The following is a 250,241-nucleotide window of genomic DNA, read 5'->3' as shown; positions in this document are numbered from 1 at the left end:
AAAAATTGAAGGCTAAAAATCGTGTGCCCAGTGGTTCCCCCCACATATGGGATACCAGCGTACTCAGGACAAACTGGACAACAACTTTTGGGGTCCAATTTCTCCTGTTACCGTTGTGAAAATAAAAAATAGCGGGCTATAAAATCATTTTTTGAGGTAAAAAAAATTATTTTTATTTTCACGTCTCTGCGCTATGCACTTCTGTGAAGCACCTGGGGGTTCAAATGCTCACCATGCATCTAGAGAAGTTCCTTAGGGGTCTAGTTTCCAAAATGGGGTCATTTGTGGGGAAGCTTCAAAGTTTAGGCACACAGGGGATCTCCAAACACGACATGGTGTCCGCTAACGATTGGATCTAATTTTACATTCAAAAAGTCAAATGGCGCTCCTTCCCTTCTGAGCCCTGCAGTGTGCCCAAACAGTGGTTCCCCCCCACATATGGGGTACCAGCGTACTCAGGACAAACTGAACAGTAACTTTTGGGGTCCAATTTATCCTGTTACCCTTGTGAAAATAAAAAATAGTGGGCTAAAAAATCATTTTTGAGGGAAAAAAATGATTTTTTTATTTTCATGGCTCTGCGTTTATAAACTTCTGTGAAGCACTTGTGGGTTCAAAATGCTCACTACATATCTAGATAAGCTCCTTTGGGGGTCTAGTTTCCAAAATGGGGTCACATGTGGGGGGTTTCTACTGTTTAGGCACATCAGGGGCTCTGCAAACGCAACATGATGCCCGCAGAACATTCCATCAAAGTCTGCATTCCAAAATCGCACTCCTTCCTTTCTGAGCTCTCCCATGCGCCCAATCAGTGGTTTCACCCACATATGGGGTATCGGTGTACTCAGGACAAATTGCACAACAACTTTTGTGGTCCAATTTCTCCTGTTACCCTTGTGAAAATAAAAAATAGTGGGCTAAAAAATCATTTTTGAGGAAAAAAAATGATTTTTTTATTTTCCCTGCTCTGCGTTATAAACTTCTGTGAAGCACTTGGGGGTTCAAAGTTCCCACCACACATCTAGATAAGTTCCTTGGGGGATGTAGTTTGCAAAATGGGGTCACTTGTGGGCGAGCTCCAATGTTTAGGTACACAGGGGCTCTCCAAACGCGACATGGTGTCCGCTAACGATTGGAGCTAATTTTCCATTCAAAAAGTCAAATGGTGCTCCTTCCCTTCCGGGCCCTGCCGTGAGCCCAAACAGTGGTTTATGACCACATATGAGGTATTGGTGTACTCAGGAGAAATTGCACAACAAATTTTAGGATCCATTTTATCCTGTTGCCCATGTGAAAATGAAAAAACTGAAGCTAAAAGAAAATTTTTGTGAAAAAAAGGTCCTTTTTTTACGGATCAATTTGTGAAGCACCTGGGGGTTCAAAGTGATCACTATGCATCTAGATAAGTTCCTTGGAGGGTCTAGTTTCCAAAATGGGGTCACTTGTGGGAAAGCTCCAATGTTTAGGTACACAGGGACTCTCCAAACGCGACATGGCAACCGCTAAATATTCCAGCATATTTTCCATTCAAAAAGTCAAATGGCGCTCCTTCCCTTCTGAGCCCTGCTGTGCGCCCAAACAGTGCTTCATAACCACATATGAGGCATCGGTTTACTCAGGAGAAATTGCCCAACAAATTTTAGGATCCATTTTATCCTGTTACCCATGTGAAAATGAAAAAATTGATGCTAAAAGAAAATTTTTGTTGGAAAAATTAAAATGTCCATTTTTTCCTTCCACGTTGCTTTAGTTCTTGTGAAGCACCTGAAGGGTTAATAATCTTCTTGAATGTAGTTTTGAGTAACTTGAAGGGTGCAGTTTTTAGAATTGTGTCACTTTTGGGTATTTTCTGCCATATAGACCCCTCAAAGTGACTTCAAATGTGAGGTGGTCCCTAAAAAAAATGGTTTTGCAAATTTTGTTGTAAAAATGAGAAATCGCTGGTCAACTTTTAACCCTTATAACTTCCTAACAAAAAAAATATTGCTTCTAAAATTGTGCTGATGTAAAGGAGACATGTGGGAAATGTTATTTATTAACTAATTTGTGTCACATAACTCTCTGGTTTAACAGAATTAAAATTAAAAATGTGAAAATTGCGAAATTTTCAAAATTTTCGCCAAATTTCCATTTTTTTCACAAAGAAACGCAAAAATTATCGACCTAAATTTACCACTAACATGAAGCCCAATATGTCACGAAAAAACATTCTCAGAATCGCTAGGATGCGTTGAAGCGTTCCAGAGTTATTACCTCATAAAGGGACACTGGTCAGAATTGCAAAAAAATTGCCAGGTCATTAGGGTCAAAATAGGTTGGGTCATGAAGGGGTTAACACAATCACTGTTCAACCCATTACCCCGGTTTCTGATTTATTTTCCAGAGATAAAAGTGCATGTTGGTTTACCAAGCTTGACCTGAGGGGGGCGTATAATCTTATTCGCATCAAGCACGGGGATGAATGGAAGACGGCGTTTAATACTCCGGAGGGACATTTTGAGTACCTAGTGATGCCTTTTGGGCTCACTAATGCCCCTTCTGTCTTCCAATCTTTATGAACGATATTTTCCGGGACTTTGTGGATAAGTTTTTGATCATTTATCTGGATGATATTTTGATCTTTTCCAGTGATTGGGATTCTCATGTGAAACATGTCCGGACTGTATTCCAGATTTTGAGGGAAAATTCTCTGTATGTTAAGGGATCGAAGTGCCTCTTTGGTATACAGAGGATTTAATTCTTGGGATTCATTTTGTCCCAGTCTATTGAAATGGACCCGGCCAAGTTACTGGCCATTTATAATTGAAGGAGATAGCAGAAGAAATTTTTGAACCCCTCTCCATAATCTTTGAAAATTCTTGGAGAACAGGAGAAGTCCCAGAAGACTGGAGAAGAGCAAATGTTGTTCCTATCTTCAAAAAGGGGAAGAAGGTGGACCCAGGCAACTATAGGCCAGTGAGTCTGTCTTCTATACCAGGAAATATCTTTGAACAAATTATTAAACAACATGTATGTCAGTACCTGGATAAGAATGAAGTGATTAAACAGTCAGCATGGGTTTGTAACTAATAAGTCATGTCAGACTAACTTAATTTCCTTCTATGACGGAATCACTGATTGGGTGGATCAAGGAAATGCTGTAGATATAGTATATCTTGACTTCAGCAAAGCATTTGACAAAGTATCTCATACAATCCTTATTGAAAAAATGACTAAGTATGGAATGGACAAGGCAACTGTTAGGTGGATTCATAACTGGCTTAGTGATCGGACCCAAAGAGTGGTTGTAAATGGCTGCACATCCAGTTGGAAGAATGTCTCAAATGGGGTACCACAGGGCTCTGTCCTGGGCCCTGTATTGTTCAACATCTTTATCAACGATTTAGATGAAGGAATTGAGGGTAAACTGATTAAACTTGCTGATGACACAAAGCTAGGAGGGATAGCTAATACTAGAGAAGAGAGAGAGAGGATTCAAAAAGATATAAATAAACTGGAGCAGTGGGCAGCAACTAACAATGGTTTTTAACAGGGAAAAATGCAAAGTACTACAACTGGGCAATAAAAATGAAAAAAAAGCATATACAGAATGGGAGGAATAGGGCTAAGCAACAGCACATGTGAAAAAGACTTGGGTATACTAATAGATCACAGACTGAATATGAGTCAACAGTGTGATGCAGCAGCAAAAAAGGCAAATGCAATTCTAGGATGTATTAATAGAAGCATACAGTCTAGATCACGTGAAGTCATTATTTCCCTCTACTCCTCTTTGGTCAGACCTCATCTGGAATATTGTATCCAGTTTTGGGCACCACATTTTAAAAAAGACATCAACAAACTGGAGCAAGTTCAGAAAAGAGCAACCAGAATGGTGACCGGTCTGCAAACCCTGTCTTATGAGGAAAGGTTGCAGGATTTGGGAATGTTTAGTTTGCAAAAGAGAAGACTGAGAGGAGACTTAATAGCGGTCTACAAATATCTAAAGGGTTGTCACATTGTAGAAGGATCATCTTTATTCTCATTTGCAAAAGAAAGACTATAAGCAATGGGTTGAAACTGAATGGGAGGAGACACAGATTAGATATTAGAAAAAACTTTTTGACAGTTAGAGTGATCAATGAGTGGGACAGGCTGCCACGAGAAGTGGTGAGTTCTCCTTCAATGGAAGTCTTCAAACTGAGGCTGGACAGACATCTGACTGGGATGATTTAGCGAATCCTGCTTTGAGCAGGGGGTTGGACCAGATGGCCCAGGAGGTCCCTTCCAACTCTACGATTCTATGATTCTATGATTCTATGGGTTCAGCCCACTTCTTTGAAGGCTCTCCAGAAGTTTTTGGGTTTTGCTAATTTCTACCATAAATTTATAAGTAATTTTTCTGTTATTGTTAAAACACTGACTGATTTGACCAAAAAGGGCACTGATGTGGTGAATTGGTCTCCAGAGGCAGTCTCGGCGTTTCCCGAGCTTAAGCGGAGATTCACTTCTGCTCGGTTCTACAGCAACCTGATGTCTCCCTTCCATTTCAGGTGGAGGTAGATGCTTCTGAGATTGGTGCAGGAGCTGTTTTGTCACAAAGAGATTCGGTGACTTCTAAGATGAATCCCCGTGCCTTCTTTTTTCGAAAATTCTCCCCATCTAAACGTAACTATGACGTGGGGAATCGGGAATTGTTGGCCATGAAATGGGCATTTGAAGAGTGGAGACATTGGTTGGAGGGAGCTAGACATCAAGTTGTGGTCCTCACCGATCACAAGAATTTGATTTATCTTGAATCAACCAAACGCTTGAATCCTAGACAGGCTAGGTGGGCTTTGTTTTTCACGCGTTTTAATTTTGTGGTCTCTTTTCTTCCAGGCACTAAGAATGTTAAGGCGGACACCCTTTCTAGGAGTTTCTTTGCGGATTCTCTTGATGTGACCGAGCCTACTACCATTCTAAATGAGGGTGTAGTTCTTTCCGCCATCTCACCCGATTTGAGATGTGCCCTGGAGGAATTTCAGAAGGACAAACCTGAACGTTGCCCTATGGGAAAATTGTATGTCCCTGACCAGTGGAGGAAAAGAGTAATGTCTGAAATTCATTGCTCCGCATTGGCTGGTCATCCAGGTATTTTTGGTACCAGAGATTTGGTGAGTCGGTCTTTTTGGTGGCCTGCCTTATCTCGTGTTGTCAAGCATTTTGTGCAGTCCTGTGGGACTTGTTCTCGGTCCAAGCCCTGTTCTCATTCTAGTGGGTTGTTGATGCCCCTGCCGGTGCCCAGGAGGCCATGGACCCATATCTCAATGGATTTTATTTCTGAACTTCCTGTCTCTCAGAGAATGACTGTTATCTGGGTGATTTGTGATAGATTTTCTAAGATGGTCCATCTTGTACCACTCACAAAGTTGCTATCTTTTTCTGAGTTGGTGCCCTTGTTTTTACAACAGGTGGTTCGGTTGCATGGGATTCCTGAGAACATTGTGTGGGACAGAGGAGTCCAGTTTGTTTTCAGATTTTGGAGAGCTTTTTGTTCCAAACTGGGAATTCAGTTATCTTTCTACTCTGCATTTCATCCTCAGACCAATGGGCAGACTGAGAGAACAAACCAGACTTTGGAGTCCTATTTGAGATGTTTCATATCTGCTGATCAGAATGACTGGGTCTCATTTTTGCCCTTCGCCGAATTCGCGCTAAACAATAGAGCTAGTTCTGCCACTTTGATGTCGCCCTTTTTCTGTAACTTTGGGTTTCATCCCCGATTTTCTTCAGGGCAGGTGGAATCTTCGTCCTTCCCAAGTGTGGATTCTGTGGTAGAGAGAATGCAGCAGATTTGGGACCAAGTGGTGGATAACTTGTCCCACTCTCAGGAAAAAGCCCAACAGTTTTCCAACCGGCATAGGACCATTGGTCCCCGGTTTAAAGTGGGTGATATGGTTTGGTTGTCTTCAAAGAATATTCCTATGAAGGTTGCGTCTCCAAAATTCAAGCCAAGATTCATTGGACCTTATAAGATTTTGGAAATCCTTAATCCCGTTTCATTCGGTCTGGCTCTTCAAGTTATGTTTAAGATTCATAACGTGTTTCATAAATCTTTGTTTAAGAGGTTTGTGACCGGTCTGGTGGCGTGGATGAGGGTTCGGTGATCCCTCCTCAAGGGGGGGTTACTGTTGTGAATTCTCTTTCTGGCCTCCCTCTGGTTATTACTAAAGGTAGTGGAGCTGGTCAGATTGACAGAGAGGTTGCGAGTTCTCTTTCTGGGCTCCCTCTGGTGGTTACTGGAGGTAGTGGAGCTGATCTGATTGACAAAGGCTTGCCACCTGATAATGAGGATGACGATTGGAGATCTGGGGTTTCAGATTGAGATTTTAGACAGCTGACTCCCTCTATCCCTGCTGGTGATTTTCTTCCTGTGCCTTCTGAGGTCTGATGTCTCCTGCTCTGTCCCTGCATGGTTCAACTAAGTGGTTCATTTGCTGTTCTGTTTGCATTTAATCTGGTTTTGTCTATCTTTGCTTTTTGCGGGTCAGCCAGCTACGGCTGGGGTTGTGCTGAATCACCGCCCATATGTTACTGCTTGTGCCAGTTTGTTTTGTCCCCTGTTATATTGGTCTCTTTTTGCTTTGCTTTCAGAATATACCAGAGTGCTGATATAGTGGGGGCGAAGTCGTGCGACTTCAGTGTTTTTTGTGCATCAGACGTGTTGGACATTTTGGAGGGTTTTTTGCGTGATTGCAGACAGTGTCTTTCCTTTCCTGTCCTGTCTAGTCATTGTGGGCCCCATCTTTTGCTCAGTCTATTTTCCTGCCTGTGTTTGTGTTTTCATCTTGTCTCACCGACAATATATGTTTGGGGGCAATCTATTCCTTTGGGGTCTGCTCCGGGGCAGTTTAGATTTCCCCTTTCTTGTTTTAGGCTTAGTTAGCTCTCCGGCTGTGCCAAGGTGTCTAGGATCATCGTAGGTACGCTCCACGGCTACTGCTAGTTGTGTGGATAGGATCAGGGGTCTGCAATCTGCTTAACTACCAACCTCTCTGGTTTTCTATGGCTTAGCCTGGACCTGCTATCCTCCTCTGTGACCCATTCATAACAGCAGACCTACAACAGAGCGCAGACCTACAACAGAGCGCAGACCTACAACAGAGCGCAGACCTACAATAGAGCGCAGACCTACAACAGAGCGCAGACCTACAACAGAGCGCAGACCTACAACAGAGCACAGACCTACAACAGAGCACAGAACTACAACAGAGCCCAGATCTACAACAGAGCGCAGACCTACAACAGAGAGCAGACCTACATCAGAGCGCAGACCTACATCAGAGCGCAGACCTACAACAGAGCGCAGACCTACAACAGAGCACAGACCTACAACAGAGCACAGACTACAACAGAGCACAGACCTACAACAGAGCACAGACCTACAACAGAGCGCAGACCTACAACAGAGAGTAGAAGTACAACAGAGCACAGACCTACAACAGAGCACAGACCTACAACAGAGCGCAGACCTACAACAGAGCGCAGACCTACAACAGAGCGCAGACCTACAACAGAGAACTGACCTACAATAGAGTGCAGACCTACAACAGAGAGCAGACCTACTGTTACAGGCTGGTGGAGCGCACCAAATAATAAAGAAGGTATAAGGTGCATTCGCAGCCCGGGGTCCACCGTGCAGAGATGGTAACTGCTGCTCGGTAATGGCGGACGTTATATGGCGGTACAATAGAGGAACACACGGGGTTAACTCCACCTATTGTGTGCAGAGGCGGACTTTGTTACCTCACAGAGCCGCCCGACCGCCAAACACAAATGCCGCAGCCTGCTTATGCTCACAGAGCTCGGCAATGTGAGCACTGGTGTATAGACACAGAACTCAACCCCTGAAACACTGGGTTAGAGTCCCTCTAGTCACACTAGTGCTCGGCACCGCAAATGTGGTGCCAGGAAGAACCTAAATTATTAAATAAAGCGCACTATGTGCGAACTGCACAGCTCTGGCGGAGGCCACTAACCACCCGGACAAGGGAGGAAAGCACTAGACTTGTGCACGGCGTCGCATTGGTGGCTGCAGCCGCTAAATGCGATACTGAAGGTGCCCAGAGCAGGACAGCACCATATAGCGCTGAGTGAGTTGCTGGGATGTGGAAGCACAGTGGTGCAGACCAAGCCACGAGTAGGCACTGACTCTAACTCTATAGCCCTATAACATGCGTATCCAAGGGAGTCAGTCACCAGTTTCATGCATCCATCATCACTCACACAAAATACAATTAGAGTCTATACTAGCGCTTGGCTGAGCGGCCATGCAAACCTTTTATAGCAGCGTCCTTCCGGGACCTTCCTGATGGTTCAATCCGAGCTGGAGAAGGACCTGAGCATGTGACCTCCAATCTCCAATGAGAAATCGTCCCATGGGCATACTCAGTGGACCGAAATAAGGACTTAGTCCCTGGAGTAGCTCGCTGCTGACCAGCATGCGTTGCTACAGCTGGACCAGAGGTGGCAGCAGCAACCAAACCCACAGTGCTAGTCTGAGCAGAGCACCGGGATGACAAGTCTGCTTGGCAGCCTCCTATGTGGCCGGAGAGGAATGGGAGACCGCCGAAGACAAGGCTCGGGATTGCTGCTGTGCAGCAACAGGAACCGGACGCCTAACATTACCCCCCCTCTCTGAGCCTTGCTACGCTCAAATGCTGCAACGAGAAGTGGAGCGTGGATGCTCTCCACTGGCTCCCAGGTCTGAGCCTCTGGATCATGACCCTTCCAGTCCACCAAATAAAACTTTTTACCACCCTGTATCCCATAATGGCATTAACCTCAAACTCATCCAAGGACAGGTCTTATGTCCCGGCAGATGACTTAGAGAACCGGGACATGTGGACAGGCTTAAGGAGGGACACGTGGAAGGTGTCAGTGATAGCCAAGTGTGGTGGAAGGGTCAAACGGTAGACCACAGGATTGATCTGCTCAAGGACCTTGAAGGGGCCAATGTAGCGAGGTGCAAATTTAGTGGACTCGACCCGCAGCCTGACGTTACAGGCGGAGAGCCACACTAAGTCGCCAGGAGCAAAGGTCGGAGCGGGGCGCCGGTGCGTGTCGGCGGAGACCCTCATTCTCTCCTTGGAGGCCCGGATGGCATCCTGAGTGCGATCCCAAATGTCACGTGCCTCCACTGCCCAGTCTGCCACCCTGGAATGGGTGAACGAAACAGGCATAGGGACAGGGACGCGCGGATGCTGGCCTTAATTAAGGAGGAATGTGGTCTGACCGGTGGAATCGGCCACAGCGTTGTTCAAAGCAAACTGTGCCCATGGCAGCAAGGATGCCCAGTCATCCTGCCTGGCCGAGACAAAATGTTGTAGGTATGTGACCAGGATCTGGTTGGCTCTCCCTACTAATGCTACTCATGGACATAGATGCCCCGGCGTATTTTTCAGAGGTCCCTTGCCGGGTATTCGGGTCCATATAGCAGCACAAGACAGCGTGTGGAAAAAGAGGTTAAAGGGTTACAGGTGTGCAGTTTTCCCTATCCTCCCTGTCGTGCCCAGGTATTACTCCTGCCCTTACAAGGACAGGCCCTAAATGGACCCTATAGTGTCACCCCCAGTCGTCAAAAGGGGTATTTTCTCCCTACGCGTTTCCTCCCCAATAACGGGGATTCATCAGGGGAGTTATACAAATAGATATAAGGGGGTTTAAATATATTTGTCCATAAAGAAAAAGAGAAGGCCCCGCAATGGCTGGGTGCCTCAACTAGCAGAGTGACTGTCCATATCACTGCCAAAAAGTAAAACTTACTTTTTGGCAGTGATATGGACAGTCACTCTGCTAGTTGAGGCACCCAGTCATTGCGGGGTGTTATGATTGGGGCACCGAGGAGGAAAGCAAGACCAAACTAAGCCACAGAAAACCAGAGAGGTTGGTAACTAAGCGGATTGCAGACCCCTGATCCTATCCACACAACTAGCAGTAGCCGTGGAGCGTACCTATGATGATTCTAGATGCCTCGACACAGCCGGAGAACTAAATAAGCCTAAAGCAAGAAAGGGGAAATCTAAACTGCCCCAGAGCAGACCCCAAAGGAATAGATAGCCCTCAAACATATATTGTCGGTGAGACAAGATGAAAACACAAACGCAGGTAGGAAAATAGGCTGAGCAAACAATGGGGCCCAAACTAACTAGACAGGACAGGAAAGGAAAGACACTGTCTGCAATCACGCAAAAAACCCTGCAAAAAGTGCCCAACACTTCTGATAGAAAAAATACTGAAGTCACTAGACTTCGCCCACTATATCAGCACTCTGGTATATTCTGAAAGCAGAGCAAAGAGAGGCCAATCTAAAAAGGGACAAAAACAAACTGGCACAAACAGTAACATAAGGATTGAAATTCAGCACAGCCCCAGCCGGGGATGGCTGACCACGCAAAACTGAAATAGACAGAACCAAATCAAATGTGAACAATAGCAAAAGAACATTTAGCTTGAGCATGCAGGGACTGAGCTGGAAACTAAGACCTCAGGAGGCAGGAAAAAAATCACCAGCAGGGATAGAGGGAGTCGGCTGTCTTAAATCCAATCAGAAACTCCAGATGTCCAATCGTCCTCCTCATTATCAGGTGGCAGACCACTGTTAATTAGATCAGCTTCATTACCTCCTGCAACCACAAGAGGGAGCCCGGAAAGAGAACTCACGACTCCTCTGTCAATACAACCAGCTCCACCACCCTCACCAGCAACCAGAGGCAGACCAGAAAGTGAATTCACAACAGGATCCCGGTCACTGACTATCTTGTCTGGTGTACCGTGCAGGCTGAAGACGTGTTTGATGAACAGTGCTGCCAGGCCCCATGCAGAAGGTAGCCGAGAGAGAGGCACCAGATGCACCATTTTGGAGAAATGGTCGGTGATGACCCAGATAACCGTGCTGACACTGGACTTGGGTAGGTCCACCACGAAAGTCCATGCCGACCATTTCAAAGGGCCTGTCTGCCACCGGTCTTGGGGTAAAGTAACCCAGCGGGCCTTTGCTGACAAGGCCTGTTCTGGGCGCATGAGATGCATGCCCGAATGTAGTCTCCAACGTTCCGGGCCATATGCGGCCACCAATATGTCCTCGCCAGTAGCTCAGAGGTCCACTTCGTCCCAAAGTGTCCACCCACCCTGGATGCGTGAGCCCAAGAGAGGACTTCCGGTCGCAAATGGGCAGGGACAAATGTCTTGCCCCGAGGTACCGACTCAAGGGCGACTGGAGACACAGTCCTCAGACTCTCAGAAGGGACAATTAGCCGAGGCGCCTCATCCTCCTCCTCCGCTGACACCACGGAGCAAGAGAGAGCATCGGCCCGGACGTTCTTCTCACCGGAAAGGAAATGAAGGGTGAAGTGGATCCGGGAGAAGAAAAGTAACCATCTGGCCTGGCGAGAATTCAGCCACTGGGCTGTCTGTAGGTAGACCAAATTCTTATGATAGGTGAACACCTGGAAAGGGAACCGAGCCCCTTCCCAGAGGTGTCTCCACTCTGAGAAGGCCAATTTCATTGCTAGCAACTCCCTGTCCCTGATGGGATAGTTCCTCTCCGCCGGTGAAAAGGTCTTGGAATAGAAGAAGCAAGGGTGCTTCCGATCCTGAGCGTCCTTCTGAAAGAGGACCACTCCAGCACCGACAAAAGAGGCATCACCTCCAAGATTAATGGCCTATCTACATCGGGACAATGTAGAATGGGAGCGCTAGCAAAGTGGGACTTGATGGAGGAATAGGCCTTGGAGACCTGTTCCGACCATAACTTGGGGTTTGCTCCCTTCTTGGTGAGGGCAACCAAGGGAGCTACCAAGGTGGAGAATGAACAGGCGGTAGCAGTTCACGAACCCCAGAAAGCGCTGCACCGCTTTGAGGGAGGGGGGTTCCAGCCAATCCATTACCGCCTGCAGTTTGGCAGGATCCATAGCCAAACCCTGGGCAGAGATAATATAGCTCAGGAAAGGCAAGGACTCCTGCTCAAACAGGCACTTCTCCAACGTATAGAGTATGGAGGTTATATTCATATACATAATGGAGGTAATATTCATATAGTGTATGGTAGTATAATATTATTCACTTATAGTATGGCAGTAATATTAAATTAACATGGTGGTAATCATATACGGTATCTTATGGTGGTTATATTCATATATAATTTGGAGGCAATAGTTACTTGCAGTATGGTATTAATATTCTATTACTTTACGATGGTAATAATATAAAGTATTGTGGTTATATTCACATTCGGTAAGGTGATCATTTTAATTTACAGTATGGTTGTATTATTGAAATAATGGAACAGTATAATATTAATATTTAGTCAGTATACAGTGGTCATTTTTTATACTGCATGATGGTATTGTAGGGATGTGGACTGTCTTTACCCTGTTCCTGCCCCAGAAGACAGCAGACGCGAAATGTGAATACCATCGTTTTGTTTTATATGTAAAATTAACATACGGTATGTCCAGGGACATAGGGGGCCAGCCAGGCCAAGGGACAGTGTATACTATACCATACTGTACACTATACACTCCTGTGTATAATGTCATTGGTGGTAATAACAGTGTTAGTATTGTGGTTTTTATTCATGATTGATTTTGTAGTATTCGGTTACTATGTGGTGGTAATATGTCGTCTGATCACGGTGTGTCGGTGTCATGGTTAGGACATGGTTAATGTCCTGGTTTCTCAGGGTACATTTTGCTGGCCTCCCTTTGGATCTGGGAGGGGTATTTATACTCACTCCAGACTAGGATTCCCTGTCAGCTATATTGTCATTCTGGCTGTGTGTCTGACCCCCTGGTGTGCGTGTATACTGCATTGCTTGTTTGATTCCTGTGTATGACCCGGTCTGTCCCCTCACGCTGTTCTCTGTCTCACGTTTTGGTATTATTGTCTTCTCCGGTTCTGACCTCCTGGCTTGGCTATTGTTACTCCGTTACCGTTTGCCCCTATTGTACCGTCTATTGCCCGTTCTGGTTTTCTGATCTATTGCTATGTCCTGACTATCCGCTCTGTCTAAACCCTTTGGTACAGTCCTGCTATCTCGTGCTTTGACCCCGGTTTGATCTGGTTTCCGTCCCTGTCTATGCCCCTTGGTAACTTGTCCCGTAGTTAGCTTTCTAGGAGTTTCCCTGCAGCTCCTAGCTCTGTGGAGCTTAGGTCACGCCCCCAGCAGTCACGTGCTTCAGGTCCTGATAGTCTGAAGCAAGCATCGTCACTGCTGCTGCCCTGCTCCACAGGTATCTTTGAGCACTGTTTTTGTACTCAGGACACGTGCACTGGCTCAGTGAGCAAGTGCAGTGGGGTGTTCCTGACTGTTGGTATTTGTCCCTTGTTTCTGGTATTATTCGGTCACTATGTGGTGGTATTATGTGGTCTGGCCACTGTGTTCTGGTATTTGTCCCTTGTATGTGTCATGATCTGAAGTGATCTGACAGTTTTAAATCACTGGGTGAACTTTTTTTACTTTGGAAAGTTCCAAGGTGTCTTGACTGTCCCCGATGGTGGTTTTGATATTGCACTTTAGGTTTTGTGCACTTAATCATGTATCAGGTGTTACACCCTATAAAGGTGTGCTAGAGGTGTGCAATCACTGCCTGTGATATTGTGAGTTTGTGTTCACTCTGTTTTTGGAGAGCCTGGATGAAGGATGGAGCTGGTGAGGAGTCCTGCGCAGCTTAGCCAGGGGGGATGTGTTTCAGCTATGGTGTCTGGACGAAGGGCTGGCATGGCGTGGTGGAGTCGCAGTGATGGTGTCAGCGGGAAGTGTCTGCATGGGCTGGTGGAGTGGCGACTATGGAGAGTGGCACTCACCATGTGGGACTTGGCCGCTGAGCTGGACTCAAGCATGCTCGACTTCGTGTCAGCAGCTGAACTCATCCTTGGGACTCTGGTTCTAAGCAGCTGCAACTGGTGGTGGACTCTGCTCCAAGGCTGCACTAAGGTGAAGGATCCTGTTATGGTGATGGATCCGGGTGGAGGAGAAGATGCACTCAGGTGGAGGGCTCTGTTGCTAGGAGCGCACGCAACAGAGCAAAGCTAAGTGGTGTTTCCCCTGTATTGTCTCTTTCCTCATGTGTGTTATTAGTGCAGTGGTGGGATTAGTCTCCGCACCGACCCATTCCCTAGTGAGGGTTTAGGTTCAGGGTGAGCAAGGGCGTTGAGGTACGCGTGCGGCTTCCGGTGCGAAACCGGCATAGGGAACGTTAGGAGTGCAGGGACACTGGCTCAGGGGAGCTCAGGAGGTCTCCAATTCCCTTTTCCCTATTGCAGGGCCCACCATTGTTAAAGTTTCCCAGGTTCCCCCTTTATTATTTGATTATTGTATGTATAACGTGTAATACCTAAATTCGCCAGGTGGAGGCGGCGTATCCACCTGCACGTTTTATTATTTAAATGCGCCCCACTGGAGGCGGTGTATCCAGGGTCACGTGTGTTATGGGTCCACCTTGCGGAAACATCTGCGTCCTGACACACGTGACCATGACAGTATGTAGTATTACTCGGTCACTATGTGGTGGTAATATGTGGTCTGGCTATGGTATGATGGTATTTATCCGCTGTATCTGGTATTATTCTGTCACTATGTGGTGGTAATATGTGGTCCGGTCTTGGTATGATGGTATTATCCCCTGTATGTGGTATTATTCGGTCACTATGTGATGGTAATATGTGGTCTGGTCACAGTGTGGTGGTATTCGTCTCTTGTATGTGGTATTATTGTAACTTTTTTAACCAAAGAAGCCCTTTAATGCAAACTACCGTAATTACACATCCCAGTTATGGGGGTGCACAGTAGATGTGCAGGAGCCGCCTGTGTTTTACAGTCGATACATCACTATAACAAGGATAACAACTAACAGATTTTTGCATATAGCTGTACAGTGGGCCTCTAGGGTCAATTTCCCCAGTGGGCCCCAGACACCCCAGTCTGACCTTGCCTGTGTCTAATGTGATGTTATGTATTACGCTGATGTACAGTATAAAGTGTTAATGCATAATGTGAATATAGCTTAAAGATAAGCTTAGGAGTTAGGACAGCATAGGATATAACATAAGGATAAGAGGTATCATGTAAGATAGGAAATGGTTAAGGATAGGATTAGTCCAGTGGGTGGGCACTAGTGCTGATAAGAAGGGGGCCACTTCCTGGTTGGATGCAGTTCAGTGCCAAGTAGTGAAGTGCATAGTGAAGGTCAAGTTTAGGTGCGGTGGGTTGCTATGGGCACTAGTAGCATGGGCCTACCATTTGAGGCTGTGGGAGGCCAAATGGAGATCCCTGATAGACATTCCATCAGTATCTCGAGCCTAGGGCTCAGGCCATGTACCATGGAGCGGGCCTGGTCTTCTAACATCAAGAGGTTAGTGAACATGGAATTAATTGGGGGGGGGCATGTGCTGGAGATGACAACGAATCCCTTGGGATGATAGAGATAGTGGGCTTGGTAGAAGTCCAGAATAAACAGGTGGTAAGACAGAAGAGGAGTTGTACTAAGTAGGAAGGAAATGTGAATTTCCTGGACTTGTTGTAGTGATGCGAGTCCTGGGCTTGTGGTAGTGATCCCAGTCCTGGGCCTGCTGTAGTGATCCCAGTCCTGGGCCTGCTGTAGTGATCCCAGTCCTGGGCCTGCTGTAGTGATCCCAGTCCTGGGCCTGCTGTAGTGATCCCAGTCCTGGGTCTGCTGTAGTGATCCCAGTCCTGGGTCTGCTGTAGTGATCCCAGTCCTGGGTCTGCTGTAGTGATCCCAGTCCTGGGCCTGCTGTAGTGATCCCAGTCCTGGGCCTGCTGTAGTGATCCCAATCCTGGGCCTACTGTAGTGATCCCAGTCCTGGGCCTGCTGTAGTGATCCCAGTCCTGGTTCTGCTGTAATGATCCCAGTCCTGGGCTTGTTGCAGTGATCCCAGTCTTGGGCTCACTGTAGTGACCCCAGTCCTGAGCCTGATGAACTTGGACTGTTTATAGTAAAAGTTTGATTGTTACAAAGAACTTGACTTGGTGTCCCATGCATTGTGTGCAGTGGACAGAAGCCTGGAAGCAGTGGAGGCCTGCGGCTTACAAGTAAGTATGCTGCACCTCACACTCTATAGCACACTGGGAATGGGACACACCTTGTCTAAAAAGTGCTAGAGTGCAACAGGAGAGCAGCTCAGTCGCAACTTCTCCACTCGAACACTTTACAGTATTACTTAGTCTCATACAATGTAAGACCTGGAAGAAAGCGCATCAGTAACAAAAGGTTACTGAGATGGTTTTTATTGCACTGGTTTTGGGTCTTGGGTTTTGGAGTGACCACTCTGCGAGGGGAACACTGTTAATTAGAAGTGGAGGAATCCCCCAACATGCAAATGAGGAGGTGTAACTGTGCACCTAACTCTTTTCCATGCCGAAGGTGCACTGAAGCCTCCTCATTTGCATATGAATTAAAAGTTATTTTCTCAAGCACCATAACAGGTACAGTGTGTCATGACTCTGTTATTGGGTATCCCAGGACCAGGGGCTCCTTCCCTGTCCCTAATGGTAAGGGCGCCGTGGCTCACTGTTCCCCGGATTAGTTCTGATGATGAAGATGCCATGATGAAGACATATCTTGCCTTAGCTCCTGAATCCGCCCTCAGTCTGTTCCCTTCCCCCACCCAGGGAAGAGGGGAGTAGTAGTGTACGGTAAAACACCAATCAGACTTATCAGGTACGGCCTGTTTCACACTTCCGTTTGTGTCCATCAGTCAAGATCCACCATTTTGCAAAAAAACCGGATCCGCCATTTCTCTCTCTCTCGCCGGATCCGGCAAAAAACGGTCCGGTGGCATACGTTGATGTCCGTACGCAGGCGGATCCGTTTTCCGCCATCTTGGCGGATTACAACTGACAGAAAAAACTGATGTGTGAAACAGGCCTAATACAAACAGGAATAAAGGAAAAATACCAATCATACAAATATACATACAAACAACAGAGGCAGTATTAGACTAGGGAGCCAAGGGCCCACCAGTAACCAACGCTAGGGGCCCACTTTTCAACTACATGCAAATGTGACAATCACAAATTTATATAAGTGAACTGGGTAGATTGATAAATGAATAAAATGCCACCTCTGTCTGTACATAGAGATATTGTGCCAAGTACTGCTCATATAAGAGGATGGTGACACATTTACAGAGGGGCCCTCCGGAGGATTCTCCTGTTCTCCTGTGGGCCAGTCCAAGCCTGAACAGAGGTAAACACCAGGGAGTGGAGGATGTGGTAAAATCAAAGTAGGAGAAGGAGGGGAATTAGCTCAAAACCTAGCAACATTCACAGATAAATCCACCAAACGCCTTCTCAAACAACAACAAACCACCACCTTCAGCCATGCAGTTGTAAGGGGGTGAACAGGAATAGTGTCGTCAGACAGAGGTGATCTCTGAGGCCGGAACTATCGGGGCCGTCACCACTGTTGCTAGGGGGTGACTTGCCTGATGTGCCTGTCTTGCCTGGGCGGGACGAGCTCGGGCACCTGACTGAAGGGGGTGTGGGCGACTTAAAAGGGACGGAGCACGGGAAGGAGGGAGACTTGGCAGGAAGGCGACTGCAGAGCAGGACGAAGGTTGTCTCCCTCTTCTCAATTGTTGCCACTGATGCCAGCCCTTCACAGACTGTTTCCCCCTCGCATGCTTTACCCAACGCCTTCCCACATATGAGACCCATAGCGGGTAGTGTAGCAGACTTACCGATCTTTCCTGAACGTTGTGATCCTGTATGAGGCCTTCTCATCCCTGCGGCCTGTACTACATCGCGTTCTCAGCGTGTCACGTCACGCCTCAGCAACTCTCAGCAGGAACTTTATCCTACGTTCAACAGACCCAAGTACAGCGACCCCAAGACCAACGGATCAGGATACTTCGGCACGGTCAGGAGACAGTGCATCTCGCTCTTAAGCCACAGAGCCAAAGACTTTGTTCACGGACTGTGATGCCGTCGGGAGCTCCAACCGTTCTCCCAAAAGATCTTCACTCGATAAGTCCTCACCTTCATTTCCATTATTTGTTGCATTTTACTGTACCCACTGTTCATCTCAACACCTCCCTGCGCGGAAGTTTTCCTTGAAATACTTATTCTTTAATCGCTGAAGTAAAGTTTGTTAACCCCTTCTCTATCTCCTGTTGTCCACTGCATCCGACGTACCTTTACACAGTATAAAGCTCTGCTCTCTAACAATGAGTGATTGCCAGGACCCAGACTATATAGGAGAGGGGAGTGGCCAACATTGTTTAATATGAAGATGAAGTGCTTTTAAACAGTGCAGGCAGGGGCGTAACTACCATGGTCGCAGCAGTCTCCACTGCGACCGGGCCCAGGGGGAGTCAGGGGCCCGGCAGGTCAGACCATATCTCCCAACCGTCCCGATTCTCGCAGGACTGTCCCGTTTTTGAGACCCCCCCCCTTCGTGTCCCTCCCAGGACTCTATTTTTCCCGCACTGCACTGAGCCGCCATGCCCCCACCCATGCACCCCATCCTCGCCCTCCCAGAGACCTATCGCAGCCCCGCACGGCCTGCAATGACGTCGCTAGGCTTTTCTCTAATGTGCGCACCTCATCTGTGATGAGGTCACAGGAGGGGAGGAGTCACTTGCCATATGATCAGGAGCCTCCATGTATGCAGGACTCTGCTGTGCTGGTTGTCATGGTGCTGGATGAGGGTAAGTTTATGTGTGGGGTCAGGAGGGGTTTACAGGGTGGATGTAGCAGAGCCGTGTGTGTACAATTTTGGATGGAGCGGAGATGTGTGTACAATTTTGGATGGATCGGAGCCGTGTGTACAAGGTTTACGGAGCAGAGCCGCGTGTGTACGAGGTGTACGGAGCAGAGCCGCGTGTGTACGAGGTGTACAGAGTGGAGCTGTGTGTGCGAGGTGTACGGAGCAGAGCCGTGTGTGTACAAGGTGCATGGAGCGGAGCTGCATGTGTACGATGTGTACGGAGCGGAGCCGTGTGTGTACGAGGTGTACGGAGCGGAGCCGCGTGTGTACGAGATGTACGGAGCGGAGACGCGTGTGTACGAGGTGTACGGAGCGGAGCCGCGTGTGTATGAGGTGTACGGAGCGGAGCCGCGTGTGTACGAAGTGTACGGAGCGGAGCCGCGTGTGTACGAAGTGTACAGGGCAGAGCCGCGTGTGTACGAGGTGTACAGAGCGGAGCCACGTGTGTGCGAGGTGTACAGAGCGGAGCCGTGTGTGTACGAGGTGTATGGAGCGGAGCCGCGTGTGTACGGAGCGGAGCCGCGTGTGTACGAGGTGTACGGAGCGGAGCCGCGTGTGTACGAGGTGTACGGAGCGGAGCCGGGTGTGTACGAGGTGTACGGAACGGAGCTGTGTGTGAACGAGGTGTACGGAGTGGAGATGTGTGTGTACGAGGTGTACGGAGCGGAGCCGTGTGTGTATGAGGTGTACGGAGCGGAGCCGCGTGTGTACGAAGTGTACGGAGCGGAGCCGCGTGTGTACGAAGTGTACAGGGCAGAGCCGCGTGTGTACGAGGTGTACAGAGCGGAGCCACGTGTGTGCGAGGTGTACAGAGCGGAGCCGTGTGTGTGAGAAGTGTACGGAGCGGAGCCGTGTGTGTGTGCGAGGTGTACAGAGCGGAGCCGCGTGTGTACGAGGTGTACAGAGCGGAGCCGTGTGTGTGAGAAGTGTACGGAGCGGAGCCGTGTGTGTGTGCGAGGTGTACAGAGCGGAGCCGCGTGTGTACGAGGTGTACGAAGCGGAGCCGCGTGTGTACGAGGTGTACGAAGCGGAGCCGCGTGTGTACGAGGTGTACGAAGCGGAGCCGCGTGTGTACGAGGTGTACGGAACGGAGCTGTGTGTGAACGAGGTGTACGGAGCGGAGCCGCGTGTGTACGGAGCGGAGTCATGTGTGTATGAGGTGTACGGAGTGGAGATGTGCGTGTACTTTGGCATGGGGGGGGGGGGCATTTGAAAGTTCGCACCGGGGCCCAAAACTTTGTACTTATGCCACTGAGTGCAGGAGTAGGAGAAATCAGATGCTGATGTCTTCTGGCTCCTCTCTGTCACGGTAAACCCATGACACAATAAGAGGAAAGAAAAGCATAGCACTCACCGATCCAGGTGAAAGAGTCCGCTTTATTTAGCAATCCACATTAAAACTTCATGGCCGGGAGGCTGGAGGGAGGAGTGAGCAATGTCTGACGAGGGCCGTTTCGTGCCTACTAGCACTTCGACAGGTCAGTGAAGTTTTAATGTGGATTGCTAAATAAAGCGGACTCTTTCACCTGGATCGGTGAGTGCTATGCTTTTCTTTCCTCTTATTGGATCCATGCATTGTGTTTTCTGCACTAGCACCCGAGATCTCGGGGTTCAGCCTCCACGTGCAGTATGGACACGACAGTCTCACCTTGGCAGTAGTATTGGCAGTGCCGACTAGCTTTTTCTTTACACGTTCAAACCCATGACACAGTACTAGTATGATTGTTACAGTGACTAAATCCCCTATAACACTAAGTAGCCTCTTTAAAATGCATTTTGGGGGAAACGGACTCTTCATTTTTCAAGGTCAGAATCGGCCTGCTTCTCCATTCATCATTCTGTCATCAGTCTCCTGCTACATTGTCAGGTGCCACTAGAGGGCGAGCTATACTACTACGTATAATGAATGGCAGGTAAACTCCGCCCACTACTGTTCTACTGCGGCCATGTTAACTGTGGGCAAGAAGCCCATGGGTTGGCGCTAGAGCGCAGTCTGAACAGCTCCTGGTTGTGTGTCAGCCTTTGCTTGCGGAGCAATAAAGCTCAGGCTTCTTGAATGTGGTCTCTGGTGTGAAGAGCAGAGCACTGCACAGAAGCCGCGGCTGTTGTTTGCGCTGGTTACTAGGGAAACTTACCCGAAAGAAATATGTCTGCCGGCACGTCATGGACATGTGGTGGGTAGCCATGGCTGGGAGTGCACGCTGACCCGGCCATGTATGCAGCACGGCGGTGTGTGTGCGCCGGCAGGTACCGACATGTCGGCCCGTACTGTCCAGCGACGCTTTATGGCAGGGGCATGCTGGGACTTGTAGTACTAGGCATGGCTGTCCAGTTATATGTTATTGTATGCTGGGACTTGTAGTGCTACATACCTGGGGGGAATCTAGTGATAATATCTAATTGCATGCTGGGACTTGTAGTGCTACATACCTGATGCATCTAGTAGTACTATAGTATTGCATGCTGGGACTTGTAGTGCTACATACATGGGGAATCTAGATAGTGATAATATCGTATATTGGCTGGGATTTGTAGTGCTACACACAGTACAGACCAAAAGTTTGGACACACCTCATTCAAAGCGTTTTCTTTATTTTCATGACTATGAAAATTGTAGATTCACTCTGAAGGCATCAAAACTCTGAATTAACACATGGGGAATTATATAATTAACAAAAAAGTGTGAAACAACTGAAAGTGTGTCTTATATTCTAGGTTCTTCAAAGTAGCCACCTTTTGCTTTGATTTCTGCTTTGCACACTCTTGGCATTCTCTTGATGAGCTTCAAGAGGTAGTCACCGGAAATGGCTTTCACTTCACAGGTGTGCCCTGTCAGGTTTAATAAGTGGGATTTCTTGCCTTATAAATGAGGTTGGGACCATCAGTTGTGTTGTGCAGAAGTCTGGTGGATACACAGCTGATAGTCCTACTGAATAGACTGTTAGAATTTGTATTATGGCAAGAAAAAAGCAGCTGAGTAAAGAAAAACGAGTGGCCATCATTACTTAAGAAATGAAGGTCAGTCAGTCTGAAAAATTGGGAAAACTTTGAAAGTGTCCCCAAGTTCAGTGGCAAAAACCATCAAGCGCTACAAAGAAACTGGCTCACATGAGGACCTCCCCAGGAGAGGAAGACCAAGAGTCACCTCTGCTGCGGAGGATAAGTTCATCCAAGTCACCAGCCTCAGAAATCGCAGGTTAACAGCAGCTCAGATTAGAGACCAGGTCAATGCCACACAGTGTTCTAGCAGCAGACACATCTCTACAACAACTGTTAAGAGGAGACTTTGTGCAGCAGGCCTTCATGGTAAAATAGCTGCTAGGAAACCACTGCTAAGGACAGGCAACAAGCAGAAGAGACTTGTTTGGGCTAAAGAACACAAGGAATGGACATTAGACCAGTGGAAATCTGTGCTTTGGTCTGATGAGTCTAAATTTGAGATCTTTGGTTCCAACCACCGTGTCTTTGTGCGACGCAGAAAAGGTGAACGGATGGACTCTACATGCCTGGTTCCCACCGTGAAGCATGGAGGAGGAGGTGTGATGGTGTGGGGGTGCTTTGCTGGTGACACTGTTGGGGATTTATTCAAAATTGAAGGCATACTGAACCAGCATGGCTACCACAGCATCTTGCAGCGGCATGCTGTTCCATCCGGTTTGTGTTTAGTTGGACCATCATTTATTTTTCAACAGGACAATGACCCCAAACACCTCCAGGATGTGTAAGGGCTATTTCACCAAGAAGGAGAGTGATGGGGTGCTACGCCAGATGACCTGGCCTCCAGTCACCAGACCTGAACCCAATCGAGATGGTTTGGGGTGAGCTGGACCGCAGAGTGAAGGCAAAAGGGCCAACAAGTGCTAAGCATCTCTGGGAACTCCTTCAAGACTGTTGGAAGACCATTTCCGGTGACTACCTCTTGAAGCTCATCAAGAGAATGCCAAGAGTGTGCAAAGCAGTAATCAAAGCAAAAGGTGGCTACTTTGAAGAACCTAGAATATAAGACATACAGTATTTTCAGTTGTTTCACACTTTTTTGTTAATTATATAATTCCACATGTGTTAATTCATAGTTTTGATGCCTTCAGAGTGAATCTACAATTTTCATAGTCATGAAAATAAAGAAAACTCTTTGAATGAGAAGGTGTGTCCAAACTTTTGGTCTGTACTGTACCTGGGGCATCTAGTGATAATAATTTATTGTGTTCTGGGACTTGTAGTGCTACATACCTGGGGTATCTAATGATAGCATCTTATTGCATGATGGGACTATATACCTGGGGGGATCTAGTTCTAGGATCTTATTGCATGCTGGGTCTTGTAGTACCTGGGATAAAGTGCTGACATTTATTGTGTGTACAGCTGTGACTGACATGTTGGTTGTCACACTCCCTCGGTGTGTTGACATCTTGTAGTCGGATGTTTTTCTTGTCACTGAACAATTATAAACGTCTCGTCATTTTTTAAACACTGTTTGACAAATCCATCAGGTTTCTATAGACCCCCTATCTCGTGTGCTTGCAGACATTTCTGTATCAAGAACGTGTCTGTTGGCAGGAAAAAAGCTGCATAAAAAAAAATCCTGCGTTTTTGCCGTGTTTTGCCTGTGTTTTTTATTTTCTACCCAATCATTATCCAAGAAGTATCATTTCTCCTTGTGGAGAATGACATGCTAATCATGTCGAGGTGAGGAGACTTAAAGGGAATGTCACCTGGTTTTGGCGGGCTATTTAAATGAGGTCTGTCCGGTCCGATGGGCGGTGTTTCGGATCTTGGCCGCCGTCCGCAGTTTTTTCATGAATAGGAGCAGGTGTCCGCCATCTTTCGCGCGTGCGCTAAGCATTCTTTGCACGCGCAGTATGCTTTGCCCAACTGCGGGCAAAGTCGAAAAGCGTTACTGCGCATGCGCCGGTTAACTAAGCCCTGGAAGTATTTTGGAAACCAGATCTCACACTTTGCACTGACGAGGGGCAGTACCCCGAAACACAGTGTCTGCAAATTGAGATTCTGTCTTGGCTTTTATCCTAAGTCATGTAACAAGGCTCGTTAAAGGGTCTACATTGACTTCTAGGATTGCTACTTCCAATAGGTGGCACTAGAGTTCTAGTCCTCTTCCTCTCTGAAGAGACAATTTGCATAACTACCCATTCATTGGAATGGGTGAAAAACCCTGAAAGGGTGCGTATACATGTTGCATTTTTGACACAAAAAACATAATTATTTTTTTTTATTATTCTACACGTACGAGAAAAACTAATGACACTCGGACCACACTCAGAGTAACTGGTTCGTTTTTCTGAGGCCTTTACTCTGTGGCTCCGTCGCTGTCCTGACTGTCTGACTTTGGCTGTGTAATTGGCCGGTTATTGTGTGATTTATTGTCTTATTTGCCATTTGCACACTGCAATATTATTCTGTTATCCACAGCAGGTTACAGATCAGGAGATCCCTCTGTAAAGTGACAATGGGCTCAGAAATGCCCAAATTCATGAGAATGGCTTCTAGTCTGGTGGCCGATAAGAACCGTCTGCGGTGGGACTTGTCCCCGGAGGATATTCACAGCAGGACTGAGGAACTTATCACAAGGACTAAGAGCGTGTATGACGCAGTTGCTGCTCTGGAGGTTGAGAAAGTCACATATGAAAACACTGTCAGAGTGTTAGCCAACCTGGAGCTAGAATACGCAGGTAATAGTCATTACGTTAAAGGGGGTTTCCATTAATTTTGAACATTTTACGGAAGGTCAGAATCTGAATACGAGAAAGAAACAATATTTGTCCTTGAAATCCCCCACGGCTCGAGCCCTGCTATATCGGTGGTCTCTGCGGAATCTTGAAATGACGACATCCCGACCACCATGCACCCTTGGTGTGGCCAAACATTTAAGTGACTTCTACTTTAAGAATTAAAGGAAACCTGCCTGCAAGATTGTGCTGCATAAGGCTACTTTCACACATCAGGTTTTTTCTGACAGGCAGGATCCAGCGTCTCAACGGATCCGGCGTAAATTGTGGAAAACTGATGAAACGGATCCGTTCTTCCGCCGGATCCGTCTAGCTGGCTGGTAATAGATGAGTGCCTCACTATATCTGTTTCCTGGAGGCTGGCCAATTAGATCTGAGCATGCTCAGATTTAAAAAAACGGATCCATCTTTCTCCGGATCCGGCGCCCATAGACTTGTAGCAAAAAGCCAGAAGCCCCAGATCCAGCACTGTCCGGTTTTTCGCCGCAGACAAAAAACGTTACTTGAAACGTTTTTTCCAGACGCCGGAATCAAAATTTTAGCCGGATCCGGCAAAAAACGGAAGAAACAGGAGGCCATGCGGCGCGATCCAGCGCTAATACAAGTCAATGAGAAAAAAACCTGTTCCGGTTCCGATTTCGCCGGTTCCGGTTTTTCTAGAAATAGCTGGATCCTCCCTATCGGAAAAAACCTGATGTGTGAAAGTAGCCTAACTTACAGACAGTGTCAGGTCGGCGTCGTTATACTGATTAAAATTATACCTGGGTTGATGAAATCCGTCTTATGGTTGTTGTTTAACCCCTTTCTGACATCAGACGTAATAATCCGTCCATGTGCCCTGGACTTATTTGACCAGGGACGGATTATTACGTCATTTCGCTTGCCAGCTGACACCCGGCACTAAGTGCCAGGAGCAGTCATACACCATTCTCGTCACTTAACCCCCGAAATGCTGCGATCACAGCATACCAGGAGCCGGCAGAGGGCTGACAGACTCTCTGCTTTTGGATCAGAGACCCCACGGTGTGATGCGGGGTCCTGATTGTTGCCATGGTGACCCGATGTCACCAGACCTAGGAAACGTGCTGATCATGCTCAGTGCATGATCAGCAAGTTTGTCTGTCAGTGCAGAGCTGACCGTTTCTACAGCATGGGGATGCTGCTGCATCCCCATGCTATACAAGCAATCAGCCTGCAAAAAATGATAGTCCCAGTGGGACAAAGTAAAAAAGGTAAAACATTTTTTTTAAAAAAGATCAAAATAAAATCAAAAGATGCTGTATCTATAAATATTTGTATGAAAAAAACCAATAACACATATTTGGTATCGCCGTGTCCGCAACGACCCGACTTATAAAACTGTCCGACTAGATAACCCCTTTTGGGCCTCTTTCACACTTCCGTTTTTTTGGTCAGTTGCAATCTGTGAAAAAATGCAAAAGACGGATCCGTTTCCATTGTGACACCAACATATGGCACCGGACCGTTGCTTTGACGGATCTGCTGAAGTCGGAAATTTAAAGGAACCGCAGCCGAGAGAGAGAGTTTTTTACTGCCGCCAGAACGGGATTTGGGGTTAAATTTCTGGCAAGCAAATTCTTCCGGGCATGCTCAGTGTAAAAAAGCGGATCCGTGCATACAAAACACGTTTCATTGTCCGTCCACTCGAGTCAGCGGACGCCAACATTTTGGCGGATCCGTCAAAAAACGGATCCAACGGATGACCATCCATCAAAATACGCCGCTAATGCAAGTCAATGGGGAAAAAAACGGATCCGCCAAAAGGCGGATCTGTTTTTTTTTTTGCAAAACGGCGGATTTTGACTGATGGAAACAAACGGAAAGCCCCGCCCCCTGCCGGCTCCCTGCCCGCCCCATCTGGTCATCGCCGCCTACTAGCACACATGGACGCTTGCGATCTGCTCACCCTTTCTTTAGCATAGGGTGCGCAGATTGTACGCTGGCCGTGCGCTAGCAGGATTTTGCCGTGCGCTGCGCACTTTTGAAGGTGCGCCGTGCGCGCCGAAATGCAACATGCTGCGTTTGGCGCACACGGGCGCACTATCAAAAGTGCACAGCGCACGGCCAGCGCACGATCTGCGCACCCTATGCTAAAGATGGGGTGCGCAGATCGCAAGCGTCCATGTGCACTAGTAGGCTGCGATGACCGGATGGGGCGGGCAGGGAGCGGGGCTTAGCGGCGGCCGTGCGCAGGCCGTCGCAGTGCCATGAAGCGCAAATGTGAAACCGGCCTTATAGCTCTCAGAATAAAGCAATGCAAAAATAACTTTTTTCTATACAAGTTTTTATTATGTATAAGCGCCAAAGCATAACAAAAAACAATATAAATGAGGTGTAGTTTGTAAACTGGGGTCACCTTGGGGGGTTCTTATGTTCTGACACCTCATGGGCTCTCACAGTGGGTCATGACACCTGCAAACCATAACAGTAAAATCTGGTGCTCCTTCCCTTCTAAGTTTTGGATTGTGCCTGAAAAATATTTGCCGATTTACATGTAGGGTATTGGCGCACTCTGGGAAAGAAATGGACCTCAGTTTGTTGTAAAAATTAATTCCTATTAGCCCTTAGAAAAATGAAATACTTGGGGCTAAAACAACATTTTAGTGATAAAAATGTAATTTATTCTTTCTTCACCGCTCAACTGTATAAAATTCAGTCAATATGATCACTGCACTGCTAGATGAACTCATTGGGGAGTGTAGTTTGTAAAATGAGTTCACATGGTGGTTCTGCTGTTCTGGCACCTCAGGGGCTCTGCCAATGTGACATGGCACCCTCAAACCATTCCAGCAAAATCTGATCTCCGATATGGTGCCTCTTCCCTTCTGAACTTTGCACTGTGCCTCAAAAGTAGTATTCCCCCACATATGGCGTATCGGAGTACGCAGGAGAAATTGCACAACACATTGTATGGTGAAATTTTTCCTGCTACCCTCATGAAAATGCAAAATTTGGGGCCAAAATAACTTTTTTTGTGGGGAAAATACTTTTATTTTTTATTTTTTTTTCACGGCTCACCGTAATAAACTTCTGTGAAGCACCTGGGGATACATTCCTTGAGGGGTCTAGTTTCCAAAATGGAGTCACTTGTGGGGGATTTCCACTGTTTAAGCACATCATGGGTTCTCCAAATGAGACATGACGTCCGCTAATGATTCCAGGAAATTTTACATTTAAAAAGTCAAATGCCGCTCCTTCTCTTCTGAGCCCTGCCGTGCGCCAAAGCAGTAGTTTTCTCCCTCATCGGCGTACTCGGGAGAAGTTGCGCTACAAATTGTATGTTGCAATTTCTCCTGTTACCTGGGGCAGCACAGGTTCAAACTACTGATGAAAGCAACCACTCACAAAGCTACCAAAATATGGAGGGGGTGGCTGCCTAGTAGAAAACTGCACACTAATAGGGCTTGAGTAGGACGCCATTCACATACATATGTGTGATGCACGGTGTCTGGTTCGCAGCCAATTAATGACACCCAAAATATTATAATAGGCGGGCTGCCCAGCACGATAAACATGCACCACACTAGGACTGACGCCCCAGTATACCCAGCCACCAAAAAGACGCCCAGCCGCATCCTTCAAAAAGGTCGATAGATACTTCTGCGCAGGCGTCGCCGGCGCCATCTTGGTGAAGACAGATTTTTTTTCTTGCTCTAAAAAAATGGCAGTGGCGCCTGCCTAGCATCTATCATGGTCAGAATTATGCTACTGCACAGACCCGGCCGGTGCCATTTTGAGGAAGAACTTTTTTTTTTTTTTTTCCCAAACCATAACATCATACAGTATGTAAAATACGGGGCAGATCAGTGACATGTCAGAAGCCATACATATGAATTGCTGATCAGAGCACCACATGAAGACACCCCCCCCCCCCCCCCCACACACACACACACACACACACACACACACACACACACACACACACACACACACACACACACACGCCGCCCCGTAGCACGAGCAGATCATTAACTCAAAACTGAAATTAAAGATTACACAACAACCACAAGATGGATTTCATCACCCAAGTTACCATTTTAGTCAGAATAACTGAGCCGATCTGACACTGTCTGTAGGTTACTGTGCACAATCCTGCTAAGTTCCCTTTAAGCTTAATGATTGCAGGGTGGTGTGAGAAATAAGGACCCTTAAACCTCTACTCTCCTTCCAGACTGGCACCACTCCTCCGCACTCGGCTCTGTCCTTGGCGCTGGTTTCCTGGCATCATGTGATAAATGTGTTCTTTAATTGCTGTTGTCTCTTGACACGTCATAGCCACAGTCCCACTAGCCGTAACTTCCATTATGGTCTCTCAACAGTGGAGCGAAGCTTGCTAGATTTCCCCCAGCACGTGTCCCCTCGCAGAGAGGTGCGGATGGCCAGCACGCAGGCCGATAAAAGGCTGTCTGATTTTGATGTTGAGATGAATATGAGGGAAGACATATTTAGAAGAATTCTCCATTTTCACGTGAGTAAAGTATCCAAACTCCTTGCTGAAGCAAAGCAGCTAGACTGAGCCTGTGATTCAGCCACCTTCAGAGCAGAGCTTACAAGCTCTATAGCAAAAAGCTTGTAAGCGCTGCACTGCTTGTCTATTAAACAAGAATTAAAAATCTTTGTTCTTGAGAAAAGAGAAGATTATTAATAAAGGGTAGAGTGGATTTTTTTTTTTTTTTTTAATAACTGGAGCATAACCCTAGAAACTACATTCCGGGAGCATGAAGCTTAGTAATTAACCCCTGTGTGTCCCTACACTCCCTACCATTGTCACTACTGACTGGACAATGCCAGACTTTGGGACCCATTGACATGGAGAATAATGACACCCAGTTGTCAATTTAATCATACATTTCCAGGATGAATAACTGAGGGAAAGCACAATACAAAAGTCTGAGCGACGAAGCTCCAGAATTGTTATTTCTTAGAGAATACAAGACGTGCCAGGGGAACCGAGAGACCATGAGAAAAAAAAAGTTTCTGAAACATATATAATCTGTTCTGATTTCAATAAAATTATAACCTTTATTATTAAGAATTGTATGAATCTCAATGTTTAGTGAAATGTTTTCAATTGAATTAGACTTTTTGCAAGTATTCTTAAAAATATACCTGTTTTTGATTGAGCCCAAATTTCTACCTAAAAGGCTGCACAACCCATTGAATAGCTCAGTCTTTTCCACCCGTTCTGGCAGTGATTGAAAAGATGCAGCTGCCCACCTGACGGGACCGTACCTGAGGCAACCGTCCGGCTGCCAGCGAGCTCGTGCACCTGTTCTTTCCTAATTAATAGGACACGTGTATGATACATTCCCGGTACTGCACTACCGCCTCGCCAACCGTCCCGCTATGTGTGCAGCTGTGTTTTTCATTGTTAGACTAAGTGTTATAGAAGGGGCAGAGCAACTACTTTAGGTGGGGGCGACATATCGCGTGACCTGGGAATTGCAATGTGGCATCACATTTATTTACAGTGGGGAAAATAAGAATTTGATTCCCTGCCAATTTTTGTAAGTTTTCTGACCTACAAGGAATGGAGAAATCTGTAATTTTTATCGTAGGTACACTTCACCTGTGAGAGACAGAATCTAAAAATAAAAAGAAAAAATTACATTGTATGACTTTTACTTAATTAGCATTTCATCTGTTGAAATAAGTATTGGACACAGAACTTAATATTTGGTACAGAAAACCTTTGTCTGCAATTACAGAGGTCAGACGTTTCCTGTAGTTCTTGACCAAGTTTGTACACACTGCAGCAGGGATTTTGGCCCCCTCCTCCTTACAGATCTTCTCCAGATCTTTCAGGTTTTAGGGCTGTATCTGGGCAACATTGAGTTTCGGCTCCCACCAAAGATTTTCTGTTGGGTTCAGGTCTAAAGACTGGTCAGGGCCTGGAAATGCCGCTTGCAAAACCACTCCTTAGTTGCCCTGGCTTTGTGTTTCAGGTCATTGCCATGCTAGAAGACCCAGACACAACCCATCTTCATTGTTCTTACTGAGGAAAGGAGGTTGTTAGCCAAAATCTTGCGATACATGACCCCATCGATCCTCCCTTCAAGACGGTGCAGTCGTCCTGTCCCCTTTGCAGAAAATCACCCCCAAAGTATGATGTTTCCCCCACCATTCTTCATGGTTCGGACAGTGTTCTTGATTGTACTCCTCCTTCTTTCTCCAAACACAGCAAGTGGAGTTGATGCCAAAAAGTTCTATTCTGGTCTCATCTGACCACAAGACCTTCTCCCTTACCTCCTCTGGATCGTCCAGATGGACATTGGCGATCTTCAACAGGCCTGGACATGTGCTGGCATGAGCAGGGATCTTGCTTGCCCTGTAGGATTTTAATCCATGATGGCTTAGTGTGTTACTAACAGTAATGTTTGAGACTGTGGTCCTAGCTCTCTTCAGGTCATTGACCAGGTCCTCACGTGTAGTTCTTGGCTGATTCCGACCTTTCTCAGAATCCTTCTTGCTCCACGGGGCAAGATATTGCATGGAGCCCCAGACCGAGGAAGATGGACAGTCGTCTTGTGCTTCTTCCATTTTCTAACAGTTGTGCCAACAGTTGTTACCTTCTCACCAAGCTGCTTGCCTATTGTCCTGTAGCCATCCCAACCCTGTTGAAAGGTCTACAACTTTGTCCCTGGTGTCCATAGACAGCTCTTTGATCTTGGCCATGGTAGAGAGGTTGGAGTGCGACTGAGTGGACACGTGTTTTTTATGTAGGTAATGAGTGCAGAGTAGGAGGGCTTCTTAAAGAAACACTAAGGGTATGTTTCCACTATGCGCATTGCTTTCACTTTGGACGGAGTGGAAACCCCGCTCTGCCCAAAGCCCCACCCCCTTCTGTACGCGCGGTGATACCGCATGTGTTCATAGTTCGGGTAATTTACATTGCGGAGACTGAGCGTCTCTGCAAGGTAAATAGACATGCTGTGTTCTAAAAAGACGCGCCGCATGTCCGGTGTCATAAAATCCCCTCCACTATGCTGGAACATCTGGACGCTGCGGATTAAACACTGCGGCTGTACGCAGCGGTCAATCCACAGTAAATCCGGATGTAATACGGCCCGTGGAAACATAACAGGTCTGTAAGAGCCAGAATTCTTGCCGGTTGGTAGGTGATCAAATAATTAAATTGCATTTTATTGCATGAAATATTTAAAAATCATACAGTGTGATTGTGTTTTATTTTTAGATTCTGTCTCTCACTGGTGAAGTGTACCTGCGATAAAAATTACAGATCTCTCCATTCTTTGTAGGTGGGAAAACGTGCAAAATCTGCAGTGTATCAAATACTTATTTCCCCACTGTGTTTATTTATTTTACTCTTATCGCCATTAATACCATAGCGCTTTACAGACATCTTCATCATTACTGTCTCCATCGGAGCTCACAATTTACCCTCCATATCAGTATGTCTTTGCAGTGTGGAAACCCTCGCAAACACTGGGAGAGCATACATACTCCTTGCTTGATGTTGCCCTTGGTGGCATTTGAGTCCAAGAACTCAACGTTGCAAAGCAACAGTGCTAACCACTGAGGCACCGTGCTGCCCCTAATTATTGTCTGTATAGAATGGCGCTGCAGGCCATGAATCTGTTGCAACCACTGGTGGTGTTCATGTCCAGGTTGTAAGACGAACACCGCTTTGCTGCCATAGACTGGCAGTGGTAGTTGGGTACGTCTGCGGACTTGCCTGCAGCTTGTGATTTTGCTGTTTCCTTACAGTTCAGTCGTAATGTTGCACAATTCTTTTTGTTCACGTCTTATCTGAGAGACGTTGTCAGGTGAGTCGCTGTGTATCCGTAGCATTCAGCATACCTTACCTTTAAGGATCATTCTCATGTGTCCTTTGGGATTGCACCGCTCCCCAGCCTCTCTTCTTCTTGTCTGCTGGAGCGGGACAACTCGCTCCTTATCTGTACCGGAGCGCGGGGCCGCTAATGCAGGCCAGATCATGTGCTGTAGTCATCCAGTCACGGCTTGCAGTGCTCAATTTAGAAGAACATGTAAGTACTGCGCATGGTAGACTGCAGTGGTGGCCTGCAACCTAGACAGCTGCGATCATTGAACACTAAATAATCCCTCCGTTGTTGAGAACAGGGAAGATTTATATTAAGATTACATTTGAAACGTTGCTTGTTTCTACAAGTACTTCGTGAATTTTAACAATTGATGGTGAAACAACCCCATTAACAAGGCACGAATGAGCTAAATAAGAATGTCACCGGTAAACAAGGTCAACCTGTCCAGAAGATCTGGACACCAGCCTACTGCTCATTGCTCCTACCCTGACCTTAATCACCATAAAACCCTATAGGGACAGGTGTATACTGACAGAGACAGCGCCCGGTCTTCATGTCACAGCTCTTCACAATATATTGTTTCTAGAAAACACAAGACCCGGAACAGCTGCAGCCGGAGGTGAGACGGTACTTGGAGAAGTCCGTTCAACTTGGAAGACGCAGTGGACTCCATCTTCCTCTGGAAGTACAGAATGTGAGTATTACCAGAAATGTGTGTTTTCTGCATGTGAAAATTAGGGTTTTTTTTTTCTTTTTCTTTTTTTTCTGTTGCTGCTGAGCATAAAATACATTTATGGATGACGAACAGATCATGGCTTTTGGTGTTCACCAAGAATGACGCGCAAGGTGAAGGTTTTCCTTCTGCTGAATAAGACTACATCCTATTAAATATGTTGGGCCTCGTTCAGACATAAGTTTTTCTCATACTCGCAATATCTGTGTTTTTTACGGAAAGCACACAGTCCTATGATGAGTTACGGGGCTTTTCACGTGTCTGGGATTTTTCTTTTTTTGCAGACCCAAGTGGTCTGTACAAAAGTGCGGGGAAATGTTTAATATTGATACAAGTATCAGATCAAAGTCGCCAATGCAAGTCTATGGATTCATGAAAAAATTGAGCGGTACTTGGAGAACATCTATGTTTTTCTTATTAGGGAAAAACTAGTGAATCTTCTAAATTCTAAAGTTAAAAATTGTCACATTGATGAACCTAAGACTGATGTTCTCATACAAAAATATCAATGACATCTGAATGAGATCTTACATGCAGCTTACAACATCTAGAGATCACTTGTGCCACCTAGTGGCTCTATTACCATGAAGCATTTCTTGTAGGATATTTTTCAGTGGTACCTTCTTTAAAGTGTTATTCATACAAAGATATGTTTTTTTCACTTATTTATATGTTCGTATCAGCTAACTTTATGTCGATTTAGAATGATCTGACTTTCCTTCTTCCTTCCTCATTACATATAGTGAGTAAGAGGATATGAACATGAGTGGGGCGTATTTGGGGGAATCTATCAGTTATACCTTTCTTGAAGTTTTTAAGTTATTTTTTTTTTCGTTTACCTAGGAGATAAAAAGCATGAAAAAAAAGATCAGTGAGCTAAGTATTGACTTCAACAAAAATCTGACAGAGGACAACACGTGTCTCCTTTTCACTAAAGCGGACCTCGGTAAGTCAGTCACTGTACCTTACCGTAGTTACAGTATTAAATGTGTGTTGAAAGTGAAGCTGAATTTTATAAGCATCCACTGCTGATGATCTGTGCAATAAGTCCTGGACATTTGCCGGTACACCATAAAAATGCTGCTGTTTCTAGAAAAACTGTAGACTTTTTTTTTTAAACGGCCCTAGGGAAGGTCTCATTTTTTAGTGCCATGACTTAGTCGTCTTTCCATCAGCTTTAAAGGACAAAAAAAGAAATCTTCCTCTAGCAGTAGTGGTTGAGCATGCTCGGTGTTTACAAGCTTTTTTTTTTTTTTTCTAATAGTTTGTAAGCGCCGATCTAAATCGGGTTGGAGCGCTCGATCTGGCCAACTTGCGTGCCACTACGTTGCTGTAAAGGCAAAGTTGCCTCTGCTAACAGCATCAGAGAGGGTACAACCATACTGCTGGTCTTAATTGTCAGTCTCCCAAAAAACAGGAATATATGACATGTATCCTGCATTTGTACAAGTTTGATTTGTCTCTGAGCTAGTGGGTAGAGACTAGCTGCTATAATGTCTCCCATACGCAGTTCCCACAAATATGAGGGATTCTCGTGGTTCTTTTTTGACGTAGCACCCTCAGAAGCAGCAGTAGCGTGGTTGACATTACATAGCAGTATTGAGCAGTGTAGCTGTGAAACAAGCACAGGGGTGAGTTAAAGGATATTCTTTACTGAGGCACAAGTTGTGTTTTTTTTTTTTTTTTTTTTTCTTAAATGCTGATGCTAAAAAATGTTTGCAATTGTGTTTAACTAAAATGTTTGCGCTGTTTAGCTTTTACATGCAAGTTAATTAAAAAGATGTCAGAAAGCTCATTCCGATGATCATAATGGGCATTGCTTTAAAAAAACCAATAAACCTCTGTGCAATCCCAGGCCAAGTGCTAGGGCACAAAGGTCAATCAGCTTCTGTGCTCGCCCTCAATGATAAGTGAAAAAAATGAAATTGGTTCCTTTTAGGATAAAGTCAAGGACCTTCGCCAATCTAAAGCTGTGGGACGAGTTTACCTTCTTTTTCAGACATGGATCTGATCTTTTCCTTGATACGAATTCTGTCGTAATCCCTTTGAAAAGTCACAACATTTTTGCACAACCTAGAGTTGCGCAAAAATGTTGCGACTTGTCCTTTTTTGCGCCAGTTTTGCCAAGCTCCAAAAAAATAGGTGCAACAGGGCGTGACGAGCTGCGGCGTTCCTTATGCCAGAAATCTTACTCTAGTCAATAACTGGAGTAAGACTTGTGGTGCGGTGTACTCCACTTGTCAGACGCTTTTGATTCATTAGGAGACAAGAGCCTCTTATTGATTCGGGCGCCTCTGACTCCAGCACGCCCCCTCAAGACTGGCATGAAAATCATATGCCGTTACTTTCAGATCTTGTATGGGCAAACATTAGCCATCTCCACGCGGTTAGCGTTATATTTGTAACAATCTGAAAAATCACTAACATTGGTCTTTGCCCTGGGTTGTTTTACAGAGGGTCTTCCTGCTGACTTCGTTGACAGCCTAGAAAAAACAGGTGGCAGCAATTACAAAGTAACTCTCCAGTATCCACATTATTTTCCTATCGTTAAGAAATGCTCTGTTCCCGAAACTAGGAGGAAATTGGAAGCTGCTTTCAACAGTAGGTGTATGGAAGTGAGTACAATGTGTCCTAGCCATCATGTACATATCGTAATCCTAGTAGTATTAAAGCAGATTTCACAATACTATTTGCACACGTAATTTAATTGGTTTCTTTGACCAGGTGAGGCTGGAAATTTTACTTTGAAAATCCATGTCAGAATCACTCCATAATCCATCTTAAAAGTACAATACAGTCATGGTGGTGGTTTAGTGTGACTAGGCCACCTGTCAGGTTTTTTTTTTTTAAGTTTTATCAGCATATCTATTTTAATATACAGATCAAGCTTGACATAGGTTTTTGTTTTCTTTTCTGTCTTTTGTGGTTTGTTTTTTTTCATCTTCTTATGTCCCTCTGTTTTATCTAGTATCAGAGAACTGAATGGGCAATCCTCTATCTGCTAAAACTAGGTTTCCCAACAGCACCCTGCTTCACCGTAGTGCTGCATACCCCTCCCTCTGCTCTCCTATATAGAGTACCAAGCTGCCACACCTTTTCCTCTACAGTAATTGAGAAGTAGGACAGGAGTGCAGCAGTTTCTTCCATATTACAGAAACAAAATCCATGAAAAATGTGTTTTTATAATACTGTAAAATATTGATCTGTATTTTGAATCCATGGTTTTCTACATGTCTGATGATTGTAAAAGCAACGAATTGACATGTAAATTTAAAAAGACAATGTGAATTAGAGTAAAGAATTAGAAATTGTAAAAAAAAACAAAAAAAACAAAAAAAAAAAACTGAAGCCATGATTCTTCAAGACAGGCAATGTTCACACCAAGGAGGCATGCACTAGCCAGAGGTACCTGATTCGTTAAGAGGCCTCTTAATGAATTGGGAGCGTCTGACAAGTGGCGTTCGCCTCCATGTGCCTTGCCACAAATCTTCCTCCAGTCAATGACTGGAGTAAGACTTCTGGTGATAAACATCACAGCTCATCATGAATAAGACTAATTTAGATGAGCTGTGACGTCAAACCCTCGTCCTGCCCCAGTTCCGCTCATATTTTATGTTGTGACAAGTTTTCTTTCTTTTAGGAGAACACTAAAATACTTGAAGAACTGATTACCTTGCGGTCTAAACTGTCCGAGCTTCTGGGATACCGGACACATGCCGATTTTGTACTTGAGTTGAACACTGCTAAAAATACGAGCAATGTATCTGGCTTTCTAGGTGAGTTGTGGGTATGGGATTTTCTACGACCTAGAAGATCTGGCTAAATGTAATTTTAACAAATGTACAGGAATTATAAATATAGGCAAGAAGTTCTGTGCTGTTTTTTGAAGCCGTGTCTACTTGTTAGCCAGTTTTTCCTCATTGGAACTAAACAGTGTGACGGAACGGTTCTGTACATTGTTTAAATCCATTCTCTGCTGGCGCTGCAAACAGCTCACCGGTGTGGCTACCGGGTGTCGGACCCACCCAATCTGATATTAATGACCTATCCTAAAGGCCCCCTATAAATTTGATTAAAGTCAGCCAAACCCACCAATATCAGTGTGCTCAGCTGATAGTTTAATATATGTGGGGGCGTCCCGACTCTATTCTTGATGTCCGGTCCGGGAATTTGAGTTTTGGTGTATGACACTTTTGGTATTTAGGAGATAAGAACTGTGTAATCGTGGCTTTCTCTGCTCTCCCCTTTGAAAGCATATACAGTGGCTTTGGAAAGTATTCACCCCCATGTCATTTTTTTGTTTTGCCATCTTACCACCTGGAATTTCACTGTTTTATTTTTCTCTTTTCTTTGAGGGTTTGCATCAGTTCATGTAAAGAATATGCCCACATCTGTGAACATTTGGTTTTCTTTATAAGCAAACAACAAATAGGACAAAATAACTGAAAACTTCAGTGTGCATAACTATTCACCCCCAAAAGCCAGTAATTTGTTGAGCCCCCGTTAGCGGCAATTACAGCTGCAAGTCGCTGTGGAAAAGTCTCTATGAGCTTTGCACATCTGGCCACTGAGATTTTTTTTTTCCATTACATTCCTCAGGGAAAAATTGCTCCAGCTCCTTGAAGTTAGATAGTTCCTCTGGTGAACAGCAATCTTCATGTCTGACCACAGATTCTCCATTGGTCTAAGGTCTGGGATTTGACAAGGCCGCTCCAAAACGTTTCCACATTTCTCCTTATACCACTCGAGTGTTGCTTTAGCACTATCCTTTGGGTCATTGTCTTGTTGGAAGGTGAACCTCTGTCCCAGTCTCAAATCGTTGACAGACTGAAATAGGTTTTGCTCAAGAATATCCTTGTATTTTGCACCATCCATGTTCCCCTCGACTCAAACAATTTTTCCTGTCCCTTCTGCCGAAAAATATCCCCACAGCATGATGCTGCTACCACCATGTTTCATAGTGGGGGTGATGTTCTTGGGCTAATGAGCTATGTTGGTTTGGCGCCAGACATAGCGTTTACCTTGGTTGCCAAAAAATCAATTTTGGTCTCATCTGTCCATAGCACCTTCCTCCATACATTTGGGGACTCTCCCACATGTCTTTTGGCAAACTCAAAACGAGCCTTACAATTGTGTGTAAGTAAAGGCTTTTTTTTATTCGGTCGTCCATGACAGCACTACCTGAGAGAGGAGATCCGCCCTTCAGGAACAGGAAATCCAACAGATACATGAGGGCGGCAGCTCTCCCACGCATCAGTTGGTTTCCAGTTCCTGAAGGACAGGATTCCCTACAGATCGTATCATCATGGACGAGGAATCCCCAGGCCGGCTGTCCGACTCAGGTAGCGGGGGGGTCTCCTACCTCGGTCAGTGCGGGGTCCCTGGAAGCGCCACGGTGGGTCCGGGTAGGGCTCCACGACAGTACGACAGTGTGCGGAGCAGGTGGGAGCGGGGTCCGGAGGATCCCAGTCTCCAGGGCCAGCGCCGGCACGTGAGTATGTTGCCCCCGAACCCCCGTCCTGGTCCCCTCCTGGAGCAGTCCGGGCCGTCATCCGGGGCCGGCTGACGTAGCAAGGTGGCAGGCACGGAGCGGGTTGTGCCGATCTGGGCCATGGCACCGCGGTCATTTTTTCGCGCTCCGCGTGTTCACTGAAGGCGCCAGAAGTGACGCAGTCGGGGGCGGGGCCAGCGGCGCTGGGCCGGAAGTCGGACGCCGGCCGGCTTTTTTCTGTTGTTCGCCGCTGGGTGGCGTGGGTGCCGGCATGGCGGCGGGGAGGGAGGAGAATGGACCCCTGGCATATCGCCTGCGAACCCGGATTTCCGGGGGGAGGAGCATAAAAGGGCACAGAAATGTTGCAGGGCTGCTTTTGGGCCCATTTGCAGCAATGGATGTGCCAGAAGCTCCCGTGGCCCAGCTGGACCGAGAGCAGGAACGTACCTCTGAGAGGTCCCAGACAAGCTCCCAGCAAAAGGAAAAAAAAAAAAACGAACTGGACAATCCGGCCACAGAAGTTCCTCCAGGCCGAGATCTTCGTGAATGTGCCCTGACGCAGTGTTCCCCTTATGTTTTTTCCTTCTGTAGGGGAAGAAGTGCGCTGACAAAGCGAAAAACAGGGAGTGCACCCTTTGCAATTGCCCCTTGCCAGACGCCTACCCTAAAAAAACTGTGCCAGTCATGTGTACGGCAGACGGTAAAAAAAAACAAACAAAAAAAATGGGGGGAGTAGGCCCAAAAATTACCATACAGACTTCCTTACCCTTTCCCCACTCCTACAGGTGGTGGAAGAAACCCCTAACTTCGCTACAAGTCAAAGGGAAATTATCAGGACGGAAGCTCTAAAGTCCGTATCCCAGGGGGAATCATCTAAGAAAAGAAAGAGAGCAAGTGTCTCAGGGTCAGACTTCTCAGCTGACCCCTAGAGGAAAGGAAGATTCCTCAGAGCCCTCGACCTCCTCGTCTGCGTCCTCTTCAGAGGAGGACGCCAGTCGTTTCTGCTTGGGTTTAGAACAAGTGGATAAATTAGTCAAGGCAGTTAGGGCCACCATGGGGGGTAACAGATGCAAAACCAGAACGGTCAGCACAGGACCTAATGTTCGGCGGTTTATACGCCAGGAAGCGTAAGTCGTTCCCGTTAAACGACAAGGTCCAAAACCTGATCAATAGGGAATGGAAGAAATCAGAAAGAAAAGGCTCCCTACCACCGGCTTTTAAACGACGATATCCCTTTGAGGACCCCTCGGTAAACAAATGGGACAAAGCCCCGAAATTGGACGCAGCAGTGGCTAAAGCGTCCAAATAATCTGCTATTCCCTTTGACGATATGGCTTCCTTAAAAGATCCACTAGATAAAAAGGCAGACTTCTACCTGAAAGGGATATGGGAAATGTCAGCTGGCGCCCTGAGGCCGGCAGTAGTGGCAACCTGCACAGCCAGATCTATGGTGGTCTGGCTGGACCAGCTGGAGTCACAATTAGAAGACAGAGCATCGAGGGAATCTATTTTGAAGACCCTACCTACCATCCAGAATGCGGCAGCCTTTTTAGCTGACGCTGCGGCAGATTCTGTAAGAATGGCGGCCAAAGCCGCAGGCCTATCAAATGCAGCCCGAAGGGCAATATGGCTGAAATGCTGGCCCGGGGATATCCAGGCCAGATCCCGTCTTTGCTCCATCCCGTGTGAGGGGGAATATCTATTCGGTCCAGTCCTAGATGAACTCCTGGAGAAAGCCGGCGACGATAAAAAGAAATTCCCTTCCCTGCCCACCCCCTCCTATAGGCGTCCCTTCGCTACTAAGAGATTTTTCTGTGGAATTTCATCCAGAGACTGAGGCAGAGGGGAAGATAAAAAGAAAAAAGGTACCTGGTTTATGTTTGGAGGGGGACGCCAGGAAGCATCCCTTGAGTCCAAGAAACCTCCCCAATGACTAGAGGCCCCGGTGGGAAGTAGACTATCAGCCTTCTTCCAAGCCTGGTCACGGATCTCAAACAGTAACTGGATCCTGGGGTTGGTAGCCTCAGGTCTAAGGCTAGAATTTTCCTGTGCCCCCCGGAACAGTTTTGAGGTCACCCCGCACAGGTCTTCCTTGTCGGAACAGGCTGCCCTAGAGACCGAAATCCATGACCTATGCCATAAAAAAAAAGTACTGATAAAGGTACCAGAGGCAGATAAGGGCGAAGGCTTCAACTCCCCACTATTTTTGGTCCATAAACCGGGTAGTTCTTACAGGACCATAATAAACCTGAAGGCACTCAATAGATACCTGATCATTCGGCCATTTAAAATGGAAACAATCAATTCCACAATAAAGTTACTGTTTGAAAACTTCTTTATGGTGGTGTTGGATTTAAAAGACGCCTACTATCATATACCCATCCATGCCTCTCATCACCGTTTCCTCAGAGTGGCGGTTCATTTAGAGGGGTCGGTACAGCATTTCCAATATGTCGCCCTTCCCTTTGGTACAGCAGTCGCCCCCCCGAGTGTTCACTAAAGTTATAGCGGAGGTTATGGCCCATCTTCGAGAAGCAGACATCCTGGTAATCCCCTACCTGGATGACTTCCTTATTGTAGGCAGAACAGCAGACCATTGTCTGGATCAATTGCAAAAAGCAAAATCAGCTCTGGAACGGTTAGGGTGGCTACTAAACATTAAGAAGTCCCGTCTACAGCCCATGAAAGTTCAGCAGTTTTTGGGCCTAATCCTAGATTCGCAGAATCACGAGTGTCGTCCTCCACCCGAAAAATTAGTTCGCCTACGACATCAGGTCTTGAACGCCTCCAATAACCCCACCATGTCTCTTAGGAAGGCAATGTCCCACCTGGGTTCTCTCTCGTCCTGCATCCTCTCGTCCTGCATCCCGCGGTCCGGTGGGCCCAGTTCCTTACAAGGGTGCTATAGGTCGAGGTTTTACGTCATCAAAAAATCCTGGGCGGTTATCTAGAAGGCCAGTTGACCTTGTCCCAACATGCTATAAGATCCCTTGATTGGTGGCTAGACCAAAACAATCTAGCCAGAGGGGTGCCCTGGGAATATAACGTAACTCGGGTAGTCACCACAGACGCAAGCCCTACGGGTTGGGGGGCCCACATGGGGGAGGTCTTAATCCAGGACCTATGGGATTACCATCAGTTGGAAATGTCCTCCAACCTGAAAGAACTAACAGCCGGTGAGCAGGCAGTTAAAAACCTTCTTGTGTATCTACAGGTTCACCATGTTCGAATATTCTCCGACAATCAGGTCACCGTGGCTTACATCAACCACCAAGGTGGGACTCGTTCCAGACCCCTGATGAAGGTAGCAGAGCGGCTGTTTCAATTGGCAGAGCAACATCTTCTGTCTTTAACAGCTCTGCACATAAAAGGAAGAGAAAACACCATAGCGGACTTCCTAAGCCGCAACCTTCTAAGACAAGGGGAATGGTCCTTAAAAACCTCCATCTTCGACCTGATCGTACAGAAATGGGGACAGCAAGAAGTGGACTTCTTCGCCACCAGAGAGAACAGGAAAGTGCCTCAGTTTTGCTCTAAGGACAAAGCGAGGATTATAGTGATCACACCGTTTTGGCCCAGGAGGGCATGGCTCTCATGCTTCAGGACCATGTCGGTGTCCGACCCATGGGTCCTTCCAAACATCCTAGATCTCCTATCCCAGGGCCCAGTTTACCATCCTCAGGTGGCTGGCCTACACCTGACGACGTGGATTTTGAACGGTCACTACTAAAGGAGAAAGGTTTTTCCCCAGCCCTAATTAACACCCTGCTCAAAAGCAGAAAACCAGTTACAACCAAAATCTACGTTAGGATCTGGAAAAGATTCCTTCAGGGTTCAGGGGTAGTAGGTGGGCACTCCACACCGATAGCGCAGATCCTAGAATTCTTACAAAGAGGTCTGGACATGGGGCTTTCCACCAGCACCCTTAAAGTACAGGTGTCAGCCTTAGGGGCCCTGTTTAACTGCAACATCGCCAGTAACTATTGGATCAATAGGTTTATTAAGGCAACAGGCAGGTCCAGACTGGTAGTAAGAAATAAATTTATGCCATGGGATCTAAACCTCATCAGCCTCCACAAAAAAACCTGTCTCTTAAAGTGGCTCTTCTGGTAGCGTTGACATCAGCCCGTAGAGTAAGTGACATCCAGGCACTATCTAGACTTCCTCCTTACATACAATTCCGGGACGACAGGGTAATTCTTACACCCGATCCAGCATACCTGCCTAAAGTAGCCTCCAGTTTCCATAGAACTCAGGAGATAATCCTTCCATCCTTCCTCCTTAATCCCACGAACGATAAGGAAAGGAAACTACACACTCTAGACGTTAGGAGATGTCTCCTAGAGTACCTGGCAGTTACCGACCCCTGGAAAAAAGATAATGCCTTGTTTATCTCCTATCAGGTCACTAGAAAGGGCCTTAGGGCTTCAAAAAGCTCACTAGCGAGGTGGATTAGGGAGGCCATTTCATTAGCATACACCTCAAAGGGCAAACCGGCTCCTGGCAAGCTGAGGGTGCATTCCACCAGGGCCATGTCAACCTCATGGGCAGAGAGATCAGAAGTCTCGATTGACCAAATATGTAAGGCAGCTACCTGCTCCTCTCCGAGCACCTTTTACAGTCATTATAGGCTAGACCTGGGTGCTTCCTCAGACCTCTCCTTTGGTGTCAGGGTTCTGCAGGCTGTAGTCCCTCCCTAAAGTAATTATTACTGTCTGCAATTCTCTCAGGTGGTGCTGTCATGGACGACCGAATAAAGTCGTAGTTACTCCCCGGTTAACGGTATTTTTCGGAGTCCATGACAGCACCCGTATATTCCCTCCCTTTAGTTTGGGTGTGCACTTCTTCCTCTTATATGTAAACTGGTAATGAATAGTTGTGTAAAGTATTGTACATAAATTATACTATTAACCTTGGTGGTGCTCTTGTGCTCTGTAAACCAACTGATGCGTGGGAGAGGTGTCGCCCTTATGTATCTGTAGGATTTCCTGTTCCTGAAGGGTGGATCCCCTCTCTCAGGTGGTGCTGTCATGGACTCCGAAAAATACAGTTAACCGGTGAGTAACTACGACGACTTTTCTGCCCACTCTATGGAGTGTATGGCTTATTGTGGTCGTGTGGACAAATACTCCAGTCTCTGCTTGGGAACTATGCGACTCCTCCAGGGTTACCTTTGGTCTCATTTTATAACCCATCCCTGACCTGTAATTCTTAACAACTGTCACAGGTTTACCGCAACAGAGATCGGTCAGAAAACCACCGTGTCTGATGTCACGTACTCCTGCACTGATTAATATTGAGGAGACGTGCTTCTAAACCGTGCAGATGTCAGTCAGCTGTGCACGGCTTTAACTGATTAGCTTAGATTCTCTTAGGCCCTCTTCTAAGCTTCCTTGCTTAGATGATCTCAGCTGCGCAGTTTGGGCCACTCCCCTCTGCTATATATACTCCTTCTGACAATCTGGATTGCCAGTGTTAAGTCTTATACTGCCATGCTGTGGAGTGGAGGAGGAGTCTGTTGTTGGTAGATGCATTTGGAGTATTGTTCTGTGACTGGAGTTTTTTTGTCTGATTGCAAGTCCTCTTCTTCTCCTATCCTGTCAATAAAAAAGACTGGGGGTTACACCTTTGCCTAGATTTTTCTCCCCAGTGTTCACCTCTGTTATGTGTAAGTTCATATTTGTATGGTTGGTATTTTTCCTTTATTCCTGTTCGTCCTTCCTTGTCTGTCTGGTTTGTGTATATTCATACACTATTTTTCCCCACTTTCCTGGGTGGGGGTAGGTGCACAGAAATAGGGCTGATTCAGGAGCACAGTAAGGTACTTGGCCCTGGCGTCTTGACCATCAGTAGTAATCCGGGGAGCAAAGATAGCTAGGGTGCCCCTAGCGTGAGGGTCAGGGAAGGAGCCCCTGTCCCTGGGTAATCTGACAAGAGTCATGACAATAACTTTGTCCATGACTTGTTTAGAGATCTTCTTGGTCTTCATAGTGTTGTTTGGTTAGTGGTGCCTCTTGCTTAATGGTGTTGCAGCCGCTGTGGTCTTTCAGAATAGGTGTCTATATACTGACAGACATGTGACATTTAGATTGTACAAAAGTGGACTTTTTCACCAAGAATGTGACTTATGAAGGTAATTGCCTGCTATAGAAATTTTTAGGGGTTTCATAGCAATTTTTAGCTATTTGATCCCAAAAATTTAATTTATGCCTTTAATTTTTATCACTTCACCAATTTAGACTATTTAGCGCTGTTGCATCACACACAAATCGGATTACAAAAATATTTAAACACAGGTTGTAATGTAATAAAATAGGTAAAAAGCCAAGTGGGTGAATACTTTTGTAAGTCACTGTATAGATCCGTTCACTGGATAGGGGGTGGGGAGAGATAGTTGATGGCCAAAAACTGTTGGGCTAAACATCAATCTAGGTGTATGGAGGCTTTTAAAGGGTTTGTTCCCTTCCAGTAAATGAATGTCCCTGGCTGCAGGATAATGTAAAGAAATATACCGTGCTGTACTCTCCTTTGCTGGGTCCACTGGCGAGTTTTGCCGCTGCTTGGTGTCTGGCATTGGCTGTGCCATTGACATCATTTTGGCTGCTGCAAAGTCAATCTGTGAACTAGGTTGCTTTGAAGGGGTTGTTCCCATCTACACTGCCAGACCCGGTGAGATCACCGCGCCAATGCCAAGAACCAGGAACATAGGCGGAGACTCGCAACTGGACCCGGGGTAGCCAAGTATAGCGCAGTTTATTTCTTTATATTGTCCTTTAAGGAAAGGTCATCATTATTGAAGTGATGGGTAAAACCGCTGTAAAAATGGAACAAAGAAATTTTCTTTAAGGCTATGTGCACACGTTGCGGATTTGTTGTGGATCCGCCGCTTCTTTTTTCTGCGCAGAATTGCACCAAATCCGCAAAGGATTACTCAAGCAAGGTTAATCAATAGGAATCCTGAATTGTTGTGCACACACTGCGGAAAATTCAGCCCTGATTCACAGCGTTTTATTTTCCGCCGCATGTCAATTCTATTTGCAGATCTGCTTGTTTTTCACCCATTGACTAACATTGAGTCATTTAAATCTGCACCAAATCCGCAGGTGCTAAAAAGGTTGCGGATTTGATGCGGATTTGGCGCAAAAAATGCAGCGGATTTGTACAATGAAAATATCTCAGAAGGAGGAAGAGTCTGTGGGTGGAAAATGTAGACTAGAGCCTGTCTTGGTTGAAGCACATCAATAATGGAGGTTGGGCTTGAAAATGTTTTTTTTTTTTTTTTTTTTTTTTTTTTTTACAGTAGTAAATCTTTATTGAGCTAACAAATCCGCATGAAATCCGCACAAAAAACGCGCAGAATTTCCAATGCGTTTTCTGCCAAGAGATGCAGAATCTGTGCAGAAATTTTCACACGCATCCCGCAACGTGCCTAAAGCTATTTCATATATGTATCTTTATAGATAATCTGAAAACGAAGGTAAAGCCTTTAGGCGAAGAAGAAAAGTTGCTTATTTTGCAAATGAAAAACAAGGACTGTGAAGACCGAGCCGTGAAGTTTGATGGTCAAATCAACGCTTGGGACCTGCACTACTACCTCACCCGCATCGTGGAGACCAAGTTCTCTGTAGACCAGGAGAAACTGCAGGAGTATTTCCCTATGGAGACGGTCACAAAAAATCTTCTGTGCATTTACCAAGAGCTGCTCGAGCTTCGATTTGAACGTGTGGAGAATCCTCATGTGTGGCATGAAAGTGTGACCTTGTACACCGTGTACGACAGTGCCACAGGAGACCTTCTGGGACAATTTTACTTGGACTTATTCCCAAGGTAAATTATATACTTTATTTTGAAGGTTGTAACTAAAAGCCTGTGAGCCTTCCCCATGCTGCTCGCTTCATGGCTGCATCATTGGGTCTTTTAACCCTTTTAATGGCAGCAGTTAAAGTTACTTATTCCTCAGCGCCGCTTTTCAATGGCGCAAAGAAATAAGGGTATAGTGCCCCCCAGCGTCGAAAAAACTCCAGGGTCTCAGCTACTGGGTGTAGCTGAGAACATGAAGAACATGTTCAGGGCCGTTTTTTACGGTCCCCTATCACATAAAAAAAAGTCAAATTTAAAATGAATTTCTCTCTCCTCTGATATGATTTAACAGAATACCCTGGGCTCCGCCATCCCCGGTCCCTCCTGCTCTGTCCCCCGGCCCTCCGCTTCATCTTCCTGGGAAAAAATGGCGGTGCGTGGTTAGTGCGTCTGCCGAGATTTGCCGGCCAGAACCCGGCAACAATAGGTAATTTTTTCTATTGGTTCTTTTTGATCAATGTGATAGACCTTATCACAGTGATCAAAAGGAAAAAATTGGTCAATCTAATACCCTTTTCTAATCCCCTTACTGTAGTTAGATAAAAATTATAAAATAAAAAAAAATATTTTTTTTCATTCTTTGGGTTAGTGTTGGAGTTAGAATTGGGTTTTTCTCGTTCGCCTTATTGGGGGACACAGAGACCATGGGTGTATGCTGCTGCCACTAGGAGGCTGACACTATGCACAAAAAAGGTTAGCTCCTCCTCCGCAGTGTACACCCCACCGACCGGCAGGGAATTCCTCAGTTTAGCTTAGTGTCAGTAGGAGGTGGACACGGGTCTTTCATTAGACCCATATCTACCTCGTCGTGCGTCGTTCCTTTACAGGTTCTACGGAGGGATACAGAGTGAAAAGTCACATCTGTACTCCCACATGGAGTCTGCGAGTACGGCGTGTACTGCCACCCCGTATCCTTGCAGTTCTCCGCGGCAGGACCAGCCAGACGGACGCCGACACCAAGACGTGCCAGCGACTCCAGGGGTCCTTGTCGCCAGTCTCCCTCCCACTCGCCTACCAGAGCCTGTCGGTTGGATGAGACGCAGGAGTTCTTCAGTCCCAGGTAACGGATCGGGGATGGGTGAGTATGGATTTTTTATTTTTATTTACCTGGCTGCCCATTCCCGACGGACAGGGGGTGCGCCTCTTCAATGGCACAGGGAGCGGGCGCTGCGGTCGCTCGCAGTCGCCCTACGCCCATAGGCACACCATGCTCCATATTGCTGGCCCTCGCGTTCCCCCCTTCCCTCCCCCCTTTCTGGGGACAGGGAGTACAGGGCCTCTTCCTCTCCTTCTTCCCTTGGACGCGGCTTCCGGCGGCGGCGGCGTCCTTTTTCCGACCTCCGCGCCGACCCCCTGCTGACAGGCGGCCGCCGCAACTAATTTAGGCCACGGCTTTAGTTCGGGCCTACCGCAGCGTCGCGGCCACGCCCCCCGCCCCTTTCTTCTAAGCGGGCTTCTCTCCCGCTCTTCCCAGGCCCTCCCACCGCCTGTCCTTCACCTGCCCAGCCTGCTATTGGCCAGAGGGCAGAGAGTTTTAACCCTGTGGTGTGCTCCGCCCTCCCTCCTCTCCTGGACGAGCGCTCTTTCTCAGGCAGGCGCCATTTTCCCAGCCTGTCAGCCGGACACCAGCTCGTCACCGGATATCACCATCTGCCAGCTGGTTTTTCGCTCAGGTGGTCTGTCGGCCGGATTTCGCTCTGACCCGCATCCACTGACAGGTCGCAGAGCATCGCTTCTGGGGACACCGGACCGTGAGTAGCTCTGCACTGCAGACTGACCCTTCTCCGCCCTCTGTCCCCCAACCTTCCGGCACTACCTCAGCTTTTCACTATGTCTAACTTCAGCCTGACGCCGTCCAGGGGCCATCTACTGCCCCAGGTGAGGGTGAACCCCCCACGCCTGGCTGGGCCTCCTCTCTATCTCACTCAGTGGCAGACCTCACCAAGGTGTCTCAGTCCCTGGTGACCGTTCTGGATACGTTGCCCCTGGACTCTTCGGCAGGGCCAAGCAGGTCCCAAGTTATTCCATCTGAGTCAGCCAGCGTTAGTCGCAAAAGACCCAGCCGGAATCCTCTCCTCGCCCCATCTCACCGCATAGCCCTTCTCAGCAGCCTCCCACTCGGGCCTCCTCTCCCGAGTCAGGTGAAGCGCTTTCGGACAGGTCATCTGAGGGGATTTTAGAGCTGGATTCAGACCAGGATGCAAACATGAAGTTCACAGTGCAGAACCTCATTGCAGCGATCCATCATACCTTCGATATTGCTGACTCCCCTGCGAAATCCTCAGATCAGGAGGTTTCGTTCAGACGGGCAGAAACTCCCTCCAGGGTATTTCCTTTCCATTCCGAGTTTGGAAAGATTTTTACCAGGGAAAGAGAGGATCCGACCAGACGCTTTCAAAGAGGAAAGCGTCTCGGCGTACTCTATCCATTCGCTAAGGAGCTCACGGACAACTGGTCTGCTTCTCCCTCGGTGGATCTGCCCGTGTCCAGGCTTTCCAATAATACGGTTCTCCCGCTTTCAGGTGTGGCGTCCCTAAAGGATTCTAATGACAGGATTATAGAATCCCTGGCGAAGTCTGCCTTCGAAGCGGCTTCAGCGGCGGTATGTCCAAGCTTGGCTTCTTCCTGGGCAGCAAAGGCCATAGCCACGTGGGCAGACTACCTTCATCAGGGCATCTTGGATAAAGCGCAACCGGAGCGTTTGGCCGATCTCGCCAATCAGATCTTCCATGCGGGGGTCTATCTTCTTTCCGCTTCCTTGGATGCCGCATCCTGCGCAGTTCAGGCGTCAAGCAACGTAGTTGCAATTCGACGTACAATTTGGCTAAAGGCCTGGCAAGCGGACTTGTCTTCTAATAAGTCCCTCACTAGCCTGCCTTTTCAGGGGGTGCGCCTCTTTGGGTCCCAATCGGACCAGATTATTAAGGACGCCTCTGGAGGCATGAGTTCACTCCTCCCTCAGTCCAAGCCTCGCAGTCCTCCACTAAGGCGTCAGTTTCGACCCTTTCGGGCTTTCCGCCGTTTCAATACGGCAGACAACTCCAGCCAACAGAGACCGCAGGCTCGCCAGGATAGAAACTTTCCTTCAGACCCACTCCTTCCTGGTGATCCCACTCTTCCCAGGGCAGACCGTCCAGATCTAGATCTGGACGGTCTACTTCAGCATGACTATCGTCGGGCACTCGAGGGGTCCTTCCAATTGGGAGATCGGCTTCCTTCAGGGACGTTTGGCTGGCCTCCGTAGAGGAAGCTTGGGTCAGGGAGGTCGTATCCTCAGGATACAAGATAGAGTTCGTCTCTCTTCCACGGGATCGTTTCTTCGAATCCCAGCCTCCAAAAGATCCAGCCTTGATCTCGGGGTTCTCTACGGCTATCGCCTCTCTCCTCAGTTCCGGGGTGATTGTGCCCTTTCCCGAATCAGAGCGCTTCACAAGGTTCTATTCGAACCTGTTTGTAGTGCCGAAAAAAAAGAAGAAAGAAAAAGAAAAAAAAAAAAAACGGCGCAGCTCGACCCATATTGGTTCTCAAGCCGCTCAACAAGAGGGTCCGCCTTCGCCACTTCCGCATGGAGTCGCTTCGCTCGGTCATCGCTTCCATGGAGGAGCAGGAATTCATGTGCTCAATAGACATCCAAGATGCCTATTTACATGTTCCAATTTTCTCCGGACATCAGAAGTTACTGCGTCTCGCGATTCGGCAGCACCACTACCAGTTCGTCGCACTGCCCTTCGGTCTTGCCACCGCTCCCAGAGTCTTCACTAAGATCATGGCTGCGTTGTTGGCTTCATTGAAGGTCAGAGGTCTCGTTCTTTTCCCGTACCTCGACGATATTCTGATCAAAGCTCCCTCATTTCAACAGGCTCACCAAAGTTTGTCAATCGTCCTGGACACTCTTTCCAATTTCGGGTGGATCATCAACAGGAAAAAGTCCTCTCTGATTCCTACCCAACCTCTGGTCTTTCTAGGCGGCCTACGGTTCGACACTCGTCGGTCAAGGGTCTTTCTCCCACAAGAGAAGATTCTCTCCCTGCAGCAGGAAGTACGATCGCTGCAGATCACACGACTCCCGTCCCTCCGTAAAGCCATGAGGGTCCTGGGAAAGATGGTGGCGGTGATAGAGGCAGTTCCCTTTGTCCAATTTCACGCCAGACCTCTCCTGCCGGCCATTCTGTCGAGGTGGAACAGATCGCCTCTGTCCCTGGATCTTTCATACCGGATCAAGCGGTCCCTCAACTGGTGGTTGACGTCGCCTCTCATTCTATCGGGTCGTTCCTTTCTTCCCATTCACTGGCAGATAGTAACAGCAGATGCCAGTCTCCTCGGCTGGGGGGCAGTGTTCCGCAACCACACGGTTCAGGGCCGATGGTCGGATCGGGATTCAGCTCTGCCGATCAACGTCCTAGAGATTCGAGCGATCCATCTGGCTCTCGTTCACTGGGAGAAACTCCTCAAGGGACTGCCTGTCCGGATTCAGACAGACAATGCCACAGCGGTGGCGTATGTCAACCGCCAAGGGGGGACACAGAGTGTCTCAGCTCTGGCGGAGGTGTCCAAGATTCTTCTTTGGGCGGAGATCTCCGTTCCGACAATCTCCGCGGTACACATTCCCGGCGTAGACAACTGGGCCGCCGATTTTCTCAGCCGGGAGGGCATCGCGGCGGGGGAGTGGTCCCTACATCCGGAGGTGTTTCTTCTGCTCTTCCGTCGGTGGGGCACCCCGGACGTAGACCTCCTGGCGTCTCGCCTCAACAGGAAAGTCCCACAGTTTGTTTCCAGGTCTCGAGACACTCTGGCAGTGGGCGCCGACACTCTGGCCGTTCCTTGGTCGCAGTTCGAACTCCCCTACCTGTTCCCTCCCCTGCCTCTTCTGCCCAAGCTGTTGAAGAAGATCAAGGCAGAAGGAATTTCATTCTCCTTGCCCCGAATTGGCACAGAAGGTCTTGGTTCGCGGACATTGTCAACCTTCTCGCGGACGCCCCCTGGAAGCTTCCAGACAGAACAGATCTGCTGTCTCAAGGTCCGATTTGCCACCCCAATTCTCGGCCGCTCATTTTAACGGCGTTGCTGTTGAGACCGAGGTTTTGAAACAAGCAGGATTTTCCAACCAAGTAATTCAGGCCATGATCCGAGCCAGAAAGCCATCTTCTTCCAAGATCTACTACCGTACTTGGAAGGCCTATTTCACTTGGTGTGAGTCCTATGGCTTCGCGCCCATGTCTTTTTCGCTCCCTTCAATCCTAGCGTTTCTTCAGGCAGGACTGGATGCGGGGCTTGCCCTCAGTTCCTTGAAAGGTCAGGTTTCGGCACTGTCCATTTTGTTTCAAAAGACGTTGGCTTCCTGTCCTCAGGTCAAGACCTTTCTTCAGGGCGTGGCTCACACGGTTCCGCCGTACCGGGCGCCCGTGGATCCATGGGACCTTAATCTGGTTCTAGGTGTTCTGCAAGGTCCTCCCTTTGAACCTATCAGAGATATTTCCCTTTCTCTCCTTCCTTGGAAGGTAGCCTTTCTGGTGGCCATCACTTCCGTCCGGCGCGTGTCGGAATTGGCAGCTCTTTCTTGCCAATCTCCCTTCCTGGTACTTCACAATGATAAGGTGGTTCTACAGCCTCCGCCCTCTTTCCATCCGAAGGTGGTGTCTTCGTTTCACCTCAAGGAGGAGATCGTTCTGCCGTCCTTCTGTCCGAGTCCCGCTCATTCCCGAGAGCGGTCCTTCAACAAGCTGGATCTGGTTAGGGCGATAAGGGTCTATCTGTCTAGGACGACTCCCTTCCGAAAGACAGTCGCTTTTCATTATTCCAGACGGGGCGCGGAAAGGTCTCCCGGCGTCAAAGGCCACTGTTGCTCGCTGGATCAAATCGGCAATTTTGGAAGCCTACCGAGTTAAGCGTCGCGGAGCCCCTCCGGGATCAGGGCCCACTCTACTCGGGCAGTGGGTGCCTCCTGGGCGGTACGCCACAGAGCTTCTGTGCTGCAGCTTTGCAAAGCTGCATCCTGCTCATCAATTCACACGTTTGTGAAATGCTGCAGAGTCCACACCTACGCTTCGGCGGACGCCAGCCTAGGTAGAAGGATTCTGCAGGCGGCGGTGGTGAGTCCGCTGGCCTGATGGAAGTTTGTTTCCCACCCCAGGGACTGCTTTGGGACGTCCCATGGTCTCTGTGTCCCCCAATAAGGCGAACGAGAAAACAGGATTTTTAAGTTGCTTACCGTAAAATCTGTTTCTCGGAGCCTTCATTGGGGGACACAGCACCCTCCCAAGTTCTACAACTCCTGTCCTTATGCTTGTTGGTTATTTACAGTTGAGTTGTCTGTTCTTTTTTTCAATCTATTCTGTTGCTTCTCCTACTGCTTTCTCACTAACTGAGGAATTCCCTGCCGGTCGGTGGGGTGTACACTGCGGAGGAGGAGCTAACCTTTTTTGTGCATAGTGTCAGCCTCCTAGTGGCAGCAGCATACACCCATGGTCTCTGTGTCCCCCAATGAAGGCTCCGAGAAACAGATTTTACGGTAAGCAACTTAAAAATCCTGTTTTTTCTAATGTAAAAAAAAGATGATATAATGGCTAGTGTTGAGCACAAGTGCTCCACACTAATGACGGCATATTCAATATGACAACCTAATGTTATAGAATTCTGCGTTGTATCTGTGGGTTCAAAATGCTCACTATCCCCCTGGATAAAATCCTTGAGGGGGCATGGTTTCCAAAATGAGGTCATTTGTGGGGGGTTTCCTCTGTTTAGGCACATCAGGGGCTCTCCAAACTCAACATGGCGTTCGCTCTCTATTCTAGCCAATTTTGCATTCAAAAAGTCAAATGGTGCTCCTTCCCTTACGAGCCATGCCGTGCACCCAAACTGTAAATTTCCCCCACATATGGGATATCGGCATACTCAGAAGAAATTGCCCAACAAATTTTGTTTTCCATGTTCTCTTGTTACCCTTGTAAGGAATAAAGTTTGGGTCTAAAGTACCATAATTTTTTTTGTGGTGCTCTGATTAGGTATTTATGTGTATGGCTTCTGACAGGTCACTGATCCCTCACTGACCTGCCCCCTATTTTACATGATGAATATATGTACATACTGAAAAAACAAAAAAAAACTTCTGCTGTGGATCCTTTGCTGCAGCAAAATTGCATGTTTAATGTGTTGTGTTTAATGTGTTTGAGGTTTTCCTGAGGAGTATAAAAAAAAAAATAAAAAAAAATTTAAAATGGTGCCCGCCTCGCCTACGCAGTAGCAGCGATCAGTGTATATAGAGGTGATCTGATAGCTGCTATTACGCAGGTGCCAACTTGTTGGAGAAGAAAAAAAACTCCTCCTCCAATATGGTACCGGCTGCACATGTGCAGTAGCAGCTCTCGGTTCACCTCTATATACACCGATAGCTGCTACTGCGCAGGCGCCATTTTAACATTGATTTTTTTTTTCTGTACTATTGGAATAACCTCAACCACATTTATTAGGACATGAACATGCGATTATGCTGCAGCGCAAGTGTCACGGCTGTCACTTGCCCACAGAAGGTTTTTTTTTTTTTTTTTTCTTTCAGTATGTACAGGTATTCATTACATAAACTAGGAGGCAGGTCAGTGAGGGATCAGTGACCTGTCAGCAGGCTGCATTTTGAATATCTAGTCAGAGAACCACATGAAGACCCCTCACCAGGCCACCCCAGAGCATGAGCATATCATTAACTCAAAACTGAAAATAAAGATTAAACAACAACCACAAGACAGATTTCATCACCAGGTACCATTTTAATCAGTTTAATGGCACCAACCTGACACTGTCTGTATGTTACTGTGAACAATCCTGCTGACAGGTTCCCTTGTAAGTGACCCCTGATGCGGCACTTGGAGCTGGGGCATTGCTAAGGTGTTAACTGATCAAGGGCACATTGACTTCTTCTAGTTGTCCACTTTCCGTTTTCTTCTTTACCTGGGCACAGACCCCCATCAGCACTTCTTCCCGCCACTACTCATTTTAACACACAAACTTCTTCTGGTGCTGCTACCCCCAATTCCTCTCGGTGCCCCCTACACTAATAGTTCTGACCCCTCATGTCCAATGCAGCCCTATAGTAGTCCCCCCTCACAGTATTCATTCCCTTATGGTGCCCATCATAAAATAGTAGAGCCTCCTTTGTGCCCCCACACAGTCATTATGCTTTTTTGTGCACCAATACGGTAATATACCCTCCCTCATTTTGTGCACCTTTAACAGTAATAATTTCCCTTTGCACCCCCACAGTAATATTTCCCTCCTCTCTGCCCTTCCATTGTTTTAAAGATTTCATTTTATCTGTAGCAAAATCTGGTAATTTGAGACCATTGAAAAAGTGTCTCTCTGGCCTTCTTAGTTCATGGTCCCACAAAACCGATTTAGTACATTAAAATAACTGACACAACACCGTTTCTAGTGGATAAAAAGTGGCCGTGAGTTTATTTTGGGTTTAAAATAATAATTAAACCAAATCCATTAATAAATAATTCCATATAAATACCCATTAAACCATATCAAAGACACAATCCGCCCCTTAGCGGGCGATTTTCCCACAATAAACATCACGACAGTTAGCAGAGAAAAGGGGGAGGGAGGGTGGGAGAATCTTCTTTTCTTCATAGACAATTTCTTCACTGAGGAGAAAACCGCTCTGCAATGGTTTAAATACTCATAAATTACACTGCCACCAATCATGGCCCGTTAAAACGGCGCCAAAGTGAATGTAAATAACCAATCAGCATCATTTTGCTTATCTCCAGGCAAAAACCTTGACCTCACTTTGACCTTTACCTGAGGTGAACACAAAAACCGCCAAAATACATATAAATGAGTGGAATTACGGTCTGTGTGACCATGGGACCCCCCCTTTATGCTGATGCTTTATTACGGGGGGGGACTGACATGGTCCCACAAAACCGATTTAGTACATTAAAATAACTGACACAACACCGTTTCTAGTGGATAAAAAGTGGCCGTGAGTTTATTTTGGGTTTAAAATAATAATTAAACCAAATCCATTAATAAATAATTCCATATAAATACCCATTAAACCATATCAAAGACACAATCCGCCCCTTAGCGGGCGATTTTCCCAAAAGCCAGGGCTCACAGAGACGTGGCCCCGCCCCCCCCAATAATGACAGCCACTTTTCAACCATAGACTGTAAATCTAGATTAAATATGTCCAGACCTATGTCCGACAAATGCACTAGATCCTGACGATATAAACCTGGAATGAAACCTTCGAGGTCAACATGCCTGAACGAAAAACTGTGAATCAATGGCAAAAATTTCTGGAGACCTCTATTAACCCTAATCCTTATTTTATTCAAAAATTTTGAGTTGTCCCTTCTCCATAGCAATCTAGGAACAATTTCAGAGAAAATGAAGTCAGTACTAGGGAAGGATTGTTTCAATGATGAAACATCCGACCTCATCATCGCTATCAAATCCAACGTCTTCATCTTCCCTAAGTCGTTACCACCGAGGTGAAATAGCACTAAATCAGGGGCAGGAAATAAATTAGAACATTTCATAAATTCCACAATAAAACTCGACCACTTCATCCCACGAATGCTGTGCCAGAAAATTTGGACCAATGTAGGGCTGAAAGATAAGTTCTCCGAGTAATACCGAAGTTTAGCCCTCTTCTGGGCCCAGAAAACGTAAGAATGGCCAATTATCCAAACCACGAACGGGCTTGAAAATTAAATAAAGGGTTAATAATCATAAAGGCTATGGCGAATATAAAGTTTAAATCTCTTGGAGTCCCAACGACCCAGCTTTTTGATTCCCGCATCCGAAAGGCCAGCCCTGGCCACTTCGGTAGCGGCCCCAATTCTAAATGAGTGGGAAGTAATTTTCAAATGATCTTTCCCTAAAAATTTCAAGCATTTTTTTTAATAAAAAATTAAACTGAAAAATCTTGGCAGGGGAAAGATCCAAATGAATAAAAAGAGGGCCTTGAACGGAGGGCCGAAGCTGAAACCATTCTTTCAAAATAGTCACAGGGCAAATGGCAGGGTCTGAAAAGGATCCGATTTTTATTCTAGACCCCCTACCGCACTGATCCGTTTTTGATTTTCTGACAAGCAAGATTAAATAATCTTCATGAAATTCAATGCCCGAACACATTAGGCCGGAAGGAGTGGATTTCTTTGGTGAAATTAATTCGCCTACTCGAAGGGCACCGAAAAAGGCGATCAAAAATGCCGAAGAAAATAGTAATGATTCATAAGAACTCAAACAGACTCTATGCAACGAAGCGCAGAGATCCTTTAAAAGTGAATGAGAAATCGGTCGTCTTGCATCTGGAATAAAATTATTCCTCTTAAAACATTTCAAAAATTGTCTTAGAGGAAAGAAACTTGTTAAAGGGGCGTACCCAAAAAGCTTTAAAAAGAATGATACCCCTGAAATAGATTTATTCAATGCTGAGAAGGATAACCCTTCACCGACCAAAAAATTCCGCAAAATTCAAACCAAAGGCTGGGTTGGGATTATTTGGATCAAAATTGGAAAGATTACAAAAATGAACCCATCTAAGCCATGCGGTGGAATACTCGGCCCATGATCGCTCAGACAGTGACTGCTGAATAAAGTAAGGTATCAGACTGAAGTCCAGTCCCAAAATTCTTGAGGGCAAGGGGTTGCTTCCATATCTACGTTTGGAACCTGTTGGTAAAAGATTAAACGACTAGAGAATAGTGAATCGACAGCCGACTTCCAACAGCTAGAACCATATTTTGCTTTAACCCAAATATTAAATTTCAGGCAAAGCAACGTCAACTGTCTAAGAATTTCAGCAGCCCATTTATTTTTGGAAGACAGTGTGTTGATAGCCAACAAAAAACCCTGGCTCGCTGAAAGTATTACAATTCTTGAGTTCTGCATCAAAGATTCCCATAAATATAAACCCACCAAAACGGCAAAGAGTTCCAACACCATTTCATTTCTGTTTACCCCCGATAGAAATCCAAGGTAAAGGGATGTTCTGGATTGTCCAATGAGAAGAGAAAAAAAATTGCACAGCCATCTGAATTATTTACCGAAAAACTAAAAGGGATTGCATCTGCTGGTACAAACTCAGACTGCCAACATGACCTACCATTAAAATCCATCAAAAATTCTAGCCAAATTTTAATGTCCTTCTTTAAATCAGAACCAATTCGCAAATGAGAGTGGGGAGTCGCTAAGCCTTTTGTGGCTTCATAAAGACGCCTCGAGAATGGCCTGCCTATGGGGATAATTCTGAGAGCAAAATTCAAAAGACCTAAAAGAGATTGCATTTCTCTCAAAGTAGTTTTATCTTTGTTGATGAAATTAAACAATTCGGACCGAAGCTTAAACACTTTGTCACATGGTAGTGTAGATTCCATCCGAGAAGAATCCAATGTTATCCCTAAAAACGCAATACACTTAGACGGAAAAACTGTCTTTTCATGCGCAATAGGGATACCAAAGAATTCACACAAACTTAAAAATTTTGAAAGGGCTTGAAAGCAGTCTGAGGAAAAAGCTGGGCCTACAATCAAAAAATCGTCGAGGTAGTGTAAGATGCCGACGTTAGAAACATTAGATTCCAGAGTCCAGTGCAAAAAGGACGAAAAATTTTCGAAGTAAAAGCATGAAAGAGAAAAACCCATAGGAAGGCACTTATCAAAGAAAAATTGACCATCAAAACAAAACCCTAAAGAATTAAACCCTTCTGGATGAACTGGAAGAAGCCTAAATGCAGATTTGATGTCAGACTTAGCCAACAATGCATCCTGACCAAATTTTTCTTAAAATATCAATGGCAGTGTCAAAAGAAGCATAGCTCACTGAACAAACTGATTTGTCAGTTTGGTCATTTAGAGAATCACCAAACGGAAAGGACAAATGGTGTATCAAACGGAAAGAACCTTGCTCTTTTTTTGGAACTATGCCTAAAGGAGAGATCCTGAAATACAAAAAGGGGGGATACTCAAAGGGGCCGGCAAACCTACCCAATTCCAGCTCGCTAAAAATCTAAAGATGACAAATTCCTCACTATTGTGCAACCTATTCCTTCAAATGAGGGGACATGAAAGCCACGTATGTTGATAACCTTGAAGAGTGACATTGGAATACGGAATAGAACGTGGAGAAAGTTCTGGATTGTTCAAGCTGTTTACCCCTACAACACTCTACTGCAATGGGACTCTATTTGCATTAATCACTGCTTTTCTAGCATATATGTGGGACATAGAAGAGAGAAAATTTTTCATACTTTATACACCTTGTGTATTTCTTTATCTATCTTTTTTATTTATTTTTCTTTATTGTAATTATTCAGATATGACTATGTGGATATGCGACTTTTCTCTTAAATATATTCCAGTTCTAATATATGCCCTACTGTTCTCTAGTCTGGAATGACCAGTTATGTCGCAATTATCTCTATAATATGCTTGTGGAATGTATTTAGGTTCTATTATGTGTATTTGTATTACGGCCATTTGGGCTTATAAGTATTTGGTGGGGGAATATAATGAGTATAAAATATGTTGAAAAATGTACATTTACTTATACAAGTTGTTTAGTATGTCCGTATTAGTTTTAGCTGTGCAGCCTGTTTGTTTTGTCTGTATATTTATTGGTAATTGTTTGCCCTTCCTTTTGCCCTCCTTCATGATGACTGCTTGCCATTGCAGTTTCTACGGCGCATGCGCCGCTTCTTTCATTGTGGCCCGTCTGACTGCTTGCCATTGCAGTCTTTACTGCGCATGCGCCACTTCTCTCATTGTGGCCGGCGTCACTCCCTCTGCCGTCTGACTACAGGTCACGTGGGGCCCTGCGTGTTTCCTGTGTCAGCGTCTGGGGGAGGTGCTCACTGTATCACTGTGTGCGGGCGGCGCGGCATTACATGGGCACTTCCGGTTAGCACCATATATAGATTTGGTGGTGTGCGTCTATCTTCACTCCCCCTGAGGAAGGAGCTTGTTTGCTCCGAAACGCGCGTCGGGGAAGGGCTGACGGTCCCGCTCCTCTACCAACACCTCCTGTTATACTCAGGTAATAGCATTTCATTGATGATGCTTGGCTGCTTGAAGCATTAGTAACCCTGCTTGTGTCACACCTGCAATTGCTGGGAGTCATTATGGCATGTACGCACTCTTTCTATGGACGGTTGTCCCTGTAATATAACGCATTTTGTTATTTTGTTTATTTTGTTATATGAGCACTTGCTCCTATTATAGTATAGTTTGCATATGTGTCCTTAACATTACTATGACAGATGGTTGCTTTTGGTGCCAATTAGATCTTTTTGTACCTTATGATTATCGATTTGTGTGTAAATGTAGCCCGCATCTCTTTACTTTTCAAATGTAATACATGTGTAGTTGCAGAGGTGTCTGGTCCGGATGCCCTATTTCTTGTGTGACCACTTGGTGTGTGCAATATTCCCTGCCCTTACCGTTGTACCGTGTCTACTTTTACATTTTTGTATTTAATAAAGTATTGAATTTTAATGGGACCCTATGACTGTTTTTCAGTGTTTTCTTAGCATGCTTTTTGCAGTTGGCCCTATACGTATCCATTGATGTACAGATGTTTGAGTGGCAGGTGGCAATTTGCCTTATAATTATTATTATTTCCCTCATACATGTGTTATGTTTGCCACTATTTGTTCTTCTTAGTTCATTGCCTGTTTTTATAATCCGCCATCAATATATGATTATGGGGTGGACACAACACAGAAGTGAGGAGGATGTCAATAACAGGGGTCCTTTAAGGACATTTGTATGAACCTTTTTCATGGGATAACTCCTTTTTAAGGTCAAGTTTGGGCGTTGTGTCTGCAGAGCTGAGGTGTAGAGCAAGCCTCTATTATACCTACTTGGAAGTGTGATATTGTGTGGCTGCCATGACCTATTTCTTCCATGAATTGTCACATTCTCTTTGCTGCGGAACATTGCGTACTACAATGGGAGCAGCGAGCGTTCATAACTACGAATGCTCAGTGAGAATTATAGAGACAAGATCATCTGTGGTTAATTTATCACCAATTACTGAGCCTGTGAGGGAAAAATATCAAATGGCGTACAAGAGTGGCCACCACTCCTACATTTAGTAATAAAGGACCTGTCCCTGGCGCAAGTGTGACCAGGCTTTGCTTTTAATTTACTCCTGTTGCTCCTTAGAGTATTCCCTTTTTTTTTTTTTCTTGTGTAACCCCTTCACGACCTTTGACGTGTAGGTACGTCAAAGGTCTTTTCCCTGCCCTTGAAGCTTGGTCTGAAGCTGTGATGTGCCTCTAACAGCCGTGGATGAATCTGAGATCCACCCGTCGCTGTTAACCAGTTAAATTCCGCTGTCAATCACTGTGTCACAAGTATCGCCCATCAGCGCCCCTGTCACGTGATTGCAGGGCGCCAATGGGTTGTCATGAGAGCCGGGAGTCTGCAGAAGTCCCTCGGGCCTGTCATTTTGAATCTCCTAGAATGCCTTTTTGAGGCCAGCGTTTGTAGGAGATCATGATTTTTGCTACATGTAGCAGTTTTGAAGCCGTACTGTGTGTAGCACAGGCCATCGGATGATAGCAAAAACATATTTGGTATTGCTGCTTTCAGAAATGTCCGCTCTATCAAAATATAAATTAAGTTAATTAGATCGGTAAACTGCGCAATGAGAATAAAAATCGAAACGCCAGAATTACGGGATTTCTTTGGCCGGCCCAACATAGCAATCAAAACATCGTACCTGCCCCAAAATGGTATCAATAAAAACCCCCCGCTTGTTGGAGCTTAACCCCTTCCTGACATTTGACGTACTATACCGTCCATGTGCCGTGGGCCTTAATGCCCATGGACGGTATAATACGTCATAGCGATCAGCTGCGCTCAGGGGGGAGCGCAGCTGATCGGGGCCAGGTGTCAGCTGATTATCACAGCTGACACCCGGCACCGCTCCTGGCACATTAACCCCCGGCACACTGCGATCAAACAACAATGTGATCGTGTTGTTCCGAGGGCCTCCTCCCTGCAGGCCCCCGGATCCAAGATGGCCGCGGGGTCCTTCCGGGTACTACAGGGAGGTGGCTTCTCAGTGCCTGTCAGATCGCTGATCTGACACAGTGCAGTGCAAAGTGTCAGATCAGTGATATGACTTTATATTACATTGTCCCAGTGTGGGACATTACTATAAATTAAAAAACAAAATTAACATGTGTAAAAATTTAAAAAAAATTCCTAAATAAAGAAAAAATATATATATTCCCCAATAAATTCATTTCTTTATGTAAATAAAAAATAAAAGTACACATATTTAGTATCGCCACATCCGTAACGACCCACCCTTTAAAACTGTCCCACTAGTTAACCCCTGTAGTGAACCCCTTAAAAAAAAAGGCAAAAAACTATTCTTTATCATACCGCCGAACAAAAAGTGGAATAACACGCGATCAAAAAGACGGATATAAATAACCATGGTGCTGCTGAAACGTCATCTTGTCCCCCAAAAAATGAGCCGCCACACAGCGTCATCAGCGAAAAAACTAAAAAGTCATAGCTCACAGAATAAAGCGATGCAAAAATAATTATTTTTTATATAAAATTGTTTTTATTGTATAAAAGCGCCAAAACATAAAAAAATAATATAAATGAGGTATCGCTGTAATCGTACTGACCCAAAAAAATCGCTTTATCAATTTTATCACATGCAGAACGGTGTAAACGTACCCCCCCCTCAAAAAAAAAAAAAAAAAAGAAATTCATGAAACGCTGGTTTTTGTTCATTCTGCATCCCAAAATTCGGAATAAAAAGCGATCAAAAAATGTTACGTGCCCGAGAATGGTACCAATAAAAACATCAACTCATCCCTCAAACAAAATAAGACCTGACATGACTCTGTGGGCCGAAAAATTATAGCCCTGAAAATGTGGTGATGCAAAAACTATTTTTGGCAATAAAAAGCATCTTTTAGCATGTGACAGCTACCAAATATAAAAAACCGCCATAAATAGTAAATCAAACCCCCCGTTATCACCCCCTTAGTAGGGAAAAATAATAAACTAAAAAAAATGTATTTATTTCCATTTTCCCATTAGGGTTAGGGCTGAGATTAGGGTTAGGGGTGTGTTGGGGTTCGGGTTGAAGTTAGAATTGGGGGGTTTCCACTGTTTGGGCACATCAGGTGCTCTCCAAATGCAACATGGCGTCTGATCTCAATTCCAGCCAATTCTGCATTGAAAAAGTCACATGGTGCTCCTTCCCTTCCAAGCTCTGCCATGCGCCCAAACAGTGTTTTACCCCCACATATGGGGTATCAGCCTACTCAGGACAAATTGCACAACAACTGTTGGGGTCCTATTTCTCCTGTTACCCTTGTGAAAATAAAAATTTGGGGGCAAAAAGATCATTTTTGTGGAAAAAAATGATTTTTTTTATTTTCATGGCTTTGTTATAAACTTCTGTGAAGCACTTGGGGGTTCAAAGTGCTCACCACACATCTAGGTAAGTTCCTTGGGGGGGGGGGGTCTAGTTTCCAAAATGGTGTCACTTGTGGGGGGTTTCCACTGTTTAGGTACATCAGGGGCTCTCTCCAAATGCGACATGACACCCGCAGACCATTCCATCAAAGTCTGCATTCCAAAACGTCACTACTTCCCTTCCGAGCCCCGACGTGTGCCCATACAGTAGTTTTCTCCCACATATGGGGTATCAGCGTACTCAGGAAAAATTGGACAACAACTTTTGGGGTTCAATTTCTCCTGTTACCCTTGGGACTTGGGAAAATAAAAAATTGGGAACTAAAAGATCATGTTTGTGGAAAAAAATATTTTTTTTTATTTTCACGCCCGGGCATTATAAACTTCTGTGAAGCCCTTGGGGGGTTCAAAGTGCTCACCACACATCTAGAAAAGTTCCTTGGGGGGTCTAGTTTCCAAAATGGTGTCACTTGTGGGGGGTTTCCACTGTTCAGACACATCAGGGGCTCTCCAAATGCAACATGGTGTCCGATCTCAATTCCAGCCAATTTTGCGTTGAAAAGTCAAACGTCGCTCCTTCCCTTCTGTGCTCTGCCATGCGCCGAAACAGTGTCCCCCCCCCACATGGGATACAATTTCTCCTGTTACCCTTGGTAAAATAAAAAAAAATTGGACCTGAAGTAATTTTTTTGTGAAAAAAAATTAAATGTTCATTTTTTTTAAAACATTCAAAAAATTCCTGTGAAGCACTTGAAGGGTTAATAAGCTTCTTGAATGTGGTTTTGAGCACCTTGAGGGGTGCAGTTTTTAGAATGATGTCACTTTTGGGTATTTTCTATCATATAGACCCCTCAAAGTGACTTCAAATGTGATGTGGTCCCTAAAAAAAAAAATGGTGTTGTAAAAAATAAAATGAGAAATCGCTGGTCAACTTTTAACCCTTAACTTCCTAACAAAAAAAAAATTTGGTTCCAAAATTGTGCTGATGTAAAGTAAACATGTGAGAAATGTTACTTATTAAGTATTTTGTGTGCCATATCTCTGTGATATGAAATTTCAAAGTTGGAAAATTGCAAAATTTTCACCCGTGTTTTTTTTTTTTTTTTTTTTTTTCACAAATAAACGCAAGTTATATCAAAGAAATTTTACCACTAACATGAAGTACACTATGTCAGGGGAAAACTATGTCAGAATTACCGGGATCCATGGAAGCGTTCCAGAGTTATTACCTCATAAAGGGACAGTGGTCAGAATTGTAAAAATTGGCCCAGTCATGAACGTGCAAACCACCGTTGGGGGTTAAGGGGTTAGGATAAGCCCTCACCCAGCCCTAGATCCCGAAAAATGGAGACGCCACAGATCTCGAAAAATGGCAACATAAGCATATTGGGTTTTTTTTCTTAAAAATTGAGAAATAAAGACCTGGGAAACATATTTTCAGGTCACTTTTAGCATTTAGTGAACATGGTAAATAAAGAAAAAAAAACCTCCAAAACAATTTTGGCATTTCCCTTTTGTTTTGCACTTTCACCGCACTTGGAAATTTTTTCCCCATTTTTCAGTGCGTTATATGATACAATTAATGGTGTGATTCAAAAGTACGTGTGATTATTTTTTAATCTTTTCAGGTTTTCTAGATTCCTGTTTCTCTTGTTGATATTTTTGCCTTTTCTTAACGTAAGGGAAGGAAAATATGGGCATGCTGCATGCTTTGGACTACAGCCGGGCTGTCTTCTCCCTGATGGTGGCAAGATGATGTCTGCAGCAGCTATGGTGGCAAACTTCAGCAAGCCTTCGAGTACTCGGCCCTCGCTGCTCAGGCACGATGAGGTGAAAACCTACTTTCACGAGTTTGGCCACGTGATGCACCAGATTTGTGCTCAGGTCAGTGTCGGATAATTTCCTTACATTGCTCATTACCAGTCACAATTATGTATTGCATACCATAGAAGGAAAAAAAGCAGGCAAAGGCACAGCTGTATGACCTCGGGTTAATGAAGCTGCACACACATCAGGGAATACGGGTGCCACTTCCAAGCAAAATAGTCTGTATATCCACAGAGAAGAAAGTGGATAGGCACAATCCGTCCCGTGCAAAGAATATCCTTTATTGTGGCATCAGTTACCAACAGCAGGCAGATAAAATCATGGAGCAAGTACAGATGACGAGCATTTCGCAAAACGATCATCGTCTGTACTTGCTCCCTGATTTTATCTGCCTGCTGTTGGTAACTTGATGCCACAATAAAGGATATTCTTTGCACGGGGCAGATTGTGCCTATCCACTTTCTTCTCTATGGACAATTATGTATTGTTTCTATCATGGCCATAAACCTACGGGATATGCAAGTGGTTAGTGCTTATTGTGGAGAGCTTGGGCTATTTATACATAGGCAAAAGATATAAATGTCTGAAAGCGCAAATGGTTATCAGATTTCACAAAGAATATTGCATCCATTAGAATAGGTTTCCCAGACCTGATGAGGCTAGTGTATTTACTTTAAAGGGAGTCTCAGCTTTGTAAAGTGGGTTATACAGTGCTGTAGGGGACTTGGCCCCTATGACAACCATACTAGCATTGTACCTTTTACTGGTATGGTGCCGGAGAAAATAATTTTTAATTAAAATGTAAATGAGGAGGTATCGGTGCACCCTTGGCATGGCAGGTTGTGACAAACTGCAGAATATGACTTCTTTGAGCCTTTTTTCAGCTTTTTCACCCATAGAAAGCAATGAGTAAGTGCAAAAAATGTAGCAAAGAAACGCAGGTGTCTGGTTTTGCTGCGGTTTGGTGCAAAAACCTTAAGGAAGTTGCATCATAATTTTTTTGGGGGGCCCACTAAACTTTATCAGCACGCACAAGAGACAATTAACCGCAGTAAGTAATGCCAAAAATCCTGCTTTATGCTCAGATTCTACACCAAAAACTACTACAATAAAAAAAAAAACCTGTGTGAATACACCCTTATTCTGAACCATAGATGATATGTTGGCAACTTGTGGCTCTCCACTATGTGAATATGGGACCACCTGGTCCATGAAATATATATTTAGATGTATGCAAAGCAAATCATTCATTCCGCTTTAGAAGTGACAACAACACGTTGTTGTTCTCTAGCTCTATTTTATTTATTTATTTATTTTTTACCTCTGTCTTGATAATTTGTGACTTCTAAGGATGGATAGTGCTTCTCCAGGAGATTTTTTGGATCTTCTGGAAACCCTCACAATTAATTAAATAGAGAGATTTCAAGCGCACCCTTTTGTAGCTCTCTGTAGTTATAATTTTTTCCTGCCTGGCTTTTTTTTTTTTTTTTATAAAAGTGTAAAAAGGATTAAGTGTTGCAACAGCAGCGTGAAGTATGATGCCATCTCTACCGTAATGCACGGTGACATCTGTCTGATCCCATTTCTTGGTAGGAGAACAGCTTTGTCTGTACAGATTTAGCCTTTATATAAAGTCTTCAATCACCATCTGCGATGTAGGATTTCTGGGACAATTTTAGTCTTATTAAAGGTTACACTATCCCAAGATCTAGACATGTGCTATGGAGTATTAATGTTTTAACTTATCATGCGTACAGTCAGACGTAACAGATCAACCCCATTAAAAGTGTTTTTGGCAAAAAGATTTACATACAATTAGCCTTGAGTTTGGGAATGAACTTCTTGCTCTTCTGGAGGGGAAATGGTGGCGGCTGAAGCAAAGTCTTTAGGAAACCTGCAGACTTTGCCGGCTGCTATTCATAATTGGAGGGTAACTCAACTTTCAATTTCAGTAAATGCAGTTGGGCGTGTACATGAGGAATAAGACTGTTTCTGACCATTATATGACTTGGATCCTGCATTTTCTCCTTTGTATTCTCTACATCTTAATTTGCAATTGACTATGACCTGGTGGGTGGTTACGCTCCCATACTGAGAGCCCACATAGAGATGGATTCCTGCCTTTTTTCCCCCTCAGCTCACAGATAGAAACTTCAGTAGCATGGAGGACAATATACAGCAGTACTTGGTAGTGTAGGTGTGAACCCAGCTCCCGGGATGAGGTAAATGACTTTTTAGAAAGTGCAGCATCATCTTTCTGTGTCTCCCTCTGACTGTTTTCTCACTCTGTGCCTCACTCTTCCTCCCCTAACCTCTCCAAAGATTATAATGGGTGGTGTAAATTGACAACTCAGTGTGCTTGGCAGTCAGTTGAGCTGGTTTTTCAGAGTGCATGGTCAGTTCCGTAGGTAGGTGGCGGAGGAGGAAGAAGTGGCTCATAACTGGAGACAGAATCAAATTTCTTTGATTTAAACATATATTACAAAGTTTCTTATATTTTCCTATATTTGCCATCTGTTTTCCCAAAAAAACCCCGAGATGATAGAGGTGTGCTCCTTCAGAATTTCAGCTATTAGATTTTGAGATTGCAGAACTGGACAACACCTTGTCCATAGGAGATCAGATGTTTACTTCGGATGAAGATAAGAAACCTATAATGCCCTGCAACGTTTTAGAGCTCGATTTATGGAACGTTTGTCGAAAGTTCAGTTCTGTTTATCCCAATAAGTTGAAAAAAAGGAGCCAAATGTGGTTAATCCGCGCTGCTGGTAGCCAATGAAGATCCGAATGGATAATAAAGGATTTTTTATTTCAGGTTCTTTAGTCAATTACGGTAGTTTCAAAATCATTCCAGATTTCTTCCTCGGGACACAAACCATTTTTGATACTTCCATTTGAATCTTCATTACCTACCAAGAGCGCTTGGTACATTTGGCTCCGTGTTTTCCTCTTTCTTGGTCAGAAGATTCATGGATCTACAGCATCTGCTTTCATGCATATTCATGATTGTGTATCACAATCATGACTCCTCAAATTTGGTGTTACTCTATGCCTGATGAAGAGACCTGAGTAGTCTCCAAAGCTTGCAATTTATTACCATCTTTTTACAGTTAGCCATTAAAAGTTATCAACCACTGAGGACTCTTGAATCTTAATATTTTTTAACCTCATCACGTTCGCATGTCCTTCATTTGGATAATTGTTGTTCTCAGATAAGACCATATTTGCACTTTTTTTTTGCTCCTAGTTTCTACTATATCTCAATAAGTTGGCAGGAAAGTATTGCCCTCTGGGTTGGAGTAGTTAGCCTTACCTCCTGCATTGGACTGGATAGGCTTTTTCATTAATCCATTGTCTCGTTGTTCAAACCCCCACACTCCATTTTCCTTTAGGTTTCTTTTCTTAATTTTAAAAAAGGGTAAAATACACCATAAATGTGTTCCCAAATGACCATGAGGATGCAGAATACCTGTGATTTTGGTGGATGTTGGAAAGGGCTTACTGGGGATTAGGTATCTTGATACCTTTTAGCATCAGTTGCTGTTCTATCCCTCCATCTATCCTCTTTTGTCCCTTTTGGGTAAGTTAGTGAAATTGTGAGTAAAAGAGAGGCCCTGCTTTGGGCCCACACCGTGTTTAACCCTAAATTTGCAGCTATTCTAGCTACACATTTCCTCCAGAATTCCTCATTAGAGATAGATATTGGGGACAAGGTTATAACATATTCATCAAAATGTGTACATTAGACCAGTAGGGATTCTAGGTTTGGGATCCTCAATAGGTTAATGAGTGGAGGCTAAATATCAGTCCAGTCGGTGAAGATAAGTACCACTACTCTCAGTAGTTTCTGCACTGGACACATAGAGATTTATTTCTATTTTTATTTATTTTTTATTTATTTTGTTATGTAATGCTAATGGACCCAATTTAAATAGAACCTGTTATTAGATTAATGCTCCCTGAAACATGGGCAGCATGGCTCGGAGTCTGGCTGCGCGATTGCTGTCGGCTGGACCCTGACTAGTCTGATGATGTCCCTGACCGGCTTTGCCCGCCCTGTGCCAGTTGAGACAGAACACTACGAAAGTACACAAATCGTGGTACGGGCTGCATGAATCTAATGACAGATTCTCTTTAAATAGAATTACCAGCATGTATACAAAATCAAATGTTCTTTTATTTCCTCCCAACTGAACCTCTAACGCTTTTTTGAACTCCCAATCCAGTAACCCTGCCAATTACATATCCCAAAATGCTGTTATTACATGTCTGATGATTATACAGGTCATGCCTAATTGTAAGTAGGATACTTGGGAGACTCATTCACTAGCCAGGAAAATGCACAAGAGAGGCAAAAGAAGTTTGCCTGTGCAGCAGCATGCATGTCACTGGTAATGTCCAAACACCAGCCCACTGCTGGTGGAGAGGAGATTCCGGGACTACAGCAGAATACATTGGGTAAAGAGATTTGTCATTATTGCCTTTGGAGTTCTTCTTTGCAATAACCCTGACATTTTTTGGCTGATTCAGTACTCAGAAACGTGGAGAAACAGCAGTGACATCCGACCTTGTGTAACGCTGGTGGGTGTAGACTCACTGCGCCACAGGCTGGGCTTACCCTGGAGGGGCGTAACTAGGTATCTAATGAGACTTCAATAAGGCCTTAGATGGTGAGGATAGGTTGGGCAGCCAGTAGACACCAGATACCACTCCAGGGCAGTCTCTGGGACTGCAGCAGCTGGCGGCTGGAGGGTCAGAGGTGCAGGTTTTTAGATACAGTAGGGCAAAGCCAAAGATGTGGCCAGACAATCTGAAGTCAGGGCATGCAGTACAGGTTCGATACATGTAGCAGAGAGGTCAGATAGGACGGGTAAACAAGCAGGGTCGTTAACGGTAGACAGAATATAGCGGAAGGCATAGAGAAGGTGTTAGCAGGCTATGAACCAACGCTCGTGCAAAGAGTGGTGGGAGGAGCTACCTAATATAGAGCCTGCTTGCAGGGGATCGTCCGGGAAACCTAATCTCTGCAGGACACAGCAGGGTTAAATTCCTGCAGAGACCGGCCATGCCCCCACTAAAGCCAAATGGACACTGCATTCAGATGCAGCAGTCCTGAGGAGTGTTGCAGGAGGCAGAACTCAGAAAGCTGGCCTGACACAAGCAAAAGCTGTGTGGTGATCATGGTGAGTAGGGCGGTACTGAGGACATATGCAAGTTACCGTCATGACACATTTAGATTAGAAGATCCCACGTTTAGATTACTATTTAACTGGCAGGTCAATTTTAATATATTTTTTATGCAAATCGTAACGCAACATCATTTGCATGAGGAATAAAACAGTCGATGCCAGCTTCTTCTTCATTGCTTTCTTCTTAGTGTGATGGAAAGTCCATTGCTAGAAGACAAGTACAAAGGGTTTGTGGGAGAGCGTGAGCTGCGATCTGTCAGATGCTACTTCTTATAACCCTAAATTTTCTTTTGGAAAGTGTACAAGACTCTGAAATACAGCATTTAGTCTTCCCACACATAGGAAATTACTACATATGTCAATCCAATTCTGCCTCCGCAGAGCAGTAAATAAAAAATCTGTTCAGAGGTGACAGGTAGCATCCATTGTATGACTGTTTGGTTTTTCATCACAACCATAATATTTGTGAAGGCCATATGCCTCTGTAATTGATGGTTCTATTCTTGGTCTGGGTCCCATGCAAAATATGTGCCCAACTGAGTCGGTCTCATTCTCTTTGCTATTCAATGGCCTATGCCGTCATTCCTTTTTCAGAAGTTCAGCATTGTTGGCAAACCACAAGGTTGGCAATTGACCAAAGGGTCAAGAGAAGAGCAGAAAGGGGATATCAAAGCCGAGGCCCCAGGTGGGGGAAGAAAAAGCACAATGATAGGACCAATATTGTTTTGGGGCGGTTTATGCTAAATAATAGAGATTATTATTTATTTTTAGAGCTCCATTGATTCCATGGTGCTGTATATGAGATGGGGTTATACGCAAGATACAAATATAAAATACGGTGCACAAACTAACAATGTCAGACAGGTACATATAGGACAGGGCCCTGCCCTTGTGGGCTAACAGTTTACAGGATAATGGAAAAGGAGACAGTAGGTTATGGGGTTACTGTGCCTTAGATGGTGGTGTGGTGGCAGGGGGTCATTGCAGGCTGTAAGCTTTCTTGACTAGATGGAACTTGAAAACCCAAGTGTGGCGGATAATCGGATGTGTTTATACCCAGAATCCTAGAAGATTGGGGACACGTGGGAGAATTTTTGGAGGCGACTGGGTGAAAAATGTGTACGTGTGGAGGAGAGGAGGAGGTCTTCTGATGACCGGAGGTTACGTGTTGGAAGAAATCAGGAGATTATTTTGAAGAGAAATTGAGGAGACATAGATGAATTTGTAGATCATTGTAAGTAGTTTGAACTGGCTACGTTGGGGAATTGGGAGCCAATGAAGTGATTTGCAGAGGAGTAGTAAGGAGTGAGGTGGATAAGTCAGGCAGCAAAGTTTAGTACAGACTAGAGAGGTGCAAGAGTGTTAGCAAGGAGGCCACAGAGGAGGCTATCGCAGTAGACTAGGTGGGAGATGATGAGGGCATGCACTATAGGGTGAGCAGATTGCTTCGCATAACCCTGGTCCACAGCGAAGGTCAGAGCTCTCTGGCTGTGAACAAAAGCTGTGTGAATTTCCTCACATTTCAGTGTCCCACACTCGTCTTATGATTAGCTGTGCTGGTGTGTTGTCATCTGTGCGCCGCACAGGTGACAAGACACCAGGCTGGTGAATCAAATGCCACACCAAGGAAACTGGAACATCAGAACTTTTCTAAAAAAAATTCTCTGCAAAAGTGTGCTTGGCTTTTAATTTCCACTATGTGGTTTATCATGACTGCTGATCCGACAACACTGAAATAGCAGCCTGAGATCCAAAATAAACCTATAAATTTAGAGAGAAAAAAACCTTTAGCAAACAGTAAACATGAGGAAGTTGTATGAAATTACTCATTTCATAACTGAACCTGACAATTTTTTAAAATACAGTATGTAGAACAGTGCAATTAAGGAAGTACTACTAGTATGAGGAAATGTGCACCAAAAGTGCGAGCATCTACTTCAGCAAAAATATAACTCCTTAGCTCCCTTTCCTATTTTCAATTTTTAATAGAACATGATATTTGTTAACCCCTTGGTGGCAGAGCCAATTTTGACCTTACTGTCAAGGCCAAATTTTTTTAAATCTGACCATTGTCCCTTTATGTGGTAATAACTCTGGAACACTTCAACATATCCCAGGGATTCTGTTTTTTTGTGACACATTGTACTTTGTTAGTGGTAAATTTAGGTCTATATGTTTTGTGTTTATTTGTAAAAATATCAGAATTTTGTTGAATTTTCAAACTTTCAATTTTAGATCCTTAAACCAGTTGGTCATGCTGTACAAAATTATTAATTTAATAACATTTCCCATATGTCTACTTTACATGTACATCATTTTTCAAACATCATTTTATTTTGTCAGGATGTTATAAATTTGGCAGCAATTTTTAAATTTTTCTTTAGGGACCTATTCGCACTTAAATGGACTTTGAGGGGCCTATATATTGGGAACTTACCAAAAGTGATACCATTTTTAGAAACCTCACCCTTAAAGCACTTCTTCAAAACTGCTGTCAAGAAATTTGTTAACCCTTCAGGTGCTATACTGGAGTTATTGCAAAGTGGAATGAAAAAAAGCAACATATTAGAGAATAAAATTACAATTTTTCTTTATAATTTTTCACTTTTACGAGGGATAGCTCTAGAAAATTGACCCCACAATTTGTTACCCAGTTAATTTTCAGCGTGCTGATACATCATATCTGGTCAGAAACCTCTGTTTAGACAAATGGCAGAGCTCTGAAGGGAAGGAGCGCCATTGGAATTTTGAACACAAATTTGGTGAAATAGACTGTTGGCACCATATTGCAATTACAGGGTTCCTAAGGTGTCTAAACAGGAGAAACCCCTCCTAACTGACCCAATTTTGGAAACCACACCCCACAGAGGTTTTACCCAGGGGTATATTGAGCATTTTGAACGCTCAGGTACTACACAGAATGCGATCGCATCAGGTCATCATATTAAAACATTTCAGTTTTCTTTTCACTAAAATGTCGCTATAGCCCCAAATTTTTCAATTTTGCAAGAGGTAACACAAAAACTGGACCCCCGTAGTTTGTTACCCACTTTCTTCTGAGCGCGGCGATACACCACATGTCATGGAGTACTGCTTGGAAAAACAGCGAGGCAGAAGCGACGTTTGTTATTTTTAGTATAATTTTGTAGACACCATGTCTCATTTGCAGAGCCACTGAGGTACGAAAACAGCAGAAACCCCCACCAATGACCCCATTTTGCAAATGAGACTCATCAAGGAATTTTATCTAGGGGCGTGTTGAGCATTTTAAACCCATAGATGCTTCACAGAACTCTTTTAAAATGTGGATATGAAAAAATTTTTTTTTTTTTTTTTTTTTTTCAGCCTAAATGTTGTTTTAGCCCCAAATTTGTGATTATCACAATGGATAAAAGGAGAGCAAGGACCCCATAGTGACAATTCCTAAGATCCCAGAAGCAATAATATTAGACATGTTTCCTATGTCCAGATTTGTCTGCAATAAATCCTTGTTGCGACTTCTCCTTCAAGCAGCCAAAACGTAAAGTTATTTGTTTACTCTTTACTTTTACTGTAAAATCGCTAAAACTTAAAAATTTGAAAAAAAGGAAAAGGGGTCCCTATAATTTTGTTACGGAATTTCTCCCAAACCTGATGAATACCCCACATGTGGTCAAAAATTGCTGTTTGGGCACATGCCATGTCGCGTTTGCAGAGCCACTGACATATGAACCCCCCCCCACAAATGACCCCATTTTGGAAATTAGACCCCTCAAGGAATTCATCTAGGGGTGTTAGGGGGTGTACTGAGCACTTTTAACACACAGAGAGGATTCACACAGCTTTATAGAATGGAGATGTGAATTTCCACTAAAATAAAAATTTATAATTTCCACAATAGGAGAAAACGGACCCCATAATTTATTATGCGAGTTCACCCGAACATAGTGATAACAGCGATAAAAAAAAAAAGCATGTAAAAACCGCACTCCAAAACGCAATGAAAAAAACACAAGTTACCGAATTTACTTAATAGGCGCAGAAAATCTGCAACATCAAAAACTCATTGTGCGAATGTATCGTAAAGGTGCAATTTCTCTAGAGGCGATATCCCTTATAATGCAGAGTGCTTGGTTTGTGCGGTCAGTTTGGGCTGACGTTGGGGGATTACTGTATATTCATATTTTACTAAAGGGATATTTGCATGACGTTTAAGTAGTTATTGGTTATTCCGCTTTACTTTAACAATTCACTTTCACTATTTGTGTAAATGGAAACCAACCAGCAATGAGCGGATATCCAAGAGGGAAGCTGTGGGAGAGAAGACATGCAAGGGAGGAGTAGTCTAAAGTAGTTCACAGTCATATGGGTGTAATACAAGGGCCCGCCGATGGAAACTTTCCTCTATACAACAGTATGCATACATCATTTGATTGGGTATATGGAGTCGTGTGGACATGATTAAAAGGTGGCCGTCAGCACAAAATGACTGTCCAAACGAAGCACTCTGTGCACCCTTGGTGTGGCCAGACATTCAGTGCACTCTCCCAGCTACTTATGTATCAGCCCCTTCATTTTTGATTGACAGCTCTGGCTTTACAGGAAGGACGGAGATGGATGGAAAACAAGTAGATGTATGCCAAGGATGCACTGAGCAGCGCCTGTGCTTGGTTTGAACACTTACAGTGTATCTAATGGGAATCTGTCACCAGGTTTATTCGGACTCCCATGACAGCACCACGAGAGAGGGGATCCGCCCTATAGGAACAGGAAACCTACAGATACAAAAAGGGCGGCACCTCTCCCACGCATCAGTTGGTTTCCTGTTCCTGAGGGGACGGGATCCTACAGAAGAACCGGATCCCAGGCCGGCCAGCCGATACCGGTAGCGAGGGGGTCTCCTACCTCGGCCTGGTGCGGATCTCCTGGAGGACGCCACGGTGGCCCAGGATGGGTGTCACGGCGGTGGCGTGTGCAGCAGGGAGCGGCGTCCGGAGGATGTCCGTCTCCGGAATTAGGCCGCCGCCGGTAAGTATATTCCTCCCTGGGGGTTCCCGGCTCCGGAGGCGCAGGTACAACGGCAGCGCTGTGCAGGGGGCTGCGACCTGGTGGCGCTGCTTCCGGGGCTCCCGGGGCGTCCCGCGTGACTTCCGGTGTTTCCCGGGGTAGCGGTGACGTCAGGGGGCGGGCGGAGGATGCGCTTCCGGGTCAGCGCGCCACTGCGCATGCGCGAGGATTCCAAAATGGCGGCGCCCATCGGAAACACCGATGGCGCCGGGTCCGGCGCCAGCTGGGGTAGGGAGCCCCGTTAAAGGGGGGGAGGGGCGCGGCATGGATACTGCTGACCGGAGGAGGGGTATTTAGGCGGCACCCTGGCAGGGTACCTTGCCTTGGCCACATTACTACATGCAGCAGTGTACAGCAGCAGCAGTGGTAATGGAGAGTGATCGAGAGCAGCAGCGGCAGAAGCAAGGGCGACAGCAGCGGCAAACATCACTGCCGCCCCTGGATGACCTTCGGCAGGTCAAACAGAAAAAGAAAGTGTCCCGTGACAGTAATACGGGACGAAGTGACCAGTCCACTCGTAAGAGCTCCTCCAGGCAGACAGGAGCATCGACCGAAAGAAATCCCCCTCGTTCTCCGGTACTTGATTGTGGCACTGGTAAGTGATCTTCGTGAAAGTTCACTCAGTGACGGGACCCCCCTCCTGTGTTTTTTTCTAGGGGAAAAAAGCTACAAGTAAAAATAAACATAGGGAATGCGCACTCTGTGCATGCCCATTACCGGACGCGTGCCTCAAAAGATTGTGCCCCCCTGTATTCAGCAGACGGTGGCAGAAGAGTCGCCCGCAGTAGCGTCGAGTTTAAAGGACATTGTCAGGGCAGAAATGAGGGAAACCCTAAAGTCCTTGTCCCAGCCGCAAAGTCTAAGGGGCGAGGTCCCGGCGGAGTCTGATTCCTCGGTAGAGTGGAGAAAAAGCAGAGACTCCCAGGCTTCATCTCCCTCGTCCTCCTCAGGAGAAGAGGACTCGGGGCGATTTTGTCTGCCTCTTGACCGGGTAGACAAGCTGGTCAAAGCAGTCAGAGGGACAATGGAGGTAGAGGAGCATAAGCCCCATTTGTCCATGCAGGATGTCATGTTCTGTGGGCTGGAACAGAGGAAGCGGAGAGTCTTTCCGTTAAATCAAAAGATACAGGATCTGATCCACAGAGAGTGGAAAAAAACGGACAAAAGAGGGTCGCTACCACCAGCCCTCAAACGAAGATACCCCTTCGACGATCCGGCAGTAAGTTCTTGGGACAGAGCCCCCAAATTAGACGCAGCCATTGCAAAGGCATCAAAAAAATCCTCGCTCCCCTTTGAGGACATGGGATCCCTTAAAGATCCCCTAGACAGGAAGGCTGATACTTTCCTGAAAAACACCTGGGAGATGGCGGCCGGGTCCTTAAGACCAGCAGTGGCTTCAACGTGCACGGCCAGGTCCATGATGGTCTGGTTGGACCAGTTGGAGTCACAACTAAAACAGGGTACATCAAGACAGACAATTCTTGGGGCCCTACCGACCATCCAGGAGGGAGCAGCCTTCCTAGCAGATGCCTCAGCGGATGCAGTGAGAATGGCCGCCAGAGCAGCAGGTCTCTCTAATGCAGCTCGCAGAGCCCTGTGGCTAAAGTGCTGGCAGGGAGACATCCAGTCCAGAGCAAAGCTCTGTGCGATTCCATGTGAGGGCGAATATTTGTTTGGAACTGTCCTAGACGAGCTGCTTGAGAAGGCGGGGGACGACAAGAAAAGATTCCCAAACCTTTCGTCAGCGTCCTACCGTCGTCCATTTGGTAGAAGGAGATTTGGCCAGGGGAGAAGGCGCAACTCTTCGCCTATTAGAGATCGGCCCAGATGGGAAGACAGAAGGAGACGAGGTACGGGCTATATGTTCACACGCGCGTCGAGAGATCAAAAGAGACCAAATCAATGACTAGCAGTTCCCGTGGGGGGTAGACTGTCATCCTTCTTCCCGGCATGGTCACAGATTACGAATAGTGACTGGGTGCGTAAGGTAATATCCACCGGGCTTAGGTTGGAATTTACCCAGATCCCGCGGGACACCTTTAAACTAACCCCATTAAGATCTTCTCATCTCAAACAAGCGGCTTTAGAAGCGGAAGTCTTGAGCCTATGCCAGAAAAATGTCCTGGTAGAGGTTCCAGAAGCTGAAAGGGGAAGAGGGTTTTACTCTCCCCTGTTTCTAATCCAGAAACCTGATAACACATTCAGAACGATTATAAACCTTCGTTCCCTTAACGAGTTTTTGATTAATCATACATTCAAAATGGAGTCCATTAATACAACAATAAAAATATTGTTTAAAGGTTGTTTTATGGCAGTCATAGATTTGAAAGACACGTACTATCATGTACCTATCCATACAGACTTCCAGCAGTTCCTGAGGGTGGCAGTTTCAGTAGAGGACACAGTGCGTCATTTTCAGTATAGAGCCCTTCCCTTTGGTCTCTCAGCAGCACCCAGGGTTTTTACAAAGATAGTGGCCGAAGTTATGGCTCACTTACGGGAGGTTGACGTCTTAATCATTCCATATTTAGACGATTTCTTGATTGTAGGAAAATCGGTGGGTCATTGTAAATCCCAGATAGAAAAAGCTAGATCCAGGTTAGAAAACCTGGGATGGATTTTAAACTACGAGAAATCCCGACTCCAGCCCTTAAAAATACAGAAATTTTTAGGGTTAGTACTAAATTCAGAGACTCAGCGGTGCCTGCTGCCACTAGATAAATTACAAAAGATACAGGAGCAGGTTCTTCGGGCAATTGATAATCCATCTATGACCCTCAGACAGGCCATGTCCCTGTTAGGCTCTCTAACGTCGTGCATCCCAGCAGTAAGGTGGGCACAGTTCCATACCAGACCCCTTCAAAACGACGTCTTGGTTAATAGCAGGGCCCTTGGAGGCTCCTTACAAGGTCGGATGTGGCTAAGCCCCTCAACTGTTACATCACTGAGATGGTGGCTTGATAGCGAGAACCTAGCGTCAGGGGTGCCCTGGATAACACAGATAACCCGTATTATAACCACAGACGCAAGTTCCTTCGGTTGGGGAGCCCATATGGGGTTACAGGGACAGTGGGATTCTGATTCTGAAATCTCATCCAACCAGAGAGAGCTATTGGCGATAGAACGGGCAGTCAAGAAACTCATTATCTACCTACAGGGCCATCATGTGAGGATACACTCGGACAACCAGGTAGCGGTAGCATATGTCAACCACCAAGGTGGGACCCGCTCCAGCGCTCTGATGCAGATAACAGAACGGCTCCTCCAGATAGCAGAGAGAAATTGTCTATCTTTAACCGCGCTCCACATCAGCGGAAAGGACAACGTAAGAGCAGACTTTTTAAGCCGCAAGGCTCTAAGACAAGGAGAATGGGCTTTGAACAAAGATATTTACCACCAGATTGTCCGCAGATGGGGTCAGCCAGAGGTAGACCTCTTTGCCACCAGAAAAAAACAGAAAAGAAAGATTGTTCTGCTCTCTGAACCCCAGGGAAAATTCCCTGGCGGTGGATGCCCTCCTGATAAGATGGGACTTTTCTCTGGCATACGCCTTCCCACCATTGAATCTTCTTCCTCTGGTAGTCAGGAAGATCAGAGAGGATCGGGCAAAAGTCATACTGATTGCCCCCTTTTGGCCCAGGAGGACCTGGTTCGCGTGGTTGAGGACCATGTCGGTAGGCGATCCCTGGGTACTGCCGAACCTTCCGGATCTCCTCTACCAGGGACCAGTCAGCCACCCACAAGTAGTGGGACTTCATTTGACGGCGTGGTATTTGAAAGGTCACTATTAAAAGATAGAGGGTTCTCCAAGAACTTAATTGACACCCTCCGAAAAAGCAGAAAATTAACTACCACTAATATCTATGCTAGGACCTGGAAACGCTTCCTGTCCACCTTTCACTTTGACATCAGAGACGGAATTCCCACGAAACATATTCTGGAATTTCTCCAGAAAGGTTTCGAATTGGGTCTCTCCACAAGTACGCTAAAAGTACAAGTTTCAGCCTTAGGGGCCCTGTTTGCAGGTGATATTGCAAAAGATTATTGGGTAGCAAGGTTCATCAGAGCAGCGGCCAGATCGAGACGTATACACAAAGACAGATGCGTGCCGTGGGACTTAAACCTAGTCCTTACAGCCATGACGGAAAGTCCGTTTGAACCTTTAGATTCCGCCTCACTAAAGATTATATCTCTTAAGACAGCATTTCTGGTAGCAATAACATCCGCACGTAGGGTGAGCGATATACAGGCACTTTCCAGATTGCCCCCTTAAACAGAGTTCTTACAGGATAGGGTAATCCTAAGGCCAGATCCAGCATACCTTCCCAAGGTAGCAACACAATTCCACAGGACACAGGAGATAGTTCTACCTTCCTTCCTCCCTAATCCAACCAACCCTAAAGAGCAGAAACTCCAGGCGTTAGATATTAGGAGATGCTTACTGACATATTTAGCAGCCACGGATCCTTGGAAGAAGGAGAACGCATTATTCCTATCCTTCCAAGGTCCCAGGAAAGGATACAGAGTATCAAAACGCACATTAGCAAGGTGGATTAGGGAGGCTATCTCTCTTGCCTACACAGCAGGTGGCGGCCCAGCTCCACAGAATCTGAGGGCACATTCCACTCGGGCCATGGCATCATCCTGGGCGGAAAGAGCTGGAGTATCTATTGATCAAATATGTAAGGCGGCCACCTGGTCATCTCCTTCCACCTTTTTTAACCACTATCGGTTAGACATGGGTGCCTCCTCAGACCTCACCTTCGGGCTAAGGGTGCTGCAGGCTGTAGTCCCTCCCTATGTTAGTTTACATCTCTGTAATTCTCTCGTGGTGCTGTCATGGGAGTCCGAATAAAGTATTAAGTTACGTACCGGTAACGGTATTTTTCGGAAGCCCATGACAGCACTCTTAGTTCCCTCCCTTGTTCACGTATAGGGGTGCACTCCTTTAGAAGATTGTTCATAAAATCACCTTATGTGGGAGATGGTATAAAATAATTCTGGTAAATAGGGTAGATAGGTTGTATATATCATATGTTGTGTACTAACCATGGTAGCCTCTCAAGCTCTGTAATCCAACCAGGGGAAGAGTCTTGAGGAGATCATTTGCATATTCCCAGTGTCTTCTGGGATAAGTGTAGAGTCTCCGCGAGCTCAACGATCACTGGGTTTTGGCCGTTGCAGCTGAAAAGAGGAAATCGGAAAAACCACGAATTTTGGCTCATCTTTCATCGTTTTTAAGAAATCTCAAGATGGAAGAGGCCAGGAGCCATTTGGTGAGCTGCATTTCTTGCTACATGTTCACAGATTTACCAGTGGAAAAGCCAAACTTCACATGCCACAAATGCAAGCTTGTGTCCCTGTTGGAGGAAAAGTTGCAAAATCTCGAAGAGAGGTTAGCTACGTTGAAGATCATTAAGGAAGGTGAAGAGTTCTTGGACAGAGCGGAATTATCTCTTAATGTTACAGAAAGAGAAGAAATTCGAAGTGCACCTGAAGAAACAGAAGAATGGAGACATGTGACCCAGAGAAGCAGGAGGATCAGGAGGCAGTCAGCACCCATACTGCTCAGAAACCAGTACCAGGCTCTCACGCAGGAAAACGATGAAGAAATACATCAGGATAAGACTTTGCCAACAAACAGCAACCTTGTACGCCTTCAGAGTCCTCCTGGATGGAGAAAGAAAAATGTTGTGAAGAAGAAACGGAGAGTGGTGGTCATGGGGGATTCCCTGTTGAGAGGAACAGAGGCCGCAATCTGCAGACCGGATATAACTTCAAGAGAAATGTGCTGTCTTCCAGGTGCAAAAATTAAAGATGTGTCTGACAGGATACCAGGACTCTTCAGACCTACAGATGACTACCCATTCCTGCTACTACATGTGGGGACAAATGACACCGCAAGAAACAACCTGGAAACCATCTGCAGAGACTTTGAAGACTTAGGCAAGAAAGTGAAAGAACTGGGAGCGCAGGTGGTCTTCTCTTCCATCCTCCCAGTGGATGGCCATGGAACAAGGAGGTGGAATAAGATTCTGCAGGTGAACAACTGGCTACGTCGATGGTGCCGTCAGCAAGGATTTGGATTTCTGGATCACGGAGTGAACTACTTATACGATGGACTACTTGCTAGAGATGGGGTGCACCTTACGAAGACTGGAAAGCAGGTATTTGGAAGTCGCCTTGCTACACTTGTAAGGAGAGCTTTAAACTAGAACAACATGGGAAGGGAAGCAAAAGACCAGAAAAAGCCATACACCTGACAAATGCTATTGAGAACTCTGCTATTAGAAGTGGAAAGGAAGAACAAAGACGAAAGAATCTAATTAATAAAAATATTGGAGAAAGAGAAACCAATCACCAACTAAAGTGTTTCTATACTAATGCACAAAGCATGGGCAACAAACAAGGAGAATTGGAACTACTAACACAGGAAAAGAAATATGATGTCATTGGAATCACTGAAACTTGGTGGGACAATACACATGATTGGAATACAAGACTAGAAGGATACAACTTATTTGCAAGAAACAGACTTGATAAAGGGGGTGTCGCATTGTATGTTAGAAACGCGTATATCTGCACAGAGATTGAAGCTTCAGAGACTGGGAGTTCTGTGGAAACTGTTTGGGTAAGAATACAAGGACAGAACAATGGAAAGGACACCATTGTAGGCATTTACTACAGGCCGCCTGTGCAAGCTGAAGCTATGGATGAACTCTTTATGCATCAAATGGCCAAGTTCTCCAAAAAATATGACATAGTTGTCATGGGAGATTTCAACTATCCAGACATTTGTTGGGAATCTCTCTCAGGCAAAACTAACAGGTCAAGGAAATTCTTATCCTCTCTTGCTGACAACTTTATCTTCCAAAAGGTAGGGGAGAAAACAAGGGCAACTGCTACCTTGGATCTAATCCTTATAAACAGGGAGGAAATGGTTGAGGAGGTAAAAGTGGCTGGGACCCTAGGAGGTAGCGACCATGCTATTTTAGAATTTTGGATAACTAGAGGCGGAAGACCTGTGAAGACTCAGACGTCAAGGTTAGATTTCAGAAAGGCAGATTTTAAGGGATTCAGAAAGAGAATTGGAGGGATCCAATGGCTGGATATCCTTAAAGACAAAAATGTCCAGGAAGGATGGGAAATCTTGAAAAATGAAATTCTCAAAGCACAATTGTTAACAATTCCGAAAAGAGGGAAGAATAGGAAGCATTTAAGGAAACCAGGACGGATGAACACAGAACTTAAGCACATGCTAAAAAGGAAGAAAAAAATGTTTATAAAATGGAAAGAGGGAGGCATATCTAAAGAAGAATATAATGCTGTCTGCAGAACCTGCAGGGCACAGATCAGATTATCTAAAGCTGAAAATGAATTGAGGCTTGCAAGAGATGTCAAAAGCAATAATAAAGGATTTTGGGGATATGTCAAAAGTAAAAGAAAAGTCAAAGATGCTCTAGGATTTTTACAGGATGAAAATGATGAAATGGTAAGACAGGATGTTGAGAAGGCTGAACTTTTAAATTCCTATTTTGCATCTGTTTTCTCTCAGAAAGGAAATGTAACATCAACTGTTATTCACTGTCCTATTAAGGGAATAGAAGAATCCAGGATATCTATAAACAGAAAGATAGTGAGGAAATACTTAGCTAACCTAAATGAATTCAAGTCTCCAGGTCCAGATGAATTACACCCCAGAGTACTGAAGGAGATAGCAGAAGAAATTTTTGAACCCCTCTCCATAATCTTTGAAAATTCTTGGAGAACAGGAGAAGTGCCAGAAGACTGGAGAAGAGCAAATGTTGTTCCTATCTTCAAAAAGGGGAAGAAGGTGGACCCAGGCAACTATAGGCCAGTGAGTCTGACTTCTATACCAGGAAAGATCTTTGAACAAATTATTAAACAACATGTATGTCAATACCTGGATAAGAATGAAGTGATTAAACAGAGTCAGCATGGGTTTGTAACTAATAAGTCATGTCAGACTAACTTAATTTCCTTCTATGACGGTATCACTGATTGGGTGGATCAAGGAAATGCTGTAGATATAGTATATCTTGACTTCAGCAAAGCATTTGACAAAGCCTCTCATACAATCCTTATTGAAAAAATGACTAAGTATGGAATGGACAAGGCAACTGTTAGGTGGATTCATAACTGGCTTAGTGATCGGACCCAAAGAGTGGTCGTAAATGGCTGCACATCCAGTTGGAAGAATGTCTCAAGTGGGGTACCACAGGGCTCTGTCCTGGGCCCTGTATTGTTCAACATCTTTATCAACGATTTAGATGAAGGAATTGAGGGTAAACTGATTAAATTTGCTGATGACACAAAGCTAGGAGGGATAGCTAATACTAGAGAAGAGAGAGGATTCAAAAAGATTTAAATAAACTGGAGAAGTGGGCAGCAACTAACAGAATAGTTTTTAACAGGGAGAAATGCAAAGTACTACATCTGGGCAATAAAAATGAAAAAAGCATATATAGAATGGGAGGAATAGGGCTAAGTGACAGCACATGTGAAAAAGACTTGGGTATACTAATAGATCACAGACTGAATATGAGTCAACAGTGTGATGCAGCAGCTAAAAAGGCAAATGCAATTCTAGGATGTATTAACAGAAGCATACAGTCTAGATCACGTGAAGTCATTATTTCCCTCTACTCCTCTTTGGTCAGACCTCATCTGGAATATTGTGTCCAGTTTTGGGCACCACATTTTAAAAAAGACATCAACAAACTGGAGCAAGTTCAGAAAAGAGCGACCAGAATGGTGACCGGTCTGCAAACCCTGCCTTATGAGGAAAGGTTGCAGGATTTGGGAATGTTTAGTTTGCAAAAGAGAAGACTGAGAGGAGACTTAATAGCTGTCTACAAATATCTAAAGGGCTGTCACATTGTAGAAGGATCAACTTTATTCTCATTTGCACAAGGAAAGACTAGAAGCAATGGGATGAAACTGAATGGGAGGAGACACAGATTAGATATTAGAAAAAACTTTTTGACAGTTAGAGTGATCAATGAGTGGAACAGGCTGCCACGAGAAGTGGTGAGTTCTCATTCAATGGAAGTCTTCAAACAGAGGCTGGACAGACATCTGACTGGGATGATTTAGCGAATCCTGCTTTGAGCAGGGGGTTGGACCAGATGGCCCAGGAGGTCCCTTCCAACTCTACGATTCTATGATGCGTGGGAGAGGTGCCGCCCTTTTTGTATCTGTAGGTTTCCTGTTCCTATAGGGCGGATCCCCTCTCTCGTGGTGCTGTCATGGGCTTCTGAAAAATACAGTTACCGGTACGTAACTTAATACTTTTTGACATATAATCTGAGAGCAGCATGAAGTAGAGACCGAGACCCTGATTCCAGTCCACTAACCATGCTGCTTGTTCTTATTTCCATTAAAGTGGTCCTGTCGGCAGTTTTGGCTGATATGAAGTAAGGCCACCACCCTTAAGGGCTTATATACAGCGTTATATCTGTATAAGCCCTGAAAGGTGATGGCCGTATCATATATTGGCCAAAACTGCTGACAGGTTCACTTCAAACCACTATTTTATCAGCAAGAGATTATCACTAGAGGACTAGTAAACCTGCTGCCAGGTAGTCCTCCACATTCATCAGCCTTATTAATTCTCGACTGACTTTATTTACTCTAGTAGTAAAGGGAATATTATCTGAGAGCAGCATAATGTAAAGGCGGAGACCCTGATTCCAGACATTTGTCACTTAGTGGAATGCTTGCTGTAGTTTTTTTTTTATAAAATCAGTGTTTTATGAGCAGGAGATTATCACCAGAGGACTAGTAAACCTGCTACCATGTCGTTGTCCATATTAATGAGCTCTGTATAACCCCGCTCCACCGCTGATTGGCAGTTTTCTGCCCATGCACAGTGTTCACAGAAAGCTGCCAATCAGTGGTGTGGCCGGGGTTATACAGAGCTCTGCATTTAGAGAACTGCTAGATCTGCAGCAGAGAAAACAGATTTTATCAAAACTGCAGCAAGCAGCCCAGTGTAAGTGGCGCATCACTGGAATCAGGTGGGGGAACAAAAACCTGATTCCCTTTAAGGAAAATACAGGATTTGATCCATCCATGCAAAGTGCTGTTGAATAAATAAAATGAAAACGTGTATAGTCCACTGCTATTTTTGGTTGACTCTGAGCCACATTTTCCAACTTTGTATGCTTACCTTTTACTATTTACAATATTGCTTTTATTCTTTTGAGATATACAGATGTGGCAAGAATTAAGAGAACACTGCAAAATGTTCAGTTTGCCTGATTTTTCTCTTTATAGGTATATTTTTGAGTAAATCATCTAGAAATAACAATACTAATGTTTTAACTCAGGAAGAGTTAAGAAATCAGTATTTTGTGCAATAACCATGATTTTTAATTGTAGCTTTCATGCGTCTTGGCATGCTTGCCACCAGTCTTTCACACTGCTTTTAGGTGACCTTATGCCACTCCTAGTGCAAAAATGTAAGCAGTTGTTCTTTGTTTGATGGCTTGTGACTATCCATCTTCCTCTTGATTACATTCCAGAGGGTTTCAATGGGGTTCAGGTCTGGAGATTGGGCTGGCCATGACAGGGATTTGATGTGGTGGTCTTTCATCCACACATTGATTGACCTAGCTGCGTGGCATGGCGCATTGTCCTGCTGAAAAAAAACAGTCCTCAGAGTTGTGGAAGAAGGAATCAACTGGTTTTCCAGGACAACCTTGTATGCGGTTTGATTCATACGTCCTTCTCAAAGATTAACCTACCCAATTCCAGCCTTGCTGAAGCATCCCCAGATCATCACCGATCCTCCACCAAATTTCACAGTGGGTGCAAGACGCAGGTCTCTGTCTAACCATTAGATGACCAGGTGTTGGGCAAAGCTGAAAATTAGACTCATCAGAGAAGATTACCTTACTCCAGTCCTCTATGGTCCAATCCTTATGCTATTTGGCAAACTTCAGCCTGGCTCTCCTTTGCTTCTTATTGATGAAAGGATTTTTTTGTTCCTATTACTCTTAGGATATTATTAGCACTTGTTTTGCCATCCAGCTCGTCCTATTGTAAGAGGATTGTGAACACCACAGCAGGGTTTTTATACTTTCCTTCGTTAAATAAGATTTGGTTCAGGTGATCACCTAATCAGAAGCACATTAAGTAGAATGAGGTGTACTCTGGTCGGAATTCAACTGACACTGGAATGGAATGGCTGTCAGACATGTAGAAAAGCTGTTTTTTATAAAACTGTGCAGTGGTCTCTTAATTTTTGCCAGAGCTGTATTTCTAAATTTTTTTTTTCTCTTTTTATACATTTTTAAAGAATATTTTTAAAAGACTGTAACATAAATGGTGATTCTTGCCACTAGGAGGCGCTGTGTCTTAAGCTAAAGTGCCAGAGCTTTTCTCATCCTTGGTTTTGTACCATAGAGTCTGGAGTGTCTGATTATAACCCAAAAAGCAGCAGAAGGATGAAAAGACGAAATGCTGCTCCGTCTACCTGTTTACATGGCACTTGGGCTGTTCTGTGACTACATTTTAGTCATTTTCTCAGTTCTGCTTTCTAATTACTGTCTCCCCGCACTTGGCTCTCATCACAGGAGGCATTCTTCATTTGTACATTTTAACTACACTTTCCTGTCTTCTGTAGCAGACTGATTTTCAGGCTTTTCTGTTTTTGTGGCTCCCGTTGCTGCTATGTATGTGTAATTTCCGATGTAGTGGCTAAAGTGTTTACATTAAGTTTTGGCCATAGAGTTTGTCATATATTTAACCTATATATCATTGTCACCCAGATGTTCTCCTGTCAATCATATACAGTATGCAAAAACAAGGTATTTCAGAAATGTAAAATTATGTGTAAACTGTGTATGTGGAGTATATACAGGTTGGGATTTTCCATTAATGTCAATTAACTTGTTCCGATATAGGTCTCTGCAAGCCATACAGGGCGATGGCTAGAATATGGGAATGCCGCTGGAGTCGTTGAGATAGGAGAATATATATATATATATATATATATATATTAGCTTGGCCCGTGCAAGATTTTTGCACATTGGTCGCTGGGGGCGCAGGCAATTTCAGAAAAAGTAAGCTGGTCAAATGTAAATGTATTTCATGAGATGATGAACACAGACAGGTATTTATATATGTAGACTGGTAATACAATAAATTGCTTTGATAAGTAGAGGCCAAAAAATGTTTTCCGGTTGAGGTGCCACCTGCAGGTTTATGAAAATGAATGTTTACACTGTATTTAGTGATAAAATCGTGGATGTGTGGTTTGTTTGGCTGTTTTCTTGCTGAAGGGAGCAAGTTTACTTTTCAAATGGTGTATCATGTGTGTGTGGGGCAAAGTAATCAGCGAAAAAGCAGTGCATGTTTACAAATGTGTTGGTAGTGTGCTTTGGGGTACTGTGGTGCCACCTGCAGGTCATTTTTCCTTACTGCAGGGTTATGAAAATTAATATTTAAACTGTATTTTGTGATCAAATCGTGGATGTGTGGTTTGTTTGGCTATTTTCTTGCTGAAGGGGGCAAGTTTACCTTTCAAATGGTGTATCGTGTGTGTGTGGGTGGAGTATGAACGGAGGGATACAAAGGAATCACCGAAAAACAGTGTTTAGAAATAATAGAATACATTAACCCCTTCACTACCAAGGGTGGTTTGCACGTTAACTACCGGGCCAATTTTTACAATTCTGACCACTGTCCCTTTATGAGGTCATAACTCTGAAACGCTTCCGTGGATCCCGGTGATTCTGACATTGTTTTCTCGTGACATATTGTACTTCATGTTAGTGGTAAAATTTCATTCATATAACTTGCGTTTATTTATGAGAAAAACGGAAATTTGGCGAAAATTTTGAAAATTCCGCAATTTTCCAACTTTGAATTTTTATGCCCTTAAATCACAGAGATATGGCACACAAAAAAGTTAGTAAGTAACATTTGCCACATGTTTACTTTACATCAGCACAATTTTGGAACCAAAATTTTTATTTGTTAGCAAGATATAAGGGTTAAAAGTTGACCAGCGATCTCTCATTTTTGCAACACCGTTTTATTTTTACGGACCACATTACATTTGAAGCCACTTTGAGGGGTCTATATGATAGAAAATACCCAAAAGTGACACCATTCTAAAAACTGCACCCCTTAAGGTGCTTAAAACCACATTCAAGGAGTTTATTAACCCTTCAGGTGCGTCACAGGAATTTTTTGAATATTTAAAAAAAATTAACATTTAACTTTTTTTCACAAAAAAAATTACTTCAGGTTCAATTTTTTTTATTTTACCAAGTGTAACAGGAGAAATTGGACTGCAAAAATTATTGTGCAATTTGTCCTGAGCACGCTGATACCTGATATGTGGGGGGGAACCTCTGTTTCGGCGCATGGCAGAGCTCAGAAGGGAAGGAGCGCCGTTTGACTTTTTCAATGCAAAATTGGCTGGAATTCTGATCGGACGCCATGTCGCGTTTGGAGAGCCCCTGATGTACCTAAACAGTGGAAACCCCCCACAAGTGACCCCATTTTTGAAACTAGACCCCCTAAGGAACTTATCTAGATATGTGGTGAGAACTTTGAACCCACAAGGGCTTCACAGAAGTTTATAATGCACAGCGGTACAATTAAAAAATCATATTTTTTCCACAAAATGATCTTTTCACCCCCAATTTTTATTTTCCCAAGGGTAACAGGACCCTAAAAGTTATTGTGCAATTTGTCCTGAGTACACTGATACCCCATATGTGGGTGTAAATGACTATTTGGGCACATGGCAGAGCTCGGAAGGCAATCAGCGCCATTTGACTTTTTTGGCTGGAATTGAGATCAGACACCATGTCGCGTTTGGAAAGCCCCTGATGTACCAAAACAGTGGAAACCCCCCACAAATGACCCCATTTTGGAAACTAGACCCCCCAAGGAACTTATCTAGATGTGTGGTGAGAACTTTGAACCCCCAAGTGCTTCACAGAAGTTTATAACGCCCAGGCGTGAAAATAACAAAAAATTTTTTTTCCACAAAAATGATATTTTTGCCCCCAAATTTTTATTTTCCTAAGGGCAACAGGAGAAATAGGACCCCAAAAGTTGTTTTGCAAATTGTCCTGATTAGGCTGATACCCCATATGAGGGGGTAAAACACTGTTTGGGTGCATGGCAGGGCTTGGAAGGGAAGGAGCACCATTTGACTTTTTCAACGCAGAATTGGCTGGAATTGAGATCAGACGCCATGTTGCGTTTGGAGAGCACCTGATGTGCGCAAATAGTGGAAACTCCCAATTCTAGCCCTAACCCTAGCCCTAACCCTAGCCCTAACCCTAATGGGAAAATGGAAATAAATACATTTTTTTAATTTTATTATTTTTCCCTAACTAAGGGGGTGATAACGGGGGGGTTTGATTTACTATTTATGGCGGTTTTTATGTTTGACAGCTGTCGCACGCTAAAAGACGCTTTTTATTGTAAAAATAGTTTTTGCATCACCACATATTGAGAGCTATAATTTTTCCATATTTTGACCCACCGAGTCATATGAGGTCTTATTTTTTGCGGGACGAGTTGACGCTTTTATTGGTATCATGTTTGGGCATGTGACATTTTTTGATCGCTTTTTATTTTGTTTTTTGGGACGCAGAATTTACAAAAACCAGCGTTTCATGAATTTCTTTTGGGTGGTGCGTTTACGCCGTTCCGGGTGCGGTAAAATTTATAAGGCGGTTTTATTCTTCGGGTCAGTACGGTTACAGCGATACCTCATTTAGGTCGTTTTTTTATGTTTTGGCGCTTTTATGCAATGAAAACAATTTTATATAAAAAATAATTATTTTTGCATCACTTTATTCTGCGAGCTATAACTTTTTTATTTTTTCGCTGATGATGCTGTATGGTGGCTCATTTTTTGCGGGACAAGATGACGTTTTCAGCGGTACCATGGATATTTATATGCATCTTTTTGATCGCGCGTTATTGCACTTTTTGTTCAGCGGTATGATAATAAATCATTATTTTTTGCTTCGTTTTTTATTTTTATTTTTTAAGGGGTTCGCTTAAGGGGTTAACTATTGGGACAGTTTTATAGGGCGGGTCGTTACGGACGCGGCGATACCAAATATATGTACTTTTATTGTTTTATTTTTTTTTTATTTCCAAAAAATGAATTTATTGGGGAATATTTTTTTTTTTTTTTTTTTTTAATTTATTTGGCGATATTTTTTTTTTTTTTTTTTTTTAATTTTTTTTTTACTTTATTACAATGTCCCATGGGGGACATCACTGTCCTGTGACAGATCGCTGATCTGTCACATCACAGATCACTGTGACAGATCAGCGATCTGTCACAGGCACTGCACAGGCTTCCTCATGCCTGCGCTTTGCAGGCACTGAGGAAGCCAGCTTCCTGCAGGCCCCCGGAGGTCCCCGTCGCCATATTGGATCCGGGGACCTGCAGGAAAGGAGTCCCCCGCAGCAGCGCTGCACATTGCGCTGCCGTGGGGGGCTCAGGGAAGCACGGAGGGAGCCCCCTCCCTGCCGATGCTTCCCTTTAACCCCCGGTACACCGCGATCGTGTTTGATCGCGGTGTGCAAGGGGTTAACGTGTCGGGGGCGGTCCGTGACCGCCGCTGACACATTGTGCCAGGTGTCAGCTATGATAATTAGCTGACACTCGGCCGCGATCAGCGGCGCTCACCACGTGGGCGCCGCTGATCGCGATGACGTAATATTCCGTCCATGGTAATTAGGTCCATGGTCACATGGATGGAATATTACGTCAATTGTAGGTAAGGGGTTAAACAAAAAAAAAATTTCCTTTGTTGTCCTTTCTCATTCTCGAGTCCTCTACCAGAGGCCTGGGAGTTTGAGAGTTCTGCGCAGGATCTTAGTTGTTTACAGCGTTGCGCTTTTCTGGACAGAGAGCTCAAATGTTGCTCCTGGGATGTGTTGTAGCCATTTTTCCAACTGAGGGGGTCACTGCTCCAAGTGCTCCTGTCACCACTGGAATCACTGTTGCCTTCACCTTCCACATCTTCTCCAGTTCTCCTTTTGAGACCCTGGTATTTCTCCAGCTTCTCATATTCCTTTTTCGTGATGTTGCTGTCACTTGGCTCTGCCACATCTATTATTCATGGCTGGTATAATGTAAGGGTGTGTGCACACGTTGCGGATTCTGCTGCGGAATTTTCCGCGCGGATTTCGCAAAATCCGCAGGTCAAAAGACCTGCGGATTAGCCTGAGGTTTTCCCCTGCGGTTTGACACCTGTACAATGGAACAAGTGTGAAACTGCTGCGGATTCTGCACAAAGAAGGTGGCATGCTGCGGATTTGAAACCTCAGCAAATCCGCGCTGAAAAATCTGCAGCGTGTGCACTGTGGTTTTTGTTTTCCATTGAAAATAAAGGTACTGTACACCGCAGCAGAAACTGCTGCGGATCCGTAGGGCCCAAACCGCTGCGGATCCGCAGCAGAATCCCCAGCGTGTGCACACACCCTAATGGTTAAGTGCATAGCCTACGGCATGGGAAACGGTTCAAATCCCGGCTCTGCCCTGTGGGGAAAAAAAAAAAAAATTCTTTACCAAGGCTCCCAACACTATAATACCTACCTTAGGTGGCTGTTGTAGCGTAGTAGTTAAAGTGTACAACCACCAACGTGGGAGATGGGTTCAAATCCTGGCTCTGCCCTGTTGAAAATAATACACCAATAGTGGTCCTTGGGCAAGCCTACGAACACTATAACGCCCACCTGAATAAACATGAGAGTGTCACGAACAAAGAGAGTCATGCCGGGTCAGACATCGCCCAGATTAACAAGGTCTGCATGAGATGTCGTGGAACCAGGACAATCTGATGATAAATGGGCTACTGGAACAAACCATGCAAGGCAAGAGAACCTGGATCTGATGAAATGCTACTATAAGATATGTATATATTAGCATATATAGTAGCCTATATATAGCAATAAGCTCGAAATAAGCCAGGGGCTAAACGTGTGTCGGGGAGTCGAGACACTACTCCTGACACTCGTGGTGATTTTCTTTCCCTGCTCTCAACATAAGTAATATCTGTAATATTCTGGGCATTCTGTCCTCACAGTGAGGTATTAGAGATACGCACTTATACTTCACTTTTTTTTTAGTACATTTGGATTGTATGATACTGACCAATAGAGGTTTCTGTGATATTATGATTGGCACCAGGGGTGGATTAAGGGTAGCCAGGGCCCCGGGCTGTTCAGACTCTGTGGGTCCCCCGGTCATGTGACAGGATCGGGAAGTCACTAGTTTTCATGACGCATGCGGTGCGTCAAGGGAAGGGGTTAAATACTGAGGTAAAAAAAACCTCTGCAAATACGCAACTTGTGCACGAGACCTCACAAATACTGAGGTAAAAAACACCAAATGCTCAGCGTGTCCACGAGGCCTTACAAATACTGAGTGAAAAACTCACCAAATATACAGCATGTGCACGAGGCCTTATAAATACTGAGGTAAAAACTCACCAAATACTCAGCGTGTGCAAGAGGCCTTACAAATACTGGAAGGCTTCCACCCAACATCTAGTCCTGACTCACCTGTACCTAACATCGAAACCAGCTAATAGTCTGCAATCACCTGCTGACCTGGACCCATGACCTGTCAGACAAGTTACTTCACATGAGTCACACAGAGGCTTCTGCTTCATGAACACAGGAAGAGACGCTCCTTGTCACAGGCTGTGTCCAACATGTCAGCAGAGGGGTTAACGCCACAGACAAGTCGCCGTCTCCTCACACACTGGACACGACGCTGTATCTGGCGATGAACAAGCGCACATTGCGCAATGTTAGTCATGTCCCAGATGTTCAGCATGTGGAGGACCAAGGGGGGACCAAAAAAGACCCCAGGATTGGAACAGGAGCATGGGAAAGTGGACGGTGGTCGAAGAGGCAGGGTCTATATAGGGGTCGGAGTATGTGTGTATATATATATATACACACACACACACACACACATATGGACAGCGCACACATGCACAATCCTCAGGTTGTATGACTTTCAACTGTTCAAAACATTTCTCTCAGTAGGCCAAGAAAGAAATGTGGCAGGAGTAAAGTACACCTCATAGTAACTTATGTGTGAGGCAGAGGTGACAAGACCCGCCATCTCGTGCCCACTGCCCACATATAACAAAGTTGATGGAAACAGATGACTTCCACTATGATGATTGGTTACCGGCCGCCTGACCACACCCATTTCACAACTAGTCACACCCATGTCCATTCCCCAACCACACCCATTTAGCACTGCTGATCACACTGACTGGTACTGAGGGCACAGTGGCTGGTACTGTGGGCACACTGGCTGGTACTGAGTAAAAGAAAGACCAGAGAGAGAGAGAATAAAGCAAGAGTAACAGGGGGGGAAAGAAAACAGAGAAAGAAAGGGGAAAGAAAGAACACAGATGGAGAGAGAAAGAAAGAGGGGAAAGAAGGAACAAAGAGAAAGAAAGAGAGTTGAAAGAGAACAAAGAGGAAAAAAAAGAGGGGAAATAAAGAACAGAGAGAGAAAGAAAGACAAGGAAAGAAAGATTCTATAAAGATACTATACCAGCCCGGCTCACATTGTAGTGCCCCCCTGAGCCTCCTGGTGCAGGACATATCATGATCCACTCACATGGCCGACATCCCCGAGTCCAAGGCGATCCCGCTGTCGGTAGAGGACATAGGACATGGTGATGATCTGAAGCATTCCCTGAAGTGCCTCCATGGTTCCGTCACAATCTCCTCCAGTCAGCTTCCAGCACGTCACTTCCAATGGAATGTCACTTGCGAGTTTTCAAGTGCTCCGGCGTATACTCCTGTGTCCGCGGGAAAAGTAAGCTCCCGGTCGGGGCAGTGGGGCAGACTCAAAATCTGGGACGGTTGGGAGGTATGAATGCTCCACATCATACACCTTGTACACGCATGGATCCACTTTGTAAGCCTCGTACACACGGCTTCGCTCTGTACACCTCGCACACACACGGCTCCACTCAGTACACACATTGCTCCACTCCGTAAACCTTGTACACATGCCGCTCTACTCCGTACACATTATACACACGCGGCAACGCTCTGTACACCTTGTACACACGACTCTGCTCCGTAAACCTTGTACACATGCAGCTTTGCTCCTTACACCACGTACTCACACGCGGCTCTGCTCCGTACACCACGTACTCACACGCGGCTCTGCTCCGTACACCACGTACTCACACGCGGCTCTGCTCCGTACACCACGTACTCACACGCGGCTCTGCTCCGTACACCACGTACTCACACGCGGCTCTGCTCCGTACACCACGTACTCACACGCGGCTCTGCTCCGTACACCACGAACTCACACGCGGCTCTGCTCCGTACACCACGTACTCACACGCTGCTTCGCTCCGTACACCACGTACACACATGTGACTTCGCTCTGTACAACTCGTACACACACGCAGCTTTGCTCCGCACACCTCGCACGCGCGGCTCCGCTCCGTACACCTCTTACACGCGTAGCTCCGCTCCGTACACCTCGTACACATGCGGCTCCGCTCCGTAAACACACGGCTCCGCTCTGTACACACAGGTCTCTGCTCCGTACACCTCGCACACACACGCTGCTTTGCTCCGTACGCCTCGTATACACATGCAGCTTCGCTCCGTACACCTCGTACACGCGTGGCTCCGCACACCTCGCACGCGCGCAGCTCCACTCTGTACACCTCTTACACGCGCAGCTCCGCTCTGTACACCTCGTACACACACGGCTCCGCTCCGTACACCACGTACACACATGTGGCTTCGCTCTGTACACCTCGTACACACACGCAGCTTCGCTCCGCACACCTCGCATGCGCGGCTCCGCTCCGTACACATGCGGCTCCGCTCCGTAAACACACGGCTCAGCTCTGTACACACAGGTCTCCGCTCCGTACACCTCGTACACACACGCGGCATCGCTCCGTACACCTCGTATACACACGTTGCTTCGCTCCGTACACACATGCCTTCGCTCCGTACACCTTGTACACACATGCAGCTTCGTTCTGTACACCTCGTACACGCGTGGCTCCGCTCCGTACACCTCGCACGTGCGCGGCTCCGCTCCGTACACCTCTTACACGCGCAGCTCCGCTCTGTACACCTCGTACACACGCGGCTCCGCTCCGTAAACACACGGCTCATCTCTGTACACACAGGGCTCCGTTCCGTACACCTCGTGCACACACGCGGCTCCGCTCCGTACACCTCGTGCACACGCAGCTTCACTCCGTACACACACGCGGCTCCGCTCCGTACACCTCGTACACACATGCAGCTTCGCTCCATACACCTCGTACACACGCGGCTCCGCTCCGTACACCTCATACACACATGCGGCTCCGCTCCGTACACCTCATACACACACGCGGCTCCGCTTCGTACACCTCATACACACACGCGGCTCCGCTTCGTACACCTCATACACACGCGGCTTCGCTCCTTACACCTCGTACACAAATGCGGCTTCGCTCTGTACAACTCTTACACACATGGCTCCGCTCCGTACACACACGGCTCAGCTCCATACACCGCTCACACACGCAGTTCTGCTCCGCACACCTCGCACATGCTCAGCTCTGCTCCATACACCACGCACTGCTCCGTACACCTCGAACATTCGCGGCTCTGCTCCGTACACCTCGCACACATGCGGCTCTGCTCTCTACACCTCGCACACACACGCAGCTACATTCACCCTGTAAACCCCTCCTGACCCCACACATAATTCCCTCATCCAGCACCATGACAACCAGCACAGCAGTCCCACGTACAATACATTGAGGGCTGTGCGCACAGGACCTGTAATGAGGTCACAGGAGGGGGAGGAGTCAGGTGTCACATGATCCGCTGAAGGGCCCTTCATCATGTAACCCCTGACTCCTCCCACCCTGTGACCTCATCACAGGTCCTGTGCGCACAGAGCAGGGATTTATTAGTGAGGGGCTGGCGCTGCGGAGGCCGGTGGGTCTGGGAGGGGGAGGAAGGGGTCGGTACATGGGGGGGGGGGGATGTGGTGCTATGGTGGCAGATATAATGGGGCAATTTTCCTTGGGCGGGTGGGCCCCCCCACACCACTGGGCCCTGGGCTACCACCCAGGTTGACCTCATTATAATCCGCCACTGATTGGCACAGTGGTCTGTATAGCTGAAGTGCTGTCTCTATGGCGGTAGTTTAGAGATGGATGTTGCAATGGTAAAATGCAACTTAGAAAATGTCAGGAAAATCCTACTAGAACAGCGATTAATCAGAATCCCTGTACATGATGACTGCTGTGTACTGACTGCTATATAGCATAAGTTTAGCTAATTCTGAACATAACCTAAACCTCCAGTTATAACAGGGTGATCACACTTCTGCAACCACATTGTTCTAGCTTTTGTCTTTTTTTTTTTTGTCAAACAGCCACGTGGACGCGATCATATTATTCGAGCATGCTGAAGCAGCGCACAAGCATGCTCAGATAACACCTTAACCGTGCACATTCGCTCATCACTATTAGGAATGCGTCCATTATCCCTCTCCCTTAGATGCCTGTAAGTCACATACGTGTTCAATCAGTGTTTTTCACAGATGGAGCAAGTACTCATTATAGTCTAGAGGACTGTTCACATGTCCATCTTAGTCCCACCTTTTAACCCCTTTCCAACATTGGGCGTAATAGTATACCCACGTCGGAATCCCTCCCTTTGATGTGGGCTCCGGCCCTGAGCCCACATCATTTCCGGCACATGTCAGCTATTTTGAACAGCTGACATGTGCCTCTAACAGCTGCGGTTGGAATTGCAATCCACCCGCGGCTGTTAATCTCCGACAGCGGCATTTAACTTGCATTTACCTGACTCGCGCCGGAAATCCCCTCTCATCAGTGACCCCGTCTCGTGATCGTCGGTCACCGATGGGTTGGCATGACAACCAGAGGTCTCCAGCAGACCCTATGGTAGTCATAGCCGGATTGCTATTAGTGGTCAGAACTAGTGAGCATTTCTGCTACACACAGGCGATCTGATCATCCATCGCCTGTATGTAGCAGAGCCAATCTGACAGCTACAACTTCTAGTCTAACGTGGAGACTATTGAAGCATACAAAAAGTTGAAACTGCCCCCCTTTCACCCCATTCAAAATAAAACCGTAAAAAAAATCAAATATACACACATTTGGTATCGCCACGTTCAGAATCGCCCAATCTATCAATATAAAAAAATAATTAACCCGATCGCTAAACGACGTAATAAGAAAAAAATTCAAGAATTCGGAATTAAGTTTTTGGTCGCAGCAACATTGCAATAAAATGCAATAACGAGCAATCAAAGATTGTATCTTCACCAAAATGATATAATTAAAAATGTCAGCTTGGTGGGCAAAAATAAGCCCTCGCCCAACCCGAGATCACGAAAAATGGAGACGCTACCGGTCTCAGAATATGGTGTTTGATTTTTTTTTTTAAAACCAAAGTTTGGAATTTTTTTTCACCACTCAAATTAAAAAAGAACCTAGACATGTGTGGTGTCTATGAACTCGTAATGACTTGGAGAATCATAATGGCAGGTCAGTTTTAGCATATATTGAACATGGTTGCAAAAAAAAAAAAAAAAACAAATGTGGAATTGCACTATTTTTTGCAATTTCATCACACTTGGAATTTGTTTCCTATTTTCCAGTATGCGATATGTTAAAACCAATGGTGTCATTCAAAAGTAAAACTTGTCCCGCAAAAACAAGCCCTCACATGGCCATATTGACCAAAAACTAAAAAAAAAAAAAAAGTTACGGCTTTGGGAAGAGAGGAAGCAAAAAATGAAAATGCAAAAAAGAAAATACCCCCGGTCATGAAGGGGATAAAAATTTGGCGGCTGCGTCTGGCATAAAAATGACTCCAATACTTTTGTGACATTTCAAGAAGTTTTACACAATAAAAAAATAAGCAAGACTTCGTAAAGGTGGTATGGATTTGTGAGAAATCCGCGCAGAGAAGATGCAACAAACGCAAGGGGGAGCCTGTTTTTCATCCAAAAAAACGTGATGATTTTCACCCATATTGTCATCCGTGCGACATCCATTTCTATAGATTCTCAGTTACTAAAATGTACAAGAACAAATACAGTTTCGTATGGTAAAGAATTGCAATGTATCCGTAAAAATTGGATATTTTCCAGTGGCGCCATAAAGGATCCAGTTTTCTTTTGTGCACCCATAGAGATGAATATGCGCGCCTCAGAAATGACTAGAACATGCTGCGATTTAATTTTTTTTTCTTCACTCAATCTGTGAATAAAAAAAAAAACCTGCTCATGTGAAAAGCCCCAGTAAAACAACATTCGTCCTTGTGTTGTCCACACGATGTCCTAGTTTTTGTCATGGACCACTTGCGAACCAAAACCCGGCCGTGCGACTGTAACCTCACTGCTTGCCTATTTCTCCACTTCTTATACTAACGCCTTGGGTTCCAGTTCTGCATTTAGCATGTGTGCAAGGCTCACAATCACTCATCCGGCCATACGTTGGAATAAAACTCTACTATTAATCAGATTAAACCTTGTTGCACTCGACAATTAGAATCGTGTTTGCTCAGTGACCGGAGGAGCTGTGATCACGAGCCCGGTCATTGCTTGGGCAGGTATGTTGGCCCTGCCAATCTCCTAGGAGCACTCCTCGTAGGAATTGTTTGTCTAGGATTTGGGTGCGCTGCTCCATACAGGGCACTGGCCGGCTGTCAAGAACCACTAAGCGAGAAGAATCCGAGCGTGGGGCGTTCCAGTGAAACGGACTTTGCATTGGGCATAATGGTTTGTTCATACAGTTGTACAAACACTAATAAACTAAGATGTGCGAGATATGTTACAGCTCTGGAATAAAGGGCCTCACACATGGTAATGATGTGCGGTCACGTAAAAAAAAACACCTTGTGACATTTTTAGCTGTCACTCATTTAACTTTGCTCCTAGATCTTCCAATAAAAGTTTTATAATGCTGTAGATGCAGAGGTTCCTGTAAGCACGATGCACCGCCCGCAGCAGTGTGTCTGGGTAAGGAGCGCTGTGTTATAGAGGAGCACAGAACTCTTTCTCACCAGCGTGTCTGCACCGCTCCACTGACACATATTCCACCCCAAGTTTCTGGATTGTGCAAGTATTGCCGTGATCATCAAACCAGCCGCCTTATGTAAGGGCTTTATCACATCATCTGTCATAGCGCTTTTTTTTTTTTTTCCCTCTGACACATTATATTCCAGGGCTTATTGACTTTTTTTATCACTTTTATTTTTTTTTGCTGACCAAGCACAACCGGCGTGACAGCTCTGCTCAGTTTGCAGTTAATTCAAGTGAATGGGACAGTGATACAAAGATGAGCACATGGATGGCATCTGTTTGCTGTCTGTTTTCCACTGAACAGTTCCTCCGAGAAGCTTTGGAAACCTCCACAAGTGTTTGGTTTTTTTTCTCTTTTTTTTGCAGAAAAATATGCTAGGGACTATCAGATGATAAAAACCCACACCGACTAAAAACCTGCACACATTGATGAAAATCTGTTTTTTTTTTTTTGTTTTTTTTACAAATGTTAAAAACGGTGACCTGTGAATAAAGTCTCAGACCTCATTCAGATGTCAGATATTTCACGTACTAGAAATATCGCTCCGAGTACCATCAGAGTTGGTCAGTTTTTCCCTAATAGGAGAAGTGGAAAGCCTTTTTTTTTTTTCCTTACCAGTCTGTGTTTTTCACGGACCCATAGACTCACGATTCAAATCAATATTGATCATGTCTTTGCGATTTAAATGGACCACTCATTCTAAGAAAGCCTGACATGTGAACAACCCCATGCACTATCATAGGTGAGTGATATCCAAAAAAAAACAAAAAAAAAACAAAACACTCGTACGAGAAAACGGACATCTGAATCAGGCCTAAGATAGTTTTCAAAAGCCACCACCACCGTGTAATTCTTAGATTTTCCTGCAGTGGCGCTGCAGAGTAATTAACAGTTGGTACCGGGCTTCCCTACAGATTAGTTGGTTGCGGTGGTTGCACTATTTTAATTACTATGTCTCTAAACCGTAAAGCCAGTTCCGGACAGTTGCCAATAGGAAATCCAGGCTAGACTGAGGTTCCCTAGAGCTGTTCGTATAGTAGGTGATGGAAATTGGGTAACCTCACCCTCCAGTCACCACATCAGGAGAGGCATGGGCACAGCCTAGTAATCAGCCAATAATAGTAATATTGGGCGAGATCTGGAGTCACCCTCCTCCTGCACCACCCAATGATGGAGACCAGACATGTTATAACGAAGAAAATCTGGACTCTCCGGCGCTCGTTACGGTCACAGCTTTGCTTGGTTATTGCTGTGACTGTGTAACACTTATTGGCAGGTCTTTCATGTTTACATTGTGCAATCAATATTTTCTTGTAAAATTCTTCCACCTCTTCTGTATTACTATTATCACACAACAATAACCTTCCATAATACCAGTGTGATTTCGATACATAATAGCTGCACGTTTAAAGGGAACCTGTCATGTCCCCAAACTCTGTTAATCTGCAGGTTAATAGCATTGCAATATCCTGCTGTAGTTCTGAAAGTGCGGCTCTCGGGAGAGAGAGAACTTTATTCGTTGCGGGAGCTGCCGGCTTTCAGTCATAGAGGCGTGGCCAGAGTGGCTACAGTCACAACTCAGAACACAGTGACTGGTGACTGCAAGCATGCCCTGGCACTTTGACAGCTCACTCTGTAACGCTGTTGTGCAGAGCGGGTACATGTACAAGCCACCTGTCACCGTGCTGTGAGTGATGACTGCAGCTCCTCCAGACATGCCTCTGACTGAAAGCCGGTGTCTCCTGAAAGACATAGTTAGTTTTCTCCTGGTAGCAAGTTTATTCCTGTGGCCAATTGAACACGCTCACTTTTGTGAAAGGTCCTTTTTATAGGGGATGTCCACTACAAGGTCAATCCCTTCTTAATCGGCACGTTTTCCCCATAAAATAATCAGTTATACTCCCCTCCCCAACTGGCAATGTTCTGGCTCACATGTCAGCACTCACTCTCCCAGGTCAGGTGTGAGATTATATCAAGTGAGCCCTGCACCCAATCAGCGCTGGATTCCCTGTCCCCGCATTTGGACAAAGCAGACATCGGGGGATGTTAGAGCTGTGGCTGGCCGCTCACTTCCTCCTGATGTCTGATGCATCTGAAGGCGGGGACAGGGAAAACAGCGCTGATTGGTCATAGGGCTCACATGACACAACAATCTCACGTGAAATTCAGGAGAGTGAGTGCTGACACTGCTGTTATTTTACAGGGACAAATGGGTTGGCTGAATAGTGGACAACCCTTTTAAAGGATGTTTGAAAGCAAGTCGATCACCCGCTGTCCCACTGCTGAAATCCCCATCAGTCAGCCCTAATCTGTGACGAAACCTGCCAACAACTGCTCAATATCCCTGCAGCGCCTCCACTGGGGAAATGAAGCATTACACAGTCTGTTAAATATACAAACTAGTTGAGTTCTCCAAAGGAAGAGACTAGATTTGTATCTGCATTACACTCTGGCTAATAGATTAGTGGACTCGCATATTTGAAATTTTTAGTTTTTCAAATCAGACAGTTTAACCCTAAAGCCAAAGTTTTATTTATTTCCATCACAATGTATATGTAAAGTGTACATATCATTTAAGGAAACTAGTGATGTGTTCTATGTCTTGATCAGTAGGGTCCTGGTGCTGAACGCTTCTGCCACTTCATTGCGGACAGACGAAGATGAAAAATGTTGACGTGATTATAACAAGTACTGTATTTTTCTGACTATAAGATGCATCGGACCATAAGACACACCCCAAATTTTCAGAAGGAAAATTGGGAAAAAACAAATTTGTGTCAAATGGGGGTCCGTCTTACAGTCTGAATTCAGCTTACCTGGGGCGATCGGCAGCGCTGGTGGAGCGTGCTCACGGGGTATTCGGTGGTCCGGCGATATGACTCCTATCCCAGATTGTTGCGGCAGGTTCAGCAGTGCTAGTGGTGCGGGGGCTCTGCTGACATTTTCTGAGTCTCCGCACATCCATTGCTGTAATGCGGAGGGCTCCGGGAAATCCCATCCCAGGCTGGTGCGGCAGGTTAGGCGGTGCTGTGTGGTTCGGCGCTACTCTATGGTGCGGGGGCTCCGCCGGCATTTTGTGAAAGCCTGGAGGCCCCCTGCACATCCATTGCTGCGATGCGATGGCCTCCGGGAAAATGGCTGCCGATGCCGAGATCTCAATCTGAGCATGCTCCGGCCCGGCGGCCATGTTCCCAGAGGCCACTGCATCGTAGCAGAATGAGATCTCGGCAACGAGATCTCCTTGCTGAGATCTCAATCTCAACATGCGCCGCCCCTGGCGGCTATTTTCCCGGAGGCCACTGCATCGCAGCAATGGATGTGCGGGGGGCCTCTGGGCTTTCTCAAAAAATGCCGGCGGAGCCCCCTGCACCACAAAGCACCGCCGCACCAGCCTGGGTAGGGAGTTTGATCATCGCCCTGCAGCAGCAGATCAGGACCGCCGCAGAATCGCCTGACTCCTGCTGCCGCCACGCTACTTGTAAATATATTCCGACTATAAGACGCATCCCCATTTTCCCTAAAAAAAAATTTTGGGAAAAAAAGTGTGTCTTATAGTCCAAAAAATACGGTAATTCGCTTTTTTTTGTTTTTTCACTTGCAGGTTCTATATATAACCACATCTAAAACGTTCCATATTTATAAAAACTGTCCTCTGGGTTGTAAAAAGTCACTTGGAGGTCACGTTTAGGTTATATGACATGCAGAGTTAAATATGACTTGCACCACTCGGCTGAGGAATTATGCATGAACTATATAAGTACACCCGTGTATTTTAGAAGATTGGGATACCTTGTGCTTCATGTCTTCTTACAACTTGTAAAGTGGCCATTGAAATATTCCGCTTAATTCCCCTGGATTATTTTAGATTAACTGTCTAAAATTAGCCCTAAAAATGAACGGCAGACCTTGCATGGTGTATAGAAAAAAGCTGATTGAAGACGTGTCACAAAGGAGAACCGCTCAGGGATCGAATCCTCGTTGCTTTATTTAACCTGCACTAATGTTTGTTTTCTGTGTACACAGAAAATTCCCATTATGTGCCCTGAATAATGTTGATTTGAAATATGCCCGCTGCCAGCTTCAGATGAATAGGAATTGGCAGAGAGACGGCATCTATAGAAAGGGCTGCTGCTTACCTCGTCATAGTATACAATGCCGCTCCGCACAAATGCTATTTACATGCAGAAGTGGCAGAATATCGTCCCAGGACTCATGCATCCTTATATATTACTGTACAGAATTAGCAGGGGTCGATCAGTTGTGTGCCAAAAATTCACAAGCGTCTTTCTAAAAAAAACAAACAAATGTTCACAGTAGCCAAGATTCCCCGTTAACAGCAACAGCCTCCATGTACTCAATAAAAGCAACAGGGCCTCCATTAACAGTATTAGCCACGGGACCCCCACTCAGTATGAGGCACAGGATGCTAGTAACAGTATTGGGCATGAGATCTCAAGTAAACAGTATCAGACAAAACCTCCAGTAACAGTACCAGACATTTTCACCTCCGGTAACTGTACTAGTCACAGGACCATCAGTAACTGTATCAGGCCCAAGACCTCCAATAACAGTGTTTTTTTTCACAGGACCTCCGTTAATAGCAAGCAGCAAAGGCACATAAATAATGGCAGTAACCATTGTATGACCCCTTGTAACAGCCACAGCCCCATAGAAATCTCAAAAGTGGACAGTAAAAGTCAGAGCTGCATAGACCCCAGTAAGGGTATGTAGGCATGTTGAGTATTTGCTTGCAGAAATTTCTGCAAGGTTTCTGCATCTCTTGGCAGCAAAGACGCATGATTTTTGGTGTGTTTTTGCATACGTTTATGGGTTTTTGTATAGCAATGAATACTTTCTGCCAGTTAGACGCTCTCATTAGTAAACCTGTAAGTAAAGAGTTAAACACACACACCGAGAATATAGAATCATAATTTTCAAAACCAGTAGAAGGAAAGCGGACAGATGGGGGCAGATGTTTATAGACTGAGAAGAGGTTAAAACCCATAGAGCTTCCCAGGCTATTAATATCTGCACACAGCAGCATACTTAGCCTTTCCTGATTTATTAAAGTGGGGTACCCCCACAAAGACAATTTACATAGGGTCCCCTATTTAATAACCAGCAAAGGCTAGGCAGACAGCTGAGGACAATATTAATAGCCGGGGAAAGGGCCATCGATATTGACCCCGTCCCAGACTAAAAACATAAGCTCTCAGTTGCCCCAGAAAAGGTGCATCCTTAAGATGTGCCAAATCTGGCACTTATTCTCGCTCTTCCCACTTGCCTGGTGCATTGGCAAGTGGGGTAATAGTATTGAGGTTAATGTCAGCTTTTTATTGGCAGCTGACGTTAAGCCCAGGAGTTACTAATAAAGAGGAATCTAAAAGACGCTCCCCTTTCTAAACCCATAAACCCTTATTCATATTGTGTACTGTTACACACTTAACATTATGGCTGGTCCATAGAATCAGGGCAACTGTTACCACCCAACTGTTACCACCCACCTTTCGTGTCTACCTCCTCATAGACTGTAAGCTTGCGAGCAGGGCCCTCATTCCTCTTGGTATTTGTTATAATATATGTGATTATTGTTATGCTGTAATGTCTATTGTCTGTACAAATCCCCTCTGAAATGTAAAGTGCTGCGGAATATGTCAGCGCTATAGAAATAAAATGTAATTATTATTATTATTATAATATAATAAAGACACACCCAGAATAAAGACCTTTAATTGAAATAATGACACAGACCATTAATGACTCCAAATTTCCAGATTAAACCATACTCACCGAACACCTAATCCACTGAAGTGAACGTCTCCTGTAAATGAATTAAAATAATAAATAACAATATTCCCCACCTGTCCGAAGTTAAGAAATAAGCCATAATGCCCCAAGATGATCCTGACGATTTTGAGAGCAGTCACTGATGTGACTGCTCTCAAGGACAGCCGGCTACTCACTGACAGAGGTAATCTCTCCTGCAGTGTATAGCGCTGAGCTGTGATGAGAAAGTACACCGGAGTTCATCAGCTAATGAACCCCGGTGATCTCACAGAATCTCTGCTGTGAAAGAACGTTCTCACGCAGCCATGTCGTAATTGTGGTTCCTGGACTCATCAGCTGATGAACTCCAGTGAACTTTCTCACCGCAGCTCCGCGCACACACACTGCAGGAGTGATTACACGTTCCTGTTAATGTGTTGCCGATTGTGGGGTAGAGCAGTCGCATCGGCTGATGTGACTGCTCTACAAGTGGTCCAAATTGTCGCGGGACATTATGGATTACGGCGGATAGGTGAGGGACATGGTTGGTATATTATTTTGCTCTGTTCCAGGTAACATGGGCATCGGGAATTAGGTGTTAAGGTGAGTATATGGTGCTTTTTTTATTTTTGACAGGAGACAAAGAGCTTTAGGGATCAGGTATAAGGTGAGTATATACTGTGTTTTTTGTTTTTTTTTTTTTATGTCAATATTTCTACTTTTTTTTTTTTTTTTACTTTGAGCACAGGTGCCGGCTGCTGACTACGCCCATTAGCCGCCTGTTCCCGCTGTAATCAGTGACGTAGTAGTAGTCTCTCAGCAGTCGATGCCAGTGACTTGCAGTACGCTTTTTACCGTGGGTTACAGCACATCTGTGGGCACACGCTGACATCTGACAGCGTGACCCCTCAGCACTCTGGCCGACAGTAACGATCTTATGGCAGAAAGGGTATGTGTCCACGTTGCAGTTTTGAAGCAGAATATTCCTGAGCGGATACGCACACCATTTGCCGGAAAAACGCATGCGTTTTATGAAGCGCTTTTGTAAGCTTTTGACGCGTATGTTAAGTGTTTTCACATGTGTTTTCCTAAGCGTTTTTGCAATACAGCTGTATGCAGATCTCAACCCTATAGAAAACCTTTGGAGGGAGTTGAAAGTTCGTGTTGCCAAGCGAAAAGCCAAAAACATCACTGCTCTAGAGGAGATCTGCATGGAGGAATGGGCCAACATACCAACAACAGTGTGTGGCAACCTTGTGAAGACTTACAGAAAACGTTTGACCTCTGTCATTGCCAACAAAGGATATATCACAAAGTATTGAGATGAAATTTTGTTTCTGACCAAATACTTATTTTCCACCATAATATGCAAATAAAATGAAAAAAAAAAACAATGTGATTTTCTGGATTTTTTTTTTCTCAGTTTGTCTCCCATAGTTGAGGTCTACCTATGATGTAAATTACAGACGCCTCTCATCTTTTTAAGTGGTGGAACTTGCACTATTGCTGACTGACTAAATACTTTTTTGCCCCACTGTATATAGTTCACCATAAGAGATCGTTGTTGTAGAGTTTTCTAGCGTAATCCAAAGTATTGGGTGCAGCTCCATAAAATTGACAATATTATGGGACTATGTTTAACCACAATACATCAAAAAATGCAAACTATTGTTGCTACTTGATCAATGCAAATGAGTCAGTATAATGTTCAAATCAGCAGCAGTATTTTTTTTTCAAAACTCAAAATGCCATGTTCTAAATTATTATGCACAACAGTTTCCAGTCATTTTATAGGTTGTAAAGAACCAAGAATTGTTGCATTTGCAGCATTAAGACAGGGGTCACATTTACTAAAATATAGAAACAACATCTTAACAGGCCAAGTTACATGATAGCATAGAACCCTTCTTTGATATCACCTTCACAATTCTTGCATCCATTGAACTTATGAGGTTTTGGAGAGTTTCTGCTTGTATTTCCTTGCATGAAGTCAGAATAGCCTCCCAGAGCTGCTGTTTTGATTTAAGCTGCCTCCCATCCTCATAGATCTTTTACTTGAGAATTCTCCAAAGGTTCTCAATTGGGCTGAGATCAGGGGATAATACAGGCGACACCATGAGCTTCTCTCCTTTTTATACCCATAGCAGCCAATGACTCAGAGGTATTCTTTGCTACATGAGATGGTGCATTGTTATGCATGAAGATGATTTTGTTACGGATAGCACGGTTATTATTTTTGTACTGTGGAAGAAAGTGGTCAGTTAGAAACTATATACTTCACTGAGATCATTCTCACACCTTCAGGGAGCCTAAAGAGACCTACTAGCACTTTTCCCCATGATTCAAGCCCAAAAGTTGACTCCACCACCTCCTTGATGAAGTCACATCATTGTTGGGACATGGTGGCAATCCACCAACCATCCACTGCTCCATCCAGGATTGCACAGCACTCTGAGTAAATAAGACTGTTATAAAATTAATCTTCATATACAGTCATATGTTAAAGTTTGGGCACCCCTATTAATGTTAACCTTTTTTCTTTATAACAATTTTGTTTTTTGCAACAGCTATTTCAGTTTCATATATCTAATAACTGATGGACTCAGTTATATTTCTGGATTCAAATGAGGTTTATTGTACTAACAGAAAATGTGCAATCTGCATTTTAACAAAATTTGACCGGTGCAAAAGTATGGGCACCTCAACATAAAAGTGACCTTAATATTTCGCAGATCCTCCTTTTGCAAAAATAACAGCCTCTAGTCGCTTCCTGTAGCTGTTAATGAGTTCCTGGATGAAGGTATTTGTGACCATTCCTGTTTACAAAACAATTCCAGTTCAGTAAAGTTTGATGGTCGCCGAGCATGGACAGCCCGCTTCAAATCATCCCACAGATGTTCAATGATACTCAGGTCTGGGGACTTGGATGGCCATTCCAGAGCATTGTAATTGTTCCTCTGCATGAATGCCTGAGTAGATTTGGAGCGGTGTTTTGGATCATTGTCTTGCTGAAATATCCATCCCCTGCGTAACTTTAACTTCTTCACTGATTCTTGCACATTATTGTCAAGAATCTGCTGATACTGAGTTGAATCCATGAGACCCTCAACTTTACCAAGATTCCCGGTGCCGGCATTGGCCACACAGCCCCAAAGCATGATGGAACCTCCACCAAATCTACTGTGGGTAGCAAGTGTTTTTCTTGGAATGCTGTGTTTTTTAGCCTCCATGCATAACGCCTTTTTGTATGACCAAACAACTCAATCTTTGTTTCATCAGTCCACAGGACCTTCTTCCAAAATGTAACTGGCTTGTCCAAATGTGCTTTTGCATACCTGAGGCGACTGTTTGTGGCGTGCTTGCAGAAACCGCTTCTTTCGCGTCACTCTCCCATACAGCTTCTCCTTGAGCAAAGTGCGCTGTATTGTTGACCGATGCACAGTGACACCATCTGCAGTAAGATGATGCTGTAGGTCTTTGGAGGTGGTCTGTGGATTGTCCTTGACTGTTCTCACCATTCTTCTTCTCTGCCTTTCTGATATTTTTCTTGGCCTGCCACTTCTGGGCTTAACAAGAACTGTACCTGTGTTCTTCCATTTCCTTACTATGTTCCTCACAGTGGAAACTGACAGGTTAAATCTCTGAGACAACTTTTTGTATCCTTCCCCTGAAAAGCTATGTTGAACAATTTTTGTTTTCAGATCATTTGAGAGTTGCTTTGAGGAGCCCATGATTCCACTCTTCATAGGAGAATCAAATAGGAGAACCACTTGCAAGTGGCCACCTTAAATACCTTTTCTCATGATTTGATACACCTGGCTATGAAGTTCAAAGCTCAATGAGGTTACAAAAAAAAATTAGTGCTTCAGGAAGTCAGTAAAAAGTAGTAGGAGTGTTCAAATCAAGAAAATGATAAGGGTGCCCATACTTTTGCACCGGTCAAATTATGTTTAAATGCAGATTTCACATTTTCTGTTAGTACAATAAACTTCATTTGAATCCAGAAATGTAACTGAGTCCATCAGTTATTAGATATATGAAACTGAAATAGCTGTTGCAAAAACTAAAATTGTTATAAAGAGAAAATGTTAACATTAATAGGGGTGCCCAAACTTTAACATATGACTGTATGTCTGGGCCCACTACAGCCATTTCTGCTTGTGAGCACTATTTAGGTGTGGCTGAATATTAGGTTTATGCATAACTGCAGTTCTCTGGAGGATCCTACACCTTGAAGTCTGTTGGACTCCATATGCACCTGATGCATCAAATATATGTTTGCTGGTTTGTAATGGTATTTTAGCAGCTGCTCTCTTGATCCGATGAATTTGTCCGGCAAAAACCTTTCTCATTATGCCTTTATCTGCACTAACCAGTCTGCTCTGTATCAGCCACAAATCTCTTCACAGTACAGTGATCATGCCTAAGTTTCAGTCAAATATCTAATGTTTCATAACACACAAAAAGGATTGATTCAGCTCACCCTTTCCGTAGAAAATGTCCTAAATTCCATGGACCTTGAGCACGGATTCGCATCTCTGCCAAACGCCTTGCAAATGTACTTGTGGAAAAAATAGAAGAATCCAGCTCCAAGAAGTAAGACCAATTTCTTCAGTTTCAATTAAAATAGTTGTACAAAAAGGCCATACGACATGCAAGTTCCGGATATACCCATGAAAAAGTGCCTGAATGAAACTGAATGCATTTCGAACACACACGTGTTCTTAGACTCAGTCTTTTCTGAATAAAAGAAATTGGTCGTACTTCTTGGAGCTGGATTCTTCTATTTTTTTCCACAAGTACATCTAATGTTTCATACCTTTTCTAAGGCATTGTACTATTTCATGGTTTTCAGGAGCAGAGAGATCCTTTTCTCTTTCCTATATTCCTTGAAACCTGTTGTCATGCGTTTACTGTGACAGAGGAGCCAGAAGACCAAGGTGTCTGATTTCATGTACTCCTGCACTCATATTAAACAGTGCTGGCTTCTGCTATCAGTGCAGGGGATAATCTGTTCAGTTGAGTTCCTGGAGCTTTCCTGCTTTGATGGTCTCAGCTGCTTAGTGATGGCCACTCCCCTCTATGTATACTCGCCTCTGTTAATCAAGGTTTGCCAGTGTTAGTTTTATACTGCCTGGTTCTGGAGTTGAAGGTGTTAATTATTTGAGGATGTGTTTGGAGTGTTGTTCATAAGACTGTTGCTGGTGATTTGTCTGTGTGCATATCCTCATCCTCTCCTATTTGTTTTTTTCCTTCCTTTACTTCCCGGTGTTCCACTCTGTTGTTTGTGAGTGCATATTTGTTTGATTGGTATTTTCATTTATCTCTGTATGTCTTCCCTTATTAGTCTGGGTTGTGAATTCTTATATACAACTTCTGTGGGTGAGGGAGGGGACAGATCAGGGCTAATTTAGTTTTTCAGCAAGGCACGTGGCCCTGCGTTTTCACCATCACAAGTAATCTGTGGAGCAGGGATAGCTAGAGCTCCCCTAGCTTTAGGGATAAGGAAGGAGCCTCTGGCCCTGGGATACCCTGCAACAGTGCTGTGCCACCTGTGGCTGCTTAACAATGTGGAATGTCCTTCTGAAGTAGTTTTCTTTTCATTGGGCTCACCTGGCAAAATTATCAGGTGTTTGTTTGATTTCAAAGACCTTGAGACACTGTACCCTCCATGAATTTATTTGGAAAATAAAAAAATTACATATTTGAGACTTAACTTCAAATTGCATAATTTTGGACAGTATGTAAACTACCATATATACTCGAATATAAGCCGACCCGAGTATAAGCCAAGGCACCTAATTTTGCCACAAAAAACTTGGTAAGCTTATTGACTTGAGTATCAGGCTACTTTCACACTTGCATTTTTCTGCGCTGCGTGCGCAGTGCAAACGCGCATAAAAAACGCACCATGCATTTTTATGCGTTTTCTTGTTTTTTGCGCATGTCAGCGCTCCCATAGACTTTAATGGGTTTTTGGGTGAATTTCGTGCGCATGCGTTTTTTTTGAGACAGGTCGGACGCCCAAAAAATGCAACGGGATGCATTTTGTGCACCCGGGCGTACACTACAAAAAACGCATGCTCATAAAAACACGTACAAACGCATAACAATGCTCACCCACGTTAAGTATAGGGAAAAAAACGCATGCACATTTATGCGCAAAAACGCAAGTGTGAAACCAGCCTAAGCCGTATAAGTATGCATTGTCCCCTCATCCCTGTCCTGGCATGCATGACTCCCCTGTCTCTGTCTTTGTATGCATGGCTCCTTATCCCCTGCCCTTGTATGCATGACTCCCCCGTCCGTGTCCTTGTATGCATGGGTCCCTGTCCTTGTATGCATGACTCCCCCGTCCGTGTCCTTGTATGCATGGCTCCCTGGTCCCTGTCCTTGTATGCATGGCTCGCCTATCCCTGTCCTGGTATGCATGGCTCTTTATTCCCTATCCTTGTATGCATGGCTCCCCGGTCCCTGTCTGCATGGCTCCTTATCCCCTATCCTTGTATGCATGTTTCCTATTAAAAAAAACAAACATCCTACTCCCCTTACTGCCTGCGCTTGATGCATTTTGTCCTGGCGCCAGCAGCTCTTCCTCCCAAGCGATCACGTGGCCCCGCTCATTAAGGTAATGAATATTCACTCCATGCCTATGGGAGTGGAGAGGCGTGCATATTCATTTACCTTAATGAGTGGGGCCAAGTGATGGCTCAGCCGGAATGCTTTTATTGCTGGAATCAACGAGATGCAGTGAGGGTGCGCAAGAAGGCGAGTAGGATGTCTTCTGGAAGCCAGTGGCTGCGGGTGTCACTGTGCGTGCCCTATAAGAGAAATTAATATTCATTTCTCTTTAGCAGCGGGCACAGTTGCAACCGCTGGCTCCTGCCTCCTGTGACCCGCTGCTCCGTCGCACCCCCTCCCCTGCCGGCCCTCTGGGACAGTTGATTCGTGTATTATCCGAGGGGGGCGTTTTCAGCACCAAAAATTTGCTGAAAAACTCGGCTTCTATACGAGTATACGGTAGGTGCCTTATTTATGATTGTTACTTATCTATTACTGCACTGCGCCATATTCCTTCACTAAGGCTAGTTTCACATTTGCGGTAGAGTACACAGCGTATCGTCCGCAAACGCATGCAAAAGCGCATGCATGCGTTTTGGTTGCAGACGTTTTTCAAGGGCTGTTTTCTCTGCAAATTTTTGCCCGTTGGGCGTGTCTATGTAAATTGTTGTGTATGCAGATGCAAAGCGTACGCATGTGCTTGCGTACACATGCATTCCCATAGACTGTAATTCTTTGTTTAGACGCATTCCTTCCGCAAGCATCCGCATGTGCATGGCGGCGGCAATTTGTCGCCTACAAAATTGCAAGATGTTGCGTTAGCCGCACCCAGCCGCACACCCCGAAACGATGCATGCGTAAGCAAACGCGGCAAAAAGCATACAATGCCATGTACCTGTGTCCACAATGTTAAAGATAGTAAAACACGACGCATGCAGAAGTATGTGGCATAAGCGCTGCGGACACAACCGCAAATGTGAAACCAGCCTAATGTAAAAATAATATATATTGTACTGCATATAGTGTTTCTTTCACAATGGCACGTTTTCTGCAGGTTTTGTGACATTTTATGGAAGTTCTATTTTGGACCCCGTGTCCCACTGCCGCTCTGTGATCAGCTCGTTCTCAGTTTTAGCACTCCGCATCAGACCTTTTAATAATGCTTATACTCTCTCTTTTTTTTTTTTGTAATTTAAAAGTTAACCTTTTAACCGCCCCTAGGAAGATGTCATATCCTGAAACGAGCAATGAAAATTAATAGTGTGGAAATAGCAGTCGTTTAGGTTTCTTATTGTTTATTGTCCTTTGATGATGGCCGCTCTTTCTTCCTTATTTCTGCTTAGTACAGTTCTTGCGTGGCCGGTTTAAGTCAGTGAGAAATTACAATCAAAACTGCTGATGTGCTGGTTCATTCCAGGTTTATGCAAAGCTGTTTTTAAAGGGGTTGTCCGGCCTTAGAATACTAATCTACAGTCGCTCTGTGTGGCTGCAGACTTGTGGATTCTCCGGTGAGCGAGCAGTCATGTGATCGCCAAGTATATGATTTAGATGTGTCCGGCCTTGCTCAATTCACTTGCATTGAGCGAGACTACGCCCAACTAGTCGGCACCGCATGTGTGCAAGTCATATGCTTTGCCGGCACCGGTGAATCCTCACAGCACGCAGTGTGCACGAAGTGAGGATTCATAAGTCTATAGTGACTGCCAACCTGCTCCCTACGGCTGGACAACCCCTATAAGTCAGGCAGTCTCCAGTTCCACAATTCACGATCACAAATTATAATACACCATAGGCCCACCAGAGAAAATGATTCTTTAGGTTTCTTTATGATTCCTTCCTGGCTAAATCCCTCTATTTTGCAATTAGCACATCATGGGTTTTTAACTACAAAGATATTCCATCCAAGCCACTACAGACACCCACCCAAAATTACATATAACAAAAGTCTTTTACAGAAATGGTCCTTATACATAACAACATGATGAAACCTGAAATATGGTGTGCTTAAAAAGGTGATCTTCTCAAGTAAGGCGTATTTGGAAAGCTTGTTGGGCTCATAACGGAGGCCATTAGACCGTCACAGAGCCAGTCATTAGCTATAATCTGTGCATCAGGCTTTCCTTCATTTTCTGTGTCAAAATTGACGGAAACCCATTCATAAAGGAAATCTGTAAACAGGTTTTTGCCAACTAGTCTAATAGTAGCATAAGATGGAGACAGATTCTGATTCCAGTGATATGTCACTGGGCTGCTTGCTGCTTTTTATAAAATCACCGTTTTATCAGCAGGGTATTATCATTAGAGTACTAGTAAACCTGCTGTTGGGTAGTCCTCCATATTCATAAGCTCTGTATAACCCCACCCCCTCTTCTGATTGGCAGCTTTCTGCCTGTGCACTGAAAGCTGCCAATCAGTGATGTTAGATGGTGTTATACAGAGCTCAGCATTCAGAGGTTTGGTAGATCTGAAGCAGAGAAAACTGTAACTGTATGAAAACTGCAGTAAGCAGCCTAATAAGTGATACATTTCTGGAATCAAAGTTTCTTCCCCCTAAGGCTGGAGACACACTAGCATCTTAAAATACGGTCCGATTTTGATCCAGAAAAGTCGTACAAATGTCCTGCAAGTGGCATGTGATTTTCATGAGCGTACGATGCGATTTTATCACCTAGCTTCCAAATGACATGCGAATGCAATTCGTGTACAATGCAGTTTTAACATTCGCTTTACACAGATTAATTCTCTGTCACTTAAAGATAGTTTTCAAAGGAAATATTCTTTACTACATATAGATATATAGATATAGATAGCTAGACGTTTGTGAGTGAGACACATAATCAGTTCTTTGCGTGTATAGCTTACTCTACATGTATCTTAGTAAGAAATAAATACATTTCTGAAATGGTGGGTGATACCAAGAAATTTTATTGTCCAACAGAGGCAAAGCGGACAGCTGGGGGCGTCTATAAGATGCTCCCATTACTAACCCCTTAGTCATATTGTGAATAAAAAAACACCCTGAATAAAGTACATTATTTGAAATAAGGAACCTGACATCTTTTTTTTTAAATTAAAAGCAAAGTTATACTTACCTTGACAGCTAATCCACTGAAGCCCATGTCACCTGTAAAAGAATTAAAATAATAAACAACCAAGTCCCTCACCTCTCCACGACGTGAAAACTATCCGGCAATGCCCATGTGCCCTGAAAAACGGTGAAAAAAATAATCAGCCATATTCCTATAATAATCCATTTGTCCCTTCATGAGTCTAGCTCTGCTACATGTATTTGGCACGCTGAACTCTGGCTTGATGCAAGTGTTCAGTGTGCCAACCAGCAGAATCAGTGAGCTGGATGTGTTATATCAGCTCAGAGCTTCGCGGTGACATGAGAAAGTTGAACGGAGTTTTTATCCATTTGACCTGACTTCATTGAGCTGAACGGACCTCATAGTTTATGAATCTTCACGTTGGGGACAATATATGGTTGTTTCTTATTTTAATTCTTTTACAGGTGACATGGGCTTCAATGGAATAGCTGTCAAGGAGAGTATAACTTTGCTTTTTTATTTTTAATTTAAAAAAATGGTGTAGTTGTCTTTATTTCAAATAAAGTACTTTATTGAGGGTGTTTTTTATTTACAATATAACTATGGGGTTAGTAATCGGGGTGCCTTGATATCAGCTGCCAATAAAAGCCGACATCTACCCCAATACTATTACCCCACTTGCCAATGCACAAGGGCAAGTGGGAAGAGCAAAGTTTAGCTCCAGAATTGGCACATCTTATGGGTTCGCCTTTTCTAGGGCGGCTGAGAGCTGATGTTTTTAGTCTGGTAGGTGGCCAATATCCATGGCCCTTTTTTTGGCTATTAATATCAGCCCGCAGATGTCTGCTTAGCTTTTTCTGGCTATTAATTTTCAGAGGTTGCCACGCCATTTTTTTCAGAAATGTATTTATTAATTATATGTACAGTAAGGTACACACTAGACTGATTATGTCATTTACATCTTTATTTTAAGTGTATGTGTGTAAAAAAAAATAAAAATATATATTTATCTATTTTAGGCTGGTTTCACATTCGCGCTTTTTAAGCGCACGCACGGCCGGGGGTAGCTCCGCCCCCGAGCCGGCTCTCTGCCCGGCGTGCCCGCCCCTTCCTTGTAGCGCCGCCTCCTAGCGCACAGCGGCGCCTGCGATCGGCGCACCCTATCTTTAGCATAGGGTGCGCAGATCGTGCGCAGGCCGTGCGCTAGTTGCGCTTTGACCTGCGCTGCGCACTTTTGACGGTGCGCCGTGCGCGCCAAAATCAAACTTTTCGGATTTTGGCGCGCACGGCGCACCGTCAAAAGTGCGCAGCGCAGGTCAAAGCGCAACTAGCGCACGGCCTGCGCACGATCTGCGCACCCTATGCTAAAGATAGGGTGCGCCGATCGCAGGCGCCGCTGTGCGCTAGGAGGCGGCGCTACAAGGAAGGGGCGGGCACGCCGGGCAGAGAGCCGGCTCGGGGGCGGAGCTACCCCCGGCCGTGCGTGCGCTTAAAAAGCGCGAATGTGAAACCAGCCTTACTCTGACTTGTCACGCTGTCATTTTACTATACGCGACTGATGAAATGTCGAGTGTGTGAAAACCGGCGATTGCGATCCGAAATTTGCATATACTTGCAGCATGCTGCAGTTTTTTTAATTTTTTTTTATCGGATTACATTTGTCCGATTTCATTGCAAATGGGAGCACTAAGTTCTCAGATGAGGTAGCGAAAACCTGGTGAAAGATTCCCTTTAACACCTTACAGAGACCCAGAAACAGACAATTATTACATTCAATATCTTCATTAATAAACACAAAGGGATACTTGCTTACACACTGCATCCAGTCTGAATATTTATACCCCCCTTCCCTTTATTCCTAAATGCAGGGGGTCTTCAAACTTGGTTTACAGCTTGAGTGAATGGTTCTTTAGTCTTTTCAGTTCTTTCAAATCTGTCTTCCTATTTTGGAGCATGTGATGCAGTTATATATTTTCACTTTCCAGCATGTTCTTGACACCCTATAATTTCAGCATCTGCTATTAAACTTTGGTGTATAGTTCTAGCGATGAGTGGTTTTCGTCTCTCAGCTAATAACACACCAGAACTTGTCGTTATTCTTGTTTGACTGCACATGACTCCGCTATTTGTTCTTTGTTTTTTAAAATCCACCTAATTCTTAAAAGAACATTCCAGTAAGAGTTTATCACCGATAACTATTAGATCGGTTCTGGCAACTGGTGTGTATCTTGGAAGTGATGAGTGAACGTGCGCGGATAATGTGTTGTCAGAGCACGTCCGAGTGTCTTCGGCGTGCTCGAATAATGTTCACGTCCCTGCACCTGCATGTCTCGCTGCTATTCGACATCCGCAACGCATGCGGTGATTCCCTGTTTGTTAGGCAATACCTGCATGTGTTGCGGCTGTTGAACAGCTGCGACACATGCAGGTGCGGGGACTCGGAACATATTATTCGACATGCCGAAGACACTCTAAGAGCATCTGAGCATGCTCAGATAACGCCTTATCCGAGCTTGTTCACTAATCACTAGATCTCTGTGATCAGACCCCCTCTGATCTAGAAGTTCTCACTCATCTTGTTGGATGGTGATACAGTAACTTGTTCTAACCAAAATAATTCTTTAAAGGAAACCTGTTATGTCTTCAAATGCTATTAAACTGCAGGTATGGGGTTAATCTGCAGGTTAATAGTGTTCTGAGACCATGCGGCCACCACACTGAAATCCCAGCTGTGGGGAGGAAATTAAGTTTATTCCTCCCAGCAGCCTCCAGCTTTCAGTCATAGAGGCGCAGCTGATGGTGCTTCTTCAGTTACTGCACAGTATATAGTGAGTGATGGTTGAAAATGTGCCCCAGTGGGGACAGACAGCCGGCTCTACACTTATACGCGGAAGAGGTGGCCGCACCTCTATGACTGAAAGCCAGAGGATGTAACTCCCGATAGGCCGGACTCTCAGTGATGTGGCTGGGCTGTTTTAGAACGCTACTAGCCTCCAGATTAACTGCATAAGGCTAGTAGCGTAACACGTGCCCTTTAAAGTTACTATCCTTGAATACAATTATTGTGTTATTGTGGCACCTATGTGATGCCAATGTGTGGGTGTTTGGGACCTGAGACCACCATCGATCACTCATGGCATCACCCTGAACTGCGCAGCTTCTGCGTGAGCAAGCAAACATAGCTTGTATTGGCTCAATAGTCTATGGGTCCATACAGCAATCATACAGGTGCTGCACGCTTCAGGGGTGGTGGAGGGCTCAGGCTCTTGCTGATCGGCAGCATGTAGCAGCCCCTATAGCTCATACCTTCTGTTTAAAAAGTAACAATATAATTTAAAAAATGTTTTTAATAAATTGTTTATGCAAATTTCACACCACAAACCACACATCATTATTAAATAGATGTCTTTAAACCTGATGAGGCTGGTGTATTTACTTTGAACATCCATGTAAGATTGACTGTATAATCCCGTTTGAAACATTTCATGGCTAATAAAATAAGCCATTTATGGTTCCAGCCAGGCAACCTGCTCTCCGCTATCTGTCAGAGCTGTAGCTGTACATAACCGCTGCTGCTTCATTTATAATGTCGATTTCATTCAGTCCTAGCTGCAATCAAATGCGTCAGGGAAAGAAAGGGGATTGTGATCCCTATCCTTGTAATCGATAGGTCTACGTACCACCAATCAGATATTTATTGCCAGTAAATGATACATTTCTTTTTAAGAGAAGCCCCTGTAAACAGCGTTAATCAGTACATGCAGCCACCACTAGGGGGCGTTTATTACATGCTGTTAAGAGTTAGTGTATGTAAAAGGCAACAAGCTACTCGGCTCCCCCTAGTGGTGGCTGTAAGCGGCAAGAGGTTCATTATTCATCAGAAAAACTATATAGATTTGGAAGTTTGGTTAAAAAAACTGATCTGCAGCGTGCTCTATGGATAGTTTTGTTTTTTTTCTTTTTCTGCTGTAATTGCATTTTTTTACTTAGTGCAATAAAGGTACATTTATTTTAATTAATGAACAGGTAAAACGCAGCAGACCCCCTTAGGGGGAGAGCATTAATTTCCTGTGCAATTTGCCACAGTGAGTTTGTGATTAACTTGTGAGGATGAGAGAGGCCAGAGCGCTGTGGAATCCGGACAGAATGCGATCTGCTGGAGGAGAGATGAGCTCATTCTTCTTCATTCCTCTGACACAGGATGTACTAATACACTGACACTTGAGACGCAGGAGTCAATTGTGGCACCTCGCTGGAGTCCATTATGGCGCGGTGACTCATTTCGGTATCACCGTGTCACCACCACGTTCTATTTGCTCCTCTTTTTTTTTTTTTTTGTTAATAAACCATGGTAATCTCCTCTGTTCGGTGGACAAATCTGGGGGCTTCTATATCAGAAGTCGCTGCTGGATGTATGCAGAAATAGAACACCATCATTAGAAGTGCTAATGTGACACATGCGATTGGATGAGGCATGGACATTAACATGAACTAAAGATGCATTATTTCTCTGCAGCAAGGACAAGGTCATCTAAAAAATTAGACAAATATTAAACAAAATCACAGCCCAAAGGACATAATAGACTAAAAAAAACCTCAGAGGGGCTGCCACATCCTGTAAGTGCTTTAGTTTTCTGACCTGTGTTGGTTAACATGGCTGCATTTTATTCTGCAAAGTCTTTTTATTACACAAAGATTCGACATTGATCCCATTGATCTACTACAGCAAAGCAAAAACTTTCAAAACTGGACATGAGGGTTCTTAGTTAACATTGCAGATATGGGGTTAATCTGCAGGTTATTAGTCTTCCATAATTACCGTAACTTTGACTCCTGGCAGCCTCAAGCTTTCAGTCATAGAGACGTGGCCGGTGTGGCTTCAGTCACTTCTCAGTACATAGTGAGCTGCAGCTGTAACCCGCCCTGACTGACAGCCCTGTATTGAAGCGCTGTTGAGCCAGCTTTCAGTTAGTGCTGGAGCATGGATACAGCCACCTTTCACTGTCTAATGAGCGGTGACTGAAGCCGCTCCTCTGTGACTGAAAGCCGGAGGCTGCCGGGAGGCATAAAGAAATACCCACTGCAGAGGTTGTTGCGCTATCGCAGTTCAGTTTTTAACATTTTGCTTAGCTGCAGTAGATCAATGTATGAGATTTCCATATGCGTTCAGTGTGTGTGTGTTTTTTTTTTTGTTGTTTTTTTTTTACAGCTGTGATTATGGATGTATAGTAATAAGCACTCTTTATTAGATCTCTGTAATGATTTGTATGTAGAGCGCTACTTAATATTGTAGGTAGATGCCCATGCTGAATGTTTGTTTGACCCTTGTCACACCATTTTCAATGTCGTTCAAGGCATCACAAGGGGAGGGATATATATTTGCTCCACTTTTAGTCCTGACAGTTTTTAGGGGACATCTCTGGGCCAACAAACCATATGTTACAGATAGCTTTTTATTTAGCCATTCATCTGAGCATTTGAGTATTGATGCAGAGGTTTCTTTTACTGTAATCGACTGGCAAGTTTTTTTTGTTTTTTTTTGTAAAGTTTGAGATCCTTTTTTTTCCTTAACTCAAGTGTCAAACAAAAATTTGCTCAGTCAGATATGTTTTCTCGAAGATACTCTACAAAAAATGAGAGGGTTCCCAACCTATTCCCAAACCGCCTAAGCCAGAATGGCCTCCAAGAGGCAGGAACAAGTGACCTAGACCCAGAGTTGGATTCCTTAAAATGGGAAGCCAGGGGGTGGGGAACTTGATGATCACACATACCCTCAGAAGAGACACTCACAAAAATTCCACATATTAGAGCTTAGCCCCAAAAAAAGGAAACTACAATTGAAGCATGTGGGAAAGTGCAAGTGCGCCCTACATTAAAGAGGGTTGTGATACTCCCGGGTCACATTTCTCTTGGGCTTTCCTTCTAACTGTTGTGCCACCTGGAGTGCTCTCTGGTCTAAACCACTTTGTTCTTGTCTTGATGTTCCTGACTAGTGCAAGTAGCTTCCATCCCAAACTCTGATTAAAACCCCATCTAATCTTAGCCGAAATGGTGGGATCCTTTTGTTCTCAGGAAAAGTGACCTTTTGAGTGTTAATATGGCTGATCAATATGGTGGTCACTATCCCTGAAGCACTAACACATGGTTGTCGCTGAAATAAATGGACAGCCTGCGTAGTGATCAGATGATGTGCGACTCTTCTCTCTGATCAATGAGGGTGAAGGCAGGATCAACCATATTAATTTAGAAACCCCCTAATCAAATATGGATTGAACCACCCTTAAGTCTTGATAACTTTGATAGCTTAGCTTGGCAGTGAGCACAATTATTGGTCTGTTAATGTTATACATTGTATTAATCATTTTATTTTATTGGTTTAAATGTTATAGTATTTGTTTGATAATGGGATTTATTATTTTTTCCTCCTGTTAGACCAAATTTGCTCGATTTAGTGGAACAAATGTTGAAACGGATTTTGTTGAGGTGCCATCACAAATGCTGGAGAACTGGGTGTGGGAGAAACAGGCCTTACAGAGGATGTCCGCACATTATGTAGACGGCAGTCCAATACCAGATGAGCTGCTGGACAGATTAATTGATTCCAGGCTGGCCAACACGGGTAAATCTACTGTACATTATTTAGATGTTCTTTATTCTATGAATGATCTTGCTAAATATTTAATCAGTCGCATCATCTGTGCGTAATAGGATGTGTCAGCATGCCATGCGCTCCATCCTTCTCATACTAACCTGAAGAACAAGATCAATTATCCAATACTGATTTTTTTTTCATTGTTCGTTTAATGTTATGTTCTGTGATTCTCATACACTGATCCTGACATATATATATATATATATATATATATAATATGTGTTATTTCTGGGATAGGGAGAATGTATACAAATACTAGCTGTGGCCCTGGCACATCTGATCAACAGACTGGTGGGGGAGGAGTGGGCCCAGGTCAGAAAGTTACCCTCGTGCCCTTAGAACTCTAGTTACACCCCCCGAAAGATGTGTTGACCTTGGAGCAGGAGATGGACTGTGTTTTGCAGTGGTGTCTGCAGTCACGGCTTTGAATTAAATCCCATCTTATTAAATTTGACCAAAAGCTTTGTTCATCTGTGGAGGTCCCAGCAGTCAGACAGTGTTTTATCTACAATTGAAGACAACACAAGATATAAGATCTAGAGATGAGCAGTTCATTTAGCTCTATCCATATCTGTCCTCCACGGTGGTAGTATTCTCCTATAATAGGCCCCCGTTCTGCTCCTCTATATAATAATGTCCCCTTTTTGCTTTGTTTGTGCCAATGAAAAATGATTGAAAACTTCCCCTCTTTTGTGGTATCCAAACCTGGCCATCAAAACCTCCACTCGTCACTCCCATTTGTTTTTATGGTATCCAAACCTGACCACGATCTCCTCCACTGGTCTCTCCCCATTTACACCCTGCAGCCACCAACATCCCAGGACCCCACTTGATTCTCCCCATTTACCCCCTGCAGCCTCCAACATCCCAGGAGCCATTTGTTTCTCCTCATTTACACCCTGCAGCCACCAACATCCCAGGACCCCACTTGTTTCTCCCCATTTACACCCTGCAGCCACCAACATCCCAGGACCCCACTTGTTTCTCCCCATTTACACCCTGCAGCCACCAACATCCCAGGACGCCATTTGTTTCTCCACACTTACACCCTGCAGCCACCAACATGCCTGGACCCCACTTGTTTCTCCCCATTTACAACCTGCAGCCACCAACATATCAGGACCCCACTTGTTTCTCCCCATTTACACCCTGCAGCCACCAACATCCCAGGACCCCACTTGTTTCTCCCCATTTACACCCTGCAGCCACCAACATCCCAGGACCCCACTTGTTTCTCCCCATTTACACCCTGCAGCCACCAACATCCCAGGACCCCACTTGTTTCTCCACATTTTCACCCTGCAACCACCAACATCCCAGGACGCCATTTGTTTCTCCCCATTTACAACCTGCAGCCACCAACATGCCTGGACGCCACTTGTTTCTCCACATTGACACCTTGCAGCCACCAACAATCCTGATTAAACCCCCTTTACATTCTTTGCTTCCTATTTCCACTCTGCTCACATCCCCGCTTTTCGTGCAGGGCCACACCGCATTGACAAGCTGTTTTTTTTTATTACTGTGGGACAATAATAATAAAAAAAAAAACCAGCATCACACTTGCTCTCGGCTGGAGAAAAGATGCTGTGGCTGTGTCCCTTGTTAAGAGAGGGGCACATGCTGCTTGTGTAGGGCCTTGAATACCTTTGAACATCTTTTCTGGCCACCATTTTTCACCTTGCTGCTCATCCCTACTAATTTGCAGCACTAAACTTGTTTTGGAGTACACCTTTGCTATCTATCAGATAAGTGACAACTGACTGTTAGGTGACTAGATTGCTGTGGGTCTGATCGCTTGGACCTCCATCAATCAACGGAACAGGCAGACCAGTTCTACTCTGGCTGCAAGGCCGTGGCCAAGAGGAGATGATTGGAGCAACAGATTATACTTTTGTCCAGTCACTGATCAAGTCTTTGACACTGAAGGGTTACACCCGAACAGAGTCACGGGTGCGTGTACAACCTATCGCTCCATTCAGCTCTGCAGCCTTGTGGAAGGGGAGGATTGGAGACACGAGTACCCTGTGCTGGAATCCCTCTGGGCAGATCTCAGTAAAAGAATCCCCCCCCCTCCATGTTCCCTCTAAGACGAGGACATCTATGAACCAATACAAAGAACTGATGAGTAGCAGCGGCACATGCTCTGGTGGACTCAAGCAGTCCGTGTAATACAAAGCCGCCTTATCCCCATGAAATGGCTGTTTTGATGAGTTCACCCCTTTTAAAATTGTGTTTTAGGCCTCCTTCACATGTCTGTTATGTCCGTATGAGGTCTGATTTTTAAGGACCGCAAATACGGGCATACGCACACCCATTGTATTCAGTGGTGGTGCGCCGCACATGTCAGGTTTTCCACACTGTCCATGTGAAAAACCAGCAGACATTTCAGGTTTTTTTTGTACAGCACAGACAAAATGCGTGCCGTACACTGATGAGACACGTATGACACGTACCGGTGCCGGGGAAGAAGCAGTTCAGTTTGCGCTGTTCCCTAGCCCCGGCCAGCTCTCATCATTGTCTCCTGCTCGCGTTGAGATCAGCGCGACCAGGAGACAATGATGGGAGTTGTATTCAGCAGCAGTTGGGTAACGCCTGTATTTAAATAAAGAATTCAATTAAAAAAAAAAAAAAACAGAATGGGCTCATTTACAATTTTCATAACCAGCAAAGGGAAAGCCGACGGCTGGGGGCAGATGTTCTTAATCTGGGCCAACGGACTATATCCCATAAGGTTCCGAGGCTATTAATAGCTGATCTCAAAATCAAAAGTAGAAAAGAAGTACAGAAAAACGGGCACTCACAGCATGCATCAGTAGCAAAAAAAGGCTTTTATTAGACATACATATACCAAACAGGCAAATGTGCACAATAAAACATCATTAAAACAAGTGAAAAGACATGCAGACTAGTGGATACATAGTTATGATGAAATGCAAATTTATGCTAAAATGATTAAAGGGCAATACGTGAAAGTGATAAATCACTACTCAGCAGGAGAAGAAAACGTGCAATAGGCGCACTAACAAAGATAGAAATATATCAGAGCTGAATAGTACTAGCAGCTAATAATAGAGCGCTCCTTATTGGACTAAATAGGGTTAATCCATAATACCCAGATAATAGGTGCACTCACAAAAAAAAAAATTGTAATGTATCAAAGCTGAAAAATTCTGACAGCTAGTAATAATCGAGTGCTCCCTATTGGACTAAATAGGGTTAATCCATAATACCCAGATAATAGGCACACTCACAAAAAAAAGCAATGTATCAAAGCTGAAAAATACTGACAGCTAATAATAAAGGAATGCTCCCCATTTGAGTATATAGGGTTAATCCATGATGCCCAAGTTTTACTCTAGTGCTGTTCAGATGGAAAGAAAAACATGCAATATACAATCACATATAATTACCCAGAGATCACACTGTCCACAATGCCCAACACGTGTCGCTGCGTCCAGCAGCTTCGTCAGGGGAAGCTGATCTCAGCGCCACCAAGTGACAATGATGAAAGCTGCATTCAGCAACCGGCGCCCGAGATCAGCGCAAACTCTAGCACTTATTCCCAGGCACCGGTACATGTCACATATGTGCACTACAGATCTTACCAGTACAGGAATCGCCAAGATGTGTGAAAGAGTCTTATTCTCCTTAGTATGATCCATAAAGGAAAGACCTATTTATAAGGTACCGTAGATTTGTCTCTGATCACTGTGGATTCAATGTGTCTTCCTTTCACCCCAAATTATATACCCCTAACTCCAAAGGTAAAACCCACACCCCTCATGTAAGTACGATGTCCATTCTCGGTGGTGGTCTTGCTCTATATATGCATAAATCTTGCATTTCTTTGTCTCAGGTCTTCTGACTCTTCGCCAGATTGTTCTCAGTAAACTAGACCAGTCTCTCCACACAAAGTCATCGGCTGACACAGCCAGTGAATATGCCAAGTATTCCCAGGAGATTCTGGGGATATCAGCTACACCAGGTATTGTATGAATCACATAGTCCTTGTCTATATAAGCCAAAAATGCATCTAAAAAAGTATAAATTCATCTGAAACTTGTCAATGGTCATAAACAGGTGTTACTTTAAAAAATTTGTATTTTTTTTAGAAAAACCTGTAACTGTTTTTTATAACCATTGAGTTTTTAGTTCCATTATTTAGACGTTTTTTTTTTTTTTTTGGACTAAAAGACTAATTTTATAGCAATAAAAAAAAACATGCTACAAAAAGTGTGCATATCTTAATCCGGCGGCAGCTTCCTTTGATCGAGGAGATCACTGACCGCTTCCTTCCAGATCACTGGGAGAACTGTGCAGCAGCACAGCTTGCTCTCCTGCTCGACACCGATCAGTCTGATGGCGCTAATCTGCATCAAGATCCAGTAGAATTTCAGCATGTGTTAAATTCCAGTTTGTAATCGATTTTTACCCTATTGCAAAGAGTAAAATCCACTGGATATACTCTCATCATGAATTAACGTGCTGGAAATTTAAAATCAAAATCACAGATCAGATTACGCTACAAATTTTTCATCAGTATGTGGATGAGATTTGGTATAATATCATCCACGTCTCTGTTAACCGTAGTATGCTGCAGGTTGCCTGCTGGCAAATCTGTACAGTAGGATGTGTGAATATACTATTAGATAATAAAAATAAATAGGGGAAAAGTGTATTTTTTTCAGGGTTTTTTGTAACATAAATAGTGCCCTATTGCTTTTGCATTGTGTTTTCTCCTGCCCTGCTGCTGGGGCTGAGATTTAGGCCCTAGTTCCTACAGTGAATATAACTGAACTTTCCACACTTCTGAGTCACAGAAGTCTCAACCGTCCTCATCGATCATGGGATCACTTTGTCCGAGTTAGAATCCACCAGGACACTTCCGGCTTTGGTATAAACTGTGCACATTTAGCTCTGTGGATTTAATGTTCAGGCAGATGGTTACAATATACCAGGTCTGCTTTCTCTATGGGGAGGGAGTCTGGCTGTGCCTGACAGCGGCTCCTCTCTCCTGCAGCTACACAATGTCCATGTAACAGCAGACTCTGATGAAACATCTTTCCGGACTCCTATGCCAACCAATGTCTGGAACGATTAAAGTGGTGAACATATTTTTTTTTTCTTACTTAAATTCATGCAGTTGGGGCGAAAAATAATTTTTGCAATTAGGATTCATTAAAAATGTTACACCATTTGCCTCCTGTAGCCTTTAGTCCATGCAATGGCTGCTGATGGAGGAGCACATGACCAGACCTGTCTATCTCCTCTAATAGAAAACCTCACATGAGAAAGGTGCTTTTCTATTGGAGGAGGCTGATGGACAGGTCTGGTCACATGCTCCTCCACCAGTAGCCATTGTATGGACTGGAGAGCCGAGCTGTTCATTGAGAAATAATGTCAGAACATCTCTAGCACTCAGAACAATATCAAAAACGAAGTTGCTTCCAGAAATATATTCATTTATTTCATCTTTTTATTTCATCTCTTTATGCACTGGGAATTCACAGCCAATATATAAACTTGTACAGCAGAGTATTAAAGCCCAACGTTTCGGCCCATCTGGCCTTTATCAAGGGTTAATTCTGCACCTTGCCATACGTGCACGTAGTGAATCCCAAAGATTGGCTGTGAATTCCCAGTGCATAAAGAGATGAAAGAAAAAGATGAAATAAATGAATATATTTCTGGAAGCAACTTCGTTTTTGATATTGTTCTGAGTGCTAGAGGTGTTTTGACATTATTCATTCTATTATTTTCCTCTGAGCACCACTCTTTGCTGTGCCCCTTTTTTTTTTTTTTTATGAGTGCAAGTAGGACCTTGATTCCACATTTTTGTTCAATGAGAAAGGCGGCACTAAGGCCTCTTTGACACTTCAGTTTTTTGTATCAGTTCAAATCTGCCAAAAAGTCATACAAGCGGATCCGTTGTTAACTGATGTGAACGGATGGCACAGGATCCTTTTTTTAGACAGATCCTGAAAATGCGGAAATTTAAAGGAAATGAGAGAGAGAGAGAGAGAGATATGTTTTGTCCGGCACCCAGACAGAATTTCGGGTTAAATGAGTGTCTGGAGGATCCGCCAGAGACAAAAACGTTACAAGGTCCGTTTTGAAATCTTTGAGGATGGTGACGGACAGCAACTTTTGGCGGATCCTCAAAAAAAACGGATGCAACGGACAGCAATCCGTCACAATCCGCCATTAATGCAAGTCAATGGGGAAAAAAACGGATCCTCAAAACAAATTTGAGGATCCGTTTTTTTCAAAACCTGGCGGATTGTGACTGATTGTAAAAAACGGAAGTGTGAAAGAGGCCTAACAAGAACAGGGGGACCTGCAAAATATATATACTGTATGTGTATGTAATAGATGGGATAATACAGCGGCTATAGGAGGCAAACGGTGGCACATTTTTTATGAATCCCAATTGCAAATATCATTTTTAGCCTTAATTATGTGCATTTAAATAAAAAATAGAATTAGTCTTACCGGTAATTCGGTTTCTAGGAACCTTCCACGACAGCAGCATCGGAGGATGTCTCCCCGCCCTAATGGGGGACAGGAAATGCACAAGAGGTTAAATAACCCTCCCCTTCCTACTACCTCCAGTGTTTTTTCTGTACACAGTAGCATGTATAGTTACCACCAAAGTGTAGGAATCATCCAGTAGAATATCAGATAGGGAGGGAAATTAGTGCTGTCGTGGAAGGTTCCTAGAAACCAAATTACCGGTAAGACTAATTCTATTTTCTCTAGTCACCTTCCACGGCAGCAGCATCGGAGAAATACCAACAACTAATTTCTTAGGGAGGGACAACAGCCTGCAGAACACGTCTGCCAAACGTTAAATCCCTGTTGAAATTTAGTCTATAGTGTCTGGTGAATGTATGGACAGACGACCAGGTGGTGGCTCTGCATATCTGCTTCGAAGATGCGTTCCCTCTTTCTGCCCACGATGTTGCTACTGAAAGAGTAGAGTGGGCTTTCAACGATGTAGGAGGGGAAACGTTCTGTGACGAGTAGGCGAGGTTGATCACTTGCTTGATCCAATTTGCGATTGTATTTTTTGCCGCCTTTTTGCCTTTATTTCGACCTGAAAACTGAATGAATAAATTCTGGTCAATCCTCCAACTCTCCATCTGCTGTAGGTAGAAGAGAACTACTCTGCGGACATCGAGGGTGTGGAACACTTCTTCTTTCGTGTTGAAGGGGTTTGGACAGAAGGAAGGCAATACAATGTCCTGGAACCTGTGAAAGTTCGAGACTACCTTAGGCATAAAGGAGTTGTGGAAGACAGTGGTTCAAATGGCTTGAAAAAGAACATATTGTTCGATACGCGTTGCTGTGTCTTTCCGCTATGATGAGGCATGTCCGTTTATCCTTGTTCTTATGCCTTGAATAAATTTTTCTATATTTGGAAGCTGGAAACTTTTTCATTATTGGTTCAAATGGCTCGCTGGTCAGGCCCCTGAGAAGTCCCAGGGGGAATATGGCTACGGAGTCTGGGACGGATCCTAGACGCTAAGGTCATGAACCGTTTGACCCATCGATGACTTGCCAGGTCCTGGTCGTAGAATGAGCTAAGGGCTGAAACCTGCACCTTTAAAGTGCTGAGTGTGAGTCCCAGATCCAGCCTGTCCTGAAGGAATTCTAAGATTTTGCAATATTAGGATGGAAGGGATCTGGAAAATTTGGGGAGCACCAAGATGAGAACTTCTTCCAGACCTTACCATAGATGGCGTTAGTCACTGGTTTCCTAATCTTTTGTAGGGTTTGGATTACTTTTTCAGATAGGCATCTAGCCTTTAGGATTCTGGCTTCAGTAGCCAGGCCGCCAGGTTCATTTTATGAGGGTCTGTGTGCAGTAGAGGGCCTTGGCGAAGAAGATTGAGTCTCTGGGGCAGAAGTATTGGACCTTCCTGAGCCATGTTTCGAAGGGCTCCGTACCAGCTTCTCCCTGGCCACAAAGGAGCCACCAGGATTGTAGTAAGTTTTTCTGCCCGTATCTTCTGTAGAGTTCTCACTATCATGGGAACCGGAGGGAAGGCGTAAGCTAGATTGAAGCACCAAGGATGGGAGAAGGCATCTACTTTCCATGCTCCGTCGGTGGGGCTGAGGGAGAAAAATGTTTTCACCTTCGTATTTTTACCACTGGCAAAGAGCTCCATCTCGGGATGTCCCCATCTTGAGACCAGAGACAAAAAGACTGTTTGGTTTAGGCTCCATTCCCCAGGATGAACATCCCTCCTGCTGAGGAAGTCTGCCTCCACGTTGTCCGACGCCCTTAGATGCACTGCCGATATGGACAGTAGATGTTTCTCTGCCCAAGAAAAGATTCTTGCAGCCACCTATTTTAGGTTGTAAAATTTCGTGCCTCCTTGGTGACGGATGTAGGACACTGTAGTCATATTGTCTGAGCAGACACGTATATGATGATTTTGGACAAGGGTGGATGCTGCCTTCAGCGCTTCCTCTACCGCTCTTAGTTCTCTCACATTTGAGTAGCTGGTTCTGACGTCTGGGGGGCCATGCCCCCTGGAAGTGATTTCTCCACTATAGCACCCCAGCCTCTCTGACTGGCATCTGTGGTGATGATTTTCAAGGGAAGCTGATCCCAGCTGACCCCCTGCTGGAGATTCTGGTGGTTCAGCCACCATATGAGAGATGCCTTCACATGACCGGGAAGAGGGGTTCTCCTGGTCAGTGTATTCCGGTGTTTCCTTGATCACTGGAGTACAAAGGACTGAAGGACCCGAGTATGGGCTTGGGCCCAGGAGACGGCTTGGATACATGCTGTAAGCAAACCTAGCATGGACATTGAGTCTCTCAGGGTTGGCGCTTTCTGGGCTCTGAACTTGGAGAGTCTCTGAACCAGGTCGAGTTGTCGTTCCTTGGGTAGAAAAGATGTTCGCTTTCTTGAGTCCAGGAGTATCCCCAAGAACTTTTTCCTCATTGAGGGATGAAGGTCTGATTTCTCAAGGTTGGGGATCCAACCCAAGGATTGTAAAATTTCTAGAGATTTCCCTACATCCTGGTTCAGGCGAGATACGGATGGAGCTATTATTAGAAGGTCGACTAGGTATGGGACAATGCAGATCCCTTGCTGGCGAATGAAGATCATTGCCTCTGCCGTCACCTTGGTAAATACACGAGGGGCTGATGACACTCCAAACGGTAGGACGTTGAATTGGTAATGGTTGACCTGGGACCCCTGAGATACCGCAAACCTGAGGAATCTCCTGTGGTCTGGATGAATCGGGACGTGGTAGTAAGCGTCCCTCAGGTCTATTGTAGCCATCACCCAATCTTGTCCTATGAAAGGGATTGCTGTCTTGACCGACTCCATCTTGAATCGCCTGTACTTCACCACTTGGTTTAAGGGCTTTAAGTTTATAATAGCCCTGTGTTTCCCTGAGGGTTTTACGACTACGAAGAGGCGAGAGTAGTGGCCTCTGCCTACCTCCTGATGTGGGACTGGGGAGATCGCTCTTGTTTGCAGAAGTGTTTTTCCAGGTCACCACCTGACAGCACGCTGGAGGACGTCCTTCTTATCCACGGTGGGACAGGAAACCACGGGAGTTCAAAAGGACCATCCCCTCACCACCCTTCAGTGTTTTTCCTGTCCCACTGCGGATAGGAACGACGAGAGAGGATCCGACCGTTCCAAGCAGATGGTGAGGATCGGGGGGCCCAGCCTTTCCCTTCCCACCTCAAGAATTCTGCAAGCTGACACCCACCTGAGGGTCCCTCAGCATACCCAGTGTAGCACTGCTCCTGGGAGATGGGGTTGCTTCCCCTGGAAGGGGGCTCTCGACTCCAGGCGTCGCCTCTGATGTCCCTCTGCCAGGCCGCCTCTACAGAAGCTTCATCTCGTAAGCGGTCCCGGCAACACATCGCCGCCGCAGGGCATCCCCGCAGGCCAGACGCGGCATCGGATCCGGGCCACAGCCAGGCGAAGCGGGCAGATCGTGGCCGGCTCAGGAGGGCCGCGCCTCTCCGGGTGGTGGCGGCGTCGCAGGCCCCGGCGCCACTTCGGGGTCGCCGGAACCACGTGATTTCCGTTTTTTCGGCCGGCTGGATTGTGACCTGGGCGACCGCGTCACTTCCGGGGGCCGGCTCGAGCGACTGCACCACTGCCGGGTAGCAGTTCATTCACGGCCGATTTCAAACTGAACCACGCGCTCCCGGAGCTTGTAAGCAGACAGGCGACGTCTCCTCCTGGAGGATCTCGGAGCAGGTCGGACATCGCGGCGTGCCAATCCAGGTGCGCTGACCAGCGGCAGGCGGAGCCACAGCCCCAGACAGCCATTCGTACAGGAACATGGCAGATCAGGCTAAAACTGAGACGGGGCCGGAGAGCCAGGGTCACGTGAGTACCTCACAAAAGGTTACTGCAGGACCCTAAGTAGGCAGATCCCACAGGACACATATTCTATGTATTCCAGGGGACCCCAGCGGAGAAGGAGTCTAGGAGGAAGGAGAAAAAGTGCCCAATTTGCGCCAAAAAACTAAAGGACACATGGCAAAAGCCCTTATGTGACGCATGCACCAGACGCATAGTGGGGGATGAGCAAGCCACTATCATGTCTAACATGAGATCCATTATAAGGGAGGAGGTGCAGGCTTCAGTATCAGGCCTGAGATGCCCCCAGACTCCGCAGCCAATTCCCCAGGTATCCGGTAAAAGGCCAAGGGAGTCGGACTCCTCATCGTCGGAGGACCCGTCCGAATCAGGGCTAGACGAGGAAGAGATGAGAGAACCCACAGAGAAGGGGAAAATACACTCACTGGCCACTTTATTAGGTACACCTGTCCAACTGTGTGTTAAGACTTAATTTCTAATCAGCCAATCACATGGCGGCAACTCAGTGCATTTAGGCATGTAGACATGGTCAAGACAATCTCCTGCAGTTCAAACCGAGCATCAGTATGGGGAAGAAAGGTGATTTGAGTGCCTTTGAACGTGGCATGATTGTTGGTGCCACAAGGGCTGGTCTGAGAATTTCAGAAACTGCTGATCTACTGGGATTTTCACGCACAACCATCTCTAGGGTTTACAGAGAATGGTCCGAAAAAGAAAAAAAATCCAGTGAGCGGCAGTTCTGTGGCCGGAAATGCCATGTTGAGGTCAGAGGAGAATGGGCAGACTGGTTCGAGCTGATAGAAAGGCAACAGTGACTCAAATTGCCACCCGTTACAACCAAGGTAGGCAGAAGAGCATCTCTGAACGCACAGTGCGTCGAACTTTGAGGCAGATGGGCTACAGCAGCAGAAGACCACACTGGGTACCACTCCTCTCAGCTAAGAACAGGAAACTGAGGCTACAATTTGCACAAGCTCATCGAAATTGGACAGTAGAAGATTGGAAAAACGTTGCCTGGTCTGATGAGTCTCGATTTCTGCTGCGACATTCGGATGGTAGGGTCAGAATTTGGCGTAAACAACATGAAAGCATGGATCCATCCTGCCTTGTATCAACGGTTCAGGCTGGTGGTGGTGGTGTCATGGTGTGGGGAATTTTTTCTGGGCACTCTTTGGGCCCCTTGGTACCAATTGAGCATCGTTGCAACGCCACAGCCTACCTGAGTATTGTTGCTGACCATGTCCATCCCTTTATGACCACAATGTACCCAACATCTGATGGCTACTTTCAGCAGGATAATGCGCCATGTCATAAAGCTCGAATCATCTCAGATTGGTTTCTTGAACATGACAATGAGTTTACTGTACTCAAATGGCCTCCTCAGTCACCAGATCTCAATCCAATAGAACATCTTTGGGATGTGGTGGAACGGGAGATTCGCATCAGGGATGTGCAGCCGACAAATCTGCACCAACTGTGTGATGCCATCATGTCAATATGGTCCAAAATCTCTGAGGAATGCTTCCAGCACCTTGTTGAATCTCTGCCACGAAGAATTGAGGCAGTTCTGAAGGCAAAAGGGGGTCCAACCCCTTACTAGCATGGTGTACCTAATAAAGTGGCCAGTGAGTGTATATCTCTTTTCGTCCGGGGATACGGACGAACTGCTGGGTGCAGTAAGACACACTATGCAGATCGAGGAGCCCCCAGAGACACTATCGGTACAGGACGAGATGTTTGGGGGGCTGCGGTCGCAGACCTCGATGGTCTTCCCAGTTAATACGCATATACGAGCGATGATCTTAGAGGAATGGGAAGAGGCGGAGAAGAGACTCACTGTCCCTAGAGACTTTAAACTTCGCCTACCATTTGACCCAGAGGAGGTCAAGGTCTGGGAGGAAATCCCAAAAATAGATATCCCAGTTGCAAAGGTGTCTAAAAAGACAGCCATTCCCTTTGAGGATTCTTCTAATCTAAAAGAGCCCAAGGACCGGAAGGCGGACGGCCTCTTAAAAAGAGCCTGGGAAAGTTCGGCCGCGGTCATACGGACAAATATAGCGGCAACATCTGTAGCACGTTCAATGCACCTCTGGATAGGTGATTTAGAGGAGCACCTTACAGATAGAACCCCAAGGGAGACTATTCTAAAATCCGTTCCCTTGTTAAAATTAGCCACTGGGTTTTTAGCTGATGCCTCAGCGGAGACCGTCAGATTTACGGCCAGGAATCAATTCCTGACCAATGCGGCCAGGAGAGCCATCTGGCTAAAGAGCTGGTCAGGGGATATACAATCCAAGAATAAGCTCTGCTCAATCCCTTTTTCTGGAGGCAAGGTCTTCGGGCCTGTTCTTGACGATATTTTAGAAAAAGCCTCTGATGAGAAAAAAGGGTTCCCGGAAGAGAAACGCAAAAAATATCAGCCCTTTCGTAGACCCCGTTTTAACCAAAGAACGAACTACAGAGGGAAAGGGAAAACTGGAAGATGGAGCTACCCCAAAGGGGGAGAGAGCAGGGGTAGAAATAGAGACACCATCTTCTCCGGGTCCGGGTCAAACTCCCGTAGAAAATGACGCCACCAGAGTAGGGAGGCGATTGCTCGGGTTCCTAGGGAAGTGGCAGCAAATTTCCAGCAGCCCCTGGGTGCTACAGGTAATCTCTCAGGGGTACAGGATAGAGTTCTACTCCCTCCTTCCAAGCCGATTTCTGGTATCCAGCTCCCACCTCCATTCTGCCTCCCCTATGTGGTTGGACATTCAGGACCTCCTGGCGATGGCCGCATTCATCCCAGTACCCGCTCAAGAGGAAGGCAGAGGGCACTACTCAAGCCTCTTCTCGATAAAAAAGCCGTCAGGAGAATCCAGAACTATAATAAATCTCAAACCCATAAACAGGTGGCTAAGATACAAAAGGTTCAAGATGGAATCAATAAAATCCACGATTCCCCTCCTAGGGAGGGGGGTGGTAATGTGTACTCTAGATTTAAAGAGTGCATATTACCATGTTCCCATCCATCCAGACCATCAGAGGTATCTCAGGTTTGCAGTCAGGAAAGAGGGCAAGATTTATCATTATCAGTTTCGCTGCCTCCCCTTTGGTTTAGCGTCGGCCCCAAGAGTCTTTACGAAACTGATGGTAGAGGTAGTGGCCTACCTAAGAATCAGAAATATCATGGTGGTCCCTTACCTAGATGATTTCCTCATCATAGCAGATTCGGTGGCCCAGCTCAGACTCGACTGTCAGTCTTTGATCTCCACGCTGCAGAGCTTGGGTTGGATTATAAACTGGCAAAAATCAGATCTAATACCCAAGCCAAGGATAAAATTCCTGGGAGTAATGCTAGACTCAGAAGAGAGAATGTCCTACCTTCCAGAAGAAAAACAGACCAGCACGAAGGAAAGGATTCGCCAGTTCGCAAAACAACAGGTCTCTATCAGGGAGGCCATGAGAATTCTAGGCCTGATGACGTCCAGTATTCCCTGTGTCAGATGGAGCCAGTTCCACTCTCGAGATCTACAACAGGCAGTTCTATCTTTCTGGGACAGAAGACAAAGCTGGTTAGACAAGAAGATCCGATTGTATCACTGAGTCAGGAATTCCCTGGGGTGGTGGACCGTCCCGAAAAATCTACGTGCCGGTGTCTCATGGATCCAGTCCCCGGAGGTCATAGTCACCACAGACGCAAGCCAGCAAGGTTGGGGCGGACACGTCCGAGGAAGATACTATCAGGGACAATGGGGTCGGGAGGACAGCATGGAGTCCTCCAACTTCAGGGAGCTTCATGCGGTATGGAAGGTACTATGGTCCTCCCAGTCGCTGGTGAGAAACAAGCACGTCAAGGTACTGTCAGCCAATACCACGACAGTAGCTTTCCTTCATCACCAAGGCGGTCCAAGACACCCAGGACTACAACGCCTAGCCAAACAGATCTTCAGGTGGGCATAAAAGAACACCCTCTCGATCTCAGCAGTGCACTTAGAAGGCGACAGAAACCAGGTGTCGGACTTCCTCAGCAGGAGAAGAGTCGTCGCAACGGAATTGGAGTTGAATGACGAGGTATTCAACAACCTATGCAGCCAGTAGGGAACACCGGAGATAGACCTCTTCACAGTCAAGCAGAACACAAAGGTCAGGACCTTCTACTCTCTGAACCCTCTGGGGAGCCCAGCAGGAATCGACGCCCTATCACAATCATGGAGCAAGGGCCTGTTATACGCCTTCCCGCCTCTCGGACTCTCAGCAAAATCAACGAAGACAAAGCCAGAGTCATACTAATAGTTCCATTCTGGCCGAAGAGGAGTTGGTTCCCCTTGCTCAGGAAGATGACAGAGGAAGATTCTACCAGAAAGAAGGGACCTCCTCCACCAGGGTCCGGTTTAGCACCAGAAGCCAGAAGCACTCCAACTGTCAGCCTGGATCCTGAGCGGCAGGTCTTAAAATCAAGGGGCCTGTCAGACGACGTCATCTCTACCCTGCAGGCGAGTAGGAAACCTGTAACCGCCGCGATATATAACAAGATCTGGAAGAGATTCTGCAGCTTCTGTGGAGAGACGACAGTTGAGACTGACCACCCCAACATCCCAAAGATTCTGGACTTCTTACAGGCAGGGTTCAAAAAGGGCCTTAGACCCAGTACACTAAGAGTACAGATCGCAGCCCTTAGCGTGTTCTATGACTGCGCCTTATCAGCACACCCTTGGATAACCCGTTTCTCCAGGGCTGTTCAGAGGCTAAAACCCTTAATAAGGAAGTCTGTCCCCCTCTGGGACCTTAACCTAGTCCTCAATGCACTATGTAAACGCCCATTCCAGCTAGTGGCAGACATAGGGATGGGTAATCTCTCGATTAGAATGGCATTTCTAGTAGCAATCTCTTCAGCAAAGAGGCTAGGAGAACTCCAGGCCCTGTCTGTCCAGGATCCTTATCTACAGGTGTTTGACGATAGGTTAATCTTAAGACTTGACCCGGCTTTTCTTCCAAAAGTTATCTCAGATTCAAATATGAATCAAGAGGTGGTACTCCCTTCATTCTGTCAGTTCCCTAAGAATAAAAAGGAGAGTGCCTACCATAACCTAGATGTCAGGGAGTCAGTACTCAGGTACCTAGACGCAACCAGGCCTTGGAGAAAAGATAATAATCTCTTCGTTCCATACAGAGGTCTGAATAAAGGGAGAAAAGCGTCTAAAACCACAATCGCAAGATGGATTAAATCCACAATTAGTCTAGTCTATAGGACACAGGGGCAGAATCCCCCAGGGAACCTTAAAGCCTACTCAACTAGGGCCATAGCCACGTCATGGGCAGAGAGGGGGGAGCCTCGGCACAACAGATCTGCAGGGCCGCGTCCTGGTCCAGTCTCAGTGCCTTCTCTAAACACTATAAATTAGATGTGGTATCCATACAATTGGCATTTGGCAGAAAGGTACTCCATGCAGTAGTCCCACCCTAGGACCAGTCTCCTTTGGTACTACTCCAGCGTGCTGTCAGGTGGTGACCTGGAAAACGGTAATTAGACCTACCGGTAATTGTGTCTCCAGGAATCCATCCTGACAGCACTGTTAGTTCCCTCCCTATGATATTCATCCTTACTATTGTGATGTAACATGTGTATGAGGAAATTTTGTTAAATAAAAATCTTCTTGCATCCATCCAGACGTGTTACTTTGAGAAATCACTGAAGGGTGGTGAGGGGAGGGTCCTTTTGAACTCTCGTGGTTTCCTGTCCCACCGTGGATAAAAAGGATGTCCTCCAGCGTGCTGTCAGGATGGATTCCTGGAAACACAATTACCGGTAGGTCTAATTACCTTTTTATGTCTGACAGCAAGGATCTCTGGAGGTGCGCCTGTAGAGAGGTTATTCTCAGGCATTGAGGGGGAGGACTCTCAAATTCCAATCTCAGTCCATCGTGAATGGTGCGAAGAACCCATTGGTTTGAGGTTATGGACTGCCATTGATCTATGAAATTCGAGAGTTGGCCCCCGACCAGAATATTGTCATTGTTTGTCCGTAGGGTTTTGCTGTTGCTGGGGGGCCAGAATATTTCTGCCCTTACCTCCTTTTGGATAACTCCACCGACCCGTTTTGCCCTTCAATTTAAAATCTCTCTGGGAGGACTGGTCACAGGTGGAACGAAAAAATCGTTTCCTAGGCTTCCTTTGTTCTGGAAGTGACTTCTTCTTATCCGTGGCTTTCTCCAAGATATCATCCAGAGCTGGCCCAAACACATAATTCCCCTGGAAGGGAATCGCACAGAGTTTTGTTTTTGACGTAAAGTCTCCTCCCCAAGACTTCAGCCACAGTGTTCTCCTGGCTGAGTTGGAGAGGACTGCCGACTTTGCTGCTACTCATATGGATTCCACCAAGCATCGGCTAGGAACCCTTTTGCCTTTTGTAATAGTGGAAGAGAGTCATGGATTTCTTCCCTGGAGGTTGCCTGAGTGAGGTGGTCTTCCAGTGTACGCAGCCAGCGGAATAGGGACCTGCAACACATGTAGAGGCTATATTGGCCTTTAGCAGGGTTGTGGATGCATCCCAGGATTTCCTAAGTAGGCTCTCAGTTTTCCGATCCATGGGATCCTTGACCTGAGATGAATCTTCGAATGGAAGAGCCGTTTTCGTAGTCCCCTTGGACACCTGCACGTCCACTTTAGGGACTCCCCATAGGGAGCAATCTCCCTCTAAGGGAAACCGATTCCTCAGGTCTGAGGGAATACTAAGTCCTTTCTCGGGGAGGGCCCATTCCTGCAAAACCAGGTTTCGGATGTTTTCGTGAATGGGAAACCCCTTTTGGTCTTTGAGCTTTAGTCCCCCATACATTTCATCCTGAATAGAGCATTCCACTTCCGCCTCCTCCAATCCCATGGTGCCCCTTACCATACTAACTAAATCCCCGATGTCCTCAGACGAGAAGTAGTATTTCTTGTTATCGGGTTTGGGGGCGGAAGTGGAACTCTCATTCTCCCATGCATCCTCTGAGTTAGAGGTATCAATTTTGCCCGAGTCAGATTCCACAGGGGCCGCTTTCCTTTTCCTAGCAGGAGGGGGCTGTGGTGTCGGGGCCTGGGCAACAGCCATCATAGAAGTTTGGACTTCTTGTTTGATGAGGGTTTTTATACTGTCCTGTAGGGAGGGCTGCTCTGCACATATTGCGTCATCCGTGCAGGGCTGACATAGTTTCTTCCTATGTGTTGAGGGAAGTTTGGTACCACACACACACTTGCGGCTTGGTTTCTTTATGGGGTCAGGGGCCTTGTCTCCCTAAAACAGAGAGAGAAGGCATGCTAAGTCACCTCAGAGACCACCCAGACAGAATAAAGGGGGACCCACCCCGCTACTTACAGTAGCAGGGTGAACGCTGGGCTCCGCAGAAGCAGATCGAGAGGGCTTATCACCATCCATGGTCAGTCTGTCACAGTCACCAGTGCCGAAATGGCCTTACCTGGACGCCCTCGACCAGGGTTTTAATAGCCGAGGTCCATCAGCGTGTTCTGTGCTACTCCTCCCCTGGTCCACAGGTGGTGGTAATCTAGATCACCCCTCCTTGTGGCTGATTCTGCAGCTGTCCGCGGTCGTCCCGTCCTCCGCCCCTCCTGGGGTCGCTGGTTCCGCCCCCTTAGTCCCGGTTCCCTTTGGTGGCCGATCGGTGGGGGGGGGCATGGATTAGCTCAGGCCCGAGATGCCGCCAGCCCCTATTGGCGGCCTCCATATTGGCCGCTTAAGCTCTCCACCGGAACCCTGGGATGGTGAACCGGAAGTTTGGCACCGCGTCACTTCCGGTATGCGCCAGCCGCCGTGGGGAGGACGACGCCGGGGAGCTCACCGAGGACCCCGGCCGCACGTCGCCACCTCGCTTTACCCCACTGGGGGGGGGCGCAGGAGAGGCGGGTGGGGGTCCCGAGTCACACTCTTGTGCATTTCTTATCCCCCTTTAGGGCGGGGAGACATCCTCCGATGCTGCTGTCGTGGAAGGTGACTAGAGAAAAATATATATAAATTGTCCCCAAAGGTGGGCAACCCCTTTTAAATAAATATTTTTTTATTTGTGTTGTAATGAATAAAACTGTTTTAAATAGAAATCCCCTGACACTATGCAGAGAATAGCAGCTCCCAGTACGTAGCAGAGGAGAGGTCTGCTTGTGTTTCCACCTTGATCTGATTTTTGGAGTCTCTGTATTGTAGGTACCAACATGCCGGCTACTTTTGGTCACTTGGCCGGGGGATATGATGGCCAGTATTACGGCTACTTGTGGAGTGAGGTCTACTCCATGGATATCTTTTATAGTTGCTTTAAGCAGCACGGAATAATGAGCCCAGAGGTAAGTCTTATTACGTTCCTTAAAGCAAGGAGAAAGCATCCTTGTCCTGCAATAGACGGTTTCTTCAATGACATTTCACTTGAGTCATCTTCAACAAAATCAAAGATAGACTACAAATCCTTTGACAATTGCATCTAGCCATGATACATCAAAAAGGGTATAAATGGAGAAAGGAACAATTTCTGTTCATTGTTTTATTATCTTCTAGATTCCAAAATTCATGTGCTTATCCCCAAAGCAAAATGATGCTTATGGAAAAAAAAGAAGTTATCATTAAGTGTCGTCTGTCAGAACAAAACGACTGATCAGACCAAGCACAGGCACTCGATGCCAAACAGTTCAGCGAACCTTTCCACCTACTTGATTTTTGTCTGTTGGTGGAGGTTAATACAAAACGAGTACGTGGGAAGGTGCACTGAGCTGCTTGGCCACAGATGCACCTTTGCTTGGTTTGAACAGATGGACTCCTTTTTAAGGAGCTTTTTGAAGGAAGTGAACCCCTCCATATATGCACTATTAGGGAATATGGATCTCGGGGGGATGGGTTCGTCAGCAAGGAGAGGAAAAAAAAAAACTTCCTGCATTACATGGCCACACATACATTTTAATACCCGTCATGTTGTTCCACATTTTTCCTGCACGGGGCCGCACCTGATCTCCCAATCAACTGATTACTATGCAGTCTCCTTGGTTCTAGAGATCAGCCCAGCAGCAGAGATTTTTTCAGTGGCTGAAAAAAGCATTTCCGCAATCCTCTTGTCAAGTTGGACTTACTTGATGGATGACCTCCCACCATCAGCCTTAGGCGGCATTCACACATCCGCGTGTCACAGTCCGTGCTCTGATTGTCCGATGGTCTCCTGACCCGATCTTGACAGCCTCCTATACCGTGTGTTTGCCGCTGTGAATTTTGGGTCAAGAGACCCACGGCCAGTCCGTGCTTGGACTGTGATACTTGGACGTGTTAATACGGCATTTATGTAGCACCTCCTCTCTCTTTTACTGACAGGTCTCTCCCTGTGTGTGTGTATAGGGTGACCTGCTTCTTGGCCTAGTCGTTGTCATCTTGCCAGCTGGTAAAAGTTTATTTTCTTTAAAATACCGCAGCTTTTCAGAGTAAAACATGCACATCCATAATAGCTTCAGGCTGCCCTCCGTTTGGGCAGCATGAGCCAGCTGTCAGGTTCCCTTTCACTCCTTTTACCTTGATTCACGAGGGTTTTCTTTATCAGTGAAATGTGTTATTGGAAGAGGAAAGTGTCATTAAGGCCATTCGGAGATCTCCTGTAGACCAATTAATCTCTGCCACCTTTCCCCCTCCATTCTCACTTGTGCCTGCCCCGTCCACACAAATATATTACATGGTTTTCTTTCTCTCCTCTAGATTGGATTGAAATACAGAAACCTTATCCTAAAACCCGGAGGTTCCGTAGACGGCATGGATTTACTGCGAAAGTTCTTAGGTCGTGAGCCAAACCAAAAAGCTTTTCTCTTGAGTAAAGGACTGAGCCCTTGAAATAATATTCCGCCTCACTGTGTTTTCTAATAGACCTTTTGAAAATGAACAGTTTTGACGACGTGCCAAATCATACACCAAGGTGTTTTGCAATGTTATGCCAAATGTGTCTCGAGGCACGTAAAGTGGTCAATTTCTACATCATCTGTAGTTTGTAGATGAAAGGTAGAACAATCAGGTTTACGTTTTCTACAAAACTTCACTGCCCCCGCTGCGTGTCTTACAGTCCAGCAGGTAGAAATGACTCGACAGCTGGACTTTTTATTTCGCTTGTCGTTAAGCTTTTGTGGTAAAAAAAAGGAAAATTTCAATAATAGACTGTTAAGAAGTTGTAGCGTGATTTTATAAAGTGCATGTGCGTACTCTCACCTGTGTGTGGCGTATGAGGAAGTTGCCTAAGGTTTATGATAATTTAACATGGGTGAGAAATGTCTGATCACTGGGACCACACTGCTGGGACCCCCACCAATTAATAAAAGGGAGGTACCTAGCATCTGATATCTTCTCGGTGCACAACCAAAGTAAGGCGCCCAAGCAGGGACCCTACATGAGCTGTTATCTGCTGTCTCTGCCAGTCCCACAACTCCAGCAGATTCTTTTTACTCGAGGCTCCACTGATTGGTAGCCTTATGTAATTGTATAGTATTTATGCTAGTTTGTGTATTGAACTGACTGTGTAATGCTTAATTTGTACCGTGGTGGTGCTGTAGGGAAATTGAGCAATTGCTGTCAGGGTTCCTCACACAGTTGAGCTGACTGCTGGGAAATTCAGCAGCAGGACAGCAGGTGATAAGCTTGCTTTCAGATATCCTTTACAAAGGACCTTTTACCACTTTGAGCAATATAAACTGGCTACAGGAAGAAAATGAACTTTATTCCTCCCACGAGCCGCCAGCTTTCAGTCATACAGATGTATCATCATGGCTACAGTCATTGCTCATAGCACTGTGAGCAGTGGTTGTAAGCACATCCCTGTACTTTGTCTGACAGCCGGCTTAGCAATACATTAGTGCAGAGCCAGCTGTAATGTCAAAGTGCTGGAACGTGCCTACAGCTGCCATTCACAGTGCTATGAGCAATGACCGTAGCCGCGCCGGCACGTCTGTGTGACTGAAAGCCGGCGGCTCTCGGGAGGAATAAAGTTCATTGATTTCTCAGGTGCCACACCCTCAGTACAGTGGTTACGCACCAACATAATGCTATTTACTTTTAGACTAACCCCATATCTGCAGGTTAATAGCATTGTCAAACATGACTGGTTCCCCTTTTAAGCTGCAAGTCGTTAATTGGTTGTCGCATAAGCAAAATATATCGCCTGTCCAAAACATAGAAGGTAACTGTGTCAACACTGGTAGTCTGACCATAGATCATGGGATCTAGGGTTCCAAAGTACCTGTGTGAATGAAGCGTTACTGAGCATGTGCGACCACTGCTCTATTCACTGCCTCCCCGGAGTGGTAGTCGCACATGCTCACAACACAGGAAACTTTATCCTGCCTTTATTTGGGAAGACTCCTTTAGTTTCTTAGAAACAAAGAATATGTCCAGGAAAACATTTGTAAATCATGTATTTACAGGTGATTTTCTTCTTTGACACAGCAGTGCATGCATTTTAATTACCATTGTGATAACCAGGACAAAGAATTTGCCCTCATATATTTGGAATTGAATTTGTAACTCGCACAGCTCCTCCTAATAAGATCTGTACTCTGTGTGTTGGGAAACGCCTGACACTGTCATAGACGCTTCAGTTACTTGAGTTAAGTTGGAGGTCACACACTGAAGCCAAGTTGTGTTGGCCGTGTATGAATATTTCATTCTGAACTCCAAAGTCCCCAAGGAGCGGCTGGCAGACACAGACAGGGTTGTTCAGATTTATGTTCTTCAGGCCGGCCAAGGGGGATCTGTTACACCTCCGACTTCCCAGGAACAACTGGGGAAGGTTACATGACAGGCTGGATTTCACTTGATTTATATATAGTTAGGGATAAAATAAGATTTCTTTTGATACACATGATATACACAGATCTTGTACTTATTCTCTTATTCTGTACTTATTCTTATTCTTATCTCCACCTTTAATTAGCATCTGTGTAATTCTTTAACAGTTTACTATTATTTTTCAGTTTATTCTGTGTATTGAGTGGAGCAACATCTATTGTTATGTGGAAACCATCAGCAAGCGTTATGGGGAAACAATCAAAAAGCAGATGAGGACTGATCTTTCTCCTTCTCCTCACTGGGGGACACAGACCATGGGTTTTAATGCTGCTTGCCACTAGGAGGCTGACACGAAGTTGAGACAAAAAAAGTTAGCTCCTCCTCCCCAGTATACACCCTCCTGCTGGCTCTCAGTGAACCAGTTCTTGCTTAGTGTCCGTAGGAAGCACACTGGTCTGGTCTTCAGACCATTTATTATTTTACTTTTTTGTCATATTTGTCATTTTTTATTTTTTCTCATGGATAACAGGGGCAACAGAACCTTTTAAGGTTCCGATTTCCCCAAAACCAACAACAGGCGAGCACATGCAAGAGTCCCTCCACGTATCCTTTCCTGCAACGTGGGATGCCTGAGCTGATTTAAGGGCGACGGGTCCTTTGAAGGGCACCGATCTCCCCGCACCGACAGACGGATGAACACATTGGGTGTCGCCTTCATATATCCCCTGCCGCAGCCAGGCCTATGCCGGACAACCAGCCTGTTCCCATCCTAAAGGATTGACCCCAGAGGCCCCATCTATGGCGTCCGAGCAGCCCCCAATGCACAACCACTGTTAAAGCGGATGATACAAGGAGGCAGATGGTTCCTCTCCACCTCCCTGTCAAAGGAATCGTGGATAGAGAGTGCCCTGCACCGTCCAAGCAATGCCGCAGCTCACCTCAGCAACTGGCAACTGTGTAAGGAGTCCGAAACCCATGCCTCTTTCCCCGCCGACACCTTCGGGCTCTGGAATTCCATAGGACCCGACACCCAGTTTCGGTAACACCTGCAGGATCCGGTAAGATTCGGGTTATTTTGTGGCAGGAGGGCCCGGTAGCGGGTTTCGGTAGGTCGTGATGCCAGCGGGGACCGGAGAGGATTACAGAGGCTCTGCAGCCAAAATTTTTTTCCTCAGATGCACCTCCGGGTGCACGCCGGCCTAAGCCAAAAATTTAGCCCCCGGCTTTTCAACAGCGTAGGCCGCATCCTGGATAAACTCCGCCTCCCCCTTCATTGGCTCCGCCCATGCAGGCACCTTTCGTTTGAAACGAGAAGCGCCCATCAAGTTCTTGGTGGCCATTTTCTTCTATAGGCCGCATTCTCACAGGATCCGCCCCCATGTGTTGCCAGTCCACACCTCGTATTCGGCGCTTCTCGTTTGTAACGAGTAGTGCTCTTCAAGCTCTCGGCGGCCATATTTTTGGAGACCTGAACTGTCGGAGGACTCCGGATGCAGCACCTGCCCTGGAAACCGGACCCCGGGGGGATAGGCACCCGGCCTACTCCACAAGGTTTTATTACTGCGCGCCTGCCTGCCACTTAAGCTCCCCCCGCCTTCTCAACCTGGCCGCCGCTGCTGTCGTCTTCACTGCTGTCCGCAACCGTCCACAGCCGTCGTCCTGACTGCGGTCCTCTTCCCCCTCCGCGGCTGTGGTCGTCTCTATTAAACTGCAACAGCTGATCCAGTACAGCGCAGAGGACCTAGGTAAAGGAGTTTCTGCCCTTTTTCCCATGGCAAGGATGGCTGTCCTTCCTTACTCCCTCCCTGCCCTTCCCTTATCCAGTGACTGTTCCGCTGACCAAAGTGCAGCCGCACCTCATCGTGGGCTATTGCGACTGGCCAGTCTGTGTTACCATCTGGCGCAGAATTATTAATTCCGCAAAATCCCCAATGCAGTCTAGGGCCCACCGCTACTGTACTGACTCAGCGAGAACCCCTTTCATGGATCATCTGCACTGGGGTAAAGCCTGGACGGCACCCGATATATATCTAAATTTAAATAAATATATTAGTCCTTCCATACATGTCTATCTGTAAAGCATTCAGAATGGATAGTGCCCTCTGGGATACAGTGCTTGCCTTGGCAGCACATACACTAGAAATTGTATGATACCCTGCACAGGGATGGCATGCACCGTTCCTCTAGGCAGTAGAGTTGTTGGCTGAGTGGTTAAGTTACTGGTTTATGGAAAATAATACTTCAGTTAAAGCCCTCGGTTCAGGCTTCTTATGAGCCCTGTGACTCAGCCACCACTGAGTCCAGCATACTTAGCCCCCCTAAGGGGCTTCGTTACTGGCGCAATCCATGACTTCTCTTGCCAAAGAAATTTAACACTTCTGGGATGCCTCTGCGGATCCTAGCGTTCGCAAGATCGGCAAAGATGGATTCTTTTCCTACACAGGAGCTGTCGGCTAGCAGGGGCCGCAAGCTATCGAGAAACTTACCGGCGTCTAGATATCGGATTTGTAGTAGTTACCCGATCATTCCAGTGTTTTTTCGCTACAGTGCGTTTAATCTCTCGCTCCACAGGTTTGCTTTCCGGAAGATAGCGAATTTGTTTTCTAAGGAAGTCAACCAGACGCTGCTGGTTAACAAGGACTCCGGTCCTGTAACGGATCACTCAGCATCCTATTATGCCCTGAAAGGGCATTTATCATTCATCCAGAGATTCGTGTTATAGCCAACTGGCTCAGGAAACGTTGGGTCACATAACTCACTGTGAAAGGCCTCTAGAAGTGAGGACTCCCCCGTCGTAGACTGCCAGCACTTCGACTGACATCTAGAACCCTTCTATCCGGACCGGATAGACCATCGATTAACAGCTCTCGGTCCGTCAGATGGCGTATCTGTGGCTCCGTCCTGTAGACCACGGAACAGCGCTCTTCCCTCTTTGAATATGGCTAGCTGCGTTGCGCTATCAGCCATACCATCACCATCAGTAGGGCATTGGGGTTCAGACAATGGGAAAGCGGACTGCGCCCAACAGGGTCCCTGACCATTTTCCTTACCATAGGCCCAAGCAGCAATGTAAGGACCCTCCTATAGAAGTTTCGGATCTGTGGGACCTAGGTCTCTCACATTTTCCGCTCAGTGATTCTTAGCGTTATCCTCTGGTACCGCCAATATAGACGGCCGCCTATGTCGGGGCCGTCAGACTGCTTTTCAGCTGTTCGCATTGAGCGGACATGAGACCGGGTGTCTTCTGGATACAGGATTGTTTGTTTTCCCTTACGTCCTCCAAAATGTAGGCGCCTGGCCAAAGCCTTCTTTCTGACTCATGGACCCACCGCCAAGATGGCGTCGGTCCGTTTTCTATCAGCTGGTCAAGCAGTTTTGGGCTAGAAATCCTTCTCTGTCGGCCGCCAGTGCTGCCTGTTCCCGCGGGTCTGATAGTCCTCAGGAGAGGTCATTTAGATCCCTCTCTCCAAACAAAAAAAAAAATCTTTCTCCCTAGCCAATGACTAGTGGCTGACTGCTGACGCCAGCCTCTTTGGCGGGGCAGCAGTCTCTCTTGCCATCTCTCTTTTCTTCAGAGACGCAGGTCAGCCTGGGAGTCAAGTCTTGAGGTGATGTTCTAGTAATCAGAGCATTCCCGTTAGCCATTATCTTCTTTCGGGTGTCCCCATCAGAATTCATAGTATTACACCAAAGTTACGGCGTAAGACAAGCTTTAGAAGGGTACCCGCAGCGGAACGGCCTTGCGTGACGTAGCCCCCCACATCCTACAATGGGCAGACGTATTTCTCGGTTATTCCGTGCCTTGTTTTTTGGCTTTCTTCACTTCCGTCGGTCATCAGAAGGACGAAGGAAAAGGGGGTTGTTTCTCTCCAGTAATCCCAGTTGCACTCCCTTACCTCGAGAACGTGGTGCATGAAATCTTCTACTGGTCGTTGCCACCATCTTCAGGCGTCTATCAGATATGTTTCACTGTTCTCCGAATTGTCACCAGAACACACGGGTCTGGTGTTTATCTCGTTCATCTCGGGCAACCTGAGCTCTATCTTCGCTTTTCTCTGGTGTTTCCTCCACATGGTGGTGCGTCGAGGGCTTAGGTTGCACCAGTGTCGGACTGAGGTGCCAAGGGCCCACCAGTAACATTGACTTTGGTGGCCCACTTTTTCACCTGCATACAAATATTACATGACCCTCATTCACAAATGTACCTAGATCTCTATATAATAAGAAACTGGGAAGTTTAGTTAATGGATGAGACAGTCTTTTCTGTACAGAGACAATCAATGAATTATGACAAGTACTGCCCATACAGTAAGCATTGGGGGCCTAGTTTTGCACAGGGGCCCACCAGTGGATTCCCCTGTTCACCCGTGGGCCAGTCCGAGCCTGGGTCGCACCCATCACCCCACCTGAACTCTTTCTTGCACACAGTGCACGGATCACGGACGTCTTCTTGTCTTTTCCGTCCTTTTTTCCTCATTTTAGGTTGTCCCCACGCTGTCTTGGAATTTAGTTTTTGGCACTCAGCTCTTTAAAAGGACAGAGTTTGGCTCAATTTGTCTCTATTCTAACGGAAAAATTGCTCCTAAGATGTATGTTAGACGCCCGGAATGTTAAATTGGGCCTGGGTGCGCTTTATCATGCGACATTTGAGTTGTCACAGGACGCCTAGTTGGGAGTTCTGTCTCAGAAGGTCGTCCATCTTGTCGGAACTGATGGCTCTATGCTGGTGAACTTTTTTGGTTGTTTTCCTTTTCTACCTTTCCGCCAGAACACGACGGTCACCAGACCTCCGTTTCATCTTCCTATTTTGGCGAGGAATTCTTGTTTGCCTCTTTTGGGCTCATTACTCGTACACCGGGTGCATATACCTATGCACACCCTGCATGCCTAAGGCGCCTCAAGATGTACGTTCTGTAGTCTGTTCCCTCCTGTAGGCCACTTCAGAGCCACAATAGCTAGGGAAATCCTATCGGCTACTTAGGAGTAATTCACGTCAGAAGCGTGTCCATCCCAGTAGGGTTTATGGTTTTTCAGCGCATGGTCTGAGAGACCTGCTCTGCATGGACCAACGGCTCTCAACGTATGTCCTGAGGTCGACTGTCTCCTGAAGACCACTTCAGGGCCACAATAACCATGGAAATTTGCTCGTCTGTACCGAAGTTATACCACATCAAAAGCGTGCCCATCCCAGCAGGGAATGGGGCATATTGGGACAGATTCTATGTAGTTTGATGTCTGCCTTCTGTGTCATCCGTTTTCGGATGCAGACAAAACATGTTCGCTGGGCTGCAAGGCTGTGATTTAGTTCCGCCCGTACGCATCTTCGAACCAATAGTTACACTCTGACTTCCGTGAGCACGGGCCTTCGCAGATGCACTCTGCAAGAGACGGTAGTACATCTTTACACAGTCAGTATATGGGATTCTATCTGTTATATTGTTCCCCACCCATGTTCTGCTTTGGGACGACCCATGGTCTGTGTCCCCCAATGAGCCGAAGGAGAAATAGGGATTTTTGTGTACTCACTGTAAAATCCTCTTCTCCAAGACGCTCATTGGGGGACACAGCACCCACCCTGATTAGTCTATCGACTTCTGCTTGTCCAATTCACTCGATGTAGTGCTCGTTAATACTACGTGAATGATCGTACTCTGATATGATGTTAATTATCTCCTTGTTATGAATGGGTCACCGAGGAGGATAACAGGCCCAGGCTAAGCCACAGAAAACCAGAAACGTTAGTAACTAAGCGGATTGCAGACCCCTGATCCTGTCCACACAACTAGTAGTAGCCATGGAGTGTACCTACGATGATCCTAGACGCCTCGGCACAGCCGGAGAGCTAACTAAGCCTAAAGCAAGAAAGGGGAAATCTAAACTGCCCGGAGCAGGCCCCAAAGGAATAGATAGCCTCCAAACATATATTGTCGGTGAGACAAGATGAAAACACAAACGCAGGCAGGAAAATAGACTGAGCAAATGATGGGGCCCACACTGACTAGACAGGACAGGAAAGGAAAGACACTGTCTGCAATCACGCAAAAAAAAAACCTGCAAAAAGTCCAACAATCTGATGGACAAAAACACTGAAGTCGCACGATTTCACCCTCACTATATATCAGCACTCTGGTATATTCTGAAAGTAAAGCAAAAAGAGACCAATATAACAGGGGACAAAACAAACTGGCACAAGCAGTAACATATGGGTGGTGATTCAGCACAGCCGCAGCAGGAGCTGGCTGACCCGCACAAAGCAGAGATAGACAAAACCAGATCAAATGCAAACAGAATAACAAATGAACCACTTAGCTGAACCTTGCAGGGACAGAGCAGTAGACTTCAGACCTCAGGAGGCACAGGAAGGAAATCACCAGCAGGGATAGAGGGAGTCAGCTGTCTTAAATCCCAATCTGAAACCCCAGATCCCCAATCGTCTTCCTCATTATCAGGTGGCAAGCCTCTGTCAATCAGTTCAGCTCCACTACCTCTAGTAACCACCAGAGGGAGCGGTGAAAAGCACGAACCAATCTTTCGGCATGAATGTCAGAAGCAGAGACCCAAGAATTATCCTCCTGGCCATAAGCCTTCCATTTGACCAAGTACTGGAGTCTCTGTTTAGCCAAACGAGAATCCAATATTTTCTCTACCTCATACTCCAAATTACCTTTAACCAATACAGGGTCCGGAGGCGCCGCCATGGGAATTACTGGTTCCACAAACATCTTCAACAAAGATTTATGAAACACGTTATGAATCTTAAACGTAACTGGAAGAGCCAAACGGAAGGAAACGGGATTAAGGATTTCTAAAATCTTATAAGGTCCAATGAATCTTGGCTTGAATTTTGGAGACGCAACTTTCAAAGGAATATTCTTTGAAGACAACCAAACCATATCACCCACTTTAAACCGGGAACCAATGGTCCTATGCCGGTTTGAAAACCTTTGGGCTTTTTCCTGAGATTGGGACAACTTATCCACCATTTGGTCCCAAATCTGCTGCATTCTCTCTACCACAGAATCCACACTTGGGCAGACCGAAGATTCCACCTGCCCTGAAGAAAATCGAGGATGAAACCCAAAGTTACAGAAAAAGGGTGACATCAAAGTGGCAGAACTAGCCCTATTGTTTAGCGCGAATTCGGCCAAGGGCAAAAATGATACCTAGGATGAAATGCTCAGAAATTCCCCGCACTTCAGCAGCGAGCTGCTCAACACGATCAGTCTCCACTTAGACCAAAAATATCCTCCTGCAGCCCCAGGAAAAAAAAGAGGAAAAAAATATTTATAAAAAAATCTGACCCTTTTTTTTTTTTTCAATTCTTTCCTTCTTTAGAGTACCCTAGAGTCTACAGTTTGGCTGGTGATTCTGTTATGAATGGGTTACCGAGGGGGATAACAGGCCCAGGGTAAGCCACAGAAAACCAGAGAGGTTGGTAACTAAGCGGATTGCAGACCCCTGATCCTGTCCACACAACTACCAGTAGCCGTGGAGTGTACCTACGATGATCCTAGACGCCTCGGCACAGCCGGAGAGTTAACTAAGCCTAAAGCAAGAAAGGGGAAATCTAAACTGCCCCGGAGCAGACCCCAAAGGAATAGATAGCCCCAAACATATATTGACGGTGAGACAAGATGAAAACACAAACGCAGGCAATCAGATCAGCTCCACTACCTCTAGTAACCACCAGAGAGAGCCCAGAAAGAAAACTCCCAACCCTCCGTCAATCTGACCAGCTCCACTACCTTCAGTAATTGCCAGAGGGAAGCCAGAGAGAGAATTCACAACAGTGTATACTGCGGAGGAGGAGTTAATTTTTTTTTGTCTCAACTTAGTGTCAGCCTCCTAGTGGCAAGCAGCATAGCACCCATGGTCTGTGTCCCCCAATGAGCGTCTTGGAGAAAAGAATTTTATGGTGAGTACACAAAAATCCCTATTTTCCAACTCATTTAATCAACAGTTGATGGACATTTGTTATGTGGCCATAATTAGATCATTAAAATAGGTGATCTCATAAAGTTGACTCTTGTCCATTTTTCCAGCTAAAGGAAAGGGAATCTGTCAGGAGGTTTTACTATGTCACCTGACAGCAGCATGATGTAGTCACTTAGATTACTGGGTGCATCAGTTGCGATGGTCAGTTTTCTCTGCTACAGATGTAGCGGAACTTTTAATGTTGAGATCTGTATTACCCTGCCCATAACAATGACTGGGGCTGATAATCAATGTTGGGAGTAGGGTTGGACTAGGAGGCACTGGGCCAGTTGTCCTGTAGTGACAATCTGCTGATAAAATAAAATACTTATTGTATTGAAACAGCAAAACAAAAAAACATTTGTATTACAGTGATCTACTTAGCACAGCTGATTGGCTGACTGGTGTCTTTACCCTACTCATGCGCAGCATTGTTCATACTTTGAATAAGTGTACCATGCATCCCTGGAATGCATTAGACCACCTGTCTGCCTTTTACTGTTTCTGTATGGATCTTGGAGGGGATGTATTAGTGAGGGCCGTAAGTCATCAATATCAGATCAGTGGGGTCTGACACTCTGTTCCCCCACCTATCAGCCATTCTTAGGTCTGGCGCTGTTCTGCATTTCTTGGCAGCGGCCTCTACAAAAAAAAGAGCTGCTAGAGCTAATAACAGCTGATCAGTGGGGGGTGCCTGGTGTCGGACCATCAACTGTCATATCAATGACCTATCCAGAGGATAGATCCTGAGTACTAGATGCCTGAACGACCCCTTTAAGAATTAAATATAAATAATTCCTAAAGGCACACTGTGGTTTCTCCCTTACCATTCGGTAAATATGACTTGGTACCATGATTCTGTAGATCTATACTAAGGCTCTGTGCACACTGAACCCTTCTATTGGTGAAAATAGCATAAAAAGCTAGGCAAAGGCTGGAATAATATTCATATACAGAGCCATATGTTTGGATTATTCCTTTGGAGGAATATGTTGGGGAAATCATTGTGCACAAACCTTTTAATCACCATAGAACTGATGCCAGAACTGGGGGTCCAGTTTTTGAGACTGAAATAAAGGGACTAGTGATGAGAGCGAACATGCTCTGATAACGTCTTATCTGAGCACATTCGGGGGTTATCCGAGTATCTTCAGTGTGCTCATATATTATGTTTGAGTCCCTGAAGCTGCATGATTTGCAGCTGTTAGACATCCTAAACACGTGTGCAATCCCCACTTGTTGCTGCTGTCTAACAGCCACGAGACATGCAGCCGCAGAGACTCGAACATAATATATGAGCACACTGAAGATACTCGGATAACCCCAGAGTGTGCTCAGATAAGACGTTATCAGAGCATGTTCGCTCATCACTGAAAAGGACTACAATGCCACCGAAAACCAAACTTCCTTTAACACACGGATGCCAAATATTAATTTTTATGGTAATTATACCTTCCAAATGTGGATATGTTAATGAGCATCATGTGCTTCTGACCTGAGCAGCCCCGAGTATTCACACCAATCTTAGTTGCAATAATTAAGCAACAGGATACTTCACTACATTGCAATGAGTGAAAAATGAACTAAGAAATAACACACCATACACTAGGGATGAAGATGTGGCAAACAGATCATATTTGATGATGAACCTAATGGTACAGCGAACACGTCACCAAGAGAAATGCTATTTACCTGCATATATAGGGGTAATCAGCAGGTAAATGGCACGTAAACCCTATATAGCCATCATGTTGGAAAAGCAGCTATAGGAAAAAAATAAAGTTTATCCTCCCTGTGGCCGCTCTCTTCCAGTCATAGGGGCGGTGCAGGGAGAGTCTACTGCCTTTGAGTGACAGTGTGCATTGCACTAGATGTGAGCAGAGCAGACTGTCAATCAATGTGTTGAGCTCACTTTTTTTTTATGTTGACCCGTGACAGTATCCACTGCCTGCACCACCCCGATGACTGCAAGCGAGTTGATACATGGAGACTAAAGCATCATTTTCTGCCTGTAGCTGCTGCTGTAGTAAACCGGCTACACAGGGATTATACACTATCTGAGGTTACCCCTATATCTGTAAATAGTATTTCTTGAAGTGACACATTCCCCTTAATCAAAAGTGATTTTACTAATACAGTGGCATGTAAAAGTTTGGTCACCCCTGGTCAGAATTACCGTTATTGTGAACAGTTAAGCAAGTTGAAGATTATATGATCTCTAAAAGGGCTAAACTTAAAGATGACTCATTTCCTTTTTTATTTTCGGCAAAAATATATACATAGTCATTTCTTACAATTTAAAAATAAGGATAATGGGCTGATGCAAAAGTTTGGTCACCCTGCATAGTAAGTGCATAATACCACCCCCTTCTGCAAGTATTACAGCATGTAAAGACTTTTTGTAGCCAGCCAAGAGTCTTTTGATTCTTGTTTGAGGGATTTTCATCCATTTTGTCTTCTGTGAGATTCCTGGGTTGTCATGCATGCATTGATATTTTGAATTATAGCCACAGATTTTCAATGATGATCAGATCAGAGGACTGTGAGGTCCATTGTAAAACCTTAAGTGTGCGCATTTTGAGGTAGTCTATTGTGGATTTTGACATGTGTCTAGAATCATTATCCATTTGTAGAAGCCATCTTTTCAATTTCAGCTTTTTTTTTTTTTTTTACAGATATGTTTGCATCAACAATTTGATTAAATATTCCCATGCCATTGTCTGCAACACAACCTCAAAGCATAATTGATCCACCCTCATGCTTATTGGTTGGCAAGATGTTCATTTCGTGAAATTCTGTGCCCTTTTTTCTTCACACATACGTTTGATCATTGTGGCCAAAGAGTTCTATTTAATCTTATTGGTCCATAGGACTTGTTTCCAAAATGCATCAGGCTTTTTTAGATGTTCTTTTGCATACTTCTGATGCTGAATTTTATGGTGAGGATGCAGGAGAAGTTTTATTCTGATGACTCTTCCACGAAGGCCATATTTGTGCAGGTGTCGCTGAACAGTAGAACAATGTACCACAAGTCTGCTAAATCTCTATGTAGGTTTTTTGCCGTCAAGCAGGGTTTCTGATTTGCCTCTCTAGCAATCCTACGAGCAGCTCTCACTGAAATTTTGCTTTGTCTTCCATACCTTATCTTGACCTTCACTGTTCCTGGTAACTACCGTTTTTTAATTGCATTTCGAACTGAGGAAATGGCAACTTGAAAACGCATTGCTAGCCTTCTGCTTTGTGAGCCTCCACCATTTTCATTTTCAGAGCGCTAGGCAGCTGCTTAGAAGAACCCATGGCTGCTGTTTTTTGGCACAAGATTAAAGGAAGCTGGGTTTTTATAAAGCTTTGAAATTTGCATCACCTGGCCTTTACAAACGATGATAATGAACAAGCCATAACCCTAACAGGCTAATTAAGGCCTGAAACCTTGGTCAAAGTTATCTGAGCACACAAATCTCCAAAGGTGCCCAAAAGTTTCATGGGCCCATTATATTTTTTTCTAATGTCTTCCTGGAGTGTAACAATATTGTATCTTACAGTTATTAGGTTCTTTAGAAGGACGTAGATCTGGGGATTTATTCTGACGGAATATGGACTGAACTGGATGGACAAATGTCTTTTTTCGGTCTTGCTAACTATGTTACTATGACACCCAAATGTTTAAAATTTGTGCCTAAAATACAAAAGAAATGTGTCATCTTTAACTTTAGCCCTTTGTAGAGATCATTTCATCTTTTGCTTAACGGTTCATAATAACAATAATTTTGACCAGGGGGTGTCCAAACTTTTACATGCCACTATATCTGTGTGCAACAATTATTCCAATGTGTTTGCGGTTCACAAGGCTGGAGCTACATGGCGGCTTTTGCTGCAACCAAAGTTCGCTAGGTGTTTCTTCTACATCACCATTCAATACAAGTAAATGGGATCGCATTGTAACCTTGTCTTATTGGTGCACAGGTTTTCAGCATTACACCTTATATCATCTGTCATACTGTCTTAGTTTTATTCTCTTCCTTAGGCCTATTTCAGGTGTAACTTTGTTTTTATCAAATACAGCCCGATTTTACAACATTCTGTGTAATTGCTTTTATGCCTTAAGTGTAATGTTTACACTTTCTTTATATCGCAATTTTATACATATGCCGCACTACCTTCCACACATTAGCTGATTTTCCGTCATTATGGGTTTTTTTTTTTTTATTGCGACGACAAATAATAAATCAACCAACCTGTGTGCAAGCTGCTGGAAATGACTTTGGATTGTTTTGACGCTACCTGAATTTGTTTTCTACTACTGCCTTACTGTGTTTCACATCTTCCTGCTCATAAAGGAACTGGATCTTATTACATTATATTAAAAAATGTTTCATAATGTAATCCCCTTATGTAATAGTGTCTCAAACTTGCATTTTACTTTAAAGAGAGTCCATCGCAAAATAGATCCCTTTACAAAAAGGTCAGGTATTGGCACTGCATATACAAAGTCAGGTGTCTCAGTAAGGCCGGTTTCACATTTGTGCTTTATAGCGCTGCGACGGCCTGCGCACGGCCGCCGCTAAGCCCCGCCCCCTGCCGGCTCCCTGCCCGCCCCATCCGGACATCGCCGTCTACTAGCGCACATGGGCACTTGCGATCTGCGCACCCTATCTTTAGCATAGGGTGCGCAGATCGTGCGCTGCGCACTTTTGAAGGTGCGCCCGTGTGTGCCGAACGCAGCATGTTGCATTTCGGCGCGCGCGGCGCACGGCAAAATCCTGCTAGCGCACGGCCAGCGCACGATCTGCGCACCCTATGCTAAAGATAGGGTGCGCAGATCGCAAGCGCCCATGTGCGCTAGTAGGCGGCGATGACCGGATGGGGCGGGCAGGGAGCGGGGCTTAGCGGCGGCCGTGCGCAGTCCGTCGCAGCGCTATAAAGCGCAAATGTGAAACCGGCCTAATTCCCCTGCTTTCGGGACTGCAGTGCTGTGTCAGGAACAATGGCATGTGGTATCCCGATGTAGTAAAACGTTATATGACTATTTACATTTTCTAATAATGTGCCAAACATCCAGGTTTTTGGAAGCATTCATCTTCATTTCTATGTGTCTTGCAATAAATCTGTATACTCTGATGTTCTATTCAACTTTGCTGTAAGATGTTTTGTCTTGTACTGTGACTATGTACTGTACTGTGACTATGTACTATTCTGCTTACTGTCCTGTGAATTTCTGATTCTGTATACCGGTTTTGAAATAAAGGTGATGCCTTCAGGGGTTTTGCTCTTCTCCAGTTCCAGGGAACATTTGGACATTGGCCCCTTTGCACTGGGTATTTCACTATGGGCAGCATACATTACCACACACAAATGTGTCAATCAATTGTATGAACGTGCTAGACTAAAGAGCGAAATCGGGAAAATAATGTAAAATCTGCTTTTACAAAGTGGCAGGAAAAAAAAAAATCCAACCTGATAGACCGAAGTTATCCTTGCCTTCGCGTATAACTTTCAAAGAATGGTAGAAATTGTTAATTTTTGCTGCCTTTTATCCTATGTGAGTGCAATCTATAGGATCAGTACAACATAAATCATGGAAATATTTAAATCTATTCTGCATATAAATGATGAACTTGTGAACATATAACATGTAAGTTAATAAGCAGTTTGTTCAGCCTCTGAAAATAATAAAAAATAAAGGAAAGAACCATCTATCAGACAAACGTTCTTTCCTATAGTAGCTTCATTCTGGATCACAGATGGTTTTCCTGAATTACGTGCAGACAACACCCATGATGAACGCAATGTGATGGTTCATTCAATGTGTACATTACTCCATATGTAGATAATATATACACTTAATTTGTACTGCAGGGTCTAACGAGCTACAATAACGTCATCTTCACATCTTCAAGCCACAGACGAGTTTTACATCTCCAAGAGATAAAATAGAACATCTAGCTAAGACGATTTATGCCACAAAGACGAAGAAGCCCTACTAAACGAAGCCATTGCTCGTCCTTCATTTATGGGAAATGGTCTTTTATATTTAGCCCGGAGCATTAGAATATTGCCTGCGTTATAACAGAACATCAACCTTTATCCCCAGTCATAAGAATGACGAGAGGCGATACTTCCAGAATTCTGATTTATTCCAGCACTTGATGATTTATATAGCGGGAGCACCAAGTACAATAAAATCAAATGAAGGGGAAAAGTATTCAAAGGAAAAATGTGATCAATTCAGTTCTTTCAAGATGAATAAAATAAAAACCGTACGAAAGCTTATGAGATAACAGGAACGAGCCGTCAGTCAATCTCTTATGAAAGCCAGTCCAATACGAGAATTAACACGAATATGGACAAGTAGAGCAGAGGTTTCAGCAAACATAAAAGAATCTTCTGTACATCTTCAATATTTAAGGGCTTCTTCACACTTTTTTTTTTTAATCATATGAAATACTTTTTCATGTTCTCTAAGGTCTATAGCATAGACGGAAAACACCAGAAACCAGTCCACACCTAAACCATGCTGCCTTTTGAAAAAAAAAAATGCTACCGGTCCCCAAGAGGCCATAGACCATGATGCTGTGCACCAAGACTGTTAATTATTCATTCTGTACTTTATAGTAATATCAAGTAACAGCGCTATCGGCTTAAGAAAATGCCAACGCCACCAGCAGGTTCCAAGCATAACACAATATCTGTAACTATCTCCCCAGAATTCGAGGCTCTATGAGGGAGGTATCGGCGAAACCCCGATTGTCTAGCTATCTACCCAACAAAAGGCTTACATTTAAAATTGGTGAGCATTACGTACATAAAGATTTTCATTGAAATTCATGGTCACCCTGGGGATAATTGGATGCTTAAAATTTTCAGGCCATAAGCAGTGCCCTAAAATACTGATTATTTCCAGATAAAATGACAATTCGTATTCACTATACAGTATAATTTGCACAAAATGTGGTAAAATGTCAGCTAGACCCAAATTACTAATATTGGCATCACTAGGGGCAGGATGTAACTCGCATCACCTCCAAATATCCTAGTCTTCTACCTCCTGTTGAGATTTTTGGCAACAATTTCAGTCCCTTCTCCAAAGCCACACATTATTTTACGGGTGTGATATACAGTTGCAATATAAAAGTCAATTCCCATGTGTCTTGGCTGACTAGTCCGAGGCTGGTCCCCAAATCCGGCTTCTCACAGCTCTGATCGCTTTGACTAACAGATCTCGCCCTATGGATATACATGGGTAGAGTTCTGTCAACCGACCGGAGCAGGTCGGGGAGAAGCCGGCTGCAGACCTGCTTTGGACTAATCTGCCAAGGCACATAGTTCCCGGTCTGCCATTCAAAGTATGTTTACACTGGCCAGTGTATGAATCGTACAGCAGTTCTTTTTAAGTATTTAAGAGGAATAATGTCTGTAAAGCGCTGTGGAATTAATGGTGCTATATAAATGAGTAAAATAAATCTAACGGACACGACTGAGCCAAACAAGTCCTTGAGCAAAGTTTGGATCATTGACCAGTAGGGCCCTGGACAACCTCTGTAAGGAAATTAAACAATGAGGCTGGAGTCACACTAGAAGAATGCGGACGAGTGCTGCACAAGAAAAAATCGCATAGCACTCGGACCACTCTTAATCTATGGGGCAGCTCCCATCACCGTATTTTTTTCTCACTGATGCTGCGCAGCCTCCCAGCCTGACCTGTGATGAACTCGGCAGCATGGGAAAATGAACTGTCACTTACACATGCTCAAGAGTTCACCTTGGGTCAGGCTGGAAGGCTGCGCTGACGTCACTGATGCTGACAACGGCAGCTTCTCATTCATTCTTCAGTGGTTTACAGCCAGGGCGGAAGCATTAGCACCGTAACAGTGAGTTTTTTGGATGGAGCGGAATGCACTGCACTCGAATATCACCGAGACTATAGTGGCCGGTTACTGAACATCCACTCCCTATTTACACGAATAGTGGGGGGATCTTCAGTAGTGGGCCGTGGCCACTATAGAGAGAGGATTTGCAGTACCTGGCCGTGACCACTATAGAAATGATGGAGCAGATGTGTTTTGGCAGCACCCAAGAACTTCCGGACGCTGCCGGTAATAGATTGTAGGGGATGCCGTGTGTCGCACCATCATGGATCAGATATTGATGGTCTATGGTAAGGATGGGCCATCAGTAAGAAAGTAGTGGCCAACCACTTTAATATATGTATTGCAACTATCTTCTGACTGTATTTCTCATTGCTGAGCACCCCTGTGCGGGCAGTGTCTTCTGATGAGTACCCATTCTCAGGTTTTGAGTATAATATACAATGTGTCGAGCACTTATTCTAGATTTAATATCGGTGGATAGAGATCATATTTTCAGTTTCCTAATGTGTCATTTCCAAAGGCAAATGCTGCCAGCATGTATTAGGGACTTCAGGCATTTTGTCATTAATAGTAAATGTTTCCCTTCTCTTCTTCAGTCCATTCTGACTGAAACTCTTTTATCTCAGTATTAACAGCGATTTTCTTATCTCCTTGCATTTCTTCACCAATGTTATTATTAAATAATTAGGCAATTAAGCCGTTTTTTGTGAATTGTAAATTAAGAAAGCGAGCTCATCTATCTTGTCAATATTAATTGATGTGGAATATCGAGAATATCAATGACATTGGCAGGGACCTTTTATTTTTTGGTAATTGATTTTTCTATTATGGTTTCCATGCAGGAGTTCAATCGTTGAGAAATGACTTTATTGTTTTTGTTTTTTTTAAATAATGTAGTGCTCCAATATGACGCATATATGATCTGTCTTTGCAGATAAATTATAAAGATATCTAAGGGTAAGTTCACACTTAAACTCCATTGAGCCCTATATCAATGTTTCTGTTGAAATTCCCCCAATAAATGGATTCTGATGGGTACCCCGATATACAGTGGCATGTAAAAGTTTGGGCACCACTGGTCAAAGTTACTGTTATTGTGAACAGTTAAGCAAGTTGAAGATGAAATGTTCTCTAAAAGGGCTAAAGCTAAAGATGACACATTTCATTTTTATTTTATGCAAATATATATGTATCTTTTTTTTACATTTTAAAAATTACCACTGTAAGTTTCAGTTTTCTGTATATCTGAAAAAGTTGACTATGTAAGGATGGAGGCTAGAAAGTGATTTCTGTAGCTCTAAGGCCTGTTTCACACTTGCTTTTTTTTGCAGCGCGTTTTTCCCGCAAAAAAACGCATACAAAAGCATACAACTGCTGCGTTTTTTTCAAGCATTTTTATGAGCATGCATGAAAAAAACGCAGCGTTTTTATGCGTTTGTATGCGTTTTTAGTGCGTTTTTACCGCGTTTGAGTTTTTTTCCAACATTAGGTGGCCCCTCACACTAACCCAAACCATGACTTTACTAACCCTGACCCTAACCCTAACCCTAACCCTGACCCCAACCCTAACCCTAACCCTTAACCAAACCATACTTAACCCTAACCCTGACCCTAACCCTTAACCAAACCATACTTAACCCTAACCCAAACCCTAACTAACCTTAACCCTAACCCTGACCCTAACCCTAACCCTTAACCAAACCATACTTAACCCTAACCCTGACCCTAACCCTTAACCAAACCATACTTAACCCTAACCCAAACCCTAACTAACCTTAACCCTAACCCTGACCCTAACCCTGACCCTAACCCTTAACCAAACCATACTTAACCCTAACCCTGACCCTAACCCTTAACCAAACCATACTTAACCCTAACCCTGACCCTAACCCTTAACCAAACCATACTTAACCCTAACCCAAACCCTAACTAACCTTAACCCTGACCCTAACCCTTAACCAAACCATACTTAACCCTAACCCAAACCCTAACTAACCTTAACCCTAACCCTGACCCTAACCCTGACCCTAACCCTGACCCTAACCCTTAACCAAACCATACTTAACCCTGACCCTAACCCTGACCCTAACCCTTAACCAAACCATACTTAACCCTGACCCTAACCCTAACCCTGACCCTTAACCAAACCATACTTAACCCTGACCCTAACCCTGACCCTAACCCTTAACCAAACCATACTTAACTCTAACCCTGACCCTAACCCTTAACCAAACCATACTTAACCCTAACCCTGACCCTAACCCTAACCCTAAACCCCCTTAACTAACCCTAACTCTAACCCAAACCCCTAAATTCCATGGTTAACAAAAAAAAACGCATGTGCAAAAAAAAGCATACATAAGCATGCCAATGCGCACCCATAGACTTATATTGGGTGTCTTGCTGTAAAAAAATGCATTGCACGCGCATGCGTTTTTTTGAGGCAAATCGGACGCACAAAAAATGCAACAAGTTGCATTTTGTGCGCCCGAGCGCATACCGCAAAAAAACGCATGCGCGGTAAAACGCGTACAAACGCGTGTGTATGCCCACATAAGCGCATCCCATGCAAAGTATAGGAAAAAAAAACGCATGCGCTATTTAGCGCTAAATTACCGCGAAAAAAAACGCAAATGTGAAACCAGCCTAAGGCTGGCACCCCTGCATGTTGTCCCCGTCTCCCTCCATGCAGGGATGCCGGCTTACTCACTGCCCTGATGCCACAGCGTGGTCCCCTGCGTTTCCTGCTTCCTGCTAAAGTATGATCCGCAGTTCCAGGTGGTGCTACTCAGCTCTTTAAGGGGCAGCACACATATAGTAAAATACCCTCAGCCTGTTGATGAGAGGCATTTAGTGTAATGATATCCACATGCAAGATGGCTCCCAGCCAGTTGCTGGGAGTCCTCTTATAGAATCATAGAATCATAGAATCGGAGAGTTGGAAGGGACCTCCTGGGCCATCTGGTCCAACCCCCTGCTCAAAGCAGGATTCGCTAAATCATCCCAGTCAGATGTCTGTCCAGCCTCTGTTTGAAGACTTCCATTGAAGGAGAACTCACCACTTCTCGTGGCAGCCTGTTCCACTCATTTATCACTCTAACTGTCAAAAAGTTTTTTCTAATATCTAATCTGTGTCTCTTCCCATTCAGTTTCATCCCATTGCTTCTAGTCTTTCCTTGTGCAAATGAGAATAAAGTTGATCCTTCTACAATGTGACAGCCCTTTAGATATTTGTAGACAGCTATTAAGTCTCCTCTCAGTCTTCTCTTTTGCAAACTAAACATTCCCAAATCCTGCAACCTTTCCTCATAAGACAGGGTTTGCAGACCGGTCACCATTCTGGTCGCTCTTTTCTGAACTTGCTCCAGTTTGTTGATGTCTTTTTTAAAATGTGGTGCCCAAAACTGGACACAATATTCCAGATGAGGTCTGACCAAAGAGGAGTAGAGGGAAATAATGACTTCACGTGATCTAGACTGTATGCTTCTGTTAATACATCCTAGAATTGCATTTGCCTTTTTTGCTGCTGCATCACACTGTTGACTCATATTCAGTCTGTGATCTATTAGTATACCCAAGTCTTTTTCACATGTGCTGTCACTTAGCCCTATTCCTCCCATTCTATATATGCTTTTTTCATTTTTATTGCCCAGATGTAGTACTTTGCATTTCTCCCTGTTAAAAACCATTCTGTTAGTTGCTGCCCACTTCTCCAGTTTATTTAAATCTTTTTGAATCCTCTCTCTCTCTTCTCTAGTATTAGCTATCCCTCCTAGCTTTGTGTCATCAGCAAATTTAATCAGTTTACCCTCAATTCCTTCATCTAAATCGTTGATAAAGATGTTGAACAATACAGGGCCCAGGACAGAGCCCTGTGGTACCCCACTTGAGACATTCTTCCAACTGGATGTGCAGCCATTTACGACCACTCTTTGGGTCCGATCACTAAGCCAGTTATGAATCCACCTAACAGTTGCCTTGTCCATTCCATACTTAGTCATTTTTTCAATAAGGATTGTATGAGAGACTTTGTCAAATGCTTTGCTGAAGTCAAGATATACTATATCTACAGCATTTCCTTGATCCACCCAATCAGTGATACCGTCATAGAAGGAAATTAAGTTAGTCTGACATGACTTATTAGTTAGAAACCCATGCTGACTCTGTTTAATCACTTCATTCTTATCCAGGTATTGACATACATGTTGTTTAATAATTTGTTCAAAGATCTTTCCTGGTATAGAAGTCAGACTCACCGGCCTATAGTTGCCTGGGTCCACCTTCTTCCCCTTTTTGAAGATAGGAACAACATTTGCTCTTCTCCAGTCTTCTGGCACTTCTCCTGTTCTCCAAGAATTTTCAAAGATTATGGAGAGGGGTTCAAAAATTTCTTCTGCTATCTCCTTCAGTACTCTGGGGTGTAATTCATCTGGACCTGGAGACTTGAATTCATTTAGGTTAGCTAAGTGTTTCCTCGCTATCTTTCTGTTTATAGATATCCTGGATTCTTCTATTCCCTTAATAGGACAGTGAATAACAGTTGATGTTGCATTTCCTTTCTGAGAGAAAACAGATGCAAAATAGGAATTTAAAAGTTCAGCCTTCTCAACATCCTGTCTTACCATTTCATCATTTCATCATCCTGCTAAAAGTCTCCCTCCCCTTTGGGAGTCGCCGAGCAACAGGTTTAGTCATTAGGTAGTGTGGTGTACTACTAGTGCAGTTGTGAGATCCCCCTGGTCCCAGTGTGGCCAGTGTCCTGAACCCGAACCTCTGGTCCCGGTGTGGCCAGCGTCCTGAACCCGAACCTCTGGTCCCGGTGTGGCCAGCGTCCTGAACCCGAACCTCTGGTCCCGGTGTGGCCAGGGTCCTGAACCCGAACCTCTCGTCCCGGTGTGGCCAGTGTCCTGAACCCAAACCTCTGGTCCCGGTGTGGCCAGTGTACTGAACCAGAAGCTCTTGTCCCGGTGTGGCCAGTGTCCTGAACCCAAACCTCTGGTCCCGGTGTGGCCAGTGTACTGAACCAGAAGCTCTTGTCCCGGTGTGGCCAGTGTCTTCAACCCAAACCTCTGGTCCCGGTGTGGCCAGTGTCTTCAACCCAAATCGCTGATCCTGGGGTGGCCAGGGTCCTGAACCCGTATCCCTGGTCCCTGTGTGGCCAGTGTTCTGAACCTGAATTCCTAGTCCCAGTGTGGCCATTGCCTGAACATAGTCCCCCAGTCCATGTGCAGCCAGTCCTTGATTCAGCATCGTAGACTGGTGTGTCTGACCTTAGCTCTAGTTCGTGTTAGTGAACCTGGCCCCTGGGATCAGCAGCTGCAGTACCAGGTTCTGCCCAGGAGTGGTACCTGGAGGTTGCCTGCAAACCAGTCTGTCCCCACCATCAGGAGCTCCAGTGAGCACCAGGTATCAGCTTAGCTATACCCCTTCCTAGGCAGGCCCAGACCTGTGGCACAGTGGGTCCACAAATCCACTTGAGCCACCGTTGGGAGTAAGAATTCAGTTGTCTTCATTTAATTAAATGGCTCCATCGGAACTATGTCACGGTTCAGCTTTTAAGGGATTCCGACTGAAACCCTGACGTTTTGCACTGTTTAAGTTTGAACCTAACCTAAACTGCGATTACTGAAGAAATCTTACACGTTTTCGGCAACATTATTACTCAGAATTTGGGTCTATCCCAACCTCATGCTACTCTGCAGCTCTACATGCTCTGTTTTACTGCAGTGTATAAGCACAAGCTCACCATAAAGTTAGTTTATAGCTGACTACAGCAGGATTTGTATTCTTACAATCTTTAGGCAGTATGAAACATAAGACTCTAATGTTATCTAATTGGTAAAAATCAACTAAGTTTCAAGATCCGAGCCCAAAAGTCCAGGTTGAAATGGAACCACCTGACTTTTGTTTGTATTACCAGGCTGTACATCAGAGATCCTTGGCTGCATGGCTCTGTCCCTGCTGTTACCACATTTAGAACAACACTTGAAAGATTACTTTACTAACCCTTCTCGTTGAATTCTAAGACGCAAAACTGAGATGAAAGTGATGCATTGCAACATCGCATCTGATGATTTTCTGTGGTGCCACCTGATGGCCTACAATCTACCGCAACATAGGGTTGCAAATGTTTCCAAATATGTTGGATTTTCTGTCGTTGGTCACAAGTCGCACACAACTCATTCCTATAGATTTTAATGCACGACCCATACCACAGTACTTTAGCAACAAAATCACAGAACTAAAATACACACGGTGCACAATCATTAGGCAAGTGAGTATTTTGACCATATTACCATTTTTGTTTTGATAATTTTTATTTGGGGAAATTTTACAATATCAGGGCAGGGGAACGGGTTATATGCGACAATATAACATGAGTTGAAATTCAACCTATGTAGTATTATTGGAGTATGACGAAAAATACCATATAAACTATATGAAGGATAATACATTAGACAGGATAATTGGGAAAAGAGGAAAGGGGAAGAAAAAAAAGGGGAGGGGAGGAGGTGAACTTGGATACTGTAGGACAAAGGGGAAATTAGGGATAAAACAAGGGAACAGAACCAAACAATAGTCCACTGAGAGTGGATATATATATACAGCATATATTACCATTTTTGTGCAGATTTTACAACTTCAAGCTGTATAAACATGAATGGTTATTGGATGGAGCAGATAAGGTGATGTGTGTTTGTGTAATGAGAATGGTGAGGCCTAAAAATACATCACCCTTTATCAAAGTGTGCATAATTATTAGGCAGCTTGTTTTCCTCAGGCAAAGTGGGTCAAAAAGGAGATGTAGCTGACTCTGAAAAGTCAAAAATTGTTACGAGTCTTACAGAGGGATGCAGCAGTCTTGAAATTGCTAAGATATTGGGATGTGATCACAGAAGCATCAAAAGTTTTGTTGCAAACAGTCAACAGGATCGAAAAAACGTGTTGGGGAAAAAGACCCACATTAACTGCCAAACATTTGATAAGAATCAACATGAAGTGACCAGGAAGCCATTATCCTCCAGTGCTGTCATATTCCAAAACTGCAACCTCTACAATGTGTTCAGTGCTCAGAGACATGGCGGCGGTTAGGACGGCTGAAACCTGACCATCCCAAAGCAAGACACGGAAGGTGAGACTCGAAGACTGGGCCAAGAAATATCTGTAGACAGATTTTGTTAAGGTTTTTTAGACTGATGAGATTGACTCTTGATGGACCAGAAGGAAGAGGCTGTGGCTAGATCAGTAACGGGCACAGACCTCCACTTCGACTCAAAGCCAGCAAGATGGAGCTGGGGTAATACTAGGGTGGTATCATTAAAGATGAGCTAGTTGGACCTTTTTGGTTGGTGATGGACTGAAAATCAACTCCCAAACTTATGGCCAATTTTCAGAAAACCAGCGGTTCAGGAAAGCATCTGCATCTTTCAAGAAAGCTAGGATTTTTATGCAGGACAATGCTCCATCGCAGTCAAAGTTTCCACTGCTCGACTGCCAGTAAAGGCCTCAACTGTTTTCCCGCAAAGTACATTTCAATCAATGGATCTTGGAGTAATAATAAGTTCCACAATGGTATGTGTTAAAAAAAAAATGTTCCTGTGCTGAGATAATCTTGTAAATGTGCTCCTGCTTTGTACTGTGTAATGGCCTTGTCTGACCGCACAGGGATATGGTCTGATCATACCACAGCGCCTGGGCAGGGGAGGAAGCAAAAGAGAGTGTACAGACAGTATACAGAGAGTATACAGCATGGGATCACAGCTGATTCTTTCTGTGAGGTAAAATGTTTATAAACACGCAGCCAAAGCTTTAGAGCGCAGCTCCCATTCCTCACCTGACCTAAACCCTTTTGATAACTTGTGGGCCCTTCTTATAGAGACAGTGCTCCTGCTTCTACCTCTATGTACAGCCAAGTGAGAAGATCTACCACAATACGGTATATATAGAATTAATTCATATTTTATAGTAATTACAGCAATGGAACAGTATGTATAAGTACCAGGATAGAATAAAAATACCTGGGAAACCTGGAGAACAATACCCACATTGATAACAGCAAAGAAACAATACAGTTATATATAAAGTTAAAATAGAAATATCTGGGGAACAAATCCATAATATCAGCAATGGAAGCAATGTAATACATACAAGGATAATTGTAAGAAGCCTGAAAAGAAGATCCATATGTGTATCACTGCCTGTTGGCAGCTTCATCAGGGGTTATTTCCCTATTGGGCAGTGGTGTCCTATGGTTCGTGGTGCTGTTATATCCTCCACAGTCATGGGCAATCATAAAGTATTTTCTCTGTTGAGGAGTCTTTAAAACCCTCACCCCTGCTATTAAGGTTACTGAAGGGGTCACAGTATCCCTTACGCAGATCCCAGTTGGTGATGAGATTGAAGTCAGTTTCTTTTATGCCCCTGTACACACCACCTCCCAAGCTGAAGACTCTTTCAGAACTGTGGCTCCAGACACTGTTTCACGCAGGTGGGTTTATTTGAGATCATGTTCCTGGTTCCCAAAGCTCTGCAAGGTGCGAGCGTGGCAGGGTCGTTGGACACAAATGGCATAGCCACCGGCATTCTTCCAGATAGTTTAGAAGCAGAAGGAGATGGCGCCGCTCCAGATCATCTCTGTGTTTGTTATCTTCGTCGGGTGACAGTTTCTACATATCGGGCAGATCGAGCCAGTCTTTTGAGGCACAGGGTGATTCAAGCTTGTGTGGTCCCGAATTCCAATTTCACTAGGGCTGGCGCTAAGGGGTTAATTAAGATAACTTAGGGATGGCTAATAAGTCACTGCTGTCAAAACTAGACTCAGCAAATCCACCCCCCAACCTTCACGCTCCAATCGGTTCAATCACCTGCAGTAGCGCATCAGGCAAGAAGCTATTTTTCTGCGGTATTAGTCCATTAGGAGCACACCTGGACAAATGCAAACAAAAATAAAAATTTCAGTTTAACCAATGCATAGATATTTGGTCTTTGAGCTCTGTCGTTTAGCATGCCAATAAAGAGCAGAGATCAACTTTGGAGAGAACCTTGATAAAAGGCCAAAAGTGGCTAAGGGCATGGAAATTGGATTCAAGATTTTATGGTGATGGGTTGCATTATAGTCACCCTGAGCACTGTCCTGAATTGCTTATTTATATGGACTTGGTATATAAAGTGTATAAATCTAACAGGGCAGCGCCTGGGCAAAGTATGATGAGAACGCGTTCTTTAGGCGTCTGACATAGCAGCCAGACATTGGTTTGGGATAAAAGACATGGCCCTGTGCCTTCGCCATAAATTGTTTCAGAGACTCCATTAAAAACTCCATTTTGAACATGGGCCACTGCAGATTTATGGCTTGTGCAAGTATAAACTTGTGTGCCCTGCCCACGGAGGCCAACCCCCAGCAATCCGTTGTAGCAAACAAGGAAAGGTGGTCAAAAGCCTGCAGGCCCCTCTTGAAGTAAAAGATTTGGTGAGTGTGGTCACGTTGTTCCCAAGGTTAGACCTATCCACAATATTGGAGCAGCGGCTGAGTTGCGTGTCGGCTTTATATTAGATTTTCTCATCAAAGTTTTTATACCCAGGAACCATTCTTTTCAGTAGCTTCAAAATCAGTGAGAATACGACTATTATGAAGAAAAAAAATTGTGTAAGGAGGCATTCTGCGCTGGTCAGTAGATCCTTTATCGCTCCCTCTTTTTCTAATTTGAGGGTGCCTTCGCTTGGTATCATTTCCAAAAAAAAATAAATTCCATTTGATACATCTCTTATCCCATCCAAAAGGCATTCCGGTTGAGAAAAATAGAAAAACTCTGGAGTTTGGTTCAGGGTTTTGGTTCTGTTTTTTTTCTTTTCTTTTTCTTGACGCCTATCATTATCACTGAATGGTGTTACTAGGTTGGAGCACTATAATCGTTTAAAGGGAAACTGTCACCAGGAATAATGCTGTTAACCTGCAATTATTATGCTGTCCGGCACCTGCATGTAGCTGAATGAATCCAGTTTCAGTCATGGGGGTGGCACGGCGCTGGTTCAGTCATGCTCTGAGTATACAGAGCGGCCGCTGTACCCGCGCCCTGCCCCTGAATGACAGTCTGTAAACTCGGATCGGTGAATAAAGATCATTTTCTCCCCGCTGCATTCGGCTGTGTGCATAATAACGCTGTTAACCTGGTGACAGGTTCCCTTTAACTAAACCCATGATAGAGCAACCTTGAAGTGTGGTTGGTTTTTTGAGAAGGTATAATGGACATTATTATGGACAGTCACCAAAGGTATAAAAAAAAACCAAAATACCTCTGTTTACTGACTTGGTAGGTTCGGTTGGGTTTGGGGTTATCCATGGTCTGATCCTGAGTGGTAGACATTTGGACATTCAGTTCTTGCAGTTTAATATCTGGTTCCATGTCCACCATGTACTAGGGAGTTAAAATGTTTGGGCAGATGCTCTTTTACATTTTCATTGGCAGGAGACACTAGTCCCACTACTACAAGAAGACAACACGGAAGGTAAGACAAACTGTGGGAAAAGACACAACAAATAGCTCTCCTCATCTTCTCCAACTGGAAACTTTACTGCTGCAACAGAAGAAACACCACAGTTTATGCAGAGACTGGCTTCTTCAAAGAGGTCAGTATAGATGAACAATAACCGGCAAGGAATGAAGCTAGCAATGGGTATATATAGTGGAAGGGAATGGTTACAAGGTGCTGCAGCTGAGTACTCAAGCTCCAAGTTCCCAGCCAAAAGGGAAAGAGTCCTTAACTCTTTCAGCACCAAATTAAAATAAATCCACTCCAATTCAAGGAAAAGGACATGGACAGTAAAGAGGACATGTGATCTATTAATTGTTGTGACCTTCTGATCACATATCATCCAGGAGTCACATTAGGACGTGAAGTGACATCATGCCAAAGGCGTCCAAAGAAAGCAGGATATGCCAATCAACGCATGATGGAGTTAGTCCGTTCATCCATAGATTGGTACACATAGAGTAGCTATAACTAGTGTAAGGTGTGGATCGAGTGTCGTGAGTTAACCATGGAGTGGTTTTGACAATTAGATCATACTGAATATCTCACATTTTATCTACTTTAACTTTTGTCAAAAGGTATTCATTATTCAGTGAGCCTTTAAGGGCTGGGAAAAAAAGAATAGATGGTGCAATTAAGTTTTCATTTTCGTCTGTGGTTTTGCAGACAAGGTGGATTCATAACTGATTTAGTGATTGGACCCAAAGTGTGGTCATAAATGGCTGCACATCCAGTTTCAAGAAAGTCTCAAGTGGGGAACCACAGGGCTCTATCTTAGGCCCAGTGTTGTTTAACATCTTTATCAATGCTTTTGGCCGGGATCTCACAGGAGAAAAACTCGGACAAGTCTCGCATCTTAATACCAGGAACTGCCGCCAGCACTCGGGAGCGGAGTGTGCGGCTGCATGTATTTCAATGCAGCAGCACGCTCCGCTCCGGACTTCCGGCGGCAGTGTCAGGTATTAAGATGCAAGATTCGTACAAGTTTCTTGCATGTGTGATCCCGACGTTAGATGAAGGAGTTGAGGGTAAACTGATTAAATTTGCTGATGACACAAAGCTAGGAGGGATAGCTAATACTAGAAAAGAGAGAGCGCAGATTCAAAAAGTTCTCAACATACTGGAACCAGCGTCGGACTGGAGCACCTTGTGCCCACCAGAGAAAATCATTGTTGGGGGTCCACTATGTAGCTACATAGAAATAAATGCAAGACCACCAATTGTGGTAAAATGCGCTAATATCAGGGTATAATATAAGTTAGTACACGTCTTAATTATGTAGCAGGGGTTGAGGTAGCCCCCTCATAGAATATAAAGTATCCCCCCTCATAGAATATAATGTAGCCTCTCTCATGGAATATAATGCAGCCCCCCTCATAGGGTATAATTCAGCACCCCACATCAAAATATAATGCAACCCCTCATAAGGTATAACACAGCCCCCCATAGAATATAATGTAACACCCTCATATGGTATAATGCAGCCCCCCTCATATAGCATAATGTAGTCCCTCCACAGAATATAATGTTGCCCCCTCAGAGTATAATGCAGCCCCCCATGGAATGTACTGTAGCCCCTTCATAGGGCATAATGCAGGCCCCCTCATATACTATGATGTAGCCCCGGGAGAATAATGCAGCTCCCCACAGAATATAATGTAACCCCCTCATAAAGTATAACACAGCCCCCTCATAGAGTATAATGCAGCCCCCCTCCACCTCCATCATTGCTCCCCCCTTTACCTCCATCATTGTCCTCATCACCACCTCCATCATTGCCTTCTCACCCAACCACCCCTATCATTGCCCATTCCACCACCTCCATCATTGCCTCCTCCTCCACCACCAATGTCCTTTCCACCACTGTCATTGTCATCCTCACCACAGCCATCATTGCTTTCTCCCCCACCACCACATCACTGCCCATTCCAACACCTCCATCATTGCCTCCCCCCACCACCACCATCATTGTCCTTTCCACCACAATCTTCATTGCCTTCTCCCCACCACGCCATGATTGCCCATTCCACCAACTCCATCATTGCTTCCTCCCCCCACTACCCCATCGTCCTTTCCACCACCAATAACAATGTCTTCACCCCATCACTGCTCTCTCCATCACCCACATCATTGCCAATCTCCAATAAACACAAACAGCACCACTCACAAACACAGCACCACACACACACACACACAAAGCACCACACCACATACACACACACGCAGGCAGACAAACACAGCACCACTCACCTCTCCGCACATTCCCCGCAGCTGCAGCATATCCCGGCAGCTTTCTCTCTGAAACAGCAGTGCTGAATGATATCGTCATCCAACTGTGCTGTGTTAGGAAGTGCCGGGCAGAAGCAGGATGGCATTGGATCCCTGCAGCTCCACTCCCAAGCTGCAGGGATTGTTCCCTGCCCACTGGTTGCAATCAGGGTTAGCCGCCCTGCAGGGGCCCACCTCTAGGACTCCGATGCAGCCGCACCAACTTTACATGAGGGCAGTGTTAGCCTCGGCCTGCGGCTAACACTGCCCGCTATTAAAGTGAAATGGTATTCATTCCTCTCCACGCCCATGAGGGTGTGGGGAAATGTGAATATTCATTTCTCTTTAGCAGCGGGGACAGTCTTTTGTCTCCAGCTGCTGCTCCGCTGGCACCGGGAGGGCCCCCCTGACTCAGGGGCCTCATAGCAGATGGGTGTGCCGCTATTAGCGACACACCACTGGCTGGGGGCCCCTGGAGCAATGGGGGCTCTAGGCAGCTGCCAGCCAGTAGGCCAGCAGGTGTCAGTGCTTGGGCCCACTGGAGAATCCTCCGATTCTCCAGTGGGCCAGTCCGACCCTGACTGGAACTGTGGGAAGCAACTCACAGAAGGGATTTTAATAGGGAGAAATGCACTACATCTGGGCAAGAAAAATGAAAAAAGCATATACAGAATGGGAGGAATAGGTCTAAGGAACAGCACATGTGAAAAAGACTCGGGTATACTAATAGATCACAGACTGAACATGAGTCAACATTGTGATGCAGCAGCAAAAAAGGGAAACACAATTGTGGGTTGCATTATCAGAAGCATAGAGTCTAGATCATATTAAGTAATTATACTCCTCTACTCCTATTTAGTCAAACCTCATCTGGAATACTGTGTCCCAGTTTTGGGCACCACAGTGAACCAACTGGAGCAAGTTCAGAGAAAAGCAGCCAGAATGGTGACCGGTCTTCAAACCATGTCCTATGAGGAACGGTTAAAGGATTTAGGAATCTTTGGCTTGCAAAAGAGAAGACAGAGGAGATTTAATAGCTGTCTACAAATATCTCAAGGGCTGTCACGCTGTAGAGGGATCAGCTTTATTCTCATTTGCGCAAAGAAAGACTAGAAGCAATGGGATGAAACTGAAAGGGAGAAGGTACAGATTAGATATTAGAAAAACTTTTTGACAGTGTGGGTGATCGAGTGGAACAGGCTGCCACAAGAGGTGGTGAGTTCTCCTTCAATGGAAGTCTTCAAACAAAGACTGAACAGACATCTGTCTGAGATTATTTAGTGAATCCTGCATTGAGCAGGGGGTTGGATCAAATGACCATGGAAGATTCTTCCAATTCTACCCTTCTATGATTCTATGCTGTAGAAAAGAACTTGACAAGAGGGAATGTGATCCACAATGGTAGGTCCAGCGGATGACACAACAAACCTCAACAACGGGATTGAAAAAGGGAGAGGAAGGCCCTAACAGTAGAGAGTGAGGGATGGGCCACCTCCTAACCACAGTCTGAGCCTATCCCTAAGGTCCCCTAATGCCCTATGCGGGTCCTTCCCCCACCGCCATCACGTGCCTAATCCTTAGCTGTCATCTCACCATACCCTGGCTAGTGCACTGGCCGGCAAGGACGCTAGCATCTCCACTGCAGATGGTAAAGTACAGGGGATAGTGACAAGCACGAGGCAGACAAAGAAAGGGGAACAAGAAACCTAGCTCCAGCCACCGCCGCCAAGCTCCATACAGCAGAGGTCACGGAATCGGGAAACCGAACTCCACAGAAGTAGCATTTAAACCGCTGGCACCAGCGAGCTCCAAACTCCTCTTCCGGTCTTCATAGAATAACTGTATTACCATCAATCAGCTTATGCATCATGTGGCTATTTAAACGATGGTGGGAGTGGCCACCACCCGCATCAGCTGACCAGTAACAAAGCAGCTTCCAGCAAGAAAACTGACATTAACCCTTGCTGGCACGAAAGCAAAAAACAGCGTTTAAATTAAAGCAGAGCCAGAGCTGACTTGAATCCAAAAATTAATCATGACAGAATGTCTCCATCCCATCTCTTATAGCGTGTTGGGACCTCTGATGTCTTTTGTTCTGGTGTTTTCTATCAGTACTGCTTTTTGTTTAGTATTTTTCGGTACATTATGGGTGTGCGAGTTGGTGGCTCCATCAAAAATGAGGAAAAAGGGGATCTGATGAAGGTCAACACTTTAGCTACAAACATTTCAGTCCGCATTCGCTTCTCTAAAATGAACCAGCGTGGGTTCCTTTGAGGCAGGTAGCCGGATTAGTTTGTCCTTTTTCACATTGCTTCTGCCTATTTAGCTATATGGCAGAAAGGGGAGACATTTTTAGCCCACTATGAAGGTACTCCATTTAATGTTATCACTTTCCATCCATTTTTAAGAACTGTCTTGGGGAGGTTGGTGTATCCCTTCCTTTTGGTTTGGTGCAACTATGGAGGCAGCAAGGGTGGGCATGTCTAAATGGGAAGGTCAAGCATATCGGCCACTGGAGGTCTGATTGTTTTTACAGGTTATATTTGTCTTGAGCTGTTGAACTAATTGTTTTTGTTTTCAGGTTCTTGGTGTTCAACGGTATGGTTACTGGGGCATTTTTACATTTTGAGCTGCACAGAGAGCCGCATGCACACCAGGTGGAAAGAGCTTGGGCTCACAGGATATCGAGGTGATGTGGAGAGGGATCTGCAATCTTACATGGTCACAGGTGTTGGCAGAGGTGATGGAGTTGAGCAGGACTGCTTATTCCCCAATTATTTAGTAATACATGCCATAGAGAATGGTTGCTGCTTCCTAAATTGGAAGAATGGATAATGCTTATGTGTGCGGATTTGGACCATATTATAGTTTTAGAAAAGATATGGAATCGAGCACTCTGTAAGTAGAATATTTATTGTGTTCAAAGAGAAGCCTATAATCAATCATATATGTTTGTCATGAATATTCTCAGTATAACCTGTCAAAAATAGCTAGTAAAGAACAAAATGAAAAATAAAACAAAACAAAAAAATAAAATATTTAGGGGTACAAGACAAGATAGAAAAGCTTGTACAATGTAATAAATGACATATTGCACCATAATATGAACTGCAGTTATCTAGAACAGGGTTCCCGAACTCCAGTCCTCAAGGCCCACCAACAGGTCAGGTTTTCAGGATTTCCTTAGGTGATCATTCCATCACCTGTACAAAACAAAGGAAATCCTGAAAACATGACCTGTTGGTGGGCCTTGAGGACTGGAGTTGGGGAACCCTGATCTAGAAGCATTCTAGTTTCATACATGTATGAAAAAAATTAGATCCTGGCTCATTATATTTCATATCGTAGCCTGTCAACAATAAGAGGAATATATGTGGGGAAAAAAGTAGAGCTGATCTGCACAATACCCATAGTAGCAATGGTTCCACGAGGGAAAATTCCAAAGATCCATGTATAATGTGTAATCCTTATTAAGTGGAATATATGACATATCCAGTATGTTACATCAAAAACTGTGTATAACTCCAAGTATTGGAAGGTAGCTGTTATATGTTATTATCATTTGTATAAAACGATATAACGGTGTATTAAAGTATTGATCAGGAGGATATAATGGCCAAATAGGTAATTGTGGCATTAATGGACCAATTAATAGTCAAAACTAGGGAAGTCTGCATAATGTCATAATGAAAATAGTGTAAGCCATGTGTGTATACTTGGGCATATAAATACCATAGACAAAGTGTAGCCATTAAGAGATGGTATACAGATCTAACCCCAATTCTGTGCCTGGTGTAGGGAGAGTAGACGCTGTGGTACCGGGCTCTAGTGTTCCTTGGAGTCCTCATAGGGAATAAATAGAAGAGCGCATTCTTCACTTCTGGTATCGTGATCGCTTCTTACATACAGACCACATGATTTGTGTGCGCTAAGTGTATTGCTGTGAATGGCCTTAAAGCACTAAATATGCAAGGACACTTAATATAATGTAAATGCACCGGCGAATATAACTGTGGGATGTAACGGACATATAGGGAATACTAATCTGTACAAGGAATACAGAAATAAGGAGGAAGGAAACAAAACATGAAAAAATTAATTAAAAATAAAGTAAACAATAAAAAAGAGAGATTAAGATAAAACTAAAGGAAGGATAAGAAAATAATGAAAAAAGAGAGAATAATTAAAAAAGAAATAAAAACAAAAGCAAAAATAAAAGTGAAAATTAAATAAAAGACAAAAAATACAACTTGACCTCTGAATACTCACTTGAAGGATGGTGCACACAAAGATCATCAGGGTGACAGAATTATGCTGAGGTAATGCAAAAGATTGAATGTGTGAACATAGTACGGTCTAAGGCTAAGTTCACACTGGGCACTTTTGCTGCACTTTTTTTCTGCTGCAAAACCTGAGTGCTTGATAGTGACAAGAAGCTACTGCAAAAATGCAGGTTTTGCTGCGGTTTTGGTGCCGTTTTTCCATTCAATCCAATGGGTGAAAAACGCTGAAAGAAGTGACATGCTCTATGTCCAAAAAAGCATGCAAAGTGCAACTGAAAATTAGCATAAAAAAGGCAACATAAACGCCTAGTGTGAACTTAGCCTAAGGGTGACTATAAATTCACCATCGTCGTTCAAATCTGCGGTGAAAAGGAGAAAATGATGTCATTGGCAAATTATAACATTCTTAACAACCTATGAAAAGACGTTAGATTAAAATCTCTATTGAAATCTTTCGGCTCCAGAGTTTGCAGATAATGGATCCAGAAGGCCTCACGTTTTTTAATTGCATAACCCTGTCTCCGCCTCGTCTACTGGTTGGAATTTGCTCGATCGTTCACTTGATATCTGAGTTGTGAGATATTGTGACCTATTTGTTTGAAATGATAGGGGACGGATAATCTTTCACAAAGAATGGTCGACTTGTGTTGGGAAATTCTGTCTTTTACCTGTTGGTGGTTTCGCCTATATACGTATAAGAAACCAAAAGGGCACTTTATAGCATAAATAAAAGTTGACTCGCGCGTATAGTAAGCAAACGTGCTCGGATAAGATGTTATCCGAGCATGCTCGTGTCCTTATCAAGTATTTTCGGCATGCTCAAAAAAAAATATATGAGTCGCCGCACCTACATGTCTTGCAGCTGATGGACAGCCGCAACACATGAAGGGATTACATAACAAATAGGAAATCACTAGAGTAACCCTTTATGCGAATGCCCTTCCCAGTATGTGGATGGTAAAGCATTTCCCCTTTGAGTACATTACTGCACTGAATGCAGGTGAGACATGGAAACGTGCCCTCTTTTGGTATTATTAGAAAAGGAGGCAGATCTATTTTGGGATCCAATCTCCGCACGAATTAACCTATTTCTGAGATTGGGAGGTCGAAATTTAACTGTGTGAAGGCAACCTCTAGTCAGGATAGACCAGATCCTCTGTATGTCCATATGAATCCTATAAGCAAACAGGTGGTATGTGTGGACAAAGGCTAATCTTTGGCCAAAATTGCCCCGTTCTCTCGGTTGGTGATTCATAGAATCATAGAATGTTAGAGTTGGAAGGAACCTCAAGGGTCATCGTATTCAACCCCCTGCTCAATGCAGAATTCACTAAACCATCTCAGACAGATGTCTGTCCTGCCTCTGTTTGAAGACTTCCATTGAAGGAGAACTCACCACTTCTCGTGGCAGCCTGTCCACGCATTGATCACCCTGTCAAAAAGTTTTTTCTAAAATCTAATCTGTTTCCTCCCACTTTCATCCCATTGCTTCTAGACTTTCCTTTTGCAAATGAGAATAAAGATGATCCTTCTACATTGTGACAGCCCGTCAGATATTTGTAGACAGCTATTAAGTCTCCTATTAGCCTTCTTATTTTCAAGCTAAACATTCCCATATCGTTTAATCGTACCTCACTTGTTGCAATAGCCTCTTTGGATATCCTCTAGATTTAAACTTGTTGGACATCTCTACTAACCTTTGATTTTTAGTTGTACCGCTGGAAATGATCCAGTTATCCCTTTGGAATTGGGAGATTAGTATGGCTTTTCTCAGTAGCAAGTGGGTGGCAACTGGATAAGTGGAGTAAGTTATTGCTGTCCATGGATTTCACAGACTTTTCTCTCTTCTTAACTGTTGTATTGAGAAAATTGATCTCTGTGCTATCATGATGTATTTCAAATGTCAACTCAAGCCACATCCCGTTCGTGTAATGATCAAAAGCCAGCAAGGAGTCCAATGGGCCACCCCAAATGCAAAAAATATAGTCAATATAACGACATCAAAAGATGGAATGTGCTACAAACAGGGTGTTTGAATAGACAAATTAGTCTTCAAAGAAGCAGTAACATAAGGGGAGGCCACATTGGACTCCATTGCCGTACCCTGTATCTGCACATAAAATGAATCCTGAAAGAGGAAAAAAACATTTTAGAACAAGGGTTAAACGGTCAATGCAAAAATCAATGATATCAGCTGATTTCCCATGAAATTGTATACTGCCCTAATGCCTTAGTCATGTGCTGTTGATGTATACAGACTTGAGATGTCCAACGTAACCAAGATGGCTCCCTCTTGTAATCTGTCTAAAGACTTAATATAAGAGAGGAAGGTCCCTGTGTATAGTAGAAACGAGTTAGGGGCCCGTCACACATTGCGAGATCGCTAGCGAGATCGCTGATTTTGTGATGCATCAAGGATCTCGCTATGTGTGGCAGGCAGCAGCAACCGCAACCCCCCCCCCCCGCCGGGTTTCGCTGATCGTGCAGGAATGTCCTGGGCCATTTTCTGACCGTTGGTCTCCCACTGGCCATCACGCTGCGTGTGGCAGCGGGAGACCAACGATCAGGGAGCTCTCAGAGCTGTGCGCAGACGCTGGGAGCTGGTATCCAAGGTAAATATCGGGTAACTAAGCGCGCGGCGCTTAGTTACCCGCTGTGTACCTTGGATACCAGCGTGCTCGCGCTGGGAGCTGGTGTCCTAGGTACACAGCGGGTAACTAAGTTCCGCGCGTGCTTAGTTACCCGTTATTTACCTTGGATACCAGTGTCCTCGCTGGTCCTGATCGCTGGTGTGTCTGCCTGTTTGGCAGCTCACCAGCGATCATGTAGCGATGCACCAGTGATCCTGACCAGTGTTTTCAAAGATCAACGTATAATCAATAATTTGGTGTTTCGCTCTAGTAGACCTTCATTAGATATACATTTCAATAATTCGAAGGCAATAGGAAGGGGGTAACCACCACTGGATGGGGAAGGATGGCGTTCATTTGAATGGCATAGGTCTGGACATATTCTATCGGGCCTCCAGGACAGGGCCAAGGAGGCTTTGTTGTTGTTGAGTTTGGGGTCGTGGCTTGCTGTAGGTTTACACGAGCCCCTTTGTTACAGTAAAATGTATCGGTTTGGAGAGTATGGAGCTGAAGAGGACCTTGCCCTCCAAGAGCAGGTGATGCATACTGTTTCGGATTCCAGATGTTATACAAGTTTTACGGTCTTAAAAGAATGGTTACATGTAAGAGTAAAAGGAATAATAGCTTTGGCCGACACCGTCCATCAAAGAGTCATGAGTCCTGGGTCTTATTGGAGCGTTTTATTATCGTGAGGGAGGCAACCTGTTTATTTAAAGGTTTGGTGTCATGGTCTCAGCAGTCTAAGGATTGCTGACACACAGGCATATGTTGCCATGTAGCTCTGGCCTTATTGAATGCAGCATTCATCATCAGGCTAAAACTCTATTACTACACTGTTTGGCTGTTCATGTGCGAAAAAATGTTAAATCAATTTCTAAAATTAACTATTTAATGCCCAATATTGCTTAATTACCCAATATTACCACAATCCAATATTACCTATTCTTTAAAAACAACATATTTTGTCCCGAAAGGGGGGGGGGTGTGGTTTGACATCACCGCCATCAACTTAAAGGGAACATAAAGGAGAAGCTGAGCAGAATGATATATGGGTTTGCTGGGGAAAGATCTGGTTTAATTTGTATTTTATTCATTGATATTCCTAGTTTTTCATTTGCATATGAGTCCAGTGGGCGGTCCTACTAGTGACTGACAGCTCTCTCTGCATGCACAATCATACTGGGAAGATTGTCAATCACTGAATGGGACCGCCCACTGGAGTTTTCGATTAATAAAATGCAACTTGTACTAAAACATTTATCATAAAAATGTACATCAATCTGATCACCTCCTCTGTCTCTATAACACCCTACCAGTAGATCAGATACTATTTTCAACATACCGTCAAATTCACTCACACGTTGCTCTTGTTATATTATGTACCTTATTCTACTATACTGACCTTCAAATATAATATATTCTGTCTAGACACTTCTTTTACATTCAGTTATGTAAAATTCCTCAAACCAAGGCAACGTATTTCACATTATCCCTCAAAAGGTATCTTTAAATTCCAGCGCTCAAGAGCACGAACTTCTTCTGCTTTGCAGTTACCTAACACACAATAAAATAATACAAAACCCAGTGGAAGTAACAGATGGATGGAAAAGCAATAGTCCAACTCTTAGTTGTACTTTCCACATTTAGAGTTTCTTTTACGCAGTTCTTGAAGTCAAAGCCATAAATGGATCTTGGACAGAAAATACCTAAATAAGAGAATGAGCTTTCTCCTTCTCTTGTATCCACTTCTGTCTTCAAAGTCCTGAATGTGTGAACACAGCCTTAGAGATGAATGTACTTTATATACTATATGGACAAAATAATTGGGACACACATCTTCATCATTAAATTTAGGTTATTCAATCAGTCCCATTACCACAGCGGCATAACATTTATCCCCTCGCCTTTCCGTCTGCCTTTACTAATTTGACAGATTGGATGGTTCTAAAGAGTTCACGAATATCAACGTGGTCCTGTAACAAGTCAATCCCTGAAATTTTTTTCTCTCCTAAATATTCCACCATTTGTGAGTGATATTATTGAGAAATGGAAGGAGCCGCAGCAACTCAGCCACAAAGTGGAGGCCACGTAAAGTTATTTAATTTGGTTGCCAAGTACAGAGTCATGGTCGGTTGGCTTTGGTGTGGGAGATCTTGACAGACCACAAAAAACCCTGATGTCAACTTCATCAAATATGTTTGGGATGAACTAGAACGGAGATTGTGAGATCAGTCGTGGCCTCCAACAACAGTGTCTGACCTCACAAATGCTCTTCAGGATGAAACGGCAAAAATTCCCACAGACAATCTCCAAAATGTTGTAGAAAGCCTTTCCAGAAGAGAGGAAGTTGTTATAGCTGCAAAGGGACCAAAGACTTGGATTTAGACTTGGATGTCATAAAAGCTCCCGGGGAGGTGCTTTAATGCTTTTGCTCTTATAATATGTAACTCTTTCTTATATTAGAATCACATTCACATGTATCTTCATCCATTAATCATAAATTGCTACAACTACTTATTATTCATCCATTTGTCAATATATGATGGGTCCCTTCACCAATACTCGATGCCATGAGTGATTTTGCAGGAGACTTTTGGCAGATGCTATGGAGATGTCCTGCTGTTACATGATGTTGGAATCTGGCCATGGTGTTTCTTCTATTCTGCTACCATGTACACCTGATATTTGTCTGCTGGATCTCCTGTAGGGACATAAATGGGACACATAATCTTCACATACTCCAATCTGAATCACTTCTCATCGCTAGGAAGTGTCTAGCACGACAGTGGTCCAGCTGGCCAGTCGCTCCTTCTTGGCATATCATTATTGCAATATGACTATATGATTTGTATCCAAGCACTGCAGATATTTCAGAAATATGGGCTGCAGGTGTTTCAGGGTGACTAATCCAGCTCTGTATGTAGTCACTTTCCACTAGCTCATTATGTGACATACATTTTTCCAAAATTAATGGCACACTAAAGGCCGCTTATTGCAGCGTATGCATTCTTTCCAGGGGTTTTATTGACTCAGACTTACTATTTTTGGCAAATTTTATGTGTACATGCAAGTGACAGCTCCTTTATCTTTCTCCAGTTTCAACTATATACGTGCCGTTTCATACTTCTTATATTAGTGCATGGGACATCACATCACCGACGATACAAGACGTCACTGGAAAGGATCTGCCTTGTTGTTCTTGTCTGCGGTCCAGCTACATACACTGGTTTGCGTTCAAAGATAGTTCACATAAAAAATGTGAATGTGCTGCTCAGTGTTTTAGAAATATGAGGCATCAAAATACAGGTCACACTAAATGCACTGATACATAGCAATTAGAACTGGGTGGATTGATTTGCGGGACTCTGGTTAGTAGTCTCTGGCCGCTGAATGGGAGGTTGGCAAATCTCTTACCTTCCAGGATCTCCGATGTTGCTTTTGATTAGCTAGGCTTTCACGACGTCTATCTGTGCACAATTATTATGTCATAAAAGCATGGCAACTCAAAAGCCACACCGGGAATCCTGGAAGGTAAGAGATTCACCACCTTCATGTCCAGCAGCCAGAGATTATTGACCTGACCGATGGATCGGAGTCCGCAAATCGATCCAGCCAACTCTAATGGCAGTATATAAAGGTGTCCTTTATAGGTACAAGCTGACTGATTGGGGGTCTGTGTGCTGTTAGCCATCTTGGTTTTCTGTTATTTGTGGGGGAGGGGAGCCACAATGTTAGGATAGGTGAATATACAGACTGACTCAATGTAGACCAACTTTGTTGGGACCGTAAAACACAGCGCATTTTCCTAGTGCAAATCCAAGACTGAAAATCTGCAGTGAATCGGTGCCGTGTTGCTCTCCTTTAGGCCGGTGTCTCACTTGCAACTGCAATGCGAGAAAATCGCGCGAGTCTCTTGCCTCAGTACCCAGCACTGCCGCCGGCACTCGAGACCAGAGTGTGCGGCTGCATGTATTTCTATACAGCTGAATGCTCTGGTCTGATTCGCCGGCGGCAGTGTCAGGTATTGAGGCGAGAGACTCGCGCAAGTTTTTTGCATTGCAGCTGCAAGTGGGACCCCGGCCTTAGTGAGATCCACAAGGGAACAAAACCACAATGATCAAAATTAGACTGGCTCACTTGTTTCCTATGGAAGCTCTCTGATTTAGCTAAAAATGTAGTAAAAATCTACCTTAAAAACCTTTTAAGTAGCAGTGTCACACAATATTGAAGGTCCCCATGTACAGTTGTGTGAAAAAGTGTTTGCACCCTTCCTGATTTCCTTTTTTGCATGTTTGTCACACTTAAATGTTTCAGATCAATTTAAATATTAGACAAAGATATAAAAAAAACAGTTTTGAAATGAAGGTCTTTATTATTCAGGGAAACAGAAATTCAAACCTTCAGGGTCCTGTGTGCAAAAGTGATTGCCCCCTAAGCCTAATAACTGGTTGGCCCACCCTTAGCAGCAAGAACTGCAATCAAGCGTTTGCTATAACTGGAAATGAATCTTTTACAATGCTGTGGAGCAATTTTGCTCCACTCATCTTTGCAGAATTGTTGTAATTCAGCCACATTGGAGGGTTTTCAAGCATGAACCACCTTTTAAGGTCATGCCACAGCATCTCAATCAGATTAAGGTGAGGACTTTGACTAGGTCACTGCAAAGTCTTAATTTTTTTTTTTCTTAAGGCATTCAGAGGTGGACTTTCTGGTGTGTTTTGGATCATTGTCCTGCTACAATACCCAAGTGCGCTTCAGCTTGAGATCACAAAGAGATGGCTGGACATTTTCCTTCAGGATTTTCTGGTAGACAGCTGAATTCATGGTTTCATTTACTACAGCAAGTCTTCCAGGTCCTGAAGCAGCAAAACAACCCCATACCATCACACTACCACCACCATATCATACTTTTGATATGATGTTCCTTTTCTGAAATACTGTGTTACTTCTACGCCAGATGTAATGGGACATACATCTTCCAAAAAGTTCAACTTTTCTCTTTTCAGTCCACAGAGTATTCTCCCAAAAGTCTTAGGGATCATTAAAATGTTTTTTGGCAAAACTGAGACTAGTCTTTATGTTCTTGTTGCTCAGCAGTGGTTTTCATGTTGGAACTCTGCCATGCAGGTCACCTAGGCAAGTGAGGCCTGCATTTCTTTGGATGCTGTGGGGTCTTTTGTAACCTCTTGGATTAGTCATTGCTGCGCTTTTGGGGTAATTTTGTATGGCCCAGCCACTTCTGGGAAGGTTCACCACGGTTCCATGTTTTCGCCATTTGTGAATAATAGCTCTCACTGTGGTTCGTTGGAGTCACAAAGCTTTAGAAATGGCTTTATAACCTTTTCCTGACTGATAGATCTCAATTACTTTGTTTCTTATTTGTTCCAGAATTTCTTTGAATCTTGACATATGTCTAGCTTTTGATGAACTTTTGGTCTATTTTACTTTGTCAGGCAGGACCTATTTAAGTGATTTCTTGAATGAGAACAGGTGTGGCAGTAATCAGGCCTGGGTGTGACTAGGGAATTTGAACTCCGCTCCCCAAAGATGTAATAAACCATAGTTAATTTATTTTTTAAGGGGGTGGGGCAATCACTTTTTCACACAGGGCCCTTTAGGTTTGGATTTCTTTTTCTCTTAATAACAAAAACCTTCATTTAAAAAACTGCATTTTGTGTTTGCTTGTGTTATCTATGTGTAATATTTAAATTTGTTTAGTGATCTGAAACATTTAAGTGTGACAAACATGCAAAAGAATAGGAAATCAGGAAGGGGGCAAACATTTTTTTTTACACACAACTGTACATTAGATGGCTATCTTTCCTAAAAAGTATTAATACCAGGTGAACTTTTCCACATTTATTCACTTTACACCGACAAGCTTATTTTTTTTTTTTTATTTTGATTTTATGTGATAAATCAACACTAAGTAGCAAGCATTTGAGTATAAAGGAAATGATTCATGGTTTTCAAATTATTTAAAAAAAAATGAAAATTGTGATGTACATTTGTATTCAGCCCCCCCGAGTCAATACTTTGTAGGACCACTTTCACTGCAATTACTTTTGGGGTATGTCTCTACCAATTTTGCATATCTAGAGGCTGAAATTTGTGCCAATTGTTCTTTGAAAACTACCTCCAGCTCAGTGAGGCGTCTGTGAACAGCAATTTTCAAGTTATGCCACAGATTCTCAATAGAATTTCAGTCTGGACTGCGACTGGGCCATTCACACACATGAATATGCTTCGATCTAAACCATTCCATTGTAGCTCTGGCAGTATGTTTAGGGTTGTTGTTCTACTGGAAGGTGAAACTAGGCACCAGTCTTAAGTCTTTTGCAGCCTCTAATAGGTTTTCCTCCAGGATTGCCGTTTTAGCTCCATCCATATTCCCATCCAGTCTGACCAGCTTCCCTGTCCCTGTTGAAGAAAAGCATCCCCACAGCATGATTCTGCCACCAGAATGTTTGACAGTGGGAATGGTGTTTTCAGGGTAATGTGCAGTGTTGATATTCAGCCTTACATAACATTTTGCATTTTCCCAAAAAGTTCTATATTGTTCTCATCTGACCAGATCGCCTTCTTCCACATGCTTGTTGTGTCCCTTACATGGCATGTGGAAGAAGGTGCTCTGTTCATCTGAACGTAGTACATGTGTTTTGAATAGGAAAAAGGAAATAAATCAATAGCGACAACCACTGGCAGCAGCGTATCTTGAGGGGAATCAAAATTATTTCCCTCTGTCTCCCTTCTATTTACACCACAACATGATCAGTTGGGGAACTGTCAGTCAAGAAACTCACATACATATTAGATGTAAATCGGAATGTAGGGGACTTAGCACCTATAGTAATCATACTTGTTATATAGATTTTAATAGTTCAGTTGCCAAAAACCACCAATTCATTATGTATATAAATAAGGGGACCAAACAGCCTGACCTAAAGCTCAGTGCACCGTTACTCCCTCTCAATTAGCGTACTGAGCACACTCTTCTTTCTTGATTTACACCACACTGTATCCTCATACCATTTTAGCATACGGTCAGTGGCTCAATTGGAGCTTAAGTCTGAAGCCACGCAAAATGGGATTCAGGTGTATGCTGTGACGTGACCATTGACCATGATGCAGATGTTACACAGTGCTCTGTTGGACATCATTTTCGGCCATATATCCCTAGTTAAGGCCAGCAGCAAGATGCATTTGACTATATCTTGCTGCCCGCCTCCATTAGGAGTATGCGGCCAAAAATAATGTCAGACAGAGCACAATGTTACTCTGCATTATTAAAGTCAATGGCCACGTCAATCCATACGCCTGAATCCCATTTTACGGGGTTTTGATGGGGTTTTGAACATAAGACCTAAGAGAGCCACTGAACATAGCTTCAAGTAAGCACTACCTGAGGGATGGCAATGGTACGGTGAGTTCTAGAACACAGCAAGGGTGCCCAAAGCCCCCTTAATTGCATATGAAATAAATCATTTCCTTCTGGCAACTAAACCACTAAAATCTATACTACATTGCTTGATTTTGACCTGTACAAGTGATTTAATAGCATTTTGGGGGTAACAGACTCCCTTTAAGTAAATACAAGTCAATTATCTCATTCTGTAATGAGCAATGTTAAGAGAAGCAAAGACCTGTAAGAGCCAAATGGTGCAAAAATTATTCCTAAAACCCAATTGTATTACGATGTACATGCAAGTAAAAAAAAATGTCCTTATATGTGTTCATATCCTCTAAAAAGAGGGAAAAGACCTACAGACCAAGCAAAGGGCCACCACTGTGTAAAAATTTTACAACCATGTTAATCCTTTTTCCAACTTTACTTAATGATAAGATTTATAAGCGCAGGCAGCAAAAGATCCCTCCCTGCACACATTGCGGCTCCTCGGTGACATGTGTTAGAATGGAAATTAAAAATTCACTGACGAAGTAGTAAAACTACCCAGCCTTCGGGCTACACAAGTCTACATGAAAGAAAGTGTGAGCGCACCGTCGTAGCCGGGGTGTTAAAATGGAAAATCCTCTTATGTAATCATTTCCTTTTTTGAAATGCCATTAAATTAAGGTGTGAAGTCGACATGGAATTAGGTGCGGCTGCTGCTGTGTATACTGATGTAATGAACTCAAGACTAAGAAAAATGTAAGAAATTACTATCTCTAAAAAATAACTTAAATTTAGTAATGGTCAGTACTAGAACTAAAAGGCATCTCATGGCGGGCATAAGGCACTGCCACAGGTACGGACCCTAAAAGGAAGCATATATATTATGGCATTCGGTGTATAAAGGAGACTTACACCATTTTCCATTTTATTACCTGTATCTATTTTTCTTTTGGTCTAATATTTTAGCAAGGAAGAACTCCAAGCTTTGCCAAAAAGTCACTGGCTGATTTAAGCTTTTCTCAATTAGGCCTTATTCTTATACATTTAAGATTAAGGCCGTCCAAGTTTTATGGTTTCTGCATGGGCCATGATTTCCAGACCGGCTGCAGATTTCCTGGGATATGAACCTAACAGGTTAATATATGCTTAAGAAGCTGTTCAGTTCGGGTCAAGAGATCTGCATCTGGTCCAGAAATCACAGTCTGTGCATAGACCATAAAACTTGGATGTGTGAAGCCGGCCTGAGGGTCCTTCACATGACCCCTTTTAGATGCCAGCTTAACTGTCAAGTTTTTCAAGGCAAAGACGCATTAAGAAAACACCAGCAATGCTTTTCCTAAAGTGTCTTTGTTGGAATCTTCTCATTTTTGGGAGGAGCTTTGTCTTTTTTTTGTAATTTAAACTGTTGCAAGCAGAAGCCACCCAAAGATTGGAAATGCTATTAATTTTAATCACTTCATTGTTTTCGAAGCCTGAACCGGTTAAGAAAAGTGACAAATTATGGAACATATGTACAGCAAGTAATTTTTACTTTGCTTTGCCTATGTTCATTCTTTTTGGTGCTTTTTGTAGCACTTTTTCAGGTGGTTTCTAAGCGGAAGCCTCCTGAAAAAGTCGCCATGTGCACATAGCCTTAGACTACAGTCATACATTAATTTATATTTTTACTTCCTGCAAAAATAAACTGTTTTTCCCTGTAACGGACGTGGTTTGTGGAACCACTGTGCCACGGACTGTGGAGAGCCTGGAGGGGAGTGACTAAGCAATCACCTGACTGTTCACTAGAGCCTCTGATGGTGAGGGTAGACGTTGCTCCCGATGAACACCAGGTGCCACTCCAGGACTGACCAACGGACACGCAGCAGCTTGACCCACAGGACAGACTGGATGGTGGAGTAGGCAGAGTTCGTATCAGAGTGCAGCAGAGAAGATCTACACCAGAGTGCAGCAGGCAGGATCTGTACCAGAGTGCGGCAGGGACTGGTATGCAACCTTACACAACACAGACTGCAAAACAGGAAGGTTGCTCAGGCACCTCTCCAGAGGGGAGGAAGCAATATATACACAATGCTTCTCAGCCATTGGTTGGGGAGGAAATAGCAAGTGCACGTGCTGGCCATTTAAGAGGGCGGGAGCGTGTGCGTGTGTGTCCTAAGGACATGGCTGGAAACCCGGCTGGAAGCTTTGATGGAAGCAAGCAGAGCATGGGGGAGGATAGAATCGACCACAGCCCGGGTCAGTGAAGTGACACACCGGAGATCCTGCCTGTCAGAGCAGGGCTCTGGCGTAGTGCTAACATTTCCATGTATCATCCATTTTGCCTCAGTTCTTTCTCAGCTGCAGGAGGAAAACTGTCTAAACTTTGTTTTTCTCATTGACAATTAGCAATGGATCATTTAAAAATGGGAAACTGGTGTAAAAAAGTTGTATTCCGTTATCGTATGTTTTGAATGGCTGATCAACAAAAGCAGATGAGTATATGACATGCACAGAGTTTAACAGAATTGAGTTTTAAACAGATCAGTTAACAAAGCAGACATGTGATTCCAGTATTAGGCTACATTCACACAGTGTTTTAATAAATGTTCAGTGACTCCATTGGGGTTTACGTTTGAAGCCCCACAAAATGGGATTTGGGCATATGCGCTGATGGGGCCGTTGACTATAATGATGCAGACAGAGTCACAGTGGGCTCTGTCAGACATCATTTTTGTGAGTCAACAGTGTCATGGCGCTCACCTCAATTAGGCATTAATGGCCGAAAAACTGATGTCCAAGCAGGGTCAAAACTCAACCTAAGCTGAAATCTAATGGGAGACTGAAACAATTTGTGATCTACTCAGTTTGTGATTGTTTAGACTATAGCCAGGTTAACATGACTGTATTTTCAGTACGAGTGCGATCCACCAAAACATCGGATCACACTGGGATGAGACACATGCCGCCCTTCATCATGTGATGGATTTTAATTGCAACAGAGTCCTACCTACCCATAAAATCAGACTTGGAAAATAGTTATTCACATCTACACAGGATTCAAACTTCAGTCTTAGAGAGGTACTCACACTAGACATGTTAGGACCCAACAGTTTTGAGACCACCTTGTGGTTGGTTGCTGGACATGCATGTGTAAGGAGGAAGACCAGGCTGCAAGTACCTGTATTGAGCCGGATCCGGAACTACTGAGATTGCATCCCCTGTTTCCTGGGGGAAGGAATAGGGGATCGGACAGGCCTTATGACCCAGGGAGAGGGGGCGTGATTAGAGAGGCCCCTGCCATCAGCTTGCGAACAGCAGGGCAGGCAGCGCGCTCCGCACCCAACCCGCCGGCGCTGCGACGGACTGCAGCAGACAGACCTGGTGGCCTAGAGAGAGACTTGGCGGGAAAAGACAGCGTGCAGCAAGGGGACATGAGTGCTCCGGTCCTCGAGCATCTGTACAGCGCAGGTCCGTGCTCAAGCTTCCCCTCCACCGCTGACAGAGACTGTGAGGAGAGACGTGCAGTGTGCCCGTTGGTCACCACGGAGCGAGGTATTGAACGATCCGGACTAGTGAGTACTGCGTGCGTGCTGCCAGAGAGAGATCAGGGGGAAGGACTGCCATCTGTGCCCTGATTCACGAGGGTATATCTGCCAGGCCACGTCGGGCTCAGACAGTGCCATGGCCCACGCTCCTCCGGCCACATCAGTATATGGACTAGGGGCCTTGTGGAAGGTACCGGACACCGACCACTGCCGCCAGAAGACAGACCACCATTACCAGCAGAACTTTCTTGGACAAGCAAGGTGCCAGCCGATGTCGGTGCTACTGACTTTCAAGGAACATCTAGAGTCGGAGGAACTTCTGACACGATAATTGTACAACAGAACTGCCGTTACCTTCTTCATTATCTCTGCATATTATTTACACCTGAACTGTTTATCCCCTCGTTTAACCATTCATCTCCCTGCAAGGAGTAAAACACCTGTTTCATTAAAACTGTTAAAATTGATAACCCTTGCTCTGCCTTCTGTCTGTCACTGCATCCCGCAACCTGCTTACATATGATTTTGCCAAATTATGTGCTAAGGGTCTCATTTTTTCCTAGTATCCAAAAGCAGTATTGCTATTCATATTTCATATTGACATGTTTTAGCACTACAGAGTGCAACTTTTTTGTTTATTGTATATGGAGGTCCTAGTATGCACCTGTTCACACTAACTTGGAAGTGCCAGTCAGTCTTTTTGTTATTGTCACACTGGGATAGGTGTTATTCTCTCCATGTCCAAGTTTGATGCTATTTTCAGATGGCCTTGGTCCATGTAAGTCAATGAGTGAGTGGAAATCATCTGACTCCATTCGAATGACATATGAGTGCAGTCTGATTTCTGCAGACTCACAAAACAGAGCAGATAAAGAAATTATTTTCTCCATCTTCTCCTCATCCAGGAAAATCGGATCACATTATTCTGACACTCGGATCAAACTCTGATCATATTGTCATCAGCATAATCTCCCTGATTCTCTAGGACGAGAAAGTCTCCGGTCACTTAACCCTGCCCTATCAAGAAGTCCAGTGCATAAGGGCTCTTTCCCGCTTGTGATGAAATCGGATGAATGCAATCAGATAAAAAATTGGATTGAATTTGGACCAATGTTATTCTATGATTGTGTCTTCATCTGCGGTTTTTTTTCCAGATCGGATCACGATCGTGCTGGAAAAAAGTTGCAGCATGCTGTGATTCTAATTGGAATTCGGATCGCATACAGTAATAGTAGTCAATGGATGCGAGAAAAAAAAAAAATCACACAGCACTCGCACCATGCAATTGTTGTCCAATTTTTACTCACTGATTGCATTTGAAAAGCCGGCAATTCATATGCCGGGTACAGTAAAAACACACTGACAGGTTAGAATAGATATATATATATATATATGTGTGTGTATATATATATATATATATATATATATATATATAGTGGTGCAGTAACCACTGAGTCCGCTAGGGGGCGCTGTGTGGATGTCCCAGGAGAAAGGATGAATGGCAAAATACAGAAGGGCCGTCATGTATCCCAAAGTGGGTGGCTTTGGGATGGAGACTTGTGTTGTTCAGCAATGATATTGCTGAGGTGTTGTTTCAATGTGTAAGGAAGAAGTCTCCAGGTAACTAGAGAGATGGGCGGGCCTGGTAACCTACAAACCCACCCAGGGGGTGTGTTTAAAGCACTGTTGGAAAGAGTGTGTAAATGCTTGAAGGACCTGTGATGAGGTCAGTCATGTGACCCGGTGGTTGTGGCTATGAACCATATAATGTGGCCAGGGTAGGTCACAGTGGGTGAATGCAGGGACCTGATTGGTCTGTTTGGAAGGTCTCGTGTGGCTACCTTCCTGACAGCATGTGGACGCTGTGTTTAATGGCTGCAAGTGCCTGAGAGTTCCCTGGAGGGAATGAATGTCTGCAGTATGGAGAAGCAGCCATGAGAGAACCCTGACGGGGTGAGATATAACTGTGAGGCTGAAGTATTGGATATTGCTAACAGAGTGAAGCTCTGTCATGGACGCTATGCCATTTATTTATTGCTGGTCATGGTTTATGATGTTTAATAAACCACATGGACTATACTGGTTTATGGAAAACCTGTGCCGGATCTGATTTTGTGGCTGCCAAGCGAGTGATCCCCTACTTAAATGACAGCGCTACCTCACAATATACACTCACTGGCCACTTTATTAGGTACACCATGCTAGTAAGGGGTTGGACCCCCTTTTGCCTTCAGAACTGCCTCAATTCTTCGTGGCAGAGATTCAACAAGGTGCTGGAAGCATTCCTCAGAGATTTTGGACCATATTGACATGATGGCATCACACAGTTGGCGCAGATTTGTCGGCTGCACATCCCTGATGCGAATCTCCCGTTCCACCACATCCCAAAGATGCTCTATTGGATTGAGATCTGGTGACTGAGGAGGCCATTTGAGTACAGTAAACTCATTGTCATGTTCAAGAAACCAATCTGAGATGATTCGAGCTTTATGACATGGCGCATTATCCTGCTGAAAGTAGCCATCAGATGTTGGGTACATTGTGGTCATAAAGGGATGGACATGGTCAGCAACAATACTCAGGTAGGCTGTGGCGTTGCAACGATGCTCAATTGGTACCAAGGGGCCCAAAGAGTGCCCAGAAAAAATTCCCCACACCATGACACCACCACCACCAGCCTGAACCGTTGATACAAGGCAGGATGGATCCATGCTTTCATGTTGTTTACGCCAAATTCTGACCCTACCATCCGAATGTCGCAGCAGAAATCGAGACTCATCAGACCAGGCAATGTTTTTCCAATCTTCTACTGTCCAATTTCGATGAGCTTGGGCAAATTGTAGCCTCAGTTTCCTGTTCTTAGCTGAGAGGAGTGGTACCCAGTGTGGTCTTCTGCTGCTGTAGCCCATCTGCCTCAAAGTTCGACGCACTGTGCGTTCAGAGATGCTCTTCTGCCTACCTTGGTTGTAACGGGTGGCAATTTGAGTCACTGTTGCCTTTCTATCAGCTCGAACCAGTCTGCCCATTCTCCTCTGACCTCTGGCATCAACATGGCATTTCCGGCCACAGAACTGCCGCTCACTGGATTTTTTTTCTTTTTCGGACCATTCTCTGTAAACCCTAGAGATGGTTGTGCGTGAAAATCCCAGTAGATCAGCAGTTTCTGAAATTCTCAGACCAGCCCTTCTGGCACCAACAATCATGCCACGTTCAAAGGCACTCAAATCACCTTTCTTCCCCATACTGATGCTCGGTTTGAACTGCAGGAGATTGTCTTGACCATGTCTACATGCCTAAATGCACTGAGTTGCCGCCATGTGATTGGCTGATTAGAAATTAAGTCTTAACACACAGTTGGACAGGTGTACCTAATAAAGTGGCCAGTGAGTGTATATACACAGTATATACTCTATTATTTATAAAGACTGTTTTTCGGTGATTACTTTGTATCTCTGTTCATACTGCACCCACACACACAAATGATACACCATTTGAAAGATAACCTTGCTCCCTTCAGCAAAAAAATAGCCAAACAAACCACACATTAATTTTCATAAACCTGCTGTTAGGAAAAATGACCTGCAGGTGGCACCACCCTACCCCAAAGCACACTACCACAAAGCTGCTTACAGACATCACAAACAAATCAAAACATTTGCCTTGGGGACTTTCCAGCTTGCCAAACTGCTTGCTCGCTCAGCCTATTTCTGCCAAATTGGAGGATTGCACAATTCACTGCAGGTGAGTCACATATGCAAACACATTTGTAAATATGCACTGCCTATTGAATTGCACACTTGCTCTGTTCATACTCCACCCAAACAAATGATACACCATTTGAAAGGTCAAATGACCTGCGGGTGGCAGCACACTACCTCAAAGCACACTACCACAAAGCTGCTTACAGACATCACAAATCCAAACATTTACCTTGGGGTCTTTCCAGCTTGCCCAGCCTATTTCAGCCAAATTGGGGGATTGCACACTTCACTGCAGGTGAGTCACATATGGAAACACATTTGTATACATGCACTGCTTTTTCGGTGATTACTTCGCCTCACACACACACATGGTGAGTCACATATGCAAACATATTCATAAACATGCACTGCTTTTTCGCTGATTACTTCGCCACACACACACGATACACTATTTTAAAGGTAAACTTGCCCCCTTCAACAAGAAAAGAGCCAAACAAACCACACATTCAGGATTTTATCACTGAATACAGTTTAAACATTAATTTTCATAAACGGAAATATGCACGCAAGAAAGCAGACATGGAAGCTGAATCTGCATGCATGGAAGCAGAATCTGCACGCGAGAAGGCGGAAATAGAAGCCCTGCAGAAGGAATACGAACATGCAGCAGCCGTGGCAAAGCTAAAGGTCTTTGAGCAAGCTCTAGGTGGGAGCCAAGGAGGCAGCTTCAATTCGTACGAACTTGACACGGAAGACCCACTTAAGCGCACAAGAAATTACGTGCTGAGCCAAACCAACGAACCCCTGACCACCAACAACATTCCCATCAGCACCGACCTCTCTAGAGCATCAGGACGTCGATCTGCCTGTAGCTCCCAGCTTTCATGGTCAGTCCAATGTACCACAAACTTTCAAACCTGAACCTCCTTCATGCGTCAATACACGGCCTGACCCTACACCTCAGCAAATGCCATACACCAATGTCTACATGCAACCTAACATGCCGAAAAGGCACTACGCTCCTGACAACTGTGTGGTTCCAGCCCCGCATACAACAGAGATCATATGCCACAAACCGGTTGCTGGTCTAAATGCCTACGCCACTCCGTATCTTCCCATGTTCTTGAACCAAGAAGCTACGACCCACGCTAACAGCATCATTCAGTCAGCAAATGTTTATCCAAAGTCAGAAAGAACAGACATGTCCGATTTTGCGAGGTACATGATACACTGAGAACTCGCCAACACTGGTCTCACAAGGTTCAACGACCAGCCTGAGAATTACAGAGGTTGGAAATGTGCCTTTAAAGCCGCAATTAGTGACCTTGGCATCACTGCTGCTGAAGAGGTGGATCTGCTAATCAGGTGGCTTGGACCTCAATCCACAGAGCGGGTCAAGAGGCTCAGATCCATCCACATCAGCAATCCAGCAGCTGGTCTCATGGCTGCATGGGACAGACTAGAACGTAGCTTTGGCAGTCCTGAAGCCATAGAGAATGCACTGGTTAAGCGTCTACAGGATTTCCCCAAAATATCCAGCAAGAACGGTTCAAAATTCCTAGAGCTCAGAGACCTGCTCCTAGAGCTCCAGTTAGCCAAGGCTGACACGCACCTAGCTGGTCTCAGCTACCTGGATACCGCTCAGGGCGTTAACCCAATAGTTTCTAAGCTGCCGTACAATATACAAGAGAAGTGGACCACTATCGGGTCAAAATGCAAAAGCGCCAATCAAGCCTCTTTTCCTCCGTTTTCCTTCTTCTGTGACTTCATCAAGGAGATTACAGAGTGCAAAACTGACCCCAGCTTCTGCTATGAAGAACCCAGTGGCTCTGCATCATCCCCTAAGTATCATCACGACAGCAACTACAGTGGTCCGGTGTCTGCAAACAAAACCGAAGTTCTGCCTACACCAACATCAGCGCCAGACAAAGGCAATGAAGGTGAGAAGGTTGATAATCCAAACCGCCAGTGTTCAATTCACAAATTGCCACATCCCTTGAAGAAGTGCATCGGCTTCAGGAAGAAACCCCTTCAAGAACGAAAGGAGCTCTTGCAGTTTGGAGTATGCTTCAGGTGCCGCGCTTCTACCGAACATCTTGCGAAGGACTGTGTCATCGCCATCAAATGTCTAGGGTGCGACAGCGAAGACCACGTACAAGCGCTCCATCCATCACAGCCTGACTCTGCGTCTACAACTTCTCCCACCACAAGCCATGGCGGGAAGAGTTCAGACCAAGCGACAAGCCATGCTGCGGTATTTTCCTCATGCACCAAAGTCTGCGGAGAAGGTCTTGCGCGAAGATTTGCCTGGCAAGAGTGATTCCCAAGGGTCATCCAGAAAAGGCAGTCAAGGTGTACGTTAGTCTGGACGACCAGAGCAACAAATCACTGGCCAGGTCAGAACTCTTCGACTTTTTCGACTTAAAAGGAGACGTCTATCCTTACACCTTGGGCACCTGCAGCGGCGTTATAAAAACCTCTGGAAGAAGGGCTGGTTGCCTCATAATAACTTCTCTTGAGAAGGACACCATGGAGAAACCACTACCCACGCTTGTTGAGTGTAATCAGATTCCATTCAACAGGGAAGAAATCCCAACGTCAGAAGTCGTTCTTCAGCATCCTCGTCTCAGAATGATAGCCAAGGAGATGCCACCCGTGGACGACATGGCAGACATCCTAATTCTCCTTAGCAAAGACATTATACGACTGCACAAGATGCATCAACAAATCCATGGACTACTCAATGAACCGTACGCCCAGCGCCTCGAGCTAGGCTGGGTTATCATCAGCAACATCTGTAGTGACCAGACAAAGGATCCAAGCAGCATCTCCTCTTACAAAACGCTTATCACGTCAGATCACCATAACTTGTCCCCCCTGCCAGACCCACGTCATTACTGGACGAAGGAGAAGTCAAACGTTACTAAATGTCAACAACAACCATCTGACAATTCAAGTCTGCTTTATCCTCAAGACTACAACCTCGAGACAACAGCGCTCGATCAGGGTTGTATTCAGTGGGTTCTCCCCGGTTCGGTGGAACTGGTTGTTAAAAAAGCAGCCGGTTCCCCGAACCGGGGAGATTCACAGCCGCGATCCGGTACTTTGATGTTCCTGCAGTGCAGCCGGCAAGGAGCAGGAGCAGAGGAGGACTCTTGCTCTGCTTCCTAGTCCCGCCCGCCGCACCGGATACCGCACATTGATACGTCAGGTCGTGCTCTGCTCTGTCTCTGACTACTGGACAGACCACAGCACACCCCGGAGGCCCCCACCCCGCGCACTGATTCCTGCGCGCAGTGCGGCATTGGCGGGTAACTGGAGCTCGCTGGAGGTGTCACCGCCACTGCCCAGACTTGTCAAGTCAATGTGAGCTGAGCCCAGGCAGCGTGACGGACCGGTGATTTGCGCACACCCGGAGGCCGGAGGAGCAGGACAAGCGGTGTGGGGACTGGCCATCCAGGAGGCCTGAACTGCGGCCGCGGGATTACAGTGACAGTCTTCTTCAGAATCAGATGCGTCGCAGCCTGTCGCCTGTGTATCTGCTGCCTATTGGGGACCTGTGCTGCCTATTGGGGACCTGTGCCTGCCTTTTGGGAACAATGCTGCTTATTGGGGACCAATGCTGCTTATTGGGGACCAATGCTGCCTATTGGGGACCTGTGCCTGCCTATTGGGGACCTGTGCTGCCTATTTGGGAACAATGCTGCCTATTGGGGACCTGTGCTGCCTATAGGGACCTGTGCTGTCTATTGGGAACCTGTGCTGCCTTTTTGGGACCTGTGCACTGTTCTGATCTCATTCCAATTTATTTTTTTTCAACTGTTTGACTGCACCCCTACTTGTATATGTTTGAGGAAAAGGTGTGTGTAAATGGGTGTGGCTTAATAATGGGTGTGGCTTAATAATGGGTGTGGCCTAAAATGGGTGTGGCTTTCCTACACACAAGCACAGAACCTGTTGTTAAAAATTTGAATCCCACCACTGCACTCGATCCTTCAACCAAGGACAACTCACCACCTACAGAGGAAGACACGGTGATCATCAGGGTCATGAGCATCAAACCCACCGACGATAACTATAACAGCTGGGTAGCTCCCTCACCGTCTCTTTCCATAAAGACTGAGTTGCCAAGAGATTCACAGCAAGCAACTGTTAAGTTCCCAGCCTTTGACGCCTACCTCCATCACAAGCCTGGTAAAGCCGAAGCCGTGCTAGACCTCGGGCTCAGAGTGAGAGCCCCTCTCTCAACAGCCTATCTTTTACCAATAGGGCTAGCGCTCTCCCCAAGCAACGCAGCCTCAGCACACTGCCGGACGTCGAACAAGACACGTTCACTTCCCAAGCATCACCCTGTGAAGAACTCATTAATGAACTCGGGCCAAGACAACCAGAGTTGTTTGTCCAAGGTGCCAATACGGAAGCTGAGATCTCATCACCCTGGACATCCTTCCAACTGGTCAGTCATCGTGCCTGCTGAGATTAATTTCAGGTTCATCGTCTGCTGGCTCCTTCGAGCAGGAGTCACATGAACTTGGCTTTGTCGCTGGACTCTGCCAGGGCGGGGAGCATACCTTCGCATTCTACTGCCGTTGCTAGGAACGGCGGAGCGCACTAAATAAATAAATAATAAAGTGCGTTCGCCGCTCGGAGTCCACCGTGCAGTGGGTGTTAAAACCGCTGCTAAACAATGGCAGACGTGCTATATGACGGTATAATGCGCTCGGGTTCAACGTCGCTCGAAGAGCGCGGAGCGCACTCTGTTAAACTCACAGGGGCACTATAACAAAAACATACAAGTATACACTGAGCCAGTTAGACTTCACCGGACTCAGTGAAATTGCACACACGGTATCTGGTCACAGGACACGGTTCCAAAACAGGGGACGGTGTCCGTCTAGACGTACCGTGCGTGCGGCGTCGCTGCTGCGGACGCCAGTAAGTGCTGCTACATGCAGCGCGGCAGCAGACACAGTCGCTAAACAATGGTGCCTTGAGAGACGTGACACCACCGGATGCTAGTGTAGAGGTGCAGTGTGCACAGTGGCCTATGGCTTGCCACTGACTGACGCGGACTCTAACTATAGTTCCCTATCCACATGCGTAATATCAGAGGGAGGGGAATCATAATGAGTCAGTCAGCAGAATCATACATCCATCACCATTCACACATCTAGCAAGAATAGCCTATACTAGCGCATGGCCGAACGGCCATGCGGCCCTTTTATAGCCGTGCGCTGCCGGGACCTTCCAGATCTCTGAGATGGACCAATCAGATCAGGAGAAGGACCTGAGCACGTGACTCCCGACCTCCAATGGGAGATCGTCTCATGAGCATGCTCAGAGGAGAGGCAGAGGGACGTAGCCTCAGGAGTAACTTTCTGCGAAGCAGTATGTGAGGCTCTGGACTCCTGCTGTGTAGCCGCAGGAATCCGACGCCTAACATTACCTCCCCTCCTGGCAAAATGTTTTGCTACGTACCACCTTATGACCCACAGAGGCGTAGACCTCATGCTCGTCTGCAGACCAGCCTAATGCCCCGGCAGATGACTTGAAAAACCGGGACATGTGAACTGGTCCGAGAGAAGGCACGTGGAGAGCGTCGGGGATGGCTAAGTCGCCAGGAGTCAAAGTTGTAGTGGGGCGCCGAAGTGTGTCAGCGGGCGTCTTCATTCTCATTACAGAGATTTGAGTGACATGCGGGGTGCAACCCAGACTGTCGCGGACCTCCATTGCCCGGTCTGCCACCGGCAAGGGACACCGTAACCCAGCCGACCTCTGTTTAGAGGATCTACTCCGAGCACAGGAGGCGCATGCCTGAATATATTTTTTAGTGTCCTGAGCCCTGTGTGGCCACCAATAGGAGCTAGCCAGGAGTTTTGTGGTACGTTTGTAACCAAAGTGACCACCCACCCTGGACGCATGTGCCCACACTAGAACCTTGGACCGCAGGTGAGGCAGAACAATTGTTTTGCTCGGTGGCACTGGTTCAAGGACGACAGGAGCCATGAACTTCAGATTCCCAGTGAGGGGTGATCCGTGGGCACCTCCACAGAGGCTACTTGAACACTGCCCCCCATGCACCTTCCCACACAGTCCTTGCTCCAGCCCAGTATACTCCCCGAGGAGCACTCAATATGAGGAGAATGGCAACGTAACCAGGGGAGTCTGAGAAGCACCTGGTCGATGCCCTTAGGCATGATAAGCAGGGACAACGTCTCGCGATGAGACGGGGAGATTGAGAGCCCCAGGGGTCCTGTCTGGTGAGTAATTTGAGACGGTAAGGTAGATCCATTAACCACCCTAACGGTCACGGGGTGAGGAAGTGACACCAGTGGAATGGCGTGCTTTTGGGCAAAGGCTGAGGACATACAGTTTCCCACTGCCCCAGAGTCCACTGTGACCTCTACCCCCCAGGAGGAAGCCCCGCTATCTAACGTCCCTCGGAATACTGGTTTGGAGGAGAACGTTTTCATGTTAGGTAGATCTCCACCAACTGCCATCGGAGGTGAACGTCCCTTAGACCACTGCGGACACCTATTAGCCAGGTGGTCCGACTGTCGACACAGGTAGCAGCAAGTGGGACCCTGTGCCGGACAAGGTTTTGGACAGGTACGGGACACGTCCATGGGTTCAGGAGGTAAAACCTCCAGATCAGGAGGCTCCAGCAATTTGGAGAAGCCAGGAGTCAACCTAAACTTCTGTCTGGATTGAGTACGCTCCAGCCCGCGCTCTGTAAAACGGAGGTCTATACGGGTGGAGATCGCTATCAACTCTTCCAGGCTGATGGGAACCTCCCTGGTGGATAAGGCATCTTTGACATGCTCAGCCAACCCTCTCCAGAACACAGGGATGAGTGCTCTATCAGGCCACTCGAGCTCGTAAGCGCAAGTAACTGGAGAGAGAGGTATCGTGAGTGACCCGTGGGCCCAAAAAGACCTGTTTTAGAGATGTTAAGAACTGAGCAGCGGTCCGAACTTCTGGGTCACCACGTTCCCACAGTGGCGTGGCCCACTCCAACGCCCTGCCCAACAGAAGGGAAACGAGGAACCCCACCTTAGCCCATTCTGTAGGGAAACGTGTGGCCAGTAACTCAAGCTGAATAGAGCACTGGCTCCCGAAACCCCTACAGGAGGCGCTATCGCCAGAAAATTTATCGAGCAACGGGAGGTGGGTAACTGTCGATGTAGGCGTGGACATGGACACACGTGAGACAGCCTCTGCGACTGCCTGAGCAGCAGCCTCAGTAAACTTTGCAGTGGAGGCGGCACTCTCGACAGTAGCCAACCTGCAGTCCAGCTGCTGAATGTACTGCTGAAGCTGCTGTATGTCTGCCATTATTAGCCAGACCCTGGCGCTAGTATAATGTTAGGAACGGCGGAACGCACTAAATAAATAAATAATAAAGTGCGTTCGCCGCTCGGGGTCCACTGTGCAGTAGGTGTTAAAACCGCTGCTAAACAATGGCAGACGTGCTATATGGCGGTATAATGTGCTCGGGTTCAACGTCACCCCATGAACGCGGAGCAGACTCTGTTAAACTCACAGAGGCGCTGTAACAAAAACATACAAGTATACACTGAGCCAGGTAGACGTCACCAGACTCAGTGAAATTGCACGCACGGTATCTGGTCACAGGACACGGTTCCAAGACAGGGGACGGTGTCTGTCTAGACCTACTGTGCGTGCGGCGTCGCTGCTGCGGATGCCGGTAAGTGCTGCTACATGCAGCGCGGTGGCAGACACAGCCGCTAAGCGATGGTGCCTTGAAAGACGTGACATCACCGGACGCTAGTGTAGAGGTGCAGTGTGCACAGTGGCCTATGGCTTGCCACTGACTGGCGCGGACTCTAACTATAGTTCCCTATCCACATGCGTAATATCAGTGGGAGGGGAATCTTAATGAGTCAGTCACCAGAATCATCCATCCATCACCATTCACACATCTAGCAAGAATAGCCTATACTAGCGCATGGCCGAATGGCCATGTGGCCCTTTTATAGCCGTGCACTGCCGGGACCTTCCAGATCTCTGAGATGGACCAATCAGATCAGGAGAAGGACCTGAGCACGTGACTCCCAATCTCCAATGGGAGATCGTCTCATGAGCATGCTCAGAGGAGCGGCAGAGGGACGTAGCCTCAGGAGTAACTTGCTGCGAAGCAGTATATGAGGCTCTGGACTCCTGCTGTGTAGCCGCAGGAATCCGACGCCTAACAGCCGTGCCATGACTCAGGATTATCAGCATCCAACTGAACTTTAACTTCCCCTTGTGGACTGGAACTTCTACTGTTGGGTTGGTGGAAGAGTTGGCATGTTGCGGCTTCCCCAATCTGAAGATGGGTTTTCTATTAGACTCATTTTTCATTCTTTATTCAAGATCTACATTTTACTACAAGTATGGACTTGATTTCTGCATTATGTTGCTTTGTTTTTCTTCTCTTCTCTCATTGCAGGTTTCACGATGTCGAGGGACAGAGTTGTCTCCTTATTTCGCACAAGGACTTATGAAATTTGATTTCAGACGGGGAGTGTTGTGTCCCACGAATGGGAACAACCTGTAATGTATATTTCTCTTTGTTTAGTTTTCCTCCAATCAGCAAAATTCCCTGTTGTTGCTAGGAATTAGACTGTGTGAAAATTGTGCCTAGGTCCCTCCTGTAGTTGAGCTCTGTATTAGGTTGCTCCTCCCTTCTTCAGTTTAACCTACAGCAGCCATTACTCAAGATGCATGTGTACTGCCCTGTAAAGATGACCCCTTTTTACCTGCTGTCCATTGTAAACTAATACAAGATTTTGGAAGAAAAGAGCATCGTTTCTCCTGGTCTACAGCTGCATTGCCTGTGGAGTTAAACTATCTGAGGACACCTGGTGTTGTAAGTACAAGTTATACAATTATGTAAGAAGCCGATAGTTAGAACGCTTGGGATTTACAGCCAGCAGGAAGAGACAGAATAATAGGGCTCTGTTCACATGCAGGGAATGCATAGTGCCTGGTTAACAGCCTATTAGTCACGCCCATACTATTCGAATAGGTGGGCTGGCCAATAGAGATGAGCGACTTTGCCTTTTTTAGGGTCGAGTCGGGTTTAATGAACCCCGACTTTCTCAAAAGTCGAGTCGAACGAAATCGGCTGACTATAGGGAAAAGTCAGGAAAAGTCGTGAAACACGAAACCCAATGCAAGTCAATAGGGAGAAAAGTCGGCAGTGAGTGGAGGACTGTAAACACACCTGGCATGAATTTTAACCCTAGAGGCGGTGAAATCTCTCTCTCGTCTCCCTCTCTCTCCCACTTCAGCTACGCTACGTTACGCTTCTCTCATTGGCTGAAAAAAGTCACTTGCAAGCATTCGGCGAAACCCTACCTTGGCGCTTGGGTCGCCGACCGCATGGCCAACTTCACACTGTGGTCGGGTTTCGTTTCATGAAACCTGACTTTGGCAAAAGTCGGCGACTTTTGAATCTGACCGACCTGTTTCGCTCAACTCTACTGGTCAACACTCTCTAAATGCATCCTATGTGAACACCCCTGTATACAAGACCAAACTTGCTGGGCTTGGCTGCACCCTGAAAAATAAAGTGCACAAAATACATAAAAATAGTGAGGTATTGGTCGATATTTTGGCCAAAACATGCAAGCTCGCAACCCACGTCACGGGTCCCCACACTTGCGAGCCCTATCACTAAACTAAGAGCAAAGCCACAAAAAGAGAACTAAAATCCTCCAAAAATTAAAAAAACAGCAAAAAAAAAGGGCAGCACCGCTTACCTCTTTTTATGTATTTTGTTCACTATATTTTTCAGGGTGCAGCCAAGCCCAGCACGTTTGGTCTTGTATGCAGGGGTGTTCACACTGGGATGCATTGAGAGTGTGCTGGCCAGCCTGCTTAATCGAATATTAAGGGCGTGACTAATAGACTATGATCCAGACACTATGCATCACCATTATGTGAACAGCGCCCTATAAAGGCCTTTATTATGCAAATGTATACTAAGCAGTCACCACTTCCTGGAATGGGTAGGTGGAGAGTGGCTGTCTATTTAGTATTTTGCACCTGTGTTGCCAACATCTTGCTATATGGGCTGGCTGCACCCTGTAGTGCATTTGTACAAAGACCTGGGCAGGTAATACCTCTGCAGCTCTTCACTGCAGAATATAAGTAGTGCGGATGACCCTGAGCGTGAGAACAATCTACTCGGAATTGTCTTCTAATACTTTCCCTTTATGTTGCATGCTGCTACATTCTCCAGTCAATGCAATGTGTTCTTACCTTGACATTTTCTATAGGGATATAAAGAAACCATTCTGAGAATAGATTCATGTTTTATCAGTTCAGGTTCACATAGGAGTCACTATTCTAGAATATTCAGAACACTATGGTCATGTTTGTTAAGCAGCCATGACCTTATGTTGTGTAAGATAATACCTAAACTATTTCTATTTTTCGGAAAGAATTGCCATGAAACATCTCTCTATAATATAATGGATTTAGATCTGTGACAGCTTTAAGTTGTATCAAGCCTTAAATGGAATTTGTCACCAGATTCTTGCTGCACCATCTGAGTGCAGCATAATATGGAGGCAGAGACCCTGATTCCAGGGTTACTGAGTGCTGCAGTTTTGATAAAAATCCCTGTTTTATCTGCAGCAGATTTATCAGTTCTCTAAATGCTGAGCTATGTATGTATAACTCCACCCACACCACTGATTGGCAGGTTTATATGAACACTGTGTATAGGCAGAAAGCAACCAATCAATGGTGGAGGCGGTGTTATACAGTGCTCATGAATATGGAGGACAACCTGGCAGGTTTACTAGTCCCACTAGTGATAATCTCCCGCTGATAAAACAATGATTTTATCAAACTACATCAAGGAGACCGTTAAGGGATATATCACTGGAATCAGAGTCTCTAGCCCTACATTATGCTGCTTTCAGTTTAGGTAGTAAAAACCTGGTGACAGATTTCCTTTAAATGGACTCTATCAGCTCAAAAAGACTGTGTGGTCCCTGCTTCCTTCCTTCCTGTACTGAGTCCCGGGGGGCGCACCATATATCATTATATCAATTAGGCATATGATCTATACACCTTGCTTGATTATTGAATACATTTTATTATACACTTTATTATGTATAATATTAAAATTATCAATTATTCCTTCTTCACTTTGTCCCTTTTAATTGTTCCATGTGTTTCCTTTGATTTTTTATTCTGACCTTTGCTCCGTGAAATAAAGTATTGGGATTTTCAGTTGTTTCTTCATATTTATTTTACCTATTGGAATAGTTTTTTTTGGCATTTTCACTTCCGACTTAGCCGGGTTCCTATCTCTTTCCCAATTCACGTGAGGGCCGTCTGGACACATGGACACATGAGCCAGTAGAGTTAGAGACCATCCAAAATGATGTTGCCTTGGTGTAGTTGGATTGCGTTCCACCTCATGATCAAAAACTGTTAACTACGGTAAGTACTTAATGTATTTTATGTGTATAGCAATAGTGGAATTAGCCACTGATTAATCGCAGCGTGTATGTTGGCATCAGTGTGCTGGTTGTTTATTCGCATTGATTTGAATGTCTTAGTTTTTCTTCATATGAATAACCCCATTGACCATAATGGTTAGGCGTTGTATCTGTAAAACACAAGGATAGAACTTGAAAGATAAAACAGATGTCTCAATGAGGCTTTGCATGATCATTTTCATCATGAGTAGAGTTGAGCGAAACAGGTCGGTCAGATTCAAAAGTCGCCGACTTTCGCCAAAGTCGGGTTTCATGAAACGAAACCTGACCACAGTGTGAAGTCGGCCATGCGGTCGGCGACCCAAGCGCCAAATTCGGGTTTCGCTGAATGCTTGCATGTGACTTTTTTCAGCCAATGAGAGAAGCGGATCGTAGCAGGAGCGTAGCTGGAGTAGGAGAGAGAGAGGGAAGAGAGAGAGGGATTTCGCCACCTCTAGGGTTAAAATTCATGCCAGGTGTGTTTACAGTCATCCACTCACTACCGACTTTTCTCACCATTGACTTGCATTGGGATTCATGTTTCACGACTTTTCCCTATAGTCGGCCAATTTCGTTCGACTCGACTTTTGAGAAAGTCGGGTTTCATGAAACCCAACTCGACCCTAAAAAAGGCAAAGTCGCTCATCTCTAATCATGAGTATGGTTGAGGCTTTACATGATCATTCTCATCATGAATATGAATGAGGCATTACATGATTGTGACAGAATCAGCTTCTGCTGAGTCGATATCTAGAGTGGACCCTCTGGGTCATGGCACCCACCCACCTAGGGTGAGCTGACCTTGTGAGGAACCACCCCCTATACAGGGAGTGTCAGGGGCAAGACCAAGGGGGTGAGTCACCAAGACTGCTGGAACCAGACGGCCGGCTCAAGGAAGACACGGGTGTGAGTGTCTGGCAACAGGGAACGTGTAGGGTACAAGACATAACAAAGGGAGGTCACACGGTTTCTTCAATAAAGTGCGGTCTCAGGGTTTAATCAGGAACAAGACATAGTTACATGGACAAAGTGAAACATAGCAAGGTGCGTGCGTGGGCACGCCAAGGTCCAAGGCATGATATGTGCTAGGTGGCACGCCAGGGTTCTGGCAAGGACTAGATGGCATCGGACTCTGGACATCTGGCAACGATCGACAGGCTCTGGATATCAGGCTGCGGACATCAGCTCCGGACATCAGACCGCAGCCATCAGGCTCCGGACCTATGGCAGCGATCAACAGGCTCCCGGCATCCAGCAGGCAAGCCCAGGTTCAGGCAAGGAGGTACGGCAGAGTTCAAGACATGGTGCGTGTTAGGAGACACGCCAAGGTCCAAGGCAGGGTTCCAGGCAGGTTGCATGCTAGGACACACACCAGGGCCCAGGGCAGGGTTCAAGGCAGGGTGCTTGCTAGGGGGCACACCAGGGTCCAAGGCAGGGTGCAAGGCAGGGTGTGTGCTAGGGGGCACAACAGGGTCCAGGCTAGGACCTGTGCATGCTAGAGGGCACGCCAAGGTACAGGCTAGGGCCTGTGCGTGCTAGGAAGCTCGCCAGGGTTCATGGCAAGACCTGCGCGTGCTTTATAGAAGCATGGGGAGGTATGCCAAGGAGCAGGCTAAGGCCTGCGTGTGCCAAGAGGGCACGCAATGCACAGTGCAGGGACAGCGTGAAAGCAAGGAAGCACAGAGAACGGCTGGGGCACTGGCTAGCTGGTCGGGCTGAGGCTCAGACAGGCGGGCAAGACTGAGGCGAGCACCGCTGAGGCTCAACAGGCGGACACAGCTAAGTCACTGGCCAACGAGCACTGCTAAGGCACAAGCAGGCGGGCATGGCTAAGGCGGGCACGGCTGAGGCACAAACAGGCGGGAGAGGGAAGGCCAGGCGCATGCAAAGTGTACGCGAAGAAACAAGGCAATGCAAAGTACAGAACAAGGAGCGGAACGTAGGCTGAAGCACAGAGCCGGGTACAAGAAAGAGAAGCGGAGCGTATGCTAGAACCCAGAGCCGGGTCAGAGACATAGAGCAGAATACAGACAGGTAGCGGAGCGTATGCTGAGGCACAGAGCTGGGTACAAGGGAAAAGCGGAGCGTATGCCAGAGCACAGAGCTGGGTATATGACAAAGCACAGAGTACAAGACAAGACTTGTGCTAAAGGAGCATGGAAGGTCAGAATATAAAGATATAGCTCAAAGCAGAGTACATGGCCAGGGCTGCCACTAGGAATTTCGAGGCTCCCCTTGAGTCTCCGCCCAGGCTCCACCCCCCAGTTCCGCCTCCACCCTAGCTCCTCCTCCACCGTGCCACAAGGAATAAATACCACCACTTCATGAACAGATCATATATAACAAACACATAATACCACATTAAATGGAGAGATATCACCGCACCATGACAGATCACATATCCCCACCACATTGTGGCCGAAAAATACCATATACAAGGGACAAATACCATCACACCATGACTACACCATATAGATAAATACCGCAACACCATGACCAGATCTAATCTATGAGAACATCATTGTAGCTCTCATACTTGCATTGAGAGCTTATGACTAGAGATGAGCGAATTTGATGAATAAGTGAGGACCTGAACAATCTATAGCGCTTACCGAATAAGCTGCAGCAGGAACCTGGATACATGGAGCATGCTGGCTGATCGGCAACCGCAGCTGCATGTGTCACCGCTGGGCTGTGTTAGAGTCACAGCACATGCATGGAGTACAGTGTCCATTTTAGGACATGATCATATATCAAAATCAAACAGAAATACTCTGTCTGATGCCTGATTCTGATACCTGATACCTGACCCTGATACCTGACCCTGATACCTGGCTCTGATACCTGATACCTGACCCTGATACCTGGCTCATATACCTGATACCTGATTCTCATACCTGATACCTGACCCTGATACCTGACCTCTGACACCTGACTTCTGATACCTGACTCATTCAAATATCAGAATTTAAAAAGCAGATTTCATTACCAAAGAAAATGTTGTATTTGTCATCACTTGACCTTGTAGCACAATGGTAAGCTTGCTGGCTGTTATTTCTAGAGTGAAGCTTTATCTGGGTTCAAGTCCCATATTTGTAATTTTTTTTAAAGTTATGCAGGTTACAAAAAAAGACAGCAATCATGTTCCACTTTCAATATCTAACATTCTTATTATCCTCCTGATTTCTAATAAAATAATCTCTAGCCTAAGGGTGAAGCATCTGCATCACACATAGTTTTGGTTTAATATAATAACAAAAAATCCTAAGCTCCATTGCTCATAGTTCTCTAGTTCCTAAGCCTACACTTAACCAGTGTGCTATACCGTCAATTGGAATGTAACAGTATTCTCTTTGGTTATGTGACTGTCGATGTAAACATGTGGTGTAACTCCTAGCTGTGTGATTTCAATGAATGAGTTTGATACTTGACCAGTCAAAGATCAAAATCAAAATGTTTTTCAGATACACCTCACTGACGTACTTGCATGGTTCATCTCATAAGGGAAGAAAAAGGCATGTTTCACAGCCTGTTGTGCTGTTGGCTGAACGGTTAAGCAACTTGTTTATGGAATAGAAAACGTGGGTTCAAATCCAACATTTTTTTTTTAAATAGCAGATTACCACACAAAATCCAATCATGCTTCACTTTTAATATCTGACATTCTTATTATCCTCCTGATGTGTTAGTAAAGAGTTTCAGACATGCTATGTCTAATGATCAAAGTACTTCATAGAATTTTTTTGTTTGCATCCACCCAAGAACTGGCTATAAACTCATGATCACTAGGGGGTCTCACTAATCCACTGTGTACAAGGCATGGTCCTCCTGTAGCAGCAAAAAACGGAGCTATGGGTGTGTCCTCCACTATCTGATTCTGCAGGGGACGTGCGTCTGTTCATTGCCATCTCACAGATCTGCGGAGCATCGTTTCTCTCTGTAAGGCCGGCGTCACACAATACCGTAGAATACGGCCGAGTGCTATGTGAGAAAACATCGGCCCGGTGTTAATCTATGGGGCAGCTCCCATCAGCGTTTATTTTATCAGGTGCATTCAGCTTGCGTGTAAAATCACAGCAGTCTGTGATTGGCACCGAGATTCGGATGAGACTCGCCAATGTAAGTCTATGGGTGCGAGAAAAAAATCACACAGCACTCGCACCATGCAAGTCCTGTCCGATTTCTATGCATCAGTGTCCTTTGAAAAAACAGCAATTCATGTGCCACATACAGTAAAATCACAGAGTGACTGGTTAGAATAGAAAAGATAGAATAGATATATAAAGTTGTCAGTGACACACACACACACACATATATATATATATATATATATATATATATATTAGATAGATAGCTATAGAGATAGATAGATAGATAGATAGATGGAAAAAATCAAGCAGCACTCCAGTTGAAGGAAAAATGTGGACTTTAATCCAGCGCCAAGTGGTGCAATGTTTCGACCTCACAGCACGGTCTTTGTCTGATTTGTTTCCATTTATATTTTTGCATTGGACAACCGCATTACTCAGGAGTCAGGAACTATTGCACCCAAAATCTGCTCAAGTTTGTGCTGCTATCTGTTTTTTCTATTTAGATAGATACAGTCATGTGTTAAAGTTTGGGCACCCCTATTAATGTTAACCTTTTTTCTTTATAACAATTTTGGTTTTTGCAACAGCTATTTCAGTTTCATATATCTAGTAACTGATGGACTCAGTTATATTTCTGGATTCAAATGAGGTTTATTGTACTAACAGAAAATGTGCAATCTGCATTTAAACAAAATTTGACAAAAGTATGGGCACCTCAACATAAAAGTGACATTAATATTTCGTAGATCCTCCTTTTGCAAAAATAACAGCCTCTAGTCGCTTCCTGTAGCTATTAATGAGTTCCTGGATCCTGGATGAAGGTATTTGTGACCATTCCTGTTTACAAAACAATTCCAGTTCAGTTAAGTTTGATGGTCGCCGAGCATGGACAGCCCGCTCCAAATCATCTCACAGATGTTCAATGATATTCAGGTCTGGGGACTGGGATGGCCATTCCAGAACATTGTAATTGTTCCTCTGCATGAATGCCTGAGTAGATTTGGAGCGGTGTTTTGGATCATTGTCTTGCTGAAATATCCATCCCCTGCGTAACTTCAACTTCGTCACTGATTCTTGCACATTATTGTCAAGAATCTGCTGATACTGGGTTGAATCCATGCGACCCTCAACTTTAACAAGATTCCCGGTGCCGGCACTGGCCACACAGCCCCAAAGCATGATGGAACCTGCACCAAATTTTACTTTGGGTAGCAAGTGTTTTTCTTGGAATGCTGTGTTTTTTAGCCTCCATGCATAACGCCTTTTTGTATGACCAAACAACTCAATCTTTGTTTCATCAGTCCACAGGACCTTCTTCCAAAATGTAACTGGCTTGTCCAAATGTGCTTTTGCATACCTCAGGCGACTCTGTTTGTGGCGTGCTTGCAGAAATGGCTTCTTTCGCATCACTCTCCCATACAGCTTCTCCTTGTGCAAAGTGCGCTGTATTGTTGACCGATGCACAGTGACACCATCTGCAGCAAGATGATGCTGCAGGTCTTTGGAGGTGGTCTGTGGATTGTCCTTGACTGTTCTCACCATTCTTCTTCTCTGCCTTTCTGATATTTTTCTTGCCTGCCACTTCTGGGCTTAACAAGAACTGTACCTGTGTTCTTCCATTTCCTTACTATGTTCCTCACAGTGGAAACTGACAGGTTAAATCTCTGAGACAACTTTTTGTATCCTTCCCCTGAAAAGCTAAGTTGAATAATCTTTGTTTTCAGATCATTTGAGACTTGTTTTGAGGAGCCCATGATGCCACTCTTCATAGGAGAATCAAATAGGAGAACTACTTGCAAGTGGCCACCTTAAATACCTTTTCTCATGATTTGATACACCTGGCTATGAAGTTCAAAGCTCAATGAGGTTACAAAACCAATGTAGTGCTTCAGGAAGTCAGTAAAAAGTAGTTAGGAGTGTTCAATTCAAGAAAATGATAAGGGTGCCCATACTTTTGCACCGGTCAAATTTTGTTTAAATGCAGATTGCACATTTTCTGTTAGTACAATAAACCTCATTTGAATCCAGAAATATAACTGAGTCCATCAGTTATTAGATATATGAAACTGAAATAGCTGTTGCAAAAACCAAAATTGTTATAAAGAAAAAAGGTTAACATTTATAGGGGTGCCCAAACTTTAACATATGACTGTAGATAGATAGATAGATAGATAGATAGATAGATAGATAGATAGATAGAAGAAAAGCCAGTAATTCAGCAGTCACGGTAGTGTGACATCACAGCAGGAGCCGCCGGGATACACTGTGTGCAGAATTATTAGGCAAGTTGTATTTGAGAGGATTCTTTTTATTATTAAACAAGAACTATGTTCTCAATCAAACCAAAAGACTCAGATATCAAAGCTTAATATTTTTGGAAGTTGGAGTGGGGTTTTTAGATTTTGCTATCTTAGGAGGGTATCTGTTTGTGCAGGTAACTATTAGGCTATGTGCACACATTGCAGAATTGCTGCGGAAATTTCCACGGGAATTCCTCAATTCCATTCTGCGGGAAATATGCGAGCAAATCGCATTTTAATTTCTGCCTATTTCCTGCGGAAAAACTAGTGATTTGCAAGCGTAATTAGCTTGGAAAACTGACAGGTTGGTCACACTCGTCAAACATAGTGTTTGACTAGTGTGACCAACTTTTTACTATTGAGGCTGCCTATGCCGCATCAGTAGTAAAAAGATCTAAGACCGCGACGTCAAAGGTCATTATCGCAATGCATCACTGGGAACGGGACCTGCCGGGAGCATCACGGAGGCCTGGTGACGCTGCGAGGGACATCAGAAGGTGAGAATATGACAATTTTTTTATTTTATTTCTATTTTTAACAGGGATATGGTGCCCAGAGACCGGAGGACATTCTCCTCTCCTCCAGACCATGGGTAGCATCCGCAAATCTTCTGCTTACTTTTCGCATGGTGTGCACAGCCACATGCGGAAAGTAAGCGGAACAATGCATTCCTATGTGGGTGGAATCGCCGCGATTCCGCAAAATTAATGAGCATGCTGCGTATTTTTCCGTGATGCGATTCAGCCGCGGAAAAATCCGCAGCATTAGCACAGTATTGTGGAATCCCATAGGATTGCATGGGATGCTGTTTTTTGCGTTTTTGAGGCAAAATCGCGCGTTAAAAAACACAGCGAAACCGCAAAAAAAAGCTACGTGTGAACATAGCCTTACTGTGCAGATCTATTAGGCAACTTAATAAAAACCAAATATATACCCATCTCACTTGTTTATTTTCACCAGGTAAACCAATATAATACAAAACTTCGAAATAAACATTTCTGACATTGAAAAAAAAAAATCAGTGACCAATATAGCCACCTTTCTTTACGATGACACTCAAAAGCCTTCCATCCATAGATTCTGCCTGTTGCTTGATCTGTTTATGATCAACATTGCGTGCAGCAGCCACCACAGCCTCCCAGACACTGTTCCGAGAGGTGTACTGTTTTCCCTCCCTGTAGATCTCACATTTTATGAGGGACCACAGGTTCTCTATAGGGTTCAGATCAGGTGAACAAGGGGGCCATGTCATTATTTTTTCTTCTTTTAGACCTTTACTGGGCAGCCACGCTGTGGAGTATTTGGATGCATGTGATGGAGCATTGTACTGCATGAAAATCATGTTTTTCTTGAACGATACCGACTTCTTCCTGTACCACTGCTTGAAGAAGGTGTCTTCCAGAAACTGCCAGTAGGTCTGGGAGTTGAGCTTCACTCCATCCTCAACCCGAAAAGGTCCCACAAGTTTATCTTTGATGATACCAGCCCATACCAGTACCCCACCTCCACCTTTCTGGCGTCTGAGTCGGAGTAGAGCTCTCTCCCCTATACTGATCCAGCCTTGGGCCCATCCATCTGGCCCATCAAGAGTCACTCATTTCATCAGTCCATAAAACCTTAAGTCTTAAGATATTTCTTGGCCCACTCTTGACGTTTTATCTTATGTTTCTTGTTCAAAGGTGGTCATTTTTCAGCCTTCCTTACCTTGGCCATGTCCCTGAGTATGGCACACTTTGAGCTTTTTGATACTCCAGTAACGTTGCAGCTCTGAAATATGGCAAAACTGGTGGCAAATGGCATCTTGGCAGCTTCACGCCTGATTTTCCTCAATTCATGGGAAGTTATTTTGCGCCTTTTTTATCAACACGCTTCTTGCGACTCTGTTGGATATTTGCCATAAAACGCTTGATTGTTCTGTGATCACGCTTCAAAAGTTTGGCAATTTCAAGACTGCTGCATCCCTCTGCAAGACATCTCACAATTCATTCTCATTTTTCATTCCTTATTCATTCCAAGTATGGACTTGATTTCTGCATTATGTTGCTTTGTTTTTCTTCTCTTCTCTCATTGCAGGTTTCACGATGTCGAGGGACAGATTGTCTCATTATTTCGCACAAGGGCTTATGAAATTTGACGATTTCAGATGGGGAGTGTTGTGTCCCACGAATGGGAACAACCTGTAATGTATATTTCTCTTTGTTTAGTTTTCCTCCAATCAGCAAAATTCCCTGTTGTTGCTAGGAATTAGACTGCAAAACATGCAAGCTCGCAACCCACGTCACGGGTTCCCACACTTGCGAGTCCTATCACACTAAACTAAGAGCAAAGCCACAAAAAGAGAACTAAAATCCTCCAAAAATTAAAAAAACAGCAAAAAAGGGCAGCACCGCTTACCTCTTTTTATGTATTTTGTGCACTATATTTTTCAGGGTGCAGCCAAGCCCAGCACGTTTAGTCTTGTATGCAGGGGTGTTCACACTGGGATGCATTGAGAGTGTGCTGGCCAGCCCGCCTAATCGAATATTAAGGGCGTGACTAATAGGCTATGAACCAGACACTATGCATCACCATTATGTGAACAGCGCCCTATAAAGGCCTTTATTGTGCAAACGTATACCAAGCAGTCACCACTTCCTGGAATGGGTAGGTGGAGAGTGGCTGTCTATTTAGTATTTTGCACCTGTGTTGCCAACATCTTGCTATATGGGCTGGCTGCACCCTGTAGTGCATTTGTACAAAGACCTGGGCAGGTAATACCTCTGCAGCTCTTCACTGCAGAATATAAGTAGTGCGGATGACCCTGAGCGTGAGAACAATCTACTCGGAATTGTCTTCTAATACTTTCCCTTTATGTTGCATGCTGCTACATTCTCCAGTCAATGCAATGTGTTCTTACCTTGACATTTTCTATAGGGATATAAAGAAACCATTCTGAGAATAGATTCATGTTTTATCAGTTCAGGTTCACATAGGAGTCACTATTCTAGAATATTCAGAACACTATGGTCATGTTTGTTAAGCAGCCATGACCTTATGTTGTGTAAGATAATACCTAAACTATTTCTATTTTTCGGAAAGAATTGCCATGAAACATCTCTCTACAATATAATGGGTTTAGCTTTGTGCCAGCTTTAAGTTGTACCAAGCCTTAAATGGAATTTGTCACCAGATTCTTGCTGCACCATCTGAGTGCAGCATAATATGGAGGCAGAGACCCTGATTCCAGGGTTACTGAGTGCTGCAGTTTTGATAAAAATACTTGTTTTATCTGCAGCAGATTTATCAATTCTCTAAATGCTGAGCTATGTATAACTCCACCCACACCACTGATTGGCAAATTCATATGAACACTGTGTATAGGCAGAAAGCAACCAATCAATGGTGGAGGCGGTGTTATACAGTGCTCATGAATATGGAGGACAACCTGGCAGGTTTACTAGTCCACTAGTGATAATCTCTTGGTGATAAAACAATGCTTTTATCAAAACTACATCAAGGAGACCGTTAAGGGATATATCACTGGAATCAGAGTCTCTAGCCCTACATTATGCTGCTTTCAGTTTAGGTAGTAAAAACCTGGTGACAGACTTCCTTTAAATGGACTCTATCAGCTCATAAAGACTGTGTGCTCCCTGCTTCCTTCCTTCCTGTACTAAGTCCCGGGGGACGCACCATATATCATTATATCAATTAGGCATATGATCTATACACCTTGATTGATTATTGCATACATTTTATTATACACTTTATTATGTATAATATTAAAATTATCAATTATTCCTTCTTCACTTTGTCCCTTTTAATTGTTCCATGTGTTTCCTTTGATTTTTTTATTCTGACCTTTGCTCCGTGAGATAAAGTATTGGGATTTTCAATTGTTTCTTCATATTTATTTTACCTATTGGAATAATTTTTTTGGCATTTTCACTTCCGACTTAGCCGGGTTCCTATCTCTTTCCCAATTCACGTGAGGGCCGTCTGGACACATGGACACATGAGCCAGTAGAGTTAGAGACCATCCAAAATGATGTTGCCTTGGTGTAGTTGGATTGCGCTCCACCTTATGATCAAAAACTGTTAACTACGGTAAGTACTTAATGTATTTTATGTGTATAGCAATAGTGGAATTAGCCACTGATTAATCGCAGCGTGTATGTTGGCATCAGTGTGCTGGTTGTTTATTCACATTGATTTGAATGTCTTAGTTTTTCTTCATGTGAATAACCCCATTGACCATAATGGTTAGGCGTTGTATCTGTAAAACACAAGGATAGAACTTGAAAGATAAAACAGATGTCTGAATGAGGCTTTGCATGATCATTTTCATCATGAGTAGAGTTGAGCGTAACAGGTCGGTCAGATTCAAAAGTCGCCGACTTTCGCCAAAGTCGGGTTTCATGAAACGAAACCCGACCACAGTGTGAAGTTGGCCATGCGGTCGGCGACCCAAGCGCCAAAGTAGGGTTTCGCCGGATGCTTGCATGTGACTTTTTTCAGCCAATGAGAGAAGCGGATCGTAGCGGGAGCGTAGCTGGAGTGGGAGAGAGAAAGGGAGAAGAGAGCGAGAGAAGAGAGAGAGAGAGATTTCGCCTCCTCTAGGGTTAAAATTCATGCCAGGTGTGTTTACAGTCCTCCACTCACTACCGACTTTTCTCCCCATTGACTTGCATTGGGATTCGTGTTTCACGACTTTTCCCTATAGTCGGCCGATTTTGTTCGACTCGACTTTTGAGCAAGTCAGGTTTCATGAAACCCGACTCGACCCTAAAAAAGGCAGTCGCTCATCTCTAATCATGAGTATGAATGAGGCTTTACATGATCATTCTCATCATGAATATGAATGAGGCTTTACATGATTGTGACAGAATCAGCTTCTGCTGAGTCGATTTCTAGAGTGGACCCTCTGGGTCATGGCACCCACCCACCTAGGGTGAGCTGACCTTGTGAGGAACCACCCCCTATACAGGGAGTGTCAGGGGCAAGACCAAGGGGGTGAGTCACCAAGACTGCTGGAACCAGACGGCCGGCTCAAGGAAGACACGGGTGTGAGTGTCTGGCAACAGGGGACGTGCAGGGTACAATACATAACAAAGCGTGGTCACACGGTTTCTTCAATAAAGCGTGGTCTCAGGGTTTAATCAGGAACAAGACATAGTTACAAGGACAAAGTGAAACATAGCAAGGTGCGTGCGTGGGCACGCCAAGGTCCAAGGCATGATATGTGCTAGGTGGCACGCCAGGGTTCCGGCAAGGGCTAGATGGCATCGGACTCTGGACATCTGGCAACGATCGACAGGCTCTGGACATCAGGCTGTTGACATCAGCTCCGGACATCAGACCGCAGCCATCAGGCTCCGGACCTCTGGCAGCGATCGGCAGGCTCCGGGCATCCAGCAGGCAAGCCAGGGTTCAGGCAAGGAGACTCGGCAGAGTTCAAGACATGGTGCGTGTTAGGAGACACGCCAAGGTCCAAGGCAGGGTTCCAGGCAGGATGCATGCTAGGACACACACCAGGGTCCAGGGCAGGGTTCAAGGCAGGGTGCTTGCTAGGGGGCACACCAGGGTCCAAGGCAGGGTGCAAGGCAGGGTGTGCGCCGCTAGGGGGCACACCAGGGTCCAAGCTAGGGCCTGTGCATGCTAGAGGGCACGCCAGGGTACAGGCTAGGGCCTGTGTGTGCTAGGAGGCACGCCAGGGTTCATGGCAAGGCCTGCGCGTACTTTAGAGAAGCACGGGGAGGTATGCCAAGGAGCAGGCTAAGGCCTGCATGTGCCAAGAGGGCACGCAATGCACAGTGCAGGGACAGCGTGAATGCAAGGAAACACAGAGCACGGCAGGGGCACTGGCTAGCTGGTCGGGCTGAGGCTCAGACAGGCGGGCAAGACTGAAGCGAGCACCGCTGAGGCATAACAGGTGGACACAGCTAAGTCACTGGCCAACGAGCACGGCTGAGGCACAAGCAGGCGGGCATGGCTAAGGCGGTCACGGCTGAGGCACAAACAGGCGGGCGAGGGAAGGCCAGGCGCATGCAAAGTGTACTCGAAGAAGCAAGGCAATGCAAAGTACAGAACAAGGAGCGGAACGTAGGCTGAAGCACAGAGCCGGGTACAAGAAAGAGAAGCGGAGCGTATGCTAGAACCCAGAGCCGGGTTAGAGACATAGAGCAGAATACAGACAGGTAGCGGAGCGTATGCTGAGGCACAGAGCTGGGTACAAGGGAAAAGCGGAGCGTATGCCAGAGCACAGAGCTGGGTATATGACAAAGCACAGAGTACAAGACAAGACTTGTGCTAAAGGAGCATGGAAGGTCAGAATATAAAGATATAGCTCAAAGCAGAGTACATGGCCAGGGCTGCCACTAGGAATTTCGAGGCTCCCCTTGAGACTCCGCCCAGGCTCCACCCCCAGTTCCGCCTCCACCCTAGCTCCTCCTCCACCATGCCACAAGGAATAAATACCACCACTTCATGAACAGATCATATATAACAAACACATAATACCACATTAAATGGAGAGATATCACCGCACCATGACAGATCACGTATCCCCACCACATTGTGGCCGAAAAATACCATATACAAGGGACAAATGCCATCACACCATGACTACACCATATAGATAAATACCGCAACACCATGACCAGATCTAATCTATGAGAACATCGTTGTAGCTCTCATATACTTGCACTGAGAGCTTATGACTAGAGATGAGCAAATTTGATGAATAAGTGATGACCTGAACAATCTATAGCGCTTACCGAATAAGCTGCAGCAGGAACCTGGATACATGGAGCATGCTGGCTGATCGGCAACCGCAGCAGCATGTGTCACCGCTGGGCTGTGTTAGAGTCACAGCACATGCATGGAGTGGAGAGCCCAAAACAAAGGGTCTCCATGCATGTGCTGTGACTGTCACACAGCCACGACGACACATGCAGATGCGGCGCCGAACAGCTGGTCATCGGGAGCGCTCCAGGTATACGGGTTTCCGCTGTAGCATAATCGGTAAGCACTACAGCTTGCAGAATAAGCAGGGACACGAAGATATTCGCTCAACTCTACTTATGACATAGCTTCTGACTTCCAGCCAGTCAGAAGCTGCGTGTACAAGATGGCACGAAATACCAGAGTGGTGCTGAAAATTGGTGAATATTTCGGACGGTATAAGAGGTAACTTAGGTTTAACCCTTTCGCGCCTGAGCCTGTTTTTGCCTTCGTGACCAGGCCAATTTTTTCAATTCTGACCAGTGTCACTTTATGAGGCCATAACTCTAGAACGCTTCAACGGATCCTGCTGATTCTGACATTGTTTTCTCATGACATATTGTACTTCAGGATAGTGGTAAAATTTCTTAGATATGAACTGCGCTTATATGTTAAAAAAATCGAAATTTGGCAAAAATTTTGAAAATTTTGCAATTTTCAAACTTTTAATTTTTATGCCCTTAAATCAGAGAGTGATATTGCACAAAATAGTTAATAAATAACATTTCCCACATGTCTACTTTACATCTGCACAATTTTGGAAACATAATTTTTTTTTTTTGGAAGTTATAAGGGTTAAAAGTTGACCAGCGATTTCTCATTTTTACAACAAAATTTACAACACCATTTTTTTTAGGGACCACCTCGCATTTGAAGTGAGTTTGGGGGGTCAATATGACAGAAAATACCCAAAAGTGACACCATTCTAAAAACTGCACCTCTCAATGTACTCAAAACCACATTCAAGAAGTTTATTAACCCTTCAGGTGTTTCACATGAATGAATGGAATGTGGAAGGAAAAAATAAACATTTAACTTTTTTTCACAAACATTTTACTTTAGAACCATTTTTTTTATTTTCACAAGTGTAAAAACAGAAAATGAACCACAAAATTTTTTGTGCAATTTCTCCCAAATACGCCGATACCCCGTATGTGGGGCTAAACCACTGTTTGAGCACACGGCAGAGCTCAGAAAGGAAGGAGTGCCGTTTGACTTTTTCAATGCAGAATTGGCTGGAATTGAGATAGGACGCCATGTCGCATTTGGAGAGCCCCTAATGTGCTGCACACCTGGCTTTCAGTTATTTGCATCTTCACACCGATTGGACTGCCGGATAGTGGGTGGTATGCAAAACAATCACACCGGTTATTTAAATCCGGTTTCCTAGACTTCTGGTGCCACTATTATTGAAGGTATCAGGCATGAAGCAGCAACAATATTTTTGATAGGACTATTCCTCCTGATGAACCGCTACGGCGGGGAAACGCGTTGAGGGTCCCCCATGAGACATGATAAGTGACCTTTTCATTTATTGTTGATTGTATTTGAGGATGTTTATCTCTCCAAGTGAGAATAGCTGCTATGTTTGTGGGTCACTTGATATCATGATGTGGGTTATGTTTTATTGTTGTATTATCTGTTTGGTCTGCATAAGTCCTAGGGCATTCTGATCTTTTCATTACTGTTCTATCTTGAAATTGTTTTCCTCTCTGTGATACTAGGGATCACTAGGGAAGTGAGGGATAGTCCTCGTTGAGTGGGGGCGCCAATATCGTACTATTAGGGTGCCAACCTCCACGGATAGGAAGGTATCAGTTAGGCCTTAATGTAGGGCTATGCAGCACCTTATACTAGGTATATTTTTTGACATTTTTTCAACGTCACTGGGAAGGTGTGTTTTTATGATCATTAATAAAATTGTGTTTTAAGGGGATTTTTATGTACACCAAGTCTTTTTCAATCTCCATTAATTAATTTTTTCTGGTTTGAGAGCCCCTAATGTGCCTAAACAGTGGAAACCCCCACAAGTGACCCCATTTTGGAAACTAGACCCCTTAAAGAACTTATCTAGATGTGTCGTGAGCACTTTGAACCCCCAAGTGCTTCACAGAAGTTTATAACGTAGAGCCATGAAAATAAAAAATCATTTTTGTTCCACAAACATGATCTTTTAGCCCCCAATTTTTTATTTTCACAAGGGTAACAGGAGAAATTGGACCGCAAAAGTTGTTGTCCAATTTGTCCTGAGTACACTGGTACCCCATATGTGGAAGAAAACTACTGTTTGGGCACACGGTGGGGATCGGAAGGGAAGTAGTGACGTTTTGGAATGCAGACTTTGATGGAATGGTCTGCGGGTGTCATGTCGCGTTTGCAGAGCCCCTGATGTGCCTAAACAGTGGAAATCCTCCACAAGTGACCCCTTTTTGGAAACTAGACCCCCCACGGAACTTATCTAGATGTGTGGTGAGCACTTTGAACCCCCAAGTGTTTCACTAAAGTTTATAATGTAGAGCCGTGAAAATAAAAAAATCATTTTTTTTCCACAAAAATGATCTTTTAGCTCCCAATTTTTATTTTCACAAGGGTAACAGGAGAAATTGGACCCTAAGAGTTGTTGTCCAATTTGTCCTGAGTACGCTGGTACCCCACATGTGGGGGAGGACCACTGTTTGGGCACACGGTGGGGCTCGGAAGGGAAGTAGTGACGTTCTGGAATGCAGACTTTGATGGAATGGTCTGCGGGCGTCATATTGCATTTACAGAGCCCCTGATGTACCTAAACAGTGGAAACCCCAAATTCGAATTCCAACCCTAACCCCAACACACCCCTAACTCTAGCCCTAACCCTAGCCCTAACCCTAGCCCTAACCCTAGCCCTAGCCCTAACCCTAGCCCTAACCCTAGCCCTAACCCTAGCCCTAACCCTAGACCTAGCCTCTAGCCTGCCTACCTGCTTTTTTTTTCTTTACTTTTTTTTTATTTTTGTGTTTTTTATTTTTTGTATTTTTGACTCATAGTAACGTCACTTCTCCTCTGATCTCACACTGGCAGATGATCAGAGGAGAAGCAGTGTTACTATGTGACAAGATCGCTGCCCGGCACATAGTAACGCCACTTCTCCTCTAATCTCACACTGACAGATGAGCAGAGGTGAAGCAGCGTTACTGTGTGACAAGATCGCTGCCTGACACAGCTGTGCCAGGCAGCGATCAGCTGTGCCAGGCAGCGATCTAGTCACACTGTAACGCTGCTTCACCTCTGCTCATCTGTCAGCATGAGCTCAGAGGAGAAGTCGCGTTATAATGAGGGAGATCGCCGGGAAACAAGCAGCTTTCCCAGCAAGCTCTCTCATTGGCTGCTGTGACGTGACGTCATCAGGACCTGAACCAATCAGGTCTCGATGACGTCGGGGGTCCCAGCATGCATTGTGCACCGGGATCCCCGCGTTATAAGGTATGAGGGGGTCCCGGGGGGCACAAAACCGCCGACAGTAGATAAACGTCGGCGCTGCACAAAGCCCAGCAAGCGCCAACGTTTATCTACTGTGGGCGGTCACGAAGAGGTTAAAGGGACTGTCAGCATAGAGTGACTGTTCAAAAAAAGTCCTTCCATTCTGTCTCACATTGGGCCCAATCATTTCAATTCAGCTTGCCACCTGCTTATTTTCCCTCTATGTGAATCCCCTCTCCTTCAATAGACAGCTCTGGCTTCATATCAACAGAGAAGGTTGGAGACAGAGGGAAACCAAGCAGGTGGGAAGATGTATTTCAATGATTGCCCACTGTGAAGCACCAAGCACCTGGACTTAAGGTACTGTCACACTAAGCGATATTGCTAGCGATATCGCTGTGTCTGATACTTACCTACGACCGGCTCCCCCGCTGGTTATCGCTGATCGCGCGAGAACGTTCAGGACTGTTTCTCGTCGTCAGCTTCCTGCTGGGCTTCCTGCTGTGAGGACGAGCGACGCGTGGACGCGGGCGGGAGGACGCAGGATCGCCTGGTGTGACAGGTAAGTAGCGATCCCCGTCCCCAGTGATGTTGCTGGTGAGATCTGCCTGTGTGGCAGCTCACTAGCGACCACTTAGCGATGCACCAGCGATCCTGACCGCGTCATATCGCTGGTCGGGATCGCTGGTACATCGCTAAGTGTGACAGTACCTTTAGTTGAACAGTCATTTTTGGGTGACGGAGTCCTTTTAAGGCAACACTCCTGTGATGGAAACAAAAAAAGCATGCATCGAGACAACAGCTCTAAACAACATGTGTGCACCTTGGTGGATCCACTGCAGCGCTTTGGCTTCACGGATATAGGTCCAACGACCCAGACATGCAGACTAGAGGAACCGTTAGTGAATATGGGCCTACACTTGGACCGCAGTGCATGGACTGGCCACGGGTCTCCTGACCTGAACACAGCAGCCTTACAGCATGTATGAGGATGCTGGTCAGGAGATTGGCGCCAAGTCCATGCACCGCTGTGCAAGCGCAGACCGATTTTCCCCTTTCAAAAATTACACTGCCATAATAAAGATTTTTGCCAATCATATCAACTCACTTGTATCAATAATTCCCACACCCCGGCCCTTCCAAACCCCAAACAAAACTTCTAAGCTACTGGATTATCCTGAGCACTGCTGCCTGATGTTATCATTGGGCATTGGGTTTTCCAGCAGGTCAGGATCATCCAGTAGCTTACATATACATTGCTATTGGGGAGTCGAAAGGGGAGGGGGAAGGAATAATTATACAATCATTCCTCCCCCCCTTTCGACTCCCCAATAGCAATGTATATACTGTATACGGTAAGTACAATCACATACTGAAATGGTGAACAAACAAATACATGGACTTGTTACTTACTCACACAGCCGATGTTGCCGCCGCGCCCACCACCCAGTCAAGAAGAATCTAATGGTGGTCTCAGCCTGCCCACCGCTGCCGCCTCAGCCTGGCCACTAAATAAATGGAAAGTGTATATTATTCCATATATAATCAATGATTATACACTGCAAAAAAATATCTTTATTGGGAATTATTAAAAACCGATAAATTATAGAACGTAAATACACCTCAAAACATAACTGTAAGTGATTTTGTAAAAAAACAAATAAATAAAATAGGAGTCAAGAGTGAAGGGCTGATCACCCCATTTAGTTTGCTAACTTTTATACAGTCATAATTCAAAAAAACTTTAGGGTATGTTCCCACGGTCAGTAAACGCTATGGTAAAGTAGACCCCTTAAGGAACTTATCTAGATGTGTGGTGAGCACTTTGAACCCCCAAGTGCTTGACAGTTTATAATGTAGAGCCATAAAAATAAAAAAATCTTTTTTTTTTTTGACAAAAATGATCTTTTCACCCCCAATGTTTTATTTTCCCAAGTGTAACATGAGAAATTGGACCCTAACAGTTGTGCAATTTGTCCTGAGTAGGCTGATACCCCATATAGGACTACGGGCTGAGCTGCAGGTGGAGACAGTCAACATGCTGGTACTGGTCAGCACAGTCTATGCTGAGAGCTGACTAAAAGGATAGGACTACGGGCTGACCTGCAGGTGGAGACAGTCAACAATGTGCCTACTAATCATGGTCGCTGGAGATTTGTCCCACTCGGCCCTGGCTCTCCCCATCAGCCCCCTGGCTCACTCCATCATCAGCCGGGCCCCCTGGCTCCCCCCATCATCAGCGGGCCACTGTCTCCCCCCATCATCAGCCGGACCCCTTTCTCCCCTAGACCTCCATCATCAGCCAGGCCCCAGGGTCCCCCAGACCTCCATCATCAGCCTGGCCCCTGGGTCCCCCAGACTCCCATGATAAGCCGTGCCCCTGACTCCTCGGTCCCCCAGTACCTCCATCATCAGCCGGGCCCCTTGCTCCCCCAGACCACCATGATCAGCCGGGCCACTGGCTCCTGGGTCCCCCAGTCCCTCCATCATCAGCCGGGCCCCTTGCTCCCCTAGACCTCCATCATCAGCTGGACCCCTGGCTCCTGGGTCCCCCAGTCCCTCCATCATCAGCCGGGCTCCTGGGTCCCCCAGACCCCCCATGTTCAGCCGGGCCCCTTGCTCCCCTAGACCTCCATCATCAGCCGGGCCCCTGGCTCCCCCAGTACCTCCATCATCAGCCGGGCCCCTTGCTCCCCCAGACCACCATGATCAGCCGGGCCACTAGCTCCTGGGTCCCCCAGTCCCTCCATCATCAGCCAGGCCCCTTGCTCCCCTAGACCTCCATCATCAGCTGGACCCCTGGCTCCTGGGTCCCCCAGTCCCTCCATCATCAGCCGGGCCCCTGGCTCCTGGGTCCCCCAGACCCCCCATGTTCAGCCGGGCCCCTTGCTCCCCTAGACCTCCATCATCAGCCGGGCCCCTTGCTCCCCTAGACCTCCATCATCAGCCGGGCTCCTTGCTCCCCTAGACCTCCATCATCAGCCGGGCCCCTGCCTCCCCCAGTCCCTCCATCATCAGCTGGGCCCCTTGCTCCCCTAGACCTCCATCATTAGCCAGGCTCCTGGGTTCCCCAGACCTCCATCATCAGCCGGGCCCCTGCCTCCCCCAGTCCATCCAACATCAGCTGGGCCCCTTGCTCCCCTAGACCTCCATCATTAGCCGGGCTCCTGGGTTCCCCAGACCTCCATCATCAGCCGGGTGGGCCCCTGGCTCCCTCAGACCCCCCATGTTCAGCTGGGCCCCTTGCTCCCCCAGACCTCCATCAGCCGGCCAGACCCCCCATGTTCAGCTGGGCCCCTTGCTCCCCCAGACCTCCATCAGCCGGCCAGACCCCCCATGTTCAGCCGGGCCCCTTGCTCCCCCAGACCTCCATCAGCCGGCCAGACTCCCCATGTTCAGCCGGGCCCCAGGCGCCCCTCAGCCCCTGGCTCCCCATAATCAGCCGGGCCCGGGCAGAGACATAAAAAGATACTTACCTGCTCGCTCGCCGCAACTGCTCCCAGTCCCACGCCGACAACACATGGCACACGGCTCTTTTCTTCCTGCTCAGCCGCCCTGGAATGAGGAAGTAGAGAGCAGAGGCCAGCGTGTGACGTCACGTGAGGGTGCGGCGCTGGACCATGGTGCACTGCAGCACTGGGGAGGGAGGAGGGGCCCGGCGGTGCTGCGCCGATATCCAGACTAGACTAGGCAGTCTACCTGGATGTGTCAGGGCAACAGGGCAGGGCTGAGGGGGGGCCCGGCCGTGACCCGATCACGGACGGGGCTGCCAGCATGCTCGGGCCCGGGCGGGCCCCCCTAATCTCTGGGGCCCCATACACCTGTAAGGGCTGTCATGCCCTGATGGTGGCCCTGTACATGGCCAAAGCGCGTACAGACTTCACAGAGAGGCACAGTACGGAAACAGGCTTGTGCAAGAAAGCACGATAGGACAGATGGAAGTAAAGAAGCAGAGCTTGTGCTAAAGGAGCAGAATAAGACAGAGTACAGAGAAAGCACACAAGGCTAGATGCAGGACACAGGACCAGGTACAGGACACCAGATGAAGACAGGACACCAGACGAAGCACAGGACAACAGACGACCACAGGACACCAGACGAAGTACAAGCACAGCGCGTGTGAGAAGAAGCACAACAGGGCAGAGTGCAGGGGCACAGAATACAGGGAGCAACCGAGCAGATCAAACAGCCTAGCAGGGAAGCAACACGATACTCAGGCCCCGACCATAGGAAGGGACGGTCTGATATAGGGCATTAGCAGCTGGATTTCTGGGTCAGGACCATGAGGGGAACTTCCGGGTCAGATCCTCCAGAACTGTTATGAATGAGTCACTGGGGGAGGAGAAAACAAAAATACAAGCTAAGTCCAGAAAACCGGAGAGGTTGGTAGCTATCGGATTGCAGACCCCTGATCCTATTCACCACAACTAACAGTAGCCGTGGGGGGTTCCTACGGTGCCCTAGACCCCTCGTCACAGCCGGAGAACTACATAAGCCTAAAGAAAGAAAGGGGAAATCTAAACTGCCCCAGAGCAGACCCCAAAGCAATAGACAGCCCCCAACATGTATTGTCGGTGAAAAACAGATGAAAACACAAACACAGACAGAAAGACAGGCTGCGCAAACGATAGGGCCCAACTAACTAGATAGGACAGGACAGAAAAGATGCTGGCTGCAATCCGCAAAAAACCCTACCAAAAATGTCCCAACCGTCTGATAGGGAAAAAGGCCCTGAAGTCGCTAGACTTCAAAATCACTATATCAGCACTCAGGTATATTCTGAAAACAGAGTAAAGAGATCAACTGATCAGAGACAAAAATGGAATTCAGCCAGTCCCAACCAGGACTGGCTGAATACAAACACTAAGGAAACCAGACAAAATCTCATGGAAAAATAGCAGGGCAAAAACTTAGCTTTTAGTAGACAGGAACTAAAACTGGATGCCAGAGCTCAGAGCAGAAAGGATCACCAGCAAACCCTGCAGGGCGTCGGCTGCCTTATATCCACTCAGAAATTCCAGATGTCCAATCACACTCCGCCTGTTCAGATAACAGGTTCTTCCCATCCCAATCAATCTCACTACCTCTCTTCACCAGCAGAGGGAGTTCATCAGACATCAAAGGTGAAGGGGAAAATGAACTCACAACACAGAACCATAGAGAGGATCACTGGGTCTGGTCCTCCTGGACCATAGAGAGGATCATATGGTCGGGTCTTCCAGGACCATAGAGAGGATTGCTGGGTCAGGTCCTCCTGGACCATAGAGAGGATCACAGCAAGCAGAGCTGAGACGGGTGCGCACACAGCAACAACATGCAGCCATGAGGTAAAGCACACACGTGCACAAGCAATGGCGTATAGCCATGAGGTAGAGCACGAGTGCGCACCAGCAACGGTAGGCAGCCATGAGATGAGGTGCGCGTGCACACTGCTCCAGGGGTCATGCAGCATAACAGACATGACAGGCATAACAGTGAGGTGCGCGTGCACACTGCTTCAGGAGTCATGCAGCATAACAGACATGACAGGCATAACAGTGAGGTGCGCGTGCACACTGCTCCAGGGGTCAGGCAGCATAACAGACATGACGGGCATGACAATGATCATTCTTATCATGAGTATGAATGAGGCCTTACATGATCATCTCATTATGAGTATGAATGAGGCTTTGTATGATCATTCTCATCATGAGTGTGAATGAGGCTATATATGATCATTCTCATCATGAATACGAATGAGGCTTTGCTTGATCATTCTCATCATGAGTATGAATGAGGCTTTGCAAGATTATTCTCATCATGAGTATGAATGAGGCCTTACATGATCATTCTCATAATGAGTATGAATGAGGCCTTACATGATCATTCTCATGAGTATGAATGAGGCTTTACCTGATCATTCTCACCATGAATATGAATGAGGCTTTACATGATCATTCTCATTATGAGTATGGATGAGGCATTACATGATCACTGTCATCATGAGTATGAGTGAGAATTTACATGGTCATTCTCATTATGAGTATGAATGAGGCATTCCAGATCATTCTCATCATGAGTATGAATGAGGCTTTACATGATCAGTCTCATCATGAGTATGAATGAGGCTTTACATGTTCATTCTCATCATGAGTATGAATTAGGCTTTACATGATCATTCTCATCATGAGTATGAATGAGATCTTACATGATTATTCTCATCATGAGTATGGATGAGGCATTACATGATCTTTCTCATCATGAGTATGAATGAGGCTTTACATGATCCTTCTCATCATGAGTATGAGGCATTCCAGATCATTCTCATCATGAGTATGAATGAGGTATTACATGATCATTCCCATCATGAGTATGAATGAGGTTTTACATAATAATTCTCATTATGAGTATAGATGAGGCATTACATGATCACTGTCATCATGAGTATGAATGAGGCCTTACATGATCATTCTCATTATGAGTATGAATGAGGCTTTGTATGATCATTCTCATCATGAGTGTGAATGAGGCTTTATATGATCATTCTCATCATGAATATGAATGAGGCTTTACATGATCATTCTCACAATGAGTATGAATGAGGCATTACAAGATCATTCTCATCATGAGTATGAATGAGGCTTTACATGATCATTCTCATTATGAGTATGGATGAGGCATTACATGATCATTATCATCAAGAGTATGAGTGAGGCTTTACATGGTCATTCTCATTATGAGTATGAATGAGGCATTACGGATCATTCGCATCATGAGAATGAATGAGGCTTTACATGATCATTCTCATCATGAGTATGAATGAGATCTTACATGATTATTCTCATCATGAGTATGGATGAGGCATTACATGATCATTTTCATCATGAGAATGAATGAGGCTTTACATGATCATTCTCATTATGAGTATGAATGAGGCTTTACATGATCCTTCTCATTATGAGTATGGATGAGGCATTCCAGATCATTCTCATTATAAGTATGAATGAGGCATTCCAAATCATTTTCATCATGAGTATGAATGAGGCTTTACATGATCATTCTCATCATGAGTATGGATGAGGCATTACATGATCATTATCATCAAGAGTATGAGTGAGGCTTTACATGGTCATTCTCATTATGAGTATGAATGAGGCTTTACATGATCATTCGCATCATGAGAATAAATGAGGCTTTACATGATCATTCTCATCATGAGTATGAATGAGATCTTACATGATTATTCTCATCATGAGTATGAATGAGGGTTTACATGATCATTCTCATCATGAGTATGAATGAGGCTTTACATGATCATTTTAATCATGAGTATGAATGAGGCTTTACATGATCATTCTCATTATGAGTATGAATGAGGCCTTACATGATCACTTTTGTCATGAGTATCGAATGACCTATGTCTATGGCTCACATTAGTCAATCACCCTGACATAACAGGCACATATTCTAATGAAACAGCTTCCTATTGTGCTGTATAAACCATCAGAGCCATTGACGGACAGGCTGGCAGACTGGGATAAAACAGGGACACTGCTGCTTTGGAAACAGGAAACACAGAGAAGTTATTTCTGATATTGTTCTTACATTGGAATGTTTTTGTTCTAGCTTTCAGTTCTTTTTGTTCGGTGTCTGCTATATGCAGCCAGCATTGTGCACGATGTAAAACTAGCAGCAACGAAGTCATAGACTTGTTTAAATAGCCACCGGTCCTGTCAATAAAACCTCGGCTTTCACAAGGCCGCCGAGTAAACACCACTTGGCAATATTACATTTCTCATTTCACTTAATTTGACCTATGACTCAGCACAGTACACACGGTATGATCACCATTACCACGGAAGCATTGTAATGTTTTTCCATTGAACTTAGACCAATGATGCCCAACTGAACCCGCACTACAAAGCCGCTACTCAACTCTCTGATTCCTGCTTATTTCCAAGAACCTGGGCAGGTGAAGAATCCAAGTTCCTTATCACCCTACAAATCCATTACCGGTGTATTGTATTCGACATACCCACCTCTTACCATTGTTTGTACATACAGTATGGGCCAGCTTATGGTAACATTTTGATGTGAGATTTTCTTTTATTTAATACAGTCGTATTTAAAATAATATTATGGAAGCACCCTATGTGCTGCTATTGAAAAGCATATGGCAAATATGTATGGAGACTGTATGGTGGGAATACAGTATATCGTATTTTTGTAAATATTTTATTTTAACTTTTCATGGGACAACACTGAAGATCTGACACTTTGATAAAATGTAAAGTAGTCAGTGTACAGCTTGTAAAACAGTATAAATTTGGTGTGCCCTCTAAATAACCCAACACACAGCAATTAATGTGAAAATGACCAAATTGTGCCAAACGTGTCACTATTTTGTGTGGCCATCATTATTTTCAAGCATTGCCATAACTCTCTTGGGAATGGAGTTCACTAGCACGTCACAAGTTGCCAGTGGAATCCTCTTCCACTCCTTGATTACATCACGGAGCTGGTGCATGTTGGACACCTTGTGCTCCTATACCTTCCTTTTGAGGATGCCCCACAGATGTTCAATAGAGTTTAGGTCTGGAGACATGCTTGGCCAGTCCAGCACCTTTACCCACAGTTCCTTTAGCAAGGCAGTGGTCGTCTTGTTTGGCGTTATGTTGGATTACTACCCTGCGGCCAAGATTACGAAGGGAGTGGATCATGCTCTGCTTCAGTATGTTACAGATCTGAGGCAGTGAGTGGAATCATATACGAGGGTCGTTATGTGCCCCCCAGAATGTGCATAGAAACATACGGAACCCGTTTGAGAGCATTGTAATTAAAGCCTCAGCTGTGGTTACAACACAGAATTAAAGTGATCGTGGACTTGGTCAATCTATCTGACCAAGTCAGACTTAGGAAAATCTGACATGGGCTTACATTTTTGGAGAGATCTGTAGGAAGGCAGTGGGAGGGTTTTCTCCCTCCACTTCGGGTGTTTGGAGTGGTCAGTGTCCTCAATTCCCATTTAAACTTTCAGGTAAGGGTTGGGTGTGCCAGAATTGGCTTTGTACGCAGCAGAGCAGGAGCTCTGTGTATGTCAGACTGAACACAGATCAGACCCACAAAAATGTCCAAAAACATGCTAATGCGGTAGGGGAACCTTCACCATAAAGGACTTCCCAGCATGCATAAAGTACAGGGGCTCTGTGTATGCCTCTCTGTGTCAGACTGAACACAGATCAGAGCCTGAGATAGCAAAGCCATTGCTGCACCCACGAGTTACACGGTGGTGCAGTTGCCTTTGGCAACGGACTGATAGGGACTGTTACTGACAGTCTGGCTGCGAACCAGACAATAACGTATGCTCCATCATGATCCCCTTCTTTTAGTAATGTGCCCCATCATTTTTGGCGCCTGGCAGTTCCCGCGTGGCTCCGGCACAAGACATCATGACGTCATTTAATGGTCTCCGTCTCTCCTAGGCCACATGTAAATCAACAGCCGCGGAGACACCATCACATGTTTCTCAACGCAAGCAATGACTAGCCAGGTCTTTCACCGGGAAGGAACAACCACGGGAAGGGCAGTCTCCAATGAAGGAAACCACCTATGCCAAAACATGGTATCCATCCACAGACAGCTGTTTCGCGGTATTGCCCCTCATCAGTGTGGAGTAGGAAACTGGCTAGTAGGAGCAATGCCTAGTAAAAAGACTGCGAAAATGAGGATGAGTGACCTCATGGAGATCAACATCCGACACTGCGGAGACACCATCACATGTTTCTCAACGCAGTGATTCTAGAGCAATGCCCCCATCCCTTATGGGAAATATGCAAAAACATGTAAATCAACAGCCACGGAGACACCATCACATGTTTCTCAACGCAAGCAATGACTAGCCAGGTCTTTCACCGGGAAGGAACAACCACGGGAAGGGCAGTCTCCAATGAAGGAAACCACCTATGCCAAAACATGGTATCCATCCAGGATGAGTGACCTTGATTTACATGTTTTTGCATATTTCCCATAAGGGATGGGGGCATTGCTCTAGAATCACTGCGTTGAGAAACATGTGATGGTGTCTCCGCAGTGTCGGATGTTGATCTCCATGAGGTCACTCATCCTCATTTTCGCAGTCTTTTTACTAGGCATTGCTCCTACTAGCCAGTTTCCTACTCCACACTGATGAGGGGCAATACCCCGAAACAGCTGTCTGTGGATGGATACCATGTTTTGGCATAGGTGGTTTCCTTCATTGGAGACTGCCCTTCCCGTGGTTGTTCCTTCCCGGTGAAAGACCTGGCTAGTCATTGCTTGCGTTGAGAAACATGTGATGGTGTCTCCGCGGCTGTTGATTTACATGTTTTTGCATATTTCCCATAAGGGATGGGGGCATTGCTCTAGAATCACTGCGTTGAGAAACATGTGATGGTGTCTCCGCAGTGTCGGATGTTGATCTCCATGAGGTCACTCATCCTCATTTTCGCAGTCTCCTAGGCCACAGGCCTGCGGCCCAGGAGAGTGAGTGTCGGAGCGAGGAGCAATGTCTCCAATCCAACACAGCTTTGAACTTCTAACGTGATCGCGCTAGCAGTTCAAAGCGGCGATACACTTTGGCTGAGGCGACGCCGAGTGCCAGCAGAGAGGGCTTTGCGTGCCCTCTCTTGCACACGTGCCATAGGTTCGCCATCACTGTCTTATACAGTACATGGTTCCCTCAATGAACTGTAACTCCCCACATCCAGCAACACTCATGCAAGCCCAGACCATAGCACTCCCACCACCATGCTTAACTGTAGGCAGGACACACTTGTCTTTGTACTCCACACCTGGTTTCTGCCACACACGCTTGACAACGATTGAACCAAATAAATTTTTCTTGGTCTCATCAGACCACAGGACATGGTTCCAGTAAATCATGTCCGTAGTCTGCTTGTCTTCAGCAAAGTGTTTGCGGGCTTTCTTGTGCATCATCTTTAGAAGAGGCTTCCTTCTGGGATGACTGCCATGCAGACCAATTTAATGCACTGTGTGGCGTAAGGTCTGAGCACTGACAGGCTGACCTCTCCACCCTGTAACCTCTGGAGCAATGCTGGCACAATCATACGTCTATTTTGAAAAAAACAACCTCTGGTTATGATGCTGAGCATGTGCACTCAACCTTAGTAAGATGCCGATCATAGATGCCGATATAGATGAAAGCAGTGATGTAGGAGAGAGCATCATATGGCGCTTCCTCTCCCATCACTCCCCCTCTGTCTGTGACTCAGCATGTGCCAGCAGGGGAGCTGATGAGATGCTGAGAAGCTCTGCAAAAGCCAGAACAGCAGGGTAATGAGGAGGAGAGGTATTGCGTGTGTGCGTGTGTGTCTGCTGTACTATACTGTGTTGTGTGTGTGTCTACTGCACTATACTGTGTTTGGGGGGACTGCACTATACTATGTGTGTAGGGGCTGCATTATACTGTGTATGTGGGGGGCTGCATTGTACTGTGTGGGGGGGCTGCACTATACTGTGTGTGTTGGGGTCTGAATTGTACTGTGTTTGTGGGGCTGCAATATGCTGTGTGTGTTTTTGACAGGAGGCTGCATTATACTCTGAGGGGCTGCATTATACTCTTAGGGCGCTGTATTATACTCTTGGGGGCTGCATTATACTCTGAGGGGGGCTGCATTATGCTCTATGAGGAGGCTACATTATACTCTCTGATGGGGGCTGCATTATACTCTATGAGGGGGGCTGCAGTATACTTTATGAGGGAAGCTGCGGTATACTCAGAGAGGGGCTGCATTATACTCTATTAAGGACCAAGAGGAGTGCATTTTACTATTTGTACTTTATGGGACCAACATTATACTGTATCAAGGACTATCTGTACCCATCATTCTTCCTCCGCTGGAGTAAGGTTAGTTGCACACAGTCAGTAAACTATGCAGTTTGGACGCTGCGAACTTATGTAGTGTCCAAATGTTACAGCATAGTGGATGGGATTTCATGAAATCCCATGCCCACTATGCGTGCACAGACCACGCAGCTCACCCACAGAGACGGATATGCGGTGCATCTTTCCAGACCGCAGCATGTCTAATTATAAATTTCAAGATAGATTTCACCCGTGCAATGTATTGGGCGCTGTGAGTCTGCACGGTTCAAAGAACACATGCAGATTCACCTGCATTCAATAGCCAGCAGCAGAACGTGCTGCGTCCAAAGCGCTACCAATTACTGAGAGTGTGCACCTACCCTAAAGAGGCCGTCGAACGACTTAAATATTGTCGATCTTGCTCGTTTAGCGGCCTGAACTTAGCACTTGTAAATACAAGAGAAATGTTTCTGTGTGATGGAGCAATATGTGAGCATTTGGAGCCCCACTTTGTCTAAAACCGGCCCTGGTAGTGACAGTGACAAACAACCCTGATTTCAGGGATGTGTCACTTGCTGTAGTTATGATAAAGTCATTATTTTATCAGCAGAAAATTATCTGTAGAAGAGTGCTAAACCTGATGCCTATTCATCGGGCAGATCTGGCACAGAGCCACCGGATCCGTTTCCTGTAACTTACTACGGCAGACTGCAGGATACTTCCAGCCTGCGGCCTGCTGGAGGTCGGCCCCACGTAGGGGATGTTGGTTGGCGCGATGACATCACTGCACCATGCCACCCACATCCATTGCAAGACAAGATAGAAAAGGAGACAGTGACTGCAGCCGGTTAACATGAGTGTAACTTTTCTTTATGGGCTGTGGTGATCATATTACTATATGGGGGACTCTGGGAGACCTTCATATTGTTTTGGGGCTCTTTGGGGATCATCATATTGTGTTGAGGCTGTGAGGGCGGACCATCATACTGTATTGGGGCTCTTGGGCAACCATCATATTGCGTTGAGGCTGTGGGGGGGGGACCATAATACTGTATTGGAACTGTGACGGGACCATCATACCATACAGGGGAACTTTGGAGGGCCATCATACTGTGTGGAGGGACATTATACTGTATAGAGGGCAGTGAGGGGCAATCAACCTGTGAGTGGGGACCATCATGCTATATGGAGGACCATGGGGACATCATACTTTGTGGATAATTGTGGGGGAATCATCATAGCGTCCCCAATCTTGTGAAGGGGAGAGAGCCGTCATGGATCTGAGTGCTTTCAAATACCAGAGCTGAATATTAGTCCCAGTACAACATCCCTGCATGAAGTTATCCATATTCATGAGCTCTAGATAACCCCACCCCCACCACTGATTGTCTGCTTTCTCTGTACACTGTGCATAGGCATAAAACTGCCAATCAATGGTGTGAGCGAGGTTATACACAGCTCAGCATTCAGAGAACTGGTAGATCTGCAGCAGATAAAACTTTTTTTTTTTTAATCAAAACTGCAGCAAGCAGTAAAGTAAATGACAAATTGCTGGAATCAGGGTCTCTGCCCCTACATCATGCTCTCTCAGATGGGGGGGCAAAAACTTTGTGATGGATTCCCTTTAATGTAGTCCAGGTATAACATAGGACAACAAGCAATACAACGTCCTGTACAGTCATGGCCAAAAGTATTGACACCCCTGCAATTCTGTCAGATAATATTCAGTTTCTTCCTGAAAATGATTGCAAACACAAATTCTTTGGTATTATTATCTTCAATTAATTTGTCTTAAATGAAAAAACACAAAAGAGAATGAAGCAAAAAGCAAAACATTGATCATTTCACACAAAACTCCAAAAATGGGCCGGACAAAAGTATTGGCACCCTCAGCCTAATACTTGGTTGCACAACCTTTAGCCAAAATAACTGCGACCAACCGCTTCCGGTAACCATCAATGAGTTTCTTACAATGCTCTGCTGGAATTTTAGACCATTCTTCTTTGGCAAACTGCTCCAGGTCCCTGATATTTGAAGGGTGCCTTCTCCAAACTGCCATTTTTAGATCTCTCCACAGGTGTTCTATGGGATTCAGGTCTGGACTCATTGCTGGCCACCTTAGAAGTCTCCAGTGCTTTCTCTCAAACCATTTTCTAGTGCTTTTTGAAGTGTGTTTTGGGTTATTGTCCTGCTGGAAGACCCATGACCTCTGAGGTAGACCCAGCTTTCTCACACTGGGCCCTAAATTATGCTGCAAAATTTGTTGGTAGTCTTCTGACTTCATAATGCCATGCACATGGTCAAGCAGTCCAGTGCCAGAGGCAGCAAAGCAACCCCAAAACATCAGGGAACCTCCGCCATGTTTGACTGTAGGGACCGTGTACTTTTCTTTGAATGCCTCTTTTTTCTCCTGTAAACTCTATGTTGATGCTTTTGCCCTAAAAGCTCTACTTTTGTCTCATCTGACCAGAGAAAATTCTTCCAAAATGTTTTAGGCTTTTTCAGGTAAGTTTTGGCAAACTCCAGCCTTCCTTTTTTATGTCTCGGGGTAAGAAGTGGGGTCTTCCTGGGTCTCCTACCATACAGTCCCTTTTCATTCAGATGCCGACAGATAGTACGGGTTGACACTGTTGTACCCTCGGACTGCAGGGCAGCTTGAACTTGTTTGGATGTTAGTGGAGGTTCTTTATCCAACATCTGCACAATCTTGCGTTGAAATCTCTTGTCAATTTTTCTTTTCCGTCCACATCTAGGGAGGTTAGCCACAGTGCCATGGGCTTTAAACATCTTGATGACACTGCGCACGGTAGACACAGGAACACTCAGGTCTTTGGAGATGGACTTGTAGCCTTGAGATTGCTCATGCTTCCTCACAATTTGGTTTCTCAAGTCCTCAGACAGTTCTTTGGTCTTCTTCCTTTTCTCCATGCTCAATGTGGTACGCACAAGGACACAGGACAGAGGTTGAGTCAACTTTAATCCATGTCAACTGGCTGCAAGTGTGATTTAGTTATTGCCAACACCTGTTAGGTGCCACAGATAAGTTATAGGTGCTGTTAATTACACAAATTAGAGAAGCATCACATGAATTTTCGAACAGTGCCAATACTTTTGTCCACCCTCTTTGTTATGTTTGGTGTGGAATTATATCCAATTTGGCTTTAGGACAATTCTTTTTGTGTTTTTTCATTTAAGATAAATTAAATGAAGATAATAATACCAAAGAATTTGTGTTTGCAATCATTTTCAGGAAGAAACTGAGTATTATCTGACAGAATTGCAGGGGTGTCAATACATTTGGCCATGACTGTATGTCTAGAGGTCTAAAAAATACACATATGCAGCACAAACTAGTAATGACTCACAACATGGTAAAAGCAATAGCATAAGAAACCTCACAAGATGAGCAAACCAATAACTAGACAAGTTTAAAAGTAACCCCACCGGAGAGACCACATCAAAACAGACAGCAGTCCGCAGAGTGGTGCTTTCCAACCCAAACACGTTTCACCATTGCTTCGTCAGGGGGTGTAACTACATGTTTGGGAGTCTTTACAAGTTTGTGCTTCATACAGTATGTGATAGCAGAGGATAGGGACATACCGATCAGCCAAGCACTTTTGCTTCTTTCTCTTCAGTCATCAATGGTGTTCACATCATGGATACATTTATCCTCCAGTTCCATGTTTCCACTGCAGATTTGTATGCCAAAAGCAATAGCAGATTTTGTCAAAGGAAGCAGGAAAACCCTTACTCTGGAAACATTTCGTTTTCTTCTCCTGGGATCCAATCTTGTGTACGTGGGTTGAATAACAATATTATGTATTAGATAGTTTTAGATAGTTTTAGATATTAGTGTTTATGCTGCATCCAAAGCTATAGTTTTTTGTATTAGGCTGAGTGCAGACGGAGTTTTGAGCCCTGCGGATTTTTCCGTGCAGAATGGAAGAAAACCGCAGGTCAAATGACCTGCATTTTTCCTGTGGATTTCTTCTATTTTTCACGCGGTTTTCATGCGGTTTTTGTGCGGTTTTCCATTGCGGTCTTCCCCCTGCGGATTTGGTAACAGGGGAGATAGAAAACCGCACAAAAGAAGTAGCATGCTGCGGATTTTGTACCGCAGGAAAACCGCGCGGAAAAATCCGCAGCGTCTGCACAGCGTTTTTTTTTTTTCATTCATTTTAAAAGTACTGTACATCACAATGCGGATATGCAACGTTTCTGCGCGGTAAAATCCGCTATGGAAACGCTGCAAATCTGCATCGTGTGCACATAGCCTTAAAGTAGATGACTGAGCTTAGCAAGAAAAGGTCTGGGTTATTTTCCAACACAGCTCCACCTTTTTTTCATGGGCTGACATTCATCGATGCAGCCACAAAGAGGCCCAAGCGGTAAGAGGCCACTACCACCTCCAGAGCAGGTGGAAATGTGAATTTTGATGTGCTATTGGACTGCACAGGGCTCATATTCTGTCCTTGCTCAGGGGCCGCTTCTGTCTGTGTCCACTCCTGGACTGAGGCATTGCAGCTTAGTCCTAGTCTAGAACATGTAATGTCCGGTCTGTTTTATAACAACTATTAAAATGTCCAGCTCTGGAATGCCTGTGCGGTGTCTGTTTTGTTAGATTGCATAGTTTTATCATATGATTGCTCTGTTTCAATTAGCTTTCATGTGCAACCATAAATAATATATCAAACATGTCCAAACAGATTTGCAAGAGATGCGGTACATGGACAAAAGTATTATTTCCCGATCAACTATGAGTCTTATTGTTGAAAAGTGGAAGTGTTTAGGAACCACACAACTCAGGAACAAAGTGGCCAACCACGTAAAGCTACAGAACGGAGTTCCGAGTGCTGGGAACATGGTACATAAAAGTCTTAACAACTATAGAGTCCAAACCTCAAAAACTGTGTGCATGGACCACCGTCATGGAATGGGTTTCCATGGTCGAACAGTGGCATGCAAGCCTTATATCACCAAGCACCTAAGCGGCAGATAGAGTGGTGTAAAGCAGGTTGCCACTGGATTCTAGACCAGTAGAAAGGTGTTCTGTACAGTAATGAATTACGCTTCTCTCTCAGTCGGTCTGATAAGACAAGTCTGGGTCTGGAGAATGCCAGAACGTTATCTGACTGACTGAATTGTACCAACTGTTTGGTGAAGGATCGATAGTGCTGTGATCTGGTTTTTCAGGGGTTGATTTATGCCCCTTAATTTCAGTGAAGGGAAATCTTAATGTCCAAGTATACAAAGACATTATAGACAATTGAAGTTTCCAACTGTGTTTGGTGAAGACCCTTTCTTTTTCCAGCGTGATCGTGCCTAGTGTCCAAAGTGAGGTCCACAAAGGCATGGTTAGGGACATTTGGTGTGGAAGACCTTGACTGGTCACACAAAGCTCTGACCTATCCCCATCCATAACCTGGATGAATGGACTAAAATTCCCATAGACATCTCCAAAATTTTGCAAAAACCTTCCCAGAAGTATGAAAGCTGTTATATTTGGAAAGTGGGAACCAGATGCATTTTAATGCCTATGGATTTAGAAATGGATGCCAAAACAGCTCCTGTAGGTGTTATGTGTAGGTGTCACAATACTTTTGTCCACATACACTCCCTGACAGAAGTTATGTCGCTTATCCATGTTATGTAAATAAAAGCTTATAACCTGACGTTAAATTCATCTATTGGTTGCATAAATTATTCTTTTGAAAGCTGAAACCCTCCGAAATCTGGTTTAGGTTAAGAAAATAAATTGGCATCAATGCAGAAATATTGATCATTTAATGGACACAGAATGGTCAGATTTTGGCAAGACAAAAGTTTTGTCGCCTGGTCATATAATGCACCCAATCCTAGTTTACATCCTCACCTGTGCTCAGTAAATGATCGGTTAATTAGTGGATGTGTATAAAAAGAAACCCAGCACCCCAGAACTTCACTTCAGCTGCAACTTGAGCTCTGACAACAGGCCAAAAATCCACCCTGCGACCAAAGCCTGGATTATCAAGAGGCTGAAGACCAGATCCACTGCAGAGCTGGCTGGCACCTTTAATGTGTCTCAGCGTCAAGTACAAAGAATTTAAAAAAGATTCAAAGAGACTAGATATGTGTTTGACAAGCCCAGGTCTGGCAGACCCCGCAAGACAACTGCTCAGGAGGAATGTTTGTTGGTTAGAAAATCCAAAGCAAGCCCCTCTTCCACTGCAGCAGAGCTCCAACAGGCCTGGTCACCTCAAGTTCCTGTGTCAACTAGAACAGTTTGTAGGATTCTGTCTCAAAATGGCCTCCATGGTCGAATCAGTGCCCAGAAGCCAGCACTAAACAAAAGGCAAATAAACAACCATGTGGCATTTGCAAAATCCCACAGCCTGCTAAACAGATGGACACTGGAAAAGAGGCAGAAGGTGGATTTCGCTGATGAATCTTCAGTAGAATTACACCACAGCCACCGCAAATACTGCAGGAGACCTACTGGAGCCCGTATGGATCCAAAATACACCCAGAAAACAGTTAAATTTGGTGGTGGAAAGATCATGGTCTGGGGTAACATTCAGTATGGGGGTGTGCAAAACATTTGCAAGGTGGAAGGCAATATCAATAGCCTAAAATATCAAGAAGTATTAGCTACCTCTTATATTCCAAATCATAAAAGGTTCAAATTCTGCAGCAGGATGGTGCTCCATCTCATACATCCATCTCTACAACAACGTTCCTCCAGGCAAAAAAGATCAAGGTGCTCAAGGACTGGCCAGCCCAGTCACCAGACATGAACATCATTGAGCATGTTTGGGGTAGGATGAAAGAGGAAGCTTGGAAGACAAAACCAAAGAATCTAGATGAACTCTGGGAGGCATGTAAGACGGCATTATTTGCAATTCCTGATGACTTCATTAAGAAATTGTATGAATCATTGTTGAACTGCATGGATGCAGTCCTTCATGCTCATGGAAGTCACACAAAATATTAACTATAACTCTAATAGCGCCACAACTTCATTCACCAATGTTATGCAACATATATTTGTATTTTACGTTAATTATTTGTTTGAATATCACATTACTTTCTGTGGCCGACAAAACTTTTGTCTTGCCAAAATCTCACCATTCTGTGTCCATTAAATGATCAATATTTCTGCATTGATGGCAATTTATTTTCTTAACCTAAACCACATTTTGGAGGGTTTCAGCTTTCAAAAGAATAATTTATACAACCAATGCATGAATTTAACGTCAGGTTATAAGCTTTTATTTACATAACATGGATAAGCAACATAACTTCTGTCAGGGAGTGTAGTGTATGAAACAGATTTTCCGTCATACAACATATCATAATTTCAGTAGATCAGTACAAAAAAAAACACCTTCCGTTATTATGTGTAATAAAAATGTAATTGTTGATCAAATTGAAAGATATATGAGTATCTCTAAAAAAATGTCCAAGTCTGTACGATTCTACAGATAAGATGCTTCATAATCTATAGGTTTATTTCTAAGGATTTTATTTCATGTCTGATTTGATCATGCTCAGGTTTCTCATATCGAGTACTAGGTGGATCGTGGTGGATCTTGAGTTCCTGTTGAGATACTAGAAGGGTTTTCTGCCTACATTACTTTTTCATGATGTAAGATTACTCTAGCAAACCAGTCATGACCTGACAATAGAAATGGTTGTTATCTCATTTGGCGGTAGCAATCCATCCACTCCACTCAGACAAAGAAGTAGAACCATAGATGTCCATAAATTGCTTTATGTGTAATGATGACAGATGACATAGGGAAAGAAGGATTGAAGATATGAAGAAAGAGAGTTGCAAAAAGCCATGGAAAGTCATGACACCAGCTGAAATCTATCAGTAATTAGAAAGCAATCCTGCCATTTAGAGATAAATCATATCAGCTGGTTCAACTGATGGCCTATAAAATAAATTAACTCATTACCAAGGTGCCACACAAGAATCATCTCATGATGGGTAACACCAGTGAGATGTCTCAAGGCCTTTGCAAGCTTATTGCTGAAAAACAAACTGATGGAATTACTAGCAGAAGTATTTCTAAATTGCTGAAGGTTCCAGTGAGCACTGTTGGGGATATAATCTGGAAGTGGAAAGAACATAATTTCACCATAAACCGGCCACGACCAGGTGCTCCCTACACTATTTCAGACAGAGGAGTGAAAAGAATTATCAGAAGAGCTGTCCAAGAGCCAAGGACCACCTGTGGAGAGATACAGAAAGACCTGTAATCAGCAAATACAATTAAAAAAAAAACAAAAAAAACAATGTAAATGTTAGGACGACGCTGCAGATGGATCCTCTGGGACAGATGGTGTGGTGCAGCAGTGATGGTATAGCCCTCCACAGGCAGGGCTGTTGTCCCAGGGCAGAGGAGATATGGTGACACTTAGGTGGTGTAGTGTCAGGTGCAGGGGATGTAGCAGTGCCGGGCAGGTTGACGCTGGAATAAGTAGAGGACGCCTGGGCATGTAGTTCCAAAGCTTTACTCACAGTCTGTTGTACAAACAGGTGCCCGCTTCCGCACCGTATCCTCCGGGTCTGGGACTCAGTCAACCCCCAGGCCAGATGGAATACTCCTTTCCAACACTCCGCCAACTTAAGCCTTTCTGAACGTATCCTCTTATAGCGCCTTTAGATGAAGTACTCCTAGTACTGAGTTACACTGGAGTTCCTCCTGTCTGATGTTCCTATGAACTCTACTTGTACGGCAGACAGCTGTAGCCTGCTTCGGGGACTCCATGCTACTAAGTCCCGGCTCACTATCCAGTTGCTGTTGTGCCCCCAAGTCTTGTGTGGGAATAAAGTGGTCACTACTTCTATTCCTCCGGTGTCTGCTGCAGGACCATTAGTATCTGTACAACCTCGGGGACCGGGCCTTGGCCTTGCGCTTAGAACTTCTAGGAAGGGTTCTCTTCTCACCCACGTCCTCTGTTCTCTTTTACTCCTCACGTTCCGTACTAATCCTTTCTTTCTATGGAGAGTCAAGCTTTCAGTCTATGTTGCTCTCTCTCTCTCTCTCTCTCTTTCCCATGCCAGCAGACCCAGATCACTGGGATCTGCTGCAGCACTTCCATCCATCTATCCCTCTCTCTAGGGATCTTCTGCTCTCCAACTCTCTAACCAACTGACCTCTCATCCTAAACTCTTCCCATTCCTTGTAATATAATCTAACTCCACCCACCTCCCAGCACATTTCATGTTCCAAGCAGGGAGCCACCAATGGGTGCTTTGCTATACTCCAAGCAGGGAGTCGCTGAAGGTGCTTTTCTACACTACTTTGTGGTGTGGGGTGCAGGTGTTGGAGCGTGGCCAGGAGTTTCCACCTTACCTGGATGGTGGGGCACCACACCTCAGGAGGAGGTGCAGTACCTCTGTGGCGACTGAGCCTCAAGGGCGCCACATACCCCCCATTAAACACAGCACGTCCGCGGGCTGCAAGGCAAACAAAGTTGACAAACACGGGAACATACAAAATTGTTGGCAATGCTTAGTAAACAATTCTTATCTAATCTTCTCAATGTGAGAGGCACTCATTCTTGAACGTTGCAAACAATTCTTAATTAACTATCTAAAGTCTTAATTCAAAAGTGCAAGTTTCATCATCAACACATTGCTTCATCATCTTTCTTGTTCACATTTTCTACTTTTCTGTCATTAGCTTAAAGTGATAACCGTTGATACCTGGTTCACCACCTACATTTTTCAAATCTCCATTCTTTATTCAAATCTCTCATCTCTTTATTAAAACATTCCTACATCTTATATAAAAGCTATCATAAGACACATTATCAAATACAAATCACATTAAAACTTTCAATAATTCTTGTAAGTGCTGGACACCGCTCCCAGCCGGGATCTCCTGCAGTGTCCTTTGATTGGAGCCATGCTCCAGATGAGGTAGACCTTATCTTCGCAAAGTGTCTATGTAAAACCAGGAGAGGGCACCTAAAGAGGTGCAACTATTTACAAACACAGTTCCGGATCATTCAGCGTCCATGATCTCCACAGTTCCAAATGAAGAAACGCTGCCAATCAAACTGGACAACAAAACTGCGAACAGAAAAACATGATGAACAAAATTAGAAAAAAGGCACAACGGTGCAAATACCTTCCTGGGCAACAAAGTTAATTATTTTGCAGGTTCTGGCTAGTTGGCCCCTCCTGGGGTACTGGAAGCTGTTGACCTGGACTGCTGCTTCCAGGGAAGAACTTCTTGATGATCTCTTCCTGCTGGTGGTTGGACATGAGATGAAGTGGTGGTGACTGAGGCCTCCGCCACTGGGAGTGCAATAGAAGGAGCAGCTGGTACTACTGGATACGGTTCCTCCCGTGCGTGCGATACTGTTGCTCTGAAGCGGGACCTGACATCCTGGGACGCCGCGGCCTGTTGGCGTTGGTAAGCAGCCACATGGGGGCTTTGTGGCCAAGGGATTTTAATATCCCCAAGTGGCCTGGATTCCTCCCAGCCCCGAAGGTGTCGGATCGTGCATGCCTGCTCCAACCGGACCCTTCTCAGTAGGGACCTCTTCCCTCTCCCCATTTCCGACAGCCTGCTGTCCCTAGATGGCTCATCCAACATCCCCATTTAAAGCTCCCGCAGGCCAGCCTCTGACAGTGTAAATTCAGGGGGCAATCCGTTAGGAGGGCCCGGATCTATACCTGGTGCCTCCCGGCGGCATTGTCTCAGGTCCGGCATAGGTACGACGGGGTCCCCGGTGGCAGCGGCGATGATCATGGTGGCCCGGTTTGCGGGGGTCTCCGGTGGGACCTGCACAGCCACGTCAGGTCCGGGCGGAAGCACGGCCTCAGCTCCCGGGGTCTCCGGTGACTCTTCCGGATAGGCCGTGACCAGCCGTATGGACAGCATGGAGGTGTATACTTGCGCTGCCTGAGGACAGTCCGGTTCGGCGGCGACAGGTACCGTTGGTGAAGGTATCGGGGCGACAGCTGTAACAGCAGGTACCGACTGGAAAGGTACCGGGTCCACAGGTGCCGGTGGTGTAGGCCCCTCCTGGGCGTGCTGCCAGCTCAACCTGCGTAAGGCCTCCTGCCTCAGCCACAGACGGCACGTCAGCTGGGTTATTTCGTCCTCCAGCTGTTGGCGGTTCATCCCAGAGACGGGGTCAGAGGCTTCAGCCATGGCGCCGGGGAGATCCGAATCGACCTCTGCGCACTCTACAGGCCTCCTCCCTTCTCCTTCCAAGATGGCATTCTCGCGTTCTTCTTCCTGTCTGGGCTCTTTTCCCGCCACCGGCCTTCGCCCCTCCTTCTGAGGGCGGTGTCTTTTTCCTACTCCTCCATACCAAGCCAGTACATGAACCCCTCGGGGGGTGGGCCATGTTGCAGTTGCATAGAAATTTAGACAGGGGAGGCCCAGAACAGTTCGCGGTCTTTTCTTAGGACCACCCATGTTGTCACGCCCTTCTTCACCGCACCAGCGGCCATTTTTAGCGTTCATTTTACAGTCCATGAAATAGGGTCTTCGGCACATCTCCACAAACTTTTAAGTTCAATAAATCGTAGGCACACAGAACCCGATGGCATCGGGTCTCGTCATCCTGTTCGCGACACCAAGTTGGAACGCCCCTCACACCCAGGACTGTGGGGTACTCGGTACCGGGTCCGGTGGATCTCAATGGGAGTTGTCATGGTAGCTGTGACCCGGCCCGTGGCCTTGGGCGCCCATTATAAATGTTCAGTGTGAATGAATAAGTCGTGACGCCACCTGTGGTGTTCGGCAATGTAAATGTTAGGCTGACGCTGCAGATGGATCCTCTGGGACAGATGGTGTGGTGCAGCAGTGATGGTATAGCCCTCCACAGGCAGGGCTGTTGTCCCAGAGCAGAGGAGATATGGTGACACTTAGGTGGTGTAGTGTCAGGCGCAGGGGATGTAGCAGTGCCGGGCAGGTTGACGCTGGAATAAGTAGAGGACGCCTGGGCATGTAGTTCCAAAGCTTTACTCACAGTCTGTTGTACAAACAGGTGCCCGCTTCGCATCATGTCCTCCGGGTCTGGGACTCAGTCAACCCCCAGGCTAGATGGAATACTCCTTTCCAACACTCCGCCAACTTTTGCCTTTCTGAACGTCTCCTCTTATAGCGCCTTTAGATGAAGTACTCCTAGTGCTGAGTTACACTGGAGTTCCTCCTGTCTGATGTTCCTATGAGCTCTTCTTGTACGGCAGACAGCTGTAGCCTGCTTCGGGGACTCCTTGCTACTAAGTCCCGGCTCACTATCCAGTTGCTGTTGTGCCCCCAAGTCTTGTGTGGGAATAAAGTGGTCACTACTTCTATTCCTCCGGTGTCTGCTGCAGGACCATTAGTATCCGTACAACCTCGGGGACCGGGCCCCGGCCTTGCGCTTAGAACTTCTAGGAATGGTTCTCTTCTCACCCACGTCCTCTGTTCTCTTTTACTCCTCATGTTCCGTACTAATCCTTTCTTTCCATGGAGCGTCAAGCTTTCAGCCTATGTTGCTCCCTCTCTCTCTTTCCCGTGCCAGCAGACCCAGATCACTGGGATCTGCTGCAGCACTTCCATCCATCTATCCCTCTCTCTAGGGATCTTCTCTCCAACTCTCTAACCAACTGACCTCTCATCCTAAACTCTTCCCGCTCCTTGTAATGTAATCTAACTCCACCCACCTCCCAGCATGTTTCGTGTTCCAAGCAGGGAGCCACCAATTGGTGCTTTGCTATACTCCAAGCAGGGAGCCGCCGAAGGTGCTTTTCTACACTACTTTGTGGTGTGGGGTGCAGGTGTTGGAGCGTGGTCAGGAGTTTCCACCTTACCTGGATGGTGGGGCACCACACCTCAGGAGGAGGTGCAGTACCTCTGTGGCCTCAAGGGCGCCACATAATCTGAGTGAGGTCCGATTTTCATGGACTTTCATACAGGAGAAGGTGGAGGATCTTTTCTTTTTATCCATGCGCAAGAAAAACTTATGACACTCGGACCACACTCTGATCAAACTCTGATCCAAAAAATTGGTCCGATTTTCTTGTAGGTGGAAAAATCGGATGCCAAAAAGAGGCTTAAGGCAGGGTTCTCCCTGTGTTTTGAATAGGACTTGTGGTAGGTGCACACACGCCTTGTGTATATGAGTGTGAAGGGTACTACAAGTGTCAGCAAGCCTCTGTCAGATGCTTTATCGGTGCATTCGGGCTGAATTGAAATAAAAGATAAGAAAAAAAAGATCCAATCCTTATTCTTGAAGGCTTCTCCAAGTGCTTTATGTTCGAATTTGCATGCAATGGATCAGGACTTAATTATTCTGCCCATGACCTCAGGGAAAAGGAACACAGGCAATTAAAAAAGCAAAATCATCCTTGAAATGGGTGGAAAAGAAACTTCTCTAGTGAATCGAAATGTCTTGTCATATTTCAAGCAGAACCTGGCTTTCTGTTTCAGTGTGACTCATTGTCCTTGACCATGGCTTCGTGTCTCGGGGTGACCTTTTAGCGATCTCCATATTTATGAGGGTGATGGTGCGACTGGTTGCTTAGTGAGCATTAGCTTTCTAAAAATATTTTTATATACCTCATCCATTTCTGAATAATTTTACGAGCTTCTCGACAGATGTCATTGTCATTCAGTCCCACAGACCCATTCGATAAACATTCCAACATGATTTGATCTTTATTGCCCCACAATCGGCATTATAGCTGTGTGCATATAGCGCCGCATCATAGAAACCAGGGCTGTAATAGCCTCACTGACAGTCTGCCCCAAGAACCTTATCTGTGGGCGAAAAGGGTCACCCTCATCTACACAACAAAAAGCCGCTAATTTCCAAGTAGGTGAATAAGAAGGCAATTTGCCGTAAATGCAAATACGACATATTCCAAATATATGATTGTCACATATAAATCATAGGCTATAAGAGTGCGATCACCTCAACATTGTGCAACTTATTAGCACATAAAACTATGATATCAGTGAAGTGAGTGACGTATATGACCATTAAAACATATATATAGCAGTCACGCAGGTACAGGTCATGTACATAAAACACGTAATTCATCATAAAGACATCAAGTATTGGGCAAGTCACAGGAAGGGGTGGTTTATGGGAGATAGGAACAACACCCGTTGACTAATGAAGCACGTGGCAACTCTGAGAGGTGATGTCAGGGTTAATATTACAGAACCGCACCCTGCAGGTATTTTCTCAGGACATTACATGTATTTGCATTACCCTTCCTTATCAGCACTTTTTTTTTTTTTAATAGGCGCTTAAGATCACAGAAGTTTCTCCAATAGGGACTACAAAAAAATATTCCTTGTGAAGATCATAAAGGTATGTGCCCGCGATATCATTTTCAGGTGTGTCTGTTCCAAAACTCACCTGAAAAAGCACTTAAAAAAAAAAAGTGATAATATATGCACTGCAATGTCGAAAAGACTTGCTGTGCATATGTGCTTTTTTATTTTAGCTTCTTTTGTATACATCACGTAACAAAAAAAAGCTGCTGCAGAAGATGTCAGAAAAAACCCTTCAGGAAAAACACCACCATTGTGGACACAAGACATTGAATAGTTTGGGTGCATATATCCTGAAAGGGAGTCTGTCAGCTCTGAAATCCATACTAAAGTAATACTAAGATTAAACAGCATAATTGAAGCCATTAAATGACCACCAATTCGTTACATGCAAGCCATTCGGCAGTCGTTTAGTGGCAGGTTTAGACCAGCTGACTGAACTTCCATGCGCACTGTGAAGATCTGAGGTTGTGGGTTGTAATAATCACCTAGGTAGGTTGATGGTGCAACTATTTTTTTATTCCTTTAATCCATGGTTTTACAGCAACTCCGGTTAGATGGTCAAAATACAATGCACACCCAGTCCACAAGATCCGATCCATGCGCTGGTAGATCTACTGCCCCCGTACCAGGTGATACCCACTGTCTTCCAACTTTTGGTTGGCCCATAGCGTTTTAATCTCTCGACAGTATAGTCTGTAGTCACAGTCCATGCTCATGACAGATACCACATAGCATGTGCATCCAGCTCTTGCCGGCAACAACACATATTACAGTATGGAATGTGGCCAGGGGACCTGATTGTCCCAACCTGGGTTCTCCAAAGATCTTCGTAGGTTCAGTAATGGGTAGTGGGGCAGATCTGTATTCCACCAGATGGAGCCATGGTTCCTTGGGCTGTTCCCGTAGAGTCTTTTTGGAGAGGGAGCCAGAGACTTTATACCTGCAACTCCCATTCAGAACATTCTCTCAAAAGATTGGGGAAAGTTGGGAGGAGGTAATACCTCATCATTTGATTATTCAATTAACCAACATTTTTGTCCTAAGTTGTGTAGACTAGTACACCGCAGAGGCTGATGCAATACATAATCAGCAGGCATTCCACAAATTAACATAGAACAAGAGTCAATGTGCAGGCACATATGAAACAGTTGCTCATGTCCAATCTACAGAATATAGAAACAATACGTCTGCCATAATTAAGAATAAATGCTGTGTCGTCACACACAGTAATATAATCGTTCTGTATGCATAAAATATCACGTTCTCAACAATACATGCTCTGTTTACATGATATGCTGCTGAGAATAATGAATTTTAAGCAAGCTTAAAAATTATTGTTCCAAGTGAACAAGATGACTGATTATATATCTGCTTATATATTTAAAATATATACTATATATATATATTTAAAATTATTTATAAATAATATTTATGTTTTCTAGTAAATTGGTGAACGAGGGACAGAGTCTTGTCTTTATTTCTCTCTTTTTATGTTTTTCAGGTTTACATTTGTGGACTATGTTGTATTCCTTGAACTACAGAGGACCTGAGTGGGATTATTTTTTCTAATAAAATGGTAAGCTCAGGGAATGTGTTAGGTAGCGATGTTTTGCAATAAAGATTTTTTATGTGTGTATTTATTTTTATTGCTAGGTCAGTAGTGGGGGTGTCTGACAGATAATTCTCTGTTACTAACACCAGGGCTTGATGTCATCTAATATCTATCTATCTATCTATCTATCTAATCTAATCTGTTTGTCTAATCTATCTATCTACCTATTTTTTTTGGGGGGGAACTTGCCTACTTCAATATCCTGGTTCCTTTGAGATGTGTGCCTAAAAATTGGATGTCATATGGATGCTAGGTGAGAAAATAATTGCACACTCGCATTGCACATGCATGACATATGTTTAACCATATGGATTCACATGAGAGTGTGAGGAAGTACCACCTATCTGATATGCCGACTATGAGTTTTGCCTCTGTGTATTTTCACTGCATTAAAACTCAGCATCTTACACTACCAGCAAAGTGGATGGGATTTATAGAAATCTCCTGCCCAACGTACTTCTTTTTTGCTCAGTGTAAACTGACCTGCTGTGTGTTTTTCAAAAGCATGTCAATTTCTTGCAGGTTTACTGAGTTTTAGGCTAGTTTCATACGTCCATTTTTTTCTGGTACTGGAGATATCAGTGTCCATGTGTGTAATACTCACAGCACACATATGGCAACCATGTGCCACCTGTGTGCCTCATCAGTACCACATGTACCGGCGCCTGAGAAGCTGCGATACAGTAAGCGCTGTTCCCCGGCGCCTGGTGCTGAAGACCGCTCTCATCATTCGCCCTGCGCTGTCAATGATCAGCGCAAACGGGATAATTATGAGAGTGATAACAGCAACAGCCTACAACTGCTGCCGCTAATAATAGTGAGAGCAGGAGGTGACTGATGAGAGTATTCATAAGCCAGCACCTGTGCTATAAATAAATAAATAAATAAATGAAAAAACGGCTTGGGTTCCATTGTATTTTTGATAACCAGCCAGGCAAAACTGACAACTGCGGGCTACAACCCTCAGCTGTCAGCGTTAGCAAGGCTG

The 250,241-nt window shown here is 45.2% G+C and overlaps 1 protein-coding gene across 5 annotated transcripts; it reads left to right on the top strand.

Annotated features, from left to right (window-relative positions):
* The first annotated feature begins 20,710 nt into the window (after positions 1-20,710).
* On the top strand, positions 20,711-141,660 carry NLN (neurolysin). Of its 5 annotated transcripts, none has more exons than XM_073584226.1 (13): positions 20,711-20,923; positions 24,180-24,436; positions 28,834-28,982; positions 32,906-33,013; positions 33,896-33,998; positions 35,507-35,667; positions 36,693-36,828; positions 46,004-46,370; positions 64,543-64,744; positions 120,875-121,061; positions 124,954-125,082; positions 139,640-139,776; positions 141,161-141,660. In XM_073584226.1, the coding sequence occupies exons 1-13, from the start codon at positions 20,913-20,915 to the stop codon at positions 141,290-141,292; spliced, it is 2,079 nt and encodes a 692-aa protein (XP_073440327.1). In that variant the 5' UTR covers positions 20,711-20,912; the 3' UTR covers positions 141,293-141,660. The 5 variants fall into 5 exon arrangements, with proteins under 5 accessions (XP_073440327.1, XP_073440326.1, XP_073440324.1 ...); XM_073584225.1 differs by having other exon boundaries at positions 24,177-24,436; XM_073584223.1 differs by lacking the exon at positions 20,711-20,923 and adding an exon at positions 20,934-20,996 and having other exon boundaries at positions 24,177-24,436.
* The last annotated feature ends 108,581 nt before the right edge of the window (positions 141,661-250,241 follow it).

Source organism: Dendrobates tinctorius, unplaced genomic scaffold (genome assembly GCF_039654945.1).
Source record: "Dendrobates tinctorius isolate UK_male_01 unplaced genomic scaffold, ASM3965494v1 ptg000083l, whole genome shotgun sequence".
Taxonomy (NCBI): domain Eukaryota; kingdom Metazoa; phylum Chordata; class Amphibia; order Anura; family Dendrobatidae; genus Dendrobates; species Dendrobates tinctorius.
The sequence above is the reverse complement of the archived record's forward strand: the minus strand, read 5'-3'. Positions and strand labels throughout refer to the sequence as shown.

Coding starts and splice junctions, on each gene's coding strand:
- NLN (XM_073584223.1), top strand. CDS start 20,962: ATGTATGCAGCACGGCGGTGTGTGTGCGCCGGCAG. Junction 28,983..32,905: donor GAAGAATTCTCCATTTTCAC/GTGAGTAAAGTA, acceptor TATTGTTTCTAG/AAAACACAAGACCCGGAACA. Junction 121,062..124,953: donor TTCCAGGCTGGCCAACACGG/GTAAATCTACTG, acceptor TCTTTGTCTCAG/GTCTTCTGACTCTTCGCCAG.